Source organism: Leguminivora glycinivorella, chromosome 12 (assembly GCF_023078275.1).
Source record: "Leguminivora glycinivorella isolate SPB_JAAS2020 chromosome 12, LegGlyc_1.1, whole genome shotgun sequence".
NCBI classification, from domain to species: domain Eukaryota; kingdom Metazoa; phylum Arthropoda; class Insecta; order Lepidoptera; family Tortricidae; genus Leguminivora; species Leguminivora glycinivorella.
In genome coordinates, this window is record NC_062982.1 from 18,981,874 (window position 1) to 19,270,231 (window position 288,358).

General features: G+C 35.3%; 1 protein-coding gene and 1 long non-coding RNA gene across 2 annotated transcripts; both read left to right on the forward strand.

The window, feature by feature from the left end:
• The first annotated feature begins 26,297 nt into the window (after positions 1 to 26,297).
• Positions 26,298 to 191,377, forward strand: LOC125231700 (protein embryonic gonad-like). Its single transcript, XM_048137233.1, has 3 exons — positions 26,298 to 26,468; positions 106,618 to 106,695; positions 189,134 to 191,377. The coding sequence occupies exons 2-3, from the start codon at positions 106,618 to 106,620 to the stop codon at positions 190,040 to 190,042; spliced, it is 987 nt and encodes a 328-aa protein (XP_047993190.1). The 5' UTR covers positions 26,298 to 26,468; the 3' UTR covers positions 190,043 to 191,377.
• Positions 191,378 to 223,070: 31,693 nt separating this feature from the next.
• On the forward strand, positions 223,071 to 224,047 carry LOC125231895. The gene is made up of 2 exons (XR_007177682.1): positions 223,071 to 223,398; positions 223,809 to 224,047. It is a non-coding gene; the product is annotated as an uncharacterized LOC125231895 (long non-coding RNA).
• Positions 224,048 to 288,358: the final 64,311 nt, after the last annotated feature.

Consider the following 288,358-nt stretch of genomic DNA (forward strand, 5'->3'; position numbering starts at 1 on the left):
TTACTCGTACGCGAATCCACGTTCCGTCATACGGGTTATTAAGGCTCAAGTTTTTTTGTTTTCAATGAAGACTTAGGGAGAAATTCACTGCTTATACTCATGCTACAATTTGACTTGAAAATATTTTTCATTATTATTATGTCAGCCATACTTTCCTAAGACACATGTCGGCCGTAGGAGAAGTTTCATGGTTTTCCTCAACTACTTTAAGGTTTCCTATGGACGTGGATCAGACTGTTGAGCCATATCGATAGAGGTACGAGTATTTATTAGCCTGTCTTTGACGGCCTGGTCCTAAAGTTGCAAGCATTTTGGAATGTGTATCTATACTAATATTATAAATGGGAAAGTGTGTGTGTCTGTTTGTTTGTCCGTCTTTCACGGCAAAACGGAGCGACGAATCGACATGATTTTTTAGGTGGAGATAGTTGAAGGGATGGAGAGTGACATAGGCTACTTTTTGTCTCTTTCTAACGCGTGGGAAGCCGCGGGAAAAAGCTAGTATTTCATAATTTTGATATTTCCGTGCGTGATGGACTAGTGGTTACTTTAGCGGAGTAGTACTTCGACTCGGCCGCTGATGAACTCGATCATATTCTTTAGCCTATGTTTACAGTTACTGTAAATATGTTGTTATTAATCTTTGGCAGTTTCGGTGCTCGTATAGAGTAGTTAGTAAGCTTACAATAGGCCGCTCTGTTCTACATAGTGTTACGTATTGAGCTATCGGATTGTATTTGCATAATTTGTCGCTGGCGCGAATGATGGGGTACAAAAGTGGAGGACTCTTTTACATAGGTTGTTTCAATTCTAATATGTAGTAAAATTATAAAAAAGTGTAAGTGATAAACATAGATAGAAAGCAAGTTATTAAGTTCGATTGTTTCAAGTTCAAGTATTTTTGAACACAATTGTTGACACGATTGAAAATGACATAGCGGAAATGGTCAGGAAATGATGATTATCAATTCCTAACAGTAACCCATATTTAAGAATCAGTCTTAAAAATTTAAAGAAAGTTAGTGTTTTTGTTTTAATTGTCTAGCAAAAAACGACCGATCCGAATCCGATCAGAATCCGTAAAAATAAGATCCTCACAGCCGTAGAACTATTTGTGTAGTACTTTACGCACTACGCATCCATGAAAATAAGATCAGTCATGCGATTCCTTTCCATCATTCTTCGGATCTACTGCGTAAACTACCATAAAAAATAGTTTTACGGCTATGGTGGATCTTATTTTGATTCGAGTGCGAAACCGCTCTTAGAGAGCTCGTATTATTCGTTGTATCCCTTTCTACTACATATTAGTTTCAAAATCGATAGATTCTCCACAACTCGTAAACCGCAGAATAATGCAGTAAGTGTCTGGCATTGAGGCGTATCGCCGCTTCATTACAGCGATTATCCTTTTAAACTCTTCGCTCGCTCGTGATTATTTAAATGTATTAACACATGGTGAGCTAACGCCGCCTTATGAGGGAATGATTTATATCGATAAATAGATCGATCTGAATAAATCACGTCATACTTGTTGTTTACAAGTAGAACAGTAGCATGAGTACTGTCATGTTTAGCCAGGGACACATCGTAAATTTGTCTTTACTCGATGAGTTTAGCTAACATATTATTTTTATATAGAAAATATTATAGGTTAACTAACACCTTATACTTGAATATCTGTATCAACTGCGATCAACAACTCCATCTTGAGTTATGATTTTTTGTTTTGCAAATTCTGGGTGCGGGACACGCCCACCGAAGGTAATTTTTCGCGTTTAATATTTTATTACTTATATTATACAAATAATAAATAAATAATTTTATAGTGTACCAAGTAGAACAGAGGCTAAAGATTATGCCTGAATTAATTCAGATTTTTAGAACAGTCCGATCTGACGTTTTTTGCCCCGGACACGTAAAATCGCGCCTCCTGAGAAATGCCCAGCAGTATTTGCAGTGTCACTATGGGTAAACATTGTAGAACGTCAGTAAGTGTACTATACAGGGCGATTTTTTTAAAACATTTGTTTTAGTAGTATATTATAATTATGTCCTACCAAATCCAAAAATAAGTATAGAGATAGGTAACTGATGTAGTTAAACTTAGACATACGAGTATGGTAGGAGACTTAACTAGCCTTGTGACATGGTCACACTGAAGAAATTTGGGGTCGACTTCGAAATTGTGATACAGTTAGTTGCGTGGCTATTCTTACTCACACAAGAAATTTACAATCATATTCATAGAAAATTTAATGAAATTATATAAAATAAATCAGTCCAAAACTAAATCATTTCCGGCCCGTTTTCTTATTTTTGTAAATACGTTTCTAACTTAAATTAGTCATAAGCATTGACCCTATAATTCGTTTCATTAATATATTATTTATGAATCATATGAGTACAATTTATGTGCATATTTTGTCCAACAATAAGTTACACAAAAATTTGAACCACAACACATTCAAGCATAATCAGACTACTTCTTTCCTAAAAAGTCATATAACTACCGAAAATTCATATAAACATATGACTTTTACTTACAAAAATAGCTTACACTTAGTAGTGTTGACAAAAATATAAATAACCATCCGTGATGTTATCTCCCAAAATCCGTAATAAATTTCGATTTTTTTTCTCAAGAATCTACATTCCGTGGGTAATGTATGGGGCTGGGATGTAACAAATCATAGCTTTGTGATACGTTGTAATTTTAAAAAGGTCTTAAGTCAGTTCAAACTCAGTATAACAATGTATCATTTTTTCTTGCGCATGAGCATAGTTTATTGAGAGGCGACGAAGTGAAAAGATTTATGTGATCGGGTGACTTTTGAAACTGTAGGCCTAGTCAAAATGACAAATGTAGATGCTACGTGGCGGTCGAAAGGCAGTCTTGCTCTGTCGCGCCATTACAGAAGAGTGATAGGGAAGGGAGAGCTAGGTTCGAAGCGTAAACGACTGTGACGTTGGCTAGTTACCCTGTTTTACCGTTATTGTCGTTACTCCCCTGAATGAGAGGGTACGTGTTTATAAGTACATAAATACTGAAGTTGTTTATGTCGATTTTAATACAGTTATTAAAATGAAGAATAGGAACATTTAGAGCAAGCACTACCGGTCCTATTCATCTAGCAAATTATTATATTGTAACAATGGCTACAATAATTTTAGTTAGGTCCCCAGATAATCAAAATAAACAGTGGCTTGTTCTTATAATAATTTTCTAATGTTTTTACATTAACACCTTGATGTTGTTTAGTATTTATTAAAATGACAAAAAAGAAACTTTAGTAGTTTCAAGTGCTCTGCCGATCCACTTTGGGGCGACAGGCATAAGTTTATATATGTAATAATAAAAAATAAAATTACCTTAGCTGGTAAGTAAGTAAAATAGTACCTACCTCAATCTTAACATAGGTACAGAATTCAAATTGGACATTTTACAAAAGTAAAAAGAAACGTACATATAGATTTATAAATGAATAGCAATAAGATCATTAATAACTTGTATGAAGAATATGAAGATCCGTTGGGTTCTGATTATCAGACCAAAATTGATACAAAAGTTACGATGTCTGACGATTATGAACGTAAGAATCAATCCTCGCCGACACAACCTCAATCGTCATGGGCAGTATTGAAACCGCTTAAAACTTAAAAATTCAATCCAAACCTCGTTGACAATACTTATTTATACCTGCAACTAACTTCATTGTTAACCATCAAGCTACTTTTAACAATGTACTTCTGAACTCCATAAATGTCACATCCTCTATCAAAACCTTATTTAAAAGGCATTACAAATCGTCGACTTTTGTCGCGCCCCTTCAAACGTATTTAATTGTTACAATTCTGTTCCATGCAATATTTATAGGCATTTTAGAAAACGCATTTGAATTTATGATCGAAATTGCCTTCGTATTTTGTACTTTAATATCTATATTTTTAATGTCGAGATTAAAGTATGGATTTTGTTGGAGATGATAGTATTATTCTGGTTCAAATACGATCACGCTTCATAAATAAAATTAGCAGAAGTTAAATGTCTGATACCCTAGTTAACACAGCTGTGGGGTGAAAATATTTTGACATTTCGTTTTACGTTAACCATAAAGCTACTGAGTATTAAAACACTAGGTATTTCATGTTCGTATTTTATATTTAATTATTTTCTAAGATTATGGTGTACTTTTAAGGATAAGCGATCGGAATGGAAGTGCAAGGAGTCTTAAATCGCATATCGTGACCAAATTTTATTAATGTAATGCAACTCTTATATGAAGTATAAGAAGACTTTAGAAGAAAAGGTACAATACCGAAAGAGGAAGAAGAATATTATAAATGGCCGCTAAAGATGCACTATAACTTGAATGAGAACTGCAAAAGAGATAAAGATCAGTCAGACCGCCTTGATAAAGTCGATAACTATGGTAACATATCCTTGGTACGAGTACATTTTTATAGGAGTACTTATGAATGACATGAATGTCAAATACCAAATTGTAAATTGTTAGTTTCCAACAATGTTTAGATTTGTAATCCCACGCTATGTAGGATTGTAAACTACAACGAATGCTCTTTGTCAATAATAATGTTAAAATGTATTTGAATTAGCCTATAATTAGACTTATATTGACCGGGATATAGACCGTGATTACCTTTTATAAATATCGGGAGCTAGACAAAAATCAAAAAGGTAATCACGGTCTATTCCCGAATATAGTCTATAATTCATTCAAAACTCTTAGCCTATAATTCATTCCAAATCCTTCTCAACGTCACATTATAATAACTAGAACAATGATATTTGACAGTAACATGCTACTGGTCCCAGAATTATAATAATATAACATAATATAATATCAGACACCTAAATGGTAAACTAGGTACCTGCAATTTTTTTTATGATTATAAACTAAACTTAAAATAAAATACAAACAAATAAAACTAGGTACCTATAGTCATTCTAAAGGGGCATAGAACCAAAAAAGCTAGAAGAATTTCTTCGCTGGGTTGTTAAGTTTATATACTCAGGACGGAAGCTGTTCGGTCTCCTGTCGCGTTTCCGCGTCTCTTCGATAGGTGTTTTTAAAAGATTCAGAGTGCCAGGGCCTCTCAGACTAAATGTTTTGATAACAAATGCTTTATAAGTAAAACTTGTTAATAAAATAGGACCCTTTGAAAATTGATTGCAAATCAGACACAGTTTCCAATGTTGCCTAATAACCGAATGTCAACTTTAAATTTAACTCTTCGTCATAAAAATAAATAGACTATTAAAATATTTTACTCATAACTAGATAGACATGAATCGGTTACAATGGTGTTGTAATAAGAGCATTAGTCACCAAAAGCTCGCGGTATGGTAATGAACGAGACGACGAGTAAATCATGAACTACCAAGGTTGGAACAATGAACTACGAAAGTATTATTAAACAAAACATTAGCACTTACTGGAACTAAGAGTTCTGAATGATTCACGTCACTACATACCCAGATTGGTAAAAGAAGCCATTCAGATTCACAAATATAAACATTTCAGTCGTGAGGATGGCATCAAACTATCAAATGTAAATCCAGTGATTTGTTTGTGTAAAAAACCGGTGAAGTCAAGAATTGAACAAACGAGACACTGTGAGTGTAGTGTGTTTGGACAGACCATCGAATGTGAATGCGACCACTAGTAACGCTGAAAGTGAACGCAGACGACGCGCGCGAAGGAGGGTAGATCGCGCGCTGTCTACGCAACTTTGACATCCACCAGCCTTCGTCAATTTTCCGTGATCATAATGCATGCAACTGCGTCGAAATATCGGGAGTTCGACAAAAATCAAAAGGTAATCACGGTCTATATCCCGGTCAATATAAGTCTACTTACTGGAACTATTTAGCTTACCACCCCTTTTCTTCTCGGTGTCGTAGAAGACGACAGCGACAGTGGAATATGGGTTTTATAAAATTATGGATTGGACAATGAGGGGCATCACCAATTTGGTTTTCTTTTGGTTCACATTGAATTTCAAGTAACCCCCTGAATAGTTAAGATTTTTCTTCATGCAGAAATAAATATAAAACAAAATCTATCAAGCATTCTATGTATTTGGGTTATCAAAATATTTTGCTAGGTAGGTACTAATTTGCTTTGCACGAGCGATGTCTTACCAATGAAGGAAAATAAGTTGTTAACGATTTCTATCTTCTATTGTTTCACTTTGATCTTTGGCATATTGCTATTTATCTAAATTCTGTTATTCAGTTCCTCCGTTGGGCTTGTCATATCTAAGCTTCGTTGAGCTACAAGAGTGGTAAACAAAACTCAAGTTTTAGTCGTGTACTTTGCAACCGACCTGCTCGCCAAGTCCATTTATAACGATATGCTGACTCAGAGGTTGTTCGCATCATATTAGTATGTGTCATCGTCAGGCCTTTATTAAACAGGGCATCATCATCATTTATTTAAGAGTTGGACTCTTGACGGTGGCGCAACTTCCATGTGTGCCGGTCTTCTGCCTTCCTTTTGATTTCCTGATAAATACGTTGAGTATTTCCTTTATTTGGGTCATATACGCATTTCTTGGTCTCCCCCTTTGCCTTCTTGTCTTGTTTTAATGAATTTGTCGTATCGTACCAGGTGCCCAAGCATTTTTCATCATCTGTTATTTATAGTTCTCAGCAAACTTCTTTTTTTAAACAAGGCAAATATCTCAAGAAATACCACATCCAGTAATTCACAGTTCCTTCCCAGCATATTCGCCGACATGAGATACAGAATCATAGCGCGGCTCAAACTGAACCCACGCGCGAGTGTGACCTTCTGCTGCAGATCTTATTGTTCACGTTATCCCCACGACTATAAGCTTGCTAGAGTATAACTAAATACACCAAACATTATCAAATAAAATTTAGTATGGCACTTTAATATTTGGATAAGTCCTAATATTAAAGTGCCATACTAAATTTAATCATCATCATTTAAGAGTGGACTCCTGTTGGTGGAGCAACTTCCATTGTGTACCAATCTTCTGCCTTATCTTTACTTCCTGATACGACATGACGCATAGAATTGAAGCAAAGAGGCAAAGCAAAGGTTGTTTAGTTTGCCAATAGAGCATTCACAACCCAAATAAAGGACTTAAGGCCAACGATAAGCAATTGTGGCGTTGTTGTTGTGTAGTCAGTTCCAGTCGCAGTTCGGTTAAACTGTGTCCACGCAGCCAGGATCTTGTCTCAAGAAAAGTGTCTATGAAATCCTCAAGAAAATGACCTGCCTTAGTTGCGTACGAGGAGATTAACAGGTGAATATAACCGCTTGAAGCATTTCAGCTAGTGGGTTCAAAAATGCAGAAATAAATGCCTACTAAACCTATTAGGTTTATCATCATGCTCTGTAGGTGACGAGAAGATTGTTTCTTTTGTTGCGATAACGAGTGATGGAAGATACTACTTAAGTATAGTTAATATGGTGATATAGGGAACAAATTTACAATTTAAAATAATGGAGTGACTGTGTATGTTTGTTGTAAGTACGTTCACCTACTACCATCCATCACACACATTCGACCGCAAACTGACCCAACAACTGTGCCTGCAATTACATATTTACAGGAGTATAGTAAAAGCGGTAATTTTGTGGTGTGAAGGCTTTTAGTGTTCTTATTTAGATAGAGTTCCGCTTTGCGCCAGGCAGAGTGATGGCAGATGGACCAAAATGTTGAAAAATGGTGGCCGCTTTCGAATGTAAGAAGCGCCTGGCATCCGTTGGCTCCTTGGGTGACGATAATCGAAAACCTGCGAGGCAACTCTGGATGAGACTAGTTCAGAACCGAGCAACTGTCCCTCCGACCAGGACACGTGCCCTCGCGTCCTCGCCCTTGCACTAGGCATTAACATTACTCAACAAAATACTATCAATGACTAGCTTGACATCTTTTTCACGCCTGAGAATCGTTTTTTGACAGCATCCAGTCGATACTTGGACACAATTGTAACGCAAAGTTCGATTTAAATTGTATTTTTTTTTTATCAATTGTATTTTTTATGTAATTTAATTGTTTTAAATGTCATTTAATTGTAAATTGTTTCACTTATTATATGAATTGATTCTTTTATTACCATATGAAGTATTATAAATTAGTATCTAAGGTTTAACTGTTAGTGTAAATAAATAGAAACGGCAAAACATTATTTACCAACACTGTTTACTACACACGAAAATTTATGAAAATAGTTAAAGCCACATTAAAAAATTAAAAGAGAGGCTGGTGGGCCTGGGATGGGATGGGATTTCAGTATCTGCTACTAATATCAAAATAATTAAATATTCCTTATCGAAAACCACTAAAATTTTATCTTATAACCTACATAAAAAGTCACAATATGGCAATCAAAATGTATCTGCTACTCTACTGACATCATAACCTAACCACAAAATTAAAATTTTGAAAAAACCCCCGACCGCGACCTAGTGGACCGATTAACTCAGCTTTCAGACAAAAAAACTAAATCTAAATCGGTTCATCCGTTCGGGAGCTACGATGCCACAGACACACACACACACAGACAGACAGACAAACAGACAGACAGACAGACATACACACAGACAGACACGTCAAACTTATAACACCCCTTCGTTTTTGCGTCGGGGGTTAAAAACATTATCGTCTATATTGAAAACCGCCAAAACATTATCTTCAGCATAAAAACGTCAAAATAAGCCACTCAAAATTGAACAAATAAAATCCTCACGCACCCAAGCTCGCCGCAATACTAACTGGCGACTGAAGTCATATTGCTGTCTCTTTCACTCTAATGAAGACCCAGTGAGATAGAAAGTGATAGTACTATACCATCAGTCATACTTGGTAAGGCAAGTATAGCAAAGCTGCAAGCCGCAAGTCCCAACAATACGCCGATCATTACCCCACACATGCCCCATACAAAACACTGTGCAGTACTTCAACCATTTAGTCACACCGCTGCAAGAAACAGTAGGTGATAAATTCCGTGTTTCTTGCTCTGGCCATTGTCAATTTTGTATTGAGGACGAGCTATTGTTGGATGGCACTTCGATTTTGCTCGGATTTGTTGGTGTGTGGTGTTTGCGACGAGAGGGGAGGACAAACATATTTTTTTTGTATACAACTATTTTTCCGGTTTCGATGATAAGAAAGTGTAGCTAAGATGCTACAGAGCTAGATTTTACAAGATTGAAAATATAATTCATAATGCAAATTTTATAAATTAGGAAGTATCAATGCGTTTCTTTTAATATCACGATAAGTAAATATTTTGACACGATTTTTTTTTCAGGAATCTGAAGAGCCGGTAAAGCATGAATTTCTCTTTTGATGTCACTGATGTCAATCGCGAAGATAACCGATTCCTACCAGGAAACTAGCTGGCTTCTTTAGCTGATTTATACTTATAGCTATGTATCACTATACAATACATAGAAAAACTCCAAAATGGGTGGATGGGAAATGGATTCACGTAACATTAGAATTACGAAATTGATAAACTGTTGCTAAGTAACTTTGCTATTTTTACATACGGTAAAATTTATAAAGCCATACTTATTTAAATTACAATACTAAAGGTTGTATTACGAATACTGGGTACCTATTACTGAAAATGTATGTAGGTAAAATAATTTAGTGCATTTCCTAAATGGCTTTCACCTTACATCTTGTGCCACCCGCAAGCCGCCGTGCGGTCGATTTTAGACGGATCTATACCGGCAACAATGTGGCTTCGTTATAGCGCATAGCTTTACGCACTTTTTACCGCCATTATGACTCTTTATACGGTATGGGGCATAGACTAGGAACGCGCTTTTTTGCTCCTTAACTGTTCCATTGCAGTATTGAAGTTGGGATCGAAAGTATTTTTCCTAAATCGCTTTAAACTTATATCTTGCGCCACCCACAAGCCGCCGTGCGTTCGATTTTACTCGGATCTATACCGGCAACAATGTGGCTTCGTTAGAGCGCATAGTTTTACGCACTTTTTACCGCCATTATGACCCTTTATGCGGTATTAGCCTCGTAGATAAAGAGCCCAGAGCCGCCAGACCTTCCTAAAAGGCTACTTCACCCTTTGTTAAAGTCTATTTTATATTATTTATTACTGCCCAATTAACCGAAAAAAAAATACTACCATATTTTATTACGACTTGAAAATCACAAAAAAAAAACATTTATAAAGTTTACTTAAACTTAATTAGGCAAAAACATCATTAGCCGTGTTAATCAATAGATTGTCTGTGCATGACGTAAATCGAATTGAGCACAAAATTTTGTGACATTTAAGTTATGAGGCACAAAGTTCATCATGTCAGTGATTGACTCGGCATGAACTTAAGTTAGGTTCTATGACGTCACTGAACATCTGACAGCGTTTTCGGTGGCCAAAGTTAAAATAAATATTACACACATTTTTAAACGAAGATACGTAGCCACCATACACTTTTTATACCCAAAATCTATAAAAAATGTTTTCTTATGACAAATACAACAGGAAAGAATCATTTTTTGTGCCTAATTCGATAAGAGTCTAGTAGCCTATTTGAACAAGGATGAAACTTTGGATTATTGTAGGGTTCATACTTAAAATTATAAACGGGACTTAATCGTTTAAAACTTATGTTTTTAAACTAACCTCCGACGTTTCGTTCAAGGATCAAATCAGTGTTTAATATAAAGTTCGTATACAGTAAAAAAACATATAGCAAAAGAATGGCCGACGGGCCGAACTAGCTAATATGCAGACATTAAACGACGTTACCAACTCGACATCATCCCAAAGATTCATTCTTGAGAAAATTAGGAAGGTCTGGCAGCTCTGGATTCTTAGTCTATCGTGGGGCATGGACTAGGAATGTGCTTTTTGCTCCTTAACCGTTCAATGCTTAGTTGGTATTGAAGTTGGGATCGTAACTTTGCACGTTTACGGTAATTACAAGTTTTGCGGCATAGTTGTGTTTTAGCAAACCGAGGAAAGAATTATTTAAATTTATTTATCTTCCAACTAGAATAGTTTTTAGTTAAATGGCAGCACTCGCTAAGCAGGGATCCTATAAAGTATAACAAGGAGGTGCAAGTACATATTTGTGGTTCAAGTTGGTCACTGGTCCTTAGCCTTTCTGAGATAACATATAGGTATACGGGCATTTTCAGAATTTGGGACCCCCCAATTGGCGTAAGTTGTCAACAAAAATTAACTCACTGTCAGTTTTGTGACGACAATTAAGCATAAAATCTGTCTAAAAATTTACTTTTTTCGCATTCTGAATGTAGATTATCGCTTAAAGTTTATGTAATTAACACAAAAACAATATTTGTATAGAAATTTCATGCTTAAAATAATTGTCGTCACAAAACTGACAGTGAGTTAATTTTTGTTAACAACTTACGCTAATTGGGGTCCCAAATTCTGAAAATACTCATACAAGGTGTAACTATGGTGATTTTTTTGACGAAATTTGTTCGACGTCATAAATAACATTTTATCTTTATTTTGCCTTCAGAAATGCGTAGTTAAAATCTTTCGGTTTCCTAATGTTACACTGTGTATATTTTACAGTACATAATTATAGTGCTTTATTCCTCACTAGTTCGAAAAAAAGTGCATTTTCTTGTCAGATCAAAACTTCAAGGTTAAAGTAGGTACTACTATTTATTATTTGAAAATGAAAAAATAAAAAATAACTGAACCTAAGACAAGAAGCTAGAAATTTTCAAAGTGTAAGTAATGTACCTATTTTACACAAAACCTTTAATTTAGTACTCATAAGTACCTATACTTGTATTTTATGACGTGGAATTGCAAACCGACCTCTGACATTGGTTTAGATTTACTGTCAAATAACACGTTTTAGCGGGCCCGTTACATACTAAACTTGACGCCTACACGCCGTTTTATTGCTAGTTTGAGTTAATAGTCCTGTTTATTCCGCATTATATCCTATAATAGATGATAAAACATATGAAATGTAGCACAAAATGATGTATTTCACAACTTCACATTTTTGAAACTAGAATTTGTGCCGGAAGAAAGAAGTCATAAAGTAGTAGCAGTCTCTTTCTACGCAGACAACCTAAAAGTATTATTAGTAGCTCGATACCTACCTTTGCAATTTGAATGCCAGTACAATCCAACTCCAAGGCCGGTAGCCTAGTGCGAATTTTTCATCTTAAAATCTTTAAAATTGCCGCCTTAGGAATTGAATCTAAACGATTGTAATGCAAAATACAATCCAATTCAAATTTGGAGGTGTGTTGCGGTTCGTGATGCCTAGTGTCATCTAATCTAAATCTTAATCTAGATCTTAAAATGTTTATATTTATATAGAAATATGTAATAAAATAAATAATAAAATCATTTTATCATGACTAACTGATTTCATGATGATTCAACAAATGATTTCATGATGACCAACCTATTGTCATATAATCAAGGATCGTTAACTGCGAGCGAAATCCATTGAAGTACTAGGGTTGCTAACTGGTTGTCATACGTCATTTCAATGGATTTCGCTCGCAGTTAACGATCCTTGCATATAATATAAAAAATAAAATTATTTTGTAACATATCTAATATATTGTACTTCCACAAAACAAAACTATAACCCAAGGCAAATAAAATCAAGTAGAGTAGTAATAAAGCCAAATTCAAAATTGCCTCAACCACAATATTCCCATAATTTTTTCCCCACAATTCAGCCCAACAAAAAACCCCAAACAAAAAGTCGTAAATATCATCGATTTGTCCAAAAATCAGATAAATATTTATAACAACTGTCTCCAATCATAAGTCATAACCCCCAGCATGCTGCGAGATACTATCTCCACCTGGGCCTTTATTGCGCTTTATTTACATACAAAAACCAGTATAGAATTGTCTACGTAATCCTTAGAACTATGAGGAGTCAGAGCTCATATGTAAATTGGTTTTACAAAAGTGAGCTAGGGATGAGAATAGTATAGGTCGATTGGGCCCTCATAATGTTGGGACAAACAGATGGTTTGGGACAAAAGGAAATTCGGTAGGCGGTGACTCGTAAACGGTTAGCGGTGAGTGTGGACATGGTTTAATGTCTGGCGGTTAATTTGGTTAGTGTGGACATGGCTTGTCTGTGATAGTTCAAATATTATGTAAGCATACTAGATACATCTATTACAGGTTTCACTCTTTCAACTTAACTACTACTATCAAAACATTGTATTGTATGTGTTTGAAATAATAATTAATTTTAAAACCGATTTCATCATGATGCATGTATGTACCACACATCATACATTATCTGAGATTACTGTATATTTTGCAAGAATGATTTTACAAAATAACGAGAAAAATAGACAGTACACATTTCTTGATCCTGTATAAAAATAGGATGAAGTACATACATACATACATATAATCACACCTGTATCCCATAAAGGGGTAGGCAGAGCACATGAACTACTAAGTTTCAGTGCCACTCTTGGCAAAAAGGGGTTGAAAGAAATCCAAATTATGACATTGCAGTACTTGACAGGTTGCCAGCCTCTCGCCTATTTTTCTCGAAATTTTTAATTGGTTAATTTATTCTTTTTGGTTATGATAATTAATATGTAATAGTAGATATTTCGTTAAAACACCCCTCAATATTTGCAATAACGTGAAACATCCCGATCCATGTTAAGTCAATTTACCGAGCTAATCCCACAAATTATACATAACAGTATAAAAAGTAGCAATTTATCTTCGCTGGCCACAATGGTAACGAAAACATTGTCCAAAGTATTGACATGTCGTTCACAATGTTTAGGGTCCGGACCCTTGAATAGCGGGGGCACTTGAGGGTCCATGGACAAGCGATAAGCGGGATGACCAGAGGTCCTATCGAAAAAGGAAAAAAAAATTAACATTATGTACAAAAAAGAGATGACAGGATGACCTCTAGCTTCGTTCCCGAGGAGTCCAGGCCTTGTAGCCGAATGCATTTCTGCCACGCGAAACACCACAACGCCGCAGAAATGTGTGTTGGCTCTGTCGCGCCAATACGCAAGAGCGATAGAGATGGATAGCTACGAAACAGATATTATCGTGAGCGCTTCGTGAGCGTTTGTGCATTCGACTACACACACAGGAAGGAAGGGGAGGCATTTGCCGAACAGTGGGGACACATTAGGCTATCTAAGACAAGCTCGACACAGACAAGCTTACTGGGAAGAAACTGAAGAAAGTAAAAGAATAGGATCATATTATTTCAGGATTACAAACTAAACAATTTATATTTACTCATATTTAACTGTAAAACTCCCGTAAGACTCAAACATATTTAAAGTATTTTAAGCACTTATCAAGTCGATATAACGCTCGACATGTTTCGATCCATTTCCGAGGATCTTTTTCTACTCATATATCAGTATCATAAGATGGAAACCGATCAGACACTTTTAATATTACTCTAGAACATTTATTAGCGGTTTGACTTTGTCCTGCTATGTTGAGCTGAACATTTTGCAAGAAAATAAATATACTTAACTTTCCATAAAATCTGAAGTCTGATTAATACAAAACTAAACCGAATACTTTTTTAAGTACCTACCCTAGTAGAATTCTGCGACTGCTAAAGATTTGCGCTACAAATCTTTTCCCTTCTTGTCATTCATATATAGTTTCATTTCTCACCCTGTATAGTTTCAGGTCGCCAGAATCACACAAACGCAAGCGATCATAGCCCGCCATCGGCCATACCCTACCCCACAACCCTCCACCCAATATTGTTCAAGATCGTGTCAACGATTACCTCTTATCATTGCCATCAGTTGCCATTGCTCGCTTTGCTCACCATTGTCTGCATTGCGAGTGCATTCGTCAAGGTGCTTGAGTATTGTCGTTTTTTGTCAGTAACTTATTACTTTCAATTATTTATGTCGATTCAATTATCTATGGGATTTCTAAATAGTTTTCAATGAGTATGTGGTGCGGTTTTTTGTGAAGTATTGTATTGATGCAGAAAGTATTGGCTGCCGTTCTTGTTAAAAAGGTTTGACGAATCTTGTTTATGTTTTGTACCTACTGTGGAACTTAAAGCAGGTATCAAAAATTGGGGATAAAACCCAGATCATTATAGAGATTATCAATTTAAGTTGCAGTTAGTACATCCTTGATTTAACTCCTCTTTAACTCGTCGTATTCTTATATTATCTATATTATGTAGGTACTAGCTTTAGAAAGAGACAAAAAGTAGCCTATATCATTGTCCATCCCTTCAACTATCTCCACTTAAAAAATCACGACAATTCGTTGCTCCGTTTTGTCGTGAAAGACGGACAAACAAACAGACTACACACACTTTCACATTTATAATATTAGTATGGATATCCAAATGCTGCGTTTACAATTTGCAAGCTTCGCTTTTTCGACATGATAACCTTATAATTTTCATTTCAAATTTAAAATAAAACTTGAATAAATATTAAAGAAATGGTAGTCGTTCGGTTTTATATTTAGTTATTTTTGTCAGACATCCAATTCGTATAATTTATCAAAATTTGTCAAGTAATCGATGGAATCAGGCGTTACTTTGCGGAAATCCACGTAATTAACACGTATTAATTGCACGTAAAAATATGCAAGTAAGTAGGTATAACAGGTTGGCACTGGTTGACTTGATGCACGTTATCTATTCGCGGATTAGCAAAAGAATGTTCTAGTTTATCATAATTTGTCAAGTGACTAATAATTTATACCTACCTAAAACCTCTTTAGTTACCTGTTTTTTAGGGTTCCGTAGTTAACTAGGAACCCTTATAGTTTCGCCATGTCTGTCTGTCCGTCCGTCCGTCCGTCCGTCCGTCCGTCCGCGGATAATCTCAGTAACCGTTATCACTAGAAAGCTGAAATTTGGTACCAATATGTATATCAGTCACGCCAACAAAGTGCAAAAATAAAAAATGGAAAAAAATGTTTTATTAGGGTACCCCCCCTACATGTAAAGTGGGGGCGGATTTTTTTTTTCATTCCAATCCCAACGTGTGATATATCGTTGGATAGGTATTTAAAAATGAATAAGGGTTTACTAAGATCGTTTTCTGATAATATTAATATTTTCGGAAATAATCGCTCCTAAAGGAAAAAAAAGTGCGTCCCCCCCCTCTAACTTTTGAACCATATGTTTAAAAAATATGAAAAAAATCACAAAAGTAGAACTTTATAAAGACTTTCTAGGAAAATTGTTTTGAATTTCATAGGTTTAGTAGTTTTTGAGAAAAATACGGAAAACTACGGAACCCTACACTGAGCGTGGCCCGACACGCTCTTGGCCGTTTTTTTTTTTATAAAACGGTCTTTTTTATTAGACATAAATTATTTTCGAGACACAAATGATGTTCATAATTTTTATTTCCTTTTGTATGTCTTTACCATCGCATATATATAGAAACAAATATCAGTGGGGTCCAGTATCTTTATACTATCTAGTATTCCCTCCAGAAAGTATTGGACGAAAAATTGTTTACGCAACTAACATAAATCATGTACTTGCCAAAAATAGTTCGCATTCCACAAACGAGCACAAAGCGAACAAAAGTTCAAAAACATACTAAGAATCGGTTCGCGATATTCCCGAATATTCCACGCTCCAATAAAAGGATGAACCGAAAACGATAAAACTCAATAGAGAGCATTAATCAAAACGCGGCGCGCAAAAAATGCGTCGCGTGGGCGACTTTTTATTGGTCAAGCGTGAGAGTTTGTTAAATAGATAGAGGTAGACTAAATAAAAGTTTAGACAGCGACAAAAGATAAAAGCTTGTATGAAAATAAAATGCTTTGTCATTCGACATAATACTAATGTTTCGTATTTAATTTGTAATCTATGTGTCCACGAAACTGAAAACCAAACTTGCAGAAAAATGTACGCTTAAGGTACAGCGGGACAAATCTCGACTGGGGGGCAATTGTAACTGATCCATTTTTTCCATTATTACATTATGATGTTGAGTTCCACATGTATCCACTGAACCCGCCTACAATATATAAACGGTGGACACTCTATTAAACATTGTTGTAAAACATGGAAAAAACGAACCAGTTACATTTGCCTGCCAGTCGAGATTTGTCCCGCTGTACCTTATGCAAAATTCGCGAACTTATCGTAGAGACGATCTGATCATGGTCACCATTATCTAACTCTATGATAAAAAAGGTGTTTCAGTTATATTTTTATTATGTACCTCGTTGCTTGTTTAGAAATAAATAACTGACCATCATAAATTCTTTAAAAAAATGCTATTTCCTGATGAGAAGCGACTGGTAATATCAATCAAATATTGTAAATAAATATTTCTTTATACATCCAACAGATCCCTAAATATTCGTGACAAGTTTTTTTAGCCGCGACCCGTATAGCCACAATAAAAATATTGAACGCGATCTGTCAACGGAATTAACGACCGATACCTTTGTTCTCGCTTTGTTTATTTTATCTCGAATTTTTGGAATTATTGCGCGCTCCGTATCGATCGACTTTGACTTATTTTTGAATTTATTGGTGATCGATGCGCTTAAATTTTGGTAAGATAATTATGGTAGATTATGCTAAATTATTTGATTCAGAATGTTTTTTTACGTATACTTTTTTATCATCTCATTCCTACGAACCTTGATGCGTTTAGGGACAGTGGGGGAAGTGCCAGTCATTGATAGCTTAAATATAAAATAGGCTCTTAAGTCATTGAACCCTGGAAGATACGACTTCATCATAATTCTGATACATTGTGGTTAGAGAGAGCCAGTTCTTTGGTTACCATACAACAGTAATTCCCAAAAAGTTTGCACATTTAGATCACGTTTCCGATTTTGATAAAAGTTGGTAGGCTGATGGAGTCCATGTTGCTGAGCAAGATCTACTAGGTTTCCCAAAATGTCCCAGGTAGTTTGTATGAAATTTTCCTTTTTTGTTGCCGAAAATGTATAGAAAACTGGTAACAAAAAAGGAAGGTTTCATACAAACTACCTGGGACATTTTGAGAAACCTAGTAGATCTTGCTCAGCATCATGGACTCTATCAGCCTACCAATTTTTATCAAAATCGGAGACGTGATCCAAATGTACAAACTTTTCGGAAATTACTCACAAATATGTCAAACAGACGCTTAGTGATGTCTGCTAAAAGATTAGTATATAAGTATTTTTTGTTTAACTACTTATATAAGTACATTATAATGATATACTATATTACAACTCACAAAATTACGTCTTCCAAGTGTTCCGTAGGTAGGTAGGGGAGACCGGGGCTAATTGACTATAGGGGTAGGTTGACTAACTGTTAAAACATTGAGCCAAAAATCAAACTTGAGCCAACCAGTGATACGATATATTATGAGGTACGAGAGGCTCACCGGTGACTGAGCGGGGGGAGGTGACGGACTTTCGTACCTCACTGGTTGGCTCAAGTTTGATTTTTGGCTCAATTTTTTAATAGTTAGTCAACCTACCTTATAGTCAACTAGTCCCGGTCTCCCCTACTTTTCATTACCTTCGAATATCACCTTGTACCTTTCTGATGTCATTGTTCAGTGCAGTCACGTATTTTATGAAATAAAACTGCATTATTGTCATAAAACCCACTCGTAAACTGAGCAAATGTTTATTTTAGCATTTCTGAGGACGGGCATAAACCAAAAACATGAATGCAAAGATAAAGTTTATTCTGTACTTGATGCTTACATTCTGTTTTATACCGGAACAGGGCCAAACATTATATCATTTAAAGTAGTATTTTATGCTTAACTCGTTCCTATCTTTCCTGTAGAAATCGCATGAGTAAATAGGGAATCTAATGCATACTTGTAAGTTGTATCCTTACAGGAGAGCGGGGTACAATTATCGGAAAATACTATTCGTAAAAGAGTATTCGAGACGGGCCAGTATTTTTAGTATTTGATTCTACCATTTCTTAATTTTATTTATTTTATTTTAGGGCATTTCTCAGGAGGCGCGTTTTTACGTGTCCGAGGCAAAAAACGTCAGAACGGACTGTTGTAAAAATCTGAATTAAATCAGGCATAATCTTTAGCCTCTGTTCTATTTGGTACACCTTAACATTATTTATTTATTATTTGTATGATATGAGTAATAAAATATTAAATGCGAAAAATGACCGTCGGTGGGCGTGTCCCGCACTCAGAATTTGCAAAACAAAAAATCATAACTCAAAATGGAGTTGTTGATCGCAGTTGTTATAGATATTCACGTATAAGGTATTAGTTAACCTATCATATTTTCTGTATAAAAATAATATGTTAGCTAAACTCATCGAGTAAAGACAAATTTACCATGTGTCCCGGGCTAGTGACTGATTTCGGTGTAATTTTTTAAACATGACAGTACTCTTACAAATTAGTAGATCAGGGACGTTGTAGCACAAATATAGTTAGTTTTAGCTATGTTTTAACCATTCAGTGTAGAGGAGATGCAGTACAGTTTTATAAAGGGGACTTTTTGAAGGTTTCTCAGTCGTTCGCTGGGTTTGGTCCCATGTTTTTTAAGATTCGGTGGATCAATTTACTCCCACAGTTTAGGTCCATTTGTCGTTATGTAAGGTACTAATAAATCCTTGAAAGTATGTTATTACGTCATTATGACATCTCCTCTGTATCATGCATGCTATATATTGCAGTTATCTCCAAAAAAGCTATAAAACTTGATATCAGTGGAGTTGATTTCCGTGGTTTCGGTGGATTTTTTGACCACCGATATCAAAAAAGTGACCACCGACTTCAATTGCCACGTTGTAAACTGATTAAGTGTCCATTATTTTCTAATATTTCATACTTAAATAGTAGGATATACCTTGTAAAAACATAGAACTATGTTTCTAAGCAAATTAAGCCACTTTATGGGTACAAAATTCTCTACTCGATAATGACTAGCATATTACCATGTTAAATTTAGTAAAATTGCGCGATTATGAGCCTTTTTACATGACCTGTCATCGAATTAAAATGAAAAATATCAATAAATTGAATAATAAGTTATATATTAAGTTGAAATGTGGAATAATATAGGCTAGATTTTAGTAAATTGACTGACATATCAATAAAGTAGTAAATAAAAATCAGCACCGAAATCAGGCACCGAACGTCATCCCTGAGAACCGCCCTTTATTGATTGATTTAAATATTTATGCATCTCACTGGAACTTCCATCTACGTCAAAAGTTGGCATTGGATAACGATCTGTAACTACATAATATATGGATCACAAGTATCACAACACAACACTTGTATTTTATATAATATATCGTCACTACTTTTAAAAAATCTCGTATCTTACGCTGCTCCTCAAAGTTAAAACGCAGTAAGTCTATATGCATTCCATGCATACTTAGGTACTACAATTTTCTTTTCATTGACAGGCGAAGATACAAGTTTTTTAAAAGTAGTGACGATATGTAAATCGTATCTAGAACAACTCTTGGGCATGTATTTGAGTTTTAATCGGATCGTACGGATGTTGGCTATTGAACATCTAACTTTACTGAATCAGACTGACGACGCCATCTGTCGTCGCCGCTCGGAACTACGTGGCGACACTGCGCGCGCATGCGCCGGTGCATTCTTGCATCTACCTTAATGCATAGCGTGTAAAGTACAACTTTAAATAACATGTTGAATGGTTTGTGACAAAAAAGCTTATGTAAGGTTTTGATCGTTAATGAATCAGCCTAATCTTAAAAGATTTACGGTTTAAACTGGAATGTGGTTAAAGCCACTATTTTATAAGACTAAAATTAATTCTGAAATTGTAGGTAAGGTGCATTAGGGTAATTGCGAATGACAGAAATGCTCGGATAATTCCGAAAGGGGAATCTTGATATGATGGTCTAATTACGAAAGTCGCATAAAAATCAACATTATTGATTTTTATGCGACTTTCGTAATTAGACGACTCTCGGAATTACCCTAATACACCTTATAATTAACTATATTAAAGGATGTTTTACATTTCGTTATATAATTTAACCTGCCATAAATATCAACTTAGCTCCAAAACTAAGCAAAGCTTGTACTATGGGTGCTAAGCGACGATATACATACTTAAATAGATAAACACATACTTATTTACATAGAAAACATTCAGAGTCAGGAACAAATATCTGTGCTCATCAAACAAATAAATGCCCTTACCGGGATTCGAACCCAGGCCCACGGCTCAGCCGACTGAGCCAGACTGGTTGTAATCGTATTTTTTAAAAAGTATTTTAAGTAATACGATCCAAAGTTGTGCATACATTTGAGACGTTAGCCAACTCATAACTCGGTGTTAGTTTCGTAGGCACTGTCGCGGCGGCACGCTATCATAATAAATCCTATTAGTTGACACCCTGCTTACTCATTCCAATGTCCCTATTCTGATAATTCCCTACAGGAGAAAATACTCAGGTTCTTCGGGCATATCATGCGTTCTAAACAGCACACTCTCGAAAGGAACATTATGCTCGGCAAGGTCGAAGGCCGACGCTCCAGGGGTGGATTACCGCTAAGGTGGGCTGAGACCGTGAAGAAAGCTTGTGGTTCCATGCAGATGGCAGTCCATATGGCCCTAGACCGCGTCAAGTGGAGAGAAATCACTGTTGGTCACGATCCTCAGCCATGAGGGAACGACTGAGAAGAAGATTCTGATAGGGAATTTAGGAATCTTATTGGAATTTCACGCCTCGCGTGAATACGATTTTGAAGTAGGATTTAGAAATCGGACATCCTAAGCTTTCAATGTCAAGTGCTGCCAAGAAGGTTGGTTTTTAAAGGTTCTGCACCTCAAAATATAATAACGGAATCCCGTCATTTATAAATGTGAGAAGATGAATGTTACGTCACAAAAATCAATGGGACACGTGCATAAAGGTGTTTTGGCATAATCGTAGATTAAAGGTGCTAAGATGCCTCACTTGATAGCATAGATTAAAATATAAACAGACCGGTCCGGGTTTGATGACCGGTCTGGCCTAGCGTGTAGTGACCCTGCCTGCTAAGCCGCGGTCCCGGGTTCGAATCCCGGTAAGGTCATTTATTTGTGTGATGAGCACAGATATTTGTTCCTGAGTCATGGATGTTTTCTATGTATATAAGTATTTGTATATTATATATATCGTTCTCTCAGTACCCACAACACAAGCCTTCAGATTGAGTTTACCGTGGGACTCAGTCAATCTGTGTAAGAATGTCCTGTAATATTTATTTATTTATTTAAAAAGATCATACCATCCCATACAAAAATGTGACCGCCTAAGAACGCGCAAAAACTACACCACACATAGATGGTTCCACGTGCTGATATGCTGATAGGGAACACCAATTGCAGTTTAGCCACCAGTTACAGTGGATTTCGCTTTCGCTTGACCTATGATCGAAAGTTTTGCTCACTATAGATGAGGTCTTGGGGACTCAGATGGTATAGCGCTGGAGTAGATCCAGAGTCCGGTAGTTCAATAATCACTCAAGCAGTATGTTTTTCCTTTATAATTTATGCAAAAGCTATTGCAGATGTTTCAATGAACAAAAATGAATTTATGTCCTCATTCTAGTCCTAAAGACCTCGAAAGGTAACTAACTAATTTTACATAATTATTGCAATTCAGTTAAATTACAGTTATTTATTGTATTCACCTTACATATAGTGTATGTATAGTGTAAGTCTGGCTGCAACAATATCTAAACTTGTTACGAATGCATTGCAGTGTCCAGAATAAGGACGCAGCCCGTTCGGTCTCCGCAAAAAACCTCAACTCGTAGCAATTTGTAGCGCGCGCGCGATAAAGCCTTACCGCGACAGATTGCGAGACCAACCCATTTTATAATGGACTCCTTATTCCGATGCCTTTTGACTTGCTTAACGCTGCGAATGGAGTTATGATGGTGTGAATAAATCGAATGAGTGAGCTTGGTTGAAAGGATCTCATACGATGGACTGCCCGATTCGATTTACATACATACATACAATCACGCCTGTGTCCCATGAAGGGGTAGGCTGAGCACATGAAACTACTCAGGTTTCAGTGCCATTCTTGGCAAATAAGGGGTTGAAAGAAAACGAAACTGTGACATTACAGTGACAAGTTGCCAGCCTCTCGCCTACGCCACAATTTAACCCATATCCCACAGTCGCCTTCTACGACACCCTCGGGAAGAAAGGGGGTGGTGAAATTCTTAACCCGTCACCACACGGGCACGGGGATTCGATTTTTCTGCATCTAATATTTCAGATATGATTTAGCAGTGTCAAAATTGACGTCGTTTGTTGAAAAAATATGACTTTTGACGCTGATATATCGCTGATGATATATGAAATACTTTTCTTAAATTTGAATCGAGCAGGTATTCAAAAAATTTTTTCATGAGGTACATTTGACTGCACGATAAGCATTATTAGTAAAATAATCAGTTAAAAAGAAATACAAATGACTCAAAACTAAATACTGACTATAATAAACGATTTTACTCAACGTTCGTTCGTATCACAATGTGTTATTAGTAATATTATACTCACTATTTTCTAATTAGATTCATGCAGGGGATGACCGTTAGTTCGTGGTTAATTCGCTTCGCCTCATATGCAATGAATGTCCAAACTAAGGTAACCTGTCAAATAATAGAACACTCGCTTAGAGAAATGATCCATCGACTAAAAAATCATTTTCACCTTTCAAGATAAATACCCCTTATTCATACCTCCCTTTCCGACGTATTGGTGTGATAGAAAAGGACAAACGAACTTTACCGGCTTGATAACTTTAGAGTACGTTTATGAATAAGGGGGTTAATATCTACCGGGTGTTACCATCGACCGTCATTCGTCAACAATACATTCCAATTTCAAAAGTACAAACCAACAAACCATCTGCTTTATGTAAAATTGGTAACCATTTGCTCCTAACGAGTTGGCAGACCCAGACTTGGTAAACGCAATGTTCAACCCGACTGACCTCTTGCGACTACCACATTACATTAGTACCTACTTAAATTCACTTACTGTGTTGCATAAATGAGTTGACTGTGGTTTTCCATGAGATTTTCACTGTGCTAGATCTGCTTTGACCTAGACTGGTATTTATTTTATGGTAAGCGGTTGGGTTTAAGGGTTGGCTGCTTATAGCTTTTTATTTATTTATATCAAGCAGTTGCAAAAGTTTACTCGGAAAGAAAGTGATGCAGGCATGACCCTCAATTTTGAGAAATACAAGGCAAAGGACGATTAATAATAACATGAAAACCTACATTGCTTAAGTACTCCTGGTGCCTGATCAAAAGAGGTGTTGATAAAAATATCGGATTTTTAATTTGACGGTGTTACCTGTACATACATTATAAAATGTATAAGTCAGTGTCAGTATCAATTGACGTTTTCGATGACCAAATACACCTATTCATGCCTTGCAACCTTCACCGTTGGGCACTGAAACTATCGAATCAGGATTATTCGAGCTAAATTATGTGTGTGCTAACTTATTAATTTTAATAACAAAGAGGGTTTTTTTTTTTAAATAGAAGGTTAATGTTAGTTTTAAATAACTGTCGGTTGGTATGGAACATATAACGGAATACCTAACATTTAGTTAACGAGTGTGTGGGTATTTATGTATGCACTAAAATTGGCATACACCAAGCGAAATAATGATGTCTACTTTCTGGACATTTCCATACAAATTCGAACTTTAAAACGTACTCGTAGAGCGCTAAATTTTTCTTTGAAAACAATTTGTTTACTTTTGAAGGAATCTTTAGTTATTTTGTATGCATGAGATGACTTTTGAACTCCAGCTTCCTACAAAATACATTTATTTCCATGCATTATTATTTACAACTCTATTGCGACACGAAGACATAAAGTTTGCTCGGTAGCATCGTTTTCATAACTTATTTTAAATGTGGGTCGTAAGTTGACTTTAAGATGAAACGGGGGAAACGTGCAGAATATTTTTATTTATTTATCTTTTAACATCCTGAATTTAAAATGAAATCATTACACGGTAAATCTTGATATTTTTGAGCTGTTCCTAGTTTGTTAAAAGGCAAATTTTATTAACAATTAAACTAAAATTTAAATACATTAACGATGACATGACATGACATTATTTTAATGATGACATAATTGTATTATTCATAACGAGCATTAATATCTGTATTTTTTATTAATTAAGGATATAAAATAAAAATAATCTCTTATGAGTTATATTATTTTGAACATATTTCCGTAATTATTTTGATTAATAAGAACCAAAAACAATATTTTCATGGACTGTCAAAGACACCTATTTAGAGTGATAGATATTAGATAGATAGATAAAAACTTTATTGCATAAAAATATCATGACAAAAAAAAAAGAACTATTAGAATATTACTTAGGTCTACAGAACTAATTCCTAGCTTACTATTTGACAATAAAGACACATTAGTATTTGACAATTTAGTTTTTTTTGAGTGTAGGCTACGGTACATTTTAATATACGTTACAATAACGTAGGTACTCGATGTACAGAATACGCAGTACGCACATACAGGGTGTAACCGCTCTCATTAAAATCCAATCAACAACTCACAATTACCAATGTCACCCCACCACTTATGAGATTGATCCAAATCCCCACTTAAGTCAATGCCCCCTATAACGGTACCGGGCGTGGTTTGTGCGTCGGCCGCCAATAGCGCGCGCGCGCCGCGAATGATCTAAATGATCTAGCGTGCTTGTCATTTCGCGACCGCGCGATTGGCTGACGACCGGACGAAATTTGGAGCGGCTATGTAGATCATAAATGCGAATTTATGATATTAATATTCATTTAAACTTTGACCTACATATTTTTTGTTTAATTTATTTATGCATAACTTTGATGCTGTGAATGTTATTTTTATGACCCAATTAAAATATGATTTATCTCTTTTTTTACATCATACCAAAAGCAATTTTAGTTTAGTAAGAAAATAAAACGGACATCAGACGTCATAGACTACGTGCATTATGGTAGAGAAAGTAACGGGACTATCGGACGCGACCTTCCCACCCGGCCGCCTCGTGCCAACTGACAGATGAGCCAAGCTTAACCTCTGATAATAAGAGTGAACGGCGCAGCACTATAACCACGCGCCGCGTGCGAGCGGGACACACGACGTATCTTCTTCGTGAAGTGCAAGATGGGTTTACAGTCACACACGGACCACATCCGAGTGAGGCGAGGGAAACGCACGCGCAGGCGCTCGTACGCGTTCGATTTACGAATTCGCAACTTTTTTCTTTTTTAAACTGCGAGTATTTTTATGGACTTTTATTTTGATGAACTGATTATTGTGTTTTTTTGTGAGTGCTTTGTGTAAATATGGAGAACGAATCTTGCAGCTGAGTGGACACCGGTTTTTTTTTTAATTAAAAATCCAGGAATAATCGTGTATATAGACAGTCAACTTTTCAACAACTAAGGTAAGTGTAATAAATTATGTGACAAATATAATTGATTGAAAAAATAACTTGTATCAGCAACAGCACGGCTGTCCAAAATCAAAGCCTAGCAAGTGCATTTACCGAAATTTTACAGGAGAGGCAAACAAAGATTTTGTTAAAAAAAATTAGTACCAAAGACCTTTTTCTCACAAGACTTGGTTTTATATAAAGAAGTATAACTTGCTTTACAAGACAAACTGTTGAAACTAAATGTATGTGTCTATTTAGAACTTTTATGTGCCTTACTAACAATTAATTACAAAAAAAATAATAGTATTGTTTCGTCAATTACAAAACAAAAAGCTAGCAAGTGTTCTTACTAAGTATTTTAAATGGTTAATTTTCGCATTATCCCGGCATTTGCCACGGCTCATGAGAGCCTGGGGTCCACTTTGACAACTAATCGCAAGATTTGGCGTAGGAACTAGTTTTTACAAATGCGGCTGCCATCTTACCTTCCAACCCGAAGGGTAAGTAGGCCTTATTGGACTTAGTCCGGTTTCCTCACGTTTTTTCCTTCACCGAAAAGGGACTAGCAAATATCAAAATGTCGTTTCGTGTCTGATCACATTATAATATTTGTTTGATGGAATCATAATAACAAAAGGCAACATTATTAGACAATTAATTAAATTTTATGCATAAAACAAAAATCAGTCATCGGGTAAACAATAGGCTACTTGACCCTTTTTATAGTTTGTCTTATAGCATTACTTAATTAACGGAAAAAAAAATCACTATATTTTATTATGGCTTATAAACCGCAAAAAAATATTTTTAAAGAATACGTTTACGTAATATTTCAGGCAAAAACAACATCAGCCATGTCATCTATAAATTTTCTGTGAATGAAGTCATTCAGTGCGAAAACAACACTTTCTGACAATTTAAGTACGAGGCATAAAGGTATTATGTAATGTCAGCGATTGATTTGACATGAATTCTATGAGGTCACTACATGGCCGACAGAGTTTTCGGTGGCCAAAAAAAATTTATTCACATTTTTGAATTAAAAATACGTAGACATCGTACACATTTAATAGGTACCCAAAATATTACAGAAGACAATTATTTATTGTGCCAAATTAGATATGAGTCTAGTAGCCTATTCGGCTCCAGTTTAAAGATCATCCGAAAGGTCATTAATTGGCAATCGACTCCAAAAATCACGCCTTGTTTCTGGCATTAAAGGCACTAATTTTGCAACTAGAGTGTCTTTTTTTTAACACGATAGTTTCATATGTAACACACGCCATATACTGCACATCAACAACCTGTTACAAGCACTAGGTACTACTGGCAGTTATTCCATTAGGTAGATTGGAAAGGCATAATTGTTAGAACTATTTTAAGTTGCTGCCATCGTCAAATATATATAAGTAGGTTAAGTAGGTACCTTCGTAAAATAGATCGCAAAAATAATGTTTAAAAGCATTCCGAATGTTAATACCTAGATCCAAGCCCCATTAAAACATCACAAATAAAAAACCACAATTCAGCACCACAAACACTTTGCGATCGCCACACACAATATTAAATAAGTATAATATCACGGGCTAAAACAACGAACATAATGAGAATGACTATCTAAAAGTAGCTGCTAAAATTCGTCTCCATCGATCACTTTTATTCATCATGCGTCCGCGCAGCAGCGCAAAGTACGACAAACTAGAAACTTCAGGTTGAAACTCATTCCCTAAATTCGGATCCCGAACGGAACAAACGCGGGCGGGGGCGCGGGAACGGCGACCGTTTGAATTCAAACTTCACTCATTACTGACTTGCTATGTTTTATTTATTGTCATATTTGAATTCCTTGTTCAACCCTTCGGCAATTTTTAAAATTTAAAACCTAGTATGGGACAATTCCATATTCAAAAACCTAGTATGTTCCGTTTACAAACTCAGAAACCTAGTATAGCATGCACTTACTAGGTTTTTGGACTTGAAAATGTTACTTACTAGGATTTTGATTTTGATATTTGCATGTAAGATATGCACTTGCTAGGTTTAGAGGGTTCCGTAACTTTGATTCTAATTGAGATAGAAATACAGGTGTTTTTGCATTAGACGCAGCTCAAAATTTGAGGCTGATTGATTAAAAAAACGTATTTTGACAAAAAATGTCCCTTGCTAGGTTTTGATTTTGGACAGCCGAGCATACTGCTGATACTATATTATTTTTAATTTATAATAATATAGTAAATAGCCTTTAACAAAATATTATTATTACTAAACTGTATCAATGCGAACATGTAACCGCTTTAGATGGACACTAGACAGTACATCTTTTTATCGATTATCTTATCTTTATTACACGATTGGTACACGTGGGTCGTATCTATATCGATATCTGAGATTGCACTTATCGGGACATCCCTATTGTTTTAAAGTTAAGGGTACAGTCATAATTTAGGACATAGGTATTATAGTTATTTCAGTATGAATATAGAGTGTGATTTTTACTAATTTATAATTTCTACACTGGGGCAAGTACCACTTGTTTAGTAAATTCGTGTTTACTGAAATAGGTATACTATATCTTTTGTTGTATTTTTTTTATTGATTAAATAATAGCTTCTGAAAAAACATGTCCCATTACTAGTTGCCACGACCTCTATTCTGATCTTAATGAAGTTTTAATTTTAATTTATTTGTCAAGTTTTCATCATAAGTTTTCGACACTTTCCTAATCTTCAACCACTTGGAGAGACCACGAAGGGCCCTAGGCCCTTTCTTAATGAAGTTATTTTAAGTATAATGATGTTTTAACACATAATTATAATGTTTAAGAGATCATGTTCTATTAACAAATACCGATAGTAGAAATAGTAGAATGTAGGTAAGTTATACCTATATGACGTGGAATCTAATTAATTTCAAATTTAAGTTTGAATGACTTTTGTTTTCAAAATCCTTTCATGTTCTATTCGAAATACTACATGTACTTAGGTATTTGTTAATACTCTTATCCCTTTAATGGGTACCTATTCCTCAGGCTAGGATATTTACCTATGCGGTTGATCGTTTCCTAATTAATAAAATAATAAACATTTTAATACGTTATTTATAAGATTTCCAAGTTTTACATAGTTATATGAGTATGATAATTACGTATTCAACAATAACATTGATTTATTACTATGTTACCTGTTTACAATAAAACACACCTTTGAAGATGCTTCGCTACTCATTCATATCAACTTTTGATATCAACAACCTTGATCATGTAGTCAATCCATCTTATTTAAATGTTATCCTTACTCTAAACTGTTAATACACGTGTATAAAACCCGCTAGACGCATGTTTAGAGATGCGCCGAATATAACTTTTGGCAGAATACCGCCGAATAATCGTCATTCATCCTCGGCCGAATACCGAAAGGTTTTTTAAGTTATTTTGAGCGGCACTTTTTAAATTATAGACTGATTAAGGATTGACCCTAGTCACACCTAATGGAAAGTGAAGACAGATTCTATGATGGAGCTCACCGATTCAGTAGCCTATTCACTCTTTCTTTAAAGACATTTATAATTTAAGAGTAAGCCCATTTATAATAATAAAAAAAAAAAGAAACCATCATATATTATCAGCCCTTTATCGCTCACTGCCGAGCATAGGCTTCGTTTTATGAAAACTGTTGGCTAACAAAACAACGGACAACATAAGAAATTTGTTTTGTTGCTCAGAACTATAGAATATTTTTAAGAATAAAAAATTAAATCCACTATAATAATAAAATATTTTAAAAACAGAGAATGGGCTATGAAGGCTTCTTGTAATCTACAATTTTACAAGAACACGTTTTAATCTTAAATGTAACTTACGGTTTTTTTTTTTCGTTTTTGTTCAGTTGTAACAGATATTTTATGTTCGGCCGGATGGTAATGAATATTTGGCCGAACACCCAACATTCCGCTAAGCGGCCGAATTGGCCGAATACTAAATAGTTCGGGTTAATACCATCTCTACTTGATATTCATATGTATCATTTTTTCTAATCCGGAGTCAGATCCCTGACCCGCTTAATCAAACGCAATAAATATCATATGTGTTTGTGATCCCTCACATACGTCAAATATATCACACACATGATTGATTATACGTACGTATTTCCTAATCAAATTATGTATATATAGTATTACAAACTTAACTTTACCATTTTCGAAATGCGGCGCAGATACTGGGTTGAAGATATTTCTTCTTTTAATTTTTTGTCCAGACGGAAACATAATTTTGTATTGAAGACCTTGGTGCTTCTTTAGGTCATTATAACGCAATGTTATATTGACGCCAATTAATTTTGAGATTCAATTTGAGTTAATTAGTTTGCGGTTAAAAATGTCAGTCTGATATTTCTAATGACGCGAGACAAAAGATGTGCGTTATGAGTTTTTTGAAGTTGTTTTTTTGACTTGTTTTGATGAAGATGTAACTTTGCTTTTATTATTTGTTTTGGTTGACCGGATAAATATTATAGTAAGTTATATGGACCCCTTATGACATATATGATTTATTACATGTTTTTATTTGTAAAATAGAATATTTTACTACCACATTTGAATAATGAACTATACTTAATAAAATACGTATAGGTATGTAAGTGTAAACATCTTTGACATTATGAAATTACAAATACACATATTATGATAATGTCTTCGGTTACCGTGATAGTTACATTAGTTACTCATGAAATAAAACTATGGAAACGGATTATAATTTTTTGCACATTGTAATTTTCCTCAGTCACCCGTCAACCACGAAAGCTGTGTTCGAAACGTCATGATGAATTGTAAATTCATTATACGCGATATAATCCGTTTCCATAGTTTTATTTCATACACATATGATCTTATTAACCCTTTGATCTTGATACTTACATCCGTGATAGTAACTATCAATACAAGTAAGTATGTATCAATAATTAACTTATTATACGCATTGTTGAACCGAAGGTTTTTCCGACAGCCTTTATTAAAAGTCAATCACGTAGAACAATCTAATTAAAATGCTATGGTAATATTAAGGACTAGCACGAGGTAATACAATGAAGGACATTTAAAATGTCGTAGAACATTTTTTACGACATAAAACACAACACACAATGGTGGAGGAGATCGGACACAGAACGTGGAGATGGGCTGAGCACATTGCTCGGATAGACTATAGTCGCTGGGCGAAACTACTTCAGACCCCATAGCCGAATAGCATTTCTGCGGCGTTTGGCGTCGTAATTTATCTTGAGCGTTTGTGCATTTGGCTACGTACACTGGAGTGGAAGCCCGCTAACACCAGCGGTCGTGGCAAGCCGCCCCCGTGATGGGGAGATGACATCTGCTGACAAGCTGGCGAGAACTGGATGCAGATGGCAATGGATTGACTTTTGCGTTCCACGAATGGAGAGGAAGCCTGTCCAAAGACGGAAGTTTTAAAGGCTGCTTAGATACCTACTACTTTGTTTACAATAGTATGTCAAATGCTACCTGGTACCTGTAGGAACTAACAAGAGGGAAGCTGCAATACTCGCAACATGTGATTTTTTTTTATAAATGGGCTTCATCTTGGCCACAGACTAGCCAAAGGCAAAGACGTGGCCTACGATGGAGTTAGTTGGTACTGTTTCACGTACAACGATTTTTTTAAATGCATTTATGTTACTTTTAGGAACGTACGGGTTATTAAGTAACTCGAAATGTAGGATTTTAAGAACTGAAGTGGCCGTGGGTTCGAATCTTGGTTTGTACCGGGGGGAAAACGATGATTTCTAGATTGATGATATGCATCAAATAATTTAGTGTCTGATTAAAAGCTTTTTAATTTTATAACACTTTGTTGTTATCTTCAAAAATATGCAAGGACAAATTCCTATATGTATATAACGTATGAACCGCATGATTGGTCAACAAATTTTATTTTCTGTTCTCAATATTAGTAGCATAACGTTGACTAATAAAAACTCCTGACTGTCTGACCACAAAATCACTGTTATTTTGTTCCAATTTTCACCAAAACACAAAAACGAATATCACACACGCACAATATTAAGAGCACATCGTAACTATTGCGTCATCTGTGTCAAAATGTGGTGTTAATTTGTATCAGAATGGTTGCAAAATTTCCTTACATTTGACCTTTTATTCCGCGCAAAGTTACGGTAGACCGCAGGTCGTCATAATGCGTGGTTAGTGCAAGTTACTAGTAAAGATGCAGGCGAAAGTAGGTGCAGGCTTTGAACCTAGTTAGTTTACAGACATTTACTTATTTGTGACGACCACAAAACAAGTACATGTGTGTATGTGTGTGTATAAAAACGCGCTAGTGAAATTGACTTGGCTGAAGGATCTAAAGTTTCTGCGATTGTACCTAAGGCGCATATACACAACACTCGTTTTGCAGTAACTAATACTCGTTCAAACTTCAAAGTCGATGCCAAGACAAAATAGTAGTAGGGGCAGACTGATTCTTTCTTTCTTAAGGGTTGGTTTATCACCGGATTTAATCGTATCAGCCGACCTAGCCTAGATGAAAATCGTTGACGCTAGAAACCGATCAAAACAGTTTGGCTCTGTCGCTCGAAGGGCGATAAAGAGATAGATAGCAACGAAAACGATGTTATCGTAAGCGTTTTTGCATTTCGCTACATACCCAGATCATATGAAACGGTATGATAAATTATCTTATCCTTTTTGAAGTTAGTTTTAGTGTAAAATACTTAAATATCAGCGTTAATAGCTAAACCCTTAACTGAAACACTTACTTCATTTGATCTCTTAGACCTAAGTCTGCGTCTTCAGGTCAAACGTCCGCCTCAAGCTCACAGTAGAAAGTTTCGAAACGAAGGTTTTTACAATAGGGTGTGACCGTGGTCACAGTTTCACCGGTATTTATGGGCAATCTGCCTAGCCAAAGTGACAATTGTTGACGCTACACAGAAATACAGCCTGGCTCTGTCGCGCCACTACAGAAGAGCGATAGAGAGAGCTAGCTACGATTCGCTTACGAAGCGTAAGCAATTGTGACGTTGGCTAGGTACATACTCGTATGTTGACAACAGACTCGCTGTTTACGTGTTTGTTACTATGTCATTACCTTTGTGTCGTTTTATAGATAGTGCATCGTTTTGTATTGCGGTTTTAGTGAGGCTTAACCGGATGTGATCGATTCCTACCTCTGCTTGGACGGAGCGAAAACGAACTTAACGTTTTAACTTTGTCAAAATTAAATTAGTTTGTTTGAATGTTGTTCTACATCTCGTATTTTTCAATCCATTTTGCGAAAGCTAGTAATAGTTTAACTATATTCAAGGTTAAATTACTTTATCCACTAGTGGATAAAATGCGTTTTTACCCGCTGACATGAAAGGATGTGACGTGTTTCCGAGGTAGTGAGCGGAAATATAATTACATAATAATGTATTAATTCATTTCACTGGTTTGCTACGTTGAAGCCTATGCGATTTTTGTATGTTTTACAATTTACTTACTTACTACGCTTACGTAAGAGTAACAAAAATATGTGCATTACCGGATTTGAACCCAGATCATTAACATTTATAACGGCATCGTAAAATACATTACATTCTGTCTAATTAATAGTAACAGTTGAGTTATCTCACCGCCGATATATCACTAAAACAAGTCCAAATAGAAATCAGATCGGAACGATATGGCCCTTAATGGTGCGGGTTGAAAAAGACCTAAAAACCATATACCTGTAAAGAGTGTAGTACTTTTTGTGGAAAAAGGGCATTTTAAAATGTATAGTTAATTTATTACCGCACTTTTATAACGTGATGTCAATCATTAGACTAAAATAAAATCCTCAGCATTAAGGGAACGACGAAGAAGAGTCTAAAATAATATAGGTATTGAGACATTTATAGGTAGGTCTTTGTTCCATAGCTTCAATATGTTTACTTTTTCTTGTAATGTCAAAAAAAGAGTGTCAAGTTCCATTTATGATAAAATTAAGAATCTATTGCCTGTTTTTTGCAGCTATTTATAAATTTTCAAATTTGAAATGTCCTAGGCTGTCCTGTGACCCCGATTGAACATAACGTTTCTTTCAAAAATCTTAGCATAATTATAATACTCGTGCGAAAAGGGACAATTTCCTGTCAGCGTCCGATTTCTCGTAGCTATTGAATAGGCTATCAGAAGTATCAGAACGTTAATACCACTTTAATGAAAGGGTATTGATACTAATTAGATTCGATTGCTGTTTGATCAGCCAAGTAATTACTGGGTGCGAGTTAGTGCGTGAGTTTCAACACAGGCTACAGTAAACAAACAGTATGATAAATCTAATAAGATAAACAGCGCAGGTGCATGGCCTAGCGGCAAGAGCGTGCGACATGCAATCCGGAGGTCGCGGTTTCGAACCCCGGTCCTGCCAATGACTTTTAAGAACTCACGTGCGAAATGTTATTCGATATAAATTTGCCAGTCGCTTTTCGGTGAAGAAAAAAGTTAAAGAAAGGAAAACCCGACTAACCCTAACAAGGTCTAGTCACAGTATAAAATCAGTAATAATTCTTCTAACAAAATATTGCGCTGTGCGGTTTGTCCTTGAGTAGCGCTCAGCGCCAGCGAGGTGCAGAGAGTACATGTAGGAACGGACGATCGCGGTCGCTGGGATAACGTAATTGGAGGATGATGAGCAGTATGATAGATCTGATAGTATTTTGGGTAGCTAATATACTAGCAATATGTAGCATTTACTTCCCAGTTTTGTATACTAAAATGTAGTAAGTAATTATATTATGAAAAAATATATTTCCATAAAAAAAATATCTTAACCTCTCGTATGCCGAGATTATATTTTTTCATATTTTTTTTTTCTACGCGGATCCGCGTTCCGGGTTACGAGTTATTAAAATGCCTTACTGTGCTGCTAATATCCACTGTGATCAATTTTCTCCACACCGCACCGACAGAGATAGTTCCGCGCTGACATTTCGGATTTATTGTTTTTTTTTAATCACCACTTTAACCAAGGCCTGTATTTCCTGAATTCCCCGCATACCAGATACCTGTGATAAGAGTTTGACATGTTAACGAGCTGTTTACATTGAGCGAGTTTTTGTTTACAAAGTGTGGTCTATAATTGAAACGAGTACAGAAATAGTTGAGCTGGTAACCTTTATCGCTTGTAAAGTAGGGACCTTGCGCTGATACACCAAAAAGGACTGTTGTTTTTAAAAAAGTATACACCAACGACTTGGAAAACTAATAATGTTTTTTAAGCATTTGTAAAATTTGTAAAATAGAGTATAATTTAGAATAGGTATTGAGACTATTTTAAAGAAATGAAGCATTATTAAATAAACGCAGTATTACATAGTTATTTATGTAGTACGTAATTTCACAATCTTGGGTTAATTTCACAAACGAACTTTATCGGCTTGATCATTTTAGTGAACGTTTATGTATAAGGGGGTTAATCGGTGTCACCTCAACGCCTACTGTAGAGACGTGTTTGCAATGTAGAGACGTTGAACGCGTTGAAGTCTTTTACTTACAGAAATGAATATAGTGGTAGAGCGGAATTATCAGTCACTTTAGCACCATCATCCTCTTTGCATTATCCCGGGATTTGCCACGGCCACTGCTCATGGGAGTCTGGGGTTCGCTTTGACAACTAATCGCATTAAATTCCCAAAAAATAACATTAGCACCAAAATGAGAGGACTAAGGACAAAATAAGATTTTTAAATTGGTGATATTAAAAAAAAACACAAATAAGTATGACCAGATTCACTGACTAACACTACTACTGTTTCTCAAGATTGGTATCGTATTATTAAATATACTAATAAAAATACACAGTGAAAGTTAAAGTACTACAAATGTTTACAATGGCTGCGCAATACCTAAAATGCCTAGAGTACCTAGGCTATTCCTAAAACACACTTGGCACATCGTTCGCTCATTTGAACAACACTCATAGCAGTGTTCATGCTCGGACTGTGCGGGAGTGTTTACTGTGAGGTAAGTACTTGCACAAGTAGCTGGAACTTGCACAAGTAGTTGTACTTGCACAAGTAGCTGGGACTTGTAGCTTGCGCTAGTAAGTACTTGCACAAGTAGCTGGGACTTGATGTACGGCTATTTTTTTAATTATAAATGGACTTACTTTTGACCACAGACTAGCCAATGGCAAAGACGTGGCCTACGATGGAGGGAGATCGTCCAGAAGAGGCCTGTTCACTCTTGATTTGGTTTCCGGGTTATATGACGTCGTTTTAATTTAACATGGACTACACAGAAAGTAAATCACTCCAATTGGAAATCCGCTTCTAGTAAAATAATCTTATGTTTACTTATACTTAAATATATTAGTTGCAGTAATGACATGCTGCAATAATGTTACAGTTATGCTGATGTGTCATTATTAAGGTGATGGTAATATTTGTTTTTAGTAACATAAGTTTGGGTATGTTATTTTTTTTTGAAGTTGTACGAGAAAAAAAATTAAAAATTAAGTACAAGATTGCTAAGTAAACAATGCACAATAGTGTTAAAATTATTAAGCTAGTAAAGTAGTAAAATATGAAATAAACTTTAACATGTCATTCCGATTCGCTCCGAAGTTTATATAAGTATTTTAGATCAATTCATTTTATTAAGGGTATTAAACCAGATATGATTTTTTGGGCGTTTATTATCTAATAGCTATTTATTATCTAGTTGTACTTACGTTCATATAAATATAAATTAGTTACTGATGTTGAGTCTCTCTTACCTTCCTCACTACTTGCCACTCGACTCATAAGCACAAGTAGAGACGAGAAGGTAAAGAAAGCACAGGCCAAGTTTTGCAATTACGCGATGGCTGCGTTAAGTAACATCACATGCGCGTGCGTTTCCTAGAACGCGGCTAGATGTGCGACGAATGCGCCAGTTCGTTATTAAAATAACTTATGATATGAATTACATTAAATGGAAACTATAATAAGGCAAAAATTAAACAATTACGAAGTTAGGTAATGAACGACATAATAAAATGGTACTGTAGTACATACATCCACTAATAAAAGTCAAATCTTACCAAGATATAGCTAAGAGAAGCATGTCAAAATAATTCTCACCACACCAACTTATAAAGGCTTAATTTGCAATTCGAAAACAGATAGCAAAATTGCATTTTATCCACAAGAGTGCAAAGTAATTTCATACAAATTTTAAATTGATATCTTGAGCTGGCTGGTAGAAATTACCTATAAATGATGATATTGCATTATAAATATTGGACAAATTGATAGATTTGATTTAGTTTGGTGTTTTATAGAGTATTTTGTTCGTGTTGGTGTGGTGAAAAATGTTGTGTTTGACACGGCGGCAAAGTTTGTTCAACCTTCGTGCCTTGAAACCCTCGCAACGCTCAAGATTCCACTTTTTGAACCACTCACTACGCTCGCGGTTCAATAGTGGAATCTTTCGCTTGCTCGGGCTTCAATATTGGCACGTGCGGTTAAACAACAACTTTTCGCCCTCGTAAAACAAATAACTATTGATAAAAAATACAAATAAAAAACATTAAAATAGACAAAACTAATAATGAATTCTGAAATAAATTGCTGTCGTAAATGGTTGTCGTCATATTAAAATGATCAGCTTTAAATTATTATAAGTTTTTGACGCTTGATGTATTTTTCGTAAAATTGCGCTAATATTTTTCTTATCTTTCTTACACGGCTATGTTTTTCTTATCTGTTACAGCGTTGCTTACCTAGTTAACTGAAGCAAGTAATAAATGTAACAATATTAGTTACTCCGGCGTATTTTAATACTTGTAATACAAATTTTAATATTTATGGAGTGTAAAAAGATAAGATACTAGGCCACAGACCACATCAAATAGACGGAACATTCAAGCCAACTCAGTCACCACACACATGATTTCTCGTAGTAATTTAATATGGGAAAGCAATCGCTTGATCCAGTTGTGTCAACGTTCACAACCAGCGGGCCATGTAACAAAGGCAAAACATTTAATTGTAGGCTATATTCCTTAAACTGACCAACACTTTATCAGCGACTTTTAAACAAATATAAAGAGTTAACATTTTTAATTTTTCATATAAAAATAATATAAGCTTCAGTGTACACTAATATTGCTGTCATTGTCGTTGTCTGTCACGCTTTAGACTTGAAAATTTTCGGAATACATAGCCTTTCAGTAAAAGCTTTCAAGGGTGATAAAAATCAAAATATTTACAAATTTTTAAAAGTTGTTAGTTAGCAAATGTTGGTTAGTTTAAGGACAGCCTACAGTTTAATTTTTTGATTTAGTTGGCTACCCGGTATAAAATCATGAGTTTTAGGGTGGGCTGTTATACTATGTAATGGTGTATGATGTTACTCAATTGCGATGCTTAAATCGTGGTATTTTAATTAACAGTAAAATTTGTCATATTATGTCTGGTGAGCACGCTTTGAAAACGCGGCTTCTCAAAATGCGGTGTCTGGGTAGCCTGTGTACTAGGCCCATCAGGCCATTAAATCGTCCGTTGTTTATCTTACCAATAATCTCGTATACTTAATACGATTAGTTCAGTCATAAAATAAAGTTATCATAAAACCACATGTCCTAATTATAAATGTGGGTTTATGACAAAAACTATAACGGAGACGGCAAACCAAACAAACAAACTGGTTCAAACCCCAATGATTTTGAATTCTACTAATTTATTTTATAGTTACTTGTAAAATTAATAAAATTACAAAGATTCAGTACCTTACCTATACAAATGAGTTATTGGAGTTATTCGTATTTTATTTTATTTTTTTATATTTATAATTTTGTATTCCTTCAACACTTTATTGTGACAAAATTTATTTTTTAATACATATGTCCAGACTTGATAATGTAAATAACGACAGGTCTTACACAGACACGCTAGGGTGCGATTTTAGAAATATGTAGTAATGTTTGGTATGTGATACTGAATAATATTATACCTATATACGTCGCCTTTGGGTTCACATCTAGTCATACGTCACACGGTAATGCACCTCTTGATTCGACTTTCAAAAATAAATTTAGCAGATCACCGGTGACATCACCCCGTGTCAAAACAGCGATATCACAAATTATCATTAAAACCTCATGAATACGGCCACTGGTTTCCATCTAATCCACCGCGGCCATAAAAATATGAAATAAACTTTAACATGTCATTTTATGTCGATTTGCCGATACGCTCCGTAGTTTATATTTTACATCAATTCGTTTTATTAAGGATATTAAACGAGCTATGATTTTTATGGGTTTTTATTATCTACTAGCTTTTGCCCGCGGCTTCATCATCATCATCATTATATCAGTCGAAAAAAGTTCACTGCTGGACATAGGCCTCCCCCAAAGGGTCTCCCACGTCTAGCGTCTCGCGAGCGTAGCGTCGGGCCAACTGAATGGAAAAAGAGAAAGACAAGTCAACTTTGCCATACAGTTGGCCCGACGCTACGCTCGCGAGACGCTAGATTGATGTGGGTGGACCCAAAGATTGCTACAATGACCTGTCCTGCGCCACCCACATCCAGCGGACTCAGTGCGACCTTCGCCAGCTGGCATCTGCAGCTTTGCTTGCGTAAAGTTCGAAAATTGTAGAATGTTCCATACAAACGTCCACCCACTCCCTTTTTAGGGCAGTGAGGGGTTAGAAAGAAACAAAAAGTAGCCTATGTTCTCTATCCCTTCAACTAAAAATCATATCAATTCGTTGCTCCGTTTTGCCGTAAGACAAACAGACACGCACAGTTTCCCATTTGCAATATTAGTATGAATATGGATAAATAAGGTTGTTTTAAGATGTGCCTTTCGCTGTAGTATGCCGATAAGTACTTAGTTATGGAGACTATATACAAGGTGTATTAAACTCTAGGCGGTAACTTTATGGTTCAGGGCAATAACTTTTTCTAGGGTTGCAATCTTCATATTGTAATAATAATTTCTTAACTGATTATCGACCTTTTTTATATATGATAAACAGAAACATACACGAGAAATTTCGATGGGTAATTGGGTACCTCGGCGGTCGGGGTGGTGTAGTGTTTTAAGCAAGTCAGCCGCAATAGCTGGAGACCCGGGTTCGATTCTCGGCTTCGCCACCAGTGGGCTTGATCGCTTTTTCTTTAGTGTATGGTATCTATTTCAATTTATAATTTATATACAGAAGTGTTACTGATACCGATGAAGATGATAACAATACTTATTGATGCAAGCTCCATTTATTGACATTAACGTATTTACATATAGAAAAGAAGCTAAGTCTAAACATAGAACTTAAGTACATCCTGTTTCTGCACATTTACTTACACATTAGCTCGAGATACAGTAACTTCTAATCTTATTACCAATATTCACATAGTTGATCCAGATTCTACCTTTAATGATTTGTTATGATTAGATAAACTAAGTGATTTTCCTTTCAGGTACGTACCGACCAGTGATTAACACTGAAAGGCGACTTATACAAGCTAGTAAAAGTAAGTACCTTACCTACATTTCCATAGCAGAATCTTTATCTCAGTCGGTTTACGAGTGACCTAGGGCTGGGTTATTCCTAAGCCAAAGAGTGAACCAACTTGGGGTATAATTTTGTCTTAAATGTTTAGAAAATAAGTAAATATTGGTTGCTCAGTTTGGTGTACTGTTTGTCTTCAGTGCTACGATGAATAACTGAACAATCGCCGCACTCAGTCCTAAAACCCGCACAATTTTGCTACGATTGTAATTTTCAATGGATTTGGCTTATCTACACTTAAAGAACTGAAATCATTTTATTTCTAGGGCCACTTGCACCAACAAAAATAGAGGGTTAACCCGAGGGTTAACCCGAGGGTTAACCTACCATTTTATATGGAATTTGACAGATGACAGCCCACTAACCTTGAGTTAAGTGGTTGGTGCAAGTGGGCCATTGGCTGTGTTATCGACTTATCGCCAACAGCTACAGTAATAAAACAGGTCAACGCATATGAAACTAATTCTACATTTAAATAGTTAATGGTTTAAACTCAATCATTAAAAATTGAAACAAAAAATGGCCAGCAATTACGAACCACTAATAAGCCAATTAAAAAATTAAAGCGATCTTCAAATGTTTTTATTCGCAAATCTTTGTGCACATCTTTTACCAAACGTCCAGTATAAGTTGGCCCTTACATTATTTGAAACAAAACTATATAAATAGTACTATGTAGAAATAAAGGAAAAATGTGAAACTTACTTCTTTCTTCTAAGTAGTAGTGTCTTTTTGATTATGCAACTAAAGTTTAAAAGTTTAAAAAGCGATCAAAAGCCTCGCATCCATTTGCGACGCGTCGAATCGAATTCACTGTTCATATTAAATGTATGGAGGACTCGATTCGATGCGGCTCGACTTAAGCCAGGCGCCAGGCTTAAACACTCGTCAGGCCCCGTAGCCGAATGGCATTTCTACGACTCGAAACGAAAACGAAACGCCGCGAAAGGTATTCTGGCTCTGTCGCGCCAATACGCAAGGGCGATAGAGATAGATATCTACGAGCGTTTTATTTCGTGAGCGTTTGTGCATTCGGTTTGTGAGCGTTTCATCGAAGTTTTGTGAACTACCGCTCCAGTTTGAAACCCGAGCGTGGCGAGTGATGTGACGTGTGACGCGTCGTGACGTGACAGTCAGCTGTCAGGCTGACGCGACCCGGATCATAACACGGGTGAGGATCGTGCGTTTTGTAAATGTAATTAAAGAATTTGGAGCGGTACCCACGCGGTAAGGCGTGTGCATTATGCGGCTTGGATATTTCTAGATTTTTATAGGTTAAATGAAAATGGACGGTCATAATTCAATGTTCATACGGTCGTAATTTTTGTCTCCGGGAAAATTGAGTAATGTATGAACGGACTGGGTTGTTCTCTCGCTATCTAATAGTAAATTAGTATTTATGATCGCTAGTAAATAACAATTTGATAGTTTCTATATAAAATAAACATGGTTAGTGGTAGGTAATCTTAAAAAGATTACTTGACAAGAGAAAAAACATCTTTGTGTTTTTATTACAGTGCCCTCACAATGGTCCCGCCAAAATCGATTGTTCCCACATTTAAAAATATTTTTTGAAATGAAGATCTAATAAATAATTATTATCATAGTACAGTCACAAAATATCACGAGAATCGGTTTATAATTCAAAATTCATGAATATCAAGATATTCCTACAAAAGCAAATTGCCTCTACGCTGAAGTTTGGATTAATTATGTCAATTTGTTTTCCTAACTAAAGCATTAAATAACAAAAATAAGTACCTAGTAATAAAATAACTACTACCTATTGTATCAGATCATCAGGACCATAAACAAGTTACCTTTTTTAACCTGTCATTCTGACGCGCGTTCGGTCATGACATGTCAAATCTTGACGTGACAGACGAGTTAATTTGAGTGGTTTAAATATTTAAGGTTTTAGGGTTCTTTAAAATTTAGTAGGAACCATACATTTGCGTCATCTGTAAACGAATTACTTGCATACATACTTACAATGCAAGTTAAATGGCAGTCAATTATTGATAGGTAAATATTAATAACAGCTAATATAACATTGAGATATTTACAGGTATTTTTTATGGCACTGTGTTTTTGTGTTTTTTGGTGGCACTGTAACTTTAGCAGTTTCATGTGCTCTGCCTATCCCTTTATGGGAAACAGGCGTGATTGTACGTATGTATGTATGTATGTATGTATGTATTTTTTTATGAATCGTTTAATACCTACCTTAAATATTTACAAACTTTTAAACTCAAAAGAATAAAAGCGTATTATCTTTAAGATACCTAGACATAAATATCATAATCATATATTATGTGTCAAAAACCCCATAAAAAGTCAAAACCAATCAGCTGTTGACAATAGTTGATAAAAAAAAATCATTTTAATTATTTTATACTTCAGACTCGCACTTGACGTATTTTAAATGAATTAACAAATTAAACGAGACGTCACCTTACCATCGTTATTTGTGTAACCAATTTGTAACAATTGTGTAAGAAACCTTTAGTAGTTTATTTTTTTGGCAATTATGCACTCTAATATTAAGTTTACAACGTTCAATTAGCACCAAAAAAGTGTAGAACGCAGTATGGTTTTTATCACATAGTTTTTATTATCGATTTTAAATCACAGCACTTAATTAAATAAATATTACTATTAAGTATTCACTATGATCACTCGAAATAAGTAAACATTCAATTAGACTTCCATTTTTAAAGAGCATTGCTCAGACGAATAAAAGCCAACGCCAATCTGCTCTTCACCTAGGTACCAAACCAACGTCACAATCACTTGTATCGTTGTTAGCTCTCCCTATAGCTCTTATATATTGGCGCGACAGTGCCAGAACTGCCAGACTGCATTTCGTTTGCCTCGTAGCGTCAACGACTGCCACTTTGGCTAGGCCGGCTTGTATCAATAAGATGAGAGGAAGGCTTTTATAACAGATGCATAAAATGGAAGCTTGAACAATCTGAAGTGTGTCAATAAAGGAATTTTATAATATCTAATACATTTTATAGGCTCATGTTTATATCGTGTACATAAATATTTATGACCAATAAATTATCTATCATATGTATTGACAAATAAGTAGCCATTATAACAAATATGTAATAGAACGATAAAAATAAATCTTTACATTATAGTACCCCGGATTTGACCCCAACATACCGCATTATAATATAATGCGGTATGTTGGGGTCAAATCAAATGTGCAGGGATTTGCATCTGGTTCACAGAATCCGGTAATCTGAGCGGATCCGGCACTGTTTTAAGAGCTACCGGATCCAGTTATATAAAAATGCACCTAAACAAAGCACGTTTTGGTGTTGTACATAACTTATAATAAACACTGTACCTACTCAAATCAAATACCAAAAAATGTAATGAAGTTTCAATTTTAAAATATGTATTTTTATAGTGATAATTATATTAGAGATAACTTTTATTTCTAATTTCGTATTTACAGGCCTTTAAATTAGTGTTAGGTACGTTTTCATTCATAGAAAGTTCCATAGCATCTAATACTCGCATCACACAAAAGTATTAGAAAAATCTCTATCTTTAAAAATAACTATATTTGGCCTGTACGGATCCTTCCAGAATCGGATCCGTCTAAAATCCGATCTGTACGGATCCGTCCAAAACTCGGCCTGATATTTGTCCGGAATGAAAACCGATCCGTATCGCAATCCCTAAGCTGCCACACTGTCCGCAGGAAGTCATATCATATCGTCGCCTGCGCATATATCACGAGTATGTTAACTAGCGTATCTTCGCCATCTAATGTAATGAAATATCTTGGAAACTGGATAGGTATGTCTAGCCTTCACCGGTTTAGAAAGGTCAGTGAACTTTTTCTTGGTTTGCGTTATTCTAAAATATAGTTGTGACACTTAAAATTTTTAATGAAGTTAATTGTTACAACTTTTTGTTTAAAATTAAACATGGTGTAAACAAAAATAATCTGACACACACAAACAAAAGTATAAAATTTATAGTGCTCCCACACTGGGCTCTTATAAATGTTATATAACTGCCAGTGTGGGAGCACCATTATCTTATTCTAAATCTCCATAAAATTGCAATAACTGTAAAAAAAGATAAATTACGACAAAACGATGGGGAAGGGCATCGAACACAGATAGCATACTCGTAGGTTTGGTGATGTCGTTGTATTCAATGATGAGGAATATTATATGGCATCGAACACAACTCTCATACTAGTAGGTTTGGTGATGCTGTTGCCTATACAATGATGAGGAATATTATATGGCATCGAACACAACTCTCATACTAGTAGGTTTGGTGATGTCGTTGCCTATACAATGATGAGGAATATTATATGGCATCGAACACAACTCGCATACTCGTAGGTTTGGTGATGCTGTTGCCTATATAATGATGAGGAATATTATATGGCATCGAACACAACTCTCATACTAGTAGGTTTGGTGATGTTGTTGCCTATACAATGGAGAGGAATATTATATGGCATCGAACACAACTCGCATACTCGTAGGTTTGGTGATGCTGTTGCCTATACAATGATGAGGAATATTATATGGCATCGAACACAACTCGCATACTCGTAGGTTTGGTGATGCTGTTGCCTATACAATGATGAGTAATATTATATGGCATCGAACACAACTCTCATACTAGTTAGTAGGTTTGGTGATGTTGTTGCCTATACAATGGTGAGGAATATTATATGGCATCGAACACAACTCGCATACTCGTAGGTTTGGTGATGTTGTTGCCTATACAATGGTGAGGAATATTATATGGCATCGAACACAACTCGCATACTCGTAGGTTTGGTGATGTCGTTGCCTATACTATGATGAGGAATATTATATGGCATCGAACACAACTCGCATACTAGTATGTTTGGTGATGTTGTTGTATTCAATGATGAGGAATATTATATGGCATCGAACACAACTCGCATACTAGTAGGTTTGGTGATGTCGTTGTATTCAATGATGAGGAATATTATATGGCATCAAACACAACTCGCATACTAGTAGTTTTGGTGATATTATTAAATTAAAACGGGACTTAGGACCAGTTGCATCGACCACATTTGACAGACACATCATCGTCACGCAGCAGACGTCTATGGAACTTCCCATACAATAAAATTTAACGAACGCTTTAACGGTGACAGACGGTTTGATGCAACCGGCCCTTAATCGCGTAAAACTTACGTTTATATTAAACCCGACGTTTCGGACATGACATTACGTCCGTGGTCACGGGTAGACTTGCTGGAAGTTGTATCAGCTGTACGAGTTTTTCGACTACCCGCACTTAATTGACAATAGTCACTTTTACGCTAGGGTTGCCACTTTGCCTACATACAACAGTCACGACATCCGATGGTATGTGACAGGAAGATTTCTCACGCTTACATTTGCTAATCACCGGATTCCACGAAGATGAAAAAAATGAAGGGATTTCAATTTCAAGAGTTTTGGTGATGTCGTTGGCTATACAATGATAAGCAAGGGCACCGATCACAACTCGCACGTTTATACCTACTGAAATTGCGATTGATAATTGCCTACATTTCACATAAAAATGTCATGGAAACTTTATTCCTTGTTTACAAACTAACAATTGAACGTGCGTTTGAGTACCGACTCAATTATCGACCAATCTCCACTCAACAACAAGAAATTCCTTATTTTTGCGAAAATTAATCGCACATTGTGTCTAAGCAATTCCGTCATATTAACACGCTTGTAAAGAAACAGGGAATGAATACACGAATGAGTTCAGTCGCATATAAGCACTTACTCGAACAAATATATCTAAGCACGTTTTTGTATACTCATAATATTAGAGTCGAATATACATATTTCTGGTCGCGTATATATGTGTAGATATTACTGGACGTGACTGTAATGGTCCTAAAGAAACGCTGCGAGCTGTCACTTTCTTGTGAACGTCGTAAAACTGCATGTCTGTCAATGCTTCCGTGAAACTTAGTTGAATGCTTTCCAAACGTTTACAAAATATTCGTTTTAGTATAATTTTACTCTTAAGTTTTCATAATGATTATTGCTATTAAATTCATCTTTGGATAAAAAAAAGTCTACATAAAAGAGAGAACATCTCTTCTTTTAATTTTAGAATTAAGGATTCAAAAATAGGTATATTTTGCGGGATCAGTCCGAATTAAGAGTTTTTTTTTTAAGTCTGAATGTTATCGCCAATTTTTCAGTCGATTCCAAATTATAATATAAATAAAATATAGTGTAATTATATTTAAATTTTGAATAATATAATTCTTATAAATTTAAATAGATATCATACACGAAAGAAAAAACGACAAGGCCAGTGGCGGGTGGTCTAGTGGTGAAGACGTTAGCCGCGTAAGCTGAAGACCCGGGTTCGATTCTCGGCTCGGCCACCAGTGGGCCTTGTCGTTTTTTCTTTCGTGTATGATATCTATTTAAATTTATAATTTATATATAGTAGTGTGACTACTTGAAAAAAAGAACAAATCAAAAAATATTTAATAAAATAATTTGATTTGTTCCCTAGTTGAATATAATTCTTTTTTTTGTACAACTTTAAATATTATTGGATAAGAAATAGTTAATTACTAATAATTTTTTATCTTTGCATACATAAACAGTTAAACACCCCATCAGAATCATGTATAATTATAATAAGGTATATTTTATAAACGCCGATTAAACCCCTTATCTCTGTTTTTATTGGATTCGTTAACGTGGTCAACGAATTAACGAACGAATTAACGAGTTATCAAAAAAAAAATCTACTGAACTCGAGTGTGACAACCTTTACTATTACCATTTCCTAATGTTGTTTGTTTTGACATGTGCTGTCGGACACATGACACTAACACTTATGTTATCATTCAGGTCCTCTCACACTAATTAATTCATTTATCATGTATAAAAACGATAAAAGTTTTATTTTGTTGTATACATAACTAAAAGCGATATAACTTGTGGTTTCTGTTAATGAAACTAACTGCTAGTCGAATTTAAAGAAAAATAAAAATAAAAAACGGTAACAGAATAGTGATAGGAAGAGCTATCGTAGCTACGATACGCTTAAGAATCGTATGCGACTATAACGTTGGCTAGGTACTAGGGTCATTCTAGTAAAGAAATTAAAGCAGTTTTGTTCTATTTGCAGACGTTTTCCTCTCAACGATGGCAACCGAGATCCTTGATCTAAAGCTGTATAACTCAGTCATGTTATTGTGGCTATGTAAACTAAAGGATGGCAAGATGTCATGTACCTAACACATAGAAGGAAAATAAACTTTAAATAAGTTACACACGCGTAAGGTTTGAGGTCGGTGTATTTGCATTTTATATACAGTTGGTAATTATAATTACAGTCTAGTTTTCCATTACCAGCAATCGATGCTTGACATCTCTGTAAATACACAAGATATCGGCGCTTAACGTGGCGTTCTCGAGCCAAAGGTACCATAATATCGCTGAAATATAAAGACGCTATAACAGTGATGTTTATTCGAGAAATACGAGTGAATTTCGTCATAGTAAGCGACTATGTAGTACCAACGACTAGAGAAAAGTCACAATTAAGTTTTATAGCTGTTTACCTAGTACCTACCAATAAAGATTTTTAGATACGAAAATAGGTAAATATCAGGTGTCGTACCAGTTTGATTCAAATATTATTGCAAGCAGGATGTATTGATTCCATCTTCTTTTTTTCTGAACCTTTGTAACCAGCTATACTGAAAACGGTCACCCCGTTTTATAGGAATAGTTAAAGGTAAAAATGTTATTTTATCGCGTTCGACCTGTGTGTCTTTTAAAATAAATTATGTACCTACAAAACGCGAGAACTTTTTCCAACACGCGAGAAAGTGTTAGGTATATATCCCTGAAGTCTTTACATATTTATATCTTCACACTATACTGAAATACAATGGAAGTACTTACTTAACGGTTGTTATTAGTTTAAAAATACAGCATTTCCCCAATGTCACCGGTACAATTCTCTACGTTCCCAGGCCCTAGGAGCAGAGGTCCGGTGCTCCCGGTAGCTAACTAATTAACAGTTAATTGTTCCGGGCCCAGTTTACCTGACGAGGGATAAAAGGTATTTTCTAATTAGTGTTTATAGTTAGTCGAGGCCTGTACCGTGATTGACATTTTAACCTGAACTCCCGCCGTCCAAGATTCGAGTTTTGAATTCTTGTGGAAATGAAAAAGTTCCAAATTTAAAATCGGAAAATACGTCACGGAAAATGAATTTTCATCACATTAACAAAAAAGGCTCTTTTGATACTTCAATGGATAAAAAAAGCGTTTTAGCCACAAGTACACATTTTATTTCGATGCCACAAGCTGGCTGGTAGAATTGACATTACAATAATAATTTTTATCTTAAATGAATTGATGGATTTCATTGAGTTGGATGATCTAAAGTTAATATTTTATTTACCTCGCGTCTGTTTAGTGAAAATTTTTGTCATCAGGCAAAAGCTAAACCATCTAAGATTTTTGCTTAATCGGGTATCAATTTCGGCACGTGCAGTTACAACTTTGTAAAATAGGAACTATACATTTTTGATTAGGTAACCGTTTGTAGTCGCTGCTCTCTTTTGTCAAATGAATGTAATTTTCTTCACATTTATGACATAGATTACAAAATTCATGGTAGGAGCTTTTTAGACTTACCTCGCGGCAGTCATTTGTTTTTTTATGCTTCGCTGAAGTTATTAAAATCAGAAGCAATAGCATGGTCGCACTAAGTATAAACGATTATCATGCTTGCCTGCTAGGTCTTTAAATGCGCTTAACAGTTATTTAGTAATGATTGTTGCTAATTAAGTAGTTAATTGTATGCGATTTTACGATTATCTTTTATTTTAATATAGATGTTTATTACCGACGATATCAACGTTTAAACTTAACAGGAGGAATGAAAGTTATCTACGCAATTAGTTATTACAATTATCTAGAGTCTGCGCAGCTAGCTTCGTTCTCCATACAAATGTACTTACACTAGTTATGCTCTGATTTTAAAACTATTACTTAGCTAGATTGATCTGAAACATACAAGCGTTGTTATCATAGATAATATACAGGCCTTATTGTATAAACTTAAAATATTTCAAAAAAAAACACACATTGATCAACGGTATGTTATAGGTATATGAAATCATAATTCTAGAAGTATAATAGGAAACGGAAGTGTCTTCTATAAGATAAGAAACTCCAACCTTGGATGTAAACATCAAGATTTATGCCTTTATAAACGTTTAAATGCAATTTTATACAGTAGCTGTGTTTTATTTTCATCTAGATTATTGTAAAGCTGAGGATCGACCGGCGATGTATATGTCGTCTGACTAAATCGTTTGTTTGAGTTGCACCCATTGCACTTCCTCTTCCCACCTCGCTGCTTTTCTCGTCGCCAACGCAACACCCGAGCTAACGAATCGAAGTGTTCATTCCTGAACACGCACACAAACGCCTTAACAATAGTGGCGTGTGTCCATTCTACCAACAAATTTATTCAACTCAATATAATATAAGACATTGTTCAGAGATATATTTAAATATAATATCAGAGTGTTCGAGGTATCGACATACCTGTAAACAATTTCGGATCGCTGACATATAAAGCTGTTTACGATTAAGCTGTATGATATGATATGACTGCACACTTGCACAGTCATCTATAATAATAGAAGGTCAAAAAAATATGAGTAAGATGTAATAAGCTCCTATGGCACTACAATAAGAAAACATATGAGATACTTTTGCGAAAGTCTTTGTGTAATATACAAGTGGAGGTGACGTTAGAAATCAAAATGATAAACGTTTTCTTACCTAATCGTATACACTGACCAACATACTCGTATCAGACGTTTTCAAATGAAAGCTACATGAAAATTGACAAACGACAATAAGTACTCTTTTGATTGGAAAAGACACGTTTAAGTAATCCAGTAGCTAAACACTAAGTGTAGACCCAGCTTTAGAAACTCACAGTAATTTCCATACTATCTGCTGAGATCTTGAAGCAACCAATGAAGTCGTTTACAAGATTACAGATCCGGTCTATTCAATAAAGACCCAAGACCCTACAGATTTTGGAGATAGTAGGAAGACTCGATAAAAATAACTAGTTTGATGACAGTGTGAGATTTTATATTTTTATTATATTCAAGGGTAGATTATACCGCAGGAAAAGTTTTGCGCAATCTACATTAAAGTGCCTTTTTCTTGCTTGATTATTTTGAAAACTCTGAAAACAATATACTGATAGCGATCACGTTTTAATAAGTAACTCAATTTATTATTCAGTAAGGTCATACTATAAATTATAGAGGTATTTCAATTTTAGTTATGTAAATATCCAATATGACAGAAACTGGCCTTTCAGTGTCAATTGTGACACCTCTTGAACAAAAACATGGGGTAAGCATGCTCCACCGTAGACGTCATTATCACTCACGATCAGGTGTGAAGGTGTGATCGTGGTCAAACGTCTACCTATTCATACTACAAAAAAATACCGTTAATTCGTAGAGGGTGCGGAAAAAGAAGGCTAAATTTCACGATTTCTGTTTCTGAACAGAAAACAAAAAAATAAAAGAGACCATAGATTCTAGACATAACGCCTTAAGCAGTGTCATCGTTTAAAAATAAATGTTTTAAGAAGTTGTCACAAAATTAGTTCAGATCCGATTACAACGTTCTTTTTCTTAATTTAAATTTGAATGTTTTCAAACGTGTTCGAAGTTCAAAGTGTAGATATGACTCATTCTTATCCCTGATTGGTTGGAATTTTTGATCGTATTTAAAGTGCTAAATCCGTGAATAAAATATAGATAATTCACTAAGAAGATTACGAATGAAAAGGTTACATTTTAATAATTTGCGGCGGAGGTTGTGAAGTTATAGTTATGTGATTCTAGTTTTAGGTAAACTTTTTACTGCTTTTTCACAGCATATTATAAATAAACAGTTTAATAACCATTCACAAGCATTTTATGTCGATATCCGTATTATAGATCAAGTATTTCAATTTGTATTCAAATTTATATTTACATTTGAATAAAGTACAATGAACTGTTTGTAATAAGTAGGCTAAATTAGTCACTTTAAAAACTATCAAACCAGTTACTAATACTCGAACCATAAAAGCTGTCAAAGTATTAAATTTACAATACCTAATCGGGTTCATAACGTTGTTTCCGATGATAACATGGTTTTTTTTATAACGATTCATAACCTTTCATTCGAATAATCATCATTTTAATGACAGAATTTTATTATGTTACATAATTTTTCTTAAAATACTACTTCTTACATCTACATCTTCTTCACTTTTTCGAGCTGCACTAAATAACTTATCTTATGCTTTATTTTTTTTTCTAGCGCTTTCCTTTTTATTGCTTCCTCGTCACAAGTATGTACTTGCAAAAACGTTTTCTTGTAGTGTCTATACAGGCACTAGTTCTTACGAGAGTCATCTGACCCCGACCGAGAAGGGAAGCCAAGATTGAGATTAGACCGGTCTCATGATGTTTTCCTGTATCAAAAACGACTGGTAAATATCAAATGATATGGACGTAGGTTTGAACCCACGACCTCCGGATTGAAAGTCGCACGATCTTACCGCTAGACTAGCAATCCTGCGTATCTGCGTATCTGTCCAATATGCGTATCGTGCTTTACGGATAAGTATTATCTTCTTAATTAGGCTAAATTAATAAGAACATAAAACTTATCCGTAAAGCACGATTCCTTTGTTAGGGTTCCGTACCAAAAAGGTACGAAAGGAAACCTTATGGTGCTGATATGTCCGTCTACCTACTGATTCATTACCTGTATTTACTACGAATTACTAACTTACTTACAAATTATTGTGACGCAGCGTGATATTGTCATCCACCAAAGAAATATGGTTCTTTGTCCAATTTCACTCAGAGTTTACTAATATACGTTCAAGGTATACTTACTATGTACTGGGTCTACTTACTGGCTTATCGATCAAAAAATGGGTCTTAGGTTCCGACTTCCTAAACCAAGTTTACAATTAATTGTCTCAATCTGTGCTATCTCCTGCCATTTAGCAATTTGGAAACCGCACAAATTTACCATCATCGGCTATATTTCCGAGCTCATAACCCGGCAACCTTAAAATCAAGGGTGAACAGGCATCTTCTGGTCGAGCTCACTCCATCGTAGGCCACGTCTTTGCCTTTGGCTAGTCTGTGGCCAAGAGTCAGCCCATTTATATTAATAAAAAAAATCATCGCCAGCAATATTTATATTCTATGATATGACTAGCTACTAAATATTTCTGCACCTTCATAATAGAACAGTTTTAGCATTAACGCGCTAAAGCTCCACACATGCCATACATCCTTTTCTTTCGGCTCTATAGACCTGTGCCTCCATCCGTTAACCGGCACTTGTAAATTGTCATTCCATGTTAATTTTATTACTATTTATTGGTCTTTTTATAAACCGCCGGTGAACCAACTGAGGGCTTAGACACATTTGACCAGCAAGTCCTGAGCTCTGGTTAGGTACCATTCTCTCGAATACGGGGTCAAGTTATGTTAAGACTTGTTTTGTGAAATAGTAGAAAATCTAGAGGAAAAAACGACTTCTAACTTGGAAATTCTAATACAAATAGCTTATTTGCAGGTAAACTGTACAGCTGAAAGGAACTTTATATACTGAGCAAGCGCAACGGCGCACTTGGGGTATAAATTGTCATACATGACTTTGAGGTTGACTGAACAGATTCAAGGGAAAAGTTCACATTTGTACTTTTTCTTCTTCGTATTTATATTCTGCTATTATAACAATCCTTCTTTCGTACAATAGGTAAGTATTTAATGAATCTACAGTTGTACTCACGTTAATATATCGCAGTGCTAGGAGTTTAGCCGTCGCGCGAACTCCTATAAGCCTGAAGAGGGGCCTCCAAATTGGCCCGAAACATGTCGCAGCAGTGGCGATATAATAACGTGAGTACAATTGTAGATTAATTATTTGAATATATCTCACGAAAGTTTTTCTATAATAGGGTGTGTTTAATGAATAAGTCCTATTAGTTACTTAATAGGAGTTTACACTTTTATTAACGATGTGAATTAAACATAATATCATAGCATGTCATATACTTTGATATATAAATAAAAAACGCTATCAAAATATCAATCCTCTTTTATACGCGATATATTTCATACAAGTATAAAGGTTAATCAAACAAACCTATCAGATCTTCCTAACAATATACCACGCGTCCATTATCAGATATAAAAGCACAATACCGATTACCAATCCGCAACAAAACCGGTACCGGTACCACAATCTTGAACGGGAGCATCTGATCTAAATACGCACTACCCTATCTGACGTACCGTTTTATCTTTGACACCTCCCAAACTTTATATAGACTTTATTTCAAGGCGGTGAAGGTACCTGAGATGGTACCGGTAAGTTGGTAGTTGTGTACAATGACACAATATAATTTATCGTCAAAATTATTCATACGGAAGCCTACAATTGAACCCTTGAACTCGATAACCGGTATTAAACAATGGTATCAGTTCATGTTATAACATTTATTTGGGAGCGCACTTACGGTATAAAAAATATTGAGAGTAGCTGGTATTTTGAGTTGGAGGGTTCTGTGGGTAATTATTTAATATGAATATTAAAGTGGTGTTGCTGTATAATTTTGTAGTTCGTTTTTAACTTTTCTTAATTTTATTCTTGTCTATAAATATACCATGGAAGGTATGTGTACCCACCTAAACATAAACTTACAGATACCTACGTATTACTTACTTGAATGAATTGTAATAATTATGTTTGAATACAAAGCTACGAGTAGGTATTAAAATCTCGGTAATTCAGTTGATAACTACACTATAAACTATCTACGTCAACCATAAAGACAATACATCAAAATAATTAAAAAAAAACTGATTTCGACAAGTTTTATGAAAAGTACTTTTCACTTATTAAAAATTGTCATTCAGCAAAAAATTAAGAACAGAGAACCCTAGTGCTATCATCGATATTAATGTCATATAGCCAAAGGATACCATTGTTACTTATCCACTTTACATCTTTCACATAAAGTCTGAAATTGCATAATTCATTTTTTTTGTCAAAATAGGGTCTATTATTCAAATATTATGCCACTTAACTTGACAAAGATGAACATACCAGAAGTCAATTGAACTTTTTTGAACTGGTTTATATTTTAATGGTCAATGTTTTGGAGACAATGGTTTAGATTTATGATTGTATGCTAATGTGATAGTTTTGTTTATGGGAACATTTTTTTTGTTTTGTGACAATATTATTTTGCGTATGAAAAAAAAAAACAGTGAAGGGGTTCATCATTTTGATATTATGTTTAATGAGTGTACAATAAAAGAGCGACACATACATAAAAACTTATTTACTTAGATACTGTTAGAAACGTGTTGTAGTTAAAAAAAAAGCGTAATGTGCATCGATTGAATGCTCATAAAATAACAAAAACGGTTGAAATTAAAATCTATGCATTTATTTTAGCAGAATATATAAAAATACGTAGGTACTTGTAAAAAGTCACGAAAAACAAAACCGACTATACCTTGTACTTTTAGCTGTTGAAAAAAGTGTAAACAAACCGGAGCCGTCAAATTTGACAGACCCAGGGGTAGTGAACCTTTTAAGGCCAGATCGAAGAAAAAAATTGTAGGTGGTAACTTGGTACTTTTTATTCACGGCGGGCCAATTTTAATGATTATAAACGCATAAATGGTAAGTAAGGTGAGAGTAACAATGCGATTCCTTGTATTTTTAGGTATTTAAAAACTGTGAACAAACCGTCAAATAGTTGTTTATCAGGTAACATTTGGTTCCTGTTAAAATTTTCGTATTTAAAAATAAATGAGCTCACTCCACCCGTTCCATTCCAAAAACATATACCTACTTTCGCTTAATTTTACCAAATACACATGTACAATTAGACAAGACGAGTGTAAGTACAAGTTTATAATGGGTCGGCAAACGCACATTGCTAATGTGAAACCAGAAAACTGGAGAAGATGCGAAGAACATGTCATCAAGGAAGAGAAGAAAATGAAAGAGTTAGACAACAAGATTGACGATTTGGCCGACAGAATAATAATAAATGTGACAGCTTCGTCTTCATCCTTATCGTCGTCATCGTCCTCACCAGAATAAAATAACGTTTCATTTAAAAATATACATATGTTTTCACCATTTAACACATAGAATAGAACGACATCTTTTTTTATATTTTTTATTAATTTAAGGACAGATAATCTTAATTTTATTTCTATTGCTTTTTTATATTTCTCTGTCTTTGATCAAAATTTAGTGTGGTACCTATAAATATCCGACGACCGGTCTGGCGCAGTCGGTAGTGACCCTGCCTGCTACGCCGCGGTTCCGGGTTCGAATCCCGGTAAGGGCATTTATTTGTGTGATGAGCACAGATATTTGTTCCTGAGTCATGGATGTTTTCTATGTATATAAGTATTTATATATTTTAGTCAAAATTGATGTTAAAAATGCATTCAATTCAGTTAGTAGAGACACTTTGCTGACAGAAGTCAAAGATAAAATTCCAGAACTATACAATTACCTTTTCTATTGCTATTCAGAGTCATCCAAATTAATGTATAAGACACACGAAATTTCATCTGAAGTTGGCTGTCAGCAAGGTGACCCTCTCGGCCCAGCTATTTTCAGTTTGGCGATAAATCCAATAATTAAAAACTTAAAATCAAAATTCAATGTTTGGTATTTAGATGACGGTACCCTAGGAGGCGACGTGAATACTGTACTTTCTGATTTGTCTTACATAAAAAGCAGTTTCAAACTTATTGGTCTAGAGCTGAATTTCAGCAAATGTGAACTTTTTATTCAAAAGCCTTCTTATACGTTCACTGATTTTAAACCAAAATTTGACGTTCTGGCCCCCAATATCAAATTAGTAGACAAGTATTCCCTTAGCCTCCTGGGTTCTCCCGTATTTGAAGAATCTTTTCCCGGTTACGTTTCTAATTCCATATCTAAATTCAAAAGTCACACTGATCGGTTACTCGAAATTAGCCCTCATTATGCTCTCGTAATTCTTAAATTCTGTCTTTTTGTCCCTAAATTTACATATGTGCTCCGTTGCTGTCCTTTCTGGAAACATCAAAATTTACTGTCACCCATAGATGATTTAATCAAAATTAGTTTAGAGACAATCCTAAATATTCATTTGAGTGAGGCCTCCTGGTCTCAAGCATCCCTTCCTATTCGGTTTGGTGGTTTAGGTATTCGCAAAATTACCAGTGTCGCTTCCCCAGCCTTTTTGGCATCTACTCATGGCGCGTCAAATCTCATAGGAAATATCTTAAGGGCTTTGCCCACAAACTATGAGATTGCGGGTTTTGAGGATGCCAGAAATGCTTTCAAAATTGCCTGCCCAGGCAAAAACTTTCCAGACAATCCAAAATCACAAAGGAGTTGGGATAATATTTATTGTGATTTAGCTTACAATACTCTTCTAAACAACTTCACAGGTCCAGAACACGCGAGGCTTTTGGCGGTCGGAGCCCGGAAGCCGGTTACTGGCTACATGCCCATCCCTCACCAAACACTGGTACTTTCTTGGATCCGACCTCCCTTAGACTGGCGATCGGTCTGCGACTTGGGGTTTCGGTGTGTACGCCACACATATGCTCTTGTGGCACGGACGTGGACCGACTGGGACACCATGGATTATCTTGTCAAAAAAGTGCAGGCCGTTTTTCGAGACATGCGTCGCTTAATGACATTATCCGTCGGTCCCTTGCAACCATCAATGTGCCTGCTCTCCTTGAGCCGACTGGCATAATCAGAGATGATGGCAAGAGGCCTGATGGAGTGTCCTTGGTCCCTTGGAGTATGGGACGAATGTTAGTGTGGGATGCTACCTGCGTAGACACATTGGCACCGTCTCACCTCCAACGGACCAAGATAAAAGCGGCGCAGCGGCAGAAAGTGCCGAAATTTTGAAACGTAATAAATACAAAAGTCTTGGCAAAGAATACCTTTTTGTACCCTTTGGTGTAGAAACTCTAGGTCCATGGGGCCCCAGCGCGAACAAGTTGTTCACAGAAATCGCGAAGCGTCTGGTTGAGGTAACTGGTGACCGAAGAGCTGGCGACTTCCTCGCACAACGTATCAGCATTGCGATACAGCGAGGAAATGTCGCCAGTATCCTTGGTACAATGCCTCAAGGGCCTATTTTAGACATTAGCTAGCTTTTAAGTTTAGTCTTAGTTTCTTATATAATTATGTAAATATGTTCATGTAAATAAAGAGTATTTATATATTATATATATCGTTGTCTGAGTACCTGCAACACAAGCCTTCTTGAGCTTACCGTGGGACTCAGTCAATCTGTGTAACAATGTCCTATAATATTTGAGGAGTGTCTTTTCAAAAGGACTTATTTCTATAAGTCAACAAGGTTTATTTCTCTAGGAAGACATAGATAAAAATAACCTCTGTTGACTTATAGAAATAAGTCCTTTTGAAAAGACACTCCTCATTTATTTTATTTATTTATTTATTTAATATTACTGAACCAACTAAACTACCATCTAGTGTAAAAAATACATAAATATAACAATCATCATCTCATACGGAGAAACGGAAGCTCGAAAACACAAATATCTAATTTGGAACAGATGATGATGATGATTGATAGCAAGCAATGGAAAATGTCAGATAAAATTAAAAATCGCGTAAGTTCCAGTACCTTTATATTTTAGTAGTGTTACACCCAGATTAAAATGCAACCATGAGTTTTAAACCTCTGCAAAATTGGGTACTTTTTGGTTGATGATTCCCCGAAGAAAATAACAATATTAATTAAATGTAATGACCATATCCTTGTATTCATGAAGGTGTATTGTGTTTCGTCAAATTAAACGAAATTACATGTTAGTGGAATGAAATGGAAAATAGTAGTGAACTCAATTTATTTTTAAATAGAGAAAAAAAATCTGTTACCAAACGTTACCTAATAAACAACCCTCAAATTTGACAGCTCCGGTTTGTTTACACTTTTTTCAAGAGCCAAAAGTACAAGGTATAGGTTTGTACGTAAGTACGAGACGAGGAAAATGCTGCAAAATTTTAAACATATTTTTAAGAGCAATTTAAAACTGACTGAATATAACAAAAAACGCGTGACTTTTTTCATGACATGACTTATCATTATCACTCGAAGCAGATGATTTGGATTAACAGTACTTACTTCGAGTATATCATAGATCTTCTCTATCAATTCAATACCATGATCCGTGTCCAAACACATGTCATTTTAGTTCATGTTTTTGCGCGATAATATCATGTATTGTCATATTTTTGACATGATTTGATCAGCGTTTGACATGCTTTTTGTAACGGTTTCAAAAATGAAAGGCTTTTTTGTGTACAATTTGTTTGCGGTCTTTTTGCTACACGTGTTTTGATTTTAGACAATTCTGCTTGATAAAGAATTTAAAGAGAGTTTACGGTATCAGAAACATGAAAAGTTAGAAATCAAATCTATAAAAGGATACAGTACTTACTATTTTACTATACTTATACATCACACTTTACAGTAAGTACATAATATGACTGTTGCAAAGTTCCAACATGGCAAGTAGGTAAAGTACCTATCACATTACGTACAAGGGCGGTAAAATAGTGTCATATGTACTGTAGAACACGTTTTTAAGTTTTCGCCACTCGCGATGAAGCCCCTTTGCTGCACTTGTGCCGTAATGAATGTAGTATTATTTCTTGGTTGTGAAGCCCCTTTGCTGCACTTGTGCCGTAATGAATGTAAGTAGTATTAATTATTTCTTGGTAACCACAGAAAAGTCGCACGTTTAAACACAAACAAGTGTTTGACCCGTTTGTACACTACCACTATCAAAGTAACCGGATATTATAGGCGTCAAGTCATAAGTTCAAATATAATAGTTGTACGGCAATGCTCCAATTGCCGGCCGCTTCCCACGATAGAAATGTTATAACCCGCCTAACCCGGTATTAGCGGACGAGTAGCTCTTTCGTAAGTGTGCTCCGCTTATAACTATAACTTACCGTATCGGAAATATGTACGAATTAATGTCGGACACAATATTTTATATTTCCGAGCTCATATAACCCGGAAAGGCAGCCTTCAAATCAAGGGTGAACAGGCATCTTCTGGGCGAGCTCACTCCACTGTAGGTCACGTCTTTGCCTTTGGCTAGTCTGCGGTCGTCATAAGAATGTAGTCTTAAAATTAGCACTAGATTTTCTTAACTTTTTGTAGGAGATATATAATAACCAATTAAACAGATTTTTTTAGTATTGTTAACCATACTAAAAAATCTTGTAGATATAATAAGCTAGTCACCGAAAACATTTCTTATCGACTAAAATCAACACCACCAAGACCCAATAAGAAGAAACCTCCAAACGCGATCAGTAATGTTATTATAATAGTGAACGGTGATGGCACCTTAATGATTTAAGGCGATTTGCCCAATAACTGTAATCAGTTCAAAACCTCTGATATATCAGGCTTGATGTCCACATAATTTGGAGTTTGTTTTAAGCAAGTCACGATAGATGGTGTTGCCTTTTATGACTATAGTATTATGACACCTTGGTTTAACTTTTTTTTTAGTTTCTCCCGTTTTAACTAGGTAACCTTAATGTATTTTTGAAATTAGCAAAAAGAGCTTGTACTTTCAAAATTTTGCTGCTGTTTCATCGCGCTTTCATTTAGGTATAGTACGTAATATTTTTTTGCACTGTAGCTTATGTCTTAAGATTTTGCAATGATGTGTGCTAAATTATTCCTACTGCTTTAGAAATCTAAACAAAAAACTATAAATAATGACGTATTAAAGCGAAAGTTAAGGTCTTTATTATTCAATTTATGTAATTACAATACACTTATGAATGTCAAAAACTACTTCCGGATCTGTATATTTGTATATTATATATATCGTTGTCTGAGCACCCACAACACAAGCCTTCTTGAGCTTACCGTGGGACACAGTCAATCGGTGTAATAATGTCCTATAATATTTATTTATTTATTATTTATTTATCTAACCCTACCATAAACTCGGCTAGGCTTATTTTTCGAAATGATTGCTATCGGATCATAAAAATAATTACTAAACCTAAGGCGCGATTCAAAGATAATGTCATCATAAGAAAATTAGATCTAGTTACGATATTGATTGTATAAGTTAGTAGGTCTGGTATTGAAGTAATGTTATTGTGTCAAGAAAATTCGAATCGAAAAACACATATCAAACACACTCTCACTGGTCTTCATAAACATGCTACAAAACATCAAGACGTAACCAAAATAATTGCTAGAACCAAATACATTCCCGGCCAAATAAAAAGACGTCGATTTTACCGTAACAAAGAATACAAAGGCGATGTCACACAATGTAAGTTTACCAACAAAACACTCGCAATGTGTTGCGTGATTAATTCTATCAAGCAGTAAGTGCTCCCTTTTTTGTCGTTAAGTGCCCTTTGTAAAGCTTGAATGGAGTTTTTTTACTATTTTCAAAATAGTGACAATGCAATGATATGATACAGAAATTTGATAATTTGTCATATTGGGTTAGGAAGAAAAGTTGAAAAGGGAATTGAAAAAGTGGGATTACTTTAGAGATGTGCAATGTAAAATATTTAATTCGAATAATTATCAATCAAATATGTTATCATGAATACATGTTACCAGTCCACATTGAACATTATGAGAAGAAAGTAATTATGGCGGTAAAAACATTCTAAAGCGCGTATACAATTTTAAAGTTTATTTAAATGCGTTTTCAACAGTGCAAATTTGCTAAAAGTAAATTTGTTTTTTTATGTTTTTTAATGTAAAGTTTTTTATCTGCTAAAAGTAATTAATATTTTCTTATGGATTTGAAGCTTTTCTCATATTGAAAATGAAAAATGAAAATGAAAATGAAATATTTATTTTTCAAGTAGGCATATTACAATGCGCATATGAACGTCAAATAAAGCTACGCCGGCTCTAACCCTACGCCTCAGCCTCGAGAAGATTTCAGTCCCCCTCAGTTGGGAGGGGGTATCCACTATGGGACCGGCAAGAAACTCGGCGGGCAACTTCTTTTCAAAACATTACATCTTATAATTAACATGCATTAAATAACAACATACAATTTAACATGCAAAAGTATTCATCAAAGAATATGAACAGAAGAACAGAAGAACATTGAAAATATCAATACATTTTATGTTGTCATATTTGTACTTTGCTAGTTTATTGCTGGTTATTATTATATATTATGATTGCTATAAATAATATCATAAGACGAATGGCGGTCTATAGAACTAGATTATGTCATTAGGAAAAGTCTGTAGTCTTGTAAAGGCTAGTCTGAATTGGTAAGACTGCGATTGCACGAGATTAATTTTATCGATGGTGTTATAGAGGATAAGAGTATTGAAGGAATTGCCTTTCTAATCCTTAGGAATAAAATTGGAATTATCGTTTCGTTGAAATAAGCAAATTATGAAGTATTTGCAATTTTAATTACACCCTTCGTGAACGCTAGTACAAAGACAAATAAAAGACTTCTAGGAGTCCGCAAAAAACACTATATTAGGAGTAACAGAAAATCATGAGAAAATTATTATTATTTATACCATTCAAATATTTTTAAAATACAGATCCATACAATGCGCAATTTATATCATATAACCAGCCGTGACGAAATTTTAGACGAAATATCGACGACCGCAAATGCAACAATTTATTGTAACCATAAACTACAATCGAAAAAGCTTCACTGCATCTATCAGGTTCACAAAACAATCGACTCTGAGAGCATCCGTTCTCTCGAGGGCTATAAAGCAATAATCATAAATAATCATAAATTAGTTGAACCAATCTGCCAATACGGGACCCTGTAAGGCAGCGATTGAGTTATACGTCAGCCTGGAACGTGACTGATCCAAATCTGCTACAATTCATTGGTTTTATATAGAAGAAATTGCAGAGCAATGGATCCAAGCTCTATAAGCAACATCAATGTCGCTTTAAACTTTTTATCCGAAGATATGTGCGTGACTTTATTCTTCCTTTATCTAATTTATTCTCGCTTCTAAGCCGACTTTTTACATTTAACTGTCGTTTATCGTATTAATTAGCTAGATTCCATTATAGTTTCTGTCTTGGATAAGATCAAGATGTTTTATTGAATATTTAAAAGATAAAATTTTGTAATTAATATGGATTTGTAACGATTCGTGCCTATGGATTCGCATTAATTAAGAGTTTATCTAAATATAAAGTAGTAGCAGACCAGTTTTTGGTTCGACTTTCTAAAATAAAATTCAAAAGTGATCTTATAAAGCAATATGCTTTTAAAAGGAAATTGATGGATACCGGATGCATTACATTAAAGAAGTTAAAAAACTTGGAACTTTGCCTAAGCTTGCGTCAAAAATTGACATCATTAGTCATGCTCAGAATTTAAGCGTCAATTGAACAAAAACAGTCGACGTAAACAAATTGAATATTCCCACATAAGAAGGTGAAAATCTACAAGTAAATATGGGATCAAGTATGATAACAAATGATCTTTTCCTGGAGCATTACAAATTCAACCTTGTTGTTGAAGATATGGAGCATACAGTTGTTTATAAGAAAGATAATGTCGTTAGCGAGGGTATTAAAGTTTACAATCAAAATGCAGTTTCGTCTTATGCAGTCTAAAGATCCGCATGTGTTCTTTGATTAATGATGTTAACTCCTGGGCTATTATCAAAAGATAGTGCAGGGACAATTGTTACAATGTGAGGTTGTGACCAAAAAGTTTACAAAGTTACATTTTCTGTAACCAGATTATTTATTTCCCAAATCCATTTCTTATTACCTGTGTTTAAGATCGGATTTGGTGCAACCCTTATTTTTTCATCTGGAATGTAAGCTTGGGAATTCGTCCTAGTAAAAAAGTTGACTAATGATTCTGGTTTGAGATCAAAACGATATTCATGTGTTTTTTTCTGGAAGGTGACGCATTTTGTTCCACTTAACGCTTTTTACTGAGCATCTGTTTAATGACGTTAACGATTGCTTTTGTGTTTGACTAGGATCCACGCTTTACTTTTTTATAAATTAAAGGAAGTGTTTCATTCTTCGAGAGCTTTAACTTAAGCATATGGCAAAGAGGACCAACCGACCAGGTTTCTCAAAAGGTTGTAACAGATTAACTATCGATGCTTTGGATCCTGATGATGTTATTAATTATGAGGTCTGTTTGTTTTGTATTGCAAATGCCATATTTTTAATATTTTCTTTGGAACTGTATGCAATGACAACTTTGCGTTTTATACATAATATTTATAGTAACAGTTAGTTAACCCTTTAATGAACCCGGCCAGTGACGTAAACAAATAACAGTACTTTTACGCAACAGTAACTCTTTGCTATCTTCATATGTAAATAGCGTAATCTCGGAGTACCACTTTCATCTATGCTCGTGATCCCAAAAGGAAGTTATCTGCACCATATACCTTGGCTGTTACGCCTTTCCACCCGAGAATGGCATTCACAACTTCGAATTAAAAAGGCCGTAAGCGCCAATAGATATGAAGGAGTTTTGTACTTTTCGGTATCTCCCGAGAACGGCAGAGTCGTTGCTTCAAAATAAAAAGACCATAAGTACCACTGGGTATTAAGGATTATTGTACGTTTTGGTTGTGAAGTTGTCGTTATATCACGGACTCGTTCGTTAGACGCAGGCGCAAGGTCGCGATAAATCGGTGAACTTAGCTGAATAGAACGTGGTAACTAGGGCTCTTATTCTAGCATTTGCCTTAGTCAAAGTGTGTGGTTAATTTTGTGAAGAAATTCGAGGTCTCACTTAAAATGGTGTATATTGTATATGCACTTTAGAATTGAAGAATGCGAATTTAATAAGCACAAATTGAAATAAAGCTGAAAAAAAAAAACAAAAGTTCTTCTTGATAAAATTATATACAACACCTGGCAGGCAAGCATGGTTGCGCGATAAATGATAAAACATCAGGCTGTCCCTATGTATAACGGCCTGATGTTTTATCATTTATCACGCGACCATACTTGCCTGCCTGTGAAGACAGATATTTTATGCAGTATTTCGTCACTACTTTTAAAAAATCTCGTATCTCACGCTGCTCCTCAAAGTTAAAACGCAGTAAGTCTATATGCATTCCATACATACTTACTACAATTTTCTTTTCATTGACAGACGAAGATACAAGTTTTTTTAAAAGTAGTGACGATTTGTACTTCACAGAAAGCCTCTCACAGAGGCATCACACAACCCACGTAATTTAGAAAATAAGGAATCCACAGTTTTATCTATGAATATAATTACTCCTTCATTAGAATAAACATTGAAATTGATTGATTGCACTCTTTTAATGATGAAAGCAAACATTCGTGAACCAATTTGAATATAAAATAGGATCGGAATAAAGTTTTGAATTATGAGGGAATTGATTATATGGTGGAGTTATGAATAGCTCAATGAACTTTGATTGCTGTGTTGAGCATTTTTAAGATTATCGAAGTAGAATCAAGAGGTATCGCAAAATATTTTCACATATTATTATGATACCTATAACACCTACACACTGTATGTCAGTCTAGCTCAAACTGTTTTTTCTAGAGAAACATCTTTTATTATTTTATCTTCTATACAGCGTGTGTATTCCATACGCGCGAATATCTTAATGACGATTAGTTTTGGACCTAAGGAGACTAACAACATTTTTTTAAATAGATGAGATATTTTTTTCATACATAATAATTCAGTACGCAATGTATTATGTCCACATCAATTAGCGTACCTACCTAAACTAAACGTCATTACGACATGACGTTTATGTCATGTCAAATTAATTGAATGGTGTACATTGCTGTTTGGGGAGATTTCAAAAATTAATTACTCTTAATTAATAACACTTTTTAACAAAATGATTATCCTATACGATATATACTATAACTGATACATTATTCGCCCGTATGGAATCTACACACTGTTTATATTAAAGGCTAAGGTAACGGACCCAATCATGGACAGTTTAAGGAAAATTTTCGCCTGTTTTTGATATTTCACTCATAAATGTAAAAATTCTACCGCTAAGCGTGTTAAATCTTGAATGTCCTATCCTTCTTTTACATTTCAAGCGTATTGCAGAATGGATACTCCTAATAGTTTCTTCATACTTAACAAATTAAAACTAGGTGTTTTTTCTCCAATTATGGACGGCAGTTCTCCAGTAATGGATCCCCTATTATGGACAGTGAAATAAGTTTAAAATTTTACTTTTAAAGCCAACTGATACTCAATGAGTCAATTTTATATACCATAAATACAATTAGTTTGAGTTATTTTAACGTAGGATTGTTTCTTGTAAATTTTGGTTTTGTAAATTGTTCCTTGTCCATCATAGGAGGTAGGCAGTTTTTCGGTTCCAGTAATGGACACTCGCAAAATAACGCCATTTCTTTATATCTTTGGAGCAACAAACTAGTATGTTTTATACCTTATCTCATGCTTAATGCAGTAAGTAAAACGCGTTCAAGTTTACACCGAGTATTATTTTTTTATTATTTTATACATGAACTCAACTCTCTTAGCAACATTACTAAGAATTCGTCTTTATATTTTTTTTCAGTAAACTGATGAATTTTATCTTGTCGCCAAATCCTTCAGAAATAACCGAATTAATTGAAGCTTCAAAATGAAACAGCTCTACAACTTTAGTTTATGGTACATAGCCGTCAGTTTTTAAAAACTAATTTTAGATACTTATTTTTAAGGATTTGTGTTTTTTTGTCCATAATGGCATCACGTCCATTATGGGCTATTTCACCTTAGATAGTTTTTATTGTCCTCTGACTAAAACCTTTAAAACCGGGTTACAGATTTATAGTGACAGTTTACAAATTTTGTGTTACTTTTACTGTTAGTAAATTGATTTTAATATAAAATGACCTGGTTTTGTTTTGCTTATAAGAAACTTATTTTATATAAAAAAACCAATATCAATTTTATATTCTTCACGATATGGTCGTTATTAGCTATAATATTGTTATGTTCTGCATATTCCAGTTGATGGAAATATATCAACTTTTATTGTGTTTTACTGTCTGTTTTATTACGACAACATTGTTTATAACGAAACGTAATAGCCTAGATTCATTTTTAATTTTACCTGCTCATTTAAAGTTTTTTGTTGCGTTTTTCTATGCTAAATTACTTTGCCTCAACAAACTATTTTAGTATGTGAGGGCTATTTATCTTTATTAAAAAGTAAAAATTTATATCTTTGTAGTTATATATATTATATCTCTTTACTATCTTTATGTTAATTTATGTAAATATCAGAACATAAATGAAATGGATATTAAAGCAAAAGTTTACATACAAAAGTTTTTTCTAAGATTTTGTACCTAATCTTGTACGTAGAACTGACAGCTTAACAGTAATATCACACATGTATGTCATCTTTGAATATTATGCAGAATATTGAATTTAGTCATACGCAAGAAACCCATTTCAGAAAACTATAAAGACTATGCGTAAGTCGTTATATTTATTGTTTCATAGTGTATATGACCATTTTATAACTGCCTGTAAAGCTCACAGCAATTTGCTAATTTTGTGATACGAGTTAAGGTAACATTCCAATTCTGGCAGCAGAGAGCAACGGGCGTCTTGCCGCGCACCGAATTTTAACTTTCATGACCTTACTGGAAGGGATGTTGGCGGGAAAAGAGACACAATCAGGAGACATTTTTCAAATAAACCGGTTCTTCCTGATCATATTGATGTTCAATGGCAATACTAGCGGAAGAAGTAAGTAATGGATTTAATGATCCAAATTTGTGAATCTATTAGAAATAATAAAGCAAATTAATTTGATTATAAAGAAAAAGTGACGAAGGCTCTCAAAAATCTCAATGCTATAGTTTTTTTTTATTTCTTTCACATAATTATTAAATTCTGTTCCAGTTGAATTTCTTCCAGTTACTTTTCCTTTAAAAATTGCATAGAGGATAGAAATGATATTCAAAGAACTCTTGCGCGAATAATAACGTTGCCATAGCAAAAAAACTGCAGCCATCATCTGAATGTATCCTTAAACACCTTCGCTGTAAACATGTAAAGGTGAAATAGTTGAGAAACTATTAAAATGACGTCTTCACACTTCATCTTTATGCAGTTGCGTGAGACGTTAAATTGAAATACGTTGTAAAAGGATCATTATTTTGTTAGAAACATACAGTGTGTAATTTTTATAACCGGCAATATTTAAGCAGGTGATCGAATAGCGAATACAGAACCCAAAAAATCTTAATTTTACCTAATATTGTCCTACAACTGTATACTTGTATAGCGTAAATTATTTATATTAATTAGTTATTTATAGGTAGGTGTATGTAATAAAAAATAAAACTCTTCTTTAGTTGTTCTTTGTTTGTTTATGCTATGCACTTCGGCAGGGTGTCTCAAAAAATTAAAATTGTCATGGTTTTCGGGATATTGGGACGTTTTTCTTTACGTTGTATAAATTATACGGCCAATATCTCAAAAACCATGACATTTTGATGTCTAATGAGATGTCCTATCACCTCTTATAGTTTAAGTGTTAGTTTACGGTTAACCCGTTATAGACCAAAACAGAAATAAGAATAAAAGTTTAACAAGAGAACTATCTGGGATATAAACCTAGGCACAAAATTAAAATTTTGAAAAAAAAAAACCCCGTCCGCGACATAGTGGAACGATTTTTATAAAACATGGCTAAGAATACTTTCAAACAAAAAAAAATTAAATCTAATTCGATTTATCCGTTCGGGAGCTACGATGCCACAGACACACACACAAACAGACAGACAGACAGACACGTCACACTTATAACACCCCGTCGTTTTTGCGTCGGGGGTTAAAAAATAACTAACTTTACCAAAAACTGATAAAATACAAAAACGTCAGCATACGCACCACAATGTATTAATCTAATCAGCACAGTTCCCATAACTCCCGATGTCAAAATGCAATCATTAATCAAAATCTAAATTCTGTCCTGACCTATCTACCACACACGGAGTATCTACTCTTCCTCATTTTTATTTTTAACCTTATTATAGGCTTCTAAAGAGGCTAGTTCTCATTGATACAATTTACGTCGTCAAGCAGATGATTCTTATTTGTAATTCAAACCTTAATATTAAAGTATAAAGTTGTTTTTTCATTAGAGAAAGTAATAATATAGATTTTGTTTATTGTAGATGTGTCACTGAAGGACAGATGTGGTTTAAATACTTATTAATGATACTGTTGAAGTTTAAATGGGAGTGAAAAACGATTTTTGTGGTTCAACGAATAAATGACAATGGTTTTCTGTAATCATGATCCTCTACTTTTTTTTATAGCTGACCTAAGAGAGAATTGTTATGAAAACGAGTATTTAGCGTGGTTCAATAATCGTGAATATTAACGTTAAAATATTTTTAAGGTACAACGGGGCAAATCTCGACTGGAGACAAATGTAACTTTTTTCCATGTTTTACAATGTTTGCATTATTAAATAGAGTGTCCACCGGTTAATCTACAATGTTTGCATTATTAGAGTGTTCACCGGTTATATATGGTAGGCGTGTTCAGTGGATACATGTAGAACTCAATATCATAGTGTAATAATGAAAAAAAATGTTAGTTACAATAGGCTAATTCCATATACTTAAAATAAAATATTTTATGCAGTGCAGTGCAGATAAATGACCACATAATAAGAAGAAAAATATGGACAGTAGTTATTTTTAATAGTTATTTGTTATACAAGGGTGCAAAGTTGTATTTTAACGCCGAGTGTGGAATTGAATAACGAGCAAGTGAAAGAATTCTATAGTTGAACCACGAGCGAAGCGAGTGGTTCGAAAATAGAATCCTGAACTTGGCGAGTTTTTAAACACACGAGAAGTAAAATACATTTGCACCCGTGTGTAACACAAAACTTTTCCCCTCACTATAGCGAGGAAAGCACAACGCAAAAAACACGTTTATCACTGCTTCCAGTAGTTCCACAGGTGGTAAAACATCTTCATCACTAGATTCACCCACTTCTATCGATTTTAAAGCAGAAAATTTGGCTATATTCAAGGTCAAATTACTTTAACCACTAGTGGATAAAATGCGTTTTTACTCGCTGGTATTAAAGGACAAAACACGTGCTTCCGAGCTAGTGAGGGGAAAACATAATTTCTATTTAATAAGTCAAAGGGAAAGATATAAAGTAAATGAATTGACCGTGACGTCACTTCTCAGTATTTCATAGTAATTCCATATTACTTTATTTCATATTTAAATCGTTTTGACAGTTCATGAAAAGAAGCTGACTTGACTAGTAGAAAATCAGCCTATTGCCCCCCAGTCGAGATTTGTCTCAATGTACCTTACACATTTATTCCAATTTTCAATCCACATTTTCCACTCACACAACATTTTATAGCGTTCGCATCGCGACCCTATTACACTTATGTCCGTACATTTACGACAGTTCCGTTACTATTATCGATGCAAGGTCTAGCCAACGTCACAGTCGCAGCGAACTGACGAAGCGTATTTCTTTTTTTTAATCTGTTTTTTATTTTATTTTGGGACCTTGGTCCATGGGACTACGCCGGCTCCGTTAGGCCACTTCATATTATTAACAACAAATATACAAACTTATTATAAAAAATAAGCCAAAAGTACAAAATAAAACGACCGAATTTGTATATTTATCTATAAAAGAAACTATATACAAATTCAACAGTCTTTGACAGGGGTTCTGCGAGAATTGATTGGAACACCCTATGTCGGTCATCGTGTATCTGTGGACCTCAAAGAGCTGAGTTCTCTTCGCTCGAGTCCGGACACTTTCCATGAGGAAGTGATGCACATCCTGAACAGTTCCACAATCTTCGCAGTTGGGCGAATCGGTTTTCCTCTTTAGACGTGCAAACTTATTCAATAGCGTACTTCTTCGTAAGCGTATCAAAAGCAAAACACAATAATTTGAAAAGAAAGTTAAAACTCATTTGAAGTGCCAGTTTCATGAAAAACATTTATTTTTTATGTGAAAATACATTCAAATATAGTAAAAAAATACAAAATATTATTTGCTTTTATATAAAAAAAAATTGTTTGCTTTTATGTAAAAAATGCGTGGTTAAAATATTTCAGGTTATTCGGGCCCACAGTGTATAAGTAATTTAAATATTAACTAAATAAAAGAGACAAACAAGAATAGCACAAAGTGCCTCAATATAATATTACAATACTTATTAATAATAATATGTTCCAAAGTAGGTATAATAATATCGTAGCTTTCTCTCGCTCTTCTGTAGCGTGACAGAGCCAGACTGCGTTTTCTATCCACGTAGCGTCAACGTTTGTCACTTTAGCTATGCCGGCAGACCACCTAGTTGTGACCTAAAAGAATCTCCTAAAGGAGGGATTAGAGCGTCGTAAAATCTGTCAAGGCTTGTTACAGTAAATTTTATGACCGTTGTCACACCAACATGGAGTCAATCAAATGTTCGACAAGACAGTTCCGTGCAAAATCACAGTTGGAATCGTATACCCATCGCGTTGACATGATCGCAATCTTCTTTATTAACCTCTGTGATGTCTGTGTCTGTGTGTCTGTCTGTCTGTCTGTCTGTCTGTCTATCTGTCTGTCTGTCTGTCTGTGGCATCGTAACTCCCGAACGGATGAACCTATTTAGATTTAGTTTTTTTTGTCTGAAATCTGAGTTAGTCGGGAGTGTTCTTAGCCATGTTTCATGAAAATCGGTCTACTATGTCGCGGTCGGGGGTTTTTTAATTTTTTTTTCTGATTGAATTTTATTTTGATTACCTCAGTGTTACATTTTATAAAAAAAATGTAATACACCTATGTATCTGCAAAAGTTTTCACGTAAATATTCGCTGTGTCGTATAAAAATGAACTGCCATAGACATATGGCGACTCGATAGGTCATCGGTATAGGACGAGTGATGGGTTAAAACATAACAATTGTGTAAGGTACAGCGGGGCAAATATCGACTGGGGGGCAAATGTAACTGATCCATTTTTTCCATTATTACACTATTTGAGTTCCACATGCATCCACTAAACACGCGTCCCATATGTAACCGGTGGACACTCTATTTAATAATTCAAACATTGTAAAACATGGAAGAAATGGATCAGTTACAATTGCCCATATTTCATTTGCCATATTTCAGCATATCGTAAGAAACTAAACTGGCTCCCTATTCGACAACGACGGTCGTTACGTATTCTCTGCACTTTATTTTCTATTTTATTTGACCCTTTTACCCCTGATTATCTTCGTTCCAAATTTAAATTTGTTTCTCCGCGTCCAACACTGATCTCCGAACCACCCGTAGTCTTAAACTTATCGTCCCCCAGCATCGCACAGGCTTCATGTCTAATTCCTTCACTGTGCAGGTCGATCCATCGTAAATGATCTTCCGCTCTCCATCAGGCAGGCCCAGAGCAAATTGTCTTTCAAGCGCATGTTACGCAAGCACCTGTTAGAAAAAGTTCAATAGTTGTCCTCATGATGTTTCACAATGGTTATTTTATTTTATATATGTATTTTATGTATATTTATTATATTTAGCATTATTTATGTATGTATATGTAGATATAACTAGTTAGGCAAATTTAGGTATATGTATATAATTCTACTTAACTGTTTTATGACCCTGCACCAACACGATCTCTCGGTTTAGCCCATGGTTGACTGGTAGAGAATGCCTGCTAGCATTAAGTCCGCCATTTGTACTTTTTTAATTGTGCAATAAAGTTTAAATAAATAAATAAATAAAATACCTCTAAGCATATAAATTTACATTTGTGTTATCACAGAGAAGTTTTAGCTCAAATTACTTTTAGCCGCCTATAGGGCAATAAAAGATACTTAGATGCAATCTAATTTGAATATGTAAGTTGGCAAATAAAAATCTCAATTATTTTTAACCGACTTCAAAAAAAGGAGGAGGTTCTCAATTCGACTGAATGTTTTTTTTTTGTATGTATGTTACTCGATATCTCCGAGATTCGTGAACCGATTTTAAATTTTTTTTTTATTCGAACGGGTATAACCCCGATATGGTCCCATTGGCACCAAGTCGGGGTCTGATGATGGGATCTTGGAGAAATCGAGGGAACTCTTCAAATGTTATAGGTAATATAGGTACATGTAAAGTTTTTAGTGTATTTTTCAAAGGTACACCAGTATTTTCGCCTGACGGTAATAATTTTAAGTGGCTGAGCTGATGATGGAAGGTCACCTCCTCAATGGTTATGAGTTAAAGCATAATTCTTTCACTACTGTATGCATATTCGGACTGATACTTATAATATTAATAGGAACCACTAAAAATCAATAAATAAATTAACTTTTTAACAAAAAAAAAAACGGCTACAAAAATAAGCACGTTAGAAAACACGGAGAAACTAAAAAGCAAAAAATAATAAACCTTTGAATTCAGATTTCTTATCGGATTCCAATAATCTAAACATCCAAATTAAAAACAAATCAATTATTTTTGAAGTCGGGGCCAGCCTGAGTATGATTGGGTGGGGCAAACAGGCTAAGCAAGGCGAGGAACAGGGCTGGTACCGACTACAAAAATAATTGATTTGTTTTTAATTTGGATGTTTAGATTATTGCAATCCGATAAGAAATCTGAATTCAAAGGTTTATTATTTTTTGTTTTTAGTTTCTCCGTGTTTTCTAACACGCTTATTTTTGAAGGCGGTTTTATTTTTTGTTAAAAGTTATTGTTAGTTTTGATGGCCGTTTATAAAACTAAACTATATTTTCCCCTGTTTTATTCGAATAAAATCTTTAGTACTTGTAATGTCATGTTCATTGTTATTTATCGTAGTATTGTAACCTAAACATCTATGGTACCTATGAGACACTTTTGTATCCAGCAGATAAGTATAATTTTACGTTTTTTATTTTATTTATGGGTGTATAATAAATTAAATTCTACGGGTGTAAGCATCCATCCACTTTGATTTTTATTACAACATAAAAGTATCAGATTTGCGTTTGTCTAGTTTTGAAATGATCTCATTAATAGTATTAATTGCTTTACTAATTTAATTAGTAAATTACGATTATATATGTTTATTTTAATTAAACACAATAAATGTGACCATTTTGAAATAAGAATTTGAATGAATTAAAATTTTACGAGTGGTTTACATCCTACAACTGATAAGAAACGGATCGTAAAAATATTGTATAAAAGAAGTAGAACCTGATTTGGAGTAGGCAAAAAAAACACGTTTTATAGATTTATTTAAAACTTAATTGCAAAAAAGGAAAACTTAATGTACAAAAGGCAAACTTAATTTAGATTTGCTCGAATACAGCCGTAAGAAGTGTAAGAATGTTTTATACATTAAGTATAAAATGCTAAACATTACACAATGATAAAATATTTCTCCCACAATTCAATTTCTATTTGCAAAATGCATAATATAAACAAAGTTGTCTTTTGCTTTCACAGATATGGGACTAGAAATTGCAAATTGAGACAAAATTGTCCTGTCCTATCACTTTACACTGACTTTAAACATGTAAGACAATTGTTTGGCATCTAAAATTACATATTTTATGAACCCCGTAAGAACCTCAGTTGTTTAGAGGAACAAATTGTTAGAGCCGTATGGGCACGCATGATTCTAAAACTGGCTTTTACATTTAAGAGAAGAGGGAAGATTGATTTCCATACAAACGAAGACATGATTTTCCTTAGGCCACCAAAGAAAACATCAGTAGAAATGAAAAGTTCTTGTGTAAGGGTATTTTGGCAATGACAACAAAGAACATACTGAATGAAAGAGGGAGGAGGCACTTACATGTCCTAGACTTACTAATATAATAGAAAATATTTTCACACAAGTTTATAAAGTTTAAAAAATTGCATATATTGATAAGTGTACATATTATATATTTAAATGAAGTTCCCCAATTTTTTTCATCTGTCCGATTATCAAAAAAATAGGTATCTTACGACATAATAAAGAAAATAGAATCAAACTCGATGGCTGTAAAAAATTTCAAACTGAATTTTAAATTCATTATACGCGATTTAATCCGTTTCCATAGTTTTATTTCATGAGTAACTATCGCGGTAACCGAAGACAATATAATTTCAAACTGTGTAAAATATTTTCTAAAATGTCAACAACCAGAGAGGAAAATGGGCACTATATTTGTATGGAGAACTGATCGTTATTTTTCCTCTTAGCATTTAACATTTTACAGCTGGCGACAAATAGTAATGTTAACCTGTGAATATTGTCGCTCTAACGTTAGGATGCGGTGTACGTTGCTGGAGTGAGCGGTGCTGAATAAAAATACTTTTTTTGTGACTAAAAATTATTAAAAAAAATTTCATTCGTTTATTTACTTTGTTAAGATTAGTACTTACTCTATGGACTAGGAACTACATTTTGAGATATTTTATGATACAATAATGTTCTAGAGAGCTTGAATAAAGTCGTACGGTCAACCCTAAGACCTTTGATCATTCTTCTGTTATTGAACGATACAACGGCTTGTATACTTGTAGCATTACTTATAATTTAGAAAGCAAACAATCAGACTGAATTTAAGCTCAGTGTGTATGTCATACTCGTATTTATTTTATTTTTGTGGAGTGCTATAAAAAAATATTTATCGTATCTAAATATTCATGACAATTATATCTCATAACATTATTCAAACTAAAATATGTTTACAAAGTGATAAAGTGAAATATTTATTAAAAATAAAGTACACTTTCACTTGCACCACAAAACCACGTGGGAGGTAACGAGCTATGGAATAATATCGTTCCCCATCCGCATTCGAATTGAGACGGTCTACGGCCGGCCCGTTTGGTCCGGCGCGTAAATTTGTGTAATATTACTTTCCATATACCTTAGTAGTTGGGGAGACGAAGATGCTGAATGTGTTGTTACTTGAGCACTGTAGTTAAAAACATATTGGAAATCAGAAGATTAGATGATAGGAACAAAAAGTTCATATTTTGATTACCTTTTTGATTTGCGCGAAGGAGGGTAGATCGCGCGCTGCCTACGCAACTTTGACATCCACCCGCCTTCGTCAGTTTTCCGTGATCATGATGCACGCAACTGCGTCGAAATATTGGGAGCTCGACAAAAATCAAAAAGATAATCACGGTCTATATCCCGGTCAATTTAAGTCTAAAGTTTATATAAACATTTTTTTTTATCAAGCAAGCTCGAAACATCCTTATAATTTTTTTTTCTATTTTAGGGGTTACTAAAGTGTTAAAGTGATCGTTAGGTAGGTAATGGTGATTTTTTGTTATCAAAGTTCTTTTCAGTAACTTAAGTTAAGAATTATTTATAAGCTTTTCGTACATTAATGTATTTATACCTACCTTACACGAAAAAAAAATAAGCTTAGTTTAAGTTTTAGAATAAGTGTATTTTGTAAATAAGAATATAATGTGCGCTCATCGAATATTTTTATAGTTGCAAGATAAAATAGTACAAATTCTCATGTAAGTGAATATGTTCTGTATTCTTTTGAGATAAATAAAGATCTTTAAACCAACATATGACAATTTTCACATTGAAATCGTGAGATTATTAAAAAATTACAGATTTATTAAAATCACTAGTATATTAGACCGCCTGTTGCTACTTATATGTTTAATATAATTTTCCTATTTGTAAATCTGTTATCTTTGTGGTGCAATAAAGAATATTTACTTACTTACTTATTATTTGTAGAACTAAAATGAAAAAAATCAAAATAAGTATACTTATAATTCGATGTTCCCCGCACACACTAAAAACTCAGATTGGGCGGCTATAAACGATTAAGGTAGCATCCAGGCGGTTGCAAGATATCACAAAATTTTAATCTGACGCGTTCGAGTAACCACAAAATCTCTTCATTGGCTCCCGAACTATAAGGTGTTATATTACCAATATATAGTATCATGAAGCTCAAAACGTTACTATAAGCATTACCATCTAGTTCCCACGACGTGAACGGCAGATTCACTTTTTATTACTATGACAAATATAGATTAGTAATATAATCCATACTAATATTATAAATAGGAAAGTGTGTGTGTCTGTTTGTTTGTCCGTCTTTTACGGCAAAACGGAGCAACGAATTGACGCGATTTTTTAAGTGGAGATATTTGAAGAGATGGAGAGTTACATAGGCTCCTTTTTGACTCTTTCTAACCCCCCACTTAACTAAAATCCCCCACTTAACTAAAATCCCCCACTTAGCTAAAATCCCCCACTTAACTAAGTTCCGCAATTTTTGAATTTAACTCAAGCGAAGCCGCGGACAAAAGATAGTATGGAATATTTGTAGGTGTCAACCTGGAACTGACCAAATTTAGATCTGTCTAAAGGTTTACTTTCTCTTTCTCACACCTATTTTATATTTTATGAAGTGTAAAATAGTAAAGACTTTCTTATAAGACCATTGCTCCAATCTGAGAAATTATCGTATTCGAATCTTGTAAGATGTAAATGACATATCCAATCGATATCGTATCTAGATTTAATATATATGATGAAATATTAATTTGAATCGATGTAGAGGTAATATTTGATTTTCTTTTAGTTCTAACGATACTTATTTACAGAAACAACAATAGCACACAATATGTTTACGATATTTTAATTGTATTGGTTTTATGACATTTATGTCCAGTCCGACAAACAAACTTTATGTCACATAAATATTAACGACAAAAACTATTAGCCATTTCAATCCGTACATTATTTGAAAAGACTTTAACGCGCTCGTAAATAAACCCGAACTTCGCAAAAGTATAAAACAAGCTATTTTTAATGGCGTCGCTGGCCTGCCCCTTATCTGTAAAAGGGCTATTAAATTAATAATTAGATAGCATTCAACACTTCGCAAATGGATACATAATAAAAAGATAAAAACCTAATTGCACCGCGCTGGATTTGAACCGGACGCCGCAGCGTAACAGGACAGACTACTCACTTTTAATATGTATCGTTTTGTGAGCAGTTAAACTGCGTTATAAAAAAACAGGAAATGAGATTTAAAAGCGCGTCTTTATTTTTATTAATATTTAAAACATACTTTTTGCTTTTTACAGTGATGTGTTGATGTTGACATTTCAACTACAAATTTTAGTTGACAACATGTCAATCGCTTACAAGCGAAACTATCATTGGTGCTCTAATGTGGAAGAGTGGTAGAGAGACAAGAAGTATTAGTATCATAAAATAAGCGATTGTCACCTTGGCTTGGCTTTTATTTCGAAGCACCTACTCTTTTTGATTATTTTTTTTATTTCCGCTACCCAAAGGTTGTCTGGTAGAGATCGCTCTTTAGCGATAAACCGCCTGTTGTCTGCCTCTATTTATAATCATTTGTTTTGTCTCCACTGTATCTTTTGCTGAGGTGTGCCAATAAAGAGTATTCTATCTATCTATCTATCTATCTTAATGCGTTTGTTTCATATATTTGATCGTCATTGTCCGAGCTGTTACTCTAATAAGAAACTAGTCACCTACTAATATTCAAAGCAAACTGTAGTATATTGAGTTTCCTAATTTAAATGTTCACGCTTGCGCGGTATGAATATTCTCTAGCTGACATGCTCTCTTCTGTCAAGTTTTGTACAACTAGTGAAATGTAATATTTTATATTAATTAATATAAAATATATTGGTGTGTTTCTCAGAAGTGATTTGTGTATTAATTAATTGCCATCCTCCTGAGGCACCCGGATATACAACAATTTGGCGACGAGAAAACCGGAAAATTTATAAAACGCGTTATCAAAATTGCATAGCTTTGTGAAAAAAATTGACAGCCATCATAAATCTGATTATTTGAATATCCCGGGAAGAGCACGGTGAACCACAGATTGGATAACAAAATCAATCAGAATTTACTTGGAATTGACAGTTTCTCATTCATTCATCATAAAATTCATTCATTCTGTTCGTTCATTGTTGACATCTTTGACACATTTGTTTGAAAATAATGTCATTGCGAAAACTTTCAAATGGTGGTTCAGCAATTCATTGAGCAAATTAATCAAAATAAAACTAGCTGGATACAACAATTACAAAAGGAAGAGCTAGTCATTTTATTTCAGGATATTGGAATATCGGATATTGATCAAGAAACTGTGGAATCACTTAGACAATCGCTTCGTGAGTTGACCAAAAGTGGAAAATTACGGACAATTTTGGACTCGAAAGAAGACGATACTGAAAAGTTTGAATCGCTTAGGAGAATCCCAATTAAAGTACCGGTCAAAATGAATAATTTTATAGGGAGAATAGAATTATTCAATGGAGATAATTTTGAATTATTTGAACAACAATTAGAATGTGTTATTACGTTAAATGATATCGAGGCTACGAAACAGACACCATTACTGATTACAAATTTAACTACGAAGGTTTTACAAACCCTCAATCATTTATGCGCGCCTGATAAGCCCATAAATAAGTCATACAAGGATTTGATTAACTTATTGGAGAACAGATATGCCAAATCAACATGCAAGATTTTGGACAGAGCGGCATTTCGCTCACGGAATCAAACTAAAGATGAATCTATAGAAGACTATGTTATTGAGTTAAAGAAATTAGCTAAACGCTGTGAGTTCAAAGATATAGATGACCAAGTTAAAGAAAAGTTTATTGATGGGGTCAACAAACCTTTGATCAAATTTGAACTTATGAAGAATGGTGATGTTTCTTTAGAGAAATTAATTGTATTGGCTAGAACGGTAGAAGCCGCCTTAAAACAGTCAAAGGTGGAACATGAACACGTCGAATTATCACATGGAGTGAAAGATATGTTTTATGCTAGTCAGCAGAATGCTACTTCTACATCCAAAGTGCAATCAACGAAACAAAGGCAAGGTTGGAGTAGGCCAACACAAGCAGATGCAGCTATGAAGAATGGTATAAGATGTTTTGTTTGTGGTAAAGATAATCATGTGAGGTCTGAGTGTTCATTAAAAAATAAGTTCTGCTCTGAGTGCGGTAAACAGGGCCATATTTTTAGAGTGTGTAGTGTGCGGCAAACAAAAACTGTAGACGTGGTTGGTGAGGACAACATTGGCGAGGACATACAAAAATTGTTTAAAGCTGAGGATGACAGGGAGATGTACTGTATGTATTCTTTTAATAATTTTGATGATAAGAAAGTGCCTCCACAGTATGTTACCTTATTTGTTGAAGGACAGCCTGTTCAATTAGAGTTAGATACTGGTTCTGAGGTTAGCACAATAACAATTGAGACACATAATACATTATTTCCAGGAAAACCTTGTGAGAGAAGTAATGTTACATTTAAAAACTTTGACCAAAGTTTATCACAACCAGTGGGTATGGTAAAAAATGTTAATGTTTGTTGGAATGAAATGACAAAACAGGTTGATGTCTATGTCGTGGGCAATGATAAACCCACTATTTTAGGTAGAAGCTGGTTAATGGCTTTTGGGCGGTGGCCTCTAGAGTTAGAAAATAAGATATGTTATCAGAAGGTGAATGAAACTTGTGATCCAGTGCAAGGAATTAAAAATAAGTTCAGGGAACAAGAAAAAATGAAATTGATACGCTGTTAGAAAATATTTATAGCATATTTCAGACCCTTGAAAGTAGTGTATACTACTGTGAGCTAGATTTTAAAGAAGCCTACTTACTAGCACCGTTGGATCCAGTTTCACAAAACCTGACTGACAACATAAACACGCAATTGATTGCTTTTATGGAAAACATATATATGTGTAATAAAAAATTAACTGATATGTACAATACCTTAGAGGCTGTACTTTCAATATTAAAGGATTCAGAGATAAGACTGAAACCTCAAAAATGGAAATTTTTACAAAAAAATATTGGAGTTTTTGGATATAAAATTCATTAAGATGGAATCTCTATTGTTTTTGAAATATATAACAGCTATTTTGCTTATAGTAAATATTGTGGTTTTGATAAAGAAGAATTAGCAGTTATTTTCGGAATTTAGAACTAAATATTATGCCATATTTTTGTCAGCATTTTTAACATCTATGGGTGTGTGTCTCACCACCAAAACTTATGTAGGGGAGAAGAGAAATCTGGAATCCTCTATCCCAAGACTTACTTTTAAAACAAGATTTAAGTTGTAAGATAGTTAAGTATTTGTTTGTTTGAAAGTTAAACATTGTTTATTCATTAATTACTAAATTTGTAACTTTTATTTGTTATGCGGGGAAGAGTGTAGTATATTGAGTTTCCTAATTTAAATGTTCACGCTTGCGCGGTATGAATATTCTCTAGCTGACATGCTCTCTTCTGTCAAGTTTTGTACAACTAGTGAAATGTAATATTTTATATTAATTAATATAAAATATATTGGTGTGTTTCTCAGAAGTGATTTGTGTATTAATTAATTGCCATCCTCCTGAGGCACCCGGATATACAACACAAACATTTATCATGATTGATTCTCATTAGAAAATAAACTCATTTTAAACAAAAATAAATGGAACTGCATTTATTTAGTAAATTTCACTGGTATTTTAAGAAAGATAACATATAATTAATTAAAGGACTAATCTGAACTAAATCTTAAAACTAACAAAATAAATAACTAAATAATTAAAAAGATATATACATATATGCAATTACCCTATGAACAATAATTATATTAAACCTTATAAAAAGCCTCCCCGTCAATTTTATACCTGAAAAAAGATACCAAAAATATCAATTAACCCTTTAAGTGCCCACTGAAGTGGCTTCCCCAATCCTCTGCAGATCACCGCATTAATAACTTAGATTCGTACGCGATACGGCCGCTCACACGACCGGCGATTTTTCTCGAAACACCGATACTTGGTTACAATTACGAGTAATTTATCACTCTCGCCGTATTAAAAATCGCGTTGCCCGTTGAGTAATGACAAGTGGTTTTTTGGAACTTGGGAGCAGAAGTAGCTAAGCGGTTTATAAGATACAGGATTGGCCAAGACAGGGCACTCAGTCACCACTGATAATCGAAGATGTGGTGAAAAGTAAAGCACAATAATTAATACACCTATACACACATACATAATCACGACTATATACCATAAAGGAGTAGGCAAAGCACAAGAACTACTAAAGTTTCAGTGTCACTCTTGGCAAAAAGGGGTTGATAGAAATCGAAATTGTGCCATTGCAGTGACAGATTGCCAGCTTCTCCCTACACCCATATCCCACATCCCACAATTTAACCCATATCCCACAGTCGACTTCTACGACACCCACGGGAAGAAAGGGGGTGGTGAATACACCTATTTAATGCATAAATACAGTACTAATACAAGAAATCCATTTCTTGGCTTCCTAACTAGGTATACTAAAGCCTCTTTTACTGTTACGTACGTTGGTAATCATTTTTTTTATACCACATCGGTGGCAAACAGCTAAACGTTCCGCCTGATGGAAAGCGGTCACTTATGGACGCCTGCAACTCAACGGGTGTCATATGCGCGTTGTCGACCCATTAGAAACTTGTACACTCCTTTTTTGAAGAACCCCATACTGTAGTTTATCGGGAATACCTCATTTGTTAACATTTTGTAAATCAAATTTGGGTTTGTTGTGACTTTATACAGACTTCAGTACCAGTTCTTGCAATTTTACAATCTATATAGGGAAAAAAATACCTTTTAATTTCGTAATAATAATTTGGATCACCTTAGCTAACATTATACACTGTGTGTGGTATATTTTTAATAACTGCTAAGAGTTTTTTTGGTAATTAAAACTGCCAAACTATTAAACAGTTCTGACGATTGAAAGTTCTTTCTTATAAAACACAGATCAACACTTGAAACTGGATTAAAATAGCTACCGGAGCGCTGGATTTATTCTATTTCAAAATATCAGTAACACTTCATAGCAATTAAATTTGTAATATTCTAACGTTATAGTAATTTGCACACCACTTTCAATTCTCGTTTAATCAATAACTATTATAACCAATCATGGCGATAAAATGATTCAATGGGTCGATTAAATTTGAAACGGAATCAACTGCCTACAAGTAACGCATAAAAACGTGGGTGGTATAGGTACTACTTATGTTGTTGTTGTTAAATATAAATTTAATTTAGGAAAAAATATAAACTATCTTCTCGGAAAGTTTGAGAAATATATACTAGGATTAAATCAAATATTCACACTTTCAATCGACTCTAAATCTTAGTCTATCATTTAATATTTGACTGTTTTATAAAAAAATCCTGGGATGCTCCTAAGCAACAAGGACATCATTCGCTCGCTGCCTTCCTTACGAGTCTTACAACTTACAAAGTATCAAAATAAAATAATATGTATAAGAATAGACTTCGGATCCGCGCACAACAATAGTGTTCCGGACTTTTGGGATGATGGGGGCCGATTTTTGAGTCTCACGGCGGTCGAATTCCGAAAATTGTCACTGAAAATAATAGGCAATTCACCGTTTTCAACCGGTATTTTTGTGACAATGAGACTCAAAAATCGGCCCCCAGGTCCGAGACATCATTGTTTCGTGATGGAAAAAAAACATACACCTAAGATATACTTTATAAGAGAGAGATTCGTATTAGACATTTTTCCTTATAAGAAAAGCACTGATACATATACCGGTATAAATATAAAACAGAATTACTCAGCGCCTTCATTCGATCAAAATCGTATCGCGAACCGTGCAAAATCAAATCGATACTTACAATGCATTTAATGCATTAAATTTTAATTACAGTTACCCAATAAAGTCTTACTTTATCAAACTCGTATCTTGTCTTGTTTCGTCCTTGGAATTTAAACTTTGATAAAGTGGAGATAAGGTTAGTTTTTCTGTGTAAGGATAGAAGTTGATGTGTGGTATGGAAAGTTAGTGTGTATTTTAAATGAATCATCAAGACCGAAGGCGATGTATACGATCCGTCAAAATGCGGAGATGCGAAATGTTCACTGCAGATCGATTTTTATGTTAAGCGCAATTCAATTTAAATTATGTGGTTCTGATTGTTTATATTAATTTTACGTTTTAAATGTGTTTTTAGTCTAATCCTACTACAGTAAAATACAGTAGATAAGATTAGTAAGTTAGCTCCCTCTTCTTTTTTGCCGACCGGTCTGGCGCAGTCAGTAGTGACCCTGCCTGCTGCGCCGCGGTCCCGGGTTCGAATCCCGGTAAGGGCATTTATTTGTGTGATGAGCACAGATATTTGTTCCTGAGTCATGGATGTTTTCTATGTATATAAGCATTTATATATTATATATATCGTTGTCTGAGTACCCACAACACAAGCCTTCTTGAGCTTACCGTGGGCCTCAGTCAATCTGTGTAAGAATGTCCTATCATATTTATTTATTTATTATTATTATTATTTTCCTTGCATTAAAAGCCTGATATTTTTCGACGACGCATTTTACCGGGATTTCTCCGAAATCCTCACGACATTCCGGAGAAATCCCGGTAAGACATGGTTTTCCATCTGACTGTCGTTTTCGTGAAACTAGTTTCTGCGATTTGTCGCAAATCTAGGGATAAGTTGACACACCCCAGGCTCTTATGCGTCGTCGAAAAATATCAGGCTAACTAATGTAAGGACTAGTAACTACTATAAAATGTCAAATGACATTTCACATTTCAAATTTAAATGTGCTTATAACTTAAAATTGCAAGGATCTCCAAAACCGACCACCTGCATTCTGCAAGTAACGGCCCGCCATCTTTTACCTTCGACACCTTGTCGATATTCGGTTATTACGAACGATTACTCGATATCGATTCAGGTATCGATTATTACAGTGACATTGGTAAATGTATCACCGTTAGTCTTATTTTTCTTTAATCGAGTGCTAGGACTCGAGTTATAGTTTGGATCGGGTGTTGGGTGACCCTGTGGTATTCTTTAAAATGTTTTGAGTGTAAATCGATGTTATAGTAAACAATCGATTTCTGGTTTGGGTCATAGTTTAAGCGTATCGCTTTAATACAGATGGCACCCAGTCCCGATAATATTTTAGTATAAGTCATTCGTAAAGACATCTTATTGGCCATATTGTTTCTACCTACTTCAATCTATCACGTCTTGAGTATTATATCACTTAATAATGTATCGTTTTGTCGTACTTCAGAAGTTCTAGTAGGTATGTGTAAATAACTTTTCAAGTAATTTATTGATGTATGTCACCAGCTTTTGGCTTTTGATTAAAATGGTGTCAAATATATTAAAATAAAAATTCTGCTTAAACTTAGCTAACACGATAATTTACATAAGCACATTATGTGATTGCACTAGGATCCAATATCATTGCAAATATGTTCACAACAGTTTCACCTCATTCCTATTTAAATATGGCACACAACATAGCTTACAGAACAGAGATTTCACCGGAACACTAAACGCTGTTTGCCTAGTGCAAATTGCGTATCAGCATAGCCCCGTGTCCCGTGTGTAATGGCTTTTCACACCGAGCTTTTTGTGCGATACAAACGGGCGGGGGGAACGCGGCGGTTAATTAACGATAAGGTTTACCATAATCGCTTGAGTTAGTTTTTTAAAACTTAGTATTAAGAGACAGATAGATAGATACACGTGCAAAGCTGCTTTATTTCTGATTATAATTAAGTATAATCAGAAATACACACTTTGCTGTTAGAAGACATTATCAATATATAAAGATTTAATAGTATCTGTATTCTTCTTCCTACCCCTAACCCACGTTATGTGGGGTCGGTACAAACCGTCATCCTCTTCCGTTCTCCTCTATCTTTCGTTATTTCACACTTACTTCTTTCTTTTTAACCCCCGACGCAAAAACGACGGGGTGATATAAGGTCGACGTGTTTGTCTGTCTGTGGCATCGTAGCTCCCGAACGGATGAACCGATTTCGATTTATTTATTTTTTTGTTCGAAAGCTGAGATAGTCGGGAGTGTTCTTAGCCATATTTCATGAAAATCGGTCCACTATGTCGCAGTCGGGGGTTTTTTCAAAATTTTAATTTTGTGGTTAGGTTATCCATATCCTCCTTGTTTAATTTAGTATCTGTAATTCTGAAATATATTTAATTTAGCAAGCTATTAATCTTCGTGGTTATTAATGTTATTATGCAGTTCATATTAATAGGTAAATAAAAAATAGGCATATTAGTGTTAATATTTATTAGTCAGCCAGCTATAACAATCCCATTGTATAAAATTTTCAACATTCTACATATACCTACGTAGATTGTAGTTTATTTTTATGTAATCTAGATGATAATCGCTAATTTTATTCCATAACGTTCTCAAACTCACTAATATTCATATGAAATTGATTAAGTATGACTATTGATACTGGAGTAAACATTCAAAAACATAGTTTCTCGCGCAGATATGACATTTTTTCATTTAAAACGTGTTTCTATGCATATTCATTAGGTTACTTAACTTATCGACTAACTAGACCGAATGTTAATCAAAATCATAAAACCGTGCATACCGTTACGAATTTCACCTATGAATTTAAAGTTAAGGTAGGTCCCTTAATTATGTATGTAGCTGTTTTTGTCAAAACATTTCGTCATATGCATATATTTCATTTATGAGCAGTTGTTGAATTTTATACCATACGTTTGTTTCGCAAACTGATCTTTGATTACTTAATTCGTAATTCTATAGTAGCTATGTAAGAAATGAATACAGAAATAAGGGACTATATTAAAAAAAAACGCTAGTCTGCACCAACCTCATATGAATGAAGAACGCGCTTCTACAAATATTGCTTATTTCTGGTCTGCCAGTGTTGACGGACAAGCCATCCAACCATTTTAGGAAGACCCATAGCAATTACCTTAATACTTCACCATAACAAACGGTTAAGAAAGCAACGAAGGTCTTCTCAAATTGGTGGGAGCATTGTATGCTTAGAAATGAGATCATAATAGCGGCTGTTTGACATATAACTGTTCAAATAAATGCTTTACAGAGAATGCGACGAAATGAACGAAGCTTAAATTTAGAGATCTAGTAATTAATTATAATTGGTACGTAAAGGTCAAGTTTTTAATTGCATTGTATAATTGAAATCAGGTATAAAAGATCTAGACGATTTCGTCTGCTACTGTATTTTAACGCATATTTTAAATCGTATGTCCAAGGAACTAGGTTGTAAAATTGTCTATCCCCTGGTTATTAGACGTTAATGGACGTTGCATATTCATTTGTTAATATGTGAACTTTAAACATTGGTAATTGAATGATGTGAACTTTGATAAGTTTCATTTCATATTCCACCGTTGACTTTGCCAATTCATGGCAATTAAGGTAGATTGTCTCGAAATTGATTTCAGGACAATATGAAGGGAAAAAAGAGTACAATCTTAAAATTTTAAGGTGTGTACAAGATGTCACGCGGTGTGGCATTTAGCAATAATTATGATAAAAACGTATGGCAGGTTTTTTGGTGGCTGGAAAGGTTGCCAATCGGTGACGTGTGGCTTAAAATAGGTAGCTCTATAGGTATGAGAGTGTTGATGAGTTCCTTGTATAACTGCTAGGTGCAAAATTTGTGTTGTGGACTTTTCTAGGTCACATTTTATGGTGTAAAATTAGTTCAAAAGACTGCCGCTAGTACTAATGTGCGACATTTCACAAGATTAGGTGTGTTTGTGACTATCGGAGCTACGTTTACCTCCAATTACTTCTCATCTTGCCAATATAATCATTTTAAAAATAACGTTTATACAGAGGTTTTCATTTATTTTGTACCAATGAAATTTATAGTTGTACACTCAAAAATAAACCAAAAAAACTCGTAAAGCTCGGGATAGCGGTGCCGTCTCCATACTTCATACTAGAAAGAAGTAGAACTACTTACCCTATTAAACTAGAACTTAAACGAAGTCGACTCCACGTCATTTGTGTTGCTTAACATCAAACTTGGGTAAATCCATTCTACTTTTAAGGGTGATGATATAAAAAAAATATACTTTGATCTGAAAGATAGGTAATCAACCTTATAGCAGAATGGATTTGCCCAAGTTTAAAGTTAAGCGACACATTTACAATTCCTATGTCACAACAACAAAAAATAATCTATAAATTAAAAACCTAATTTTCTTATTACCTCCATCCACTCGTGACCAATCGCCGTTCGTGAACGATCGGCTGTTTCCGTCAGCTTCGGGCAGTGCAACGAATACGAAATTGATTAATGAATTTTTGTATACAAAATTTTTACCCCGGAGCGCATTTTTGAGGATTGTAGCTTGAATGGATATTCTATGGCTTGGGAATTGAATGGGAGCATATGAAAGATTCGATCACCTGTATGTTACTTTACTTACTAAGCTTGGTTTACTTAAGACGATGGTAAACGACCCTCTTATAATAATACTGGCTTTGCCCGCGGCTTCGCTTGTGTTAAATTGAAAAAATTCTGAACGCTCCATACAAACTTTTACCTCCCATTTTAGGAAACTGATGAATTTGTAATGGCAATGGCATGAATTAAATGTCAAAATTAAAATAAAAAAAAAATAAAAAAAAATATCTTTATTTCAGACCAAAGTCCACTTACATTTTTAAAAAACTTATTCTAATTATAATTCTAATTAAAGTGTTTAGCAGTAACACAATAGTTTACTGCTAAACACGGAAAGTGGCTAATAATGCGCGAACATTCCCGATACACTACACCAGCGCGGCAGCCGCAACAGCGCCCTGAACGCACTCACGTCAATTCGTTAGTCTGTTTTGCCGTGATGAATGGCGGAAGACGTGTAAATGTCAAAATTAAAATAACTAATTTAATTTTTTTTTCTGAAAATACGGGATATGAAAATATAGGTTACAAAAGTGTACCTGGGTTGAGATTTCACATTCTCGCGAGCGTAGCGTCGGGCCAACTGTATGGCAAAGCCTGACGCCGCATCGGCGCGACGTCGACGCTGCGTCTTTTTCCATACAGTTGGCCCCGCGCTACGCTCGCGAGACGCTAGATGTGGGGGTGGGTCTTATAGTCCCTTACTTCTCTAAATCATCCAACACGTGAATACATCTATTTACTCACTAAAATGGAGGTTAAACACATTAAAGGACAACGAACTCATTTATGCCAGTGCTCAGCTAATATTTGATTTCAACTCGCCATACTTGTTACACGATAATCACTCGACCTGTTCATACAATCATGACTGTACTCATCTAGGTTAACTACACTTTTGTGATGGCTTCGTGTCAAAAGGGCATAGAGTCTATACTAAATTTGGACTACGCCTCTCTAAGTTGCGATTCAAGTTCAAGTGACACTGACAGGATCGTCGCCGCCAGACCTTCCTTATTTTTAACCCTCGGCGCAAAAACGACGGGGTGTTATAAGTTTGACGTGTGTTTCTATCTGTTTATCTGTCTAAATGTGTGTCTGTCTGTAGCTTCGTAGCCCCGAACGGATTCTTAGCCATGTTTCATGAAAATCGGTCCACTATTTCGGCGGTTTTTTTTTTCTAAATTTTAATCTCACGGATGAAACTTTGGGATAATGTCGAGTTCGTATCGACGTTTAATGTCTGCGTATTACCTAGTTTGGGCCGTCGGCCTTTTTTTTGCTGTAAGACTATTCGCCAGCCGTAACTTTTACCAGACGCTCGAAAGTCTCTCTAACTTACCCTAAATTCTCAACGGTTTACCTACTTACGCCACGCCAATGAATAATCATTGCTTATAGAAATAAAAGGTATATGTGTGTGCGATACTTGGTATCTACTATTAGTTGAATATCACAATAAAGTTGACATATTTTAGACTTATAATATACCTACTAAATGAAAAAAATTAAATTCGAAAATTGCTAATTACTCCATACAAACTTTCAGGAAAGCTGGGGGTTCAAAAGAGAAAATATGGTATCATTTTAGGAAAAATGTTTTAGGTACTCCATTTTAAGGTTTAAGAACTTTATTCTCAATAAGAATTTACATAAATTCGCTTACTTGAGAAATACAATTATGTTTCAGTATATCTATCTTACGACTAACATGCAGACAGTGTTATATATTATGTATAAATAAATGATTATAACAAAACATTCGTTTGTTTACAAAGTGGGTAGAAAACGACCGGTCTGGCGCAGTGGGTAAAGTGGATAAAGTATTTATATATTCTATATATCGTTGTCTGAGTACCCACAACACAAGCCTTCTTGAGCTTACCGTGGGCCTCAGTCAATCTGTGTAAGAATGTCCTATAATATTTATTATTTATTACTCCTTTATTTATCTTCCTTCTTAAGTTAGGTTTTGTACAATATGAGTATAAAAGTAAAATAAAAAAAAAAAACACTTACAAAACAATATAAAACATATAAACACATTATAAAAAACTTAACCTAGGGTGCCGCCAGCAGCGGGGCAGGGCCCAAGTTGCCGGTGGTTAGGGCTGCAGAGAGAGGAACCGTCGGACTATCCGCGCCGTGTCCAAGATCACCGCCTTCTGCATCTGACCCTTGATCCAACCACCTAGCGAGAGTCTCTCGAGATGTTAGTCGAGACTCTTCGCTATAAGACCGTTCGCTGAAACGACTATCGGGACAATGATCGTCGAATCAACATCCCACATGGCGGTTATCTCGTAAGCCAAGTCTATAGGTACTTACTGGACTTGTCCTTCTCGGCTTTCACGAGATTCTCATCATGGGGGATGGTGATGTCGACGAGCACGGCCCGGCGTTGCGATCGATCTATTATGACAATGTCAGGCTTATGGGATACCCCCATTTGCCAGAATTTCATTTGCCATAATTTTATTTGCCATCCTATTCAACAATCATAATATTGTTTCTCATAACATCTTATGCCATAATCATTGTTTACTATATTAATCTAGTGCCAGAAACTTTGTTTCCCATAAAGTCAGTTTCCATAATGTAATTTGTCAGAATCATCGAAATCCGTAATTACCACATTCCATACCATCATTTGTCATACAAATTAGCGTCCAGAAAAGTCAATTTCCATAATGTGCTTTGGCAGAATCGAAAACTACTATAATAGGTACTAGAAGGACTAGAGAATGAAACTGCTATCAGAAAGTAGGTTAGGTTAGGTTAGAACTGTGACCCCTGGAAAATGAAACTGCTATCAGAAAGTAGGTTAGGTTAGAACTGTGAACCTCTGGAAAAGGAAACTGCTTGAAAAGTAGGTTAGGTTAGGTTAGAACTGTGACCCCCGGAAAATGAAAATACTATCAGACAGTAGGTTAGGTTAGGTTAGAACTGCGACCCCTGGAAAATGAAACTGCTATCAGAAAGTAGGTTAGGTTAGGTTAGAACTGTGACCCCTGGAGAATGAAACTGCTGGAAAAGTAGGTTAGGTTAGGTTAGAACTGTGACCCTGGAAAATGAAACTGCTATCAGAAAGTAGGTTAGGTTAGGTAATAATATGGGTAACAATTAATATGGCAATAATTGCTTATGGCGTTTGAATATTCTATGAAACCATATTATTGCACTTAATAATATGGCTAACAAATAGTATGGCATTGTATGATTATGGAAGGTAATATTCGGATAAACAACGAGTATGTCATATGATTTTTATGGTAAACAAATCATTCGGGCAAATGAAATTCAGGCAAGTTAGATTCGGGCAAATGAATATTATGTTAAATGACTGTCGGGCAAATAATAGACAACCCAGGCTTATTGGCTACAATAGTCCTGTCAGTGATAATAGATCGATCCTAATAGAGCGTGGCACGACCATTTTCGAGAACTGGCGCAGGTGTGTACTTGTAGTACGGTACTTCGCGGTCCACAAGACCGTATTGAAGAGCAAGCTGCTGGTGAATGATCCTGGCTACGAGATTATGCCTGTGCAAGTACTCACCGTTAGCTAGATGAGAACAACCGGAGATGATATGCCTGAGTGACTCTCCGGGACGGCGGCATGCCCGACAAATTTATTTATTATTAGTATAAAAGGCCAGGTCAGAAGTACTCGAAACCGACGAGCGTGTATGAGAAACGTTATGAAAGTGTGTGAAGCGAAAGTGATTTGTCAGGATCGTAGTAAATGGAAATCCGTGATCTCTGCCTACCCCTCTGGGAAACAGGCGTGATTGTATGTATTTATGTATTAGTATAAATCTATTATTATAGGTAAGCTTTATAAAATATTTATAAAAAAAAATTAAAATAAATAATTTTGTATCTGTTTCAAAATGTGTCGAAGTTTAATAAAAGGGTCACCCTTTAATTTTAACATAAGGATAAGATTTGCTTGTTACTTTTTTTTTTATATAAACGTCAATACTCATTGCAGAGGCTCTGAGTTTTCATTTATTTAGTTACATAATCTTAACAAACATATATAATTACAAAAATACACCAATTACACACTTACAAACTAACACAAAACTACATAAACCAAAAATTATTTGTTACTTTAAACAAATATCCTGTCAAAGCATTCTTATAGCCACAAAGTGGAACTTACTCGTGTTCTTACTAACTAGAATTCACCACAAAACATTCTGTTACACTTTTTTACGCCTGAACCGATTTTCCACTTCACACACAACATCGAAATTCAAACCATGTAACATCACCTTTGTAACAGCGTGGCTACCGCTTACTACAAAGGATATTTAGAATTTGTAATTATCTTGGACAAAACAAAAATGGACCGTCCAAATTGTTCAGGCGGCTTAGCCGAATGGCAATCGTTGACGCTAAATGCCGATTGAAACGCCTGGCTGTGCCATGCTCAATACGGAAGAGTGATAGAGATAGCGATAACGATATTATTGTAAGCGTTTGTGAATTTGGCTACGTACTCAGGGTACATGAACTGGATGAATGTGATTTTATGCACTAGTTTTAAGATTTGGTATGCATAGAACATGTGTCTAGAAATATTACAATGTGTGTGTTACAGTTATATTTTTTAAATAATTTTCTTTTTTTAGTTTACGAAACGTTAATAAAACATCTTAAGAAAGGTAAGAATTAATGAATACTGTATTACAGTTACTTTTCAATTTAAATGAATTTTGAGCCTGTGTGGTGCGGGGTAAAAATTTCACCACCCCCTTTCTTCCCGTGGGTGTCGTAGAAGGCGACTATGGGATATGGGTTAAATTGTGGCGTAGGCGAGAGGCTGGCAACCTGTCACTGCAATGTCACAGTTTCGTTTTCATTCAACCCCTTATTTCCCAAGAGTGGCACTGAAGCTTTAGTAGTTTCATGTGTTCTGCCTATCCCTTTATGGAATACAGGCGTGATTGTATGTATGTATGTATGAATTTTCAATTATTTGTTTTTGCCATTTGTGTGATATTGTCTTCTTCTTCAACCTAGCGTTTTCCCGGCCTAGCGCCAGGGTCCGCTTTCCTGCTGTCTTCTCCACTTTGCCCGGACTTCGACAGCCTTAGGCGTGAGATAGTTCTCTTGCATGTGGGAGCGGACCCCACGACGTCCAGCCAGCACTTCTTAGGACTACCGGGGCCACGTGACTTTGTAATAACATTTGTATGATATTGTAATACCAAATATTTTTGTGGCATCTTATCTGCATCATTCAATTCAATTCAATATCATCTTTTTGAGGGTTAGTAAATACAACAACTTTCAAAACTATCTATGTTATCTTATTACTAGATTGTAGTACTTGTGACTTTTACTGATTTTCACGCCTGGTTGATGGGAAAATAATATGTTACATGAATTTCAGGGCCAGTTGCATCAACCACATTTGACAGACACATCATCGTCACGCAGAAGATTTCTACGGAACTTCCCATACAATCAAATTTAACGAACGCTTTAACGGTGACAAACGGTTTGATGCAACCGGCCCTTAGTCTGATTTATTTGACAGACCGCTAACCCGATTAAAAGATAGTATTACAAAACCTCGTTTAATCTCATTTCAAGGCCTGTCAGCATCCTGTTAACGACGAAATGGACTTAATTTAGACCCCCTCAAAATATATTTAACATGTTAAACCATATCATTTATTTAAAGTCAACACCAACGGCCATCATCCTGCCTTAAGGCTCACATCATTCCATTGCAAAGGGTACCAAGTTAAAAATGCAGTTGGGTAAAATGGGAGCTGGCTTGTTTGTTCTTAAAGTAGGCTTTTCCCACCACCCACGATTTGTAATTTGGTGAGAGAAATGAATTGTGACGTGCTAAAAAATATTCTAAACATGCTTATGAACTAACTTCTCGTCATATAAATGTTTTTAGTATATTTTATACCTTGCTCGATCAAATATTTCAAAAGTGACATTTTGATTTGAAGAAACGTGTATAACATATATCTTATTAATTTCGAATCAGGTTGTAGGTGAAGTTCATGTTAGTTTTAGCGGGTATCTGAGTTCTGTAAAATGCTCTATTCCGTTTTCAATAATTATCATATTTTTTGTTTGAAGCCATCATTTATATCCTAGACTGAATTTATTTATTATTATTAATTTTGTTCATATAAAATATTTTCGGTCAAGTAAAAATCTATAAAACTGTTAGCAATTCGATGAACAAACACTAAAAATTGGCCGAAAATTACACCAAGATGAACCGCAAAGTTTAATTTGTCCGCTTGAACTGAAAGGCCGAAAAGTGACGTGAGCAGGAATTAATTTTAAAATTAAACAGAACTAAAGTTTCATTGATTTTTTTAAGAATTTTCGTGTGTATAATTAGCTTTTGAAGACGGGTTACTGTCGTCACTTTCTGGTGAGGTAAACGCCATCAAGAAAACTTATTAATAACACAATTAAACTTTATCCGTATAAGTACTTTTCTTATCTTCTTCTGTTCTAAAAAGTAACTAACGCAAAAACATATCAGCCTACGTGTATAATAGACACATCATACTTAGATAGATGACACTTAATCGAAGACCTAAATAAAAAGTACAATTTATGGAAAACCAGTGGACTTAAGATAGAGGAAGCCAATAAGCGCATATTTTCACTAAAAGCAGTCTCTGCCCGACTACTTGTGTGGAAAGTTAATAATTGATTAAAAGTAGCTCAGTGTTTAAAAAAACGTCATTACGTCAAACGTTCATAGAAACTCTCTTTCGTAAAGGCAATTACAGTAAACTAACAAAGACATATAAGATAAAAAAACTTCTGTATTCTAAAAACTGTTTGTTTACTTAAAAATACACGCCTACCATTGTTTCAACTTGTAAACAAAATTAAGTCATGTCCCATTTTACCGAGCCCTTAAACCGGTAAACCGAAGTCCCAAGTCCCGTTTTACGTGATATCTATATTGACGAAGCCCGACCAATTACTGATAGCGATCGCTAATTAGCGATTTAACCGAAGTTTTTTAAGGCCTGACAGTTAAATTACGTCTTTATTTATCTAAAATTTGATTTCTGGTTATTTCGCTGGAGACGAGAGTGAAAATGATGTAAGTCGGTTTTTGAAAATTTCAATTTTTCTCACGCTTCGTCTGGTTTCTTGAAAACAGAACGTGACAATAAATATTTAAAGTGCCAGGCTGCCAGCCTAGTGTTTGCTGTCTAAAAATAACTAGCCAATGTAACAATCATTGATAAAAAAATGCCCGTAACTGAAGTAAGCACTGTGTATTTTTTTTGCCACAAACGTTTTCTATGTTTGACATCTGTCATCTTGACTAGACTAGTAATTTAGTATTTCTTTATAGTTACTTTTGACGTCACTTTAGCTCCTGTTATAATATTTTTATAGGTAGGTAAATATTTACGGGCAGATTGTAGATAGGATCAAAATTTCTATCACTTTAATATATTTCTAATTTAAATCAAATATGTAGTTTTCTTTAATACGGAAAATATTTTTGTCAATAACAAAACTCGAATTAATTGGGCTTTTGTTTTACCAAAACCTCGTTGATTGAGTTGTTTCACTTGTTTCGAATAAAAACTATAACGACTTGTCTCCCTATTCGGAATATGTTGATTGGTATATTTTGGAAATGTCACACCAATTTTACAATTTAACATTCATATTTCGTTATTACTAAAATTACACGACGGTATGTCAGTTTGCCACCTTATTAAGGTTCTCACAAAGATTCGAGTTTAACAAGTAAATTATTGTAAACATGCAACTTATAACCGTCCTAGTAAGAACTCAATTATTTAAATATACTTATTTTTTTTACTGTTAAAGTTTATTGAATTACCAATGGGCTGCTCGTTATGATGTAGATATGCCTTTTGTTTGAAGGCGGAATAAATACAGTGGTTTTATACAATGTGTTCGACTCACAGAAACAAGTTCATCTATTTGTATAGGGGCCGAGCGTGTCAGATTTTGTACTGAAATTGTTACTTGCCTGTGATTTTAAATATGTCACAAACCCTTGAGTGTGCATAATTTTTGTGTTGTTGCAATTAAATATCACGTAATGAGGCATTTTTAGGGTTCCGTAGCCAAAATGGCAAAAACGGAACCCTTATAGTTTCGTCATGTCCGTCTGTCCGTCTGTCCGTCTGTCCGTCTGTCCGTCTGTCACAGCCGATTTACTCGGAAACTATAAGTACTACAGTGATGAAATTTGATGGGAATATGTGTTGTATGAACCGCTACAAAATTATGACACTAAATAGTAAAAAAAGAATTGGGGGTGGGGCCCCCATACATGTAACTGAGGGATGAAAATTTTTTTTCGATGTACATACCCGTGTGGGGTATCAATGGAAAGGTCTTTTAAAATGATATAAAGTTTTCTAAAAAACATTTTTCTTAAAGTGAACGGTTTTTGAGATATCAGCTCTCAAAGTCGTAAAAAGTATGTCCCCCCCCTCTATTTTTATAACTACGGGGTATAAAATTCTAAAAAAAATAGAGGTGATGCATGCTAATTAACTCTTTCAACGATTTTTGGTTTGATCAAAGTATCTCTTATAGTTTTTGAGATAGGTTGATTTAACTGTAATTTTGGTTAAGTTATTGGTTTATTATATTTGCTGCTACGGAACCCTTTGTGCGCGAGCCCGACTCGCACTTGGCCGGTTTTTTTATATTGTTGTTGACTTCAACTTATAAAAATTGACGCCCGCAAGCTGCGAATAAAGACGGACAACTCAGTGGATTTTACTTAGTTCATTTGACACTCTAAGTAGATACGTTTGCTTGATCTAAATATGGTATATATGACATCTGTGGTTCGACTACTATGTCTAAGATACGAATATTATCTAGATTAAACATGAATTATAAAAAAATACACAGAACTCACTTAGTGATATACAAAATCAGTCATCAATAATCATCCCAATAATTATAAATGTACTCACCACTGCCGCTTTTCCTTATTTGACTCTTACTCTAAAGATGCGTACTTATTAAAAACCCGTCCAGGAAAGCGTAAGCCAAAAGCGGATTAAATACAAAAACTATATTAATTACTTACATCCATTTGCCATTTAGGGTGTGTTCTGTAAGACGTCGTTCGATTTGTCAAAGCTTGATTGATTCGCCGTTTTTGCTCTAATAATAAATGTGAAAAACAGTACGTTTGTATTTATGAGCTTTTTATGGCCGTTTAATAAGGGATTGTGCTAGATTTGTCGAAGCAAAAACGTAAGTAGATGGTCAATAATTATCAACTGACTTAATTTAAACAATATTTAAATACATTACATATAGTAGGTTCTTGTAAATATCTAGTTTCCATTGGTACCTACTACTAAAGAGGATATTATTGGGTTTATTTTATTATCTTCAATATGTATATCGTCACTACTTTGAAATAATCTCGTATCTCACACTGCTCCTCAAAGTTAAAACGCAGTAAGTCTTATATGCATTCCATACACACTTACTACATTTTTCTTTTCATTGACAGAAGAAGATACAAGTTTGTTTCAAAGTAGTGACGATATCAGATCTAAGTGTGTATTTCGTTGTAGGTACCTATTCTGAACAATATCGAATTACGTGTAAGTACAAAATATGTACTCACTTACATAAAGTTTTTTTCCGCACGGTTTTATGCTTATGTTTTTTTAAACATAAAAAAATAAAAGAATATATATCATTACTGGACTGCTGTTAGTTCACATAAAGTACTTATAAATACAGTTTCCGCAATTCCTTAAAATCCGTTCTTAATTAACAATTTACTTCATTACTTTCCAACAGTTACTCCCAATAACGCATTTCTTAATAACGCATCGCTATCTAAAATCGCCATTTAGCCTTTAATGATACTTTTATTACTTTAACATCGTTTCGTGTATCCGTGGTAGCCCCGTATCGAGCCATCTGCCCCGCCTGGTCGAAATTTATTGTTGCAATCGAGTTCCCGAGTGAAATTGGGTCGAGTTAGGGACAGGTGGGGACTGGGATTTACAAAACTGTAAACAGACTGATTCAAAGGACTACTGGAATAACCTAACCACAAATTTAAAATTTTGAAAAAACCCCCGACCGCGACATATATACTATAGTAGACCGATTTTCATGAAACATAGCTAAGAACACTCCCGACTAACTCAGCTTTCAGACATAAAAACCTAAATCTAAATCGGTTCATCTGTTCGGGAGCTACGATGCCACAGACAGACACACACACACACAGAGACAGACAGACAAACAGACAGACAGACAGACAGACATATAGACAGACAGACACGTCAAACTTATAACAGCCCGTCGTTTTTGCGTCGGGAGTTAAAAATTTAGCCTAGGTAAATTTCTACCCTAGAGTCATACGAATATTCGTTAAGAGTATTTGTAAAACTCTTAATATTCAGACATACCTACAACCTAGTCTTTCTAGATATTGTCATTTATTATATTATACAAAACATTGTATACATTTAGCAGAGGCCGTGCTCAGTCGTTAATCTATTTCGATTTTGTTAAATATTAAGATAGAGAATAGTTAATAAAAAATATAAACTAATGCTACTGCTAAAGCTAATGCTAATACGGTCAAATGAGCGAAGTCCTATTTAGCTGTCTCACACAAAGTCCGCCATACAAGTCCCGACAAGGATGGGGCTTCACACTTTTACAGTCGTCACTAGGTACGTGAGACAATTTCTCTGACTACCTTTTTTGACGCGACCCAATTGGATGGCTTTATCCAGTTGATTGCCTATCCATATAATGATAATTACAAAGTTTTTTGTTACATAGTACTAAACACATTTATTTATATTTATTGAAACTTTATTGCACAGTAAAAATTGTATTAAAGGCGAAAGTATTCTCTACCTTTGGGACAAACAGATTAAACACTATACCAATATAAGCATTTTCAGAATTTTGATCCCCCCAATCAGCGTAAGTTGTTAATAAAAATTTACGCGCTGTCAGTTCTGCGACAACAAATTAAGCATAATATCTGTCTAAAAATGTTTCACATTCTTCACATTCCACATTAAAAATTTTCACATTCCGAATGTCGGTTATCGTTTAAATTTTATGTAATTAACACAAAAACAATATTTTCATTGTCATGCTTGATTAACGTCACAAAACAGAACTGACAGTGAGTTAATTTTTGTTAACAACTTAACGCCAATTGGGGGGTCCCAAGTTCTGCAAATGCCCAATAGTGCACTATATGGGCATTGCCCATATAGTGTCACATTAATAAAACTTTGTTTCTAAAATTGCTCTAGCAATTTACTATAGTGTTGTTTAATAAATGTAGTAAGTACATAATTTATTTTAATTATTTACTACTTTAAATTCTCGCGTTTCGCAAACCAATTCATGTAAAGTCATGCACAGGTCGAACGCGGTAATACAAAATTATTTTACCTTTTTTCCGACGTCCTATCGCCACACAGCTATTTTTTATTTTACAAAAACTATATTTATGAATACAAACCAAATAAAAATGCTTTATTTAAGCCTTTATTAGGCTTGAACTTTTATTTCATAACACATAAGGTGGAAGTACTAGTGCTCGAAGCTGTACTAGTATTCGACATGGGCACTTTATATCAAAGTGACAAGGTTTGAATTCGAATATAGAAAAACATTTGTTGTTCAAATTTAACTTTTATGACTTTGATCTTAAATGCTAGAGAAAACGTTATTTTATCACAAGGTAGTCATTTAGCTTAAAATTCAATGGTACGTTAAAACCTTAACTAAAATGAGATTTTGTTACTTCCACATTTAAATAACACTTGCATATAACGAGGCTAGTAAAGTTTCATAGCTCACTAAGAGTAATGGTTCAAACCATCCACAATATGACCTCATTGTAAGCCACTCAAGGAAGCCTACGCAAAACCAATATATAGTGTGTAGGAATATACGGGCGAATCTCTTGACGGTGTTTATTATAGAACATAAGAAATGTGATTAGATAACTTAGAATTGAAATATTCAATCCATACAAAATAGTTCGGCTCGCAAAGTAATACGAACAAACTCGCGGTTTCATTTTAAAAGCTCATTTCGCGCATTTAATGTAAATTTATTAACTGTTATTGCGACCAACTTTACATTACATTACTGATGAGAACATTTTTCAAAATTAATCATGTGTTGAAAATTTAGAGCACATTAAAAACACCTCTAAATTAATGATAACACTAACGAATTCTGTCTAGTTTGATTTATTGCCCGTATAACGCTTACAAACTGTATACAGTGTAAATACTGACTGACACTCTTCTACATACCACTGTCCACTGTAACTCAGTCGGGGCATGCAAATCACGGCGGGATCAGGCTGGCCAAGTTTAGAAATTCCTTTTTCGATGTATTCCCTTTCTTGCAATGACGTGTATTGGTTTAAGTTGCCAATTCGATGCCGTTTTGGATGGCCGAGTGTGTGTGGAGCTTAAGGGATGAGAGGTAGCGTTAAAGAGGAAGTAAATAAATTATTGATTACATGGTAGAAAAAAAATGGTAGGTATACATAATGTATTTTATTTAGTTTTCTTCCATATGTGAAATAATTACATATTTACTGATATTTATCATTAGATAATCCTAGTTTGAAAATGAAAAGACGATATTCAAAAACATAAAATTAAGGCCAAATATTTTTTACTATCAGAAATAAAATGATAAATCACAAACGGATCCGAATTTTATTATTATCTTTGGAAACAAACCTTGATAAAAGTAGAAATACTAATTATATATGATATCTACGATCGACTTAATTGTATATTATTACTTACATATTCTTTATTTAGGTATGTAACTAAAAAATAAAATAAACCTAAATTACAACAGTATCTTTAAAAAAATAAGATTTGTCTCGATATGATTAGGTTTGAATAAATCGGTCTTGAATAAAAATTTAAATAGCAGAGTTAAAAACTTTACGTGTGGTAATTAGTTGTTTTAATGTTTGAAAAACAAGCAAGTTGACAAACTTTGCGACACATGACTTTGTACCACACAACGACCGAGCATGTTTTACAGACCGTGTCAGTCCTACATCTTTCGCATGTTGCAAATTGCATATTGTTTTCGTCAATCAACGTTCCCGATTAGCTCGCGGCGCGACCGCTTGACGACTTCTGGTTTTCTGTTTAACTTGAATTAAATATTGCACCTATTGTTGCGGAGCCCTGGAGTTTGTGGGTAGATTATTGAAATAAATTTTAAACCTATTGTTCTTAAGCCCTGGATGTTGTTTGTAGATTATTGAAATAAATATGGTACCTATTGTTCTAAGGCCATGGATTTTGTGGACAGATTATTGAAGTTGCGGCATTTGTTTGTATTTGAAGTGCCGAATAAATAAAAAAATATAGAACATTCTTACACAATCCTAATGGTTTTCTTAATACGTAAATGTACCAGATGCTCGACAGTGTCCCAAGAGGTGCCCCTTGCAACAAAAGTCAATGTCAATAAATGTTACAGAAGGCAACATTATATCGTTTATTTCATAACAGTTGTTTTCTAGCCTATTAAGGAATTCCATACAATAAGGGTCTTTCAACAAATTAAAAAAAAACAATAAATATATATTTATGTAGGGACCTATCAAAAATGTTTAAGTAGTGTAAACTCGACTCATTCGGTAACACGCGTAATTCGGTGAAACAACCAAAAATCGTCTTTCGGAATAGTGTTTCAAAGCTTGTATCGCCGAATTAGGCGTGTCACCGAATGACGCGAGTTTACCCATTGCGTTTTTCATGACAATATTAATATTATTTATCAGAAAACATATACAGTGAATCAACTTTTCTTTGCCAGCAAAATTACGCATACTTCGACTACATGTGGTCAGAAAATTTAATTTGTATTTAGTGTAATTAGTTTAAAAACAGATATACAAGCTATGATATACATCATGTTTTTATAGGATTTGCTATTTTATTACTTTATTTCGAGCAGTGACCGCGGACATTGTCCCTCACTTTTGTATGAGGTGTCTCTTCCACTGGGTCATATATTATAGATTTAATTGTAAATGTTTTTTTTTTAATTATTCTTAATGTTTAAGCCTTTATCAATGGCGTAAAACTCACAAAAGTATAAAAAATGGGCAATTCATGCAAAAAGCATCATACAGCATCAAATATGTGCACTGAACGGTGAACAATTTCGTTTTAAGGAAAAACGTAATCTGTAGGTAGGTATATATTTATTTCATCACAAAACAACAATAACAAATTTGCAAGACTTAAAATATACATCCCCATACCGCCTTCTTCCTTACAACCCAAACAATAATTACAGTATAGTTACTGCATGATAAATAACATTCATTTGTATTTCAACCAAAAACGCGCATTTAAGCATGAATCTCCCGATACAATCAACAATGATTTAAATTTAGCCGAAAAAATTACTTAATTAAAGTGACGTATCTCGCATGGCAATAATCAGATAAAATTATTAAGATTGCAACCTAAATTTCGGACTTTGATATAAGTATCATTCATACGTTTCGGAGATGCCTGTTGAGATAAAATCAGGTCAATTTATAAAATGTAACTTTGTAGTCGTATATCGATCCCTGAACAAATTAAGGACGTTGAGTTATCGCGAGAAATAAATCTACCGTGCTAAGATAAAACGCAGTATTTACCTCCTACCTTCTTACCACTTACTGCATTTTTACCAAGTAAGTGTGAACAAAATATGGTTTTGAAATTCGACGTGTACTAAGTTGGGTTCGCATTTTTGGTAACGATAATGATGAGATGAATAACAAGTGCTTTTGAAATGGATTGGGTGTGTTTATGTTGAAATCTGCTGCAAATGAGTTCAGTTAACGCGATATGGAGATGATGTAATGAAATGATATTAAAATGATTGTAGATGCTTGTATGGTAAGTAGTTTAGGAAATATAACAATTATTAACATTTTACCATTTATCAAAAAATTTAACACAAACGCGTAGTTTTCAAAAAATTATAAGTTATTCAAAATAATATTTTTTATGCGCTGCCCAGGAAAAGCAGCAAATATTCATAAATAAGTTCAAATAAACGTACTAAATGAATTACAGGTTTATAATAAGATCTTCTTTGGTCATATACATGATATAAGAAGCAATGAGATTATTCAACCAAGCTTTACAATCTCACGCATTAAAATAAAAGCAAATAAGTTACTAAATACCTACATTTAAGCCTACACGCTCCAACACGAAACTCAACTTTTTCGCAAAAATTCCAACGAAAAGAATCCATTTAAATCTGCTGTCTTGTACCGGCGCAAGAGTTGCACTCAATCCGTCATCGCCTTCTTTGAACGAAGAAGTCTAAAGTCACGGCCATAAATATGTACACATATTATTCACCTTAAGCCTTTGAACTAAGACGAAAAAGTGTATACAATCTTATGAACACGGTACAGGAGTAAAAAAAGCGAGGGATATGTTAACAGAGGGCAGTCACGCCATCTTGTTAACCGAACGTATTATTATTGTACATATTTTATTTTATTTTTTTAAATAATGTGAACCCGTTTCTGAATTGGTGAATGAGGAAATAAGTTTAGTAAAATACACATTGTTTGCACGCGATCACGCTTTTTTGAGAAGACAATGTAACATTTGTTTTTCGGGAAATAATATGTAACATTTATTTGCTTCAGAAAACATTCAATAAGATATTTACTTGTACACTGTTTTTTTTTTTTATATTTCACATATTTTATTGTAAAATTAAAATAACGAGCATAAATACTGGAATACCATTTAAAAACCTTATCAAGTTCAAAACAATTTTCCTTGAAAGTCTTTATAAATATCTACTTTTGCTTGTTCAAAAGCCTTTTTTTTCGATGACATAATTGAACTATTAATATTATCAAAAAACGACGATCACAGTTTTTCATAGGAAGCGAAAATATAACTATGTCTTGTAGTGTATATTATTCCTCTATTTTTAAAATGAATACAAGAAAGAAAAAACAGACCAAAATAAAACCCTAAAAACCAAAATAAAAACTAGAGTAATATTATTTACTCCAAATAAACTGAAAAATATCAAATATTTATTAAACTAAAGCATCTAAAAGTTTCGGTAACGACAATATGTCAGTGTAATTGTTGACTCAACGTAACTACATAGCGCTGTGTCATATTGACTGGAGCGTGAGAGAAAAACAGTATTAGATCATTCATATTTGTTCAAGTTTGAGCAATTTTTGTCAATTTCAGTCTTCTAATTTAAAACAAAATATATTAAGTATTGCTCGTCACGAACCAAGTTTAAGATACGTTAAATATTAGGTATGCCACATGGGTCACTTACATGGTTGTGTCTAAATTTCATTTGTTTTTTATACCACGCGGTAGTAAACAAGCATACGATACGGCTCATCTGATGGTGAGCAGCCTGCGTAGATTATGGACACCTGCAACTCCTGGCAAGTGTTACATGCGCCTTGCTGACTCTTTAGAAATCTGTTCACTCTTGTTTACGTGAACTAATATTTGACGTATTTTTAAAGTTCAAATCGAGCCGATAATTCAGAATAACATTCGGTAACTGTATTCTACCTACAATATTTATAAATGGACTTAATTATGTTACGTCACATTTAAATTGTACATAAAGTACAGCAGAAGTTATGTTTGAAATAACATTTTTAATTGTAATTATCTATAACTGTTCTGCTAAGTAAAAAAGACGTAAGTCAATACTACAATCATATCTAGTTACCGCGTTGTTGCTAAGTACCATACTTACAGCAATCATAACACGGTAACTAGAATTTCAAATCCAACTTGACATTTTAAATACTCATGTATTAACGAGAACGACCTTCCATCGCTCGATGACACTCAAGTTTACAATCGTGACTACTATATTTGCTTTAATTTTTTAGGCAGCACCCAATTTTTCGGCCCCACTCAAGAGCGATAACACTTGAGTGCTGGGTGAGTAGGAAGTGATGCTGTCATGTCCAAGTGCTTGGTGTATGACAATAATCGATAAATTTGGGTGGGGAAAAAATCGGTCAACGCACTGGAGTTTAACCTCATGCGTTAAATCATTGCATCAAACTAACAAATCATAAGTTTTTGACGTTTTTGAAAACGTTATGATGTCAATTTTCATACATGATCACCACCAAAGACATATGTAACTCCGTATAGACGGATACAGTCTAAGAAAAAACCTCAAAGTCATAGAGAAAAAGGTACCGTGGCCTAGATGGCTTTTACACCTTTGGGGGACGCTCGGCTGGATGGCGCTAATATTCATATTTATTTTAACACATATCATGCTAAGAATATGTGCCAAATTGTCAAATTTGACGTTCAAAAGTTTTAAGCTTGTATCAAGAGATGGCAGTCTATGCAGTGTGATTACACATTTTACTTTGACAGTAACTTTATAATACTCGATCCTCTTTGTCACCACTATTAATCACTGTGACATTGACACTTGACACTGACAATTTTGTGCCTATTTCTGGGTTGATAACATTGTTACTCGGCATCAATATTTCCTTGTTGAACAGGCAATGAACGGCGAATTGTCACTGTTAGGTGACAATTGTCACGTCAGGTGACAATTGTCACTGTTGTAAAATAGGTCACTGATCTTTAATTAACTTTACATCTAAATTAATAAATCGACGCTTAAGAATGAATATTGTCTAGGTAACATGTATTGTACCTAACCTAATGTTAGACAATATTGATTCTTAAGCGTCGAAATGTTATTTTGACTAACTGATTGGTACTGTTTTACTTGTTTTCTTCACGTTTTATTAACCAAAACGACCAATATCTCAAAAACCATGACATTTTCATTGATAGGTCATATGTCATATCAATCCTTTTAATTTTGGCTTGTTTTTAGGGACACGCGGTATATCAATCATCGTCCCATTAGCTACTGTTCTGCACATAACACGTCGTATTGTACCTACACACTTATGTAAATATGTTCATGTAAATAAAGAATTTTTCATACTTATGTAACATAATGACTTTTTTGCAGATGAACCAACAATGCAAAGTCTGCGGGGAGCCAGCCGCCGGCTTCCACTTCGGCGCTTTCACCTGCGAGGGATGCAAGGTAAATGTTTATTTATTGTGCGACATACTTTAAGGTCAGACGGTACTAACGACTACGGCTAAATGTAAGGCTTGAGTGCACGCTCATATTCGGCGTACAGCGGGGCAGGCGACGTGCATGTCAAACAATGGAAGCTTATCACGTTCACGGACGGCTAGTGACGTCATCTGTCATAGGCCAAAGGAAACAAAAGACTACGCGTATGCTATAGCATACGTGTCCGTGAACGTGTTATACAAGTGTCCTGAGTCGACGCTGGAATCGCTGGATAAAATATAGACATTATGATGCTGACAACACCCAATGACCTTGACGCTAGCGGAGTAAGTGAGAACGCGATGTCACTAAAAGAGGGCGGCTAAGTACGAAAAGTACGGAAAATATTAAAATAAAATTTAAAGATGCATTATTTGTGCAATACGTTTCGTTAGTGTTTTAGATGTGCATTTTAATTAAAGACAACTAAGTGAATAATTGAACGACATATAACCGTTTAATGACGAACTCGAGATCAATCTTTGCAATTTTTTTCTATCGAGCCAATTTCATTAAATCATGTATCTAGTACGGCTATGTTCATTGACATATAATGAATAATAATATATAATTTACTTGCCTTTCTAAAACGAATAGTTTGTCTGAAAAAACTGAGCAAGTAACATCAATTTTGCGCAATTGGGTGTTGTCAGCCCCCGCTTGCCCGCCCCGCAACGAGCGTCCACTCAGAACTTATACTAAAGTTGACTCCATGCATTATTTTTCGAAAGATGGCGATGGCAGTCAAATCTACTTTGAGATTCAAATGTTTTTAACAAACGTGATCTGTTCTGAATAGTTCTGCGGGCGTAGCACACTAGTTCGATAAACCTTATAGTATCGGTGCGTCCCTATCGCACTTATAAATGGTGCGAAAAGGACGGCCTGACGTTATGTCGTTTATCGCGCGACCATGCTTGCCTGCTTGATCTTATCTAAAGTCAAATTAATACCGAAACTTTGAATTAATTATACTTTGGCGCGTTCACCTACGAGGGATGCAAGGTAAATATTGTTGTGCGGCACACTTTAAGGTCAAACCAGTGTAGGTACGAGACCATAATTATGTACGTGGTACAGATACGGCGAAAGTTGGCTAACAAAACAACGGGGTTCGCACCCCTGAAACGGATAAATATTATAAAGCGAGCCATAACATTTTAATGTAAAATGTTGTCAACACGAGACAAGTCTGACCTATCAAAAAGTTATCAGATCTCATGTAGACCCATGCTTTTAACTCTATTGAAATGTTGAAATGGACATGGATAAAACTATTAAATAGAAACGGATTAATCGAGTAGGGATTAGTTGATGAATCGAGTAGAGATTAATTTTACATCCATCGTGGTCAACGGGTGTTTTGCGGCATAATCCGTTTCCATAGTTGGGCCATTTTTTTCAAAGTTGTCCACCCCACTTTTTTTAGATTTGGAAATTTTTATGTGTTTTCCATTCCTTTTTGTGTCCCAAGGTTTTTTCCCATTCCGTTACCACTTTTTCATACATTTTGTATGGCGGTAACGGAATGGAAGGTTCAAAAAATGTATGAAAATCTTGGGACATTTTTTTTCTGCTATCAGGATCGAAAGAGCTCTCGATTCTGAGTATGAATCGCGTAAAAAATACACATGTTACAAAAAAAGTGGGGTAGACAACTTTGAAAAAAAAAATGGCCCAGTTTTAATTCAGAAATCATAGTTTAATGAAGTTTGTGGTATTAGAATCCTAAGTTTATGTCTATTGTAACTATTTGTAACGTTTTATACAACTTATTTCGATGTAATCGGGCCTACAAGGTCAGTTTTTAATTAATTAGAATGCCAAACTAGATTTTTTTAATAATATTTATAATCTAAAAACAAGTCAATACCTACCACGTGTTAAAATTTAATAAACAAATATAACAAACATGATAAATGTACTTAACCAGTTCAACAACGTCCAGTAATTACATGACTTTAATATTCCAATGGCCTAATGATCTCAAACCCTAGTAGCAAAGATTAAATTAATATTAAATTAATTTTAAATCATTACTATAACTTAAATTGCATCGAATGATTAATGGAACTCGCACAATTGAACTGAATCATTACGTGTCAGTTATTATATTTCATAGCGATTGAATTTTATTCAGGTTCAAAGCGTTTCTGACTTTAATGTTCTGTAACTCGTTTACGACTTTACGGAAATTTCTTGTAATCGTAAACGTCTGTTCTAGTTTTATGGTAGTTTAAAAATAAAAAGTCCTATGTGCAAAATCGCTTATTATTTAATACATACTAGCTTTTTCCCGCGGCTTTGCCGTGTTAAATTCTAAAATTGAGGAATGCTTCATACAAATTTCCAACCCCGTCGGGAGTTAGAAAGAGATGAAAAGTAGCCTATGTCACTCTCCATCCCTTCAACTATTTCCACTTAAAAAATCACGTCACGTTTTGCCGTGAAAGACAGACAAACAAACAGACATGCGTGTGCGAGCGAAACCGCGGGCAAATGTTAGTTATATGTCACTCTCCATCCCTTCAACTATCTCCACTTAAAAAATCACGTCAATTCATCGCTCCGTTTTGCCGTGAAAGACGGACAAACAAACAGACACACACACTTTACAATTTATAATATTAGTATGGATGTATGTATTAATTAAATATTCAGATATTTGTTCCTGAGTCATGGATGTTTTCTATGTATATAAGAATGCATTTATCTATTTAAGTACAATATGTATATCGTCGCTTAGCACCCATAGTACAAGCTTTGCTTAGTTTTGGGGCTAAGTCGATCTGTGTAAGGTGTCCCGAATATTTATTTATTATTATTTATTTAAAATTATACACAACTGAAATGTCCAACATCATTCGACACAAATATTTGACAGTCTTCTTCGTGCTTGTTCCTATAAAATAAAAATAAAATCTGTGACTGTCGAAAGTTACAAAAAGCCAATACTTATAAGACTTTAGGTGGTGGTATTTGCGAAAGCTAAAATTCAAAAGACTTATTTAATTTTATGACTAGCTACAATTATTTAACTAGGTAAGTACCTATTTTGAGCACTTGAGACTCTCAGGAGTTCATTCAGTAGGCAATAATAATTTATACCCGTCGTGTTACTGTTTATTAGTGCAATGTGCGAAGGTACTTTGTGTATCTAGACATGACTGTGTCGTGGCCAGCAAGAAGATTGACCATAGAGAATCGATATAGCTGTCACATTTTTGAATTGCTGTCAACTGAAGCTTACATTATGAAGACAGAAGTCTAGATTTTTATTTTTGCAATATATTTCAATGAATTAACATGTATACGTTTTAACTAAGATTCTTATCAATAAATAAGAGTTATTGCATTACGGCGTCTCAGTTCTTATATTCATATATAAAGTAGATGAGTTTACAAAGTGGTCCATACGAACCGGGATAAATATAGTGAATTAGTGGTGAAAAACAAACAATCGCAGTGAAATAAGAACAGTTTAGAGAGATTATAGACGTCACGCATCGAACATTCGAGAAGAAAACAAAAGTCAAATGAACAAAAGTGAGAAAACAAAATACGAACTATAGTGAGAAAAATACGTGTAATACAAGTAAATGAACAATAATTCGAGGTTTTAGTGCATAAATACGATAAAAAACTGTGTAAACTACCGCGAGGACAATAATTTGAAGAAATTTCGTCATATTTTCGTAAAAAACGATCCGCGCATCAGTGTAAACAATGGACATAAAGTAGTGAAAATACATCGCGATTCGTAATAATTGGAAGAAAAAGTGTGAATTTCCGAACATTTCGTGTTTTCGAAGAACAAGACCGAAGATTCTAGATATTTCGTCGCAAGATTTTACTACATAACCTACAAAATGGATACATACGTATCGGAACAAGAAACTACTTACGACTTAATACGGAAGATAGGAATAAACTTCAAAAAGCAAGGAAAAACACGCATTACGAAAGGCTACGTACAAGCAAGAATCGACACACTTAACGAGTATTGGCAGAAATTCCAGACAAACCATTTCCAAATTGTTAAATATGCAACGAGCGCTCAAAGAAAAGAACATGTTTATTTCGTCAACGACATTTATTCTGTTGGAGAAGAAGAGTATTTTATGATAAAAGGAGAATTGTCAGATACTATTGATCTGTTCAACAAATCTACCGCTGTGAGAGAGAACCCGCAACCGCATCCGCAGAATAACACGTCAGATGTAAACAAGCAATCTACGCAAGATGTAAAACTTCCCAAAGTAATACTGCCCCAATTCTCGGGAAATTATGAAGAATGGACATCTTTTCGAGACCTATATACGTCACTCGTTCACAACAAACCATCTTTGAGCAAGGTACAAAAACTTCATTATTTGAAATCAAGTGTCACTGGTGAAGCTGAACAATTATTGAAGCATCTACAAATAACCGAGAAAAACTACGATGTCGCATGGGAAACTTTAGACAAGAGGTACAACAACAAACGCATGATAGTGAATACAATCTTGAATAGATTTATGAATCAGAAGAGAGTATACAACGGCACTTCCAAATCTATTAGAGAACTTCTCGATACTACTCAAGAATGTCTGAACAGTCTTAAAAACAACGACGTGAAGATAAACGAGTGGGATACAATTGTTATTCACATTATTCTCAACAAATTGGACGAAGAGACACGCAAACAGTGGGAAGAGGAGATAAGCACGCTACCTGTACAAGAGTTGCCGAAACTTGAGAAGTTAACAACCTTCTTAGACACACGTTTCAGAGTGTTAGAAATGATTCCGTCGACAACTTATTCGAAGGACAGAGAGAGAGCTATCGTGAGACAAAGATCCTTTCTAACAAGCCCCGCTACAACTACAGTACAATGTTCCTACTGCAAGCAAGACCATTTGAACTATCTATGCAAAGAATTTGCAAATTTAGATGTCAAAAATAGAGTTCAACACGTCCAAAAGGAGAGACTGCTTCAACTGCTTGTCATCAAAACATAATGTGAAAAACTGTAAATCCAAAGTATCCTGTCATCATTGCCAAAGAAGACATCATTCTTTACTTCATTTTGAGAATCAAACCGCTGAAGAGAGAGAGAACAATCAACAATCCACGTCGAAAGCACCCGCATCCAATTCAAACTATACCATGAGAGAAGAGTCTACCACTAAAACTTCAGAAACACCAAAACTGAGAAATTATCTTATCACTCAGAGTCATACTGCACTAATGGCTACCGCACTAGTAAATATCAAGACCGGCCATGGTATGCAAGTACTACGAGCACTCATTGATCCCTGTTCTCAAGAGTCGTTCATAAGTGAAGCAACTGTTAGAAAACTACAACTTCGAAGAAAAACAGTTGATGGATTAATTACCGGAGTGGGTAACATGTCAACTACAATCAAATCCGCTACAAACATAGAGATTTACTCAAGATTCGACAACAACTTCAAAGCTGACTGCACAGCCTACATTGTTGAAGATGTCACTGACATAATGCCAGAAGTCCCGATCAATCCACAGAAATGGAGTCATCTGCAACACCTGTCACTGGCAGATCCAACTTATCATACACCAAGCAACATTGATTTACTACTTGGAGTTCATATCTCCTCAGACATCTTAATGAATGGAGTGATTAAAGGAGAACCAGGTACTCCCATAGCACAACAAACACGCTTGGGATATATACTGTCAGGAGGTCATTTGACAAACAACCGCACAAGAGAATTCAAAACCATGCATCTGAACATAACTTTAGAGGAGATGGTAGAAAAATTTTGGGAGACAGAGAGATTAGAGTCAGAAGAAAACGACACTCTCACCCCACAAGAACTTAGAGCTGAGAAAATATATCAAGAAACTGTAACTAGAGATGTTGATGGAAGATACGTTGTGGCACTTCCCTTTAAAAGCGACAAACCTATTTTACCTGAGAATTCGAGAGAAATTGCACTGAGAAGATTCATGAGCACTGAGAGAAGATTAGAAGCAAACAAAAAATTGAGAGAAGCCTACAACGAGGTCATGAGAGAGTACATAACACTTCAACATATGGAATTGATCGAACGAGATGAGTCTGTTAAAGAAACTGACAAACAAGTATATTTGTCACATCACCCTGTGATCCGTGAAGATAGAGAAACTACCAAGTATCGCATAGTCTATGACGCTTCATGCAAAGGAAGCAACGGAGTGAGCCTCAACTCAGAACTGCTAGTTGGTCCGTCACTTCTGGGAGATCTTCGAGACATTCTTATGAGATGGAGAACACACAAAGTCTGTTTTGTGGCTGATGTCATCAAAATGTATCGCCAGATCCTTGTAAGAAGAGAAGACACAGACTTTCAGAGAATACTTTGGAGATTCAGCCCTGATGAAGACATAAGAGAATACAGAATGCTAACAGTCACATTTGGAACAGCATGTGCGCCATTTTTAGCTATCAAAACCTTGAGACAAATAGCAATTGATGAGGCAAACACAGAAGAATATGCCCAAGCTCGAGAGATTATCAACCACTCTTTCTACATGGACGATGTACTGTCAGGGGGAGATACAGAAGAAACTGCAATAGAAGCAAAACGTCAATTAACAGAAGTACTAAGAAGAGGAGGTTTTGAACTACAAAAATGGTCTTCAAATAGCAAAAAATTCATCAATACAGTCGAAACAGAGAAGAGAGCGAAGAAATGTGAGATAGACATCAACAAAAAAGAGACAATCAAAACCTTAGGAATAACATGGAACTCAAACGAAGATACTCTCTTAGTAACTAACAAAATTAACACTTTATCTGAACAACGAGTAACTAAGAGAAACGTCTTAACTGTCATAGCTTCCTTGTTTGATCCAATGGGTTGGCTAGCACCATCTGTAGTCATGGGAAAGATATTTCTACAGAAGATTTGGTCAAGAGGATTATCATGGGATACAGAACTACCAGAAGACTTAAAGACAGAGTGGAAAACCTTTTGCAATGGTATAGAGCACCTGTCACAAATTAAACTTGAGAGATGGATTGGAACAACCAACCACAGTGAGTTAATAGAACTACATGGCTTCGCTGATGCATCAATGTCAGCCTATGCAGCAGTAGTCTACAGCAGAGTAATACAACCAGATGGAGAAGTCAAAGTGTCACTTATCATGGCAAAGACAAAAATCTCACCGATGAAAAAACAACTTACTTTGCCCCGTCTAGAATTGAGTGCAGCGCTACTACTGAGTCAACTGCTGAAACATGTTGCTACAGCTATGAAGATCCAGAACAAAAATACATACGCATATTCAGATTCAAAAGTAACTTTAGCTTGGATTCTCGGAGACCCGCTGAAATGGACAACATTTGTGAAGAACCGAGTCATTGAAATCAACAATAACATAAATACTACATGGTCATACGTGAATACTAAAGAAAATCCTGCAGATCCAGCGTCGAGAGGAGTCACACCTGAGAAATTGAAAGAACATACCTTATGGTTTCAAGGTCCAACATTCTTACAACAAAGAGAATGGAAAAGAGAATCTTGTGAAGTAGAAGATACAGATCAAGAAACGAGAAAGTCTATCAAATGTGCTACTACTACAGTGTTAGAGAAGAAAGAAGAATTCATACTCACAATTTCAAAGAGATATTCATCATTGAGAAGACTCATTTCAGTCATAGCTTACTGTCAAAGATGGCTGATGTTCAAAAACAAAGATGTAAAAGAAAACTTACCTCAGTATGTAACTCATGATGAGCGAGAAAAAGCACTTACTACATGTATCAAGCTTTCACAGCAACTTGAGTTTCCAGAAGAAATCGAAGCTTTGAGAAATCGTCAACCACTTAAGAAAAGAAGTCGAATACTGTCACTTACACCCTTTCTTGATGAAAAGAAGTACTCAGAGTTGGAGGAAGATTGAAACATGCAGATTTAGAGTTCCTGAGCAAACATCCTGTCATTCTGTCTAAGAACAATGTACTGCTACCACTTTTACTCGATGACGCACACAAGAAGACATTGCATGGAGGCCCGCAACTTATGACAATATACTTGAGAGGAAGATACTGGCTGATTGACGCAGGAAATACTATCAAGAAGTATGTTAGAAACTGCTTTCCTTGCGCTAAACAAAAAGCGAAAACTGTAACTCAACTGATGGGCGATTTACCTGAAATAAGAGTTAAGCCATCAAGAGCATTTCTTACTACAGGTGTAGATTTCGCAGGTCCAGTCAACGTACGCATGAGCCCTGGACGAGGAACGAAAACGTTCAAAGCATACATATGTATTTTCATCTGCATGGTAACTAAAGCTATACACATAGAATGTGTGAGTAACATGACAATGGAAGCGTTCATGGCTGCATTTCGAAGATTTACATCACAAAGAGGATTCGTCAAAGAGATGTGGAGCGACCACGGTACTAATTTCATTGCATCGAGCAAAGAAATACTAGAGACTTGGAGACTTGGCAAATCAACGATCCCAGTTGAACTAGCAGCCTTACTAGACACTGAAGGTACCAAGTGGAAGTTCATCCCTCCTGGATCACCAAATCACGGGGGATTATGGGAAGCGGGGGTGAAGAGTTCGAAATTCCATCTAAAGAGAACCCTCGGAGATACTACACCTACCTTCGAAGAATTATCAACGCTTCTGAACCAGATCGAAGCTTGTCTTAACTCGAGACCCTTATCACCGCTGAGCGATCATCCTGATGACCTAGAGCCGTTGACACCAGCACACTTTCTTGTCGGAGAACCATTAGTCACAATACCAGAGAGAGATTTGACTCAACATAAAGCAAACTCCCTATCGAGATGGCAAAATATGCAAAGAATGTTACAGATATTTTGGCGAAAGTGGCAAACAGAATTTCTTACAAGATTACAAGAGAGACCTAAGTGGAAAATTAGACAACAAGAGTTCAACGTCGGAGATTTAGTGTTAATCAAAGACTATAGATTACCTCCTAGTAAATGGCTACTAGGTAGAGTGTTACTGAAACATCCTGGAAAAGATAATGTTACGCGAGTCTACGACGTCCGCACAGCAACTGGAGTGTTAACTAGATCGATTTCGAAGCTGTGCCCACTACCAGATGTTGAAAGAAAGGATTCTGCTGTTCTTCAGGCGGGAGAATGTCGTGGCCAGCAAGAAGATTGACCATAGAGAATCGATATAGCTGTCACATTTTTGAACTGCTGTCAACTGAAGCTTACATTATGAAGACAGAAGTCTAGATTTTTATTTTTGCAATATATTTCAATGAATTAACATGTATACGTTTTAACTAAGATTCTTATCAATAAATAAGAGTTATTGCATTACGGCGTCTCAGTTCTTATATTCATATATAAAGTAGATGAGTTTACAGACTGTGACCAATGATAATCCCAGAAACAAAGGTTTTCGAGTGAATTGATATACAGCGCGTAAACCTTATAAGGGCGATAAATGAAACCAGGCATATAATTCAATATTGTTATCATTAATTAAGAGGTATTTTTGAGTTACTCTTAATTTTCACCCCATAATCAATTTTTGAAAAATTTCCCAGCAGCAATGTACTGTAAACGTGGTTGCGATGACAATCAATGACAACTGTCAACGAGCGTTTAACGCGAACTCGCGTGTGTTTGCATTACGTTTCGGGCCGAATTATTTTGTATGGATAAAATAGTACATTACGATACAAGTGCGTAAAAAAGGAAGTTCGAAACGAGTGGCGATAAATTAAAACACGACAGAAGGGAGTGTTTTAAATCGACACGAGTTACGAATTTCCTTTTCGCACGTGTATCGTACGACGTTTTTCAGTACAGATGGCCAACCGAAGTTTCGACCTGACAAATAATGAACCACTTCTCGCACTAGTGCGTAAAAAAAACACCATCTGTACTGAAAAAAATATTTCAATTTTAAGTAAAAGTTTTCTAATTCCATTTTTTATGTCCTACCACCGTTAAGAGGTTCGCCTGTATTAGGTTTACACCCTATTATGGTAATCGCAAGTATTTATACTAAAAACGAGCTTATCGCGATATCTAATCTGCTTACAGCGAAATACTAATATTAAAGTCGTTTATGCAAGATAAATACCTAATAGACATTCAGGAAGGATTATTTATATTTATGATTTACATACTTCATACTAAGAATCGTACCTCGATTTTTTAACGCCACTTATTAAACAGTTAAGCACAGCCACTGTCGCCACATTAAAGACTATCATAACTAAGTACACTGATGATGCCTACAGTTTTTTTTCCTCTCACTAGCTCGGAAACATGTGTTTTGTCCTTTAATATCAGCGGGTAAAAACGCATTTTATCCACTAGTGGTTAAAGTAATTTGACCTTGAATAAAGTCAAATTAACTGCTTTAAAATTGATAAAAGTAGGTGAATCTAGTAATAAAGATGATTTACCACCTGTGGAACTACTGGAAGCAGTGATAAACGCATTTTTTGCGTTGTAGTTTCCTCGCTATGGTGAGGGGAAAAGTTTTGTGTTACACTCGGGTGCAAATGTATTTTACTTCTCGTGTGTTAAAATACAACTTTGCCCCCTTGTATAACAAATAACTATTTTTCAAGATATGTATTGACGTGATATCATGATTTTAAAATAAAGAAATATGTCATTTGTTCAAGACATAAAAACACGCAAAAATATTTGGGGAAAATATGATTTTGGCCACTTCCAGGCTGCAAACAGCGCCATCTAGTTTTAAGCCTAAAAGGCCCATACATTTCAGGGCTACGCTTTTTTGTATGGGCTTTGTCAGTCCAGTATTAAATCGTTCATGCATTCAGTAATATTTAACATTTTCTTAACTATCTAAAATCTTGAAGTATTTTTATCTCTCGTCTAACTGTTAACCCACAAAAAAAATAATAACCCAAACATGTCAAAAGACACACATGGTTAACACTTTTTCTGAAAATCCCCTTCGCCTCACGTAATAAAACCGAAGGTAATTTGCTACTCCAAATCAATTTGCCAACTTTTTGCCCTTGATAATGTCGCTGATTCAATTTTCTCTACACTCAACCGGTTGATACTAAAATAAACCTCAACTCGTAACTCCATAAGATTGAGATTAAAAGATTGAAATGGTTGAATCTTTCTGTTCAGTTGTTTTATCGAATGGATTGCAGCTGACTTGTGGAATCAAAATGTACTTTGGAAATGGCAAATTGTTGCTACCGTTTCCTCTTTTTTAAGAGTAATATAGATAACCATCCAAAGGGGTAACACCATAAGTATTATGGGTACTTTTGCGCCAGAAACGATAAGAAGCGGGGTTTAATAGTTAATTTATTTGTAAATATTTATTTTAAGTTACCTTTTATTAAAATGTTGTATTTTCTTGGAATAACCAATAAAGAGTATTATATAGAGCATATAGAGTAATTAATTTTAAATAGACCCTTTACTATAAGTCTCAATACTCTGCATGTTAATACTCAATAGGTAGCAAAATTTTGTCACTTCCATAGAAAATAGTAGAGTTTTTGAAAGATCACAATTGTTACTGTTGAACTATTTATAGGATAACTACGATAAAATACAATATGTATAGGATATGTTTGTATCAAAAATGACGTTTTTTCAAACACTTACCTAGTTTTTGACACTGACATAATTATCTGATCAATTATATCTAGACATATATATATATATAAGGTCCTAATTTATTAGATGCAGATATTTTTACAGCTGATAGTACTCGGTCTCTGGAGTATATTAAACCGTGAAACATTATAGCTTTTACGATGTTTTTTTGGAGAAAACGGAAAAACAAATTTGCTACGTAAAAACACCCTGTTTATGTGATTATTAAATGAAAACTCATTGAACAGATTCTAGTACCTCTTTTACGTACCACTTAACTGTAACTGGCCACTTCAATGACATGTGGAGTTTTCCCGCCGAACCTTTACGACATTTACAACAAACAATTTTATTGTTGACATGACAGGCAGTGTTATTGTGACATGTGTTATGCACATGATGATTTTTTTAGACGAAATTATAATTAATTTTTTTTTTAGGAAAATTAAATCAAAAAAGTTACATGAAAAGATTTCTTAATTTATATTTAAAGTTAATTATTTTAATGTAAAGTATCATGTGTTAAAATATCTGCAACTAATAAATTAGGACCTTATATATATATTAAATGTACTGCGACAATCGGAATTTCATTGCTCTTACTGCTTTTTATGCATATTGAGGTAAAGTTTTAGAACGCAAATAACACAAAGTTTTTGATATTTTTAACCCGTCATCTGTTTCTACAATTTATCTGTTTTTAAATTACCATAAAATAATTAACTTTGGCATATATTTTTTAAAGTCCAACGCCTTATGTTAGGTTACTTTTCAAACACAGACGAAAAATTAGTTAGTACCACTGCAGCAAACATATTTTATATTTTTAATTTATTTCCTTTGTGTATTATTAACACCGTTTAATGTATTTACTACACTTTAAAATAAATAATTTATTGACAGCGTGAAAACTACAATTATGTGACCAAAAAACGCGCCTTGACCATACCGCATTGAATCATTCCCAATTAAGGACCACCCGTTGTCTCCAAGGCAGCCTATTATAATATGTCATTGTTAATAAAAACTGGACAAGCGCGAGTCAGGCTAGCTCATTGAAGGTTCCGTAGGTACTAACATATATTTTTTTATGTAATTTATAAGTACAACATAATATTACAAATTACAAATAAAAATTACACTAAAATTAGGTATCTAAAGTTTTTAGAACCACCAAATGTTTTTTTTTCAGAAATGTGAAAAAAAAAACATGACAAACAAACTAAGCATCATTAAAAATAAAATACAATTAAATTAAAAACTAATCTAAGTCTTAAAACTAACATATTTTTTTCCTTTTTGTGTGGTATAAGACTATTTTGGCAAAATTTCGTAGTTCTAGGTTAACGAGAAGTATATACCTACTTACCCTTGATAGCGAAGAAATATTCATTTCTATAAAGACGGACAGCCGAACAAAAAATTTGGTTCCCGTTATTCCATTGAACATGAGGAACCCTGATAATAACTTTCCATTAAAAATATTATTTAAGAAATTGGCCAATCGATCTAAATGACAAAAGATTTAAGCTTTTTAATTATAAAAAATAAATCTATTCAAATTTAGAACTCATAAATTTATAAAATGATGTAATAAGGTCGGGTATGTTTCTTTTAGAGTTTCCTATACGCCCAGTTGTGCCTATACTCGAAATAAGTTATAAATCGTCATTCATGAAGTAGTTATTAATCAAAATCTAATTAATTGTCATAGTTTTAAGTTGAACATAAAATAAACTACGATGTGATCGAATAGGAGGGCGGATATAAACAATAAATATTTTAAGTCATTATAATTTGTATTAAAAAAATACTCTGTCAGTAACTTTAAATTTAAATGTAGTAGTTTAACTATTAAAGCAGTAGTAACAAAGATAATGAATTCTAAAACAGTATCTACCCATTTTAAACTTTTTTAAATTTGGTCATTCCCACATTCATTTTTTTACAAACTGGCAAAAAAAGAGTAGAAATTTAAATAGTAGCATCATCGTAGCTTTGTCCCGTATTTTTAAGGTTTGGAAAGGACCGCAACTACGAAGTTGCCACTTTTTAATTTATACACTTTTTTGCCAGACTATCTTCCTTAGTTCTCGTGTACTTACCTACTATTTTTTTACATAGTATTCCAAAGTTTATTTTGAATTTTTATGGAGTAAAAAAAGGTTCCAAATCTTAAAAACAAGTGCTTCCAGGATTCAAGTGGCTATATCTAACTTTTCAGCCTTCTGAAATCAATTTACTTAACAAATTGAACTGTCGACAATAATTGTCAGTTACATATTGTATATACCTTACCTACCTAATAGGTACAAGTATCTTAAAAACCCAAAAACATATTATTTTTTACCATTATAACAGATCGACTACACAGTAGCCAACACCGTGAGTAATAGTGTTGACTGAACGCTCCAAATTAAGTAAAAATATCCGGCAAACGTTTACTCAGCGATAAAACTATCGTTTTAATTAAAAATATGTCAATTAGAGTCCGGTTTTAGTTTATCAATATTTTAATTATGTATCCACTATTTACGTCCGTGACGAACAATTTATTCGACACATTTTATCCCATGATTTTGTGTAAAGGCGCATCCACATCCACACGCTTGACAAACAGCGAACATAAACACGAACAGGCGGATAGGTGTTTGTCTGGTGTTTGCCAGTGATCGAAATTGGTGTCCGTTTTTTGTAGAAATTCAATTCTATACGCGGATAAATGTGGTTCTTATTGTTTTTATTAAAGTTTTATGTCATATTTGTCCGCATTTTCATGAGTTATAATTTATTTTGATTTATCAGGGAAAGGCGAAATTGCCATAAAACCGTTTTATGCCTACCTAACCTTTCTATAGATAACTTTAATATGATTCTGAAAAATGTACAGTTTCAGAGTTATTTAAAATAATAATCTGGCACTTTGACTTTCAATAATTACCTATGTCAAAGGAATCCGATGGGAATGCTGATTGCATTTGGTGCATCGGCATTATGTGTCATTATTCATATCGTAGCTATAGCTCTCTCCATCGCTCTTCCGTATTGCCGCGACAGAGCCATTTGCGTTCTGATCACACCTTATCGTTTTTAATTTCGACTAGTGTGTGTAAACACGTAGTGTGTGGAGCCACCATAAAATTAAACCAACTAAGAATTCCACTGATGAGAGGTTTAACATAATTAGGTATTTATTCAAATGTTTAAAACAAACACGGTGTGCGTGGGCGCAGGATTTATGTTAGGGGAGTGCCCTTAATGCGAGGTGGTGTCATATTTCTCTATCCTATTTGAGGATGGAACGGGTGATGCGGTGGTTCCGCAGACATTTTTAACACATTCACTGCCAGTTAGGTAATTTTGTACGAACATGAACACACATACGTATTGCCGGCACCGAACATATTGAACAACTTAACAATCAATTAAAAGATTACATAGAATTTGACATAACTACAAATATAAGCCAAGGCTCTTCGGAAATGATCTCAATCTATACTGTAATTTAAAATCACTCTATTAGATACATTCCTGATATTTTTGTCATTATCTTACACGAACAAAATATTATCTTAAAATAAAACTAACATTGTGCTTTTCAAAATAATCTACAAAATGACTTTCGCATTGGATTCTGTATTGTCGTAGTTCGATAAATTGAAATGGGAAAAAAAAAATTCGGAGGCGTTCATAGGTTACGGTGACCGCTTTCCATCAGGCGGACCGTATGCTTGTTTGCCACCGACATAGTATATAAAAAAATATAATATCTGCTACTCAAAAATGCCGTAAACTAAAAAAAAAATTGACTAAAAAATCGTATTCCTTTTTTGCTAAAAGTATTTTTTTTTCCTACATTTTTTATTTCATAAATGATTATTATAACTTATTGTTTAAGGAACCCTAATCAACAAGCATATCCAACATTCAACTAGTTCTGATCAAATTTATTATGTTCGTGAATTAATTTCTTTATGTCGGCGATTTAATATTCAGAAGTATAGTTTTTCACATTATTGTTGATTTGGAGATAAAATTATAAAACCAAACTCTTTCCAGTTATGCCGGAAATACAGTTTCATAATGTTTATGATTATGATCTAGTTTGATTTATTTTTTTGATTAAATTGCTTAGTTGAGTTATTTCTCATACAGTTATAATATAGTAATCAAGGTGTTTGTAAGTTCGATGGAGTTTTTTAATTTTTAGGATTATCTCAAACGAAGGGTTTACAAAAAACTATCGATCGACACAGAATCGGCTCTAGCCGACCAAAATAGCTCGTTAGCATGATGATGCTTACGCGTCGTCGACGCTAAACGCATGCGTACGCATAAAACGAGTGATTTTTGGCCGGCGAAAGCCCCGATCCCACGTCGATAGGTTTTAGGCGAGACCCGTATTACGGAAACGAAACACAAGTAAAATAAACAACAAATGAATCTGATAATATTAGTCACGGTGTCGTGAAGATGTCAGTCAACATTTCTAAAAAAATACACTTAAGAACCGATCTATATTGCGTTTAGAGAAAATTTTTGACAAAAAATTACATATCATAATTTCAGTAATTAAATAAATAAAATAAATAAATAAATATTATAGGACATTACACAGAACTGAGGCCCACGGTAAGCTCAAGACGGCTTGTGTTGTGGGTACTCAGACAACGATATATATAATATATAAATACTTATATACATCATCCATGACTCAGGAACAAATATCTGTGCTCATCACACAAATAAATGCCCTTACCGGGATTCAATTTGTTAGAAAAATGGTACCTCACCGCTCTGTCGTTACCCATTTGTACAGTCAGCGTGGTTTACCACTTTTCGACCTTATGTGTTTAAAAAAGAGTCGAAAAGTGGTAAACCACTTTCTTGGCTGACCGTACCTATTCAATAAAAAAATAGTATCTGATTATAGCCAATAAAAGCCATTGACTTTTGATGAAACATCCCACTAAAAATTAACATAACAAGTTAATTATAAGACAATCCTAATGCTAATAATTAATATTACGAATTGAGATCTCCATTATTTTGTCGCAAAATATTAAATCAAGACGGCATTTAACACTTTTTTTGTAATGAAACATGTCGGATACAATACTTATCTCATTTTAATATCTTTAATTATATAATTATATTTAAAGTGTTAATGACACGAGTCATCATTTTTTAAAACGTCTTCTACATTCTTAATTCTTACCTATTTAATTTGCTTTTTTATCTACACCAATTCTTCCTCAATTCCTTAAAGGTAAGCTGGAAGAAATCTTTTATATCCCTTAAGAATCCATACTAGTTTAATATTATAAATGGGAAAGTGTGTGTGTCTGTTTGTTTGTCCGTCTTTCACAGCCAAACGGAGCGACAAATTGACTTAATTTTTTTAAGTGGAGATATTGAAGGGATGGAGAGTGACATAGGCTACTTTTTGTCTCTTTCTAACGCGTGCGAAGCCGCGGGTAAAAGCTAGTAGTTTCATATTTATATCCGAATGGCACAAACGCTCACGAAACGAAACTATCGTAGATATCTATCTCTATCGCTCTTGCGATTGGCGTGACAGAGCCAGACTACCTTTCGCGGCGTTTCGTTTTCGTTTTGCGTCGCAAAATGCCATTCGGCTCCGGCACCTGTTTCGTTCACATTTTCGGCATCCTCAGTGGGCTACTTCACCACAGTGACATTGACACTGAACTTGACACTGACAATTCTGTCTGGGTTGATAATATTGTTACTCAGCGTCAATATTTCCTTGTTGAAAAGTCAATGAACGGCGAAGTGATACCACACCTCAGACACTGGCGATAAATATATGAAAGAGGCGCGCTCCTTAGTACACAGTCTGAGCTCGTGTAGGTGAACGCGTACCATGCTTGTGTGAGTGAGATATGACAAATCGACTGTTGGCGTTTTTGACAGGCGGTAACTGTGAGGGGGTGGGAGGCACTTTCAGCGGGGAGCGGGAGTGGCCATACTGTAAGATAGTACCCTTTATTATACTGTGGTGACACTGTCATTATTGTGAAATAGACTGAGCAAAATTTACAATACCTACCTATATTATTCGCAGCGTTAAGTTTTAAGATATCTATTATACATTACCTAATACTAACGCTGATAGGACGAAACATAAATGTTAACTTTAAAAGGGTCTTATCTTTCATAAATCGCTTCGCAAAATACGTCCTTTTAAGATGATTACTGGCAGCCTGAGAAGACAGTTTAAAATCAGATTAGCGAGTTCATGATTCACGACAGTCGGCTTGTTACTGTTATTTCCAATCACAGACCATTAAAGGTTGTTTTGATGTCGCAATAATGTTTATTAAAACACAGGCATCAAAGTGTAACTTGTGCGCCCGCTAGATGTCGCAGGTGACCGCACGCGGGTGCTATTATAGGTAAAGTTGCCATCATATAAATATCGGAGTTGCGTAATCTCTCAGAATTTTCGGAACACGGACTATACATACATACATACAATCACGCCTGTATCCCATGAAGGGGTAGGCAGAGCACATGAAACTACTCAAGTTTCAGTGCCACTCTTGGCACATAAGGGGTTGAAAGAAAACGAAACTGTGACATTGCAGTGACAGGTTGCCAGCCTCTCGCCTACGCCACAATTTAACCCATATCCCACAGTCGCCTTCTACGACACCCACGGGAAGAAAGGGGGTGGTGAAATTCTTAACCCGTCACCACACGGACTATAAAGACTTGACAATAGAGGTGTGTTCCAATATTTGTGAGAGCTTTCGCATCTCCGATATATCTTCATTCACAATCACACAAAAATAAATTAAATATAAATAAACTACGGTTTTAGAAAAATCGTCAGTGTAATTTCCCTGAAAAATTTACGCCGTGGCTTGCGTGGGCGACGGCGATGCGACGCATACGAAATCAAACCTTATCGATATGGAAGTATGAGACGCGACGGCGACGGTCGCGCGACCGTCGCCCACGCAAGACACGGCGCTAAACGGTTACTTAGTTGGTATTTACCCTATTTAGGGTCAGTTGCATCAACCACATTTGAGAGACACATCATCGTCACGCAGCCGACGTCTATGGAACTTCCCATACAATAAAATTTAAGTGACAGACTGTTTGATGCAACCGGCTCTTATAGTTTTCTTTTACCAATTTACATTGTTATAATTTTATCAGTTTTTAACTTCGATTCATAAAGTAAAAATTACACAGATCAAAACACGTTACGTAAGTAGCAAAATCTAAAACGCACCGTCCATAAGCCGTTACCAAAATTAATATTATTACCCCGATATTAAAGAGACGAGTAGCCGTATGTGGAACATTAAAATTATACCGAAATTTAAGTGAAATTACCTGCAGGTAATCGGGGCGATTACGGCCGAATGTTATCAAAGAGCCTGTAATTTGCACACTTTTCAATAATCGATGTGATACGATTATTTCTTGTGCGATTTATTGCCGGCGCGAAATTAGATATGATTGGTTTGTTTTTGAGGGTTATGTTTTTAGAATGGGAAATTTATTGGGTAAAATATTGCGAACCACTGAGAGAATAGTCAGCCACCTTAAAAATTATAATATACGTATAGATAAATGTCGAGCATATGATAGATGAAATGCCATTTTATATTTTTTCAGGGTGGATAATTTAATAAAATTATTTTCGCGTTAGAAATTTCTAAAGTTCAGAAATGCAGTCTGGCTTGTCGCGCCAATACACAAGAGCGATAGAGATGGATTGCAGAAATGCTATTCGGCTACGGGCCTGGGCCTCTAGCCAAATGTACAATCGTTGACGGTTTGAGAATGGCGACACACAGAGAGACAGAGAGAGAGAGAGAGAGAGAACCACGAAATAATACGAAGCTTTACCAATTGCACTCTTTGCTTTTTTTGTCGAACTTAGCTAAACTGATTACCGTACTATCAGTTACTATTTGAGAGAACGGTTTAATTTATAACACGAGAGAATCTTATCTTAAATGTATAATCGACACCTACAAATAATCCATTTTTTACCTCAAAATTTAACCGTGGAATCTTCATTTCACAATCGATGGCTGAGATACCGGTAAGAAATTGAAATTAAAGATGGTCGCCGCATACGATATCATAATGACGTATAATACGGCAACGTGGTATGAATTATGTATTAACATTTTCGGTCGTAACACAGCTTAGTTTTATTACAGTTATTACACTTAGCTGGAAATGGAGATAGTTTAAAATAAAAGCAAATATGGCAACTTAGTCGTTTTTTGACCACCGTAATAAAGTACTCCAAATTATTGTTCATATTTATTACTAATTTCAAGTAGGTTTTTTTATTGACAAGAGTAAATATCGAGAATAAAGGAATGACTATTTGTTTGTAAATTATGTATATCTTTCTTTAAAGGAATAAAATACCATACTAAAAAAAAACTCTCAAGCAGTATCGCACTGGTCCTAAAATTTTGCATATCAAAAAAATGTTAGTCTTTTTGGTTCCACTTTACGCTGCGATTTAAAGAGTAAATCGTTTAAATATATCACGTGAGATCTATAAAACAGAAAAAAGGTACGATGCCCCGAATAACCGTACATAAATCATTTTAATTAAATTAAGCAAAATTACGTATTTTTTAAAATCAAGTCTTTACTGTTCTTTACATACTCGTATCCCGCACATTTTTTGGTCTATTCTGTTTGGTCTAAAGGTTGACTGGTAGAGCTAGAGAATGACATGTAGCATTAAGTCTGCCTTTTGTAACTGTATCTTTTTACTGCACAATAAAGTTTAAATAAATAAATAATTTAAGCAAAATATCTATTACAGAAAAACAATCTTTTAGGGCCAGTTGCATCAACCACATTTGACAGACACATCATCGTCACGCAGCAGAGGTCTATGGACCTTCCCATACAAACAAATTTAACGAATGCTTTAACGGTCACGGACGGTTTGGTGCAACCGGCCCTTAGTCTTAAACTCTTTAAGTTGTGCAAGTGAACTGTCTGCATCAAACCGCTGTGCCACCATTCGGGCGGGCAGCGTAAATAAAATGTTCCGTTATCCGCGCGACTATGTACACGGAAAACGCTGACATCTGAGTCATGTACAGATTTGTATTGTGAAAAGAATGTTTTGTGGTGCCGCTGGTTTGTTGAACTTTCTTTTACATAACTAGTTTTGTTCATGCTTATTAGAATAGTTTATTGGTGTTGGTAGGAAGTGCTTTTCTGTTTATATTAAAAAAAAAAATTACAAGGAGACAAAGGGATTGTTTAACCGCACGTGCCAATATTGATACCCGAGCAAGCGAAAGATTCCAATATAACCGCGGGCGTAGCGAGTGGTTCAGAAAGTGGAATCTTGAAGTTAAACGAATTTTGCCAACATATTTGTTTACCAAACCAACACGAGAAAAAAAATGAACAAAATTAAAACATCAAACTAAATGAAATTCGTAAATTTATAAAATATTTATGACTCATAATCATCGATTAAACGTCAATTGTTCAGCCAGCTTTGGGCATCAAGTTGAAATTTGTATGAAATTACTTTACATTCTTGTGGATAAAATGTAATGCAACTTGGTGTGGTGAAAAAAAAAACTTTTACTCAAACCAGTGTGATATCATTCCTTTTTAAGACGATACAAACGCTCTCAATTCTCCATACAAACGCTCTCGACTATTTCCTCCCTGGTTTTTGAAGATAGAGCAATGATTTTTTTCAACACAGATTGTTATTATTTTTATCTGTGTCGGACCGTTTTGATTTTTTGATATTCTGCTTTTTAAAGACTCTAGGTCCTAGAGGCCTTTTTCATTGTGGCGCAAAAAAGGTGTGATACTTAAGATTGATAACAATTAACCAAAAAAGCCCGACATAGATTATTTCATTGTTATTCCGATTCTCAAATTTCGTTCCGATTGATTAAGTTTTGAAGGAGGAAAGAGTCGAGAGCGGAACCTCGTTTTTAAAGATTTTTTTGAAATATCTTTTGACTGAGTTGTTCTTAATGGACAATTTTTTTTCGATAAATCTAGTTAATAACACTTGTATATTTAACTAAAATTCCCAAAAGACGCCGGTTCGAACCCGGCCTTGGTCACATCTCGGACACTGGCGATCAAATATATGAAAGAGGCGCGTTCCTAGCACACATTCTAAGCTCGTGTAGATGAACGCGTACCATGCTTGTATGAGTGAGATATGACAGGTCGATTGTTCGCGTTTTTGACAGGCGGTAACTGTCAGGTAACCGAGAGGGGGTGGGTGGCACTTTCAGCGGGGAGCGGGAGTGGCCATACTGTACGATAGTACTCTTTATTATACTGTGCCTTGGTGGTGCTCGTCATTTTTTCTTATATGACATCTTATTTCGATTTTTAAAATTCCAAAGTTGAAAGGGTGGCACGACGTCTCATCATATTCATGTTCAATTGTTCATAGTTTGATTGTGGTCACAAACATTGTTTTCGTTTGATTGAACGCGCGTAGCTTTGTGATTCAATGTGCTCCATCCTTACTCTAAATACCTTTTTCCACTTCATATTGTTACTGCAAAATATAAATGAGAACATTAACCTGCACCAGTTAAGGGAAGATTTAAACTCGTCATTTAAACCGACGATCAACCGACATTAAGGTTAAGTTTTTAAATAAGGGGCATTGTGACTTTGAATGCGTGAGTTAAAGTTGTTATTACAAAAGATATCTGGAGTTATTAATTCTGTAAAAAAAATGTAAGTTTGCGAATACTGAGATCATAAGTAGGTACATTACATTATGTGAATTTTTTTTGTAGTTCAGATGTTGGGTTACTTGTGATACCCTAGAAATCGCATTCAGACAATTAATGCACACATACAATTTAGATAATAGTGGATCAGGTAAGATTATATATTATCCTCCTTGCGTTATCTCGGCATTTGCCACGGCTCATGGAAGCCTGGGGTCCGCTTTGATAACTGATTCCAAGATTTGGCGTAGGTAGTTTTACGAAAGCGACTGCCATCTGACCTTCCAACCCGAAGGGTAACTAGGCCTTATTAAAATTAGTCCGGTTTCCTCACAATGTTTAGGTAAGATTATCAAATGAAAAAATAATAACTAGTTGTTTCTAAATAAATTTGATAAGTGAGTTACGTATTACAGAGCAGGCCCCGTAGCCGAATGGCATTTCTCCGACGCCAAACGAAAGCGATACGCCGCTAGCTCTGTCGCGCCATTTAGATATCTACTAGCGCTTCGTTTCGTGAGGTTTCGTGACTTGTGCCATTCGGTACAGACTGCGATAAAGCGTTAAAGTTGTCAACAAAAATTTTATTTCCTGTGTAAAGTTTGAATTAAGCGAGAGTATTTGGGTATGCTTTATTTTGGAGCGGTACCCTAAAAATCGTTCACTAACGAGCGCCCTGATTACACCCTTACACCTTGTTACCCAAGTCGGCTACTAAAAGTCAACCACATAATTAGACATTAAACTTCTTCTTATTTGGTGTAATGATAGCGCATAATCCAAACAATCAAAGGGACGTTAAACTGGGAGGTTAATGTTTATGATAATGAGGTCAACTATTCTAGTTAGGGCTTAAGGCTTACGAAACTTTTTTGTTACGAATAAGGAATATTAATGTACTATCAGTTGCAAAAGTGCATTGCGAATTTATCAATGAATTCATTAATAATTTCTCCATTTTGCAGCTGATCGTACTAGGCGTCCTGAAGTCGTCTTTTGTGTAGCGTTAGAACTACCGAACAGCATTTACTTGCCTAGAAGCCTGGACCTTTTTCTGTGCACTCCTACTACTAAAAGCAGTGTATTTACAAAAAAAACTTTGTATTTACAATTTTATGTTAAAACAAATTATTTCGTCTATCTATATGAATATTTTCAAAATAGGTTAAATATTAGGTACATCTTATTAACATTTGGCCAAATTTTAATAATGCTTATTTTAGGTAAATCTGCCATACGATATAGATCTGTCTTATTATTTAAGTAATATATTTGTGGAGATCGAAACGGCCGCATAAAGCTTATATTTAATTTCTATCTGACCATCTTCTTTAACGATTTGTAACGGGATGTGATCATTATTAAAAGTGATTTAGTTTACTTGTAACTAAATTATAAATTAACCCACTAGATACATATATGAAAAATAAGTGCTAGTCTAGCCATCAAGACACCCACATCGTCACCTTAACTAGCGAATTTGACAACCGCAACGGTCAAGTGGAACGGTTCCAAATCTAAATCGTTAACGGTCACTTTCCTTCCCATTGTGTCGCAGACACCTCGCGTCGCAATGTCGATCAAACTCCAAAACAATTCAAAATAAGAACGACTTAAACGCAAAGGACTTAAGTCGAGATACGTCTTTAACACCGCGAGGTTAGCGTAGAAGGCAAAAAGGTTATAAGTGCGACATATCAAAAACATGATAAGTCGTTTTTGAAAGTTTTATATGTGAATCGAACGTGATTGTCAGTAACGGTAGTGATTTTCGAATTCGAAGGCTGATTAGGCTCATTGTTGATTTTTGGATAGTTCATTAATGCTGTGGTTTGTGTGAATTTGGAGTACTGTTTAGTAAGCAGATTTAATGCACGATATTTTGGTTCGGTGATTTTTGAATGTAGGTGATTGATGATGGAGATGTGATTAGGCAAAATTATGAAACGATTTAAAAAGTTTTTAGTCTGCGTGTTACATAATGAGCAAAATTTGCTAGTCACATTATGACCTATACACCTTTCAGGGAGATCTGCAGTGATCAGGTCAATAACCTCAGACGGTAATTGCACTTTAGGCGTTTAGTAGGTACCTATTTAGATTCTATGAATTTCAAATACCTATTAAATACATACATACATACAATCACGCCTATATCCCATGAAGGGGTAGGCAGAGCACATGAAACTACTCAAGTTTCAGTGCCATTCTTGGCAAATAAGGGGTTGACAGAAAACGAAATTGTGACATTGCAGTGACAGGTTGCCAGCCTCTCGCCTACGCCTCTAATTTAACGCATATCCCACAGTCGCCTTCTACGACACCCACGGGAAGAAAGGGGGTGGTGAAATTCTTAACCCGTCACCACACGGTTAAACTTATTAAACCCTAACCTATTAAATAGAATTGCGAAAGTCTTCTCAATTAATCTGAAACACGGATTTTGACTAAAAAAACACAGAGACGAATTATCCTGCTTGGCTTACCTAGTCTATGATGTTGTAAATGTGATGTCGGAATCTACTTTTTTATTCAGACATTAGATCTCAGAGGTACTTCGTGTGTGGGTTATTTAGCAGTAAACATGTCGTTTGAAAAAACGTCTCTTTTGACACAGATGCATCCGATCTTTATGATATTTAGAGCAATTTTTTATATAGTTTGAAGTTGAAATATGCTGTTAGACTAGTGTACGGATGTAATTCATACTTTAGCCAATTTAATGAGTCAAATTTAAACTTGAAATAACTTGACAAGCGAAATATTAATCGTGAGTGCTAATGGGCCTCGACATTGTGGCTGTGACGGGCGTGAAATGGATGCGCACGCGTCTGTTTAGTTGTTGTTTAATATATTACGATAATTATAGGTTTTGGTATGATAGTTTTTTTGTAACTGAGGTTTACCTCATTTTACACAAGAGCTTTATTTGATATATTTAAAAGTTATTGAGTAGGAATATAATTATTATAACGATTAGAATTCAGTTAATCAATTTACTAGAAAAAATACAGTAGGTATATAAGGCCCACTTGCACCAACCACTTAACACAGCGTTAGTGGGCTGTCAACTGTCAAATTCTATATCTCCATTTTCGTTGGTGCAAGTGGCCCTAAGTAATCTAATCCAAAAAAAACCGGCCAAGAGCGTGTCGGGCCACGCTCAGTGTAGGGTTCCGTAGTTTTCCGTATTTTTCTCAAAAACTACTGAACCTATCAAGTTCAAAACAATTTTCCTAGAAAGTCTTTATAAAGTTCTACTTTTGTGATTTTTTTCATATTTTTTAAATATATGTTTCAAAAGTTAGAGGGGGGGGGACGCACTTTTTTTCCTATAGGAGCGATTATTTCCGAAAATATTAATATTATCAAAAAACGATCTAAGTAAACCCTTATTCATTTTTAAATACCTATCCAACAATATATCACACGTTGGGATTGGAATGAAAAAAAATATCAGCCCCCACTTTACATGTAGGGGGGGTACCCTAATAAAACATTTTTTTCCATTTTTTATTTTTGCACTTTGTTGGCGTGATTGATATACATATTGGTACCAAATTTCAGCTTTCTAGTGCTAACGGTTACTGAGATTATCCGCGGACGGACGGACGGACGGACGGACGGACGGACGGACGGACAGACAGACATGGCGAAACTATAAGGGTTCCTAGTTGACTACGGAACCCTAAAAAGGACAAATAATCTACGACCTCTTTTTTAATTTTTTCTGGGGCAGCGTCAAAATCCTAAGATTTTCTCTAGTAAGATTGTATGAGTTGGTTCCCAGGCAGTAAATACGGTAGGTAGTACATCAGTGGGTATAACCGCAGCTTGTCAAACGCGGCTTATTTATATCGAGCGACAGCGTGTGGCCAGACATCATTATGTTAGTCCACGAGACGCAGGATGAAATACTCGTGGTAAATTTCGTACGATATGCTTAGGTTTTCTGTACTTATAATTTATTATAATATTTTTTTATAAAATAAACAAATTACAAAATGATTTTATAATGTTAACATAAAAACTTTAATTCATATTTTTTTTGTTTGTTTTATTCTAGTTTTGTAAATATCGACAAAACTGTAAAATTATAAATCATACTTGGTTATTTCATTATTACGCAAAGTATCTACGATATGCTTGACTTTATAACTTATAAAAAAATATAATAGACAAGTACCTGTTTAAGAAAGCACCGCGCGATTGCGGACATTAAATATTCAATTTGGTTTAAATAAAATCTTTGTAAATTTTTTGTTTATAGATAAATAAGTAAATATCCTAATTACATCATGAAAATATGACAAAAATCGGAAACTGTAGGTCTAAAATTACGAAAACATGTGACCATAATTGTATGCATGACTGTCTATTTTATAATAAATTAAATAAAAAGCTAATTCACCAAATTGCGATGTGTGTGGACAAATTGATGATTTACTCCACATTCTGATGGAATGTGATCGAAATCGGCAGCAAAGAGAAGCATTTTTGCAAAAATTTTGTTTAAATAGACTGGATGTAGGGTATGTTCAGAGTATTCTGAACAACCCTACATCTGACGCAACCTTGTACTTGTGTAATTTAGTGGAGCTTCTAAATATAAAATATGTGTAAAAATCTGATGATTAAAAAAACGATGGAGCTTGTCAAAAAGACAAAAGCTCCTAAATAAATAAAGATTAAAAAAAAAAAAAAAAATTAAATAAAAAGAATTAGAAAAAAAAAAGTTTGACATGCGTATAGGTTTGTATTCCATCCCAATGGATGGAGGTTTAGTAGGCGCGGACGCTGCGCTCGCGCCGCTAGTGGCAATCCCATCACCTGCTGAGCGCAGTCGATAAATTTGTGCACAACGGCGCGTTGTGAAAACGCGAATCACTTCAAATATACCACAAAACAACCACTACCACACAAAATCTTACCTTATACCATAGAACTTGCATGCAAACTTGAATGGAGAAATCTTGCGAGTCGGCAATGTTATAATTTCAAGTATAAGCGCGTGATTTGTATGAGCCGATATTTTTGTTAGGTAAAATTATGATCCTGATGTTTAATAGTGTGGTAAATATTGAAATATAGGCGTGTAATCCTTAGTGAGTGAGTGAGTGAACCCAAAGAATTTCTGAAAATTCTTAGGGTTCTCATAGACTTTGCCCCAGGTTCCACAACTACAAATAGTGTTAAATAGTAAGATTAAGCTATAATATACCTACTGCAATGTAGCGCAACTCAATCAGACTGACTGATGAGTTAAACATCAATTATTTCTTCTTGTCTGTTTTAGTCTAGCTTTTTTTTTTCTAGTAAATTATTGTAGTCTCTCATTTCTGGCAAGCCGTCACTCCATCTTCTTTTTGGTTTGATTCCCCTTTCAATAATGAGCAAAATTTATTATACTATCTACGATCACAAAATGCCGTATAGTATTTCCTATGCTTTCAAAAATATTGTATGTTATTCTGAAACATACCTTAAGGATTCTTCGACTGGTAAATCACATATCTCAAATTACCAAAACCGCGTTCAATCCATAACTTATCGCGAAAGTAATCAATTTCATTTCATGGGCGTAACTTCGATGAATCGAGAATCGGCCGTAAAGTGCTAACTCGGACCACCTCGGACGAAATCGGACCAAAATCCGATGTAATTTGGACCACGCGTGATTGCCACAATTTGATACAATTGTGGGTCTCCGACTGGTATTTTTGATTCGCGGAACGGTTAAAATTATACCAAATGTCAACTGGTTGTGAATTGTAGCTCTGATGCAGTTTTGGTGATATAAATTATATTTTGCGAAAAGTTTTTGACAGGAAGGGAGCCTAGCCAACATGACAATTATTGTAAAAAAAATATGGTAAGTAATTTAGTAGAATAGGTACTTAAATATTGTATAAAAAATAGTCAGGTAACATTCTGTAGCATCTGTGACATGATTTTTCTTCGCTTGGCTTTTATTGAAAAACGATTTTTGTGTTGACTACATGAGTAGGTACCTAAACTTTGGAAATCAAATAACAAAATAATACCAGGTACCAGTCAACCATTTGGAACCCTAGGCCACTGTAGAACTATATCATAGTGATGTTATAAATCAGATTGTAAGACATCTCGTACTGCTTATCATTTTGACATGGTTTTAGAGTGGTTGTTTTACTATACATACCTACCTATTTATGTCATAAAGCTACGTTAATATCAGAATGATTCACCTTTGTGCTTCATTTGTCTTATGAGAAGACCAAATAATTAAGAAATTAATAACCCAATCCATACACAATTTAGTACAGTTTCGTACTTGCATCACAGACGTACGAAATCGAAAGTACACATTTATAATACTGAGCCTCGTTTACGCAGGCTAGATTAATGTCTTGCGATTAGTCAAGTTCAAGTAGATAGTCAAGTAGATACTTTATTTATTTCTCCACAGTTCATTACGAAGTGTTTTGCGTTTAATTTTTATATGTTGGTAATTAAGCTTGTACTTGTTATCAATATAGTATAGCTAAGTATTTATTATAGTTAAAGATGCTGATTAAGTGGTAAGAGTTTATTTATTGGGCTAATTTGATTTAAGTTAAAAAACAAGATTTGAACGTGTTTTTGCGTTTAAATTGAGATTGATGGGAGCGTGAACAGGTCATTTCAATTCGATTTTTTATTTAGAATAATTTGTTAAAACTTTTAATACGATGTAGTTTAAGATCCGGTCAGCTATGAATTAAATATCTTGTATCGATTATTTTAATTAGATAAATAAATATTATAGGACATTCTTACACAGATTGACTGAGTCCCACGGTAAGCTTAATAAACCTTGTGTACTTATACATAGAAAACATCCATGACTCAGGAACAAATATCTGTGGTCATCACATAAATAAATGCCCGTACCGGGATTCGAACCCAGGTCCGCGGCTTAGCAGGCAGGGGTACTACGCTCTACGCCAGAAAGATCGTCACATACCTATACCTAGTTAATATGTCAAGTAGAGTTGTAACCAAAGGGTTGTAAGCCACAGAATGAGACAACGAAATTAAATGTTATTTTGTGGAAATTGTTGCAATTGACATGAGGAATTTTTTTTTATGTAAGCAATGGTGAGTGATGCTTATTACAAAATACTCCGAGCCAATAATATTTAATAAAAACTTATGGGACAATGTAAGCATTGATAGGTTTAAGTTGATCTGAGCATTTACATGTGCCACTAAACTGGCACGTAAATTGTCATTATCTTAATTTCAATTCGATTGCTCGCTTTAAACGAGCCTATCGATTCAGGGTTGTCTATAATTAAAAATAACACATTTTTTTGATATTTTTGTCTCTGTAAGTACCTATCACAACATAAACATGTTGCTAGGCAGATGGACTAAAATGGTAACAGAATGGTGGCCGCTCACAGATGTAAAAAGCGCTTGGCATCCGTTAGCTCGTTGGGTGGACGACATCCAGAAAATTGCGGGTCACAACTGGATGAGACTAGCTCAGGACCGGGACAAGTGGTGTACTAGAAGAAAGGACTATGCTCAGCAGTGGGCGATAAATGGCTGATTTTATGATGATGATGATAAATAAAAGTCAGATGGTGGCAGTTGTGTTTCGTGCGTCTTGCAAGCGTAGCGTCGCGCCGATGCGGCGTCAGACTTTGCCATAAAGTTGGCCCGACGCTACGCTCGCGAGACGCTAGGATGTGGGGGTGCCATTCGCCACGGCTCGTGAGAGCCTGTGTGCGTAGCCGAGTGTACAAACGTTCACAAAACGCTCACGATAATATCTCTATCGCTCTTGCGTATTGGCGCGACAAAGCCAGACTAGCTTTCTGTGGCGTTTCGATTTCGTTTCGCGTCGCAGAAATGCCATTCGGCTACGGGGCCTGGGGTCAGATGCAAAGTATCAGTCCAAATCTAATTGGTCTACAAAGAAATGGATGCTGATAAGCAATAATGTGTCAACCCACACGCCAACCATTTTGAGAAAATGGCGTCTAAAGATTTTTTCTCATTTTTTTGTGTTTCTCTTAAAAAAAATTGTTTTTATATAGATTGTTGTGTTTTTCAGCTATAATACGTTCAGTAGTAGTGATTATTGTAGCTTAATTTCAAAACAAACTTCAATTTGACGAAATAATGCCCTTTTCTTTTATTGCGAATTGTTCGACGACGTCAAACTTTTTCAAGACTGTGTTATGATACTTAACCCACTTTTGCTAATTGTTTAAAAATATCTATGAGTCTTAAATAAACATGTTAAAGCACATAAATTGTTGTTGTAAAATACTCTACCTATGCATATTTTTAACTTTATAAGTGTTAAGTAACATATCAGTCATGGTCACTTATGTTATTAGGTATGTAGGAATCAATAGGTACATTATTTATTAATCAAACCTTTTAATGATTTTTCTACTCCCGAACTGTTATTCGTCATTTACAGGATTGTGCGTATCGAAAAAACTGAAAACGCATTGTTTGGTTCTGTAATCATGGCAACGCATTGCATTAACGATACTGCGTGCGTGCGCGGGAAGGCTTTGGGCAGCTGAGCTGACAGTGCAAACCTTTGCAATACAGGAAACAGTGTGAATTTCGCGAGAATTATTTAAAAAAAACTATTGAAAACTAAGTGCATGGTCGTTGTAAAAGTATTGTATGCAATGGCGTTTAACTGACTCCAAAATACTCGTGGAAAGTACGCCACTCATATTTCTTGACCTCCTTTAAACGCCTGTTGAATAAAATACTATAAATTAACTATTAGAGTAATGATCATTTCTAGACACATATTTAAAATTATCTGTGCTTTTTCAACAAAAAATCGTTACAAAAACCAAATAATCATCTTTAAAAAAAATAAACTACTTATCTAAAATATACAACAAAATATTTTTTTTACGCTAAGAAATAGACTAAGTCATTTAAATTATGAATAACTCATGACTTGTACAAGAACAAAACATAAAATATCTTTAACAAAATAATAAACTACCGTTCAGTAAGTATTCAAAAATCAAACAATATTTTTATGCATACATTAACACGTCTTAATGTAATTAGTAATTATAAAAAAATAGTAGCTTATATTAGATTTTTATATAAACACGTACTTGTAAAAAATGTTTGCAAATTATAATAACGAATATGTATATTCATGACTTAAAATGTTCAATTTCGTACTGAATTTACCATTCATGTGCAAAAATATACTAATGGACTAAGTCATAACTTATTCAAACATAAATTAATATGAACAGTTATATTTTACAATATAGTGTCATGGTACTTACACCAAAAACGAACAATTTATGACCCGAATATAATTTAACAATAATGACTTATGTTTTATAACACGGGTCGTAGCATAAAACAACGAATAAAATATCATTTTGCAATAATCATTCAAGTCTCATAGTGGGTAACTATGTCATTTTTTGCGTTTTGCAAGAATGAGTCAAGTGTAAATAATCGTTGAAACCCTCATAACACATTATTGTAATTTAAATATGTCTTCTGCCAATTACTATAATAAGTTAAGGTTCTTGATTAATGCAAAAAGGCAACACACGATAAAGGATTTGTGTTAACCTATTTTTTTACTTTTGGGATAGTGAAAATTTTCAAAATGAAAAGGTCATTTTTGCAAATAATAACATGGCATTAAAATCTCATTTTTTTAGTTTTTGTGGGTTGACACATTATTGCTTATGTTGATTATAAAAAATCATATACACTTTTGACTAATAATCTTACCCACTGATGTTGTTGCTAACAGTACAAAGTAAAAGCAAATTTTTATCACTATTAGAAAACCATACATAATTCGCTATACCCGCGTCATATGTGACAACCCTGTATGAAGCATCCAAACGTTTCATAGATTACAAAATCTATTTAAGTATCCCCTCATTTTAAATGGACCTACTTCACTACATTAAACCTATCAATACTGATGCGATTGTCGGATTATACCTAATAGTTAAAGTCAGATAATACTTACATATTTGATGCGTTTTACACTACAACATTGTATAAATGGGAGTAATGGAAAATAAGAAGCAGGAAGTTTCTTTGAGTAAAAGTGAAAACCTAATTTATATGAAAAATTGATTTCAAGCGAGATGTAGGTAAGACAAAAGAAAATCATTTGACCAGCTGGGGCTCGTTTCTCGAAAGGTACAAGCCTTGTATTACAAGTGTGTTTCCATGACAACCCATACGGTTTGACAGTTCGCGCACTTGTAATACAAGGTTTGTACCTTTCGAGAAATGGGCCCGTCTAAGATACAATACAAGGAATTTCTGTTTAATTGTAAAAATAAACGATAGATACCTACGTACTATTATGTAGTAGGAAATACATATTCTTGGATGCATTCCTGCCATCTAGGGAGAAAAATATTAAAGAGCTTTCGTCAATGAGCCTAAGCCAACTTTTCATTTGCATTAGTGCAACAGCAACAGTGCATAATCATATTCACATACAGATTTGATAATCAAGATGAGATTATGTCATCCCAAGTACATACCATGCTGTATTCGCTTGATCAATCTGCAACTTTTTAAAATCACAAATCAATAATTCTCATTGACTTAAATGCACTATTTGTAAGTGCAATAGGGACAGCCTGATGTTTTATCATTTATCGTGCGACCATGCTTGCCTACCTGAATTTGAAGTGTCAAATTCGATTGCTAACGTACTCAAAACTACACTTTACATATATATTGACAAACTTCCATGAGCCGATAACCATACTATTAAACATTTTAAACGCTGTCAAAGGCTTGCGAGATGTTAAGTCATCTAACGTGGACGACATACAAACGGTATTGATTAGTGGCGATCTAGAACACAATGTTTCAATTCAATTTTACGTAGAAGGGTTCCGTGCAACCGATTTGAAAAAAAAATTTAAAACTGAGGAAATTTCAATATAATCATGACATTCGACACTTCGTCACTGCAAATGTTATGTAGGTACCTAAGTCTAGATGTAGTGATCATGGTTATGACCAAAAAACAGTCTCTACGAATAATTAACATTGTCTTGTTCTACATAGATGAAAATAATACATGACTCATAAATGTATTGAAAATTAATATTATATAAATAGCCAATATCTTAGGTGACTTAATGCTTAACTGCATGTTAAAACATAGGTTTTTCAGTACATATGGTCGTTTTTTACGCACTAGTTCGAGAAGTGGTTCATTATATGCCAGGTCGAAACTTCGGAGGCTTTCTGTGCTGAAAAACGTCGTACGATACACGTGCAAAAAGGAAATTCGTAACTCGTGTCGATTTAAAACACTCCCTTCGGTCGTGTTTTAATTTATCGCCACTTGTTTCGAACTTTCTTTTTTACGCACTTGTATCGTAATGTACCTACTATACTGTAGTATCTTAATCTTACTGAAATATCGTATTATTTAACGAAACATCGGAATCATTAATATATGGAATTTTAATGATGTTAAATTTTTCATAAACTAGATTATGTTTCCTAACATAAAAAATAAAAACAATACAACGGAACACTAAAAGCTGACCAAACAAGTACATTGACCTATAAATCCACTTCTACTTACATAACAGCCTACCCCCTGAATAACAATTCGATATACGTATTTGTAGCGCGTGCTGTGCCGTCATCGATGAGTTAAATTGTAACACTCATATATAAGCGAATGTAAACTTGTTTCATTACGTCGTTTTAAGTTTCAACTTTGGTTTCTTAAACTGTAACTTATTTATCATGAAAGTAAAATTGCAACAATGGTTCATAAATGAGTTGAACCTTGCTTGAAAATTTGTTTTATTTTTGTAACTAAGCGTTTTTTAATAAAGTTAAAGGTATAGGTACTTTAATCTCATGTCTCCAAAATATTGACTTATGGGCTCATTTTACTAGGAATCGTACAAAACTTTACGCTTCATACAAGATAAGGTGTCTCAAAATTTTGTATGAAAAAAGTGTCCGAAAGTTTTACAGTGCTTCACGTTTATGCCATTAACTACCATACAGAAAAATGACGTTTGAAAAGATAATATTTTAGGACATATTTTTGCATGTTTAAAGTCTGAAATTACAAAGGCATATAAGTTAAATGATGAAAAAACCGTGAATCAATCATTTTGAAAATATGACTGAAAATTAAATGAAATGTACACAATTTTGATAACTAAGGCTTGACCATTTACGAGTTACTTTGTTTCGAGTACGCTCACAGGATGTTAAGGTGTTTGGATCTAGTTTAAGTCGATACGTCGATCGTAATATTGTGTGATTTGAATTTTAAAGAGCTTAACGCGTTTAAGGTCACACAATTTCGTATGATACGTATGATAGTCATGTGACTGAAATAAAATTGAACATGAAGGTTCGCATACATTTTGTAATAAATAAAGCTTTATTATTGCGGCTTTCAAAGAGTGTAATAATATAAATATGTTTTTTATTTACTTATAAAGAAAATGGAGTCATTAAGACATAATGAGAACTATCATAAAAAGACGCCATGTAAATTAATGCATTAGGTACTTAAGTATAACCAAAATACCTACCCATTAAATGTTAATGACTGCTTTATGTAATGTCACTAATCCATTGTAATATCAATGCATGACCTTTAATTGGAACTAAATTGGAATTTTAATTGGAAAGAACTAAAAGCTATCAATATTTGTATGAATTACGTATTAATTTTAACATCATAATCCCCGTAATAAAATGAACGTTTTCCCGCATTCATACTTATATGACTACTTACTGTATGGTTTACAAGTATTATTAATTTACATGATGAAATGTGTCGCTTGGCATATAATCTGAGCTTAGACCAGTATTTATGATAATTATTGACTTTGTTGACCGTACAGGTTTTATTACAGTCGTATATTTTTTCTTGTATTTTATAACAATAAAAGTTGAATCAAGGTTTTTTTCTTGAGATATGAGAAGCAACCATCATTGCCCTCTATAAGCTTTTATGGATTAAGTGTGTAAGGTCAAGCTAGTTTAGTTTCAATGGAATGCGTTATAATATATTAAGGTGACCAAGCCTTCCCTTGAACCACCAAAGAAATTACTTACAGCTTTTTATAGCTAAAATTAAAATAATTTAGTAAATAATATTTTTCAAATAAATAAAAAACTGATCTCTAAACACTTAAAATAAATCAGAAATCGATCAAAGTTTTCAAAACTGTTCCAGTATCATATACCTGTGTATGTTTTAATTATCCCTAGTAGATAAGTCAACAAAATATTTCAATCGATAAATCGAATCAATTTGTCAAATACCAGAACATTCATACGCAACCTATTCCATAAAACACTGCCGACATATTGCCTAGATCGAGTCCGATCACTATCGTAATAATTCAATCATCGATCCCATGCAATATTGATGCCGAGCTGCGCCTAGCTACGTAACTTTAGATACCTCATTTTAAGGTTGACTTTCAATTGTGCGCGTAGATTTATTGTGAGCGAATAGTTATTTGTAGATTCCTAACACGGGGGAATTATAATACAATGCGTACGCGCTGCGTATGTGACGTCGGCTTGGTTGAAAGGATGCGGGCGACGCTAAATCCTTTAGTCGTAGGGCTGCTATGATTTCCTAGTATATAGTCATATTTTATATCTATTTTAAATAAACTTTTTTATTTTATTTTTTATGGAAAAGGTCTCAGATTTATTTATTGGAAATTGATTTTAATTTTTTTATTCCTAACTCTTTATTTAATTAAATATTGTTCAACATTCGAAAAGGTTTGTCCGAAGATTTCTTATCCGAGATTGATTTCCTGATTCGAGACGCGGTGTGAAATATATTTTTCAGTACAGATGGTCGTTTTTTACGCACTAGTTCGAGAAGTGGTTCATTATATAACAGGTCGAAACTTCGGAGGCTCATCTGTACTGAAAAACGTCGTTCGATACACGTGCGAAGAGGAAAATCGTAACTCGTGTCGATTTAAAACACTCCCTTCGGTCGTGTTTTAATCTATCGCCACTCGTTTCGAACTTCCTCTTTTTCGCACTTGTATCGAAATGTACTATTCTTTGGACATACAACAAACTTTTGTTATCCTAAGCAAACGTTGCCCTTGCCCATGCCGTAGGTAAATATGATGTGACCCTTGGTACGTAAGAACTATTTGATATTTTGATGGAATCTAAAAAACACTAGCTGAATGTTTATCCAAGTGACCATCGCTTGCTCGATGGGATAAAAATGAAAAATCGTAAGTAGTGGGTGTCACCAAAAGCTGAAATATTCAACGTTTTAACACTTTTAACTAAGCACTTCATAGAATAACCACAAAATTAAAATTAAAAAAAAATCCCGACCGCGACATGTGAACCGATTTTTATGAAACATGGCTAAGAACACTCCCGACTAACTCAGCTTTCAAACAAAAAAGCTAAATCGAAATCGGTTCATTCGTTCGGGAGCTAGGATGTCACAGACAGACACACACAGACAGACAGACACGTCAAACTTATATATATTACAGTTAAAAAACATGGTAGACTGCACGAGCTTAATTTTATTATCTAACTAGTATGCAATGGAAATACAAAGTCCATTCTTGAATATTTTATAATAGCCATATAAACAAACGTATCCTAACCAGCTTCCGTTCCTTTCCGTAAATCTAGTTTAAGTGTGATAACCGGTAGCTGTCGGTAGCTGCTGTAATCCATTAGGCCAATATACGCGTACGGGCACTAAAGTAAATACGCTCTAATAAATATTAGCAGGGATATATGGCTGGGAATGTCTAGTTGGAATTTGTCGAGCCATATGGAACACAGGTAGAAAAATAATGGTTATTTTGTACCTACCTTTTGTTACGGATTCCTAATAATAAGCTTCGGTTTACTTTTAAAAAGTATTATCGTTATACAAAATATAAAATGTTTATAAATAATATTATGTAATATTTATAAATTAATCAGAAATAATTTGGTAGCTATACAAAGATTTCGTTTTTTCTGAAACCTATTTATAGTTTATATTGGATTTTCAGAATTTACGATATAAGTACCAATAAAAATATTGAGGTCACGTCACGTACTTGAATAGGCTAGTTACCTATACTTAAAATAATAGTTATTTGTTTTACAAGGGGGCAAAGTTGTTGTTTAACCGCACGTGCCAATATTGATACCCGAGGAAGCGAAAGATTCCAGTATTGAACCGCGAGCGTAAGCGAGTGGTTCAAAAAGTGGAATCTTGAGCGTTGCGAGGGTTTCAAGGCACGAAGGTTAAACAAACTTTGCCGCCGAGTGAAACACAAAATTTTTCACCACACCAACACGAACAAAATATTGACTATAAAACATGAAACTAAATCAAATCTATCAATCTAATCAATATTTATGATTCAAAATCATCATCTACACGTAAATTATACCAGCCGGCTTAAGACATCAAGTTAAAATTTGTATGAAATTACTTTGCACTCTTGTGGATAAAATGCAGTTTTGCTATCTGTTTTCGAATAGCAAAGTAAGCCTTTACCAGTTGGTGTGGTGAAAAATATTGTATGCAGTGTACGAAATAAAGCACCACACAATTAGAAGAAAAATATGGGCAGTAGTTATGTTTAAACATCATTTCTATTTAATAATTCAAAGAGAAAGGTATAAAGTAAATGAATTGACCGTGACGTTACTCCTCAGTATTTCATAGTAATTCCATACAAAATAGTTTTGACAGTTCTTAAAAAGAACCTGATTTGACTAGTAGGAAACTCGCCTATTCTCCTGCTCTTCTTAATCTTCTTCTTATCTCATCTTTCTTTAACTCTTCAAACAATTTTTGTAGCGAAAAATATTAGCTTCTTTTAATTCTAATGTAATCTAAAAATCGAGTGTTTAGACTTATACGATATCCGAATGTTTTTTTCCAGACTCTTGACTTTTTTATATTCCTGCATTACGTAGGTTATTCACTTCATTAGCGAATTACGATTGAAAAAAGAAGAGGAAACGTCAGCCAGTTAGCAACGTGTTTATCACCGGTATAAAGCAGTCTTTAAATGATTTATTCGTGATGAAAAGAGAGCTAGTTTATATCGGCTATAAACACACTGCAGATATTTCTTAATTGTGATAATAATTCACGATATTTTCGAGAAAGCTTATGTCCATTCGTTCATGTTTGAAAATATAATATACGTTTGACTGGTAGGAAATGCTTTCTAGCATTAATTCCGCCATTTGTACTTTTTTTAGGAGTGTGCAATAAAGTTTAAATAAATAAATAAATGATAATTGTGATTCAAAAATGTTTTCAATAATATTCATTTTGCAACAAAGAATAATTCAAATAATTTTATTATTTTATAAATAATACATGTTTTATAAGTAAGTAAGTGCCTGTGTGGTGACGGGTTAAGAATTTCACCACCCCCTTTCTTCTCGTGGGTGTCATAGAAGGCGACTATGGGATATGGGTTAAATTGTGGCGTAGGCGAGAGGCTGGCAACCTGTCACTGCAATGTCACAGTTTCGTTTTCTTTCAACCCCGTATTTGCCAAGAGTGGCACTGAAGCTTTAGTAGTTTCATGTGTTCTACCTACCCCTTTATGGGATACAGGCGTGATTGTATGTTGTATGTATGTATAAGTAAATACAACACATCAACATCATAGTTTCTCAATCTTGGTGGTTAAAAACCTCTCTTCATACTAACAAGCGATTTTTGGTCGGCTAGACCCGATTCCGCGTCGATAGTTTTTTTTTTGTTTTTTTTTTTTTTATTATTATAAACTGGCCAGTGATTGACCTTAGTCGCACCTGATGGAAAGTGACGACAAGGCCGAGGTTGTAGCTCACTGGTTCAGTAATAGCCTATTCACTCTTGACTTGAAACCCTAACCCTGTGGCTTGCGTGGACGACGGTCGCGCGACGGCGATGCAACGCGACGCGGCGCGACGTAATCAAATATTCGATCTCTATGGAAGTGTCTTAGGTAGGCTCGATGAACTATCGATGATAGGCGATGCGATGCGACGGTCGCCCACGCAAGCCACGGTGTAAGGCTACATTACGGGCGATTCCACCGAAAACTCAGCACTGGCAGCTGCCAGTGCTGAGTTTTCGGTAAGAATATGGGCCAAATTGTCAAAACTGAGGTTCAAAAGTATTAAGCCTGTGTCGAGAGATGGCAGTCTATGCACTGTGAATACACATTTTACTTTGACAGTAACTCTATATAATACTCGATCCTCTTTGATATTACCTAAACTGTTAGCGACTACACTTAGAAATCTGTTTTGAAAAGCGCAACAGAACTTTTAAAACTCAAATATTAGCTTTAAGTAAACAGTAAAACATACAAACTGCCCACTTAGCTTAAACCTAGAGATATCTTGAACAAACGCAGACCCTAGCACGCGCACATTACCTAGTCGGCGCACGCGTCGTTTTCACGTCAAACAAACTAGGATCAACTCTTGCGCATCCAATAACTAAACCTTAGTTTAAAAGGAATGGAGCACTTTTTCTTGCGGTTTTAAACGTGCCAGGTTCTAGCCGGAGCCGAAGCGACAATCGTTGACGCTTTTTAGGGTTCCGTAGTCAACTAGGAACCCTTATAGTTTCGCCATGTCTGTCTGTCCGTCCGTCCGTCCGTCCGTCCGTCCGTCCGTCCGTCCGTCCGTCCGTCCGTCCGTCCGTCCGTCCGTCCGTCCGTCCGTCCGTCAGTCCGTCCGTCCGTCCGTCCGTCCGTCCGTCCGTCCGTCCGCGGATAATCTCAGTAACCGTTAGCACTAGAAAGCTGAAATTTGGTACCAATATGTATATTAATCACGCCAACAAAGTGCAAAAATAAAAAATGGATTTTATTAGGGTACCCCCCCTACATGTAAAGTGGGGGCTGATTTTTATTTTCATTCCAACCCCAACGTGTGATATATTGTTGGATAGGTATTTAAAAATGAATAAGGGTTTACTAAGATCGTTTTTTGATAATATTAATATTTTCGGAAATAATCGCTCCTAAAGGAAAAAAAAGTGCGTCCCCCCCTCTAACTTTTGAACCGTAAGTTTAAAAAATATGAAAAAAATCACAAAAGTAGAACTTTATAAAGACTTTCTAGGAAAATTGTTTTGAACTTGATAGGTTCAGTAGTTTTTGAGAAAAATACGGAAAACTACGGAACCCTACACTGAGCGTGGCCCGACATGCTCTTGGCCGGTTTTTTTTTTTTTTTAATTATAAATGGGCTTACTCTTGACCACAGACTAGCCACGCGATCCAAATGCAGTCTGTCTCTGTCGGGCCAGGCCCCGTAGCCGAATGGCATTTCTGCGATGCGAAACGCCACCGAATCGCCGCAGAAATGTAGTCTGGCTCTGTCGCGAATACGCAAGAGCGATAGAGACAGATAGCTACGAAAGATATGTTACCGTGAGCGTTTCGTCAGCGTTTGTGCATTTGGCTACGCATACAGGGTACGTAGTAAAATACACATACGCTTACGATAATATCTGATTCTTAGCTATATATCTCTATCGCCATTGCGTAACTATTTGGGCGCGACAGAGAAGGACTGCATTTCTGTCGGCGTCTAGCGTCGATGATTGCCATTCGGCTACGCCGGCAGGACAGAAGAGCAATAGCTATACGCTTACAATGCGTAAGGTACAGCGGGGCAAATCTCGACTGGGGGGCAAATGTAACTGGTCCATTTTTTCCATGTTTTACAATGTGTGCATTATTAAATAAAGTGCCCACCGGTTATATATGGTAGGCGTGTTCAGTGGATTAGTTACAATTACCCCCAGTAGAGACTTGCCCCGCTGTACCTTAAGCGATTGTGACGTTGACTAGGTCCGTTACTTTGACGTCAAGTTAACGTTTTCTTTAAAGTTATAGGCTAAAATAGTGTTTGAATGGGAATTAGCAAGTTTCGGTTTGAAGTAGGTAGGTACAATATTGCCGTTAGGTTACTGCGCAGTTGAGGGTATGACTGGTTGATAAAGTACGTATATATTGCGGAAATCATTCAAGATTTACTTAAAACAGGATGGTTGGTGATTTATAGTTTTATTCGCTTATATATCTATCACCTTTCTTTTAAGGCAGTTATAGATGGACTGCAATGCGATTAGGTACAGTTTATATAGAAACTGCATGCTCACTGCACTGCACAAAAAAATGCAGTCAGATTTTAGTTTGTAATATGAATGAATGAATGGTGAATATTTTCACTTCGAAATTTAAAAAAAAGTGTGAATCGTCGGATTGAAATTCACAATCGCATATCCCATTTTTTTTATTAATTTGAAAAGAAAATTGTGTTTCACCGTATTGTTCACGATTAATACTTAATTACATAACTGTATGTATAGCAGATATCTCATAAAATCTCATAGCAGATATCTCATCGGCTATAAAAACGAACAAAACATAAGCTCTTAAAAGAGACACGGCGATATTAGTAGCTCATCGCTGGGCGAGTAGCTATTAACATCGCAGTGTCATTTACACGGGAGTGATTATATTTTGTTCGTTTTTATAGCCGATAGCTCATAGCTTAAAGGCTTGAAACCACCGACAAAGGTTTGAAACGCTGTCCCGTTTTCTCGAGGCGGCATTTTTAGTCCACCCTTTACAGCTAAACCAAGTTAATGGATCAAAAAAACTCCATGTCAAAGTCTTTTAACACTGCCTTCTCCTCAGTAAATTGGCTATAACACCAAATTGCGGAAACAGTAAATTCTAAGTTCCTTACACATTTTTATGTCTGCCAGTTCAAAAAAGTCCGAAGAACTAGTGTTTCCTTCTCAAATTAGGCCCTTTTTGTAGAACAGAAGAGTACGTGACATTGGTACAGACGTGCACAAAAAGCCATAAACCACAGGGGAACAAAAACAGTACAAGACTACACAGGTACAGTCGCGTAAAGAGGATAGAAGGTAATGTAGCAAAAAGCTGGAACTATCTGATTTCGCATTTCACGAGCGTTCTGGGCTTACGACACTTGAAGGGTTTAGGATTTAGCTAGAGCTGGTAGAACGGGTTATTGTAATTTAAAATTGTATCCATTACGTATTTAAATTTAGCAAAGTTTGTCTCTTCAAGCAGAAAAACTACGCTGGATGAGCTTTGCCATACCTTTATTAAAAAAAAACCTAACTATATCGGAACCTTTATCTATTTTCGTTTAAGACTAAATAAAAATTGATCATAGTTAAGGCCTTTTTAATCGACTAACTTAACACTGTACTAACAAGTATTCAGTTACAAGGGTCAACTGAATCTCATCTCAATTAAAAGTTTATTTATTTCCTTAAACTGCATTCAAAAATAAATGGCGCACGTATGTTCATCCCATACTCTACGTACAGCAGTAAATATTATACAGGGCCTTACAGCAGGGTTAGCACATGATTGCCGCGAGAGTATGTCGCCGCGAGATAGACTACCCATCCTTATGTCATTAGTACAGTTAGAAAAAGACGTGTCATCTATCTCGCGGCGACATACTCTCGCGGCCATCATGTGTTAGGCCTACAGGGGATTTATAAATTGTGTATACATATTTAAAAGATACAAGAAGAAATGTACGAGTAAGAAAATTGAAATTGCAACAATTGGAAAACTGGTATTTAAATATTTCAACCAATCGTTTCAGTTTTATGTTTAAATGAAATATTATTATATATTATACAAATTCTGTGTTCGTATAAAATGCTTATGGCTAAGTGGTTTTAACATCTCTATATAGATCCATCGACCATCGATCAGTAATCAAATCACTCAGCACTCGATCGGCGCTGACTTCCATTAAATTTGTCACAGAAGTTCTTGTCTCTTCCACTCTCAAGCTAAACTAAACCTTATAGTTTAACAATTTAAAAGTTTGTTTTAGCATGACTTTGCGGTCTAAGTACGAAGATGTCTCTTCGCATTGTAGCCTAGCCAACGTCACAAGATTGTGACGCTTCGTAAGCGTATCACTCCCGGGAAATTTCGCGAGAAGAATCACCAACGATATTTTTTCTAAAGTAAGGATATGCTTTCCTACTCAGAATTACGAGGCCTGTCTATCTGGGACAAAAATCAAGGGACAAAAAATGGTTCTACATTCTTCCATTATTTTGAATACTTTCCACTTTATAACCGCTACAAGGTAAAAAAAAGTAATCTAAAAATAGTAACGAAATGGAAAAAAATATTTGGGATGCTTTTTTTCACATATTAAGATCGAAAGTGCTCCTGATTCTGAGAAGGAAAAACATTAAATTTACCTATTTTAGAAAATAAAGGTTTTTGGATTCTTCTCGCGAAACACTTACAGATGACCACAGCCAAATAGCACTAGACCCTACTCATTAGTCTTGTATTCCTGCCAGTGAGGCTACCACAGCTCACGAGGGTGCGGCGTGCTGGTGACGGGAGGACCTACGGAACTAATTTGTACCGTCTATTGTCCTTTGAGTCGTCGGCAACTCAAACCTCCTCCTTAGAACTTGTACACTCTTTTGCTGTGTTTTTGCTGTGTTAAGTACACATACTTAACACAGCAAAAAGGAGTGTATAAGTATCTAATGGGTTGGCAACGCGCACGTGACACTCCTTGAGTTGCAGGCGTCCATACGTGACGGTGCCCGCTTTCCATCAGGCGGGCCGTATGCTTGTTTGTCAACGACGTAGTATAAAAAAAATGCCCAGCCAACTATCCCTATGCTCTTCTGCAGTTGCGCAACAGTCAGACTACTCGATCGCCTTATATGTATCGTCAACGAATGTCACCTCGGCTAGGCCGACAGGCTTTCTTACATGTTGATTCAGATAGAAAGTGACGGACGGTTTTTGTCGGTTAAAGGTTCGAACCTGTGACCTTTGATACGTGGACTCTCTACGCATAGCCTGTTTATTGAGTGACCGTTTAGAAGTCCGTATAAATAAGTAGCAGTTAGTATGGTATGGAGAAAATCGTTTAGAAAAAATCGAGTCAGATCAGGTGGGACTTTTCCAAGAATGGTACTCTATGTTTGGCTAATCAATATAATACTATTATGGTTATTATACATAACAAAATAAGTTCACACTTTTTAACCGCCGACCGTTATAAGTTTGACATGTTTGTTTGTTTTTCTGTCTGTTCGTATGTGTGTCTGTTTGTGGCATCGTAACTTTCAAACGGATGAATCTGAACCATGACGATGAATGATTTTTGTTTTTGTTTGAAAGCTGAATTACTCCAGGAGTGTTCTTAGTCATGTTTGATGAAAATCGGTCCAGTATGTCGGGGTGTTCAATTTTGTAATATAATATACTAGCTTTTTTGCCCGCGGCTTCGCTTGCGTTAGAAAGAGACAGAAAGTAGCCTATGTCACTCTCCATCCTTTCAAATATCTCCACTTAAAAAATCACGACAATTCGTCGCTCCGTTTTGCCGTGAATAACGGACAAACAAACAGACACACACACTTTCCCATTTATAATATTAGTATGGATTAATGAGATTTAAGTGAAAAGGTTTGAAACAGCATCTTTATCACCATAAACCAGTAATTACGGCCAAAGTTAACCGCTCATTAGTAAAGCACACAACGGACGGTTAAGCTAACAACGCACCGTTATGCGAATCGACCCTGCTTGACAACTGTTAACTTTGACTCTTACGTCACTGGTCAAACTAAAAGCGAGTAAGGTGTACCATGATGAACCAAATAGTTCATCTATCGGCAATAGAAACGAACAAAAGATATTCGCTCCCATGTAAATAAAAGAAACGCGATCTTTAATTACAACGCAGTCTTAATAATTAAATATCAACATCAACTAATGTCTCTCTCTCTCTTTGCCTAGCCACATCCCATTTCACTCTCCTCATCAATCTTCGCCACACTTCTTCGCCAACCCGGCAACCTTCAAATCAAGAGTGAACAGGCATCTTCTGGGCGAGCTCACTCCATCGTAAGCCACGTCTTTGCCTTTGGCTAGTCTGTGGCCAAGAGTAAGCCCATTTATAATAAATAAACACTCTTCGGTTTTGGGTCGTCGTTGACTTGGGTTTTCTTTAGGTCTTGGTTGATAATGGACATCCAATTTTGAGGGGGTCTGCCTCGCTTTCTCGTGCCGGTGTTTATACTGAGGACTTTTCTGGTCATGTGATCCTCGGGCCTCCTCATTACGTGTCCATATCGCCTAAGACGGGTCTCAGTTAATTTTTCTTCAATGGGTCTGACCTTGAAACTTCCTCGGATGTATTCGTGTCTAACAAGGTGACACCTCCAGCCCATCGCAACATCTTCATCTCCGTCGTATGTACTTTTGTGGTGTGGACCTTTTTCATGGGCCAGCATTCCGCACCGTAAGTAAGGGCGGGGCGCAAATATCAACTAATGTCACGAAAACAAAATATCTCATGCTCCAATTTATAAATGTCATTAAAATCAAGCTTAAAGTTAAACGTATATTTTCGGCTTCCGGTAAAAGATCACGATTTAGAACCGATATTGAAATTCGATTTAATAACCTTCTTAGCTGCATCATTAAGACACCGGCTGTCATACAAATGTGAGTAACACACGAAGTCTGATTTTACCACAGATGTCATATATACATATATACCATAGATCAAGCAAACGTATCTACTTAGCGTGTCAAATGAACTCAGTGAAATCCACTGAGTTGTCCGTCTTTACTCGCAGCTTGCAGCTTTCGGGCGTCAATTTTTGTAAGTTGAAGTCAACCAAAACATAAAAAATGCCTCGTTACGTTATATTCAATTGCAACAACACAAAAATTATGAACAATCAAGAGCCTGAGACATATTTAAAATTACAGGCAAGAATCAACTTCAGTACAAAATTTGACACGCTCGGCCCCTATACAAATATATGGATTTGTTTCTTTTATCTGATTTTACCTAAATACTTTGTTACTTAGTTAAAAGCTTAACTCGTATTGAGAGGACGATTGGAAGGTAGAAAGTGTCATTAATACATTTTAATTGTAATTACAATGTCAATATGTACAGAAAAAAAAACTTTGTTAAGCGCAGTTTTAGCGTTGTGCTTGATGTTTTCCTTTGAACTGTAAACATATTTTTACCATTCGTAGTTGATTAAAATGTTGACCGAATGGTGGCCGCTATCGGATGTAAGAAGCGCCTGGCATCCATAACGTTGGCTCGTTGGGTGGACGACATTCGAAAAACTGCGGGGCACTTCTGGATGAGATTAGCCTAGGCTAATCTCATCCAGAAGTGCCCCCCCCCTAGGGGAAGGGAGGCCTATGCTCAGCAATGGGCGATTAATGACTGAAATGATGATGATGATGAGTTGATTAAAATAAAATTATTTTCCTGCCGTCTACGAGAACCAGTTTTCTTTTAATATTTATCATTGCTCGTTCGTAAAATTAGGTACTTATTCAAAAACCTTGTAACATTAGGTAACATCCTTGTATTAATTGCGTTTAATTATTCAGTTAGGCTTAATGTTTGGAAACTAAATCGCGAAAAAATCAAATTGTGATTTTTTTATTTCGTACCAATATATTCAAGTATTAAAAAAATGTTTGTATGGTCCAGCGGATATCATATCGCAGTGTTAATGTATAAATTAGGCAATTAGTGGGCAGCCGTTAATTTCCTAATGAGACACTTTACGTGACTATATCGATCGACTCCATACCTGTTACTCTACCAACCTCGTATTACAAATAAAAAACTTCCATGTAAGTCAAACTCTAATATCAGTCAAATTAAGTTGACATTTGCAATGCAATGAATTTACTCGTACAGTTGGTAATAACCAACCAACTGTACGAGTATGACGTAACGAATGGATATCAAACTTTATTTTGATCCAAATAGACTTCACATTTCAGTCACTGGACTAGTTTTTGATTAAGTATTTTATATCAGTTTTTATCTTATTAGAAATTATGGCGCATCTATTTCTGATGTCGCCGGCGGATTCTTTGACTTATTTTTATCACATTTAAACTACAATTATCATAAATAGTGTTAAGTGTTTATGAACTGGTATGAGTTGCCGTTCAGTTTAGGTTGAGAGAGAGGACCGAGCTATGGAACTGCTATAGCTTAGTCCCTTTCTCTCAACCTAAACTGAACGGCTTTAGCACTTCATGGTAACCCCCCTGATATGAGTTGTGGGACTGGGCAACCCGTATTTCAAGATGTTGATGCTCATTCCCTACTAATATGAATAAAATAAAACGGATGGTAATACTCAGATGTAATAGAAGAATTTTACTCAACCATAGAAAATGTCAAAGGTACACTATTTCAAGTGTCTATTATACGTTAATAAACATTTTACAAATGTATCATATTTGATAGGCCTTTATCGGGGAGAGGCCTTTGCCCAGCAGTGGGACACATAACCGGGCTATAAAAAAATCATATTTGAACTCACGATCGACCGATGTCGTCGTACCTCTGGCCGTTTTTAGGGTTCCGTAGTCAACTAGGAACCCTTATAGTTTCGCCATGTCTGTCTGTCCGTCCGTCCGTCCGTCCGTCCGTCCGTCCGTCCGGATAATCTCAGTAACCGTTAGCACTAGAAAGCTGAAATTTGGTACCAATATGTATATCAATCACGCCAACAAAGTGCAAAAATAAAAAATGGAAAAAAATGTTTTATTAGGGGGGGTCCCCTACATGTAAAGTGGGGGCTGATATTTTTTTTCATTCCAACCCCAACGTGTGATATATTGTTGGATAGGTATTTAAAAATGAATAAGGGTTTACTAAGATCATTTTTTGATAATATTAATATTTTAGGAAATAATCGCTCCTAAAGGAAAAAAAAGTGCGTCCCCCCCCCCTCTAACTTTTGAACCATATGTTTAAAAAATATGAAAAAAATCACAAAAGTAGAACTTTATAAACACTTTCTAGGAAAATTGTTTTGAACTTGATAGGTTCAGTAGTTTTTGAGAAAAATACGGAAAACTACGGAACCCTACACTGAGCGTGGCCCGACACGCTCTTGGCCGGTTTTAAAAATATTTTTAGACTTTTTTTTTAACAGAATGCACTATCATGTCAGCCAGTGTTGTTAGTATTAAGATTCAAATTCAAGAAAGGTTTTGCGTCACTCTTAAATCACACTATCCCAAACGGAACCCAAACTTCATTTCCCAAGCCTTAACAGCTTTTTTAATTAAAATCATTAACTTTAATTAACTTAAGTGCAGTCAACGGATTTGAGGCAATCATCCCATGCGAAAACGGCCGATTGAAAAATATTCCATAATGAAGATATTAAATATATGATTTATATCAGGGCCCGTTACTTTTGAGAACTTACGAAAGTTTGAATCGCTTTAGTTATGCTTATTTAAACTATTTATGCTTATGCAATAGAGTTTAAATGTACCTACAGTTAAATATGTATTTACGGCACTGTCTAAATAAAAATAATGACTGGTAAATAAATTTGTAAACACATTTTACACAGTTAGATCACATTAAATTGACCTGTTTTGTAGTATAATATATCATAAATAAAACAAAAACGAACTAAATGATGTTCGATATTATGCGGAGTCATTCTTTAACACATGACTTTCATGCTGTAATGATCCTAGCCCCGAAAAATGCTACTTACTTCATATTTTTGTTTCACCATTACCAACCAACATAACACGCACATTTGCAAAATGTAGTTACCGGCAATAAGTTGAAAAGTTCATCTCAAATTGACGCAATTTACCTACATAATTAAGTTAAAGACCTGCAGACATAACACTGATCTAAATAACCTAAGTAATTGCTACGTAGCAATCAAAAACACCTCTCAAGGTAACTTTAATAGTAGTTTACACTATCTGCCATAATTGCAGTTCGGATGCACTGTTCAATTATTTATGATATGTTATGATATGTTTCGTCACTACATTGACATATTGCACGCTTGGCATTTCAATACCTTAAAATATAAATCTGTTCGAATTCTTACAAAGCTAACATGTAATTTCAACTTTATTTGTAGAAGTATAATACTGATATTGCTAGTATTAGTAAATGTCATATGTAATCTTATTTTAATGTGGTATTTGCTTGCGTTCTAAGCTCGATTGGAACGGTAAATCACACGTAATATTGCTTTTAATTCAGATGCCACTAATATTAAACATTTGATTTGATTTCTGACCTTTTAACTTTGTACGTGAGAATTTGCATGTTGCTGTTTATTTTGATATTGAGCAATTTTACTTTTACTTTTAATTACTAGGTACAGTTAGACCATACATAAGTATTTACTTTCTTGGCGCGACGACCCAAGGTGAGTCTTGGCCTCCAACACAAGAGCACGCCACACGCGGTCCAGCAGGGTTAGCACATGATTGCCGCGAGAGTATGTCACCTTGAGATAGACTATCCGTCCTTATGTTATTAATACAGTTAGAAGAAGACGTGTCATCTATCTCGCGGCGACATACTCTCGCGGCAATCATGTGCTAGGCCTACAGAGCTCCCGCAAGCCCAGTTAGATCATGACAATCTCAAAGTGGCGTACTAGAAGAGAGGCCTATGCTCAGCAGTGGGCGATAAAGGGCTGATATGATGATGATGAATCTCAAAGCACTGATACAAGTGGCCGTAAGTGCGTTTTCACATTATCCGATCCGATATCGGATGTCGGACCGATATCACATACATTACAGGCACCATCTTGGTTTGTTTCTATTGAAATCCTTTCGACATCCGATATCGGATCGGATAATGTGAAAACGGTCTATGTGGCAGTTTTTTTACGGAACTGTTTTGTTACTTATGGAATCAAATAACATTTTTATAAATTATACAAACAGTATTTAGGGCAATATATTGACGTTTACATAATAGAATACAATAATTGTAAGCAACACAACTTCTGGGAAACTTAATTGTCATGTCAGTATAACCATTTATTAAAAAGATAACGCCGTATACTTCTTTTTTTATGATTCACCATCAGTTTCCTTGATAGTCAACACATCTATTTTTAGCCGGCAACGGTAAACTAAGTAAACTTACCTACATCTCATTACAGCTATAAAAAGCGATAATTATAGGTAAGTGGTGGTCTAACTCGCGAACTCACTAGACACTCCATTTTGCATTAATATTAACTCATTGATTTTAATGACAACTCAACTCAATGATAACAATCTAACAATAATAAAATTAAAAAGAGGTGCTGAAATCGGCTTAGTATACTTATTCAATTAGAAGTGATTGTAACCATCATAATATATTATATCGTCGTCACTACTCAAAAAAAAAAAATACTTGTATCTACTTCTGTCAATGAAAAGAAAATTGTAGTAAGTATGTATGGAATGCATGTAGACTTACTGCGTTTTAACTTTGAGGAACAGCGTGAGATACGTGATTTTTTCAAAGTAGTGACGATATTGCTTCGTTAGAGCCTGTACCAATGTTTTTGACATTTTAGAACTTTACTCGATATCGAAAACTTTGACAACTAATCCCAAAATTTTGGCTTGGGCACTAGTTTTTACGAAAGCGACTGCCATCTGACATTCCAACCCGAAGAGTCAACTAGACCTTATTTATTGGAATTAGTCCGGTTTCCTCACGATGATGATAGATAATCTAGTTATAAATATGATGTAGTAAGTAACCATTTAGGGGCTCTGTTCACTTTTTTTTAATTATAAATGGGCTTACTCTTAGCCACATACTAGCCAAAGGCAAAGACGTGGCCTACGATGGAGTGAGCTCGCCCGGAAGATGCCTGTTCACCCTAGATTTGAAGGTTGCCGGGTTATACACGGTGAAATAAAAAGGCCCGGTTAAACTTTGCATAGTAAGTTCTGAGGTCATAATGAACAAGATTTACTATGGGACTAATGCTAAAATCGCAAAAAAAATTGCTGTTTCATACATTTCGACTGTCACGATGCTGCTCATTTTTATGAAACGGCCAATTTTTTTTTTCGTGATTTCAGCATTGGTCTCATAATAAAAGTTGTTCATTGTGACCCCAAAAGTCACTTTGCAAAGTTTGAACGGTCCTTTTTATGAGCGGGTTATGCTTTCTGCGTATAGTATAATTTTTCGTAATGTGTAGCCTATCGAGTAACGTAGAATACGTCATAACCCATGGTAGAGTCTCTGTTATCAAAACGTACCGTTAACTCTAAAATATAACTAACCAAATCGCCGGTCTGCGGTCTTCCCACGACCTCGGGCTGTGCTCTATCCAATCTTACTTCCTAGTTCAGACGAAACTAGACCTTTCCGATAGAGAATAGACTACAGAATTGATGCAGCATTATCGATATCCATTCAAAACCGATGTCGCTACACACATGCGATCCGCAACACCTTCTAAATGTGTGCGTGTGCGTCCGATGTCGGCCTAGCCGAGGTAACAATAGTTCACACTAGGTGGCTATCGAAACGCAGTGTGGTTCTGTCGCGCCACTTCACAAGAGCAATAAGGAGAGCTAGCTACGATGCGGAAGCGATTCTAACAGTGGCTAGGTACCTGTGCGCTCTTGAATGGATTAAATCTACTCACCCATCTAATCCCAATCCTATTCCATACTATTAAAGTGCACGTTAGGTGTGTGTGTATGTGTATGTGTGTTTATTGACCAATAGTGTATTAATAACGTAGTGGATGGGAGGTCGCAGCCGACAGGTGACGCCGATGGTCCGTGTGTATGTGTGCGTGGAATGTCAGAGTTTACTGTTTAGATCCGTAATACATATAGGCTTTGAATATATTTTAGTATTCTAATTCCATTATGCTATTAAAGGTAAGAGGTTTGTAATTTACGACGAATTTGTAAAATGCTTTATAATTTCAGAATGGCAGTGTTTAAATGTATCCGAGAATCACTCGTACCTAATTATACATACTTAAATGAAAATTTCTTGAGGATCTAAGGAATTTTTGTTATTTATTTGCTTGTTGGTGTCAAAGTGTAGTATTTCAACTGAACATTTATTACTGTTATTTTATTCCTATTCTATTGTAGATCATTCCAATGAATGAATTACCTTATTTGAGCAATTGGAATATTTAAAATTATTGTTTTGAGTCTACCACCATACATGTTACATACAATGAAAAATATTAGGTATTTGTTTTTCAAGACCTCTGTCGAAACTTATAAAATACTACTTTTTCTTTAATATACAATACTTTTAGGTTCATTTTGTAAACTTAAATACTAGTATTTAATTTCATATCATCAAATTCTCTTAAGAAAAACTATTAATTATTTCAATCAGGATAGCTAAAATATTTTTCATAATTGGACAGTGTTATGGAATAAGCGATCAAGCGACGGTTAGTTGAAATCGAGAAAATGAGCTAGAAAGATTTGAAATTTGAATCAGTTGTTGTAAGTTCATTTATAAAGCAAAAAAGTTAATTTTGACATTGAACCTATAAAAGTGTTCATAATTTAAATTGATAAAAAAAATAACACCATACCTATTCAAGTTTCGAAGTTATTAACGTTTTTCCGCTTGATTCTTTATTGAACTAATACTGCGATGAGGTTAATTTATTTCGCCGTAGCGTACTATGAGACATATTTTGTCGCTTGATTCTTTAATGCAAATTTTTAGAGGTAAAGTGAATACTGGAATAAAATAAAATTCCATATATTTGAGTAAATAGTGCTATTGTAAATAAATTAACAACAATGTTTTCCTCCACAATGATTAGGACTAATCCGTCTAACAATTTAGTTTTGTTCTGCAATCAACTTTTTTAATAAATGTCTTAAAAATCAGCATATATGGCAAAATTGGCATTGTAACTAATAATAATTCATTAGTACTAGCCAGGATTACACACATAAGATATTATGATATAACAAAACCTCTTTATACTTAGTTCTCATTAAGCGAAATATCCTGCAATTTCAAATATGTAACAACGAATTAAACGACACCAATAGGGCGGTTAAATCGATATTGCGTTTATAAATGATCAAAACTTTAAACCAAAACGAATTAATAACATCTTTATGGCGTTTAACTCGATTTTGCGATTAAGAATAAACGCTTATTATAATTTGTAAAAGTAAATTTGGCGTTCAATTCGTTTTTACGTAACGACTTAGTACACAGGGCCATACAAATTTTAACGTGTCGCTTGATTCTACCCCTTAAAATAAGGCTGTAAGCATGATTTTTCAACAATGAAATAGTCAATACTATAGATTATCACATTTATATCCGAACTGCATTCATAACTTTTTTTTCGGATTTTGGCGCTTAGTTCGCTATTCCATAACACCGTCCAATTATAAATTCCACCCATTGTACGCCCGCCCTAACATGTGACAGTGCGCACGAGTGGATCGCGGCAGGTGAACCTGCGCGTGTGTGCGTGAGGTCAGCCCGTGTTTACGCGCCATCTATGTGTGCGTAGGGCGTTGCAGACGATCACTTGTAAGGTTCTGTGTATAACGGGGTGAAACTATTTTGATTAATTATGGGATGCAAATATGTGAGACACATTTTTCTTTAATTTTTGCACTATTTCGCTTTTATTTAAAAAATAATAAAAAATAAAAATAAAAATTGTTTATTTCGGACCAATTAAAAATCCATAGAACTTGTTAGTATAGACTAACTAATATCTAGGTTGTTAGTTACTTAATATCCTAAGGGTACATAGTATACGGAAAAGTTGTTAACTTTTACTGTAATTTAAAGTTCAAATCAAGCATTATCGACCGATATGACCAAGTCGGTAGGGACCCTGCCTGCTAAGCCGCGGTCCTGGGTTCAGATCCCGGTAGGGGCATTTATTTGTGTGATGGCTTGATGATATTTAATTTAATGATATATTGAAGTACTTATATTTTTTATGTTAATAAGTATTATAATATATATCGTTGTCTGAGTATCCACAACACAAACCTTCTTGAGTTTACCTTGGGACTCAGTCTATTTGTACAAGAATTTCCTATAATATCTATGTATTATTTGTTATGTGAAATAAAATTATACCACGCCCTATGTCTAAGCCTTACCCCGCGACAGCTCAAAGCTATGATTGTAAACGCAATAACATGCTCTCTGTTATTATTTCACTGGCTAACGGAATACTTTCACTTTTTGACAACTCTTCGTGATCGATTTTTTATAGTATCCGGTATTGCATTTTATTGCACCAATTTAAAGAAATGTGTAATTCTAAGTCGGCACTATAAGTATAGAGCGGTGTTTACGGATTGGACTTAAATTGTAGTTTATCGTATTTCTAATCTTGTTTTTTTTTTTTTTTTTATAAATATGTAATATCAGAGTAGGAACTTGCTTTCAGTAATGGTAGTTCTTTGTGTGATAACTACTACTCATAAAATATGATTTTATGAATGTTGTAAAAAATAATACGACTTTTGAAAACTAAAATTAAGAATGATCATTACGAAAATATTTTACCGATTTAAAAATATATTTTTTTAAGTCTTAATAATGGACGCATTCTATCAACGCTGGCAGTATTACACAGATTGACGTACGAGATAGGATTGAGTGGAAGAAGCAAGGGAAGGTAATTTCGAAAGGAGAATCTTGATATGATGGGATTACTAATGGTGATTTTTATGTGACTTTCAAAATTAAACGACTTTCGAAATTACTCCAATGCACCCTATTAAAATCCGTATTAAGTACTTACAGTCATAAATCACGCGAACAACTAACATTCTAAGCGAAACCACCTAAAAAATAAAACTTTCATACAATCTATAATTTTATAATCTATAATAATTGTCGGCGTCAATAATTACACGATACACGATCATTAATGTGTTACTTTATAATTTGGCCTAATACACTAATAGATACTTTACTTCTAAAAGGTAGTAAGTACATAGTAAATCGTATAACTTTAAGTCTTTTTAGAAATACAGGTGTAATTGAGCCGTTGAAAGTATATGATCGACATCGATGGGAAATTTCGAAGTATGCATTCAACGCTTTTAATACAATATCAATCAAATGAATATGAGCTTCGTCATACTATTTGAATTGATGTTAAGAGATCTTAAGATTCTTAACAAGGTTTTTTTGTCTTAGTGATGCAAAAAAAAATGTTTTTATTTAAAAAACAACATGGCACGGGCAGTGGGACACAACAGTCGAAAGAAATGGGTCGTTGGAAAATTATGGCAAAATTGATCCAAAAAATTTACGTACGAAGATATAAATAACTATGATGATTAACTAGCGAATTTGAAATGAAAATGAAAATTTTGTAACATTTATATCTATAGCATCAACAAATCCATATCCATACTAATATATAAATGGAAAAGCGTGTGTGTCAGTTTGTTTGTCCGTCTTTCACGGCAAAACGGAGCAACGAATTGACGTGATTTTTTTGAGTGGAGATAGTTGAAAGGATGGAGCACTCTCATATGTCACTACATAAGCTACTTATTGTCTCTTTGCAACCCCCCACTTCCTATAAGGGGGGGACGTTTGTATCAGTAATTTCCTTTTTTTTTTTATACCCACAAAAAGTTATTGTACAATCTCATGTACTCCAATACTAAAAACTGTTTGCGCGATTTAAGTATGGTCCGCTAAAACCAAAACAGACACACTAACCAATCTGATCTTATCATTATTAAATGTTTTAGAATGAAGCCTCATGACATGGACTGTTTTTTCCTTGATTGGTTTGACCTGTATAGTATATTGGCATTTTAACACTTTGGTCTTCAGCTATAATTATTGTTGAAATTCTTATTGTGTTATTAGAAGAAATCAATTTTAACTGTCAGGTGGGTTAATTAAAAGCGAATTACTGAGGTGAAAACGAAATTGAAAACAAATCAACGTGTCAATCTTGATATCAGTAAATGCCAGCGAAAAAATACAAGTATGAATTTATGAATCGGTGCATAGAAATGTTTGCACCTGACGATTTATGAACTTTAATAACTTTTTTTTTTAAGAATGGGCTTAGTCTTGACCACAGACTAGCCAAAGGCAAAGACGTGGCCTACGATGGAGTGAGCTCGCCCAAAAGATGCCTGTTCACCCATAATTCACTTTTTCTGCTTACATTACTTTTTTCTGGATTGCCAAATTCATTATCATTAAATGGATTTACCCAGTTTTGAAGTTAAGCGACACGATGATAATTATGTCCTTTCCTTAGTTTTCAAACACATAGTTGCATAGGTACATTTTTTATTATTAGTCTGTAAAGCAATGTAAGTATTCAGAGATTCTAGAAAAAAATAACATACAACTTTACTTTCCCATATTTATATGTATAAGTATAGCTGTTAAGGGAGGCAACAGGTGACCCTCGCGCCGGCAGCTTTGTTGCGCAAAGAATAGCTATTGCAATACAATGCTGGAATGCTGCCTGCGTGATGGGCACCTTGCCGAGAAACCAGGGCTTAGGCTTCTAGGAGTTTTATTTTTTAGATAAGTTTAGTTATAGTTTTTCACGACTGGCATAATTCTCATAATGTAATTTGTATGTATTTCTTTCTAATAATAAATAAATTAATTAATCCGCCGCAAAAAAAAAATATAATTGTAACATGTATTCTGTAGATATAATAATTTGTTCTTAATAAATGGGTGGCGTAGAAGGTTTGCTTCTAGCTGATATAATTTTTTAAGCCAACTAAACCTAAAAATATGGTTTAGGTATTATAAAATAAATAGAGCATACACGGAATATTTTCACGATGATTATATCGAAAGTTCTATGCAAAATGAAGTGAAATGATATGATACCTATAATTGTATAAATGTAATATATAACCAGTTACAAAAGCAAAATCTCACACACCATATATGGAAGTCATTAGTAACTATAAGTTTTATCTCGAATCAACATCTAGTTCTCACTATCGGCGTTTAAAAAAAGAACTGCCCGCGGCGTCAACAATTATATCGGAATTATATCGGTAGCTGCTACCTCGTATTATACGAAGATCACAATCAGAAGATACAAATGATAAATTATATATGGAGTGGATCCTGAGACAGGCCCTCATTTTGAGTTGATGGTAGTCCGAAGTGTTAATCATTTTTGGGGGGTTATTAGGTTTTTTGCCCAAGGGTATATAGAAAGGGAAAGTGTTTGGTAAGATTTGTAATTGTATCAAGTGTTTCACTTAGAAATAATTATGGTTATCTTTTTGACTATGCAGCTTATAAATTACTGTACAGTTTTTTTTTACATAATTGTCACAAGTTTTTTTTTTTTTTACTAATATCGGTGTTAATCAAAAGTACTGCATCAATATTACTTTTCTTTAACGTTTACTATTTTTAACCATAATAATGAATGAAAATACCGCAAACACAGAAGAGGTGCTAGGTGGCGATTTGGTGTTCAGATGATTGTTCAGTTGGTTTTGTTTATAAATATTAAACAAGATCTTTATTTTTTTGTATATTAATAAGAAAAAATGTAATTAATGCGCCTAAATAAACCGCAGTTTAATTCTGCGGAACATTTTCTCTCCTGTTTTTTTTTCTATTACTTTTTTTGTAATTTATTGTCATTACTTTACCCACCATTTGTCTCAAAATTTACTGTAAAAATACGGTCTTAAAATATATCTCACCGACGACGCTCCAAATTCACCTTAATTAAAAAAGTCGTATTTCTTTCACACTTCATTATTTTTCGTATCAGTAATTCGATATAATGATAAATATCCAATTAACGATAAGTTACGCCCGACTTTCAATAGACTGACTGACAAGCCGAAAAATTATAATAAATGTTTCATATTTTATAATGGTGGAAACAATTACTTGTTTTTTACATTGGGGCTAAGTAATAAGCGAATAGACTTATATTGACCGGGATATTGGCAGTTATAACTTTTTTTATTTTTGTATATTTCGACGCAGCTACAACTCGGTCAATATAAGGTCCTAATTTATTAGTTGCAGATATTTTAACACATGATACTTTACATTAAAATAATTAACTTTAAATATAAATTAAGAAATCTTTTCATGTAACTTTTTTGATTTCATTTTCCTAACAAAAAAATTAATTATAATTTCGTCTAAAAAAAATCATCATGTGCATTATCACATGTCACAATAACACTGTCTGTCATGTCAACAATTGTTTGTTGTAAATGTCGTAAAGGTTCGGCGGGAAAACTGCACATGTCATTGAAGTGGCCAGTTACAGTTAAGTGGTACGTAAAAGAGGTACTAGAATCTGTTCAATGAGTTTTCATTTAATAATCACATAAACACTTAAACAGGGTGTTTTTACGTAGCAAATTTGTTTTTCCGTTTTCTCCAAAAAAACATCGTAAAAGCTATAATGTTTCACGGTTTAATATACTCCAGAGAAATTAGGACCTTATATAAGTCTCATGTAACTAACCGCTTATTGAAAGCTTTTATAATAAGTGAGTAGTTTGATAATAGTGAATAAGTGAATTTTTAGAGCCAATCTTCTTTTAAATCACTTATAACATAATTAGTTTATATTTGTGTTATCCCGGCTTCCGACACATGTGCTAATGGGAGCCTTGCATGTCATGGATACTTGTCAAATAATCCTGATAATTGGTGTAATCACTATTTTTCTCGAAAGCGAATGACATCTTACTTTCTGACCCACAATGCCTTATTAGGATTAGTCTGATTTCTTCGTGATGTTTTTCTTCACCGAAAACCTAAAGTGTTTTTAACTCTGTCATGCGATCAAAACATGAGTCTTATTCACTTTTTTCCCGAGCTAAGGCTTGAATTGAACCCGCAATCTCTCCGAGTGTAAGTCGCACGCGGTTACATGTTTCTCCTTCAGCGTTTCGTACTGATTCCCGCTTATTTCCATAAATTGGACCACAAACTTCACTTCCTTCAACGCCTGTATGATTGATTTTAGATTTGAAACGAATTTTAAAGTGATATTTGACGGCTCCCATTAATTACAAACAGGAGCTACTGTAAAGAAGTGTGACACTGTAAGAACCTACGAGTATTCGTACATTGAGCGATATAATAGCTAGGTCATAACTTAAAATTAACTAATTTGAAATTAACCAAAAAAGCTAAATATCTTTTTAAAGTCATATGTTAAATCGGCAACCAAATCTAATTTACCTTAAACATAGCATTAGTCTCATTATTGACATGTTTAATATCTCGTGTAAATTAATCTGGGGACCGATTTTTATTCTAGTTTTTTTTTTGTCCACTTTATAGTAGGTATATTAAGTGAAATGCTATTAATCACTATCTATTAGTAGGAGCATAAATATTTTTCAGTTTTATTCTACTATTCGATTATTATCGTCGCTAATAGAGGCCTTAGATAAAACTTCTACCAATAAACGCGTTGATGTCAAATGTATGACGACAAAATCTTTTCGTTTACATTACATAATAAAACGGCAAAAATTCAAAAAATCTGTCGTAATAAAATATACCATATTCGAAAACATAGGAAAGAAGCAATGAAGTAAATAGTTACCACAGATCTAATTAAAAATCTAAGCGCGACCAGCACTGCTATATTATGCTAATCTAAAATGGCGCATCAGTACAATCTAAGTTCCATACGGTTTGCATAGGACGCTGTTATCGGCGGCTGGTATCGGCCTTTATTGCGAGACACAGTTCCACACTAGTGTCGGTCAGAGGTAACGAGGGTACTTGGTGATGGGAGATGCGATTAATTTAGAACACTCCTCTTCGCTTAGCTCGTCGTCGCACCTAAATTTTAATTATATCTATACAAACCATAAGTCGCTCGTATCGGCGTTTATTGCGAGACACAGTTCCACACTAGTGTCGGTCAGAGGTAACGAGGGTACTTGGTGATAGGAGACGCGATTAGTTTAGAACAGGCCTCCTCGCTTCGCTCGTCGTTGCACCTAGCTTCTGATTCTGATATTTATGAAATCCTTAAGGCGCTGTTATCGGCTTTTATTGTGAGAATCACTTTCACACTAGTAACGTGGGGACCGGGTGATGATAGACGTGAGTCAACCTATCGCACTCCTCCTCGCTTCGCTCGTTGTCGTACCAGTTTTTTTAACTGTGTCTAAACACAATGAGGTTGCATTGTTGCACACTCCTCTTTGATTCATACATTTTGTGTTACAGACATATTTGAACAAAGGCTAAAATAGAGACACTGATCGATCTGTGTCAAAAACTATGCAACTTTTTATCAATAGCTACCTTCTTTTCTCGATTACCTTTAATGTAAACCATTGTACAAATCCTCATTGTCTAATCTCTGTCGCTTATCGCTTCTCTCATGCACTCTGACCCGCCTCTAACTTGCTTAAGCATCGTTAAGATAACACCTTACTTATGGTAACCTTTTTACTGTGTTTCTGAACATCTGCGCTTTTTATGTGACTTTAGATCTGTATATGTGACTTTTATATTCTAATTTTGTTTATTTATCATTCGGCATACATTTTTTGTCTTTATTATTATTTGTTTCGAGGTATATCTGAGTGAACTTTTATGTTTGTTCGATAACGTGTTAAAAATAAATTCATGGTACTTTTAGGGTTTACGACGAATTTGTGTCAATTTGTATTATGTTTTCGTTTATTTACGACAAAACCGCTACTCGCTTACATCACATTCTCCGAGTGACCAGCTATATCGGTTCAGCCAAGGTAGTCACAAATATATGAATAATCAAACCATTTCATTCTTCCATTATACCATTTGTTTTGTTAGATAAACTGGTTTTAAAATTTTTCCTAGCTCAGGATCCGGGGGTGTCGTTATCCATACTAATATTATAAATGGGAAAGTGTATGTGTCTGTTTGTTTGTTCGTCTTTCACGGCAAAACGGAGCGACGAATTGACGTGATTTTTTTAGGGAGATAGTTAAAGGGATGGAGTGTGACATAGACTACTTTTTGTCTCTTTCTAACGCGAGCGAAGCCGCGGGCAAAAGCTAGTTTTAAATAAAAGTAAGATATTTTAATATTTTTGAGTTTTCTTTTCTAAATAATTTAGAGTCTTACAGAAAAATAATTTTTTAAAAGTGTTTTAAATAAAAACTAATGTATCTTAAAATATTTTCTATTTGATTTGAAATTCCAGAACCATTATTACGTTTCAAATTCCATTACTTTCAACACATTTATTTTCCCCGTAATTCCAATTCAAATCAGACTCAATCCTAACTTACTCCGTACTAACACCTTGACTCAGAAATGCCAGTAAATCACGATTATCAGTAAAAATCAATTCGGATGGTAATCGCGACGTTTTTACGGCATGTCAAGTGGCATAAACAGTCGTTAACTTAATGAGGCGCGTGTGGGCGGGCCGTGACGTTTGCGACCCGATCGGATGGTTTTGTTTTGTGTAAATCAATTTTATGGTATATAACTGGACAATGGGGAGAGACAGGAAATATTTAGAGTGGTGAAAAAATATGTGAACTGGCCCCGTAGCCGAATGGCATTTCTCCGACGCCAAACGAAAGCGATACGCCGCTGGCTCTGTCGCGCCAATACGCAAGCGCGATAGAGATAGATATCTACTAGCGCTTCGTTTCGTGAGCGTTTCGTGAGCGATTGTGCCATTGGGCTAGCCACCCTGTAGTGCTACAGGTGTTTAAGAATAGTGATAATTATATTGTCTTTGCCTTTGGCTAGTCCGTGGCCAAGAGTAAGCCCATTTATAAAAAAAAAAAAAAAACTTTTTCCCAAAGGGGTAAGCAGGGAATCTGTGGATATACACTTGGTTTGATCTTTTCTTTTAGTTTAATTAAACTTTTCTAATCATGTGCAACCGTGATCATTTTTTTAAATTGGTTTTAAACACTACCTATGTTTAAGCCGAAATAGAAACTAAAATTTATATCAAATACTATTCAGTAATTGTGTCGCTTAACTTCAAACTCGGGTAAATCCATCCTGCTTTAAGGTTGATTATGTATAAAAATATATATAATCTGAAAAATAATCAACCTTATAGTAGAATGGATTTACCCGACTTTGAAGTTCAGCGACTCAATTAGATTAATGACAGCTTGCACTGTTTGTTTTAAGATAACTGACCCACATTATATCATACCCAAGATGAAAGCAAACATAATACCTTAGTGATTAATAGTAGGTTTTACCGTCACCGTTCATTTATGGTATAGTCCAGTCATTAAAATATTTAGGAAGGAATTAATACAAGATAACTGACGCTTAACGCCCTTTAATGTGTTAAAATGTTTTGACTTTATTAAGATTACGTTACGTTTGGTACTAATGTGGTAGGAAGGTAGGCGTCTTGTTATCTAAAAATCAATGTTATCGACCTCAAAAATTAGTTTATTTTTTAAGTATAAATCAGATTTAATTAATTACCTGATGTTACAGACATCGTTGACCTAATGAGCGCACAAATCGTTGAGTGGGCGAGACCTTTTCATATCGACGATATGACTACATGTATGTTTGTTTTGTAAATTGGTTGGAATTTTTCTGTGGTCGTTTTGACCTGTGACGGTAATTTAAAATAAATAATAATATTTTATAAAGATAGTATGTCGCTTTGATTTTAAAGTGATACCTACGTATTTCAACAAAACATATTATATTTAAGAGTAATTTAGTACCAACACGAACTAAGCTCACAAAGAGAGCATCATTTTTGAAGATAGTTTTCTTTTCTCCATATTTTTATTTTTCAATTTTGTATGTGTCTACACTCGATTCGTGGGTACATTTTACATTTAATTTATTGTGATACATACTAGACATAGCATAAATTTAAATTACAAATTAACATTGTAGTATTAGCGGGTAAAAATGAAATATCGTTTACTCAAGTACATACACAACCGGCCGAAGCGCCTTGTTATTTCGTAAAATCCTCTACAAATTTTGAAAGACGACAATATTTTTGAATTCTGCTCCTGTTGAAATATTAAATAGATCAAACCTTTTGTCATTACTTTATCATTTCACCTTCACTTTTGAAAAATATGTCAAGATTTCTAAGAACAAATTAAATTACTTTCATAGAAAATATTTTAACTTGTTGTGTTGTTTCCAGCTCGGAGCACTGGAGGCTTTGGTCACTTTTTCTTTGTATATGACATTTATTTAATGTTTAGAATATGTCAAGCTTGCTAAATTACACATACTAATTATGTACCTAACAGAAAAACCTACCCAGATGTTTCATACTAACCACTAAAACATAATAAATAATAAACTAAAACTAACTTAAACTATAAATATTTCAAAAAACTTACACACAAAAAAAAAATTACAGCAACTCAATCATAAAAAAAACACCCCCTCCAGCTATTCCGCCTGCGGCAGTACTATACGAGCATACTACCCTGTCAATTTAAAAGACCTCTTTATCATAATAGGCTCATACAGACATACTGCCTTTTAACCTAGGACGTGACATAATGAGCGTCAGTCGTGTGGGCGGGACTGTCGCATGTCATGTCGTTGACTTAACGAGGGCTTAATACGACAAGACGTGCGCAACTACTGTTTAATACTGTGTTGAGTAGGTTTTGACGTATCTAATTTGACTAATACGTTCTTACACATATTGCACTAGTATGATTTGCTTGTCAAGTTAGGCTAACGCATGTAAACTTGTAAAGTTAGGAGAAAGATTTGTAATATTATTATGATCTTACTGTTTAACACAGCGATTTTTAAATATGCGGTTGGATTAAGAAACATTTACATGGCAGCGTTTCAAAGTTATAGTTACACAAGTTTATATCAGTGCTTTGTTTTCAAGGTAAAGATGTACATGTACAGGTAATTATTTTCACAACCACTTACTTACCTACCTACTGCTTTAAAGAATTCACATGAACTTCATGTCTAGTTGTGTCATTTTGATAGTATTGTTTTTGATACCATAATTACTTATGCATTTAAGGGTTAATTCAGTAGCAAACTGTATTTTTACTGATAGCTGTGCTGCTGTTTTTATTACTTTTAAGCTATTTGTGGACGCTACACAATAGAAAGACCGCTAATAGACGTCTAAATATCCGCGAAAGCTGAAGAAAATTCTCATGTAAGTGAATATTATGTATTCTTATGGGAAATAAAGATCTTTAAAATGTGTCTTTCCGCATTCCAAAATCATCATTTACCAACATTTTGAAGTTTATCAAATCATATTCATCTAGAAAAGCTAGGAATGACCGTATACGTCCGTTCACCGCTAGTATTAGTCATACCTACGTCAGTTGGGACACAATTCTGTTAATGAATTCAGCTTCTTTATACCTTTCTCTCTGTTTATTCACGGTTTATCTCCAACACGCACGGGCCTATAAAATACCTTTTGTGTGCCACAAGTTGAAGAATATAGCGGAGTAGATTCTTAAGATAAAAGTGCGGAAAATAGGACATTTGTAATAACAAGTCGCGAATTGCAATTATGTACTTGCAACAACACCACTCACTATTTATTTAAAATGATACAATGGAATAGAATACAATACAATACAAATACTTTTTATTGCACACCTTGATAAAATACAACAATAAAAAATAATACAAATGATCCTGATCTTTAACGGCCAAGACTCCGACAAATTGTGAAACTCAAAAAGCTTCAAAGCCATCATACATACATACAATCACGCCTGTATCCCATTAAGGGGTAGGTAGAGCACATGAAACTGCTAAAGTCTCAGTGCCACTCTTGGCAATTAAGGGGTTGAAAGAAAACGAAAAATTGTGACATTGCAGTGACAGGTTGCCAGCCTCTCGCCTACGCCACAATTTCACCCAAATCCTACAGACGACCACACGGGATCAAAAAAAGCCATCAAATTATCTGAAAAAGCAAATATACAAAAGATTTTATAAGATGGTCTTTTTGAGACCAGGCCCAAAATAGTGGAAATGAGGTAAAGGGTAACACAACCAATGAGAGCGGTTAAATCAAATCAACTTTTGAAATACCTCTTTTCAATGTTTTACAAAATAATACTTAGTAAAAGTGCTCCATCTTTTTAGCTTAATTTTGTTGACATCAACACAATACACTGTAAAACCGCAGTTAAGGAAAAATACTGTATCCTCTATCGCTTCTAACTGAAACTAGTCTCATACTTTCGTAAGCAGAGCTTATGATGGCCATTTTTTATAGCACAGGTCATCGGACGCAGCCGGTGTCGTATTGTATTCTTTATGGGCGAGATTTAGAGCCCAAACTAGGAGGTGATCAATTTATAGGCTTTTATCACGAGAGCGATTTAATAGGTTTATTTTGATGAATGAAACCGGTCGTGAGTTTTATGACGGAAATTTCTTCATTGTGGAGTTTGTCTGGCTCGATTTACAGTTTAAAATACGTTAAAATAAATATTAGCTTTACAACCGTATCGAAAACAACTTTTTTGAAATAAAAAATGACACTTTTGATACTGATATATCCGAAACAAATATAGTTGTTATCTACCTCGAATGTTTGAGTATGTACTGATATTTGAATGGAAATATTGCAAATTTCGTGTATAATATAACTGGTTTGGTCGACTGTGTACAATTTTAATACGACAGGGATGAAACAGAATATTTTAAAATCAGAGATGACTCAATTTCAATTTTATGATTCCTTTTGACAAGGGAGCTCCAAATAAGAGAAATAAAATACGCAGCACGAGTATTTTACTTTCTAGATTGCTCTCTAAGTCATGAAACTTTTTACTGTCACTGACATTAATTGCTGTTGACAATTTGAGCACAATATTGTGTTTAAATGATGAAGCACATTTTACTAGTACATATTAGAGGAAAATGATTAATAACTATCAAATATGATAGATGCAAAGGGCTGGCGAGCTCTGACACTTTCTGGGCCTCACAGGTGTTTTACCATGTGAAACGTCATTCGAACATGCTTCTCTATTCACTACGCCGTTTTCTTGGTGCTTTAATGAGCATTGCAAAGATTTCCAAGCGGAAATCTAGTATAAGTACTTTGCGTCTAGGGAGGCCCATGGCGTCGCAAACAATTATGTACGTATGCCCTCCATGCATTAACCAAAGCTGAATCATTATCATTGCGTCTCAGAAACAATTGACGGATCGCGTATTTTTAAATCAGTTAAAGTATTTGAAGACCAAATTTCAAAAAACAGCTGGTCAACCTCCAAACTTCCGTTGTCACGCCATTCAAAAAGGTAATAAGTTGATTCTACAAGGCCCTCGTCAAGATCTTCAGTATCTGATATTTCACCATTGCACAAAATTTCAAGGATTTGTTCATCACTTAATGGACGCCCTATAGATTATATCAAACCGGTCGGAAAGAAGTGTCATCAAATGACGATCAATGAATGACTTTGATGGGTCGTCAACGTGAAGTGGTTCGAGAAATTTTACATAACGGTACATATAAGTACAAAACACTATTTGATTGGTACAGAAGAGGACAATGTACAAATAATTGTGGCTTGATTCGAACTTTAATGTGGGACATAATTCACATAATATTAGATCTGGATACAATATGGATTGGATAAAATGTCACAAATGACGTTAATAATTAAAGAAACGCCACTATTGATAGTGCCATCTTATTCCTATCTTAAAATTATTTATTTTGAATACGGCTGGTATAGGAAAACTACGTTACAAATACTCATATTTGACTAAGTTACATAATTACAAGTATCTGTATATATATCTGATGGCGTTTCTGTGGAGTATAGGTACTATTTATTGTAAGCCATGAGGATTACCTACTTATCAAATTTTGTAATTCCTTGAATGCTGGTGTAAAGTTACTGGTTTTACCTGTTGAGTTGGATATTTTATAACACACGTATCACGAATTGTCATACATGAGTTCATTACTCATAACCTCTTGAATACGATCTTCACGACATTTCTGACCGCAAGCACTCTAAGAAATCGCAAATGGGCTAAATATACAAAGAAATGTCGCGAAACTCGGATGACGTCATCATTCACAGAATCTCGCGAAATGAGGAAAAGATTTCGTGGGAGTCACTGATTTAGAAATTAGAGCGATTGTGTAGTCACGCTTTTTAGTAAATAATGCTAAATGCAAACCGAGGAACGTAGCCAAATGTACAAACGCTGACGATAATTAATGATCGTTATTCTAGCTATATCTATCGCTCTTCCGTATTGGCGCGTATTAAATAAATAAATATTATAGGACATTCTTACACAGATTGACTGAAGCCCACGGTAAGCTCAAGAAGGCTTGTGTTGTGGGTACTTAGACAACGATATATAATATATAAATACTTATATACATAGAAAACATCCATGACTCAGGAACAAATATCTGTGCTCATCACACAAATAAATGCCCCAACCGGGATTCGAACCCGGGACCGCGGCGTAGCAAGCAGGGTCACTACCGACTGCGCCAGACCGGTCGTCACATTGGTAATATTGTCTCAATGTGCACGGAGTTTCGCTGCAATGATAGGCTACATTGGCCATTTTCGGGCGCATGAGCGTCGAAACATTGATTAGGAGTCAAAGTGGTCGCTATTGCCAAAATCGGTCGGACTCAATCAATCAATCAACTGGCGCGACAGATCCAGACTGTGTTTCGATCGGCATCTAGCGGTAACGATTATCATTTCGGCTAGGCCGTCAGGATATCGGTTCTATATATGTAAAAAAAAAAAAAAAAGATTTTATTTTGTATGACGATCTATGATTGCTCACATTGGTTATTTATTTATCGTGTGGCATATATTATGTCGTTTCTCTACTTTTAAATGTTTAAAAATTCAGACTGCAGATATTCGATTGCAGTCGTCGACAGGGTCTTAAGATCTGCCAATTCTCCGCTAAATTTGGTGCACTCAAAGACAATGTGGTGTACTGTCTGATCCGGGTCGCCACATTGGCATTCCGATGACTCGCGCCACCCCCATTTACACCACAGCGATGCGCAGTTACCGACGCCTGTCCTAATTCGATTCAACCGACACCAAAGTCGTCGAGGTTCCTCAAATCCCACTGGCCGGATCCCAGCTTGTAGCTCAAAAAGGTCCGTAGGCATAGACCTCGAGTCCCATTCTGCTGTCCATGCCTGTAATATTTGTGGGTCGAGCAAATGGTATTTTAATGCTGGGGGTTTGCGAGATTTCAGCCTGAGGGTCTTGAGCGCGTTGAGGTCCTCGTGAATAGGCAAGCATGTGTTCGTGCGGATCTTCGAGATTACTCGATCGAGGCACTTTTCGCGTCGGATGCTTGGTTGCCGCATGCGACACTTAATGTGATATGTATTATCTCATGTCATGTTGTGCTAATCGATGAATCGCCAAAGTTGTATCAAACTATTTGACATGATGCCAACGGCCACTTTTCATCATCGCACGGCTCGTCATCGACAGGGCGCTAATCCACACACCTTGCAACCTAAATGGTCGCGCGCCGTGCGGTTTCAGAGGAATTTCCTCCCACGAACGCTCCGGCTGTGGAATGAGCTCCCTGTCGAGGGTATTCCCGATGAACTGCAGTATGGGGTTCTTCAAAAAAGGAGTGTACAAGTTTCTAATGGGTCAGCAACGCGCATGTGACGCCCCTTGAGTTGCAGGTGTCCATAGGTTACGGTAACCGAATTCCATCAGGCGGGCCGTATACCTGTTTGCCACCGACGTGGTATAAAAAAATCAAAATTAGTTTAAAAAACAACTTATGCACTTCCAATTCCATCTAGAAAAACAATCACCGTTTTTAGGAATAGTACAGTAAAATGCTAGTTCAAATGTTTGATTAAATTTCATCTGCCCACTTCAAACTTAATTATACAAAACAAACAAGACAATACTTAATTATGAATTCTCAACGGAATCTAAAACGAGAGAACAGACAAACATCCGCCCCGCCCAAACCATCACTTAGTTGAAAACGTTATTAGGTACTAACAACATAATTGTTTCAACGAAATTTAGAACATAATCTCGTACATTTTTGTATTAGAATTGCTTGTAAAATATAAGTGGACTTAAGTCATTTTAAAGTTTAGATTGGAAAATAATTAGCATTTAGTGTGGAAGATTTTCTTTTGATGAATTTCGGTGGTATATGGTAATCTGGTGTAACATGATGGTCAGCTAAGGAATTCATGACCATTCAAGAAAAGACACGGAGTAATATCAAATCTGGTAGACATTTCTTTTATTTATAAATAAATGTATTTTTAGTCTGATCGTTAATCCGACGGTTTTCTCTACGGTCCTGACTACTACTAACAGCTATTTTTGTCGTATATAAAATCAGAATGCGCTTGTAAGGGTTGTGTTGTAGTAGGATCACATGACATAGTCACTTGAACTCAAGACCATTGATTTTATAGGCAGGGTCACTAAGCCTGACAGGTCGTAAATATAATATTTATTTGGACGAAATTAATAGGTATTATAATCCAATCGTGAGTCTGTATATGCGTGACGATCGTGATGTTATTATATTAGCACTACTGTAAATAAAACAAATGTGCAAAGATAAAAGGATATGGGTCAGAGCGATCAGGGCGGAATGATGCACCGCTACCAACGCGGGGCCTGCGGCGGTGGCTATTATGTGGGGGGTGGGTGATAGGAGGAGCGGCGAGCGGAGCGATTAGCGATTTTGCTACGAATAATCAATTTGTATTTTGGAAAGAAAAATATACTAAATTATAAGTATGTATTATATTATTTGTATATCATTACCTATCTATAAATCACAAGACAGTATTCTTGAAGTTATTGAAGTGATTAGGTACATATTTACTCACTTATGAGGAGCATTTGGCTTTTAAATCAGTAACTGGACAGTTGGAAGTACACTACTTTGTTTTCGAAGTAAGGATTGTTTTTTTTTTATACTACGTCGGTGGCAAACAAGCGTACGGCCCACCTGATGGAAAGCGGTCACCGTAACATATGTACGCCTGCAACTCAAAGAGTGTCACATGCGCGTTACCACCCCATTAGAAACTTGTACATTCCCTTTTGCTGTGTTAAATACACAGTAAAAAGGAGTGCACAAGTTCCAAGGAGGGTTCGGGTTGCCGACGACTCAAAGGACAATAGACGGAATAAGTCAGTTCCGTAAGTCCTGCCGTCATCAGCACACCGCACCCTCGTTGAGCTCTGGCAGCCTTACTCACCGGCAGGAACACAACACTATGAGTAGGGTCTAGTGCTATTTGGCTGCGGTCTTCTGTAAGGCGGAGGTACTACCCCAGTTGGGCTCTGCTCTAGATTCGAGCGAGATGATATCCGCTGTGCTGTGCCACACAAAGCTGTGTTTTTGAAAAACGATTTCATAAGTAACGATTTCATTAGCGGTCTAATACAACGGAATTCACAAATGAGTATAATATTCGATAAGTACAATAAGTTATATGTTGATGTCAATTAACTATAGGTATTGTTTATGAAAAGTAACAATAAAATTTAATTATTATTTGATCTACAATGTTTTAAACCTTCTAAAAATACTTACGTTAGGTCCTGATCTAATCTTACAAATATTTATAAACTTTTACATGCTGCACTATTTCAGACTCAGCAAAAGATTTGAGCCATATCTTCGAACCCGCTGTTCGCCACACAGAAACCGCACCATAAAGATTGATAGCCGCAGCGTGAGAACGGCAAGTGGCCGTGGCACTCGCCATTACGCTAAACTATTGTTTGCTCTGCATGTACCATTCATCAGGTGACGTCATTTTGACGCGCACGTCATAATTCAATCGGATCGAAGCACGTTTTTGCCTTTTCGGGACAACTGTATGGGTTGCCTGAGGCTTGACAGACGCTATTGTTTACAATTTTTCTTTTTATTATCTCATAAGGCTAGTCAATCACGCTTGGCTGGTATCTAAACACTGATTTGATTTTTGTATTAGTCTTCTCTTTCCTACCCTTATCCCACGTTATGTGGAGTCCGTACAATTCGTCTTTCTCTTCCATTCCTCTCAATCTTTCGTTATCTCAGAACTCGATTCCATCTTTCTCATATCCTCCTTCACATGTTCCATCCATGGTGCTATGGCGCTATGAAGAATAAAATAATTATCTTAACCATTCCCTTTTCTACGTAAAGAAAGGCAGATAGGCACTCTGTAAAATTTTCTTCGCGATGTCATTCAGATGACATCTTGTAGTCATTATGCCAGCGCTCAACTTTTCAGACCCGTCATCATAGGTCTTGTATTACTTATAAATATTAGCACCTACAGATCTGATGTAGTGCTAAGTTTTTCCTTCGTTTTTTACGGAAACGTACGAACATGTCATGATATTTCAGTTAGTCTTAGTACACGACGTACTAACACTGTATAAATTAGCATGACAATAACGAACTTTTCCTGAAAACAACGAAGAAAAACCTTTTCGCACTATATCTGTACCTACCTAAAGGCTATTGTCAAAAATCAGCAAGGGTGCGATATACTACACTGAGAGAAAATACAACCAGTTTTCATGTTCGTTCAACAAGTTTTTTGGTTAAAATAGCGCCTACGTGCTCTTTGGTTTAATCAACAAGCTACTTGTCATTTGAATCGGCAATATATCGATACCTTTGGGTTCAATTGGCGTAAAGGACAAAATGCAGGTTTTCAGGAGAAGCAAAAAATAACTTTTTTTTTAGAAAAATGTTTATATCTTTTTTGTTTTTTGACCTATATTTGTGACGTATATAGAAAAATATGTAGATTTTTAGTATCCTTCACCTAGTGTAGCAACCGTAGTGATAAACTAAACGGTTTAGAAGTTAGATGGTTGTAAAGGACACGTCAAAATGCTATGGACGTCCTTTACACCCACGATTTTTTTGAACAATTAGAGTCGATAGGGTCGTAAATGACGGTCTTAGATGATTTTTATACAAATTCGGGGCGTAAATGTAACCGGAATGGTACAAATGGCAACTGTTTTTAGCTTAGTTTACAATTGAGAAACTTACATTACATTAGTGTTACAGTGTATATTTATCTAAATATTTAGCAAAGACAAAGAACAAGACTATTTTATATCCAGTTATGCAATAAAGAAACAACATTTGCTTAAAAACTAATCTCATATTTTGGAAAGTTATTATTTTAGTACTCGCCGCTGTCTCAATAAGTTACGCATTCAGTATTTAATTCTAGCAGGGAAACGCTTTCGTAGTTTAAGTAAATATAAAAACACTAATGGTAATCACGTAAATCTTTAATCAGCAACTGTGAATAGTAGACTATATTAATACGACAGTAATTTTAAGTCTAAAAGTAGAAAGAAGTTCTAAGAATAACTAAGAGTTAAGTACTTATTTATAAACGCAAGTTAGGACGCGTATACAAACTGTAGTCAAGACTACCTACTATGTTGATTCATATTTTTGATAATTTTAAAACAGAAGATTGTTATTTAGTCTTAAACCTGTTAAATAAGAATAATCTTAATTATGAGTTCAATCCTAGAAATATTATAGGCAATGCTTTAAGTACCTGGGTACATAGCCAAGTCACCAAACGCTAACGCTCATTCGCTAGCGAAACGCACCTGTTATTGTCGCACTAAATGTTAGTATAGTCTACTGTTAAAGTTTACTGCCGGCGTAGCTGAATGGCAATCGTCGACGACAGATGCAGTCTGGTGCAATACGCAAGAGCGATAAAGATATATACTTAGCTACGAAATAGATATTATCGTGAGCGTTTGTGCATTTGGGTACGTACCCTGATTACCATAATGTATTTTTTAATTACCTACATCTCGCCGCAGTATAATAATACTACGAAAGCGTTTCCCTGCTAGAATTAAAGACTGAATGCGTAACCTACTGACTATTCAGACAGCGGCGAATACTAAAAAAATAACTTTGAATTTGTTGCCAAAGTATTAGGTTTTTAAGCAAATATTGTTTCTTTTTTACAAAACTGGATATAAAATATTAGTCTTGTTCTTTTTTGTTGCTAAGATAGCTTAGATAAATAATACACTGCATTAAACTAATGTAGGTAGCTATTCTATGCCATATTAAGTACGTTTTGATACATTTTTCCAGTTTTTAATTGTAAACTTAGCACAACATTTGTACCATTTCGGTTACAATTACGCCCCGACTTTGTATAAAAATCATTTAAGACCGTCATTTACGACCCTATCAAATCATGGGTGTAAAGGACGTTATAACATTTTGACGTGTCCTTTACAACCATCTATCTTATAAATCGTTTAGTTTATCACTAAGGTTGCTACACTAGGTTAAAGATACTCGTAATCTGCATATTTTTCTTATACACATCACAAATATAGGTCAAAAAACAAAAAAAGTGGGTTTATCTTTGTCTTGGAAACCTGCATTATATGTCCTTTACGACAATTGAACCAAAAAAAAAACGATTACAGTTGCGGATAAAATATTTTTAGTGCTGGTCGTAAAGGACGAAGAACAAAAAAACTTGTCCTTTACGCCCAACTTTATCACACTACTATAGAAAGTGATCCTTAGAAAGTAAGGGCTTAAAGGGCAACAATATATATCAAGGTGACTTACGACTATATTTTTATTTGTAGATTTCCTTTACGACACAAATAATAATTTATAATTAATGACTTGATATTTACGCCCCTTCAGAAAAGCTATTTTTGCAAGTCCATAGTAGAAAATCTTGGTCGTAAAGGCAACTTTTTAAGAGATATCGAAATTTTAACTACACAGATCGATAGCGCTTGAAATTCTGAACAAAACTGTATATATAACTCATTTTCGCCAAAATGTCCTTTACGCCAATTGAACCCAGAGGTATCGAATTTGAATCAACAAGTCGATTTTATAAAAGCAACCTGACACATATTGTTTTAAACATACATTTGGATGATTCAAACGGATAAACCGCAACAAGTCGAACTTGTTAAATTCACAATGCAAATTTCTCTCAGGGAGTTGCATATGTTGATATGTTTTAAACAGTAATTTATTCATAAAAGTAGTGCTGGTGGCTCCTGTCTATAGACAAGCTTTGGTGTTGCTACACGCGACTACACAGCAACACACTTTTATTCACCTAGTACCTAAAGATGGACGAAAGGTGACGCAAGTATGTACCTATATTAAGTAGCCCAGCAATTTACTTCAAGCAATAAAACCACGCAAACCACAATTAAATGTTATTCTGATCAAAAGATAGATTGCAAAAATGGTAGGATCTTAACCGACCGCACGGGTAAAGAACATACCTAGATAGGTACGTTTTATAATGCATGCTTATGAAAAATCTGTGAAATATACAATGACACTGAAAAATCTGCGAATATTATTATACTCTATTACTGAGTGATTTTACAGTTATAAAGAATATTTATTAGGTATTAGTTAAGAGAAGATCGATTATCATGCCTATTCGAATGTAAACAAATACCATAAATAATTATATTATTTATTTGCCGCATGCTCTTAAGATTTGCGTGTTTCACACAACATGCCAGTATTTTTTAAGTAACTGGATAGAATGTACTGTTTCCATTATTTCCAACCCTCCTAAGGCCCAAAGCTCCTACGTGTAAATTATTTAGTCCGATAATAATTATAGGAACATATTTAAAAATGGATTTAAATAAATAAAATAGTATTTTCTCTGTACTCAAAGACCATAAGTTAAAATGTCAGTGACAAATATTCTTTTCATTTATATGGCCTTAGGAGGCTATCGTAACTTTTGCGATTCCGAAAACTTTCCGACCGCTCCTCACCAGTCGGTGTATACCCGGCTAGCATAAGTCACAGGTTGCTCAAGGGGTCACTCGAGGTCATGTCGCAACGCTGGGCATTGTCGGAGGATTAAACGTTAGCTTTTTGTGCATAACACATGCAATGTGAGCTCAATGAGTTTTCAGTTAATTGGGACGTCTGACATTTGACTTTGATTGGTTTTCATAGGTTAATCTGCATTGTCTAAGTTACTAGTTTGTGAAGATTGATTTAATTAATTGATTGAAATTTGAATAATTATAATAATGATGAGATAACTAGATATTAGTTAAATTAGTTTTCTGATTGGGCTAGCGCGAAGCCCATTAAAGATCAAATTGTCATCAGATTAAATAAATATCTAAGAAGATATTAGAGAATTTTTTAACTGTAATTTAAAAATGTTTGATAATGTTTTATCATTCGGATATAACAAATAATTGACTTATTTAGGTTACTAATTGATTAATTATTATTTAATAAACCTTATTTTTAGTATGAAAAACTTGAATTTGTTCCTAAAGTTGATGTCATTATAAATAACACTAAAATATGTAAAATATCTCAAGTTTTATAGTTTTATTATAAATCAATTTTAACTAATACTATCCAACCAAAATTATTTCAGTCAACCTTTCATAACACTGACCTGTTGTAAAATCAACATTAGGTACTTTCTGACATGCCCATCCAAAGCAAACTAACCTCAAACATCTCCGCCCATCCTAACCCCGTGGTCCATAGAAAGTGAGAGGCGACCTCAGACATACTTTAATTTGTCCGACACCGCATACGTCAATCCTTTTGAGGGACGTTTACTTTTGACAGAATGCCTTTTGGTCTGACAAATGCTCCAAGTGCGATTGTATGATTTTTTCATTAAAAAAATGTATTTTTAGCGTACATTTACTAATAAAAATTAGTGTCCGTTTCCGATTTCGATGCGATTAAGGGATTCCGTTAAAATTCGAACACTTATTATTAGATTGGAAGGATAAGACTACAGTAGTTAAATCGTTTTTAGTTTTTTCTTTCCATTTAAGTATCTTTCACGGTAGTTAAAATTAATTTAGATCTACTTATGATGATGAATATTTAAAAAATATATATATTTAATATTGGCTAATTAGAACTGAGCATAGCATTCATGAAAAATTAATGTCAGGATACTTAATATTGGCAGATAAGAAAATAAAAAAATGTATAAGCCCTTCTCAGTAGGTATTATTTAGTAAAGAAGACTCGAACTCGTTGCCATTATCCTAAACTAAAACCCACCATTCAATGTGATTTGACACTACTGGGTCAAAATTTTATACACAAATATAAGCATTGAACTGGATCCGCAAACCGATACGTCTATAAACTCCCAAACGTTAAGACTTTACCAGCACCAAAAAGCCGTGTACCTAATTTATAAGAAAGAATAGTTTATGATACCTTCACCGTGAGAACTGTGCCCCGCCCACGCAGATGCCACGGACATTTGTCACGGTGCTTGTAAAATTGTTGAAAAATGTATTGTGGCGTAACCATGGACGCTTTGTGCGGATGTGATATTTTGTGAGCTTTAGTTTGTGGTACACGGAAGTATTTTTTATGCATCGATATTATTAGTCAATTAAGATATACAGACTGAACAAGCATCTTCTGGGCGTGTTCATTCCAACATAGGCCACGTCCCTGCCTTTGGCTAGTCTGAGGCCAAGCGTACGCCCATTTATTACAATAAAAAAGTACAAATAAATATCTTGCATAATTAAATGAAATGAAATTAAAATGAAATAAATTAACTGCCGGGAATACTTTCCATACATTATATATTACTAAATTACTAATATTTACACGATAAATAAATTAAATTAAATTTACAATTGAAATTGAAACTAATAAAACTAAATTAATCAAGTAGGACCCGCGGTGGCGGCATAAGAGCTATGCTATCGCATCATAGATTAAAATCATAAATGAAATAAATTAACTGCCGGGAATACTTTCCATACATTATTATATTACTAAATTACTAATATTTACATGATAAATAAATTAAATTAAATTTACAATTGAAATTGAAACTAATAAAACTAAATTAATCAAGTAGGACCCGCGGTGGCGGCATAAGAGCTATGCTATCGCATCATAGATTAAAATCATAAATGAAATAAATTAACTGCCGGGAATACTTTCCATACATTATATATTACTAAATTACTAATATTTACATGATAAATTAATTAAATTAAATTTACAATTGAAATTGAAACTAATAAAACTAAATTAATCAAGTAGGACCCGCGGTGGCGGCATAAGAGCTATGCTATCGCATCATAGATTTTTCTGGTGGCCAATATAAGTAATTGCTCAGCGGATCAGTATTTCTCTCCAGCGGGGCAAAGCGGCCAGCCTTCTGAGTACCTTACCCAACGAACAGAACCTGGGCCAAATTTTTTATTTATAAGTTTTAGTCTAAGTGTTTTATTATTATATTATTCTATGTACATATATGTTTTACGATGTTAATGAAGAATAGTAGAATCTTGCATAGTGTAGGTCAAAAACGTTTAAATTCAATGGAGCACACCCTTATTCGGCCGCATCGAATGGCTTGAACCTGCTACAACTGAATACTGGATCCAAATATTTTTGTACAAATATATTACTGCTATATAGATGTAGTGCGAAAAGGGGTTTCTTCGTATTTTTCCGGAAAAGTTCGTATTTGTCATGCTAGTTTAGTCAATGTCAGTGACACTACTTTTAAAAAATCTCGTATCTCATGTTTCTCCTCAAAGTTAAAACGCAGTAAGTCTATATGCATTCCATACATACTTTTTACTACAATTTTTTTTTTCATTGACAGACGAAGATACAAGTTTTTTTAAAGTAGTGACGAACTGTCTCTTACCTTATTTAACATTTGTGTCGCTTAACTTCAAACTCGGGTAAATCCAGTTTTCATAAAAAAATAAAAAAATATGTATAATCTGAAAAAGAATCAAACTTATAGCAGAATGAATTTTCCCGAGTTTGAAGATAAGCGACACATTTATGCCGTTTGTTTCATATTATTGATGTTTTTCTTATTTCTTCGCTTGTGGTAATAACTTAGCAAACAGTCGGTGCCATTTTCTTACTGACTTAATGGATACTAAAAGTATTAATTTTACAGCTTCAATAGAGTATCTACCTATCAATTCCAGCTATAAGTAAATAAATTGGTATCTGATAGTGATAACTTAATTTACACCTAGATACTTTATACGTATCCGAAACGACATAAGTTTTCAACATTCAGATCAACTTAAGCCCTTTTACATATCGTCGCTGCGCGTGCAAATTTCGCTATGTGTTTTTAACCTACTTTACAGGAGACACAAAAAACTGTTTATTTCGGCAATTATTTAACATAAATAAATCAATATTTTTATGGCATAAGTATTTTCACTTTTGCATACATTAAGAAATTACTTGAAATTATATTTTAGTTATTATAAGGTTAAAAAAATATTTTTTCATAAATATGTTACATAGCGATTATAATTTGAGTCGTAAATAATCGGTATGTGTCTTACAATCACATAACTAGATTTTATTCTTAAGGAACAAAATACAATTTTATGAATGGAGGTTATTTCAGTTACAAAGTTGCTCAATGTGGTATTATGTAAACATTTACGCATTGAATAAGTTTTCATTATGCATGTTTAACTTGAAAAAACCGGATAATGCTAGTCTGGCTCGAACACCGAAGGTTATGTGTACATTTTACTATTTTTTTCTCACAACTATATATTAATAACCATGTACTGATGTATGGTGTAATACGATTTATTTTCCAAATTTTATAGTTTAGGTCAACCGGAAGTACCCTATTAATTTTGACTTCCTTGAGAGTGTAGATTTTTTTTCAACTCAATTAACCTATGTTGTATTTACTTAGAAATAAGGTTTTTTTACAGCTTCAAGGAACGGTACAGTACACTTGAGTATAGGGTTTTTCCGAAATAAAGAATATTGACAAATAGATAAACGGATAGACAAGAAAGTACATAATTGTATAAGGGTTCCATTTTTCCCTTTTGATCCGAAAAAGATAAAAAATCTTTGTCATTCAAAACTTTATGTGATTTCTCAATTCAGCTTTTTTTCATTTATTAAACATTTCATTTTCATTAATTTATTGTAAAATGTTTCCAGAAAGGATAGGTAGATCTTATCACACAAAATTTCATACAAAACGATGTCTTGCCACTTCAAGGCAATGATTAATCACTTGCTATTTTTTTGAGTTACTTAGCATAAATTTATCTTATTTCGATAGTTTGTAATATACGTTTACACACACTGAACCCTACACGAAATTTGTCAGTATACTAAACACTATACATTTCTGACAGTTAATCTTAAAAATCAATTTGAAATGATTTATTTTTAACTAATATTAAAAAATAACTATTCGGTCAGAGTGAGTACTTTCAGACATAGTCTCAATAAAAAGGGAAACTACACTCTGTCTCATTTATAGAGGTTATACTTGACGACAAACCCAGCTACCATACACCATTTAAACAAGTTTTAAAAGATTTTTATAAGAAAAGCCTGCTATGTGACGCAAAACACACGATCTGGAAACATTCACGATTTCTACAAATAGTACTAAATTATCGCTATGTATGAGATTGTACAAATCGGGCACAAACATCTAACACATCTTATTATACAATATTTCCAAAAATATAGCTATGTGTCATAATTCACATAGCAGGCGCAATTCCAAAACTGCTGTTATAAGAAGATAATGTAGTTATGTGATTTATTGCAGTTAGCGATTATAGGAAGAACATTCAATGTATGGGCGTCACATACCTACTTTTGATAAAACCTGTAATACTGAAATAAGCTCGACGCTGTTTTTGGAGCATATGTATCTAGAAATAAGGTTTAAAATGGCATTGAAAACGAAAAATCGTTAAAAATCACATAGCGAATTTTGCACGCGCAGCGACGATATATACAGTTAAACACTAGTTTCTATAGATGTGCAATTCTCGCCCTATTCAATGTATCTATTTAACATGTCCATAAATCAAAGGTATTGCTCAATTTGGCAATTTAGCTGTATTTAAATATCACCTGCTGATATCTAATAGTGATAGCTGTATAAATACGAATATATTACCAGTGTGTGGCCGCTACTGCAAGAGGTTGGGTCAGGTTAGATTACGGTCGTATAATAGTGTACGTGAAACCGCGTTAAGGGTATGATGAGACGAGTATCTATGCTTGACTAATATCTATTTAAATGAAGATTCGTAATATCTACCAAATATTGGAACTATCCCTTTTGAAGCAATCCTTTTTGTGGTGTACACCACATAAAAAAATTGAATAAGTGCACTTATAAAAACCGCCTAGAGAAGATAAAAAAAACAACTAATAAACACATTTAGAGTAATAATGTTCTTATAATATTATTTGGGTGTTTTAAATCACAATAAGTAGTAGTTTAAAATGGAAGTGATATATCATAAGTAGTCAAAAAACATACAGCACACTCGTAATTCATCATAAAAAAATATTTTGACAAAATAAAATCAAGTCACGTAATATTCTGCAGAACGAGCGCTCAATTAGAACACTATCTATGGCTCGATCCGCGCCCATAAGGAAGAAGGACTTATCTGAAATTTCTAATCGACTGACTCACATACATGCGTTCGCAAAATTACGGTGAAATGTTAGTTTCAGAGATCCTTTTGAATAATTTTTACTGGGTATTTCCACATTTTTTAAATATACATATTGTACTACTGAAATGAATGGTCAACATGTTTTAGAAGTACTTAATATACATAAGTTTAGTTAGAAAATAGTCTAAAATTATCGAGAAAATTATCAATAAAACATGTAAGGTGGGTAACAAATATGATAGATTAAAACAGAAGCTTTATAATATAAAATTTGCTAAAATTGTTTCTCGAAATAAAAACAAAAAGATCTATGTTAAACAAAAAAATATAAGTAAATGTACATATCATAGTCGTATTTTTCAAGTTTTTTTACTTACTATTTTTTCTAATAATCAGCGTCATAATACCTACAATTCATGTGCACAACACTGACAAATGCTGTGTTATCCTTGTTCTAAAACCACCCTCAGCACTGTAACTTCATTTATTCCCCTAGATTTAAGCCTATTTTGATGTTGTTGTAATGTGTTTCGAGTGAAGTCTAATTCATTCATTCATAATATTACTCAGAACAGTCAGAACCCTTTCACTAGAAAACTAGGATCATCTCAACTAGAGTAAAGCAGTTACGCCCCCATCTGACCAGTGCACGTCGTTATCTCGTAAACATCGGTAACAAGTGTGTTATAAATATTATCTTGCCAGAAATGGCCTTTATCTTTCGCCAATTCACTCTTAATTTGAGCAGTGAGATTAAAAAATATATATTTTGTCTCAAATTAAGAAATAAGATTTTTTTGTAGACATTCATAAAAGACATTAATAAAAAGCATATTTATTATTTTACTTCTTCCTTCTAGGTATAAATAACGTTGTCCACAAATTATTTAGTTTTTAAATTTGGATTGTGTTACTTATTTTGAATTTTGTAATTAAGCTTAATTGGAAAATAACATGTTATTTAGCTATGGTATAATTTCAACACAGTTAAAAACCTAATTTGAAAATCTCATTTCGATAACACTGTAATTTAGATGAAACTCTGTGCCGCAAATCGAGTAAAAAGTACTTTGTAAATGGATTTCCATTTGAAAATACCAAACCGAAACACCGAGTCAAAGCAATAAACGCAAATAAATATCGTTATAAGCCGAAATAACGAGACAACCCATTATTTAGTCCAAGTGTACCGGCCACAGCCGAAACTGTAGCACAATCACATATTTTACGCTTTTGTATGGGTTTAATTGAGAAAGAGGCTCAGCGGGGGAACATCCGAATTTATTTAAAATTCGCGTAAGCGTGCCATTACTTACGTCGCAAAACGTAACCGAGCCAACTCGCATCTGTAATATTAAGTGTGAGATACTGCCTTATTCACGTTGACCCAGATTTTAACGGGCCACAACGCTCTTTATGATGACTTTTTGAAAAATGTAATTTTTAATTCCGCACCCAAACGAATTGAATTGCCTCACAGACGATTTTTTAACTGTATCGATTATAAATCGCTACTTCTTATGCGCCAACGGAAGTCGATATTTTAAGCGTTTTAAGCCACCGTTTTTCGATCGAATTGGATTCTTAATTTCCGTTTATTAAAATTGCAATTTTCTCATTTGTTACAGTCGTTCTTCGGGCGGACGTACAACAACTTGTCTTCGATATCGGAATGCAAGAACAATGGAGAGTGCGTTATAAACAAGAAAAATCGGACGTCGTGCAAGGCCTGCCGGCTAAGAAAATGTCTGTTAGTAGGAATGTCAAAATCCGGATCCAGATATGGCCGGAGGTCTAACTGGTTTAAGATCCACTGCTTACTACAAGAGCAGCAGCAACAGCATATCCAGCATATGCAAACGAATAAACCGCCTCCTACCTTCAATTCTTCTATCAACACGTCATTTCCTCCTATAAATCTGCTGCCAGCCGCAGCCTTAGCAGAGTACTACAAAAGCTCAGAAAAGGGCCAATTTACGGAAGACGTGACGCGGCAGAGCATATCACCGTCAGACTCAGGGGCATCATCAGCTGATCCCGAAGATGATAACAGCTCGCGAAGCACTAGTGGTCTAAGTATATTCAGACCCGCCTCCTCGCCCTCCAGCGAAAAAGATATAAGGCTACATGCTGTTAGGACCCAAACAAAAGACGTCAGAAAACGGAAACCCTCTACGCTTCCACCGTCTCCTTTTGGAGCCACTCCTAGCTTTACCAGGACGGGAGCGTACCTACAACCAGTTCAAAATCTTCGATCGTTACCAACCGGTATTCCTACGTGGCAGAATTGCAATGGTGGTGACCTGATCCTTCATTCTCCGGCAGTAGCTGGAGTGGCTATAGAACAAGACCAACCGATCGACTTGTCCATAAAGTCGGCAGTTTTATACCGTAGTCCAAAGAATGACGAGTTGAGCGACTCAGAACCAGAGTTGAGTATTGACATGAGTGAGGACAGTGCGAAAGATATTATGAAGAATCCTTTAGACCTATCCTTGGTTCCGAAAAGGAAGGAAGAAGTTCCTTTAACCGGTTAACTTAAAATTATGTGCCTTAAATGCCAATGTCAATTTTTTAGTGTTGAGATTGTACATTGAAGTCTGATACCTACGTAAATACGTAGTAAGTGACAACCAGCCTTATTTTAAAACACCTTTTTATAACGAACTGGGCGCCTAGACAACTCGCAATCTGATTGTGCCGTGCCGTAGTTATTAGTAAAGTTGTTTCTAAGTGAGTCTGGTAGACGCGAGATGGTCCGTGAAGTTATTCAGGATTGAAAACTTAGATGTGTTGAATTCTGCTTATAGGTAATGTTAAGTATTAAAACATGTCACGGCCATGTAGTTATTTTCCTTTATGATAAGTAGATATTTAAGTCTTTAGCTTATTCCATACGAATACTCTGCCATACAGTATTTATTAAGTCTGTAAATTTCTCTTTCCTTGGTTTACCTGACGTAAATACCATAATTGTAATGTTTTATTTTGTAATTTTAGGTAGTGAGTGTATATTTTTATTTGAAATAAAGGGACAAAATTACTGGTAAAATTTACTCAAATGATTTACACTGCCATAATAGGTATTATATTGATTTTTCGTATTTCATTCTGTGACATGTATTACATTATAAAAATATTTTGAAACTTATTTTTTTTTTCATTATTGTAGTATAAAATACCAGTTAGTCCTAAAATGCCAGTGTTGTCTTACCAGTTTTAGAAAATTAATGAAAGGGACGGGGGCCAGTTGAAAGCTCAAAATTAAAATGTACAAATAAAATTAATTGAGACTTGTATTATAACTGCTGATAGGATAAAAGATTTTTTATAATATTTATTTTATTAGTGCATAGGCCAGTTTGTATTGAGTCATTTTTTAATTTTCATTGTAGGTAATATCATTTTTGTAATTTATTTAGGTAGGCTATTGTGTGTTTTTTTATTAATTTTTGTTGTTTGTTTCGATTGTTGGAGATTTTTTAATTACTTTTAGACATTCCATTTGAGAATTTGCTCATTGTACTTTTTTATGATAAGTTAACATTCCAATTCAGTTACAAATAAGTATACATTCCTGAGGCTGGTTCTCTTTTTGTCTTGTAAGTTATTAGGTGCCATGCAAATTTAGATTAAAAAAACAACCCCGAGATTTTTATACTATCTCTGTATATGAAACCTATGTACAAAAAGTTACCTCTTTCAATTCTTCATACAAAAACTAAACAGAATTTTTGTTCCAATCTGTCTGTACTCAAGTAATTATTTTAATTATCAAATAAAAGTTGTTGTTGCTGTGTGATACGATATTTTTATGTTTACAGTTTTACGTTTATAAATGAATCTTAATATATTGGAGGAAAATAAATATGAGTGCCTTTAAACTACTTTGTTTTATTTTCGAGGCAGTATTATTTGGGCCATTTTTTCCAAAGTTGTCCACCCCACTTTTTTTTGGATTTGGAAATTTTTATGTGGTTTCCACTCAGAATCGCGAGCTCTTTGAATTCTAATAGGAGAAAAAAAGTGTCGAAAGAGCTCGCGGATCGAAAGAGCTCGCGATTCTGAGTATTGATCGAGTAATAAATACCCATGTTACAAAAAAGTGGGGTGGACAACTTTGAAAAAAATGGCCCATTTATTGGTTTTGACCCTGATTGTCAATAAAATCAAAATAGAATATTTTTCATATGAGACACACCCATTTTGGTTTTATAAATGAGTCATACGATAGCGTATGATACGCTACAGAAAGGTCTCTCTGTAATTTAGTAATTTGTAAGTCAGTAGTAAAACTATCAGTCTCTAGCGCTTTTAAAACGAAAAATATTAGCTAAATCAGTAATAAATTGTCCAGTGCAGATATTGATAATAATAAACTGAGTTCACAAAAATAGCTCACGAAAATAAATCTTCAAAAACGAGAGTACGTAGCCAAATGCAGAAACATAACATCGTTATCCTCCAGCTTTCTCTAATGTGGGTTAGAGAAATGACCACTCAATGTCACGTCCTAATACAAGAATTATGCGCAAACAAATGCTTAATCTATAACATGGGCCATATAATATGGGACAGACAAAGCCCATACAAAAAAGCGTACCCCTGAAATGTATGGGCCTTTTAGGCTTAAAACAGATGGCGCTGTTTCGCAGCCTGGAAGTGGATAAAATCATATTTTCCCCAAACATTGTTGCGTTTTATTTTTATAAGAACAAATGACATGCTTCTTTATTTTGATATCATGTCATCATGTCGTAACATTATGAAAAAAAAAAAATTGTAGGTATCATCAGTGTAGTTATGATAGTATTTAATACGTGGCGCTAAAGAATCGAGGTACAATTCTAGTATGAAGATTGTAAAACCAATATAAATAATCCCTGGTCTAGAATAAAGTTCTAGTTCAATATCAAAGGTAGCGCCACGGTAGCGCTAAGAAACGATAAAAACGCTTCTGAAAATTACACGATAGATTAAATTAAATTAAAATTGCATGGCTATATTTGAGGTTTCCTTGACATCATTCCCAATGTAATTTCCAGTCTTATTTCATTAGTCCTAACTACCTCTACTTTTCCTGGAAGCAACATAGTACAACAACAGCTATGGTATGGGCTACTGTTTTATTCATTAGAGCTACCGTGAAATGCATTAATGGGTTTGTTCTTAATTATCAGTGTCTTCTTAGTGTGAGCTTCTGGTGTCATTTCCTTAGAACAGACATTACATATTTAATTTCGATTTAAGTAACTGCTTTACGATTGATTTATGTTCCTGTTACGTCATATCTTCGTAAAGTGAGTGTGGCTATTGGTAAGACCAAGTTAGTCTACAAAAATTCAAATGAGTTTTTATACAGAGTGGGGCCTGTAACAAAGGCGAAGAATTGAACTCTAGGCTATTCTCCTTATACTGATCAACATTTGTTCGGTGACTTTTAAAAATAACTTGTATTTTGATTTTTATCACCATTGAAAGTTTTTTCTAAGAGGTAATGTATTGCGAATTCTGTTAAGTCTAAAGTGTGACAGACAACGTCAATGACAACAATAATGACGTACATTGAAGCTAATATTTATTTTGTATGAAAAATTAAAAATTTAAAGACTTCATAATTTTTATGAGTCACTGAACAAATGTTGATCAGTATAAGAAGAATAGCCTACAGTTCAATTCTTCGCCTTTGTTACAGGCCCCACTCTGTATAACTAATTATGTATAAATCTTCACGACGTAATAAAACATATCATTTTTTTTTAAAGTTTTTATGTGATTCCTGAACCATATGCTACTACCGTTTACATAGCCGTAGGTGCGTAGATAAATACGAATGAGATGGTGGTCAGCGGTACACAAAGAATGTACCCTTTACTACCTACTGACTTAATATTTTATTATTTGTCAACAACTCGTTCTTACAAGAACTTAATCCATCAATCAAACCAGTCTAGTCCAGTTTAAATCCAAACAAAAACATATTTTCAACACGCGGTACAACAAAACATAACTTTGACAACATCATATCAAATATGTCCATGCACTTTTGGACTAAACTTTACTCCAGAACGGTAAGGTTCATTATTGGATGGACAGAAAGATTTTGATACTTGATTCTGTAAGATATTGATAGACATTCCGTCGAATGAGTAACTGTCGTTATCCTAATAAGGATACAATAAAACCTTAACAGATTTAATTGTCATAATTATACTTTCCGTTCCAATTCTGTCACCGTAACGCACTACAAAACAAGGCAACCAATGGGTGATTCAGTGGACATTTTTATTACGATCTTTATGGATTTACTGTAAATTTTAGCTACGGATGAAAATATTTTTGTAACAAAATTACTATTCACATTTTTGCTACCGAGTAATTTATAATTTAAAAAATCGGAATGGTACTTTTACAGATTTTTAAATAAAACGGAATAAGAGTGACATGTAATACACTGAAAAAGTGTAGAATATAATTTGCAAACAAAATATAATTACACAAAATAATATAAATAATCAAATTTTCACTGGTTAACTTAGAGGACAGAAATTCCTCTTAGTTCTTGTAATGCATAGTAAAATATCAATATAACCAATTATATTTTTAACGTAACAAAAAAAAACATTTATCTCAAGCTGTTTTGCTCAGGCTCTTATTTATCTTTTTACAAAAATATTTTGTCTATCATTCAAGACGATCTGATTAAGACGATCGAGTTAGTCGGGATATCATGGGCCATAGATATTTAAGAAAGTTATGGTAGATACAGAATTTATTTTTATTTTATACCTAGCCTAAAAACATGTAAATAAAATTTAGAATGAACCGACTAAATTGTGCAGATACCCCCATTTGTCGGTGGCAGACGCACGTACAGAATTTTTGTCACTCAATTAAGGGTCCGCGTCGGTGGTAACAAATCATTATTTTTTGGGAATGGGCACCGTTTACGCGCGGAGAAATGTGCCTCGTTAGTGGTGTAATGGTTTTGCAGTGCGTACTGGTGGGTGCGAAAGTGCTTTGTCAACTTGAGGTTAGTTATTCAAAACATTTTAACAGCGCTGTTCAGGATGCCTTTAGCGACGTAAGTATTTTTAGTGGGCTTTAGTTTTAAAACAACGGCTTCTGTGGGATTTTCCAATACTAAAAACTTATTAAAATTATGTTACTTTTGTCATAAAAGGCGAAGTGTTGATTACTTGTCACTAGGCAATTAACTAAGACCGAGCAGAGAGAATCTGACAAAAAACTATCACATGCCTATATAGAACATTTTTTTTTAATTTATTAAATTTTTTCATGTAGGTATGTATGTCTTTCACTTTTTAGTTCACTTTACGTAACTATCACAAATATTTGACATATCCAATCTCTCTAGTCTGCAACATCTACATATTTCGTAGAAAGCTTTTTTTCAATAGTCCTGTTTCTCATCAGGATTCAAACAAGCACTGGAATCAGCAGCCACTCTGGCCCAAACAAAATGACCACTGACCGCGACAGTACCATTGAAAAGGTCCAGTTTGCTGAATTTAACGAGGAAATACATCGCCCTAATTGAGATTGCACCTCGCGCTGACGTTCAAAAAATCATGTCATTATCACCAAAGATGGCGCAGATTTATTAAGACGCAGCCGAAATAGACAGGAGGGCAATGACCTTTTAAGCTTTTGCGCTTTCGCGAGTTTCGGCCATGTTGTTTATAAATGTGTTATTTATTTACGTGTGTGTGTGTTCAGTTTTTTCTGAAAGTTTTATGGAGATGAAATCAGTTATTAGCAGTTTACTCTAGAAAATCAAGTATCAAGTAGATTATGACACTTATTTATAACTAGCTTTTGCCCGCGGCTTCGCTCGCATTAGAAAGAGACAAAAAGTAGCCTATGGCACTCTCCATTCCTTCAACTATTTCCACTTAAAAAATCACGTCAATTCGTCGCTCCGTTTTGCCGTGAAAGACGGACAAACAGGCAGACACACACACTTTCCCATTAAGAGGGGGTAGAGCAGGGAGAATTTTCAGAATCTGTCAAATTACCCCATTACACACACAGCAGACAATTATGGTCGCGTGATAAATGATAAAACATCAGGCTGTCCCTATCGCACTATTTGTAAGTGCGATAGGGACGGCACGATGTTTTATCATTTATCGCGCGACCATGATTGCCCTGCAGGTCTTCAGAGGCCTGTACGGGAAGCATGGTCGCGCGATAGACGATAAAATATCAGGCCGTCCCTATCGCACTTAGAAATAGTGCGATAGGGACGGCCTGCTATTTTATCACTTATCGCGCGACCATAATTGCCTGCCTGTGCTGCGCATTACGTATATACGGGTTGTATTAAAGACTATCAGATATTTTCTTTATTCTTTTTGGTCGTTAGGTTTTTATCATTTATTTTAATACAAAAATAAAGCATGTGTATAAAAATAAAGCATGTGTATAAAATTAAACCTAATGAATAGAGTACAGAGCTAGTAGCAGTCAAGTCAGAGACACAAAGAAAGACAAGGAATATCGACGCATATCTTATCCAATACCGATACCGCCATCGCCATCTGCATCAGACTCTTGATCTCACCCAATTTCCGAGTCTCTTCTCTTAATTTCAGTTCCTTGAGTTGAAAATGTTGAAACTCATACTTAGTATTAAATAAAACACAAATACATATAAAAATCACAATATAATTTTAAATTATGGCTTAGGCCCTGTACCAGTTGCAGTCGCCACGTCTGTAAAGCCCCTTGTAGTTTCTTTTAAATGGCTAAATACCTAGATGTCATGTCATAAACATCTGTGATGTAACTGAAAATTAAAAAACATCGCTCAAAGATAAGGTTCAAATTAGCATGGCAAAAAATACAGTGCAGTCAAAATACCATCAAAATACGAAAAAGCATATGTCAATGTCAATATCACTGCCGTATGCCGTATTTCAGGCCATAAGGGCTGTTTTCTCAAATATGAAAAAATCTCAAAAGCAGAATTTTAATAAGACTTTCTAGGAAAATTATTTTGAACTTGATATGTAGAACAATTTTTAAAAGTTGTACAAAAAAAATCTGAACTAAGTTTGTAACTATATGAAAAGCATTTTTATCTTAGATTGCATATTTTAGTATCGTAACGAATTTTCTTTCAAATAAAAAGATAATTATTAGAATAGGTTGACGGTGTCTACCGTAAACTGGGGTTACATTGACCGATTTGGGAATTTAAACTTCTCTAGTTTCTACATTTAATGGGTATTTTTACCCATTAAATGTAGGAGTAAGAGAACTATAAATTCCAAAATTGGTCAACGTAACGTAACTAAGAAAGAAAAAAAATGGGACCATCAACTTTTTAAGTCTTTTCCTGCTAAAAATATAAAAAGGTAACAAAATAAGTGATATCAGGATTATTGTTTTCTGTCACGATGCCTGCACGTATCAAATGTTTCTTTTTAACCCAGTGGTTGACTGGTAGAGAAGGCCTTAAGGCATTATGTCCACCATTTGTACTTAGTGTTTTATGTGCAATAAAGAATAAATAAATAAATAAAATAATGTACGCAGAAAAAAAAAGATGTGATCAAACTTAAACTGACATTGGGGTTACTTTGATACACTATATTTTTTTTAATGATAATCGAATGTAATTCCTTACAAAAGTATTTTATCTCAAGAAAAGATAAAAAAAATGGTTCGCAGAGTCAAATATTACAACTCTTTAACGCTATTTTGAGGTTACTTTGATCAAGAATAAAAATTACCATCTTCAAAAAACCAACTTTATTTGCAATTATTTCAATATTTAACATAAGAAGAGATCCAATTATCAGCCTCAACTCAACAAGTACCGTGACATAATCAGACAATAATCAACTATGTGTCATTATGGTCAATGTTACCCCATGCAAGTGATCAAAGACACCCCACAGAGTAAATCATTAGTAGTAAATACCTAGTTTGACTTTATGATACAAAATTCAATACAATGGTATAGATAAACACATTTCTGGCAAGCTAATATTCACTGTGAACCTTTTACTTTAATACCCACTTCGTTAGTTTAGAAGTTTATTTAAACATGAAAAATAGCAACAAACTATGCTTTTATTTTGACACATTATCCGCACTGCCCACGACCATACTTACTTATTCACCGCGTCAGAGCACCATCTAACTATAGAGGTTGGTTAAGCGTTATGATATGTGTAGATTTCATTACCGACTACTCATAACATATTAAATCCTTATTTTTGGTCAAATAAATATAATATGCTCGTGACAGGTCATATTTTGTTCGCAATCCGAAAGAGTCAACCCTAGCACTTTTCCCTATTCACCCCTTCCCGACCCTATTCACCCCAACGTTAGGGTGAGCGAAAATTACTAAATAAAACGTCATATTTTCAAAGAAAAACCAAAGTTCACACTGTCGGAAGATTTTTTGTGTAAAAAATTAGCATGGCACATATAAAAAAACTGCTATCGACGTTCAAAAGTCGGTTTTAGCCATATTCACAATAAATTACGTTAGTTTATACCCGTTCCGACCCCATGAACCCAAAATCTTCAGAAAACGATGTACTATGTAGCCCAATTTTAATTGGTATTTTGGAGGTAACTAGTAAAAATAATTTAGTTTTACAATTGTGCGAAAATAGATTCTCATTTGGCCGGTTTTTTTAACCTGGCCTGGTGGCCTAGTGGTAATAACGTTAGCTGCGTAAGCTGAAGGCCCGGGTTCGATTTCCGGCTCAGCCACCGTGGGCCTTGTCGTTTTTTTCTTTCGTGTATGATATCTATTTAAATATATGTATGTATGTATGTGGACACTTTATTGTACATAAGACAAGTTAGGACATAAAAATACAGTATAGTTATGACGTACAAAGGCGATCTTATCCCTATAAGGGATCTCATCCAACCTTTGAGCGAATTGAAAATTTATTATTTATATGAACTTGAAAAAGAACAAATCAAAAATTATTCAATAAAATAAACTTTTTAACAAAAAAAACCGCCTTCAAAAATAAGCGCGTTACAAAACACGGAGAAACTAAAAAGCAAAAAATAATAAACCTTTGAATTCAGATTTCTTATCGTATTGCAATAATCTAAACATCCAAATTATAAACAAATCAATTATTTTTGTAGTCGATACCAGACCTGTTCGTCGCCTTGCTATTGCCTGTTTGCCCCACCTAACCATACACAGGCTGGTACCGACTCCAAAAATAATTGATTTGTTTATAATTTGGATGTTTAGATTATTGCAATACGATAAGAAATCTGAATTCAAAGGTTTATTATTTTTTGCTTTTTAGTTTCTACGTGTTTTGTAACGCGCTTATTTTTGAAGGCGGTTTTATTTTTTTTTTGGTAAAAAGTTTATTTATTTGTTGATTTTTAGTGGTTCCTATTGATATTATATGTATCAGTCCGAATATATGCACACTAGTGAAAGAATTATCCTTTAACTCCTAACCATTGAGGAGTTGACCTTCCATTATCAGCTCAGCCACATAAAATTATTACCATCAGGCGTAAATACTGGTGTACCTTTGAAAAATACACTAAAAACATTACATGTGCCTATAACATTTGAAGATTTCCCTCGATTTCTCCAGGATCCCATCATCAGACCCCGACTTGGTGCGAATGGGACCATCTAGGGGTTATACCCGTACGATCAAAAAAAAAATTCTGAAAATTGGTCCACAATTCTCGGAGATATCGAGTAACATACATACAAAAAAAAACATTCAGTCGAATTGAGAACCTCCTCCTTTTTTGAAGTCGGTTAACAATAATTTTATTTCTTCCCTAGTTGTATAGTTTCATACTTATGATTTTTATTTTAACGTAATCCGTTTATATTATAGCAACCATGGGTGATTTTTGCGGACTTAAGTAGAAACGTAGAGGTTGACAGAAGTGTGATTAATATTTCTAAGTGTTAATTTCTTGTATTTAGTCTAACTACGAAGCAATACATTGACGTATAAATTGCGTCCATATACAGAGAGGTCATTCATAAAAATATCACTTTAGGTAACAAGTTATATATCTTTTATACAATGTGACAAGCATTGACCATACATCCCAATTCACCCCTCATCCGACCCTAATCCCCCCTTCGTAAACCTATTCACCCCCTTTGCGACCCGATTCCCCCCATTCCTGATCCCATTCACCCCTCAGGCCGCGGATATTTATTCATCCCGTAAAAATTCTCCCAACACAGTTGCATCGCTTTCTTCATGAAAACCATTATAAAAATGAAAATATGTCTTATGATTTTCTGTTATACATAAACTTTAGAAGTGTATACACATTCAAAAGGATAATGAACGATTAAAATAAGTAAAAATCCAATAAATTTGAACGTCAACTTTGACAGACATGAAACTGTAAATATATTATTTTCCTACTTTGATTGCGGAAAATAGAAGGAATATGTAACATTATATACATTAGAAATATAATAACATTATATATTAGAAATATAATAACATTATATACCCCCGGAACCCTTTTCACCCCAAAATACGGTATTTATTAAATTGTCATTATGTAAAATGTCGGAAACTACGGAACCCTACACTGACGCGCTCTTGATCGGTTTTTCTTCTGCTATTTAAGAGATAATAAAAAATTACACCTCCCAATTTATAATAAGTTTTTTTTTGCAAAAATTTCATTTTTGGCACAAGCTATTATCGCCGACTTTACCTTTCATTCAACAATCATCTATTGCTCTCCGAGACATGTCTAAAAAACCCTGACTCAATGGGGATACGACGTTTCATAACAGTTCCTATGATCACCTTTCTGCTCCATCATCAGATTAGCTCCATGATACCATAATATTGCATTGTCACTTGATTTACATACGTGTGCAAAATTTCAGCTCAATCGGAAACCGGAAAGTGGGTCAAATTTAGCTTCTACGTTTTGACTCAAACTAACATACCTACTAACAAGGCACGTTGAATAAAAACTTGTATAAAGGCTTCTGATACTAGATTTGCAATATAGTCATACTAGTTATGAAAAAAAAAGCTGCACTTTTAGATGGAAGCAAGCCGCTTTGCATGGTGATAGTAGACGTCTTAGTAAACGATATTTTCCGAGGATATCGAAATTTCATTCCTTAGGAAGCCGAGCGTAGCGAGGTGTTTTATGAAAATGAAAAAAATTCTATCTTTTTATTGTATCGTCCGATTTTGACAAAACGTATCTCAAATAAAAGGTATAGCTTTATGTAATTAAAAAAAAATTATAAAAAAGTAAGAAAAAAAATAAAAAAAGTAAATTTACGTCTCGCACTGAATAACTTCAATGAATGACAGACGAAATGTACAATGTCAATATATGAGTTTTTTAAATCAAAGACAGATAAATTCGTAGTTGAAAACTAAAAACCGCATCGAAATCGGATTAGCATTTTTTAAGATACAAGTTGCCAAAGTTGGGAAAATTTGCTTTATATGGCCACTTTGAAATTCCTTTGCCAGAAAGTCAGAAATAATATATTTTTCTTACACAGAAAAGTACATAGTGACAGCAGAACTCAAAATAAAATAAAAAATTCCGAGGATATCATAATTTCATCCCTTAGGACGACGAGCGTAGCGAGGTCTGTTACGAAAACCGAAAAAAAAATCTAGTTTTTTTTGTACGTCGTCCGATTTTGACAAAACATATTTCAATTGAAAGGTATTGCTTTATGTAACTTAAAAAAAATATTGAAAGAAAAATTGGAAAAAAAAATGTAAGATTTTAAAAAAAAAAACTTCAATTTTCGTATCACACTGAATAACTGCAAAAAACGGTAGACACGATGTATAATCTCGATATATGAATTTTTTAAATTAAAGACAAATAGATTCATGATTATAAACTAAAAACCGAATTGAAATCGGATCAGTAGTTTTTAAGATACGAGTTGTCAAAGTTGGCTTAGTTTGTTTATATGGTCGCTTATAAATTCCTTAGCTAGAAAGTCAGAAACATTATATTTTTCTTACAGTTATAAGTATGCATTGGTAATAGACATTTCGATTCGGTTTTTAGTTTATAATCATGAATCTATTTGTCTTTAATTTAAAAAATTCATATATCGATATTATACATCGTGTCTACCGTTTTTTGCAGTTATTCAGTGTGATACGAAAATCTTTTAAGTTTTTTTTTTTAAACTTTTACATTTTTTTCCCAATTTTTTTCAATATTTTTTTTTAAGTTACATGAGTCAATACCTTTCAACTGAAATATGTTTTGTCAAAAGCGGACGACGCACAAAAAAATTAGATTTTTTTTTTCGGTTTTCGTAACAGACCTCGCTACGCTCGTCGTCCTAAGGGATGAAATTATGATATCCTCGGAATTTTTTACATTATTTTGAGTTCTACTATCACTATGTACTTTTCTGTGTAAGAGTTGCTTTAACAATGGATAGACATTTATGCGGATGAGAGTGTAATTTAGGTTTTTATAAGGAATCAAATCAAAAATTTTTAAGCGACCCGATCAGATATTTATCCGGATAAGGACCCTCTCACATCTACCGTCTTGCGATCGTAGCGTCAGGCCAACTGTATGACTAAGCCGGGCTGACGCGGCGGCTTTTTCCATACAGTTGGCCCGACGCTACGCTCGCGAGACGCTAGAAAGAGAGACGATGTTTTTGACAGTCACGGAGCATCACCAATTTTTGCCGGGAACATGTCGTCATATACTTATGGCCCCCTATAGAAAATCAGATATTTTTGCACGGCCGTTCATAGTCATTTTATGCTGGTCACCAGCTGGTATTCCATGAATATCTAGTTGAGTGGAGAAGTGCCATTCAAAACAAGCGCTTTCTAAACAACGATGTATTTAGGTACTTTATAATTATTATTGTTTTCAACTTACGGTTACGTGTTCGCGGTATGCACAGAGTAAATCTTTAATGAAATTGAGACATTGTTTTATATATACAATTAAATTTGAACCAGAAGCACTATACCTATACCCGCTCGCATTCCCTTTTTTTCTATTCTAAGTAAGAATCGATTAATAAGTATCTAAATATGTATGGATAAATTAAATTGTAATTGTTTACATACAACCTGTGAAGTTTGGTTGACAAAATTTGACGTAGGTGCTGTCGTATATATTTTTAAAATGACGTACTGTTAATACCAGCGTAATGAAAATGTATTCCAATGAGTAAAAGAAAACATGAAACTTTTTTCAATTTAACCGAACTAGAATGAAATAATTTATACTCATTCGGTTGTGTTCGTTATTTTCTTTAATAATGTGATATATTTTTATTTATTTTTTATGCACAAGCCATGCACCTTTAAACTTTAAATGAGATTGGATCTCCACCTGACATATTTGATTTACCCTATTTATTTTGAGCACAGTTTTACACTGGTATGGTTTTTCGTGTACGTACACTATTTTCTGTCAAAATATTTGTCAAATTTAATTGTCAACACGGAGCGACCGGCGACACGTCTGCCTCCGATGAGCCGCTCACGGCGTCTACTCGAAAGGAGAATTCTGACAGCAATGGCGAATGTATGGAAATTTTACGATAGTTTAAATTTAAGGTAAAATTTCTGTGTCGCCTTTGAGAGGAAAAATATAAAAAACCTCAAAACTTCTAGTCCATTTATCTGGCTTTTAGAATCACTTAACGTTATAACTAAAGTATTGAATTTTTTTAACAAAGTTTACTAAACGGCGACATACGTTTTTCTCATTTTGGGTCAACTTTGCGTGGGTTTATTTATTATACCCTTAATAATTAGAGATTCTGAATAGTCAAAAGTTGTAGACACACTCTTTAAGATAATAACTACATTTATTTTATTTCATTTTATTGAGAAATGTGAGCAGCATTTGTTAAACGCCGAATGCTCTTTTCGAGGATTTCGTACGACCCCCTCTTAATAATATTACTATGGATGAATCATACGACTGTCATATTTCTTTCATATATTCGTAATAAATTCGTTATAGTGTGGCCAATAATGCAAATGAAAAACAAAACTATGTTCAAAGTTTCGCACACGAAAAAAGGTGCAATGGCCCATTTCGATTAGTGAATAATTTTAACTAAGTAGAAATATTTTCCAGCAGATATGGCCGTCTAGTTAATTACGTTAAACATGGAAAATATATCAAACTCCTAAATATACTTATTTTTTATATTTGTTCATGAAAATAAATTACACAAACCTACATATAATCACGCCTGTATCCCATTAAGGGGTAGGCAGAGCACATGAACTACTGAGTTTCAGTGCCACTCTTGGCAAAAAGGGGTTGAAAGAAATCCAAATTGTGACATTGCAGTGACAGGTTGCCAGCCTCTCGCCTACGCCACAATTTAACCCATATATTCCACAGGACCTACGACACCCACGGGAAGAATGGGGGTGGTGAAATTCTTAACCCGAAAATGAAAATAAATTATGATTATAAAACAGAAACAATTTTTTTTTTTAGTTTGAATAGGCCACGATCACACCTGATGGTAAAAGTGATGGTGCGGTCTAATGTGGAGCACGCTTACCTATGAGATACCTATTTACTCTTTAAAGAGACCTGAGTTGTACTCATTACCTAGATGAAATTACCCGTCTTTCAAGGTTTGCACTATACTTTTTGTCGGCTTTTAAATATGTATTGAGAACATTCTCCCATTCCAAATTTTGAATCCGATTGCAAATAAGGGAGGATTGTGCAAGTTTTATAAATGGTATTGGTATTCAATGGGTTCCTTTCCCTTTGAGATACCGCCTTAAGAATAAAGAGTTTATTAAGAATTATTTACTACTTGGCAGCTTTTTGTGACAGTCTTGTTTAATTTGTCCGCAATTGTAACGTGATTGTTACGTCGATATCTGATCGAATGTAATACGTAACTATTACATTACTTAAATTTTTACCTATTGAATGTTAATGTGTACCTAATGTCTAATTGTATCAATGTATAATGTGTTATAATTAATATAATGATTACAGGTATTAAATATGAATGTAAATAGTATTTAAGAAATGAAATTAATGACTTGTAAATGTATATTTTATCTTTTACCAATAAATTACTGTATCACTGTATCACTGTACGGTAGCTTTTTTGTACAATATATTTCAAAATAAATGTTACACAAGTAACTTGTCTTGTTACAATATTTGTGGTACAAGGAAGTAACCTAGGTATATTGAAATTCATGATTTTTATGTTCAACATTGATAATGCTAAAAACCAACCGAATACAATAATAATTAATCTGTTAGACACCTACCAGACGATTTTAAAAGTATCACATTTTCAAACGTAACCTATCATTGATGATTACGACTACATAAAAACCCGCGATCCAAAAAGGTATGACAGCCGTTACCTGCCACCATATAGCATCCTCTTTTTAATTACAATATTGGTTTACATAATCGGCGATCGAACTTTAAGATACGACATAACGAGTTACAATATCCATACTAAAATCATTCCAATCATAAAATCGATCGTCGGGGTGACAATTTCGCTGCAATTTTTACATCATATTTACATTTTTGTCCAATAATTACTGGTTTGTCATACTGTGCAGTAAAAGTCGCGTAAAATGCGTAAAACACAGCTTTCGCTCTGACACGTTGTTATACATAATGCTATGTGGTTGATGTTATTTAATGATTATTTGAGTGCTTTTAATTGCGATATGGTATGAGATTTTTGTGAGATTGTTATAATTTGTTATAAATTCAATTAATTACATATTTGTCTTAATAGTATTTTAGTATAAATTGAGCAGTATGTATTCGATTTTATTTAAAGTTTAACACAGTGATCTATGTACTAATAGACGAATCCTGTCCACACTGAGGTAAGGAGGAGACAAGCTTGCACTTACTAGCAGAATGTATGCCGATGTAGACAGTTTGAGAGTTGACGAACTCAAAGATGTCGAACTTAAAGATGTCCTTCTGTTCTGCAGGAAAACGAGAAGATTTGAAGAGAGAAGTGTGGGAGAGCAGTCGGGACAGTAACCTGCAGCTCCAACTCCAGGGCAACTTGGGCTGAATAAATGCATCAGTGATCGGCAACCCGCCTGTTTCCGGCCAGGTGTCCCTATACCTACACCACATCTACATGTACATGTACTAATAAGTTTTTAAATTGCACCCTAGTAAAGGAGACTTGAAGAAACTGTCATAGAGACCATCCTGCGACGTAGGACTTAAAGTAGACAGAATTTAAAAACGTATATACTACCTACTCAGTGAAATTACAACTATTTAATGGTTTGATACATGTCTACCTATTTAATTAGGAAATCGTTAGGGATGAATCAGAAAAACATACATATATCGGTCGCACTTACCAGTTTAACATATATGACACAATCTCCATAAATGGCGACCTATATTTTTGTAAACCAAACGAGATTTCGTTATCTCAGCAGTGGGCCATTAAACTAATCACAATTAATAACTTCTAAAAGACAAGTCATTATCGTTTTGGTCACGCATATGTCACATAACATTTAATGGAGTTATTATGATTATTATTTGCATATAAAGAGGGTAAAATGACATATATTGTCCGATATAAATGTAGTGCAGTTTGAAAAAAATATTGTGAAAAAAATATAGGGTAATTTATTTATTTATATTATTTTATAAATAAAAATAAAAAGCTACACTAATAAATAAATGAATAAATATAATTAGAGGACATTCTTACACAGATTGACTGAGTCCCACGGTAAGCTCAAGAAGGCTTGTGTTGTGGGTACTCGGACAACGATATAATAATATATAATATACAAATACTTATATACATAGAAAACATCCATGACTCACATTGACTCTGCACACAGTGACACTGGCTCTAAAATCTTGAAAACAAATCCAAAACATTTCTAAAACTAACAACTAATCTAAATCTACTACCAAAATTAGTAGCAACAAACGATCTCCCCTAGCGCATATAAATCTCCCCGATAAGTCGCTAGGTGGCGCTGTATCAAGATGGCGCGCCGATGGCGATATGCTTTGTTTAGTGCATATAGAGTTACCATGCGTACGTTATGGAACTTATGGAGTTCGATGGGAGATTTTAAAATTCGTTGGGATTCAGTATATTTGTAATGGTAGTGTGATAATACTAACTATATAAATAGTTTTGTGGAGCTATTGTATGTTAAATAAACAAAATACTTGTACCCAAATGTTGCGGAATTTCATAAGAACTATTTTCTTCATACTAAACTAAACTGTCACTCCATACATCAGATTAACAGCGCCCTCCTGACAATAGTCATATATTTCTGGTCCGGTTTAATATAAATTTAATAAATTAAGAAAAATAAATAACTAAATTTTCAAAATTTTAATTTTGTGGTTAGGTTATATTATAACATGGCTCAGAACACTCCCGACTAACTCAGCTCTCAGACAAAAAAAAAAACGAAATCTAAATCGGTTCATCTATTCGGGAGCCACGATACTAAAGACAGACACACACACACAGACATACAGATAAACAGACAGACAGACACGTCAAACTTATAATACCCCGTCCTTTTGCGTCGGGGGTTAAAAATCGCACTTGCGTGAGTTATGACATCAGTCTTGTACCCTTTGACACTTAAAAAATAAATATCCTCATCGTCATACCAGCCACGGATTCTCAAATGTATAGGCTTTCTTTGAACACACCACTCGTCCCGGGCTTGAGGCAAAGCACATCTAGCAGTGACCCGCATTTTTTTATATATTTTATTTATTTATTATTAATGCACAGTACAGTTCTTAAAACTAGACAGGTTCCTACAAAACTGTATATACAGTCTCTATATGTCTCTTTTCTATCTGTTCTTTCTTAGTCTAATTGTCTGAATCATGCCATCCTCCCAACGAGCAGACGAACAATCTCTCTTGGTAACTCTCGTGTGAAACCTAGGCGGCCACCACGCCGTTAATATTTTCACCCACTCTTGTAATATTTTAAATGGGAAATAGTGTGTGTCTGTTTGTTTGTCCGTCTTTCACGGCAAAACGGAGCGACGAATTGACGTGATTTTATAGGAGGAGATAGTTGAAGGGATGGAGAGTGACATCTCTTTCTAATGCGAGCGAAGCCGCGGGAAAAAGCTAGTAATATGTACAAATAAGTATGTACTAAGCGCGTATAGCACTCCGTGACATCAGCGCATTTAGAAATCGATAGTAGGATTAGACATTATATTCATGTCAGGATCAGAAATGTACTAACGGTAGATCGTTCATAAGTCACATTAAATTAATTCAATTTATAAAACAAAAGACTGCTCAGCCAAATGGTTTTTATGATAATTACGTACATAAATAAAATATGTATGTGAATCAGATTTGAGCTGGATATGTGCGACGAGTATAGATGTAATGTATTAATATTATTCAAATGGTATCTGTCATAGAAATGGTTATTATTGATAGACGAATGGACATTATTGAGAGAAGATGATATGGGTCATATATGATATATATTGAGGTAGGTAGGTACCGTATGGGGTCATCCATATTATGAGGTTTTTTCATTAAATTATGATCTGAAAAGGAGAAATCATGCGCAGATGTGTTTAAGATTACAAACATGTACATTTTAAGCAACATTACATAGAAATCTGTTGAACTATTTTTACATGACATGATACAAGGAATCAATTCAAAACATTTCTATCATTAATCTAAGATGGAAAATGTAAGATAAAATTGTTATAAGGTACAGCGGGGCAAATATCGACTGGGGGTCAATTGTAACTGTGTCGACTGGGTGTCAAGTTTTTCCATGTATTACAATGTTTGCATTATTAAATAAAATGTCAACCGGTTATTATGGCACGCGTGTTAGTGGATACATGTGGATCTCAACTTAATAGTGTAATAATAGAAAAAATGGATCAGTTACAATTGTCCCCCAGTTGATATTTTCCCCGCTGTACCAACCAATTGACACCCTAAACAACCATAAAATGACAAGGAGGAAGAGATTTCTTACAATCTGATTTATAACGTCACTATGACACAGTTCTACAGTGGCCTAGGGTTCCAATTGGTTGACTGTACCTTAAGCAAAAATAAAAAGGCTAAATCAGAATCCGGATGCGCTCTGGATACTGACATTTTAACGCCTGAGAATGATTCTATCATCAAATCTAACATTTGAAAGGCATTCAAAAAGGTATAATGATCGCATTTGTTTTCAATTTAAACAAACAGACTGACAACAGATCGTTATCGGCGTGGTACAGACTAGTAAAGCAACAGAAGCAGTACATATATTTAAATTAAAGGAAAAATGGAAAAATTCACACCCGGCAGGAGTCGAACCTGCGACCTCTGGCCTTGCCGGGGCCATCGCGCTTCCAACTGCGCCACGGAGGCCTGCTGGATGTGTGCGAATTTATCCATGCCTTCCCTCAATTCTCAACCGCTTTTGCCGCAGACGTTTCTGAATGATAAAAAACAAACAGCAGCAGTAGTTTATTGAAATTTTATTGCATCATCGAGTCGGTTCATAAAGAGAAGGATTGTGGAATATATGCTATCCTATGCCTTTTGTGACATTTTTCTTTCTGCACAGAGTCTATAAAATTATAAGTAATAATCATATGTCACTGAACTTAACACCTTAATAGGGCTATTTTGTTGTGGCAAAACAGCAAATCTAAATGATACATAGTTCCTTAACAGGGAACAGGGTACCAGGTACCAGGGGGCAGGGTAGGGCTTTTTACGGCAATCACTTGATGCGGGGCAAATAGTAATAATTTATACCACTCTAGCCAAATCCACTTTTGTAGCAATATGTTTGAAATGGCAGTTTATGCTTTATAACCATAAGCTTCAATTATGTCATACTCTATATTATTTTTGTAATTGAAGTAGTACGATTACAATATAATATGTTTATTTATACAAAGAGTTATCATTACTTGCGTTACATAATTAAATATACTTCTGCAGGTGCGACCAGTTTCAGCTACGAGTAAAACCAAATTCTCGAAGTGATGCATCTGTTTCATTCCCTCTGTCAAGATCTGTATCACAAATTCATAGCAAAACGACCTTCGCTATATCGATGACACCGGCTGTGAACCTGCTATCCGTGCGGATATGATCTCTTAAATGATAAAACATGTTTTATGATTTATCGCGTGACCATACTTGCCTGCATGTTGTCTGAAATAAAGATTTTCATTTCGTTTCATTTTTTTTATGAGAAAGATAAAGAAAATAAGCGGTATAGTTAGATACACACGTTAATTGGTAGAGCCGGACCGTCATCGTCATATGAAAGACTTCAACGCGCTCTACGGCTCTACCTTTTCTCGGCGACTCTATGCGATAAGAAGAGTATTTATTGAAAATGTTATATAAACACTATATATATAGACCGCTAAAAATATTATTCTACAGCTTTGTGCAACTGTTTTTTTTTTTGTTCTTTATACCTATGAAGGTCATATATTATCTAATTAAATATATATTTTTTTATTATTATTTATTTATTATACTCAAGAATTACAAAACATAACTTAAATACAATGCTCCACAAAACTACAATTAGTTTGACTGTGGAGTCGTTTCAGTCTCTTTTATACAGTTTTCTTATTAAATAGTTAAATATACAAATTAATATATATAACTTCTAAATGTGTTGTGTACTTAGTTGGAAGTGGGCAGGATCGCTTGTTTAAGTTATATTTAAGCAACAAAAACGCACTTAGTTTGTACTATCCCCGAAGCAAAAGAGTTCGTCTAATAATACAGAAATATTTTGTTTAGTCTAATAATGTTTACACATGTAGGTAATATCACGACCCAGTAGTGAGAATTGTAAAATCACTCTAATATAGTTTATTTTGATTGTAAAATAAATTTGCATGTGACGTATATTGTAAAAAAAAAGAACTTGAAATATGCTGTCTTAATCACGTTCTCCTCTCAGCAGTTCTGCATGCATAGGCTTGAAGATTTGTTGTTAGTTTATTAGCTGAACACTTACTTCCCTTGGGCCGCCTTACATCTGTCATGTATTAAAAAGCCCATCCATAAAAGATAAGATAAAAATCGTAATTTTCTGCCTTTCGGTATCAGTGATATTTCTTGTATTTAGATTTAGTCATTGTAAAATACTGTCATGAAAAATAAACGAGATTAGTATTAGCATTAAACATTAATGATTTTTGAACTAAGATATTATTTTTGTACAAAAAGGAGAACCTCAAAAATGGCCTGACTAGACGAAAACATATGCATCGGGGCTAGAATTTAAAAGTGACATTGCTACACAGAGGCTCATTTGATTTCACAAAAAAAATTATAAGTAATTATAATTAAATGCATATTTAAAATCCAATCTAGCACATCCACACTAACTAACTACACCCATAGTTCCACCAGATTGAATGGTAGCCCATTTTTTGTACAATTATCAGATATATCTAACCAGCCAAAGTACTCACAATGTCTAAACGATCCTCCGTTATCAAGGGTGGTTACATATTTCTGAACACCGCAGCCGCTTAGATATATTTAACGATGGCGGTCATGGGCTGTCGGTACTCGGTACATCAAAGGCCGTCAGTGTAATGAAGACGTAGCGACGACATTGCTGTAATTAGATGCCTTTATGGGCCTTCGATAGATATGATTGGGTGGGCATAGATTAGATAAAAAGGTGGGTAAGTTTGTACCTAGTCGATGGATGCCTCCCAGAGACAGTCAAACAGCAGCTTATACAGAATTTGTTTTTTTCGTACATTTTAGGATTCCGTAGACATATGAGTCATATCAGACTATAAAATACCTGCTCCAGTCAATTTGATCTTAGAGAAAGAAAGGTAGGTATTTATTTTCAGGGTTCCGTACCAAACAGGTACAACAAGAATTTGTGATGCGACTCTGTCCGTCTGTCTGTCCGTCTGTCACATTCCTAAATATCTCGAGAACTACTAATGCTATCAACTTGAAATTTGGAATAGTTGTGAACATTGTAAACCTCTACAAATAGAAAGTATAATTTGTTTTAATTTATTAATTTTAATTGTAGAAAATGGCCAAAATTTGAGAAAACATTGGTTTTATGCTCAATATTACAGAAAAAATATAATCTTGTTTGTATCTTCAAAACTTTTTTTTTATTCACAAAAAACTTTTGAGATTTTTACTTTCAATTTACCCACCCTTGCGGATGTATATCGTACTTCAAATAATACGAGATGTTATGTAAACCATCTTCTTTCCAATAAAGTAAAAACTGACATGGACATCAAAAGGGAACATCATAAAGAATTATCCCTGAAAACCAACATACTATACAGGTCGCGCAAATTAGTTAGCGAATTCACCGAGAGATGGCGCTATACACAATAATGCTCATTAATACCTATACTTTTGTCTTCTAGTCAAGTCATTAGAGTTATATGAAAACATGAGATTATTTTAACTAGGTAGTCTGAAAGAAAGTTTGTACGGAACCCTCGGTGGGCGAGTCCGACTCGCACTTGGCCGGTTTTTTTTCTTTTGTTTCACTGCAGTTGTATAAATATGCCGTGAATGAAATATTTCTACTTCTAAATGTTGATTGAAATGACTAGAAGAGATTTTTTCTTGTGATGAATGACAGCCTGTTTTTTGCTCGCATCTTGACTGTTTTTTTTTATGTAATTTTATTCTTTTTGTTGTGATATTACCTGTTAAATATGTTATTTGAATTTAAATCTAATTTCTTTTTTTTATTTGTCTTCTAAGATACATGTCTGTTACTACAATCAAGAAACAGACTTGAATGAATATATCTGTAAATGATTATTTACTTGCTCTCTATCAGGTACTCGTAACGTATTTACAGTGTCAATGAAACCATCTGTTTTATTTAATTTTCTAATCTTTGCCCTATAATTAATCGTTCTGCCAAGGTTTACTCTTCCGCGATCGGACTGGTTTGAGCTTATTTAGCTTTAACAAGAGCTTAGGCGTGAGCTTTTATAATGATGTGCGTAGTAAATAAGTGTAGACACCTGCATTATATTTATCGCCATAGATCACTTTTGCGAAAAAAGATTCAAAACCTTTTTTTTTTAAATAGGTAAATTTAATGTTTTTCTTTAGATCCTACTAGGTAAAAAAATCGTCTCTAATTTAATTTTTCCACTTCGTTACAATTTTTCAAACACTTTGTACAGCGGTTACAAAGTGGAATGTATGTGTAATAAAGGGAAATTTTGTGACCAATTTTTTGTTTCTTGTTTTTTGTCCTAGGGAATTTATTTGTAAGGTAAAATACCCCATAATGGACAGTGATGCCATTATGGACAAAAAAACACAAATGCTTAAAAATAAGTATCTAAAATAAGTTTCTAAAAACTGACGGCTATGTACCATAAACTAGAGTTGTAGAGCTGTTTCATTTTGAAGTTTTAATGAATTCGGTTATTTCTGAAGGATTTGGAGACAAGATAAAATTCACCAGTTTACTGAAAAAAATATCAAGGCGAATTCTTAGTAATGTTGCTAAGAGAGATGAGTCCATATATAAAATAATAAAAAAATAACGCACGGTGTAATCTTGAATGCGTTTTACTTACTGCATTAAGCATGAGATAAGGTATAAAACATACTAGTTTGTTGCTCCAAAGATATAAAGAAATGACGTTATTTTGCGAGTGTCCATTACTGGACCCGAAAAACTGCCTACCTCCTATGATGGACAAGGAACAATTTACAAAACCTAAATTTACAAGAAACAATCCTATGTTAAAATAACCCAAACTAATTGTATTTATGGTGTATAAAATTGACTCATTGCGTATCAGTTGGCTTTAAAAGTAAAATTTTAAACTTATTTCACTGTCCATAATGGGGGATCCATTACTGGAGAACTGCCGTCCATAATTGGAGAAAAAACACCTAGTTTTAATTTGTTAACTATGAAGAAACCAATAGGAGTATCTATTCTGCAATACGCTTGAAATGTAGAAGAAGGATAGGACATTCAAGATTTAACAAGCTTGGTGGTAGAATTTTTACATTTATCAGTGAAATATCAAAAACAGGCGAATTTTTTTCTTAAACTGTCCATGATTGGGTCCGTCACCTTAATGAACACAGATATTTATTCCTGAGTCATGGATGTTTTCTATGTATATAAGTATTTATTTATCTATATAAGTAAGTATATCGTCACCTAGCCTAGCAGTCCTAGATTAGTTTGGGGCTAGGTTGATCTGTGTAAGGTGTCCCCCAATATTTATTTATTTATTTATATTACATTCCTGTTAGTTTGACATATATAATCAAAACAAAAGTAACTTAACAAGTGGATAGGAAAAGGTTACTAAAATCAATGTTTAAACATAATGCCAAGGTTGCGAAGATTCGTCGATAGTATAATAGGACATTTGAATATTTATACTGGTCATATCTAGATGCATTCTTAATAGTACAGTTTTGCATACAGTTTTTATTGTAGAAATAGCTATAAAAAATATAGGAATTTGACCACAGTCTCATATACAATACACAAAACCATGTTTTTGTAATTTATACATATCCATACTAATATTAAATAAATAAATAAATATTGTAGGACACCCTTACCACATCTCGGTCACTGGCGATCAAATATATGAAAGATGCGCGTTCCTAGCACACATTCTAAGCTCGTGCAGGTGAACACGTACCATGCTTGTGTGAGTGAGATATGACAGGTCGACTGGTCGCGTTTTTGACATGCGGTAACTGTGAGGTAACCGAGAGGTGGCGGGCAGCACTTTCAGCGGGGAGCGGTAGTGGCTATACTGTACGATAGTACTCTTTATTATACTGTGCCCTTACACAGATTGACTGTCTTACGGTAAGCTCAAGAAGGCTTGTGTTGTGGGTACTCAGACAACGATATATTTAATATACAAATACTTATATACATAGAAAACATCCATGACTCAGGAACAAATATCTGTGCTCATCACACAAATAAATGCCCTTACCGGGATTTGAACCCGGGACCGCGGCTTAGCAGGCAGGGTCACTACCCGCAGGGCCAGACCGGCCGTAAATATAAATGGGAAATGGGCCCGGATATTATAAATGGGAAAGTGTGTGTGTCTGTTTGTTTGTCCGTCTTTCACGTCAACAAACCTACGACGTGATTTTTTAAGTGGAGATAGTTGAAGGGATGGAGAATGACATAGGCTACTTTTTGTCTCTTTATGCTAGTATGCATATAAAACAAATACATATATATATGAGTATGATTTTATTGACTGACCACAACACTCCGACAAACAGATGTTTCATTTAAATCTCTACTAGTCTACAAGAAAAACGGCATTAAGTACTTAAAAAAATAATAGTGAATTAATATCAAATGCACCAACTGTACTAGATAAATTTGTGACTATGATAGGTATGTTTTAAAATAATAATCTCTCTTAAAATAAAAAAGAACGTATAAAAACGGTGACAACATTTTTAGTACAACTAACCGCTAGTAAATGTACAATGAACTACTGCTAGTCAAATGTAGTCTATTATATCTTACGGGCTAAAGACGTAGACCAAAAACATTTATTAGAGGCACCAAATATAGTATGACCGCCACTATCAAAGTTTAACCCAAAAAGGCGATTATCACCTAATTGACACCTACCAACTGAACCCCTTAACTATTGGAAATTGCTGTATATAAATTTCCGTATAGTATGGGATAGTGTTCAGAGAGCTATAACAATAAATAAGGAGCTAAAACACGGGTTGCGGTCGTGCAACACTAGCTTTGTCGATCGCCGCTCCCGCGCTACGAGCCAGGGGTATATAATCTTTGGAAATAATGTGTAAAATTATTAGGTACCTACCTACTGATTCAAACTTTTGTCATGTGATTGGTTGGTGGGGTGCATGGGAAGGTGCCAGGGACGGTGTTGAGAGCAGGAAAATAAGGGAGGCTTTTGCCCAGCAGCAGGACACTAAAATGGGCTAAAGAAAAATATACGGAACCCGAAAACATACTGCATATAAAACACAATATTACATTTTAACAACCAAAAAAAATATACGAATCATAGACATGTTTTTATAAGCTGTCAGACTTTGTGTTGATATCTAAATACGAAACAGTGTGTAGGTATTTCACGAAAGTTATTCTAGAAAACTATTACAAAAGTAAATGTATGGTCGAAGAAAAAGTATTGTATGCAAAAAATACACGGGGCGTCTTTCAATTTTTGGCTTCGCCTCAAATTGTTACCCACGCCGCTCGCCTTTTTTGACCTCTTTTAACTACCAGTTGCAAAAAAATACTATTGGTAGGTGATAAATTGATGATTACAGGTAGCAGTCAAATATCGCAATTGTTTTTATAATCCAAACCAGCGGTTCTGTACCCCTGCGACTCCCGCTTACCCGTTCGTGCGCCTGCGACTTAATTTTCGCGGGAATCGACCCGGCGATCGATCACGCAACCGCCGTCTAATGATCTTTATAATTAATTCCTGCTCTCTGGGCAATTTGTATGGGGACGCGATTTGTTGCCTTGTTAGGCGGTGGCCTGTTTTGTATGTTTTAGTTTTTGGAGCTTCTGGATGTTTAAAGAGTTTTAAATGATTCACGATCACGGAAAACTGGGCTTGTATATAAGTTACTGTGTACTGGCACTACTGGAAAATTTAGTGTAGAAAAGCTCCTGAATTGATCAATGTGTCAATTTGGTTTACTAAACATAAATGTTCAAAATATCACATTTCAGAATGATTACAACCTTACGTTCGAAGTATCACCATCAAACTTCTTCGTGTCTTTTTACCACTGTGCGATTAGTGCGCCAGTGAAATTGACAATTGCGTTTCGTTCGACACAGAGCACAGACAATTTTATTGACACGTTGGCTTCGGGCCCGACGGAGTCTTGAAAAGTCCATAACTTTGTGTTTTAGACATTATGATTTTGCGTAAACAAAATCGTGAAAAGCGACTAGGTCCTAAATTAAGCTCAGAATGTTACTAACCCATTACCCGTTGTCTCATTTGACATGCACTGTTCTCCAAAATCGTAGAATTATTGAATTAGTCATGATTTTGCGCACGCGTACCTTACGCTCCCAAATTAAGCACCTTAGCCTGTAACCCACGACCCATCGTCGGCACCACAGATGTCATATATACCATAGATCAAGCAAACGTATCTACTTAGCGTGTCAAATGAACTCAGTGAAATCCACTGAGTTGTCCGTCTTTACTCGCAGCTTGCAGCTTTCGGGCGTCAATTTTTGTAAGTTGAAGTCAACCAAAACATAAAAAATGCCTCGTTACGTGATATTCAATTGCAACAACACAAAAATTATGAACAATCAAGAGCCTGAGACATATTTAAAATTACAGGCAAGAATCAACTTCAGTACAAAATTTGACACGCTCGGCCCCTATACAAATATATGAATTTGTTTCTTCTATCTAAATTAAGTTCTGTGGTCGGCACGATGCCGTTTTACTCGCCGCTTGTCTAATGTCATTTCATTTCCTGTAGGCCTATCCCAAGTGACAACCACTTTTATAACAACGAAAAATCTTTGGGTCTCTATTATTGTCCCGTATCACGTCACATTTTTTAGGGCCATCGGACTTGGATCTTAGAAATCACTTCGTTCAGACTCAATCGCGACAGAAATGTAGCTTCCAAGGACCCTACCCTTTGATCTTTTGTTGCCATCTGGCTACGTTGCCTATTGTCCAAATTTCTCGTAAAACTGTTCTGACTTCTATAAGGACATCACTAGTCGAACGTCCCCTACACTAGCATCGCTGTCAAAAATGGCGGCAGACGGACTCAGGGCGTCACTTGAAGATAGCTTGTCATCGAACTTGTATTTTTGAGATTCCGTTTAATAAACTGTATAATTAATAGTGGTATCCTGGTGTTTTTACTCTAACAGTTTCAGAAGCGCGATATTAAGTACCCATATACGCCCGTACTATGAAATTTGTCCGAAATTGACAATGTCATCATTCTCGCGCCGCGCTCGTAACCATTCATTGTCATCCAACAGTATTTAATTAACACCAGTCGATCTGATTCGACGAGTAAAGACACTAGCACCATATACTACAGTTAAAAGTGTAAAAGGCAAAGGCTATGATCAAATACCTGTCCGTAATTGTGCCAACAAAGAGATAGAACATGCCTAGTGTGCTGGCGTGTCTTGTGTTGTCTTTCAGATGGGATACCCCCATTTGCCAGAATTTCATTTGCCATAATTTTATTTGCCATCCTATTCAACAATCATAATATTGTTTCTCATAACATCTTATGCCATAATCATTGTTTACTATATTAATCTAGTGCCAGAAACTTTGTTTCCCATAAATTCAGTTTCCATAATGTCATTTGTCAGAATCATCGAAATCCGTAATTACCACATTCCATACCATCATTTGTCATACAAATTAGCGTCCAGAAAAGTCAATTTCCATAATGTGCTTTGGCAGAATCGAAAACTACTATAATAGGTACTAGAAGGACTAGAGAATGAAACTGCTATCAGAAAGTAGGTTAGGTTAGGTTAGAACTGTGACCCCCTGGAAAATGAAACTGCTATCAGAAAGTAGGTTAGGTTAGGTTAGAACTGTGAACCTCTGGAAAAGGAAACTGCTTGAAAAGTAGGTTAGGTTAGGTTAGAACTGTGACCCCCCGGAAAATGAAAATACTATCAGACAGTAGGTTAGGTTAGGTTAGAACTGCGACCCCCTGGAAAATGAAACTGCTATCAGAAAGTATGGTTAGGTTAGGTTAGAACTGTGACCCCCTGGAGAATGAAACTGCTGGAAAAGTAGGTTAGGTTAGGTTAGAACTGTGACCCCTGGAAAATGAAACTGCTATCAGAAAGTAGGTTAGGTAATAATATGGGCAACAATTAATATGGCAATAATTGCTTATGGCGTTTGAATATTCTATGAAACCATATTATTGCACTTAATAATATGGCTAACAAACAGTATGGCATTGTATGATTATGGAAGGTAATATTCGGATAAACAACGAGTATGTCATATGATTTTTATGGTAAACAAATCATTCGGGCAAATGAAATTCAGGCAAGTTAGATTCGGGCAAATGAATATTATGTTAAATGACTGTCGGGCAAACAATAGACAACCCTTTCAGATTCATTGCAGTTTACGAGATATTCACACTTTGGAGTAATAATTTATCATAATGAGTGTGAAATCGGAAGTAAAAGTGATCCAAACACAGTGCTCTGGGGCTGAAATTATCAACATCCACTATAGTAGCCTGTGTTGTGTTTCTTTCTTTCAGATCAACTTAGTTATGTACATGTTGAAGATACTAATACTTTTATATACTCACAAAATGTATCACAATAAGTACCACAGTAAGTCATGGACGGTGAGATGCTAACCACATCCAAGTTGTCATTCACATAATGCTCCGGGCAAAGAGTATTACCAGTATATATAGAGGGGCTGCAGTAATGAATAATCATTAGCTCACTTGTGTGTTGTGTTTTTGTGCTTCCAGATATGTTTCAGAATACATAATACATATTGAACCTACTTGTGATATATTGACAATTGTCACAGTGTCACAGTGAAACAGAGTATAAGATACAAGTACTTAGATCTAAATTACACCTAAATGATTCCTTATAACAGGTGACTTTATGGGTTTAATGATCTACAAAGAGAGATGATCATTATCTTGCCCTATTTGTCATATTAAATATAAGTTTGTCCGGAATGACATGGAATAAGGTATTTATCCTACTCAATAATATTGTACCATTGCATCTGGCTTATGTAAGTATACTGACAGTAAATACATTTTAAATTCACTAAAGGTTGGTATAAAGGGATGAGTAAATAAGCATAAGAAAACTTTGACAACTGTCTTGTCTTGTTTGTGTTTTGTTATAAGTTCACTAACACTTCTCCGGGGACTGTATTTTGAAATCTGTCTTAGTGACATTCTTATGCATATAAACTCTGTATGATCTTGCATTTTTCTAAATGAGGAAACATGTTGCTATATTACATGGCACAAATTCATCAAAAATGTTGATAAAATAATAATAATATTTTGATGAGGTTAATTATGCATCTTGTTAAAACCATAATGTGTGTTAAAATTAAGGGCATAGCACTGAAGTATAGTGTATTGTTGATGCTGTTTTGTTTATAATAATGCTGGTTTAGCATTGCAAACGTTTTTGACAAGAAATGTAATCAATGTAATCATGTTCTAAATTGAACCAAAGACAAATATATTACCTAGACAGACATTTGGAACATTTATTATCATGACATAGTCCAGTGTCCATTTAATGCATTATCAGTGATATAATTTGTTCCTTAATTACATTCCTTTCCAGATTAATTTATTGATTACAGTAGTTGCCTGCCGGTAACCTGGTGAATATTGACCATAAGTTGAAAATACTTGCATTGATAAGGCATGATTCCAGAAGTTCCTGAGGTTAAATCTTGCTAAAAGCTGGAAACACCAAACTGGATATCTATTGAACTATTTATGACACTGGTAAAATTTGTCATAGCTAATGGTAAGAGATTTTGATATTTATAGACCTGATGGACTTTAACGGTCTACATGCTATACTTGTCTGTTACAACAAATCAGTTTGATTTGGAATTGGGCTTGAAACATGCCAATCAGTTAAGTTTTTAACAGATGTGCAATAATCTGAGGTAAATAACTTAATTGGAGCTTCTAATAATTTTAACCCTTCACTGCGAAGGAATGTTTCTGAACCGAAGCATGACAAACAGGTAACGTTTGAAGTTGACAAGTATTGTCTACTTTTAATATGTTCTGTTCCTTGAAATATAAAAAAAAAATAACTGTACACTTCTATTGCTTCTTGATTTCACAAGAATATATATATTTTACATGTTTTGTGACTTTTGCAAGAATCAAAAATAATGATATTTTGTTATAAAAACTCAATCACCTGTACTAAGTATTCTTGCATATGCATAGTATTAACACAACTAACAAAATTATGTAGTTGTGCAGGTGGCAGCTATATGGATAATGTTGTGCTTTAAATTGCACATATACCTACAGCTGGAGCACCTCTCTAGTGTGTCTGGCAAGCTTGATGGTTTAATTATTAAGCTTATGCACCATGCCTGATGATGATATATAAATACCTTTGTCAAGAACCATTTGGTAAGTGAACAATGATAGATAAAATATTACATTATTTGAATGTAGTGAAACCTCGATAAGTCAAGCCAAGTGCCATATGATTATTCTTGCTTGACTGGAATGTGTTTCAATAATGGTATATATAGTAAGCGTGTTACCTTAGGGGCACGGGAAAAATAAGACAAGTTGCACGCCGGATTGAGAACCGAGTTGTGTTTTGTCTTATTAGTCTCAGATTAAGAACTGAGTTGTCATTACATATATGCACGCCGGATTGAGAACCGAGTTGTGTTTTGTCTTATTAGTCTCAGATTAAGAACTGAGTTGTCATTACATATATGCACGCCGGATTAAGAACCGAGTTGTGTTTTGTCTTATTAGTCTCAGATTAAGAACTGAGTTGTCATTACATATATGCACGCCGGATTAAGAACCGAGTTGTGTTTTGTCTTATTGGTCTCAGATTAAGAACTGAGTTGTCATTACATATATGCACACCGGATTGAGAACCGAGTTGTGTTTTGTCTTATTAGTCTCAGATTAAGAACTGAGTTGTCATTACATATATGCACGCCAGATTGAGAACCGAGTTGTGTTTTGTCTTATTAGTCTCAGATTAAGAACTGAGTTGTCATTACATATATGCACGCCGGATTAAGAACCGAGTTGTGTTTTGTCTTATTGGTCTCAGATTAAGAACTGAGTTGTCATTACATATATGCACGCCGGATTGAGAACCGAGTTGTGTTTTGTCTTATTAGTCTCAGATTAAGAACTGAGTTGTCATTACATATATGCACGCCGGATTGAGAACCGAGTTGTATTTTGTCTTATTAGTCTCAGATTAAGAACTGAGTTGTCATTACATATATGCACGCCGGATTAAGAACCGAGTTGTGTTTTGTCTTATTGGTCTCAGATTAAGAACTGAGTTGTCATTACATATATGCACACCGGATTGAGAACCGAGTTGTGTTTTGTCTTATTAGTCTCAGATTAAGAACTGAGTTGTCATTACATATATGCACGCCGGATTGAGAACCGAGTTGTGTTTTGTCTTATTAGTCTCAGATTAAGAACTGAGTTGTCATTACATATATGCACGCCGGATTAAGAACCGAGTTGTGTTTTGTCTTATTGGTCTCAGATTAAGAACTGAGTTGTCATTACATATATGCACGCCGGATGGAGAACCGAGTTGTGTTTTGTCTTATTAGTCTCAGATTAAGAACTGAGTTGTCATTACATATATGCACGCCGGATTGAGAACCGAGTTGTATTTTGTCTTATTAGTCTCAGATTAAGAACTGAGTTGTCATTACATATATGCACGCCGGATTAAGAACCGAGTTGTGTTTTGTCTTATTGGTCTCAGATTAAGAACTGAGTTGTCATTACATATATGCACACCGGATTGAGAACCGAGTTGTGTTTTGTCTTATTAGTCTCAGATTAAGAACTGAGTTGTCATTACATATATGCACGCCGGATTGAGAACCGAGTTGTGTTTTGTCTTATTAGTCTCAGATTAAGAACTGAGTTGTCATTACATATATGCACGCCGGATTAAGAACCGAGTTGTGTTTTGTCTTATTAGTCTCAGATTAAGAACCGAGTTGTGCTTGTCTTATTACTTTCAGATTAAGAACTGAGTTTCCATTGCATATATACACGCCGGATTAAGAACCGAGTTGTGTTGCCTTTACATGATGTTAATAATATATTCTGTTCACAGGGTTTCCTGATAAGCACATTGTACCTGAATCTTGTGGTATCCATGGTAGTGTAATTAATGTGATATCCACAAATGAAGTGATTTCCGTCACTTAAAGTGTGAGTCATAATTATAATGATTACTTTAATGTCTGCTATACATTTAGCACTTTGATTATTGTTTCTTAAGTAGTTCTGTTTATGCAATGCAGGCCTAAGGAGGCGGACCATGTGCATAAGACCTATTATTGTGATGCAGGTCTTTGGAGACGGACCATCATGTGTTATATAGACTATCCTTAAGAGGCTAGTTCTGTTTCTGGTATTTGTGATGCAGGTCTTTGGAGACGGACCATCATGTGTTCTGTAGACTATCCTTAAGAGGCTAGTTCTGTTTCTGGTATTTGTGATGCAGGTCTTTGGAGACGGGCCATCATGTGTTCTATAGACTATCCTTAAGAGGCTAGTTCTGTTTCTGGTATTTGTGATGCAGGTCTTTGGAGACGGACCATCATGTGTTCTGTAGACTATCCTTAAGAGGCTAGTTCTGTTTCTGGTATTTGTGATGCAGGTCTTTGGAGACGGACCATCATGTGTTCTGTAGACTATCCCTAAGAGGCTAGTTCTGTTTCTGGTATTTGTGATGCAGGTCTTTGGAGACGGACCATCATGTGTTATATAGTATATCTTTAAGAGGTTAGCTTGAGACCTTGTTTGTCAAAAGCATGTTTTATGACCTTAAAGAGTAGTGATCTCAAGGTTACCTTGAAAGGGTTGCTTGCACTAATACTTTCCAGAGGTTGCTGGTGGAATTACGGTTTCCAATAGAGTGCATGCTACAGGCTGCGCGACAACCTTGTCATGAAGGGCCAACGTCTGCGGTCGTTGCGCCGCCAGCCTCGAAAGCAGCCGTATCACCGTGGCTTGCGTATGAAGCTTTGATATGGTAATGTTTGTTATCTTATAGCAAAATTGGTGGCTAGTACACATTGATTATTACCTTTTATTAATTTTATCATGTTGATAGATAAATAATTAGCAGTTGTTAAAGGTCCTGCCAAGGAGCAGCCATGTATTCTGCTTAATATATTTTCATAAAAAAAGATTACATGACAATATATTCTAATATCTTCATTGTCATTGTTTATTACTAAATTATTTTACGGCTATGTAAGCCGGATCTGTAATTGAGAGCATCGACTATGCCAATTGTACATTAATTTCTCGTAACCTTATCATGTTACTTGAACGACAGTTGTGTTGTACTGATTCTATCACCTACTGGCTTAGTTCCAAGGAAAAATTATCACGTTCTCGTTACTTTAAGGAACTTAGTATTTCCCATGTATGTTACAGAGCTTTTTAATAAGAGCTTTCTTGCTGCTTGCTGTGTTAGAAGGCGGCTATGCTCACGCATGGAGTGTGTCATGTTCACCTCTCACGAGTTTGATGTACGCGTTGTTGTGCGTGCGGGGAGCTTCACAGCCTACAGTGACGGAGCCAACTGTGAGTTTGTTCCATGTATTTGCTATTTAAACGACGCCAATCATCATTATTATATTGAGCGGTTGGTTAGTTTGGAATGCACCGCTCACGTAAGTCTTAACTTAAGGCATAAATGGCATAATACTTACCTGAAAATAAATGAAATGTATTGATGGGTGAAGTTATTTACAAGCAAATATTAGATGGTGTTTTGTACACCAGTAATTACCTGCCCGCCGCTAGATGTCATCTATTTTACATAATTAATTTGACTAATATATAGTATCGATCATGGCGGTAAAACATGTACTTTTCGTACCATCGCACCTTAATAGTTTTAAAGCCTTACTGGCTGTGGAGTTGTTAAATAATGACCTGACTTACTTGTACTAGGCTAGTCTGGTCATGCAATCTTGAGTTTAGTTATGTCATTACTATGATTCGACTATAAAATGAGACCAATTACATATCTTGGTGTAAGTTTGTCTTAAACTACACCGGCCGTTTCCAACGGTACTCGAGTTAATCACTTCAAAGGACCAGGGCCTGAGTGTATAGCTGGAGTATACAAAGTTCTTGTTCACTCCGCAGAAAAGAAAAGAACAAATGAACAGATGAAGTCTACCGCCACCAGTTGGAGGCGCAGCCTGCTTCGGCTGCGTTGACTGCGGCAGTCATCAGTAGCAGCATGGATAGCAGAGACTTTCGGGACGAAAGGTCAAGGTCAGAATGGTCGAGTATAAGGACATCACTAGTCGAACGTCCCCTACACTAGCATCGCTGTCAAAAATGGCGGCAGACGGACTCAGGGCGTCACTTGAAGATAGCTTGTCATCGAACTTGTATTTTTGAGATTCCGTTTAATAAACTGTATAATTAATAGTGGTATCCTGGTGTTTTTACTCTAACACTTCCGTGTCATCATTTTTCGCAGACAATCGCTACAGTAAGGTAGCTCCCAAATTAAGCTCCTTAGCCTGTAACCCACGACCCATCGTCGGCATGATACCGTCCTTACTCACCGCTTATCTCATGTCATTTCCTGTTCTCCAAAATGATTGTCGGAATTCCGTAACATCATCATCCCAAAATACATGCTCAATGTACAGTCCACTGAAATTGTGTCAAGTTTAAAAACTTTAGTGAACACCAATTTATAATGCATATATAATTATTTATTTCAAAGTTGGAAATATCATTACCTATTTTACTTTCGTATTCAATTCAGCGTTACGAGTACCTGTGTGCGTAACCGAATGCAAAAACGCTCACGATAATATCTCTTTCATAACTATTATCTATCTCAATCGCTCTTGCGTATTGGCGCGACCGAGCCAGACTACCTTTCTGCGGCGTTTCAATTTCGTTTCGCGTCGCAGAAATGCCATTCGGCTACGGGGCCTGTTGAGGTAGAATATCAAGATTGATTTCGCAGTGGCTCCTTGTGGCAGTATAGTGTGAACCTTAACAGTATATTTATAATGGATGCCTAGTACTTGTGAAAACACCAATTATTACATGCGGTGACATCAAACTGTCATGAAATTATAGTGAATGAATGATATTGAAATGATATCGTATAGTCTGTGTCGAAAGAGAAAAAAAACCGACCAAGTGCGAGTCGGACTCGCCCACCGAGGGTCCCGTACAAACTTTCTTTCAAACTACCTAGTTAAAATAATCTCATGTTTTCATATAACTCTAATGACTTGACTAGAAGACAAAAGTATAGGTACTAATGAGCATTATTGTGTATAGCGCCGTCTCTCGGTGAATTCGCTAACTAATTTGCGCGACCTGTATACTATGTTGGTTTTTCAGGGATAATTCTTTATAATGTTAACCGATTTAAACAGTTTTTACTTTATTGGAAAGAAGACGGTTTACGTAACATCTCGTATTAATTTGAATTACAATATACATTCGCAAGGGTGGGTAAATTGAAAGTAAAAATATAAAAAGTTTTTTGTGAATTAAAAAAAAAGTTTCTAAGATACAAACACAATTATATTTTCCTGTAATATTTAGCATAAAACCAATGTTTCCTAAAATTTTCATAATTTTTAGTTGGTAAACTTCGGAGATAAGGGGGGGGACGGTATTTTTTTTAACATTTTCCTTCAAAATTCTTTTTTTTTCCACAACAAAAAAATTATAAAAAATAGTTTATTTACGTTCAATTTGCGCTCTTTCTAACGATATCCCACTTGACCTAGTAACTTGAAATTTACAGTTTGCCCCCCATTCATTTTGGCCATTTTCTACAATTAAAATTCATATATTTAAAAAAATTGTACTTTCTATTTATAGAGGTTTACAATGTTCATAACTATTCCAAGTTTCAAGTTGATAGCATTAGTAGTTCTCGAGATATTTAGGAATGTGACAGACGGACAGACAGACGGACAGAGTCGCACCATAAGGGTTCCTGTTTGTACCTTTTTGGTACGGAACCCTAAAAATCGTAGATAAAGCGACTCTTTTTTTCCGAACTTCTTCTGCAAGACTCCCGCACGAGAGTATGTCGTGCGGGAGTCTTGCAGAACAAAAGACAAATTGGGTTTATTCTCAAACTACATACTTAAGTAAGACACCGTCCAAAGTCATTATTTACAGTTTTACAGGTTGAATAAGGCTTACGCCCTCCGGCAACAAAATTAAATTTAAAAATGTCTCATCACCAAAAACTAAATTCAACTGTACATCATCATTTTTTTGCAAATCATGAGCGAAATTGATGACCCCCCGTCATCAGATAGCACTAACAAGTAGCTGATGTGCGCGTGCGATAGCGCGGTAACTGTATGACATGTTCTCGTTTTTAGGGCGCCTGGGCGCAGTTTTGATTTCTAACATTTAGTCACGTACTTAGTTCGAAAACTGAACCTAGGGTAAAAGAAACTGAATCGATAATAAGGATATCTTATGGGCGGGAATTTACATGAGACCATTGCATTGCGATATTGGATTAACTTCCTTGTAAGGGGCTAAAAAGAGATTAAAATATGTAAGGAAATCCAATTTATTTTTGAGTTAAGTAAAGACTTCAAACATGGTAAATAGTTGACACGAATAGGAGTAAATAATCTTAGCGTTTCTCAGGAGGTAAAAATTGAAGTTTTTAAGGAGAGCAAGTTTTAATTTAAGCTAGGAACTTGAAACTTCGCGATAAAAATAAAGACAAATAAAATAAAAACTAATTCAGTGTTTTTGAAAATGTATCTCTTATATGGGTTTAAAATTAGAGTGTGAACCTTTGTAATTGGGATAACGTTTTATTTTTGTTACAATAACAATAACTTCTATATTCAGTCATTCATGTCGGGAAACAAAATTGTCTAATTTGGGAAATAAATCCACGAGAACGAAATAGTGGGCATCAGCAAGCCTTTCATCAGCATTTATAATGCATATTTATTATTTTGCCAGAAAAACATATACATAAGACCAAAAAAAATACATGACAGTAGCATAGTCCACCAATTGGAATCCTTAGCCACTGTAGAACTATGTCATAGTGAAGTTATAAATCAGATTGTAAGAAATCTCTTACTGCTTGTCATTTTGACATGGTTGTAGAGTGGCCTAGGGTTCCAATTGGTTGACTGTACTTGTACTCTGTCTCAAAAACTTCACACTCACACCTTATACGTCTAGGTATTTCAACCAAAAACTGCTCCTCGAAAGCTCCGTTAGCCCCAAATTAATCTTATAAGGTCCAAACGCGTTCCGAGATCCAGATTGTCGAGTAAATTGACGTAAATGCGTATAAATGCCGCAAGAAGCAAATCATCGGGTAATTAGCTGATTAATTATTTAATTAATTGTACTGAGCGCCGACATTGCGGCTGGGGAGCTTTTTGTCGGCGAGAGGACAAATTTTCGGTGTAGTTTGGCGGTGGCTTAAAATGTGAGCGGGAGAGGATAAAACAGCAGTTCACAAAAAGTTTGTACATAGCCACGTCAGCAAATTTTAATTGATCCTATTTTGTAACCAATATTTAGTGATATAAGTCGACTTTCGTAAGATATATACAGGATAATTGTTATAATTAAGAAAATATAGATACTAGACAACCTTAATGACCAACTAAAAGTTACTAAAATCCCAATTCATGAAATAAATCTTGGTAACAAAGAAGGAATAAAAAAATAACAAATTTAACTTTTTCCTTGATTTTTGTATAAACTTTTCGAGAACTGCTGCAAAAACAAGCTGAGTACTCTTTGTTTTTTTTTTTTGACACACTGCTCTGTGAATAAAAATCTAGAACATTACTTTAATAATCGACTAATTAGCAATGTAATGGTCTAGATTTTGATTAAAATGGATTTCCGCAAGGTTCCATCGATTAGGTACACTGCTCTGATAGACAATAATATAAAGTAGAGCAATATCTAATAACTAATAAGAATAAAAACATAAAACTATCCAAACAAACTATTGTCTGTCGTTCCCGGTGCAAAAGTGCCCATGATGCTTGCAGCATTTGTATATATGTATATATTAATAGTTAGCACAATAAGTACTTATCGTTTCAGAGATGCTACAATTAGTATAGGTATGCACATTTATTGAATTTACAGGAGTTAAAAATACCAATACTGGCTGCACTATTATTTTCGTGAACATTTGTAAGAGCTCACGGGAAAACAATATTTTTTTCGGTCTAACATCTGTAATCCGACAGTGTATCAGATGTCATTTTCAATTTTAAGTCATTGACAAAAAATGTGACAGAAAAGTGTCATCTATTGGGCAGAAATGCCGAGCGCAGTACTTATTATGCCTTTATATTTCAGGTTCTCGTTGCAGTTTTTGACTTGCGTCACAATCCTTAACGCTCCGACTAGCTTTTTATGTTTCTTTACATTTAACGGCGTTCACATTTTCGCATTTGCTTAAATTATTTTTTATTTAATTTTTTACAATATTTTTTTCTAAACAAAACCGTTATATCCGTTATACATTATTACACATTTGGTATATCCACTGGGAACATAAAGATGTTATCTTCTGTTTGAAATTGATAAGTAATCAAAATAATCAATTACATTCTTATTACGCATGCGATTTGAATAGGAAAACTGTATGAATTCTACGTTTTGTTTGTGATATTGTATAGGTACATACGCCTACACGGACACAGCTTAGAATTGTTTTCGGTCTTAAATATTCTAGTCACTTGTTTTTTTTTTTTGAATGACGTAAAATCTGACCACTGTGCAAAAACCTCCAAAATTTCCCAACTTTGTATCACAAATGACAGATAACGATCGCAACCTCAATAATTTCCCCAGCCCAATTCGCCTTCCCACACAACACATAAACCATACCCAGTGCCCACTGTGCGGACATACCTATCATAAGTCAGCGTAATCTGCGAAGATGCCGCCTGACTGACAGGCGCTATAAAACTTTATGAGGATCGAACGCACAGTGGGCTGAAGTGTGCGTTTCGTCGGACAAAAAATGGAGCACGGTTACTCATGAAAATTAATAAGCTGAAATCGAGTTTGGGATTCGAATTTATGGGGAAGTTAAATACTGCGTGGTAAATTAAATGCGTTTTCAACGTTTCAGTTTTAATGTGAAAATGCTGATGTAAGGGAACAAATGAAATTATTTTATTAAATATTTTTTGATTTGTTTTTTTAAGTAATAGTAGTAGTATCGAACCCGGGTTCGATTCCCGGCTTCGCCACCAGTGGGCTTGATCGCTTTTTTTAGTGTATGGTATCTATTTCAGTTTAGAATGTGAAAATGCTGTTTAAATTGCTATCTCCTATTAGTAAAATCAACAAATCGCAACGACAGTAGTGACTCCTGATACGAATTTTATAAAAAAAAAAATAGATGTACCTATTAGAAAAATGATAAAAGTGTAAAGAATTTAGGTAAGTTTATCATACATTTGCATTGCATTGACTTCCTGTCTCACTGTCTAGGGAAGTGGCCTGTATAAAGGCATTTAATTGTGTGATGAGCAGAGGTTTTTGTTCTTGAGTCATGGATGGTTTTCTATATATAATATGTATACTTCTAGTAAAGTACAGCGGGGCAAATCTCAACTGGGGGGCAATTGTAACTAATCTATTTTTTTCCATTATTACACTATGATGTTGAGTTCTACATGTATCCAATCAACAGACCTACCATATATGACCGGTGGACACTCTATTTAATAATGCAAACATTGTAAAACATGGAGAAAATGGACCAGTTATTTTTGCCCCCCAGTCGAGATTTGTCCCGCTGTACTTATATATAGATAAGTATTTGATATTACTCGTAACATAACATATACATCGTCGTCTGAGGGTACTCAACCTAAGTATTATTCCATTATGTAAGGAAATAAACCATATTATACATTAATATTTTTCATTACTTTCTCCCTTATTTTAACGATGATCACAAGACAATTTCAATATATCTCCAAAAACCGTTTCGAAAAAGTCCATCCATCCATTTTTCCCGAAATTAAGGTGAAACACCAGCGCAGCGGGTCATCTCGACGCCATATTTGGCGGCCGATCGGGCGGTCGGCATAAAATGATTCGAAATTGTTTCCGCGAGTAAGCGACGGCACAAAAAACACGTGTCACAGTAATAAATCATTCGGACTCGCTTGGACCGAGTTTACTCGATTAAACGACCGATTCGATTGCCGATGCCTCGATTACACATATGTGTTTATAGAGAGAGTTGTAAGGAAGAATGTCGTCGGGCGCTTTTTGTTTTAAACGCTTTTCGAAACTCCGTACACGTTTGCTCGGTGCCGTCTTTTGTTTTAATTTTATTCCACGTTCTGTAACCCAGTTTCGACATTGTGAATATTGTTTTTGTATTTATCGTATTTTTCAGAATAATTTTTCTTGTTTATGATTTTTATATTAAACGTATTTTGATCGATTGAGCGATCTAACAACACACATCGGAAACTAACTCAGTTCAATTTGGACAATATGTAGTAGCAACACACGGTGTCACTTTTTCTTGGTAGTTTTTCGACGGGTTAAGTAGGTACATTGTAGGTCCTTGATATTTACTAAGTATGAACAAGCGCAGCTACACATTTCACGCATTTTATTGTTTCGAATTATTGACAGTATTTACACAACTCTTTAAAAGCAATAAATTACCAAGTTGCTGTAATTAGCCCTACAATTACGCTTTTTAAATGCCACGACGGAACTTTGGTCTCTTTGCCCATATATTTAACAATAATTATCATATGTCGCATAAAGATGTTTTATGTTCACCGATTACATGCGACAATGATAAATTGTAATAATTCTCTTGTTGACAGTACCGACACTAACTTGAGGGAATTTTGTTGAGACAAAATTGATTGCTTCGCTTCGTTCTTTAATTTTGTAATTATTGTTAATTTATTACTCGTTTCTTTAAACGGAAACAAGTGCCCTAGTTGCATGTGAACATCTTATTGTGTAAACATGTTCTTGAAATGCCTGTGATTTCTTAATAAAGAGTCATTACCAAAATATACCTCTTGTGTGAAGAAAATGCTGTATATAACCTAACGGAATATTTTATGAATACATATATTAGAGAAAATCCCTATACCTCCCTAAACTTCCTGTCGGGGACGTGAACTAAAGAAATCTGTATAAGGTACAGCGGGGCAAATCTCAAGTGGGGCCAAATGTAACTGGTCCATTTTTTCCACGTTTTAGAATGTTTGCATTATTAAATAGTGTCTTCCGGTAATATACGGTAGGCGTGTTCAGTGGATACATGTAGAACCCAACATCATAGTGTAATAATGGAAAAAATTGGTCAGTTACTTGCCTCCAATCGAGATTTGCCCCGCTGTACCTCAACTATACTTCGTTTCTTTTAAGATTAGAATTATCTGTCAAACGGGTAAACAAAGAAGCAGTGGTCGTAGACCTTCCTTCTTCGATTTCGGCCGATACCACTGATTTCTTGGAACTTAATCATAATCATCATAATCCTTTATTGCAACCATGGTAATAATTATAGGTGTTACAGTCAATAGCTTGTTTCACATGGGCCCTGTTAGGGCAAAGCAAGGTTGTATGTACACAATAGTAATGCTTAAAAAACATTATCATAATTTAAACATTTGTAGTAATTTGAAAAGTAATAAGGTATATAAAACTGATATGTCAAAAATCCCAAAATAAAATCCTAATATAAAATTCAATTTGATAATAATTATTACAAAAATTATATAATACAAAACAAGCAAATAATACTAACAATAAAATACTGTAAATTAATTATTAAATGTGATTTCAAATTCATTGTCACTATAAAATTCGTCAACTGAGTAATAACATTTCTGTATTAATATTTTCATTATTGTATTTTTAAAACGGGTGCTATTATTTAAATTTAAAATATTTTGCGGTATTTTATTATAAATTTGTACACATCGGCAATATGGACTCTTTTTGAAAATTACAAGATTCGCTTTTGGCAACGCTAACTGATACCCTGTCCTCAAATTATAATTGTTACATGTTTCGTTCTTTTGCCGAAATAACATGATATGTTTCCTAACGAACATTATGGCTTCTAAAATGTAGAGAGAAGGCAGCGTTAGAAGGTTGTTTTTTATAAAATGTGGCCTAGCTGTGTCTCTCCTTCGAATATTTACTAAAATTCGGACACACCGTTTCTGCAGAAGAAACTCTCCCCATAAAACAAGTCCATAGCGTAGCCAAGAATAGGCATACTACAACTTATAACTTATAATACTATGTACATAAGTTCCAAGAAATCAGTGGTATCGGCCGAAATCGAAGAAGGAAGGTCTACGACAACTGCTTCTTTGTTTACCCGTTTCACAGATAATTCTAATCTTAAAAGAAACGAAGTATAGGTATAATCATTTTTATATTAAAGGAAAAAACCGGCCAAGTGCGAGTCGGACTCGCGCACCGAGGGTTCCGTACAAACCTGCATTTGATATGAATTTCAACTTGATAGCTCTACGCGTTCATGAGGAAAAAAGTAATAAGTTTATATTTATTAAAAAATATATATTTTGTAATGTAACTAAAAATTTAAGGTTTTCGGAATTTTTCCTTTATGTGTGCTATAAAACGTTGCTTCATGCCAAATTTCAAGATTCTAGGTCGACTGGAAGTACCCTTTAGGTTTTGATTCCCTTGCGAGTACTTGCGAGTTTCAAAATATGCAGTTTAAATTGCTGTTTCTTTTGATTGCGTTGACATAGAAGTTTGATTTTGTTACAGCTTAAAGGTATTATAGACCTGAGTATTTGGTATGAATTTCAATTTAATACCTCTACGCGTTTATGAGGAAATGGGTAGTAAGGTTAAAATTATTAAAAAAAAATATATTATGTGATGTAACTAAAAATTTATGGTTTTCGTAATTTTTCCTTTATCTATGCTATAAGACGTTGCTTCGTACCAAATTTCAAGATTCTGAGTTCACGGGAAGCACCCTGTAGGTTTTGATTCCCTTGCAAGTGTCGAAAATTTGCGGCATAAACGACTGAATCTTTTGATTGCGTTGGCTTAGAAGTTTGATTTTTTCACAGCTTCAAGGGACAGTTAGAATCGTTAGCAGACGTTTCTGCTTGTTAAAAATAAATATAGGTATAATAATTACCCCTTTACTTTACTTTATTTTATTACTTTGTCTTTCCAAACGGGAGCTTTGAAACATTGAAAGATGTTAAAAAACCGTCGTCGCCCGACATTTTTCTAGAGGTCATTAAAAATTGCCTGCACTTATAGAAATTTAATAAAGCCAAATACCCCATGTTTTTACCCAGAAATCAAACAGCGTCTCTCCAAAACGTCGAGCTTCCTAGAAACATCATCAATTAAATAAATTGTAATAGTACGATTTCTGGTAAAAACATGGGGTATTTGGCTTTATTAAATTACTCATATTAGACTGACTACAAATATTGGTATTTTTTTACACATATCAAAATATGAAAAAGAGCAAGAAGATCAAACCTGTTTCAACCAGTTGAATCTAAGTCTTCATACTTCATGAAGTTCATGAACTCTTGACTGTTTTCGAAAATCTGTAGGATTAAGATTCCAATTTGAACCAATCAAACAATTTGACAAATAGCCTACCAACCAAGGCATTACAAAACAGCCGTGTCCGTACGGTACTTAACCCTTAAAAACTTTAAAAAACCGGCCAAGTGCGAGTCGGGCTCGCGCACAAAGGGTTCCGTAGCAGCAAATATAATAAACTTATTATGTCAATTTATACACCTGGTGAATGGAGCCTAAACTCTCCCGATATTTTGCCTTGTACTTGAATATTGGTTCGATGGATATGTTTAACCTATTATTACTCAACAATCACATTTGTAATATTAAACTTTATCAAATGCACAATGTATTTAAGGTACATTACTGGATAAGGATTAATGGCGTATTGCTTGAATAAGCTAATATTTCTCGTAAAAAGTACCTACATTATAAACATTTTATATCATCGCGGATTTTTAAAGGTGTACAATACTGTAGTATATTTTTTGATCTATCTTATAAGGTTCAGCCATCGTTTTCAGTGTAAGCACAATAACTTAACCAAAATTACAGTTAAATCAACCTATCTCAAAAACTATAAGAGATACTTTGATCAAACCAAAAATCGTTGAAAGAGTTAATTAGCATGCATCACCTCTATTTTTTTTAGAATTTTATACCCCGTAGTTATAAAAATAGAGGGGGGGGACATACTTTTTACGACTTTGAGAGCTGATATCTCAAAAACCGTTCACTTTAAGAAAAATGTTTTTTAGAAAACTTTATATCATTTTAAAAGACCTTTCCATTGATACCCCACACGGGTATGTACATCGAAAAAAAAATTTTCATCCCTCAGTTACATGTATGGGGGCCCCACCCCCAATTCTTTTTTTTTACTATTTAGTGTCATAATTTTGTAGCGGTTCATACAACAAACTATTAAAAAGGCAAAAAGGCAACAAAATCGAACCAATTTCAACCAACTACTTCCAAGACTTCATACCTCGTAATGTCGGTATCATTCCGCATGTGGTGACGGCCGAAAAAGAACCGCTCGTAAATAACAAATGCGGGCGCATGTACGGGATGCGCTGCAAAAAATCTGGCGTTCCTCGTCTAAAGGGACCTTACGAAAATAAATTCAGATTATGTTTGTACTGCAACAAGGCGATTTTCAATCAGCATTTCAAACAATGCCTAAAGGATCCTTGCTTCATCTGTAACAGGCGAATTTCTGTCAGAATTTCACATGAAAACGACTTTGAAACACTCGGAGTTGAAGGAGCCTTTAGTAATGGAAAGACACAAATGGTATTCGTAATTAAACTTGCTAGGGCTCTCACGTAACAGCGCGAAATCGACTAATCGTTTGCAGAGGGGTCACTTTTTAACGAAAAAGATTGTTTTTTTTTTCTTTACAATGGTTTTAAAGTCATTACACCCTCTTTAGAACTATCTACGGGATCCCAGCAGGGCTTTGGTATTACCAAAGAGGATCGAGTATTATAGAGAGTTACCGTCAAAGTAAAATGTGTAATCACAGTGCATAGACTGCCATCTCTCGACACAAGCTTAAAACTTTTGAACCTCAGTTTTGACAATTTGGCCCATATTCTTAACTTGATATGATTGTGTTAAAATGTCAAATATTAATATTAGCGCCATCTAGCCAAGCGTCCCCCAAAGGTGTATCGCCATCTAGGTCACCGTACCTTATTCTGTATGGTGTTGAGGTATTTTTTTTCTTAGAGATATTCTTTATCTGTCTATAAGGAGTTACATATGTCTTTGGTAATACTTTAGTGGACTCGAGTAAGACTAGTGCCCAAAGTTGTTACCACAATACCTAGTAATAAACACCATCAATACAATAACTGCTGTAGATCCGATTTCAACCTAGCTCTTATACCAACAACTTTAATAACCTAGATACAATAGTAGACCGATTTTCATGAATCATGGCTAAAACACTCCCGACTAACTCAGCTTTTAAACAAATATACTAAATCTAAATCGGTTCATCCGTTCGGGAGCTACGATGAGACACACACAGGCAGACAGACAGACAGACACGTCAAACTTATAACACCCCGTCGTTTTTGCGTCGGGGGTTAAAAAGTAAATATTCTACTATTTTAGTCCTCATTGCTCGTTGATGTTAAATTGGTAATTTTTGCAAGCAGCACTATATCTTCCCTATTCAAGGAATTCTAATTATTCAAGGGAATACCACAACAGAAACTCTAGACTTGTCACATTCAGGAGGCTGACCAGTGACCCTACGTAGAAATACGATAGTTCAACGCTTTGTGGAAATCTGAGCCAGACACTAAATAAATGGCTGTGGAATCTGTCCACAAGAGTATATACTGCAACAGGATAAAGGATTAGTGGAAATTCTTTGATGTCAACGCGGTCTATTTCTGCTCTGAAAGTCATTTATTTCCAGTATATAGGTACGTACGTTTCGTAGCCTTACACGAATTATTACCAAAAACGCGTTCTCATAGAATGGAAATTATAAATTTGCTGACATTAGACAAAAATATGGGATCATAAATTTTATGAACGTGCAAGGACGATATAATACCGGGGCAGACAAAGCCCAAACAAAAAAGCGCCCCCTGAAATGTATGAGCCTTTTAGGCTTCAGACTAGAGGGCGCTGATTCGCAGCCTGGACGTAGCCAAAATCATACTTTTCCCGAATATTTTTGCGTGTTTTTATTTTTTGTAAGAACAAATAACATGCTACTTTATTTTAATATCATGATATCACGTCAATTCACATTTTGAAATAAATAAATGCCTACAGGCATCATCAGTGTAGTTATGGTAGTATTTAATAGACGGAGCTAAAAAATTGAGGTACGATTTTTAGTATGCAGATTGTAAATCCTATATAAATCATCCTTGGTACGTGTAAGGTAAAATACTCCGTACAATTACACTCAATTTTAAGTCTGATATTATAAGGATATCATCTATGGAGCATTTTGCGTATCAAACACAGGTATCTACTTTTACCAATATTTGCGTCTGGTAGATACTAAGTACGTGAACTTATACGTATAAAAATAGTCATACATAAAGTTTTCTAGTTTATCATAATTTATGAACTGCAAACGGATTACGTATAACTACATGGTAATATTTCTACTTTTTACCAATGTTTTCATAATAAGTCGCTAAACGGCACTTAATCTGACACATCAGCGGACGCCTACCTTTTATGGAGTCATGTTGCCCAGTAGTTTTTCATATTATGTGCTTATATCTCAGGATCTATCCGGGTAGTGGAACACGGAATGGATTTAGATCGACTCACTATATCCCTTTTGATCAACTTACTGCGTTGTTAAAAAAGACATCTTGATCCAGTTTAAATAATGGAAGACTATTGATTGACATAATTCGTCATCCGTCGGTCATCCATTGTGTTGGTCAGTGTCTCCTATTTTGAAAACTGTTTTGTGAACTACTTCGGTGGCCAGTGTGAACGAACTTTTAACTCATGATTAGGTAAGTATTTATATGTAACCCCTGATTGCACAATGATGTCCAAAACCAGGGTGGTTTCTCTATAATCAGAAAACTTCAGGCGGCAGGCACGACGTAGCGTCGATTTACTTATGCGTGTGTTCCTTTTAAAGATACTTTTCCATTACATACTAAAATAAATCGATCAATTTTTGACTTTACCAACGCGAGTAATTCAAATTAATATTTAAATGTCTGCATCTGTCGGAAATTTTGTTATTTACAATCACGTGTCCATTCTACACTTTTTAATCACAAGAACCTAGCGGCCTCTCGCTGCTTCCATACTCTGAATGCCTCGGTGCACAGTGCGTCCGAATTCGCAGCATTGTCTCGTGGCCAAAATTGAGCCATAAATATTCTAGACTTAATTTTCGATTGTGAAATTTCGTCCGCATCATTTGCATATTCAGACCACTGGGGAGCGCTGAGTTAAAAAGGTTTTATTTAGTGTTATTTTGGGTTGCCGTTTAAATGACTGTTTTAAGTATTCTGATTGCACCGAGAATGCGTATGCTCAATATTCACAAATTATTACACTAAGACCAGCTACTACAGTAAAATAACTAATAGAATGTCTTTTAGGGTCACTTGCACCATGCGCTTAACTCAAGGTTCACTAACCTACCACTGCCCTGGCTGTCAACTGTCAACTTTCATATAAAATGGTGGGTAAACCTCAAGTTAACCCTCCATTTTCGTTGGAGCAAGTGGCTCTAAGGGTCACTTGCACCACCCGCTTAACTCAAGGTTAGTGGGCTCTCAACTGTCAAATTCCATATAAAATGGTGGGTTAACCTCGGTTAACCCTCCATTTTCGATGGTGCAAGTGACCCTTAGACAGTCACTATACTTAGGCTGCTCATACATAAACAAACTTAAGATATAACATAACATGAGATAGGTATTCGAGTACTAAGTCAGACACCTTTCTATCATCAGTCGGATCTGTACAACAATTTCGAGTGAACTAAGAATTAAATCAAAATACATGCTATATTAAAAGAACTCACATGAGCTTTGATCATTGTACCTAATTTTTTAGTAGGTACCACCAGCCGCCTATTCTGCCATTCTGGGTCAATAAGCTTCAATATCATGCTCATAACCATTAATTGCTGGTCTCTTGTCGGTGCAGATGGATGAAATTGTCTTCACTGTGGCGGTACAACTCAATGATTGTGGATGCCTGTAAGTATCTTATTAGACCAGTAAGATATAGGAAATTATCGTTGTCATGTGACAATTGGCTCCACGATGAGATACCTTGTAATGGCTTGCATATATTTAAGAAATGTCCGTTAGTTACAAGAACTAAATTAGTAAACAACGAAAACTATTTCAACCACTCGCTAAATCCAATAAACCCACCACCGTCCAAGGCGTTACAGCAAATTTTTCAACATTAACCTAAGCAAATTACTCGACCGACCGTTAAAATATTTACATTGCTTAACAGCTCAAATCCATACATCGTAATTCAGAGCGCGTAACATTAAGATCGGGACGCCATACATGGCGGCCATCTTCTGTATTTGGCGTTCTCTGATTTATTGGTCGCGAGTGATCTGGATGCGTGGAATTGATACTATATCAGTAGTGATCGTGGAGTTAGGTTGGTGTGTGCCGCTTGGGGTGGATTAGACGAGATATTTGCCACGCGCCTATAGTACTGTCATTGTATAACTGACTGTCTTAGAGTCAGTAGAAGACAAACAAGTGTATCAACCTATCACCCGATGCTATGAGTAGAATTGACTAGAGACACCTGCAATACCAGATAGGTGAGTGAGTTTCCAGCCATTAAGTAGGAGTTACTCTTTTCTTGAGTTATCACTTACATCAACCTTGTTTATTGGGCTTTTGAAAGACTTGAACTTTATAAAGCATTAGGTAGAACAAGAGTAGGTATGCCATAGCTGATATTTCTCTTCTGTCTTCTCTTAATTTGATAGATCGAAAGGATATTTCTCACTTACGATATTTTAACGGGAGTTAGTACAGTCAGCATTGAATATACTGTGACAGCCAAAGCGCCTTTGATGCCATAAAAATAAAATAAAAAAATCGGAATATGGTTGGCGCTTTGGCTGTTACGGCATAAAATGATGTTGACTCTATAAAAATACTAACATGTTTGGCTACAAAACTATACAATTATTTCTATTTATGAGATTGGCATTGTCAATGTCTCATCATCCTCCTTGCGTTATCCCGGAATTTGTCGCGGCTAATGGAAGCCTGGGGTCCGCTGTGACAACTAATCCCAAGATTTGGCGACTAGTTCTACGAAAGCGACTGCCATCTGACCTTTCAACCCAAAGGGTAACTAGGCCTTATTGGAATTTATCCGAATTCCTCACGATGTTTTCCTTCAGCGAAAAGCAACTGGCAAATATCAAATGACATTTCGCTTCCGAAAAACTTATTGGTACGAGCCGTGATTCGAACCCGAGACCTCTGGATTGAAAGTCGTACGCTCTTACCGCTAGGCCACCAGCGCTTCAATTGTCAATGTATATTAAAGGAGCTTTTGCCTGCGGCTTCGCTCGTCGCCTATGTCACTCTCCATCCCATCAACTATCTCCACTTAAAAACTGACGACAATTCGTCGCTCCGTTTTGCCGTGAAGGATGGACAAACCAACAGACTCACCACTTTCCCATTTATAATATTAGTATGGATTTATAATAAAACAAACCATAGATCAGTACAAAGCGGAGCATACCACACCGCGTACGGTACGTTTTTTCTCCACCGCTAATATGTTACCCTAGTATGGCCGAATGATATGTGCGGCTCGCATTTATTTCATACTCTGACCATACACACTCCATGATTGAAACATGCATCTTACATGTTAAATGCAGGCGTGGTATGGTATTTGAATATGGGTTGCCTAACGGCAATTAGGTGTTCTAATTAGATTTAAATGCTTTCCTGAAATGGCATTCTTTGAGTGGACTGTGAAACGCGTAAAACTGGGGTATCTAGACTATCTAGTAAGTCGATGGATAAATTCGTTGCAATATATTAATACAATACATACATACAATCACGCCTGTATCCCATAAAGGGGTAGGCAGAGCACATGAAACTACTCAAGCTTCAGGGCCACTCTTGGCAAATAAGGGGTTAAAAGAAAACGAAACTGTGGCATTGCAGTGACAGGTTGCCAGCCTCTCGCCTACACCACAATTTCACCCATATCCCATAGTCGCCTTCTACGACACCCACTGGAAGAAAGGGGGTGGTGAAATTCTCAACCCGTCACCACACAGGTATATTATATATATTAAGTTGTCTATAAAGCCATCCAAAGTTTGCATTAGTGCCCAGCCACGTTTTTACTAGCTTTAATGGTAATCGTAAACTAGAACCCACCGCAAAAATAAAAATAAATACGCAAATAAATATAACAACCCACCACCAGAAATACAAAACTCGACACGTGTTTCACCTCTCTACGAGGCAACTGGCGATCAGTTGCGGGACTTCGGACCGTCAACATCAGGCTCCTGAAGATGCCTCGTAGAGAGGCGAAACACGTGTCGAGTTTTGTATTTCTGGTGGTGGGTTGTTATATTTATTTGCGTATTTATTTTTATTTTTGCGGTGGGAGGGTGGGAAAATTAATTGCATGTAAAAATACGCAAGTAATTATAACAGGTTAGCACTGATTGACTTGCACGTTATCTATTCGCGGATTAGCAAAGGAAAGTTCTAGTTTACGATTAACATGGATTTCTGCAAAGTAAAACGCCTGATTCCATCGATTAGCTTTTATGGTGTCCAACTGCTGGACAAACACCACTCATCATCCTCCTTGCGTTATACCGGCATTTGCCACGGCTCATGGGAGCCTGGGGTCCGTATTTGACAACTAATCCCAAGATTTGGCGTTGGCACTAGTTTTTACGAAAGCGACTGCCATCTGACCTTCCAACACAAAGGGTAAACTAGAGCTTATTGGAATTAGTCCGGTTTCCTCACGGTGTTTTCCTTCACCGAAAAGCGACTGGCAAATATCAAATGACATTTCGCACATAAATTCCGAAAAACTCATTGGTGCGAGCCGGGGTTCGAACCCGCGACCTCCGTAACGTAAACGTCGCACGTACTTACCGCTGGACAGAGGCGTTTTCTGCTCTAATGTAATTGACATAGTTTTAAATTATCTACCTTCTAGCATAGGTAACCATAGTGAGTAGTGACCTTCCTACGATAAAGCAGGAGGTCGGGTTCAAATCTTGGTTAGTGCATTTATGTGTGCGTTTCTCACAAATATTAAATTTGTTCCCGAGTTATGGATATAAAACAAGTTTCTATAGTTTTATTTCATGAGTTACTATCGCGGTAACCGAAGACAATATTAAAACAAGAGTATTTATATCTTTTATATTTCCACAACATAACCCATAATATACTGTATGGCTAAGATGGACGGCTGTTTATCATTTGTCACCATATTGTCTGTACGTGACAAATGATAAACAGCCTTTCAGTCAATCTTTCTAATACGTGAAATAGTTATTTGTTATACAAGGGGACAAAGTTGTATTTTAACGCCGAGTGTGGAATTGAAAAACGAGCAAGTGAAAGGATTCAATAGTTGAACCACGAGCGAAGCGAGTGGTTCGAGAATAGAATCCTGAACTTGCGAGTTTTTTAACACACGAGAAGTAAAATACATTTGCACCCGAGTGTAACACAAAACTTTTCCCCTCATTATAGCGAGGAAACTACAACACAAAAAATGCGTTTATCACTGCTTCCAGTAGTTCCACAGGACGTGGTAAATCATCTTTATTACTAGATTCACCTACTTTTATCAATTTTAAAGCAGTTATTTTGACTTTATTCAAGGTCAAATTACTTTACCCACTAGTGGATAAAATGCGTTTTTACCCGCTGGTATTAAAGGACAAATCACGTATTTCCGAGCTAGTGGGGGGAAAATAATATAATTATACGTACGAAAGTGATGCATGATATGACAAGTGACAAAAACACGACCATGATACGCCTCGGACATCTTAAGCTTTGTTTGTGTAAGAATAAAATAAATAAATAAATATTGGGGGACACCTTACAGAGATCAACTCAAGAAGAGGGATATAAGAGGAGGACCCATAACCAAGTACCGCCTATATTCTTATGGCCATAATTACTGGATGGTCTCATCCGATGCGTCATAACGGCATATTGACATTATCAACACAATTAGGTTTTTAAACGGAACCAAAGGACAAGCATAATGGCACTTAAAAGTACTTTTTATGGGACCGATTGACAGAAATTGTCATACCTTACTGCTTGGGCGATTCTGAAAATAATTAAACAGGTTTTTGAACTCGTTTAGTAGAGACAAGATATGTCCGATAAAAAATACAGTTAACTAGCTAGTAATGAAAACCTTATTAAATAGGAAAATATATTATATCATAATTATTTCGCGATGATTAAAGCGTCTACCCTGCTGATTGCCTCGAGCTCTATTTCCAGTATTATTCGTTGAAAAGTAGATGTAATAGATGTGTAGTAGATGTGTTAATTATTTGAATATGTCTCAAGAAAGTTTAACGTGTATAGACGTAATCTATTAATATACTACGGCGCAGTCAGTCACACGATATTATTATTTAGACTATGTACCAGCTGAATTTTGAAGTTTTGCATGGATTATCTTTCAACTATTTTGAGGTCATTCTATCCATGAGTGAAAATCAAAACTAACAGTTAATTTAATACAAATACTGTCTCTTGTATTCCCATAGGAGCACCATGAACCCGCTAAAATTTCAGTGCCACTGTTATCAACGAAAGGGTTAAATAGTACATTACGATACAAGTGCGTAAAAAAGGAAGTTCGAAACGAGTGGCGATAAATTAAATGAACCACTTCTCGAACTAGTGCGTAAAAAAACGACCATCTGTACTGAAAAGGTTTTTTCACCACACCAACTGGTAAAGGCTTATTTTGCTATTCGAAAACAGATAGCAAAATTGCATTTTATCCACAAGAGTGCAAAGTAATTTCATGCAAATTTTAACTTGATGTCTTGAGCTGGCTGGTATAATTTACGTGTAAATGATGATTTTGAATCATAAATATTAATTAGATTGATAGATTTGATTTAGTTTGATGTTTTAAAGTCAGTATTTTGTACGTGTTGGTGTGGTGAAAAAATTTGTGTTTCACTCGGTGGCAAAGTTTGTTTAACCTTCGTGCCTTGAAACCCTCGCAACGCTCAAGATTCCACTTTTTGAACCACTCGCTACGTTCGCGGTTCCTTCTCGCATACCCCACAATTTGATCCATATCCCACCGTCAATATCTTGCACATCCATACTAATATTATAGGAAAGTTTGTGTGTTTGTTTGTCTTTCACGGCATAACGGAGCGACGAATTTACGTGATAAGTGGACATAGTTGAAGGGATGGATAGTGATATAGGCTACTTCTTGTCCCTTTCTAACGCGAGCGAAGCCGCGGGAAAAATCTAGAATATTATATATGGGAGGAAAACGGATGGGAAACTGTTTTACTTACATATGAAAATTCTTTAGAAACACCCAGAAACAAAACTGAAATTAAACTGTGTTGATTATTACGTTCTGCGCTGATATTTAAAATGACAAGGACCATTGTGTTTATTTATCTTCCGCTTATTTTTAGGCGTTAAATGTTATTATAACCTACAATACATTGTATTCATTACTGAACTGTAGTATTTTGACGCCTACAAGTTGTTGGGTCCAATATGGGTAGTTGCTTTGGTTCACTGGTCAACAGCGATAAAAAAAAGATAAGGTAAAGTACCAGTGGTCGATAGTGAGTCAGTAGATGTCACTTTCAATTTAAGTCATCCATAGTTACTTACTTACTAATATTATAAATGGGAAAGTGTGTATGCCTGTTTGTTTATCCGTCTTTAACGGAGCGACAAATTGACGTGATTTTTTAAGTGGAGATAGTTGAAGGGATGGAGAGTGACATAGGCTACTTTTTGTCTCTTTCTAACGCGAGCGAAGCCGCGGAAAAAACTAGTATATATATTATTTAATATTATAAATGGGAAAGTGTGTGTGTCTGTTTGTTTGTCCGTCTTTCACGGCAAAACGGAGCGACGAATTCACATGATTTTTTAAATGGAGATAGTTGAAGGGATGAAGAGTGACATAGGCTACTTTTTGTCTCTTTCTAACGCGAGCGAAGCCGCGGGCAAAAGCTAGTTGTCAATAAATGTGTGACAAGGTGGTGTCCTCTGCTGGGCATTAGCGTACTTTACGGTACTTTTTCCCTAAGAGGTATTTTGTAATTTTGTATAAGACGAACTCACCGGGATAATATTTTTGAATAATACGATATATGACAAACACACGGGCAGTCGCACCAAAAAGTGTTCCATTTGAAAAATACTACTAACATGTTTTTCAGGGATTGGTGGGAGCGGATTCGTTAGTTTTTTTTTTAAATTCTTTACCTTTTCAATTATTTACTAGCTTACTAAGTAGGTAAGTATTTTTTTCAGTACAGATGGTATTTTTTTTACGCACTAGTGCGAGAAGTGGTTCATTATATGCCAGGTCGAAACCTTGAAGCCTCATCTGAACTGAAAAACGTCGTACGATACACGTGCAAAAAGGAAATTCGTAACTCGTGTCGATTTAAAACACTCCCTTTGGTCGTGTTTTAATTTATCGCCACTCGTTTCGAACTTCCTTTTTTACGCACTTGTATCGTAATGTACTATTCTGGTTCTGCAGTATTTAGAATCATCATATCCCTAGCGTCTTCAATCGAAAAATGTATGTGCGTTTAGCACCAGAAATACTATGAACTATGGAGTATGAAGTTGCTATTTTATTTTACAGAACCTATTGGAACTAATTTTCAATGAAGGCCACTTCTCGTATTTTATTGGCGTGAAAACTGTATTGTAGTTCAGTTGTGGAGGGATAGCAGAAAAGGTAAATAATATTAAAAAAAAGAGTAGTTATGGGTTTTTTAATAAGATCAGTTCATAAAAACTTGGAAGTAATTTAAATAAATATAATATGGAATACATTTAGCTACACTGACGATTATGAATGTATTGCGTCATTGTCATTGCGTACGTTCAATGTCTCAAACGTAGTCTTTTTTTGAAGATGTTAGGTTTTTTAAACAATTTATATATAAATAAGCTCTGTTTCCAAAGTTTTCCGTTAGGAGCGCCGTTCAAAATTTCATACAAAAAGAGGTTTTCGAAGCGTTCACATTAGATCATGTTTTTGAATTAAATATAGCTATAACAATTGTATGTGTTGGATACTCCATTAAAATTCCAAAACTCTTTCAATAATAAATATTCTATGGAGTAGGTACATTTGCCGACCATACATCCTTGACCACACGAAGATACCCGAACAATGCTCAATATTTACGAGCATACAGTCGGCAGCGCAAGTCGTATAGCCACAGGTTTATAGAACATACTAATGTAGTCTAGTTTATGTCGTGCTCTGTAACATCGCCATTGTATTTCTGCTGATTTGTTTCCTTATAGAGATTCCTGAGTTCTTAGAAGCTACTGAAAACTGTCAGTTAAGGCGAAGAGCGTTTGAAGTAGAACAGTTTGTAAGCAACGATTTGAATATAACAAAGTGAGGAGGTGTATTTTCATGTACTATCAGCTGCAAAAGTGGATGGCGAATTTATCACTGAATTCATTCATAATTTCTCCATGCACTTTTGCAGCTGATAGTACTTACATTACATTATACTACATTACATTACATTTTAGACTAAGATGACCTCTCTATACTTTTTATCACTGCTACCGCTACCGGTTTAGGATCCAATTCTGTGTTGATTTTTTTGATGAAGTTTATTATACTGTGCTCGACAAAATCACTTTTTTTCTGTTATATTTTAATAAAAAAATATCTTTCCTGTTTAGGTTAAGTAGCTACTGTTAGTTAACATGTATTATTTATAATTATATTGTTTAACTTAATTTATTTCATAAATTGGGTTTTATTTAAAATAATCACTGTATTCATAGTTACCTTAACATGACGAACCTATTTACTTGAACTGGCCCTTTAAGTACATATTAATAATAATACATATAACGTAATACCTACGTTCAACGTCCTTAAAGGAACTTCTCGTCTTAAGTTTAACAAGGTACTATGAAATTAAATTAGAAGTAATATATTACGTGAATGCTTATTGTTTCCACAGGTTAAATAAAATTTACTATTGTATATATATGAAATAATAATGTTTTCATGGATTTAGTCGTTCAATGCAACTTTCATGCCAATATGGTTTCTTCCTATTCGCAATATTGCACGATTTGAAGTCTTCGCAATTATTATTTCAGCTCATTCGCTATTCTGCACACTGCACAGTCATGATTTGTGCACAGTAGCAATTCTTCCTGTTCGCAATTTCTGCACATTCTGAATATTACTATTAAATAAGTATGCTTGTTAAATTCAAGCTTTACAATGAGCGAGAATAAAATACTAAAACCTGGAATAATGCCTAATAAATTGTCTGACAATGATAACGCTTCATTGGGCATACACAGGACAAGTAAATATGTACTACTTTTAAACGTTTTTGTTCGCTACAATAAGAATTTACATCATAATTATCACATGTTTACTATGTCCAGTGCGAGCGTACAAGAAATATTCCCCATTTCAACCAACGGGCCTAGCACACTACTGTGATTATAGCTTATCACATCGGCCAGCCCTCCTCGCACTTAGAGAAAGTGCTAAAAGGAAGCACCGACGTGAAATGCCATATATTATCCTACCATGCTTGCCCGCCAGAAGATGCACCCCAAAGGTCGGTGCCCTCGCGAAATTAGTTAAAAACCCGCTCTGCACGACACCGGCTGCAGAAATCAAATAATCATCAATCATCTGCTCGAAATCAGCGCGGGTATTCGTAAAGATTATGCTGTCGGTTACTGGCTAACTGAAATAAGTCAGCCCAGTTTCTTAAGTATAGGTACGCACTTTACAGTGCAATAAGAAATTGTAGCAACGACAATGTGGCATTGCAGTGTTGTTTCTATCAATATTCCTAATTACCACTTTTTAATTACATATTTAAGAACCAATAAATAGATAGATAGAAGATAGAATGCTCTTTATTGGCACACCTCAGCAAGAGACACAGAAAAATAAAGTTTTCTATGTAAATATATAAGTATTTGTAAATAATATTTATCGTTGTCTGAGTACCCACAATATAAGCCTTCTCAGCTTACCGTGGGATTTAGTCAATCTGTGCAAGATGTCCTAACAATATTTATTTATTTATACGGGTCCTCGCCAGCACAGGCAGGGGTCAACTTACATTTGATGGTTCAAATCAAAGACTGCAGTTTTTTTCGAATATTCAGGCAGTGTTCAACAGATAATTATTAAAAAACTATTAAGCTAAACTGAGGCGAGCGACCGTGGGTGCAGTTTGAGCTCATTGGCTAATTATATTAACATTTATCGGTAACAGTTTTACTTTTGCTTTATTTTTAAGTTGAAAAAGTCTTACATTTTTTTTTCACTGAGTTACAAATTGTCATAGAACTAGTATAGGTAACTCAGGGGAAAGCGAAAATTTGTATGAAAATGTTGGACCTTTTTTATTTCCTATCAGGATCGAGGGCGCTGTTGATTCTGATTTAAAAAAAAGTACAATAATTTCCAAAAAGATTAAAATTGTAAAATCAACAACATAATCTGTCCATTTAACCAGTCGTTTCAAATTGCGAACTACAAAGCTCGTCTTGTGCTAGTCTTCTTAAATATTTAACGGTAAAGGCCTTTTTACCGTCTGCCTTGCGAACCTCGGTACTTCTGTAAACGTTGTCACATATGATTTGTAACGCTCCCGACGTGCTACGTGCTTACACGATCAGGGCGAGGACATGGTGCTATCTAGAGCGAGTTTACACTATTAGGGCATAAAAAATATGTAGATTGAAGGTAAAGATTACAAAATACGTCTTTAAAATTACGTATTTGCCTTTAACTAGTCTGTGGCCAAGAGTAAGCCTATTTATAATTTAAAAAAAAACTTTGTTACTACGTACGGCACACTGATTTTACGCACTACAAGTATTAAAAATCATAGCTACTACTAGCTAAACGCCGAAGTTAGCTAGGAGTGTTAGTAAGCTCAAGGGTTTTTTATTTTTTTTAAACTACTATTTATCTATAACTGTGCCTGTGTGGTGATGGGTTAAGCTTTACAAGGGTTTTTAAGGGTTCAATTTTTTTACCTAAACTAAACCACAATGGATTTATCTATAACTGCAAAGGGTTTTTTACTTTTTTTAAACTACTATTTATCTATAACTGTGCCTGTGTGGTGATGGGTTAAGCAATTTACAACCCCCTTTCCTCCCACGTAGAAGTCAATTGTAAGATAAGGGTTCAATTTGTAGCGAGGCGTGTGTACCTATGTGAGACTCTAAACCACAATGGAAGGCTTGGCTCCAACTTACATAATTTTCCGAACTAATGCCAATATCGAAATTATGTTCCAATAAACTATAAATTTCATGGGTTTAATACAACGCGGTGGGCCCGTATGGGGACGGATTAAGAATTTTACCTCCCCCTTTCTTCCCGTGGGTGTCGTAGAAGTTAACTGTGGAATATGGGTTAAATTGTGGCGTAGGCAAGAGGCTGGCAACCTGTCACTGCAATCACAATTTGGATTTCTTTCAATCTCTTTTTGCCATGAGTGGCACTGAAACTTGAGTAGTTCATGGGCTCTGCCTACCCCTTTAAGGGATACAGGCGTGATTATGTATGTGTATGTATGTAATACAACGCGGAAAGTGCTAAAATGAAAACTGATGAGCACTCACAAACCAACCCGCTAACCGCTCCGCTTATCGCTCCGCTCATTACCACCCCATCCAGCAGATGTCGCGGGTCGCCTACGTGTATCGGTGCTTGTCTGCAACTAGTCGCAGCGACAGGTGACTGCTTAAGGATTTACTATATGCATTACCGACCAATCCAGTTACGTTTGGGAAAAACGATGTATTCAGTGAACGGACGGACTATATGGATAAAATGGTTAACAGTTGAATAAGAGTGGCAGTGACGTCTTGCTTACAAGACTGAAAGTAATTGATAGATGTCTTGCAGCGTTGTAAAAGTAAGTAGGTAATTTTGGACGTGGTGTTATCAACAAAATAAACATGTTCACTGCAAGCAACACATAACTTGTATTAACCATCGTACAAAATCATGCCTACTAACAGTAAATTGGTTAACGATATACTTAATATCAATGTTGGTTTTTTCATTTAATCCTACAACTTATGTTTTTTTTTGATAAAAATAATAGGAATAATTTGACTCAAAGTGTCTCACACAACATTTAGCTTAAGCATTGGTTGTCTTTCAATAAAAATCAAGTTCTTAATTAACTGCAGATCCTTTTCCCAAAAAAAAAGAAAAAAAAGATGCTTTTCCCAAGTGACGTACCTAAAGATCTTTAAACATCATATCTTACATAGCTATATGTCTCAATTGCAGATGCAGACCAAGGTAATACGATTTTCTAAAGATCACTTTTATTAATTGTATAACTAAAGATACTAGTAGGGGGATTGACCAAAATATTCCATCTTTTTCGGTCAATATTCAATACATATTCATATTTGTAACAAATGCGACTGTGAAGGTACAATCGGAGGAGGTAGAGCATCGTGAATGATATTCCGCTTTGTGTGGTAGGGCACAGCACAGCGGATATCGTCTCGCTCGAATCTAGAGCAGAGCCCAACTGGGGAAGTACCTCCGTCTTACAGAAGACCACAGCCAAATAGCACTAGGCCCTACTCATACTTTTGTGTTCCTGCCTAGTAAGGCTGCCAGAGAAGAACGAAAGGTTCACGGAACTAATTTGTTCCGTCTATTGTCCTTTGAGTCGTCAGCAAGCCGAACCTGCCTTAGAATTTGTACACTTATTTTTGCTGTGTACTTAAAACAATAATATTTCATATTCTCAAGTATATTTTTGTCTCAAAAACTGTTATCTTCACCCGTGACTCAGATCTCCTTACTCGTCCGAGATTGTTATTCATATTTCAGAAAGCTCATGTAAGCTTACTCTACATTTCGTAACAAAAATCTTTCGGTTCACATAAAGGTGTCCCATTTCATTCCATTGCACGTTCACTAAATAAAAGAGCGCGTGTGACATTTTGTTGCAAACTTGTCCTCATGCTTACTACATATTTAGTGAGTGATAATGATAATTCCCATATTAGTGAGTTCTTTTTTAGTTTTTTTGAGCTGTACTTCTTTTTGGAGATGAGTTTTGTTCATCACACAAGTCACACAACGTAGGCAAGTAGAAGTATCTTACTAAACCGTTTCTTCTCTGTGTGCGTAGCCGAATGCACAAACGCTCACGATAATATCTCTTTCGTAGCTATCTATCTCGATCGCTCTTGCGTATTGACACGACAAAGCCAAACTACCGTTCTACGGCGTTTCATTTCGTTTCGCGTCGCAAAAATTCCATTCGGCTACGGGGCCTGATATGACAAATGGCTAAAAGGGAAGGTGGCGAATATAACATGAATAGAAAGTTGTCTGATTTTACTCGCTACATGATTACACTCTTCTTCCATATCTTTAAACTGATTGCTCTTTAGCCCATATATGCCCATAGGGTCGTTTTTGATCTACTGCTGAAAACACGCTACTACTCATTAAAATAAGTAGGACAATAAGGTTGTCACCTCAAAAAATAAATATGGGTTAGACCTGAAAGCTTACGACTACACACAGTAGAGCCTCCACCACGGCTGCCTTAGTGCGAAACACTAATTTAAACTTTCACGATTTTTATACATAATTTTATTATTTTAGTGCACAAACAGTGCGCAAACAGTTCAAGTTTATAATCAAATCCAAGTGCGGGTAGTTCGAAAAACTCACGCGGCTGTCAGAAGGTGTTGATGTCATTTCAAGCCAGTCTTCTCCGAGACCACGGGGACAACGTCGTCCATGAAACGTTGGAGGTCAGTTTAATATGTAGTCATACGCGATTAAGTCCCGATTTTAAAAATAATTATGGCTTAGTGCGTTTTCACATTATCCGATCCGAAATCGGAAGTAGGAAGAATTTCAAAAAATTCAAAGATGGCGGCGTAAATATATGGGATATGGATATCGGTCAGACATCCGATATCAGATCGGATAATGTGAAAACGCACAGACTGCTAAGTGCTAAGTCTTGACACTAGTCAGAATCAAGTGCGGGTAGTTCAAAAACTCGTACATATTGGTGTTCACTTAGCCAGTCTTTTCCAGAGACCACAGAGATAATTTTGTCTTCGAAACATCGGTTCTGTAGCGTTAATCACGATTAGTCCTAAATATTTAAAAGTTAATTCTTATTAACCCCCGACGCAAAAACGACCGGTTGTCTGTCAGTTGTCTGTCTGTCTGTCTGTGTGTGTGTGTCTGTCTGTGGCATCGTAGCTCCCGAACGGATGAACCGATTCGGATTTAGTTTTTTTTTGTTTAAAAGCCGAGTTAGTCGGGGGTGTTCTTAGCTGTGTTTCATGAAAATCGGTCCACTATGTCGCGGTCGGGGGTTTTTTCAAAATTTTAATTATGCACCAAAACGCGCACTGTTACATGCCGAACAGCCTATAACCATCTCAAGCCCACAATAAATTGTCCAAGTGCGCCCGTAACTTATTTCCGGAGATGTTCTTATTTTAAACGCACGCGCACGGTTTTGGGCCGAGCGAGAAACATGGCCGCCGGTTTCGCATAAATTTTAAATTTTTAGACCCAGGCCTTTAGGCATCGGTTTACTTAAAGGTGAAATCGAGAGAAAAGGTCCTATGTAATTTGTTACATTTTTATTTTAAATACATTAAGAGATGAAATTATTCGTCGACCCCGAACCCTCATTAGAAATAAAATATGTAAGTACACAGCAAAAAGGTGTGTACAAGTTTCTAATGGCCGACCCATTAGCAACGCGCATCCTTTGAGTTGCAGGCGTCCATTTCTACGCGCATACGAGTTGCACCTCCATTTAGCTACCGACATGCTAAAAAAACTATCTACTCGATACTCAAAAGGATATAACGGATATAAAGATACACTTTGAAATTTAATGACTCCTATATTTCGACTGTTTCTGATGCAAATATTGTATGAAAAAACTTACAGACGTATTAAAATGACTTTCTAAGACATATTTTTGAATATTATTTATGCTAAGATTTGTGATAGCGAGCGTGCGACTTTCAATCCAGAGGTCGCGGGTTCGAACACCTCGTACCAGTGAGTTTTTCGGAACTTATATGCGAAATGTCATTTGATATTTGCCAGTCGCTTGTCGGTGAATGAAAACAGCGTGAGGAAACCGGACTAATTCTAATAAAGGCCTAGTTATCCTTTGGGTTGGAGGGTCAGATGACAATCGCTTTCGTAAAACTAGTGCCTACATCAAATCTTACACTGAGAGAAATTTGCATTGTGAATTTAACAAGTTCGACTTGTTGCGGTTTATCCGTTTAAATCAGCCAAACGTAGGTATGCTTAAAACAATATGTGTCAGGTTGTTTTTTATAAAATCGACTTGTTGATTCAAATATATTGCCGATTCAAATGACAAGTAGCTTGTTGTTTGAACCAAAGAGCACGTAGGTGCTATTTTAACCAAAAAACTTGTTGAACGAACATGAAAACTGGTTGTATTTTCTCTCAGTGTAGGATTACTTGTCACAGCGAACCCCAGGCTCCCATGAGCCGTGCCAAATAACGGGATAACGCAAGGAGGATCATGATTTAAGACTTGTTAAATTACGAAGGTACTCGTATCTGTGTGTATGTGTGTCTTACTCACTATAAGACATTTCAAATTTACATACTGTGCTGAACCGAACTAAATATAATATGTTATATTGAAATTTCGCACCTCAAATACATTAATTATCAGTTCAACGCTACATTTAAGACAAATATTATATGCGCCAGAACAAATGTGAACTATTCGTCCGACTGTCATTACATAATGCGAACATAGTTGTGCCTTTCCTAACAAAAAGGTTCCAGTAGTCTTAGCATTAGGACCACAGGTGCCGTAGCCGAATAGCATTTCTGCGACGTGAAACGAAAACGAAACGCCGCGAAAGGTAGTCTGGCTCTGTCGCGCTAATACGCAAGAGCGATAGAGATAGATGGATGGTGATAAGCAATAATGTGTCAACCCACAAAAACTAAAAAAATGAGATTTTAATGCCATGTTATAGCTGGATTTTTAAACTTCTATTTGCAAAAATGACCTTTTCATTTTGAAAATTTTCACTATCCCAAAAGTAAAAAAATAAGTTAACACAAATCCTTTATCGTGTGTTGCCTGTTTTGCATTAATGTGTCAAGAACCTTAACTTATTATAGTAATTGGCAGAAGACATATTTAAATTACAATAATGTGTTATGAGGGTTGACTCAACGATTTTTTTACACTTGACTCATTCTTGCAAAACGCAAAAAATGACATAGTTACCCACTATGAGACTTGAATGATTATTGCAAAATGATATTTTATTCGTTGTTTTATGCTACGACCCGTGTTATAAAACATAAGTCATTATTGTTAAATTATATTCGGGTCATAAATTGTTCGCTTTTGGTATAAGTACCATGACACTATATTGTAAAATATAACTGTTCATATTAATTTATGTTTGAATAAGTTATGACTTAGTCCATTAGTATATTTTTGCACATGAATGGTAAATTCAGTACGAAATTGAACATTTTAAGTCATGAATATACATATTCGTTATTATAATTTGCAAACATTTTTTACAAGTACGTGTTTATATAAAAATCTAATATAAGCTACTATTTTTTTTTAATTACTAATTACATTAAGACGTGTTAATGTATGCATAAAAATATTGTTTGATTTTTGAATACTTACTGAATGGTAGTTTATTATTTTGTTAAAGATATTTTATGTTTTGTTCTTGTACAAGTCATGAGTTATTCATAATTTAAATGACTTAGTCTATTTCTTAGCGTAAAAAAATATTTTGTTGCATATTTTAGATAAGTAGTTTATTTTTTTAAAGATGATTATTTGGTTTTTGTAACGATTTTTTGTTGAAAAAGCACAGATAATTTAAATGTGTCTAGAAATGATCATTACTCTAATAGTTAATTTATAGTATTTTATTCAACAGGCGTTTAAAGGAGGTCAAGAAATATGAGTGGCGTACTTTCCACGAGTATTTTGGAGTCAGTTAAACACCATTGCATACAATACTTTTACAACGACCATGCACTTAGTTTTTAAAAGTTTTTTTTTAATAATTCTCGCGAAATTCACACTGTTTTCTGTATTGCAAAGGTTTCCACTGTCAGCTCAGCTGCCCAAAGCCTTCCCGCGCACGCACGCAGTATCGTTAATGCAATGCGTTGCCATGATTACAGAACCAAACAATGCGTTTTCAGTTTTTTCGATACGCACAATCCTGTAAATGACGAATAACAGTTCGGGAGTAGAAAAATCATTAAAAGGTTTGATTAATAAATAATGTATTGATTCCTACATACCTAATAATATAAGTGACCATGACTGATATGTTACTTAACACTTATAAAGTTAAAAATATGCATAGGTAGAGTATTTTACAACAACACTTTATGTGCTTTAACATGTTTATTTAAGACTCATAGATATATTTAAACAATTAGCAAAAGTGGGTTAAGTATCATAACACAGTCTTGAAAAAGTTTGACGTCGTCGAACAATTCGCAATAAAAGAAAAGGGCATTATTTCGTCAAATTGAAGTTTGTTTTGAAATTAAGCTACAATAATCACTACTACTGAACATATTATAGCCGAAAAACACAACAATCTATATAAAAACAATTTTTTTTAAGAGAAACACAAAAAAATGAGAAAAAATCTTTAGACGCCATTTTCTCAAAATGGTTGGCGTGTGGGTTGACACATTGTTGCTTATCAGCATCCAGATTATCTACGAGCGTATCGTTTCGTGAGCGTTTGTGCCAGTCGGCTAACCCTGCAGATATAGGCAGAAATGTATGTATGTATTGACGCCTGTCGCAAATTCTTGAACACACACATTTGTAGATGGACGCTCCTATTGCGCAATACACACGCATCATTTCCTTGCATGTGTACTATCAGCTGCAAAAGTGCACGGAGAAATTAGAATGAATTTTTTTGATAAATTTTTGATAAATAAAAAAAGAAAGTTTTTGATAAATTCGCCATGTACTTTTGCAGGTGATAGTACATGCGAAAGACCAACGAATCGTGCCATCATGTACGCTTACAACGACAACTGTATGCTCATTGAGCTAACAACTGCTACACGGTCGCCGGCGGCTTGTTCGCTCTCTACTGTTACTTTACCAGGGGCGGCTCACTCCGCGATTCTATCGCCGCGCTACAAGTACATGTCAGCGGCCGCGAGTTCGCGGCCCATTCATTGGCGACGACCTTCGCACGGTGCAATAAAATTCAATGTTGGCTGCTCGCGTGCGGTCCGTTTGTTAATGTAGGTAAGAATTTAGAATGGCGGCATTTTGTGAACATCAAAGGAGTGAGCCTTCTGTACTTGTACTATTATATATTCTGTGCTATTACGCTCTGAGAAAGGATGCAGAAGGAGGAGATAAAGGACGCTCTAACAAATAATGCTTATAAAAATACGTGCAAGTATCTTCCTTATAGTAAACGACAATGTGGTATCTTTAACTTAAGAAAGTCACAGTTAATGAAAGATTTGTATAATTAGAAAACGGGTTTTTAAACACTAATGTTTATCAAATGTGTGGTCAAAAGAGTTACTTGAAATATATGAATTTGGTTTGGACTCTAGATTGGTATAAATATGGTCTACAATTTTGTAATGACTTTGTGTTTAACTATCAGGGTGGCTAGCCGAATGGCACAATCGCTCACGAAACGCTCACGAAACGAAGCGCTAGTAGATATCTATCTCTATCGCGCTTGCGTATTGGCGCGACAGAGCCAGCGGCGTATCGCTTTCGTTTGGCGTCGGAGAAATGCCATTCGGCTACGGGGCCAGTAGGTACAGATTTATTTTATTGACTGACCATTTACTTATATTCGGGTAATTGCTTGCTTAAAATTATCATATACAAAATGAAACTAATGCTAATAGTATGTACTTAAGGACACGGTTATGGTTTAAGAAAATAATATATGTAGATGAGTTTTCTTTTTCAAAGTAACAATATTTTCTCATGTTGATTTAAAGGATCAAACTCATATTTTTTCTATTAAATCAGTCTTACAGAGGTATTAGTGCATATACATCTTTAACAAATGAAATCGGGTACAATCCTTCGGGTCCTATCTTCTTTTGGCTCGGTACAATCGGGCCCCTTTCTTCCAGTGGGTGTCGTAGAAGGCGACTATGGGATATGGGTTAAATTGTGGCGTAGGCGAGAGGCTGGCAACCTGTCACTGCAATGCCACTGTTTCGTTTTCTATTAACACCTTATTTGCCAAGAGTGGCCCTGAAGCTTTAGTAGTTTCATGTGCTCTGCCTACCTCTTTATGGGATACAGGCGTGATTGTATGTATGTATGTATGTATGTATGTAAATCGGGTACAAATTTATTTGAAAGTAGACGATTGTTTGACATGTTAAAGAATATAATATATTAGGTACACTGAGAGAAATTTGCATTGTGAATTTAACAAGTTCGAATTGTTGCGGTTTATCTGTTTGAATCAGCCAAACGTATGTTTAAAACAATATGTGTCAGGTTAATTGTTTTTATAAAATCGACTTGTTGATTCAAATGACAAGTAGCTTGTTGTTTGAACCAAAGAGCACGTAGGCGCTATTTTAACCAAAAAACTTGTTGAACGAACATGAAAACTGGTTGTATTTTCTCTCAGTGTATGTATGTACCTACAGCTTTATTTAATACGTTAGTCATTTATTTAAAATTGCAAACGGGACTTAATCGCGTATTTACTATGTTTTAAACACTATGTTTTAAACAGTGTTTAAAACATAGTAAATACGCGATTAAGTCCCGTTTGCAATTTTAAACATTAGTCATTACCTATTAAAATATATATCATTGCTTCTCACAATTAATTTGGGAAGCTGTACATTACCTACCATTCCTACCCTTCAAACATAATTTATTTGGCTCAAAATCCTCCTCACATCGTGTGTGGTCTAAAACCAACAAGACAGTGTGACGCGCAAACACACATTATTAATTTCGGGCTGTCTGTTTGGCCAAGCTTTAGAACATAGTCTAAGAACTTCTTAAGTAGCTGTCTTTTCCATATTGATGTGTTTTCGTTTGACTTATCTCTTAGTAGAAACACAGATAAGATATAGGAAGATAGTGCAGTCAGTAATAGTAGCAGATAAAATAACACTTCAGAAGTAACTTACATTCTGTCACCGCTAAACAAAAAGAGATGTGTGCCTTTACATAGTAAAAATAAATAAAATTTGACATTTCTGACCACGAACTCTGTATAGATTTATCAATATTTATAAAAGTTGTCAGTCAGTTGGTCTGTAGTTGTGTGTCAGTTAATTTTGGCTCGTTGTTTCACCCGCTACTATTGATGCTGAGTGTACTGTACATAATATTCGATTATTTTAATTACCTACCTATATTTTTATACCATCGTTTTAGCTACCAAATCTATCAATCTATATAAAAGGTAGTTTTCAAGCACGCAAACACAGAACTTAAAGTCAGACACTTTCAACAAGCTGAAACATAAATAAACAAATTCATTAAATATAGGCGTTGTTTTCTAAAAGTGAAACATCTTCTAAGAAAATAATTTGTGTTCAGTACAAATCAATATTGTTTGCAGTGCGTAGGATTTTGTGGTGGCTTGTATTGATTACATAATCTGGGCTCATTAAAATATTAATAAGGGATGACAGCTCAATGAGTATCGACGATGTTATATTAAATTTCAAAAAAATCATACAAGGTATCTTTATGCAGTGGTTTATAATCGTTTTCAGTACAGACGGTGTTCTCTCTCTACTCCCTTCGGGCGTGTTTCAATTTATCCCCACTCCTTTCGAACTTCCTTTTTTACGCACTTGTATCGTAACATACTATTAATGTTCATTGAAAGTGTGGTAAATATTTTTACTATGAAGTATTTTAGGATAAAACAGTGAATACGTTATTAATTTATATAGTGCAACTGCAAAACCCTGCCAATTTTACATCCATTTCCAATTCTTGAAAGATACGTATTGAACTGCATTGACATCGGATCGGCAATTCCCTTGTCAGGCCACGGACGACATAAAGTCCTCCGTGCGGTGAATTTTTCATCCGGCGGCGACCGATCTTTTTACTAGATGCGGTTAATTTGTCCGGCGGTTCCTGTGATACCACCGCAATACTAGTCGCGCAGCTATGAGGAAGTTCAGCTGGCGTCTTCTGTAATAACCTAACCACAAAATTAAGATTTTGAATAAACCCCCGACCGCGACATAGTAGACCGATTTTCATGAAACATGGCTAAGAACACTCCCGACTTACTCAGCTTTCAGACAAAGAAAACTAAATCCAAATCGGTTCATCCGTTCGGGAGCTACGATGCCACAGACAGACACACACACAGACAGATAGACAAATAGACAGACAGGCAAATAGACAGACAGAGAGACAGACAGACAGACACACACACAGACAGACACGTCAAACTTATAACACCCCGTCGTTTTTGCGTCGGGGGTTAAAAACATTACAAAATTTTTTTTTGCCGTTAGGCACATAAGCGAAGGCCCTGATGGTTCATCATCATTAGTGCAATTTTTCGAGGCATTTACAATTTTCATGTACATGTTTGTTTGTAACATTTTCTTGTTTCTTGTTTTTACTGTAGTTATTACAATTTAAATTTTTTTATTGATTTTTTTATATTCCTAATTGTTAGACAAACATTCCTAATAATTTAAATTACGGTTTGTTTAGTTATTTATGTTATTTTATATATCAAGACTTGTACCTAATATTTATGTAATTAATTATTTATATATTGCTATATATAATTGTTGATTGTTAACAAAATCATTAATAAAAAATAACAGTGATATACCTACGTGTTTCATTACTTACACCACCACCACCAAGTATCAAAGTATGTATTAGAAGCGCTGTGTACTTGCAACTATACCGGTGTGGTCTATCGCTTCACATTTCCAAAACAATCTATCTCAAATTTGCTACTGCACAGATTTGAACCTTACAATTATCAGGATACAGTTGCTTTTTAAACTAACTTGTTGTCTTAGCACGTGCCTAAACAGAAGCTCCCGCTCAACACAAAAGGAACAATGCCTTTGTTTAGAAAGGTTCGTTTCAAAAAATTCATACTATAAGTATGCCTGAAAAATCAATACTAATATTATAAATTGGACAATGTGTTTGTCTGTTTGTTTGTCCGTCTTTCACGGCAAAACGGAGCGACGAATTGACGTGATTTTTAAGTGGACATATATAAAGGGATGGATAGTGACATAGGCTACTTTTTGACGCTTTCTAACGCAAGCGAAGCCGCGGGCAAAAGCTAGTTAATAATAATTTAAGGTTTTGTTAATAAAATAAAATCAAAGCTTTTCCTTCCCATCTATTAACAATGATATGGCCAATTAAAAGTTATCTGAAAAACTCAATAATGGCATAATTGTAGGTACGTACAGTCGCCGGAATAAATAAATGATGATTTTTGTACCTTGTCATAATATATTAAAGTCTTGTTTGATGAGACATACGAAATTGACAAACAATTAAAAGCGACAAGGTACAGAAATCATCACTTCTTTATGCCAGTGACTGTACATTATCGATCGTCATAATTAATAACATATTTTGCAAATATATTTTATATTTCTTTTATTTGTTATGAGAGTAGAATGATAAACGCAGCTGGGAAGACAGTGAAATATTTAATAAATAATATTATAAAATAAAATATGACATGTTTACAAATAAAGATTTTGTTGTCGAGTGACAGGCAAAGGGAACACTGGCCTTGAAATCTAAAATTAAAATTAAAATCTATAGATGGCCAGCTTTACACTCGTTCACTTTCCACTTCATAGTATTCCATCCTCATAGCTGCAAGACCAACCTCGCTGTATTTATCGTTCGTTTTTGCGTTCTATTTCATTTGATCGTTGCGCTCCCAGGTCATTAATTAGGGAAATGTCCCTATGTGTCTGCCTGTCTGTCTCAACTAGGCTAGGGTTGGGAAAAAACCGATGTCGGCGAAGTAATTAAATTTAATTCGACGTGTACGTGGTAATTTATCGTCTTTTTGTGACGCGTCAATACTCGACGGTTTTGTCAAAGCGCTGGTGAATTTGTATCGGCGGGTTTTGATCTAGGCGGTCTCAATTTGTTACTTTGTGTGAGCTGTTTTTATTTTGAAGTTAAACGGATAGCTAACGGCGTCGGCGAGCCTCCTCACAGGCTTTAAATATGTATATTATTTATCATAAGTCTTGTATCTACTCTTATCTCTAAAGTATGGATAAAATCCTGCGTCTAATATGAAGAGTCACCATTTGGTTACATAATTTAAACATGGTTTATCTGTATAAAAATCTCCGTATTAAGTAGTTAAATTCAGAATGTGATAAAATGAGTGATTCATTTTAAATGTTGACTTGTATTACAGTAGCCATAGAAGTTTAACAGATATCGAGCGTTGTTTTAATCGGGCGAAGGTTTAGTGATTAGGCCAAATCATCTTTTGGACACACCTGGCAGGCAATTATGGTCGCGCGATAAATGATAAAACATCTGGCCGTCCCTATCGCACTTACTAATAGTGCGATAGGGACGGCCTGATATTTTATCGTCTATCGCGCGACCATGCTACCCGTGCAGGACTTGATTACTTGTTTGTGTATCGTTAATTTTTGTGTATATTATATTGTTATCGTTGGTAAGTGCTTACGAATAAAAATATTTCTATTATATTCTATTTCTATTTCTTGCATACTTTAGAAACTTCTACGCGTTTTTTTTTTTTTGGATATATTTAAAATTATAGGCAATATTTGTGATCGTTGTTTTCTTGCGAAATTAGGCCCATTAACAGAAAACACGCAGTATAAAAAATAAATTCTTTTTCGTTTTCATACATAATAAATTAATTAATTCGTGTTAATTGTCTGACGGCACATGTCAAAACAAATAACATGAGAAAGTGGTAAATGTTGAACCACCCGTGTTCAGTAATTTAATTATTTTTTGTGAATAAGAGTTAACACAGCAGTTTCTTAAAAAAATGTATTTGACCTAATAAACAAACCTTCCCTTAAAGTTGTCGGAATTCAATAAAAGCACGTTGTATGTAGTATTTGAATGTTTGATCAGATAACTATATAGGTATGTAACCTAGATCACATCTAGATCTAGCCTTAATATGATGTTAAATTTATATTTATTACGTTCTTATAAATTACGGCATAAACTTAACAAAGGATTGTACTACTGACCTAAATTGTAGATAAACAATGCACCTTTTTTGTTAGCAGGTTGACCCAAATCTTTTGTTATCTATCCGTACTATTGTTTAGCGAAATATGGGTCAGTGACCTCCTTATTACTACTGGCCTAGTAACCCACATTCAACAATACAATGAGATGGATAGATAATAAAGAAAGGAGCAGACTCGTAAGCTGTTGCGTTATCTGTTAAACAAAAGCCTTTGTTTCTATTATTCACGTGGCTAAGTCCCTTTTAAACGGCACGCGCTAAAGTCTCAGTGTAGTTAAAAAACAACTACCGTATAGCAATAAGGTTCAAATTTATGGAGCAGTTCGCAGTATGCAGGTAACTTTTTTCGAAGATGATGACAAAACGTGTTATCTCCGAAATGACTTTTTATGGATTTGAACCTTATTACTATCATGATAGTTGCTTTTTAACCCCCGACGCAAAAATGAATGTCTGTCTGTCTCTCTGTCTGTCTGTCTGTCTGTCTATCTGTCTGTTTGTCTGTGTGTGTGTCTGTCTGTGGCATCGTAGCGCTCGAACGGATGAACCGATTTTGATTTAGTTTTTTTTTGTCTGAAAGCTGAGGCAGAAATAAATGGTTACAGGTCAAAATTAAGTATTTAAAATTCCAACTTCTCTTCCACCATTTCGTCGTTTAAGTATGTAATGTGTACAACTTAAAAATTTCAAACTTCTTATGGATGTACAGTCAACCAATTGGAACCCTAGGCCACTTGTAGAACTATGTCATAGTGACGTTATAAATCAGATTGTAAGAAATCTCTTACTGCTTGTCATTTTGACATGGTTGTAGAGTGGCCTGGTTCCAATTGGTTGACTGTACTCTCGGCATGCAAAAATGTTAAATCCTTAACTCGTCTTTTACTTCCCAAAATGTAACCTCGGATATAACGGGAATCCATTTAGTTTTGCAATTCCATAAATCTGGTGTAGACCTACGTCTAGAATAAGTAGAATTTCAACTCGTAATAAAATTCTCATGCAAGAAAGTAAACCATTCTAACGGCCAGTCAACAGCCCAAAAAAGGCCAGAAAAGACCAATTACGAGACGCTTCAAATAGTATTAAGAGCGTTAAACTAATTTAGTAGAGCAATTAGCTGCGCTTAAGGCACGGGCGTTCGCACCAGTGCCAATCTGTGTTTGCGTAAACAAATCGTGGTGTGGCTAGAGGAGTGGCGGCTAGCGGGCTGAGACTTCACTTGATAAAGAACTTCACTTGTTATAAAAAAAAAATTATGTGCAAATAAATATATAAGTACGTCATCGATAGAAACTAAAGTGCGACTACAAAATAATACTTCAGTTTTAAATTTGATAACATTATCACTTAGAAAGTTAATTTTTTATTAAAATATTTAGCTTGAAAGTTTCCTCTCGGAATTAAATCTTCCACACCCTAACCGTGAACAGAAGGAAGGGACTGGTGTTTAAGAACATTTTTGACAAGCCGGTCTTGTCATTTCTAGGTAAAGGTAATTTTTGCCTATGTTCTTAAATTAGTTGACTAAAATTATTTTTTTTTTTTTTAATACTTATAAGAAACTCTTTCATTTGGTATGTAACACGAATAGTTCAAAAGACTTTGATTTTTAATTTTCACTTTTACTCCCAAAAAGTGGCCCCTATGATTAAATTTTATTAATTTAAATTACATATCCGTCTTTGGGTCACTCACAGGTTACCATTACGCGTGCCAAATTTCAAGCTAATCGGTTCAGTATTTTTGGAGAAAATTGGCTGTGACAGACAGACAGACGCACGAGTGATCCTATAAGGGTTCCGTTTTTCCTTTTTGATGTACGGAACCCCAAAAAGATACTAACAAAGTACCTATGATCTATTTTTTCACAGTCTAAATTGTACCATAGCAAATTACTGATTGAACATCCTTTCTGTAGGTTAAAATACCAAAATATATTACACCAATTTTATTATCTACATAATTAATACGAAGCTTGTTTTGAAGCAAGTTTCTTTCGATCACTGCGTACGCTTTACGCTCTAATTAGCCAGCGTATGGTGTGGCCCGGCCTATATAAGGGGTAATGGTTCCGCGGCCTTAGGCGGCTCCCTTAATGTTGGTCCCAGCACACGTGTGGAGAGGACTGGCCAAGTTCTGTATAGGTAGACAAAATATTGCTAATTATATTATTTCTTTCTTATGTAAACATCCTTCAAGTTGAGCATTGTAATACTAAACCACACGAAAATTGTTTACGCAAGAAAAAGTCCATATTATGTTGCAATACATTTTTTTTTTTAATTCTTTAAATAGGCTTACTCTTGGCCACAGACTAGCCAAAGGCAAAGACGTAATAGACCCAGAGCCCAGGCCCGCCAGACCTTCCTCAAATTCTCAAGGATGAAACTTTGGGACAATGTAGAGTTCATATCGGCGGTTAATGTGTGCATATTTTCTAGTTCGGCCCATCGGCCAATTTTTTGCTATCAAGTGATGAAGGTGAAAAAAAAAAAGTGCTTACTTTCCTTAAATTCTCAAGGCTGATTTTTATATATGTGTTAGAGCACGTTGTTATAAATTGGTTTTCATCAATGCCAGACCGTTTCCGCCGGCCAAAACTTTTGCCAGACGCGACAAAGTTGGCAAAAAACGACTCTAACTTACCTCATTTTCTCAAGCCTGATTTTGATATATGATACGCAGGGACCTATATCTAGACCGTTTGTAAGCAGCCAGACCAATCGGATGGACCCAACCATCCGCCAGACCGACTTAAAGTTTCGATATGAGCATTAGTAGAATTGAAATATTCCGGGTCTATAAAAGCTAAAAACTTGAATTTTCTACATTAAGCTACGTGTATATTGTATACTTGACGTTATAAGCGACTTTAAAAAAATTTACTTCTAAGGAAATAAAAAAATGAAAGTTTATATGTGGTGCAAGATTAATTTTAAGCTATGAATTTTATTTACACTGCGTAAGTACATGTGTATTTTATTATAAATATAACTTTTACCAGACGCGACAAAGTTGGCAAAAAACGACTCTAACTTACCTCATTTTCTCAAGCCTGATTTTGGTATATGATACGCAGGGACCTGTAACCAGACCGTTTGTAAGCAGCCAGACCAATCGAATGGACCCAACCATCCGCCAGACCGACTTAAAGTTTCGATATGAGCATTAGTAGAATTGAAATATTCTGGGTCTATAAAAGCTAAAAACTTGAATTTTCTACATTAAGCTACGTGTATATTGTATACTTGACGTAATAAGCGACTTTAAAAAAATTTACTTCTAAGGAAATAAAAAAATGAAAGTTTATATGTGGTGCAAGATTCATTTTAAGCTATGAATTTTATTTACACTGCGTAAGTACATGTGTATTTTATTATAAATATAACTTTTACCAGACGCGACAAAGTTGGCAAAAAACGACTCTAACTTACCTCATTTTCTCAAGCCTGATTTTGATATATGATACGCAGGGACCTGTAACTAGACCGTTTGTAAGCAGCCAGACCAATCGGATGGACCCAACCATCCGCCAGACCGACTTAAAGTTTCGATATGAGCATTAGTAGAATTGAAATATTCCGGGTCTATAAAAGCTAAAGACTTGAATTTTCTACATTAAGCTACGTGTATATTGTATACTTGACGTAATAAGCGACTTTCAAAAATTTTACTTCTAAGAAAATAAAAAAATGAAAGTTTATATGTGGTGCAAGATTAATTTTAAGCTATGAATTTTATTTACACTGCGTAAGTACATGTGTATTTTATTATAAATTTAAAGAAGAAAAGTAAATTAAACTTTTTTTTCGGTCGTCGAACAAGGTGGTTTAAAATTAGTTTTAAGATCGATCCTTTTTAATTTGTGGGCGAGGGACCTCACACTATGTATAAAGGCACTATGTGTATGTTGCATATAATGTCAAATCCCTCGCATACTACAAAAGTTATTTAAGCTTTTATATAAGTTCAGTTAAAATGAGGTGGAAAGTATAAGTGTATATGTTGTGTACACACGTAAAGTATTCTAAACTTTTTATAACGGCATACATGTATTTGAAGAATGCCAAAAATTTATTCGTGTCTGAAAATTCAGCATCTCCGACATGGGTTATAACGGGGTTGATGATGTTCGTATTGAGTACAAATGTTTAAACTTCCTAAACTTGTAATTCTAAAGTTCGTCACTTAGGTATGTTACCATGTTTTGTAGGAGAAAGGAAATTCGTTTAGTTATATACCGTTGTAACATTGATTGTTTACTTCTTTGAATTGAATATTTAATTTATAATGCACTGCACCAATTTGTTTTTTCCTTGTTTACGTTATTTATAATATAAAATTCAATTCGTTATTCAAGTTTTTAGCTTTTATAGACCGGGAATATTTCAATTCTACTAATGCTCATATCGAAACTTTAAGTCGGTCTGGCGGATGGTTGGGTCCATCCGATTGGTCTGGCTGCTTACAAATGGTCTAGTTACCTCATTCTCCCTGCGTATCATATATCAAAATCAGGCTTGAGAAAATGAGGTAAGTTAGAGTCGTTTTTTGCCAACTTTGTCGCGTCTGGTAAAAGTTATATTTATAATAAAATACACATGTACTTACGCAGTGTAAATAAAATTCATAGCTTAAAATTAATCTTGCACCACATATAAACTTTCATTTTTTTTATTTCCTTAGAAGTAAAATTTTTTAAAGTCGCTTATTACGTCAAGTATACAATATACACGTAGCTTAATGTAGAAAATTCAAGTTTTTAGCTTTTATAGACCCGGAATATTTCAATTCTACTAATGCTCATATCGAAACTTTAAGTCGGTCTGGCGGATGGTTGGGTCCATCCGATTGGTCTGGCTGCTTACAAACGGTCTAGTTACAGGTCCCTGCGTATCATATATCAAAATCAGGCTTGAGAAAACGAGGTAAGTTAGAATCGTTTTTTGCCAACTTTGTCGCGTCTGGTAAAAGTTATATTTATAATAAAATACACATGTACTACTTACGCAGTGTAAATAAAATTCATAGCTTAAAATTAATCTTGTACCACATATAAACTTTCATATTTTTATTTCCTTAGAAGTAAAATTTTTGAAAGTCGCTTATTACGTCAAGTATACAATATACACGTAGCTTAATGTAGAAAATTCAAGTTTTTAGCTTTTATAGACCCGGAATATTTCAATTCTACAAATGCTCATATCGAAACTTTAAGTCGGTCTGGCGGATGGTTGGGTCCATCCGATTGGTCTGGCTGCTTACAAACGGTCTAGTTATAGGTCCCTGCGTATCATATATCAAAATCAGGCTTGAGAAAATGAGGTAAGTTAGAGTCGTTTTTTGCCAACTTTGTCGCGTCTGGCAAAAATTATGGCCGGCGGAAACGGTCTGGCATTGATGATAACCAATTTCTAACAACGTGCTCTAACACATATATAAAAATCAGCCTTGAGAATTTAAGGAAAGTAAGCACTTTTTTTTTTTCACCTTCATCACTTGATAGCAAAAAATTGGCCGATGGGCCGAACTAGAAAATATGCACACATTAAACGCCGATGTGAACTCTACATTGTCCCAAAGTTTCATCCTTGAGAATTTGAGGAAGGTCTGGCGGGCCTGGGCTCTTGATCTATAACCTACGATGGAGTGAGCTCACTCATACATTCATAATGTTTTTATTATTAGGTTTGAGGTTACTTAACGAGAATGCAGGCAGAGTGTTAGGGTCGGCAACGCGCATGTAACACCTCTGAAGTTTCAGGCATCAAGTAGGCATAATTAAAATACTTATATAAATTGATTTAGGGAATAAACTTGCTCGTGAAATTTTGTCGCAGTCAAATGGGTAATTCATTTTTTAACTAACTCTAAATCAGAAAAACTAAACTAAGTGAAGCAGCAGTTTAAAAATGATTTGTTGAAAACTAAACACATTGTATCGAGTAAATAAATAGCGTGTCTAAGTTTTTTTTTAACTTGGCGGGTGCACTACCAAGTTGGTTCTCACAGATGGGTGGTCTAGATTTATAGTTATTATACTCAGTTGTGCGGACCGGGGTGTTTCTGGATTAGTTTTTCTAGTGTACGCTTAAGGCAGACGAAACGATTGACAAATAACCGTAACAGGACGCGTAGACAAGACGCCAATCGTCCGCGTTTCGTAGCGAATAGATAGCTGCCTCTATCGGCGTACGAGAAGGGAAGTCTATGCTCAGCGGTGGGAAATTAACGGCTGAAATTATGATGAATGATAATCGGTCTTCTGTATTGGCTCGACAAAGATAGCGCACTGCTAAGCTACAGTCTTTGGTCCGTCGTCGGTAAGTCGCTACTGTCGCTACTCTGTCCGTAGTCAACAATTTGCACTTAGGGAAGTGTGCCGAAAGAGTCTCCCTAAACACGATTGGGCGACCAAGAATCGCTCGTTTGTCTTCATACTAATGAGCGATTTTTGGTCGGCGAGAGCTAATTTCGTCGATAGGTGTGGGGAAACCATAAAAGCTTAGCTTATTGTATCTTCTCCATCTCTTTTCAGGCGAATCGAAGGTGAACAGGCAGCTTAAGGGCGATCTCGCTCCATCATAAGCCACGTCTTCGCCTTGGCTAGTCAGTGGCTAATTGGCTATTGAGTAAGCTAATTTACAATTATAACAATAAAATTCGTTCGCTATGAGGCGTTTTGTAACCTTGTCTAGGCTGGTAGGACGCTGCTTAACTTGATCTAGAACTGACTAGAGAGTTGGCATCAGAAATTAGTTTTTTCAGCATTAGTTTAGCAATGAGTAATCTTATTTATTTAACCCGTTTGGAAATAATTATTATGCCCAATGAAAAACAGCGCGACGCAGGCGATCGGGTCGCAATTTATAGTAATGTAAATCTAGCAAATATTTTTTGTTTTGGATTGACATCAAATGCACATCAAGCAGGTTTTGTCAATTATGCACTTACCGTAAGAGGCAACAGGTGCGGTCAATTGCTTATTTCTCTATACAAACGGTTGAGTATGGCCTCAGTGGTTTTTGAAGCTAGAGATGTAGAGAAACATGAAATTAAAAGCAAGTTATTCTTCCAAAATATACTATTTTACAATTCTACTAACTAAAAGTAGGTACAACTACCTAGGGCGGCTATAGAATCTCCGAAAAGTAGGTGGGTACATCCTTTGATACTAACCGAAAATTTTAATTTTAAATTTCATCTCATTAAGTGTTACCTCTCATCAAAATGCGCATATTTTGAATGTACAGTCTGTTGCAAACAGAAAAAAGTTTTTGAGATTTAAATATTTAAATAATGAAGTCAATTTTTTCTGGATTAATAAAATCACGTATTACGATAACCCAAAATAATTACATTATATGCGTTTGTAACTATTTTTAACCGACTTCAAAAAAAGGAGGAGGTTATCAATTCGACTAAATGTTTTTTTTTGTATGTAATACTCGATATCTCCGAGAATCGTGAACCGATTTTTTTTTACAAACATATTATTCAATACAACATGGTTACTTACGAGTATACCTACATTTAATGTCTAATGAAGGAATATTATGTAAGTATCAGAATAAAAATAACCATTTAGTCTCCATGGATATTTTAGAATAATCTAGCTTTTTATACGAGTAGAATGTTAGCTACACAATATTATTTTGTCTTTGAGGAAAAAATAAATATAGATACTTAAGGTCAGTGTGGGTAAGACCGTCTACCCGGAAAGAGCGTCTATTGACTATAACTTTTGTGTTTATATATTATATCTACGCCTCTCACACCTCCGGAGGTATAGCAGTTTTTCATCCTTAATCCATTGGTCTTCAATACATATCCCTAGGACGAACACTAGTTAACAATAAACTTGATTCGTGTTTCGAACTCGAACATCGAGTTCAACATGGTTCCGCAAAAAATTAAAATAAAATAGCAGCAGTCGGAATATTTGTATATCATGTATGTAACGTCGTCATTTAATAACCGTTCTTTTTGACTAGTACTATTAATCTACTCAAAACCCACTCAATTTTTAGTTTTATGTTCTGAAATATGTAACTTAGAAATTGTGCCTACTCAGAAAGTCCGGCATAAAAAAGCAAGGCAAGACCGGCATATGATAAACAAGGAGTTGCCAACCTTTTTTAGGCTTTATTGGAAATAAGTCGAGTGTAAACAATATCAATATATAGGTACGTTTTTGGCTTATGATAGTTGTACCGTTTTTGATTTTAACTTCGAAATACAGTTTTGATTAAAATCATTCGAAAGTATTAAGTAAAAATAAAATATATTATGTGACATGGTTGTGAAGAATGATAAGAGGTGAACAGAAGTAAGCCTACACTGTACTATTCATCATCATATTTAAGTTGGAAGAATTATCGTAAGTTCTACCCGTTTTTTATTATTTTTGTTTAAGTATATGTAGATTGTGCAACATGCGGCGACAAATATTTCAAAAAAGAGTAGGGTTTCAAGTTGGTCATTATTTTTATGATCAGCATTACCCAACAGAGACCGTATGGGTACCCTTTAAAACGCTTTTGACCGACTATTTTACGGCTACCCGACCGTTAATTTGACATTGCTGACTGTCACTTTGACACAAAAGTCGTCATGGGTGTCGTCAAATATGTTTTCAGGGGTACTAATTTCAAAATTAATGACCAATTTGGAATCTGACGTTGTTGACTGCCACTTTGACACAAAAGTCATCATGGGTGTCGTCAAATAGATTCTCGGGGGTGCTGATACCAAAATTAATGACCAATTTAGAATTTGACTTTGCTGACTGTCACTTTGACACAAAATTTGCAAATTCGCCATGGGTGTCATCAATAGGTTTTCGGGTAAAAATTAAACACTACTTTGGAATCTGACATTGCTAACTGTCACTTTGACACAAAAGTGGTCATGGGTGTGGTAAAATAGGTTCTTGGGGGTGCTGATTCCAAAATTAATAACCAATGTGGAATCTGACATTGCTGACTGTCACTTGACACAAAAGTCGTCATGGGTGTCGTCAAATAGGTTTTTGGAGGTGCTGATTTCAAAATTAATGACCAATTGGAAATCTGACATTGCTGACTGTCACTTTGACATAAAAGTTGTCATGGGTGTCATCAATAGATTTTCGGGGCTGCTGATTACAAAATTAATGACTAATTCGAAATCATGACATTGCTGACGGTCACTCTGACACTAAAGTCGTTCATCCCTACTTTCGGTCGGGTATCCGTGGCTACTTGAAACGGTCAACATAAGAACTCAATCGCCTGTTTTAGATTCACACCCCGTATATGAAATATTAGACCATGCCTGGATCAGAAACAGGTATTAATCGATTAACCTTTTATCCGACTAATTAATAGTTTAAAAAAAGTAATCGTCAAAATTAGTCGACGATTAATTTATTCTCGATAAACGTTAATCGAAGATCTTAGATTACAACTCATTAGTCGTCCTTTTCAATCGATGAAAACTAATTAATCGTCTTATTTTAATGGTTAATCTTTAGTCGATTACTTTTTGTCCAACTCTGGTAGTGACTATAGCAAAACCTAGCAATGCTAAGAAATGTTACCAAACTAATTCATGTATCTTAATATCCTATTACCTTTTATTAATAACAAAGTTTCAAAAACAAATAAGTAGTTGGATTTATATGAGCCTGTAATATCGTGACTAAATTGTATTCGCAGGTGTTCGTTGGAAAAACAGTATTATGCAATATCTGGACCTGAAAAGAAAAGGTTATGAACACCATCTACGGGACATATGCCGGTCTTGCCTTAAAAATAGAAATATGCTTACATGTTCAAAATTTCAACGTTATTTTATTAATTATCTACTACATTCTGCCCTGTTATTACGTAAAATAACAATGATCAAGATTTTGGAACCTAGTGTCATATGAAATTACGCGACAACAAGCACTAGACGGTCTTTCCGTGCTCATCGCGGGAGAACGGTCATCCCGCCGAGCCTTAAAAAATGTGATTTGTATCACTTAAAAGTACCTTATTTCACCAAAATATTGTAAAAGCTTCGTAAAATATAATATTTGCTATCCCATAGGACCATGCGCACTACGCCAGACTACATTAATTATAGAGTTTTATCCACTCAAACTTTATTTCAAATAAACTATGCCGGTCTTGCCCGCACTGACCTTATACAAAAGTAAGATTAGTAGGTTAGAGTGAAATTTATTAAGTACACTCCCGCTCGTATTTCCTCAGACTGTACCCATTTTTAGGCATTTTCAATTAAGGAACATCCTTGTATTTAAAGTTAATTTAGGCAAATTGTCCGGTAGGTGTTGCAAATTTCTCACTGTCTCAAGCTTCGGTATGGAAATGATAAATAATTAGTAAAATTATGAACTCGAGGTGGCGAAAAAGGTTTAACCGCTTCAAAAATAGGTGGGCGGCAAATCAATCATTTTAAAGAGAACAGGCAATATGAGGTTATTTATAAAACGGTCAGGGATGTCATTTTACTTTTTTGACAGGTCGGTGTGTTGTAAAACTTTTGATGCGATTATATGGGCATTTTCAGAATTTGTGTCCCCCCCCCCAATTATTGTAAGTTGTTTGTTAATTAACTCGCTGTCAGTTTTGTGACGACAATTGAGTATAACAAATTACTTTCTTCACATTCTGAATGTAGATTATCGCTTGAAGTTTATGCAAGTAATTAATACCAAAACAATATTTTTATTGTTAGTTATCGTCACAAAACTGACAGTGTGTTAATTTTTGTTAACAATTTACGCTAATTGGGTGGTCCCAAATTCTGAAAATGCCCCAATCTACGAAATTGTGTCATCTTGAATGTTTTTAAAATTTTAAAAGGTACAATTATTGGAAAAAAATTAGGAATAGGCTTTGCCAACTTGGAATAAGACATAAAGTTATACGAACTTTGAAAACACAATTTTAGTACATACCAGTAGGTATGTACTAATATTTTACTCTATGTATGTGTTTGATTTCTGCAATTATTTCTTCAGTTTGATTTTTAAACGTATTAAATAAATGTAGTTAGTACGGAATCATCTTAAGTATCCTTTACATCTTAAAAGAGCATTGTATATTTTATAACAAGTTATTGCATTAGGTACAAGAAGTAAAGGTTTTAAGAGTACATACATAAACCAAAGTATACAGAAACATATAAATTACATCCAGTCAAAATGATACGTCTCTGATTGCAAAATAATGAAATCTTTAAATTAATCTCACATCATGATTAATACAATACATCAATATAAATAGCACTTATTAATTTTATCATAGTACAGGCCGTGTCATCCACTATGGCACCCAGATTCATTATACTACCAGTCAAGGCACGCGCCTTTCTGAATGAAACATAGTTGGAATGGTGCTATATTCTGGATGACAGATGACTCGTACTATAGAATTAACAAAAACACTTGTTGAAAACACAGTTTATATATACAGTGAATTTTAATTACGAATAAGTGAGTGGCATTCAGAATCGATTAATAAGAAAAATAGGCTTGTTTTTGTATCACTTAAAACTAGGGACATAAGGTTGTCAATTCCCTGTCGAAGAAGTATGTCGTCAATTTTAGATGAGTATCAGCACCTTTATTTTTAAGGTGGTCCCAAAGATTTCAACGGTAAGGATAAGCCAATTCATATAATCTCGACAGAACGTACTTGATTATTCATCGTGTTGGAACCATAACGATGCATGTTGATGAGTATGCATTGCGCGCGATTAAATAATTAAATATTGGGGGACTTTACATAGGTCCACCTAAACTCCCCCTAAAGAAATCCCTCTAGGGGATAAGTTCGCCTTTGTACATCGCATTTCAATATATGTTATTTTTAATGTTTTTTGTACTGTTCCGTATTTTTATGAGTACGCACAAGTATTACATTTTTTTTATGTCTTAATTTTAAATCGATTAAAACTTAGTCGAATAGCAGATTTCAAAACGGGACAAACCTAAAACAGAACGCTTTTATCAAAGCGAGCAACACTGCAGCTCAGTGTTACCACACACTCTTCTTCTTTTTAAAACCGACACCGCCGCTAGCTCGCTCCTCGGAAGCTTGAGCCTATAATTATTATAAAATACGCTGCAGCCACGAATCACAAGGAGATTTCTACGTGCCACACAGCCTGTGGACATATGTCTAAAATATCGAAGGATTGGGGGCCCCCCTGGAAGCTGGCATTCAGAACCACATCAGGTGAGTCCTATTATATTTGAAGTCTGCTAGATTTCTCACACATAATTAGTTTTCGAGCCGGATACCACTCTGGTATCTGGCATTTTATTAATTTTCTTGTGATATTTGTGCGAACTTGTAGTAAAATTTCCAATTTCTTTGTTCCGTAAGTTAGCGAGAATCTACCTCCACTTACAAATACAAATATCGAGTTTCCGATCGCGTCGGACGATAGTTCCTAAAAATACCGATACGTATAGTTAGATCTCAACGAGACGATTCTAATTATATATAGTTTCATAGGGTTTTGAGCATTTTTTGCGAAATTACATTCGTTTATATTTCCGTCGAGCGGGCGGTAGGTGTGCGCGCGTCGAATCGCCCATTGCATACCTAGGTCTAATTAAAATATTATATTTTGTCGCAATTCCTTTCTTTCATTTTGTACAACGTACACTATATTGCATTTAGTATTTGCGTACTAAATTGTAATTTAAGGTTCTGATATAACGTATCAGAAAACCAAGTTAATCGGTGCTGTCACAATACAGTATCGAGTAAAACTGTCGCTCGTATTACGTACGGCACAGGGTTCAAATTTCTGTTGCTCGGGTTCTACCGACCGGAAATCTTATCTTTGTAATTTACTTACTTTCAATTTGCGACAAATTATATTATTACACATTTTACTAACTAACTAACTAACATTGTGCTAGTACCTAGCCATTTTAGAGATCTTAATACTTAACATAAACAACATATTTACAAGTTTAGTCATATTTTATTTCGTGACAACTTTATTATTTCTCACAGTACAATAATAAAATGACCGCAATGGAGATTGAACAATTAACTTTCGAACGCGATTTAGCAATTAATAATATTCAAAAAATTGTAGACTGTTCAGATAATGTGGCCGAATTTCGAGTTCGAGTTAAAGAATTAGCGGCAATTAAAAAATCATTTTTCCAAGTTCAAACGAAAATTGAAAAGTTATCGGCAAAGAATGAGTCATTCAACCGCGATAATAATTTAGCTGTGAGAAATCAATTTGATTCCTTGTACTTTAAGGTTCAAGTTGCCTTAGATACGTTTAAAGAAGAGCGTAAACAAAGCCTTACGTCCGTCTGCGGCGGATTTAGTGGGGTGTCACATGCGAGTTGCTGCACTCAGCAATCTCAGCAATCACATATTCGTTTACCGCGCTTATCACTGCAAACATTCACAGGTGTTTTGACTGAATGGAATGCGTTTTATGATTTGTTTAAATCACTTGTTCATGAGAATACAACTTTATCAAATGTCGAACGTTTTAGGTATTTGTTATTGTTTTTAAAAGATGAACCGTATAATCTTATCAAGTCTATTCCTGTTACGGACGTGAATTATGAGAATGCCTTACAGGTCTTAATTTCGCGTTATGAAAATAAGCGAATTATTTCAACAAAACATTTCGATAATATATTCGACTGTGAATCGGTAAATGAGAAAAATGTACAATTAAGTTTACGTAACTTAATGAATTGCTATCATGAAAACATAACGGCCTTGAAATCTTTAGGGCTGCCAGTTGACGACTGGAGTTTTGTACTTTTAAATATTTTGCTACGCAAAATTACACCTAATATTCGTAGACGTTTTGAATTATCATTAAAAACTTCAAATGACATTCCCAACGTGTCTGAATTACTCGATTTTCTCGATAAGGAGTTAGCGGCATCCGAAGTGATGACCGCGTCCGCGCGTACGTCGAGTACCTCCGCGGGGCCCGCGTCGCGCGCGGCGCCCTCGCTCGCTGCCGCTGGCGGAGCGGCCGGCTCGGCCCGCCCGGCGGCGGTGACGTCATCGCGCCATGCGATGGCGGGAAAACAAGCAATGTCGCTTGCTCGATCGCACTCTGACGTGCAATATAATGCGCCGCGAAATACGAATTCGTCGTTTGCGCGTAATTCGCGTACTATGAGCGTACATGCTACTAGTGCAACGGATTATTTAAATAAATTTAAATGCGTATATTGTAAGGATAATTCGCATCCTATATATAAATGTGAGAAGTTTAATTCGCTCACTTTATATGAACGAAAACATTTCGTAGAACAAAATAAACTTTGTACCAATTGTTTATTTTCTGGCCATGAGCCTAATGAATGCAAGTCGCGCCATGCTTGCCGCGTTTGCGCTCAAAAGCACCACTCTTCATTACATGAAGACGTGCCGATTCCAAACGTCTTACTGACTACGGAGTCACCTTCTTCCCCTGAGTTACGCTCAGTAGCGGAAACCTCCACGCCCACTCCATTACATGGAGCTACGGGGCAACCTTCTGGTAAGAACTGTACAGTCTTACTCACGACTGCGCTTGTAAATTTACGACCCCTGAACCAGGGACCTTACACGCCGCGGTCCGTTCGCGCCCTTGTGGATCAAGGAGCGCAGACCACGCTCATTTCTGAGTCGTGCGTCCAGCGTCTTGGCCTGCCACGGTACTCTGTGACTGGCACTACGCTCACCAGCATTGCTGGCGATGTTCATCCTCGTGGTTACGTGTTGTGCGAGGTTACACCCCACAACAAACCCGAACCTAAACTTCAAATCGAAGCTTTTATTCTACCGAGCCTTACACGCTACACTGCTAATATTCCTCAATCAATTGGGAATATACAGAGGTTCGAACACCTACAAAATCTTAATTTAGCGGACCCAGAACTGCGCTCAACGCGACCTGTTGAACTGATACTGGGAAATGATCATCTGGATAGCATACTGCTACAAGATAATATTATAGGTCCTCCGGGCACACCCGTAGCCATCAACACTGTTTTTGGTTATGTGATAGGTGGTAGAATTTCATATGACAGTATGAAATGCCTTAGTGTCAATTTGAGCACTTGTCAACTTGACACGAAACTGCAACGATTCTGGGAATTGGAATCCATACCAGAATACCCACATCTTACGAAAGATGAGTTGCGCTGTGAGTCGATTTTCGTCGAAACTCACACACGAGATGAAAATGGGAAATATACAGTTTCCCTACCTTTCAAGGAAAACGCTCCGCCTTTGGGCGATTCTCGTGCTATAGCTCTCTCACGTTTAACTAAACTAGAGGCACGCCTGTCTCGCGACCCTGCCTTACGTGAGAACTATAATAAATGTATCCAAGAATATTTAGACTTGGGACATATGGAACCAGTCAGCGACTTAGCGAGTCCTGGCACTCCTCCCTACTACCTGCCTCATCATATTATCGTTAAGTCTTCTACTACTACGAAATATCGTATCGTTTACGATGCGTCATGCAAGACTACGTCTGGTCGTTCTCTAAACGATAATCTCCTCACTGGTCAGAAATTACATCAAGACATTTCTGATATTCTTCTGAGGTATAGACTTCACAAAGTCGTTTTTACGGCTGATGTCAAAATGATGTATCGCTACATCGGTCTTTGTAAAGAACACCGAGACTTCCATCGGATTCTTTGGAGATTTTCTCCCCACGATCCTGTCAAGGAATATCGTATGTGCTCTGTCACATTCGGCGTTGCTTCCGCGCCATTTCTGGCCTTACGCACACTTCGTCAATTAGCAATTGATGAAGCTGCTAACTTTCCACTTGCCTCGCAAGTACTTCTCAACGAAGTATTCGTTGATGACGTCGTTACTGGAGCTGATACGGTTGAAGATGCTCTCACTCTTCAGCATCAGCTGACCTCCATTTGTAAAGCAGGGACGTTCGAACTCCGCAAATGGACCAGTAATAGTTCCGAGTTTCTGTCGCATCTTAACGATGATGCTTCCAATCATGATGATGCTCTTATTTTGTCAGCACTTGATACTGACACTTCGGTCAAGGTCTTAGGGCTTAAATGGAACCCTAAATCTGATACTTTTACCTACCAAACGGATAAAGTAGCTAACGGCTCACGCAAATGTACGAAACGCATAATGTTAGCGGAAATCGCTAAGATTTACGATCCTCTCGGGTTTCTCAGTCCAGTGACTGTTTTCGTAAAGCATTTAATCCAACTTCTATGGGCATCAGGCTCAGGATGGGATGCTGTTCCTCCACAGAATATCAGCGACTTGTGGTTTCGGTTCATCGACGAACTGCCGTTATTACAAGACATCGCGTTACCTCGTCATGTGCTTCCCAGCACACATCAAGTGTCACTTCATGGCTTTTCAGACGCATCTGAAAAGGCATATGCTGCCTGCGTCTACATTCGTGTTGTCGATCCAAACGGTGCTATTAGCACACACCTACTCATAGGTAAAACTAAAGTTGCGCCTCTGAAACGCCTAACAATACCTCGATTAGAGCTATGCGGAGCTCATCTCTTGTCAAAATTGATAAAAAAGGTCCTCACTGCTTACAGCAGTAGAATATCGTTCGACCAAATCTACGCTTGGTCCGATTCCACTATAACTCTTGCCTGGCTGCGTTCGTCTCCAGACAAATGGCGGACATACGTGTCTAACCGCATAGCGGAGACAACAAGCAACGTGCCTGCCTCACAGTGGCACCACGTTCAGTCCGCAGATAACCCCGCAGACCCCGCGTCTCGTGGTGTTCTCCCATCTCAGTTGAACCATCAATTATGGTTCACGGGACCTGCTTGGCTCAGTAAAAATGAGTCCGAGTGGCCTAAGACTAACGTCATATGCCACACCGACGAAGAACGTCGCAAGCATGTTCTTCTCACTCAAATCAATGAACCTAATAGCTTAGAGTTCATTGAGCGATTCTCATCGCTTCCAAGGTTACTACGCGTCACTGCTTATGTATTACGATTCATAAACAAATGTCGTAAAAACGAGAATCCTACGACTAACCATGTAACTGTTCCTGAGACGAAACAAGCTCTCAGTCGAATAATATCACTTGTCCAAAGTGATTCCTTTCCTGAAGACATCTCTCGTCTCAAAGACGACGACCGATGTACCAAACGTCTTCAAAAACTGAAGCCTTTCTTGGACGATGCCGGACTCCTCAGGGTCGGCGGTAGAATAAATCGGGCTAATGTACCGTATGATGCCAAACATCAGATTCTGCTTCCTAAGAAACATCATTTTACAAATCTGCTTATAGATTTCTATCATAAAACACAGTTACATGTGGGACCTCAAACTTTGCAGTTTGCCCTCGCACAGACCTACTGGATCCTGTGTGCTCGCGATGCAGTACGTATGCGTACGCGACGCTGTATATCATGTATTCGCGCTCGACCTGTTGCGCCACAGCCGTCAATGGCTCAATTGCCTACTACTAGGGTTCGATCACTTCGTCCCTTCTTAAACACATCAGTTGATTTCGCGGGACACTTTTTCCTTAAATCAAGTAAACTTCGCAACGCGAAAATTTTCAAATCATATGTGTGTGTATTCGTTTGCCAATCGACGAAGGCAACCCATTTGGAGCTAGTCCCTGATTTATCAACCGAATCCTTTCTAAACGCATTGCGTAGGTTCATATCCCGACGCGGGCATTGTAAAACTATTCGTTCCGATTGCGGACGGAACTTCGTAGGTTGTGACAGGTATCTATCTGAACTCTATACGTTTCTACGAAACGAGTCCAATCAGACTACTATAAATAACCAGCTGACTAACATGCAAATCACCTGGCAATTTAACCCTCCGTATGCGTCGCACTTTGCCGGCCTCGTCGAACGAGCCGTAGGTAGTCTGAAACGACACTTACATCGTGTCATAGGCACACTGAAACTGACACAGGACGAATTTAACACTCTACTTTGTCAAATTGAAGCCGTCTTGAACTCAAGACCCCTGTGTCAACTTAGTAATGATCCCACTGATCCATTACCCCTTACTCCTGGACATTTCCTCATCGGGGAACCATTAACGTCTTTACCTGAATTTGACTTGTCTAACGACAATCCAAACCGCCTCGCGAGATGGCAGGTTATTCAACAAGCCGTTCAACATTTCTGGAAACGCTGGAGCGTAGAATATTTACACCAGCTACAACCAAGAGGTAAATGGTTCCACGACAATACTAACACGTCCCTCCGAGAGGGTTCTGTAGTCGTGTTGATAGATAACACACTACCACCATTGCAATGGCGTCTCGCGCGCGTGCATCAATTGCATCCCGGCGCCGACGGTATTACCAGAGTCGTAACTGTACGCATCGGTAATACTCTTACTAAGCGACCTGTCGTTAAGGTCTGCCCTTTGCCTGTTGAATAGGCATTACTTAGGTAGAGCATTACATGTTTTAGCCCTAAGTTAGCATAGTTTTTTCTAGTTTTTAGATAAAATAACGCATTATTTTATGGTCGGCGGTATATGTTCCGTATTTTTATGAGTACGCACAAGTATTACATTTTTTTTATGTCTTAATTTTAAATCGATTAAAACTTAGTCGAATAGCAGATTTCAAAACGGGACAAACCTAAAACAGAACGCTTTTATCAAAGCGAGCAACACTGCAGCTCAGTGTTACCACACACTCTTCTTCTTTTTAAAACCGACACCGCCGCTAGCTCGCTCCTCGGAAGCTTGAGCCTATAATTATTATAAAATACGCTGCAGCCACGAATCACAAGGAGATTTCTACGTGCCACACAGCCTGTGGACATATGTCTAAAATATCGAAGGATTGGGGGCCCCCCTGGAAGCTGGCATTCAGAACCACATCAGGTGAGTCCTATTATATTTGAAGTCTGCTAGATTTCTCACACATGTACAATAAGGAGTTACTACTACTACTACTACTACTACTACTACTACTACTACTACTACTACTACTACTACTACTACTACTACTAAGCAAAGCTTATATTGGGTTGGTAAGAAAGTAATGAGCGATCGATTGAATTCCACATAAAATTTTTGAGAGAGTTCTAGAATCTTCTATGGTCGAAAGTATATAAAGGGCGAGTCGCACAGTTTCTTGTCAGTCATTCACTAGCTGTCGCCGAGCTAATATAAGGAAGAAAATGGACGAATTAAAAGTGCATGTAAGGCATTGCTTACTATATGAATTTCAGTCTGGCCATTCAGCCGCCGAAGCAGTGCGTAATATATGTCAGCGTGTTGCTCCTGAAGTTGTGTCTGAGGCCACGGCGAAACGATGGTTCCAGCGGTTTCGTAGTGGCGACTTTTCATTATCAGATCAACCTAAGTCTGGTCGACCTGTGAAGATTGATGTAGCCAAATTAAAAACCTTAATTGAAGGAGACCCGAGGCTAACGAGTCGTACTCTTGCTACCGAGTTAGGCTGCTCTCATGTCACCATAGAAACACATTTACACGAGTTGGGAAAAAACTACAAATACAGTGTTTGGATACCGCACGAACTTGATAGACATCAACTAAACTGCCGTGCCGATATCTGCATACAACTTCTGTCTTTTCGCCGCACATTCAACTGGTTGGACCATCTTATCACTGGAGATGAAAAATGGGTCTTATATATAAATCACACACGCAAACGTCAGTGGCTAGCTCCAAACGAAAAAGGAATAGAGGCACCAAAAACAGAGCCTCACCCGAAAAAAGTTATGCTGTCCGTTTGGTGGGATATTCATGGTATTATTCACTGGGAACTCCTACCAAGTGGAATGACTGTTACCGCATCAGTATACTGTAATCAGCTTGAAAATTTAAACCAAAAAATCTGTCAGAATCGTCCACAGCATGCTAAAGTTTTTTCTTACACGACAATGCTCGCCCACACATTGCAAAAGTGACTCGGCTAAAGCTATTGGAGCTAGGTTGGAAAGTGATACCTCATCCACCGTACTCTCCAGACTTGGCACCTACGGATTACGCATTGTTCAGATCGCTAAGCAATGCCTTGAATGAAAAAAAGTTCGATGATCAAGCCCATCTACGACAGTACATAGCTGAGTTTTTTGAATCTAAACCTAAGAACTTCTTCGCCGATGCTATTCATTCTTTACCAGAACGATGGAGACAAGTAGTAGATAACGAAGGCCGTTATATTTTTGATAAATGATTAAAATAATAAATTAAATAAAAATTACAATATTGGTTATGATTCGCTCATTACTTTCTTACCAACCCAATACTATGTGTGATAGGCGACGATAATACAAACTTATATAGATAAATACATACTAATATATAGGTACATAGAAAACGTCCATGACTCAGGAACAAATATCTGTGTTCATCACACAAATAAAGCCCTTACCGGGATTCGAACCCGATCTGCTTAACAGGGTCACTAACCGGCTAGGCCAGACCGGTCATCAGATTACTGACGCTATTGTGTACTGGCACCATTTTTGATGCCCTTATGCCACGTCCTTATGAAGTATTAAATATGTCAATGGACGGCTCCCGAAATGCCGAGCGTATGACGGATTGCTACAAGATCGTAGATTGTTAACATTAATTTTAATTCATCAACTGATTCCATAAAGCATTCGTGTTAACCTTCTGTCCAATGATGGAGATGAAAGGGACTATATTTTATGAGGAGTCCTAAAAGTATCTGTACCTACTGATACGAGTATGACTCATTAAGAAATTGAAGAATATTAGCAGAATCTTGTACTCCATACATCTTTATATACTGATACTATGTAGATATATTAGGTATGATATTTGCCCCAGTTTCCCTTAGAGATTTAAATTTCATTTCGGTAAACTCACATTGAATATGTAATGAAATTCAAATACATTATGTCGCATCTGTATTGGTCTAGAATTGGTTGTAATATATTAGTAATGGGCAGGAAGGCCTGGGACACCATTTTATCAACTAAATAGCATAAAATAGCCCAATTGATAAATACTATGGATTATCTATGACTTACTGAGTAATGCTCATTTATTTTTTTATGTTTAAAAAAGAAAATAATTATACGCGTCAGCCAATTGTTCATGATAAATTGATCTCATTACATTTTTGCATTTCGGTATTTGAAGACACGCGCTCCGTGCAATGAACCTGAAAAATCAATTACTTAAAGAAAGGCGGTCGACCCAAATTTGTACCAACCATTCATCTTCGGACCATATCGAGACGAGGGAAAAGGGCCTAAGAGACCTTATCCGAATTTAGGGTACATGGAAGAATGATGAGTGTTGATAAACTTTTTTTTTGCGAATTTTACACAATGTGGAGAAATTTGTGTAGGTAGGTATGTAGATTTGAAACCAAAACAATTTGAAAAATAATCTGTAACAACTTTAATACAGGGTGTTTCAATGAGCGTAATACAAAACAAGTGATTCCGGTTCTATTGACGACGAAGAATATAATGCACATAGGTCTTAAAATCCTACGTAGGTAATTAAATTTTGCTAATTTTCTAACAAAATATAAGTGTGGTCGCTCATTGTGACGTCATGGCATGACGTCAGTTGTAGGTCTATCAGTTATCAAGGTGTTGATTATTGTGACAGGTAACATGTCAGAATGCAATTTATTCATAAAATGTCAGTCTATATAAACAAAAAGGTGAGTTTATACTACAAAACTAGGTTCGAATTATTTTCTCTTAACAACCTACCATGTTGTGGCCAAAATAACAGGATTTAGAAAAACAATGATAATAATGATTATTAACTAGTTTAACAACATGCGACCTAACATAGTGTTTTAGCAATAGCATTGACGTTGTCTGTCAAGCTTTAAACTTAACAGAATTCGCAATACATTACCTCTTAGGAAAAACTTTCAAGGTTGATAAAAATCAAAACAAAAGTTATTTTTAAAATTCGCTGAACACAATGTTGGTCAGTATAAGGAGTTAATTTTTTTGATTCTGTTACAAGGCCCACCCGGTATGTAAGAATGTGATTGCAAACTTATAACCCCATTCCAAGCACTACTTGCATCAAACAAAAAATATTAATACGGATTGCCGTATACTTTTGAAATATTGGCTTATAATATACAAATACATAATTAAATAGTCTGATTGTAAGAAAAATTTAGTGACATTTTTTTATTCTTCGTTTTTCAGTGTGTACTTTCAAAAGCATACATCAATTAACTAAGAGTTCGCAACGTTGCACTGGTTAGAATGAAGTTGTAGCGTTAGCGCTTGCGCGCGCATCCTGCACCCAATTAATTCCTGCGCGTACGACGACTTCGTAACGCACGCGATGGGCCCGGGCACACGGAGTGGTTTTGGCAGTTTTGATTTATTATTTATAGAGCAACTGCAAACAAGAGGTATATTTTATATAACTAGAATTACTAAAAAGACCATCTTGTGAAAATGATTCTCGATTAATAAAAACAATTGCGAAGACTTTCACTAGCAGACTTGTCGTAGAAATTTTCAATAAATAATGTAACTCTTGAAAATCGAGAACATTTAGTTATATAATTTTTATACCGGCGATCTCGGTAATCGCTCTAAAGATTTTCCAGAAATATGTTTTATGTGGGATATCAGGGGTGAAAAATCTATCTGGCCTTAGTCTGAGGTCCCGACAAACGCCAATTTTCGAGTTTTCGAACTTCAAGCGAAGTTCAGTCGCACAGGTAGGTACTGAAATTACATTCAACACGGATGAAAATAATACTTTCGCATGTAGGTAATCTGGATAAAAGTAAATAAATAAGGGTAGCTATATAGCTCTTAAGCGACAATACTGCCTGTTGTTCCTTGTGCATTACTTGTAAACTATGTAAGGTGTGTATTGTACCTATTGTATTATTGTATTGTAGCTAAGCTTCTCTGCCCGCTAGACTTAAATCCAGCCTTGTGTGGCTCAGCTCTTGTTAGACTAAAATCTAGAACTAAACTAGGCTATCTGCGGATCGGCTCCTGCACCTCGTTAATTAAAGCTTCTTACAGTTTTATCACGCGCTTTGTTAGCTTAACGAGCTATTTCAAGTTTATTATTATTTTATAGTTAAATCCTTAAGCTTTAGAATATTTATCATAATTTACGTTTAGCAATATTTTGTTTCAATATTTTACAAAAACATTTCGTCACTACTTTTAAAAAACTTGTATCTTCTTCTGTCAATGAAAAGAAAATTGTAGTAAATATGTATGGAATGCATATAGACTTACTGCGTTTTAACTGTGAGGCGAAGCATGAGATACGAGATTTTTTAAAAGTAGTGACGATTTAAATCAAATTTAAAATTCAAACAATCTCACCAAAAGTATCCGCTTCCGGATCCGGAATAGAATCTAGGTAGCTGACGGCGTTTCCCCTTTGTACCCCCAGACTTAGATTTTGGGCAAAAAGGACAGTGTCTTATTAAATCATCATTATTTTAAGAATAAGGTATAGCGGGACAATTTCGACTGGGGGACAAATGCAACTGAACCATTTTTTTCATGTTTTACGATGTTTTCATTATTAACGAGAACAGGTGGCACGCGTGTTCAGAATATACATGTGGAACTCAGTTTAATAGTGAAATAAAGAAAAAAATGGATCAGTTACAATTTTCCCCCAGTCGGTATTTGTCCCGTTGTATCTTACAAAATTTTTTGGAAAAATTTAGGTTTTTAAAGGGAAGTCACCATATGGATTTGGGCAGTGGAGAAGAATTTAGAAATATAAATAAACTAGCTTTTGCCCGCGGCTTCGCTCGCTTTCGGAAGAGACAAAAAGTAGCCTATGTCACTCTCCATCCCTTGAACTATCTCCACCTAAAAAATCACGTCAATTCGCTCCGTTTTGCCGTGAAAGACGGATAAACAAACAGACACACACACACTTTCCCATTTATAATACATATTATTTAGTATGGATTATGGACATGATCTGCCAGTTTTTAATCGCCCCTCTGGCTATCCTGAAATAATTTTCTTCTCCTAACATTTTAATGATTTTTTCTTATTAATTGACATTTGATTATATTTATGATAATGATCTTATTTATATTTATTCGAAACTAGATCGGTTAGGCTTGGGAGATCCAATATATTTTTTACTATCAGCTATCAATCCATCGCCGTGTCGCGCAGTTTAATAAAATCCAGTTGCAAATTCGAAAATGCCCTCTTTATATCAAAAGTAGTATCATATTTGCAACATATCAGTACTTACAGCCATTTAAAAACAGTGCTACTTGGGCTAAAATAATGATTTACAAAAGGGATTATGTTATAGGGGATCAGAAGGCGCTTATGACCTTTAGGTTTGAAAGATTGAGGTAAAAAACACCGGTCGCAGCGCGTGAGTTGCAATTAGTACTTTCTGCCGATCGGCCATCTTCGGACCTTATTTGGGATGTGGGAGAGATTGGGGTCTCGGGACCCGTCTTGGAATTTTAAATTATACTGCGATCTAGAAAGGCTAGAAAATTCTTTTTTAAAGTTAGATTAGAGAAATCTTAAGGCATCGTTGATATAACCATTAGATTATTTTTATTTCGTGTCTTACAGGAATTTGACACTTCCAGCGTCTTAGTTTTCCGTAGACCTGCCGGTTTATCATAACTTGTGCTCTCGCGAGCAAGTTTATTATTATTAGTAAATAATGTATTCTAGACAACCTTAGACCATAGGTACAGTATACAATTAAATTTAACACACATTCACAAATAAAAATTACAAGTAGCTTAACGAAAAATTTTGATATTAATTATATACTTATACACATTTATATTAGACATTAAAATTTAAATGCACTGAGCATTAAAATCAAACAAATTGGTTGAGATTAAAAATTAATAAGAGAATAAAATAATATAAATAAGAATAATATAATAAAACAATTAAAAATAAATTAAAATGCAAAATCGCCGGAATGCGCAGTCAAATTTCAATTTAAAATATCAGAAACTTAAACAAAGGAACAAGACAAACTTACTTATGAACTCGCTTATGAGTTGCATTACATCTATGGACTTGCGCGCGACAACGCAAGTTATGCTAGCGCGCCTGGTGAAGAAAATTGGAATGAGGAAATCGGTCAATATAATAAGCAAGAGACTGACAATACTATCATAGGAGCAAGAGTAACTCAAGCGTTCCTCTCCGTCTCGTTCCCACGTGATGTTTTTCTTCACCAAAACCGTAAGTAGTCAAAGTAGTTGTCCTATTAAAAATGTCTTAAGATATACCTTAAGATTTCGTCATCCTGTATGTTGGTACAAGCACAATAAATCAATGTGGGAGCGGCGACTGACGCAACGAAGAAAGCGCACCGTTTTTATTGTGACGCTGGCGGTATTAACCGTGGACGTGCGTATTTCAGACATTTTAGAGTTCTGTACTTGTAAAAACGAGGGGAAAGGGATTTATGAAGTAAATGAGTTTTTTTGGTGTTATAGGTGTTTTTGTTGATGGTAGTGTGGTGAAAACGGACAGGAAAGCGTGTCGAACGATCGCAAACTAAAGTTTGCTTTTTTATGCGATAGAAGCCAAAAGAGCAGACAGGTCGGGTGTCCATGGGCGGCAGTGATCACTTACCTGCAGGCGATCCTGATGGTAAACTATCACTACCGTCCATAGACACCCGAAACACTAGAAGTGTTGGAGGTACGTTGTCAGCATTTAAGATAGTGCTGTAGCGAACTTTAAAGATACGTCAAAATTTAATATTAGCTCTAACATTACTTACAATTGCTAGATGCTTCGGATTGTTTGTGTCAAAAGTGAAGTAAGTGAACTGTTTGAAGAGGCGCAGGTGTCGTTTAATATCATCATCATCATCCTCATTGCGTTACCCCGGCATTTGCCACGGCTCATGGGAGCCTGGGGTTCGCTTTGACAACTAATCCTAAGATTTGGCGTAGGCACTAGTTTTACGAAAGCGACTGCCATCTGACCTTCCAACCCGAAGGATAACTAGACCTTATTGGAATTAGTCCCGGTTTCCTCACGATGTTTTCCTTCACCGAAAAGCGACTGGCACATATCAAATGACATTTCGCACATAAGTGGAAAAACTCATTGGTGCGAGCCGGGGTTCGAACCCGCGACCTCCAGAACGAAAGTCACACGCACTTACCGCTAGGCTACCAGCGCTTAATATCGTCGTAGGTGTCGTTTAATATCGTACGTTTATAAGTACTATGAGTAGGTCTCGATTTGAGCTGATATCAGTTATATCGATCAAAAATATCCGAACACATAATTCC

Excerpts from the sequence above, each read along its gene's own strand:
- LOC125231700 (XM_048137233.1), top strand. The coding sequence starts at position 106,618 with ATGAACCAACAATGCAAAGTCTGCGGGGAGCCAGCCGCCGGCTTCCAC. Across the intron at positions 106,696-189,133 it reads TCACCTGCGAGGGATGCAAG|TCGTTCTTCGGGCGGACGTA; the intron begins GTAAATGTTTAT and ends CATTTGTTACAG.